The sequence below is a fragment of the Podarcis muralis genome, chromosome 9, assembly GCF_964188315.1.
Source record: "Podarcis muralis chromosome 9, rPodMur119.hap1.1, whole genome shotgun sequence".
Classification (NCBI taxonomy): Eukaryota; Metazoa; Chordata; class Lepidosauria; order Squamata; family Lacertidae; genus Podarcis; species Podarcis muralis.
The window spans coordinates 16,249,136-16,537,493 of NC_135663.1; the positions used below are offsets into that span (position 1 = coordinate 16,249,136).

The window sequence follows — 288,358 nt, forward strand, 5'->3', positions numbered from 1 at the left end:
CTAGTAGAGACTGGAGGTAGGATTTCTAGACTACAACAATTTTATACCAGTTTAGCTGTCCCTCCAAGAAACTTGGGAAGTAATTTGGAGAGGGCACCTGTGCATTCATATGGGGAAAACTTTGAAAGCTTAAGCCTCAGAAAGAAGGCAGGGAGATAATGCTCTCTGTGCAGGTCCTCCATTCAAACATGCGGTCACTAGGGTTCATTCATTTTGAGGCGGCACAGGTGTGTGGAGGACTGGAGTACACACCTGCCTGCCTGTTTGAATCTGCTCTCTTCAAGTGAAATAATACACAGCCAACTACAGAAGGAATTAAAATGGTAAGAGTGGGAAAAGGTTGCTTAAAAGTGATGCCAATGGAGATTAAAACAGCATCTAAATGAGCAAATAATCCCCTATTGTATGGCGAAGTCCTCACGAGAGCCAACCCTGAATTAAGATTCCCTCGGTACCCTTCTGCATTGATCGCAGTAACACAACCGGCAGTTTCACCCCCTCTTCCTTCCCTTCCACTGTATCCACAGACAAATCGAATGGCAAAAGCCATTTGCATGCTGCAAATTTCCCCCAGCAAAACCCCGCATACAGGATAAATTGCTAGGCTGGAAGTATCCGAAGGCTTGATGGACAGCTGCAAAGAAAGTGATCCAGGAATTCCTGTATTAGGAGTAGGAAAGCTCTGTCCGCTCATTGCTGAGATCCTGGTATTTCTTCTACCCCCACAGCCTCTAATGGCTAGTCCCAAGGAAAGATCAGGATCAGGCCTCCACCATTTCTACCTGCTCCTCTCACCACAGGCAGATTTGATTAAAAGGTCCTGCTGGTTCCTCCCTGGGAACCTCTTTGGAAAAGGTTTATTCTTCCATTGTCGGGGAGGATCCTGTTTCATATAAGCATCTGGTTCTCTTCTAAAGGCAAGGAAACGGCGGGAGGGCGTGTGAGAGCTTCAGGAATCTGTGGCAAGTTCTTGCTCTCAAACCACTAGCGGAGCTGACTCCAGGGCGCCTCCTCAAGGCAAGCTGGCTTCTATGCCAGGCCTGAATTTCCATCTTGTGCCAGCGAGTCGAGATGAGAAGAAACCACTAACCCACACAGTTTTTGCTCTCTTGAGTCCACGAGTGCTTTCATTTTGGTGACGGGGGAAAAGCAATTCGGGGCCATGAATAGATGCACATATATAACATACACAAACCTGGAAGCCTACCTAACAAAATGATTAGGAGAAGATGTGTTCATTGCTCCACATTTATTTCAATGTATAAAAAAGCTAAACGATTCGACTGTTCAAGTGTAAACCCATGAACAAAGTACAAGTTTTCCTTCTTTTTTTATATAAAAAAAATTATAGGCATTTATATTTGTTAAGTGATTCATTTAACGTGTCATTCTCATTTTGCTTTTAAAATAAACATCTCGACCTCTTTATATTAGCATTTTGTAATATATAAACATGCACCTTGCTTCACTCTCATTCATTTGTACTATGTCAGTCGGTCGTCCCCATCCCCCCCTAAAAGATCTTAACACAGACACATCACACTTATTTTTTTGTTTTTAAAAATCTAGCAAGCAGCAATTTCAGTAAGAAAAGTCATGTTCGAACAGCTGCTTAGGTCTCATGAAAGCAGTTCGCTCTTGGCTTAATGCAATTTTTGGCTGCTTTGGAGCCTCTGCCTAGCTGCACAAACCGTAGTAGTACAAACTGTTTGGGAGATGTCCCTCAATTTCAAAAACAGTTTTCCACATGGCATAAATGGGTGACTCTTTAAAAATGAGTCTAAACCCCTCCACTCTCATAAGGTTCACAGAGTTAAGTTGCTCAGTTTTCTCTGGAACCACATTTATGCTTGCATCAGTTTTGATTATGATAATCTTAGTAATTGCTATTCACTTCAGAGGGGCATTTATTTAATAGGGCTTTAGTATGCTTGTCACCAGGTTTTTAATTCAACAGAGCAGAGGAAGCATTTCTATGAACTCTGATCAGACATTGTTTGTTATATCAAGTGCTCATTTAAAAAAAAAGGGCTCCAGGGCTGGTGCTTAGAAAGGTTTCTTCTGATTCCTGTTAGCTGCTTGCTTCTCTAGACGAATCTTAAAGCTGAGTTTAGACATTATTTTTCCTTACTAAAAGAACAGCATAAAAAAAACACACACACACAAGTCAGGTAGACAAAAGATTTGTTCTTTCTTTAAAGTACTGTTTTGGTTATGCTTTCTTACGATTGGTTTTCGATTTTCTTAAAAAATATAAAACTCTTCTCTGTCTCTCTAAAGTGCATCATTGTACCTATGATTTTTAACACAAGCTATTTGAAAGTACAGCAACAAGACAGTCGCGTTCAACAAGGTGCGGCTACAAACATCAACAGAAAATGTTGCCGCCTCATTATCATTGGATCCCATTAAGATTTCGGGAGGGCGGGGGGAACAAACAGTTGTAAGGGCTCCTTGGCATAAGCCGACACTGTCCTTAAAAAGCAGCAGCAAGGAAAGGCTGCTCAGAGGTTTCCCACACTTTCTAACCCTGGGAAACCCTTCTGCATCCAATTTGTCTGCTGAGAAACCTCTGCACAACTGCAATGAACCAATGCAAAAACTTGGTGCATCTCACCATGACTCCACATGAACCAATAGTGCATTATAGAGTGACACCACCACCGCAGGAGAAAATGAATGATATGGGACACGATTCTTTCAGGGTAGCGTGCCTGTCTGCCTGCTACAGACCTTCATATTGAGGAATCTCTATTAAGGTCCCAAGGATTTTCAGGACACAGTTTCGAATCCACAGCCCAGATTCAAACACCTCCGCATGGGAGAGATTAGAGCTGCAATCTGTGCCTCAACTCTGAGGGCTCCCTCTAACTTGCTAAACCAGATTTTACCAAGTTTCCCATTTTTCTCAGCTCTTCTTCTTCTCTGCGTCTTTTCGAAGAGAAGCGCCAGTGTGAAATATTATTTTTGGGACGGGAGGGAAGCAGGAGAACAAGAAAATGTCTCTCTCCACTCACTAAAAAAAAGGCCAAGGGTGGCACACAGTGCTTTCCCACCAATTTGAAACATTCAACTGAGGGCGACCTTAACAAGAAAAGCCGCAGCCCCAACAATCTGAGGTTGCATTTGAGCGCGAGATCCCGAGCAGGAGGTGTCGCCTCTTCTTTCAAAGCCACAGAATCAACCCAGGATGCAAGCTCCTCCGCATTAGAACAGACCTGGGTGCTTTATTGGTCTGACAATTACAGACAATTATTTGGCGATTCATGATAACTCATACTAGTTCACCTCTCTCTCGTTGACACGCAGGAGAAGGCATAAAATCAGGCTCTCGTTAGTCTAAGCGTTTCACAAGTCGCAGGCTGATCAAAGCAGAAGGACCCTTCCTTGTGGGGTGGGTGGCGAGTCTTTTGAGTGGATCACCCACCTCAGCCCCCTCCTGCTGGCTTGGGTGAACCAGCCTGGAGGCAGGAGAGGCCCCCCAAGTCTGAAGAAAAGATGCGGGGGTCTCCTCCTTGTCAGACACAGCCCCAGGATTGCTCCTAAGAAGGCCCTCACAGAGCAAGGGCCTCACTGAGTTCTTCAAGCAATCCTTCCTTTGGCTCGGCCAACTTCTTAACTCTACCGGCAAGGTCAAGCGTGCCTTCGTTACATGATCTTGGAGCCAATGTCTCTCTTGCTGATGAGGACCTCCAGCAGCCTCAGCTTGGCCTTAACCTGCTTGTATTCGTTGTATTCTTCCGCCATAGGAGTGCGGTCCTCTTTCTGGACGTTCCTGCAAGAAAGCAGAAGGGAAGGCTTTTTCAGAAGACGTTTCTCCTTCAGACAATGGGCCCATCCAGGATCCTGCTCTCATGGTCGCTGAACAGGTGTCCACGGGGAGCCTGCGAGCAGGATGTGAGCACAACAGCACCCTGCAATTCCCAGCACCTGGAATTCAGAGGCATAACACCTCTGGCAGCGGAGGCAGAAAATAGCCATTGCGTTTAAGGAGCCGCTGATAGCCTTGGCCTACATGAATTTGCCTGGTTCTCTTTTAAAGCCATCCCAAGTTGGCTTGGTTTAACTATGTGCTGGTTTAACTATGTGCTGAATGAGGTACCGAAATCCTGACACAAATTGAGGTGCCACAAAAAGAAAAAAAAGGTGTGCCTTGCCAATCCAGATTGGTGGGGTGGAAATGCTTCAGACAAGCATCTATCCGCTAAACTCAAAAGTTAACATGTACGGAAAATGCCAGGGTGAGGTGATGAACGAAAGGAAAGCTAATACCAGGATGAGTAAAAGGTGGAGGGAAAGCTCTGCTTTGACCAACAGGCCAAAGTTGTAATCAGAGGGACTGATTTACTGGGGGAGAGGGGTTATAGGCTTGTGGCCCCACCTCCCTTTGTTTTAATCATGCATTTTGGTTTTTTATATTGTATTTTTATGTTGTGAACCACCCTGAGATCTACGGATGAAGGGTGGCATACATATTAAACCAACCAACCAACCAACCAACCAACCAACCAACCAACCAACCAACTTTCTACAGGAAGGAAAGAAAGTGGACAGGACATATTCCTTACATGAATGGTGCTGGTTCCCTGTAGGAAAACAGAGAAGCTTGGCTACTATTTTTAAAAAGAAAATTTCTAGACTTCACAGTGGGCTCTTGTGAACTACAATGCCTGTCGTGACATGAAAATGGAATGGCAGAGCTTGTTTTCATTCCAGGGCCGGAATAGAAACTTCACGTTGCCTCTGGAAACAATTCCCAGATTCACACACGTTCTTTCAGAAACAAAACTTGCACACTTACATCAAATCTGCACATACGTTTAGATAGTCTTGTGACATGTGTGAAGGATAAGAGTTTTCAAAGGGTGAACATGAGAAGGTGGGGTTGGCGGTCCCACCAATGATGTTCTCGGTTTCCGCTTATGCTCAGCAGTCTAGAAAGGAATGCTGCTGTCTCAACCCATATCAGGAAGTAAATTCTGAATGAGGCAGCTTGTGCCTCTTTGGCTTCCAAGGCAGTTTTGACAATAGAGATCCTTTGGGGGTACCACATGAATAAAATAAATACCACTATTATAAATTGGGGACAGAGAACCTGTGGCCCTGCAGATGATGCTGGAGTCAAACTCTCATCAGTCAAGGCTGGCATGGCCAATGGCCAGGGAAGATGGGAAGTTAAACCACCAACATCTAGAAGGTCATGGGTTGCCCACCTCTGTTGTAAAGATGCAAGCAAAGTGCCTTGCATTGTAAAGGATAAGTAAATGCTGAATATGATGGTGAATAAAACAAAGGTTCTGATGTGGCAAAGTGAAGGATTGGGGATAAGAAAGAGAAATAAAGTTACCTTCCGTTTTGCCGGAAGAAATTGTCCTCAAAATCTCTCAGTTTTTTCCTGATTCTCTTCTTCTCCTCCCTGACTTCCTGGAGCTGTTCTACAAGTTCTGGCCTATGTAATTTAAGAATAAAGAAAATCAAAACAAAAGCGGACACCCAAACGGAGACACAAAAATACTGCAGAAAGCTAAACAAAACAAAACAACCTTAAAGTGATAACCGCCACGCGACAGATGGTGATTATCACAGTTCAGCTCCCATTGCTAAGAAAGTATAACAATTATATATTATACATCCCTTTCCTAATGTTAGTTACCACCTTAGCCCAAACACACAGTACGCAGAACATGAAAATGACAGCCAGAAACCTGACATACATGGAGGCAGCATGAAGATTTGACAGCCCCATATCTTGGCTGCTTTTTGAAGAGATCCTATCATCCACCGGAGAAACAAAGCCGTCGCCATCATCTTCTAGATGGTCCAAGAAACTTCTCACGTTGAAGTCTGGCTTTATGGTGACTGTGAAATCTGGTTTCGTGTTGCTGTCTTCTTCAGAACCGTCGTCTTCCTCCTGCAGAGACATTTCGGAGCCAATGATTACCATTGCCTGCACTACCTTTACATGCCGCATTCCCAGAAGCAACGCGGTCACATTCCAAACACACAAAGAAGTGGTCTGTAGCACCAGATTGCGAGAAGATCCCTGCTGGATCAGGCCCAAGGCCCTTTGCAAGCGTTAATACGCAGCTGATGGATAATGGCTGCTGCATGGAGACCACTTCCAAGACTTCTGTATATTCTAAGGCAGGCAAAGCTTAAGTAATGGAAGCCTCAGCTTGTTAAAGAAGTCTCCACAAGCTCCTAGAATGATGTCAGGGCAAGTTAAATGCAGGAGAAGAAGGGAACCAAAAGGACGTTAACTTTCCCCCCTTGGTTTAGAGCAGGGTTGGGGAACTGGTGACCTTCCCAAGTATTGTTGGACTCCCATCATCCCTGGGATTGATGGGGGAGGTTTTCTAACAACAATTGGATAACACCTGGCATATAATGACTTAGAGCAGGCATAGGCAAACTCCGGCCCTCCAGATGTTTGGGACTACAATTCCCATCATCCCTGACCACTGGTCCTGTTAGCTAGGGATGGTGGGAATTGTAGTTCCAAACATCTGGAGGGCCGGAGTTTGTGCCTATGTCTGACTTAGAGGTTCTCCTAGCACAATTCACAAGCTTCCTTCAAGCTCTGCCCCTGGAGTGAGGTGTGAGTGGGGCCTCTCTCCCCACACATGGTCAAGGGATAATGGAGAATGGGAAGAACCTCAGGAGTTGCTGGGTTGTGTTGTGGTAGAGCTGGCCCGCCCTTCAAAATCCATTCCTATCCCTGCATTGCAGCAAGGAAACAGAACGCCTGGTTATTCTGCCTTGTTAAGTTGAACAGCTTAACTAAATTTTTTTTTTTGGGGGGGGGTGGTTTGCTGTGGAAGTTCACATTTCTAACTTTGGACAGGTTATCGCTTCATCTTGAGTGACTTGAACGCTTGAAGCCAGCGACGGAGGCTGCCACTGTGAGCCGGCTCCAAGGGCTGGTGGGAGAGCTCAGATTCTCCTCTAATTGCAGCGCTCCCAGAGCAAATGCTGCCAAGGGCTTTGCTCTCATCCAAGGAAAGTGCAAAGGGGGCTTTGCCAACTGGGATTTGGCAGAACCAAAAAAGCCGCCATCACTCCGAGCCATGGGTGTGTAGCCAGGATTTATGTTAGTGGAGCAGGCTTTATGTTGAAGGGGCAGAACCTCAGTAAGTTACCGTATTTTTCGCTCTATAAGATGCACCAGACCACAAGACGCACCTAGTTTTTGGAGGAGGAAAACAAGAAAAAAAATATTCTGAATCTCAGAAGCCAGAACACCAAAAGGGATCGCTGCGCAGTGAAAGCAGCAATCCCTCTTGCTGTTCTGGCTTCTGTGATAGCTGCGCAGCCTGCATTTGTTCCATAAGACGCACACACATTTCCCCTTACTTTTTAGGAGGTAAAAAGTGAGTCTTATAGAGCAAAAAATACGGTAATTCTTTTTATTGATTTACTTGGTTTTGGAGGGCGGGTAGCTGCCCATGCTTTGAGTCAATGGAACCTGGTATTAAACATTCATGTTCAATCTTCAAATATTTCATATCTGGGAACTGAAAAAGAAGGGGTAGGGGCTGTTGGTCCTGGAAGAGACGATGCAGACAAACGCCTTTAGTGCGTTCCTGAAGGATTCCTCCAGCCCACATTAAGCGCTTAGGATTTGTGCCAGTAAGATCAGGCTCTGCCTCTAAAGCAGTGTTTCCCAACCTTGTGCCTCCAGATGTTTTTGGCCTACAACTCCCATCATCCCTGACTAGCAAGACCAGTGGCAAGGGATGATGGGAATTGTAGGCCAAAAACAGCTGGAGGCACAAGGTTGGGAAACACTGCTCTAAAGAGTATACAAATGCTGGTTATTTGGACCACAGCTCCCATCAGTGCTGCTCTCCGTTACAAAGGTATGAAACCATTACTGAGAACATTTAGGAAAGCTTTTGATGTTTGATGCGTTACTGTATTTTAATATTTTGTTGGGAGCAGCCCAGAGTGGCAGATGTGCAGGGTATAAATAATAATTTATTATTATTATTATTATTATTACATCATGGGGGTGTCACATGAGGAGACGCAATTCCAGTAAGTATGAAGCATGGCAGAGAAGTCTTAAGTTTGCTCAAGCCCAACCTAGGGCAGATTTGGGCAAAATGTGGTGGCAGAATGGATTGTATCAGTCCAGACTACAGGATGTGTGTGTGGCAGGGGAGGCGATCACATTTCCAAAAATATTTTCCTAAGCAAAAAGGAAGCCACCCTCTCTGGAGTAGAAAGCTTGGAGAAGTGGAGACATTCAGGAGAGAGATCCCTCAACCTGCAGTCTCAAGTGGTACGGTCTATTCTTACCCCCTCAGAACTCCTTATTCTGCCGCGGCTGTAGATCTGGGCCAAGGTCCAGCATATGAGCCAAAGAAAGGTAAGAAGTAATAATTGCAGAAACAGCATCTTAGGAAGGAGAAGGCGCCAAGCGTGCAAGGAATAAATTGTGCATTTTGCAAATCAAAAGGGAGGCAAAAGAGGAGGAAGGAGGAGGCACTGAAGGGTCAGTTGTAACAGAGGCAGGCAGAACGTGGACAAAGGAAGCCAGACAAAAGCAGCTACTGATTTTGTTTCCTGGAGACATGACAGAAGAACCAACAATTATGGAGAGAGAGAGAGAGAGGAGGGGGGGGGGGGAGAAAGAAAGAAAGAAAGAAAGAAAGAGAGGGAGGGAGGGAGGGAGGGAGGGAGGGAGGGAGGGAAGAGGGGTGTCTATCACTTTCATTGTGGGAGAAGGGAAGTGATGCAGGCTGAGCAAATGAGTTAGCAGTGGGAGGTTTTTTTCACCTTTATCTCCTTGAAGAAGGAAGCAGTTTCACCCTCGATAATTGGCTGCAGCAAAGGGCTTCTCCGCTTGCTGGAGGGGGAACCCTGTGACAGGCGTTAACAAGCAGGTTACATAATGACCCCTTCCTCCATCATCTCTCCTAATTCCCATTCCTCATTCATTTCCAGATTAAAACCTTTCAAAGTCTCCCCAAGAATGCATTCAATTAAGAAGTGTCAGGGTCGAATCAAACAACAACCATTATTATTATTGTCATCATCCTTCCACGCAATATGGAAACACTGTCTAGTGGCTGCCTTACCCATTATGCTCTTAGATGCAGAAAGATGGCTGCAGTGTACTCCCAAGGCTAAGCAAATGAGCCTCAACAAAAAGGCTCTGGTGCAAGAGGCAGTTCTGATGCTGCCTTATTCAGACATGCTCAAATGGAACTGTATGGTTGTGAGCGAGATGGAGATCCAGGCTGCAGAGGCGTGGCTACTCAGATGCTTGTCATAGATCATATGAAATATGACATTGATTCCATGCATATGGAATCAAAACAACCCCTCAGAGAGCTTTCCCTTGCTTAAGTGCTTGCTGAAACTAATGGGACTGAAGACTGCATTTGTGCAATTCCTCTTGCTTTCAAGGGGACCTGCAGAAGAGAAATCTTTTGCCGGGTGGTGTCCTGGGCCCAGAAGAAGCATGTGCTTATCAGGGTAAATGTGACAACCCCCAATAACCCAAATGGCATCCTATCCATTCATCTGAATAGAAAACGTTTATTCGCCTGCCAAGGCGAAGGTTTGGGGCGTGGGGCAGCAGCAAACTAGTAAAAATAAACTCTCATTCATGAAAATAAAGAGGCAGAAAGTAAGAGGAAAGTATCTCTTGTCTGCACTGGCTGAATGGCCAGAAGGCCTGGCAAGCAGCACTCACAGTGCACTCAAGAGATGCAATAACCCCATGTGGAAACTGGCACATTTTCTCCCTTTTTCTTGCTCTGAAATCTTGTGTCTGGCTGGTCCTCACGGTCACAAAGGCAAACTTCAAATATGTTCCTCAACAATTAGGCCCTGCAGTCAGGAGAACGTGGCAGCTCCCCCTCCTACAACTACTGCCCACCCCCTGCTTGACAAAACATGGAACAAATAATCTCAAACTGTGCCAACTTCCTCTTTCAAAAAAATAAAATTGTAAAAAATCAAAGCTTGGGTCAGAGGCATGCTAACTTAAGGAAGTTTACAAAAAACAAGTTTCCCATTGCTGCCCCATTCCCATCCCACATGACCCGACTCTCTTAGAGAGGCTTTTTGGGAGGAACAGGCCAGTGGGAAGGAGGCGATGGGAAACTTCTCGTCTGTGAATTTCCTTAAGTTATCTTAGGATTCAAGTCAATGCTGCAACCCAGAAAACATGCTATTCCCCAGAATGTCCCTGGGGCATCGATTTTCTTCCCCTAATCATAGAATTTTGGGTACCATTTCTCTTTTTTTTAATGTGGAATTTTGTATCAGCTGAAAAGTCAATTTGCAATCTACCTTTTGTACTATGGTATTTTTTTTAAAGTGCCAAAGCGGTTGACTCTCTGGAAGTCTGTACAGATTGTAAGGTAAAGGTAAAGGTACCCCTGCCCGTACGGGCCGGTCTTGACAGACTCTAGGGTTGCGCGCCCATCTCACTCAAGAGGCCGGGGGCCAGCGCTGTCCGGAGACACTTCTGGGTCACGTGGCCAGCGTGACATTGCTGCTCTGGCGAGCCAGAGCCGCACACAGAAACGCCGTTTAGCTTCCCGCTAGTAAGCGGTCCCTATTTATCTACTTGCACCTGGGGGTGCTTTCGAACTGCTAGGTTGGCAGGCGCTGGGACCGAGCAACGGGAGCGCACCCCGCCGCGGGGATTCGAACTGCCGACCTTTCGATCGGCAAGCCCTAGGCGCTGAGGCTTTTACCCACAGCGCCACCCGCGTCCCCCAGATTGTAATGCAAAATTAAAATATGTGTCTTTGAACTGGGGGTGGGGGGAGAAAGAGATGCCCCAACCTCTATTCAAGTGGGATCTTTCTGTCTTCCTCTGCTAGCACAACTGTGTTTGTGGAGGAAACTGTAGCTGTCTGCTGTACTTTCTCCTCCACGGGTCAGAAGAAACAGGATGTCTAATTGCTCCCTCCCTTCAGCCAAAGGAGTCTCAAGGACGGCCAACTGGGCAGGGATGCTGGTTCCCTCAAAGAAAAACGTAAGCCAAGTCCCTGGCCCAGTCTCCCTTGTGAACTGCCAGAAGTCTTAAGTATACAGTGCTGATGGAAAATCGAGGTGGTGAATATGTGGGGTGAACTGCCTGCTTCTTTATGGACAAGGAATTCCATTGATATTGGGGCCTGAGATTTTTGACCCCAGGGGTCATGCTCATTCAGCATACCCAAATCTCAGGTGTCTGCATACTGAGAAGAGCTTGAACTGCTCCCTGTCTTACTAATCACTGGCATGGCGCAAGAAACCCACACCAGAGAGGGGTTTAGTGCAGATGGTAGCATCCCATGTGGTCCACAGGTGCAATGCTAGTAGAGTTAAGATCTCTTTCCATCTTGAGGACCTTCTCCCCAAGGCCTCTGAGACTGATTCAGAAGCAACAGCTATCCCCATGCAGAAGTACCCAAAGCCAGGGGGCCAAGCCTTTACTCCAAAGGCTGGCACAAGAGACTGTGCTGCCTGAATGGTCTCCTCCTCCCCCTTTACTTTCTTCTTGTTGTTTTGCTGCTGTTTTAGTGCCAGCAGTGCTAGCATGGCTTTCCACCTCCTTCCTCTGTCTAGGACGGCCCAAGGTCCTTCATCAGAGTGAAGCATTCTGGCTGTGGAACTGCTGCAACTCTTAACTGGTGCCCAAAATTGGGGATTGGCTGGGGGGGGGCGGGGAGTTTAAATCTACAGCAACTTCGAAAATTGCCCCCTAATTCTCAGCACTGTTTTTAGCCTCTTCAAAGCTGCGCCATCCGGAATGAGGTAAGGGCAGAGGGAGCCAGTGTGGTGTAGTGGTTAAGAGCAGTAGATTCGTAATCTGGGGAACCAGGTTCGTGTCTCCGCTCCTCCAAATGCAGCTGCTGCGTGACCTTGGGCCAGTCACACTTCTTTGAAGTCTCTTAGCCTCACTCACCTCACAGAGTGTTTGTTGTGGGGGAGGAAGGGAAAGGAGATTGTTAGCCGCTTTGAGACTCCTGAAGGGGAGTGAAAGGCGGGATATCAAATCCAAACTCTTTTTCTTCTTGCTGAATGGCCAGAAAAGGCACAGCAGGCCAGTGGAAGCAAGTGGCCAGGCGTGGAGGGGGACTCCCAAATCTGCCTCTCTGGGTCCATCACCTGAAGCATTTAACTCAGTTTACCTAACGCTAGGGCTGGCCATCTTTACTCTTCCTATGCACATGCTCATCTAGCTGTTTACCATACAGGGAAAAATGGCTGCAACTGAGGCATTATGTCCAATGCAGTGCACAAAGATAGGATTCTCCCTCTCTCGCTGCCAGCAATGAGACAAGGGCCACTTAAGCTATCCATGCAGAAAAGGTTTGTACTCACGATGATAGGGATGCTGTTGGCTCTCGAGAGGATCTGCTTGACTAAGCGGTATCTGTCATACAGGGGCTTCATCATCTGCCGCTCGTGTTTCGTTACCTGAAATGACGAAGGCACAGTTGGCTGCTTGAGAGGTGTGGTGATGGAGTTTGCAGGAAGCAACAGACTGTGACTATTGCGCCAACTATTTCACTGCCCTCTGCCAAACCTCCTGCGAGAAGGCAGGACTATCGCTTCCTCAGCAGGTGCTGAAACTAAAACGGAGGCCAACCCCTCTCTCCCATCCACCAAGAAGCCTGGTGAAAACCTGGGTTCTGTGTCATCAGTTCTCCAACCTTCAACCCGCTTGGCAGATTGCCCTGCCCAGATCTATAGTTCTGTTTCTGCAGTTCTAAATTAGGCTTCATTTTTATTGCAAACTTGGCAATATGCCTCTGAATACCAGTTGCTGGAGACACTGCACTCCTGTTCTGTTTGGGAGCTTCCTGTAAGCATCTGGTTGTCTGATCAGCAGGGCTTTTTCTTATTCTAAAACCAATAATGCCTAGCTCCTTTCAATGGTCTAAGTCAGGCATCCCCAACCTGCGGTCCTCCAGATGTCTTGGCCTACAACTCCCATGATCCCTAGCTAACAGGACCAGTGGTCAGGGATGATGGGAATTGTAGTCCAAAACATCTGGAGGGCCGAAGGTTGGGGATCCCTGGTCTAAGTCGAAGGTCTGTTCTTGCCTCCATGTTATCTAAAAAGCCTTTGCCTATTTTCTGCTTTTTTTATCAGCAGCTTTAGCTAAACAAGCAGCTTTGTCAATCACGAGGAAGACATAAATGTTGCAAAGAGAGAAGCATAATAAGCTGTGAGATGTCACGAAAATAGGGCTTCTGGAAGTAGTTTAGTGTATTTCTTTGCATTTATATTACTGCACCAGCTTTAACTTCTGCATGGATTTAGACCCCCCAGAGTCCGGCTTTTCAGAGGAGGCAGACAAGTTAAATTACTTATTGGAATTCTTCGCATTGCCCCTGTAACCCTCCTTTGAAATCTATAATGACAGTAATAACCCTGTTGTTAGGTGGGGCCATGAAACACTACTTCCAAGAAGGAAAAATAAAAACAAGGCAATTGCAATGCTTAAACAATGGCCTGAGTAGCACACATTTCAAGAATAACAATAACAACAAAACAGACAAGAAGAAAACGTTATCAGAACAGCAAATGGGGGGAAACAACACTCAGCTGTTGGCCATAAATAACCCGTATGATGGCTCTCTCCATGCCTCCAAAATGTTTTCATTACTTATTGAATCATCAACATAGTTTTGTAAGGATCAACACTGGAGGAAATGTATTTTGAGTTTTTATATTGTATTTTTTTATGTTGTGAACTGCCCTGAGATCTATGGATGAAGGGTGGTATAAAAGGTAAAGGTAAAGGGACCCCTGACCATTAGGTCCAGTCGTGACCGACTCTGGGGTTGCGGCGCTCATCTCGCTTTATTGGCCGAGGGAGCTGGCGTTTGTCCGCAGACAGCTTCCGGGTCATGTGGCCAGCATGACCAAGCTGCTTATGGCGAACCAGAGCAGCGCACGGAAACGCCGTTTACCTTCCCACTGGAGTGGTACCTATTTATCTACTTGCACTTTGATGTGCTTTCGAACTGCTAGGTTGGCAGGAGCAGGGACCGAGCAACGGGAGCTCACCCCGTCACGGGGATTTGAACCGCTGACCTTCTGATCGGCAAGTCCTAGGCTCTGTGGTTTAACCCACAGCGCCACCCGCGATGGTATACAAATTTAATAAACAACAAACAACAACACAAAGTTTTAAGAAATCAGAACTTTTTCCTAAGAGAAAATAACAACTCCAGAAAGAGGGTGGGGTGGGGACGGACTTTTTAGAAACTACATCGCTACCAGTCACGTTAAAAACTGTGAGGACATTTTGACTAAATATCTGTTTCCCTGAACAAAGGACCATAAGTAGTGACAAAATGTTGCTGTGAAGTATGCAGGGGAAAGCCTGCATACTACAGAGCCAAGTCATCGGTCGCTACACTTTTGCACAGGTTCGAGAAACTGGCAAACTTTCCTACAATTTCCCATTTCGTGGTTTGTAGTGAACCAATACGGAACACATTTTACACGGATGCTGATGTACTTACTGGTCTTCCGTGGATGCTCTCATAATACAAGAGGGCTTTTTGGAGAGCCACCTTCTCTGCTGCTATCTGATCTCTGGTCATATCCTGTATAAAAAGCAAGCAAGCAAGCAAGGGAAGGTCGGAAGGGAAACAATTGCATTACTGTGGTTCCTTCAAATTTATCCCTAATATTTCCCTGTCCCGTTCCTAGTCCCTCAAAAAGGAGCTATACAGAGCACAAGATCCTGATTCACAATACCATTTATTTCATTTTATTTGCCGCACCTCATACAAACCATTGTTCAGGAAACTACAATAATAACCAAATGAATGATAAGCAATACATAACAGCAAACGGAAGAGAAAACATCTAAAAAGCCAGCATGTTATTTTAGGGCTGTCAATCCTCATCTTTAGCAAGGCAGCCCCCTTCAGGCAAAAGGCCAATCACGTGCTGGCTGGGGAGCATGCCCAGTACACACATCTAGGGTAAAGGTAAAGTAAAGGTAAAGGGACCCCTGACCATTAGGTCCAGTCGTGACCGACTCTGGGGTTGCGGTGCTCATCTTGCTTTATTGGCCGAGGGAGCCGGCATACAGCTTCCGGGTCATGTGGCCAGCATGACTAAGCCGCTTCTGGCGAACCAGAGCAGCGCACAGAAACGACGTTTACCTTCCCACTGGAGCAGTACCTATTTATCTACTTGCACTTTGACGTGCTTTTGAACTGCTAGGTTGGCAGGAGCAGGGACCGAGCAACGGGAGCTCACCCCATCACAGGGATTCGAACTGCCGACCTTCTGATTGGCAAGTCCTAGGCTCTGTGGTTTAACCCACAGCACCACCCGTGTCCCTACACATCTAGGGTATATGTACCTTAATGTCTTCAGGGCGGTTTGCCTCAGTCCTTTTCTCTTGGAGCTTCTTCTGGATGGTGTCCAGGGTTGCCTCCACTGCTGGCTTAGCCAATTTATCAGACACATCCTGCTTCTTCTCTTCCTCCTTTTCTAGCTGGGAGCCAAAACTTTTGGGGAGTGTATTGCTACGTTGACGCATCACAGGAGCCAGGTCTTCCTCTGACATCTTCAGCTTTGACTCTAGTTTTGGAAGAGGAAGAAATAAATAAAACGAGAGTGTTGTATTTTCAGAATAGGCACCAGATGGAACCACTGCAGGACAATTATGTTGAGTTTGAAGTTCACGGGCTAGGATATCTCACCTTTCAGCTGCTTCCGAAACTTTGCAAGGTCATTTGTCCACTTCAGCACCTCCAGGTTGGCTGCTTTGTCACTGTGTGATGGCTATAAGGGGGAGGACAAATAGATGGGGATGCTTTTTTAATGACTGGAGATGACAGATATTGAAAGCAAGGGTGTATTCAAGAGCTTATTTGCTGTGATGAAAGCTGGATAACAGCTAAGGACCTTCTGGTTACCAGGAACCACTTTGCATGCGTCACAGAAGTTGGGGCTGGTGGCTGCACAAAAGACTTGGGTAGCTTCTCTGCATTTTCCTGGCACCTTACTTACTCTATGAGTGCTGCTTGGCATAGGTAATATTCTAAAGGAAATAACAGTGTATGCTTTGTTATTGGACTTGCTTCTAAAAAAGCAAACCTTCTCTCTGCAAATGTCAAAGGCTCTTCAAAGTGTCCCAGGTAGGAGGGCGACAGACACCATCACAGAGAAATGCAACCTCGAAAACTCCCAACATGCAAATCTCTAGCATTCCTTAGCCAGCTGAAAAGAGTGAATGGAATGGCTCGATCCTGTGCATGTTTACTCAGAAGTTTGTGATTTCACCTGAGTTCAATGGGACTTGCTCCCAACTTAAGTGGGCACAGGACTGCAGCCTAGGAATGAAAGGTCTTAAAAGGCTGTCAATCATTCCCTTTGCTGTGCTACCCACAGAAAAAAATTGCCGCTTAGCAATACGATCCCTCAGGACAACTGACAGTGAACAGCTTACTCTGTATTTCCTCTCCTCTTCAAATTTGTCTTCGAACCTCCTGATCTTTTTCTTCAGTCCTTGAATCTTGCGGGTCAGCTGTGCTGGTGTCAGATCTTCTCGGTCATCTTCGTAAGACCCCAAAGAAGAACTTCTTCTCCTGTGATGAAGGCGAGGAAATGACTGAATTAATTGGTGTTAACAGGAAAGAAGGCTCTATACGATACAGAGAACACCAGATTCCCCAAGAAGCCAGTAAGATCCTTATACAGGAGCAAAGGAAACTTGCCTAATAATATCAGGCCAGATTATTTGTCCATCTAGCCCAGAACTTGCATATTCTGACTGGCAGAATCTCTCCAGGCAAAAGTCAAGACCTTAAAAGATGCTCCCTGCCCCACCGCAGTCTCAAGTCTACAATAGCAAACTCAGGTGTTGAGTGCTGACAGAAATGAAATCAAATCAAAACAGGGTCTACAAGAGGCAGGTGCTGACATTCTCAGGAAAACCTTGAAGTTGGTAGTAGTAGGAAAAATATTTTAAAGCAAAACCAAGAAGGCAACCAACACCAAAAGCAGCCCAATGAGGACCAAGCATGTTCAGAAGACACGAAACGCTGAGCATCAGTTGAAAAGGAAATGAGAAAACAAGAGCAAGATGCCTCACTTGAAGAGAGCCACACCATGCTTTCAAAAGCACATAGCTTCCCCCAAAGGATTCTGGGAACAGTAGTCCACCCCTCACAGAGATAACATTCCCACCACCCTTAGCAAATTACGGTTCCCAGGATTCTCCGGGGTGGGGGAAAGCCACATTCCTCATTCCACTGCACCTATGTTTTCTGCTAAAAGCAGAGGTACTTATTCTGGCCTGTTCTGTGGTCTTTTTGGAGTGACCACTTACCCACCTACCTCATGAATGAATGTGAGTTGGGAGGAGAAGGAGGTACTTCTGTGTCATCCAGGTACAGCTGACTTTGCCCGTAGGCATAGAAACGAGGGGATAGCATTGGGTCGCTGTCTTCATCCAGCAGCTGGCGAATGAGGCGGCCAGCCTGAGGAGAGAGGCGAGCTTCGTTGGAATCTAAGCCATCACGTTGCCAGGAGGAGAAGGCAGGGACGGGCTCTGGAAATCAATTGGAAGGGAGCAACGATGGATTACTGACTCTTTTTTTAGTTGAATAGGTCCGATTTTCTAGCATGGTCAATAAGGATTGTTTCCCAGTTCCCCTAGACAAATGCTCCTCAATCTCTGGGTTCCTCAGAGGTTGTTAAGACTACAACTCCCACCATCCCCAGTCAGCTCAACCAGCAGTCAGGGATGATGGGAGTTGTAGTCCCATCAACCTCTGGAGACTGAAGAGGCTGCCCTAGATCAGTGCTAATTATCATGCCATTTCTGTTGGTCCTTGAACCTTGCTAGAACTCGCAACACACTGGTGTGAAGAAGAAATCAGAGCCAGGAAATTGCCATTAAGGAGAAAGGATGAAATATGAAACAATAACACACATTTTAAAGGGAGGGTGGTGAAGAATACACAAACAAGGCTAGAATGTGCCTAACCTTATTTTGGTTGTGGCCAATCAAGGAAAGGGGCCTTCACTCATTATTTAGAGTGTAAGGTTAGTACTAGCAGAGGTTTTCATTTTACAGCAACTTTCCCCAGCCTGGTGCCATCAAGATGTTTTAGACAGGCCCATGACCAAGGATGATGGACCTTGTAGTCCAAAATACATGGGGATAACAAAGTTGGGGAAGGCTACTCTACAGTCAGGTTTGTTTCAGTTAGTCTCTGGGAAGATGAATGGATTGCTGCTCCACTTACGAGTGGGATGTATCAATATTTTCAACATGCACACAGCTAATTTACGTTGCACATGCAACAGCACATGCCCTGAGATCCAGAGAGGTATCTTCAGATACCTTAACTCTACACATCATATTAGCTGGTGTCTCTTGAATTGGCTCATACTGCATAAAAACAAATTCCCCTAAGACGACCATGAAGCCATAATAACCTTCAATACACAATCCCACCCAAAACTACATCAGCCTGATACATTTCATGATGTTCAACAACAGGGCTGGGCAATGTGCTCTGGCATCTATTTTGCGATATCCTGTACTGTTATCCAACTAGAAGAAGCTATTACTAAAGTGGTAACTATAGATTGAAAGGGGTGATGACTGTTGCATCTGCATGTTTTTATCATGTTTTAATTCAGCATTGAAGTGACCATCCCTTGCTTTCTCAACTGATACAGGGAACCAGGCCATAGCTCAGCGGTGCTACAGAGCTTTTGCACATTTGAGGCCTCAGGTTCCATCTATGGAAACCACAGAAAAGAAACCCAGGAATCAAAACTTGGAAAGGACATAGGATCTTGGAGAGTCCAAGCATTCCATGCCTGGCAAACCTCAGTAAAGACACCTCTATTTAACAGCTGTTGGAAGACTACAGTAATATACCAAGGGTCCCCAAACATATTTCTGTTAAGAACAAATTTCAGGTCCAATGTCAATCCTCCTGTATTCCCAAAGATGGAGACCGTCTACCTGACCAAGGTTGGCCACTCGTGCCTTCCCAGCATGCTCTGCTGAAGCCTTCCTCTTTTCCTTTGTGACATCATCAAACCTTATGCTACCTTGCATTTGCAGCCAAGCTTCTGTTATTTTGAATGATCAGGCAACAGGCATTTACCCCTATCCTTCTGTGAAATAATGAATAGGCCATAATATTTAGATTCAACCAATCTTATTTTCACATCTCAGACTAGCACCACAAAGTACAAATCAGCTCTTATCTGGTGGCTGGCCTTCATTGGCCAGTTTTAAGTATAACATGTTTTGTGTGAGAGATTGAGAAAGGGAATAAATCAAGACAGGAAACCAGGATGATCAAGTGTATTGGAACACACTGTAAAATAATGCTTTGTCTTGTGACTAGTCTCACCAGATCCCACGAGGACTCTTAATATTCTGCATTTGGATAGTTTACTAAGCTGGTTTGCATGCTCCTACTTAGCTTCTCGGGATTAGGTGGTTTAAGATTTGTGGCTTTGAACTTGTAATTCTGAAAGGGAACTCTGGAGTCAAAACACAGCAACTGCCCCCCAAGCAGTACAACTTTTAGGAAAAAGTGGAACAGCTACAAAAAGTCTTATCGAGCTTTAAAAATAATGCTTTTCCTGCTTCTAAAGTGCTTAGTTCTGATCTTGTACTAGTCAGTCACCAGGTCTTTGGCTTTAGTAACTTGGAACTCTTTTGTTGTGTCCAGCTAAATCACCCCACCCCACAGTCATTCACTGCCAACTTTCCTGCATCAATGTTCAGCTTATACATTCAGCATAATCAAGGGGTCGATACTCCTGATCCACACTGCTGAATCATGTTTGAACACTTCCCCCCAGAAAAGGCCTCCCTGTATGAGAAAACTGAAATATCAAGGAGAAGGATTAGGCATAGTCTTCTTCCAGGTGAGCCACTTTTCAACAGGCAGTGAGATATGCTTCACCCCCCCATCCCCACAAAAAAATTAAATAAACAGAAGAACATTCATGCTTCCAGCCTTCACCTTCACCCCCCAAGCATAACGGGAAAGCTTTATCATTTGATGTTGATGGACAGATAAACTGGCAGGGCTTGCCCTACAATTAAATCCGCTCCCCATCTCTGCTCTTGTCTGTGCCCCCTAAGTTGGCTTGCTGCCCTCGAGTACGGTGGAGGATGCTGCCCCACCATCAGTGTTGAGGTAAAATCTAGCTGGCAAGTCCAGTTGAATTTTTGTACATGGAATGAGGGGGCGCCATTTTGTCCTTAGGCAGCGAAATGACTCCTGAAAATACCCACTGCCCAAAATCTCCTCATAAATAGCTCCAAGTCAAATGGTTATCTAACGGGGATACTGTTGACATTTGGGAAATCCCATATTATCTATCCTCCACTCTGTCCTAGCACGCCAACTGCAAACTCTTCTTCCCAGTTTTCGAGTTGCTATTCTTTAAGCAAAGAAGGGAGGGAATGGGAGGGTCATATGGCAAAAGGTGACAACATAAGCAGAGAGGAATTTGGCCTGGATGAACCATTTTTGAAAAAATATGTTGTAGAAGGCTTGTGGAATTTCCAGCAGATGTAGGCAGTGGGAAGTAGCTTATGGCTGGAAAGAACGCTAGGACAAATTTTGGCAAGGGAAAGTCTATTAATGGCTGGTTATAAATACAGCCTCCATGTTTACAGCAGTAGTCCTGTGGCCGATGCCGGGGGTAAAGATAACAGGGAAAGGTTGTCTTCATGAACAAGCTCTGCTTCCCAGAGACATCTGATTGGCCACAGTTGTCAACAGCAAGGTCATTTCTACATACTTAGTACCTAGTTCTTACAAATATGCCAGCAAAGACGAAAGATAAGAAATAACTACTGAATTTGCTCCACTGAAAATTTACCACATGCTTCCAAGCAGTTATATGCTTCTTTCTGTTTCACCACCTGGGGTGCACTTACAGAAACCAAGCAACTGGAGGAAAACGACAGAGATTTCGCACCATAAAGCTGTAAAAACTGGTTGTTCCGAAAGTTAGATGGAAGCTTTATCACATGATCCTGCCATCAGTTCTACAGGCTTGCCTGCAACTGTGTAGGTGCCTATGAAAGTGCTAACTCTCTTAATACCTCCGTAGTGACAAATGATAGAAGCACAGAAGGCGTTAAAAGCATCCGAGGCAATATAGCATGCCACCCTCTCTAAACTCAACAGGTCAGTATGGTTAATTTCAAGACTGGAAACATTTACTTATTTCACACCCACAAAAGAAAACCAAACAACAACAACAAGACCATACCCTCCTTTAGGACTTAGCTATCTTAAATATTTAGTCTATTCTAAACAGCTAACATATTCAACATATTTAAGAATTAACAGTATACATGTTGTAAAAACTACTATACAAATACCATCAGTGTCACAAAAATTCTAGTCTCAAAACAGTACAAATTGTACATGGTGTAAATTACAAGCAACTATATAGGGCAAAACCACAAAAAGGACAGAAAAATTAGTCACTGTCAGCACTTAATTCAATAACTACTAGCTCGTTTCCCAAAATATCTGAAGCAGTGCCAAACTGCTACAATCAGGCAAGGCCATCTCAAGCCTTTTGAAAATGTTGCCTTCTTTGTTTGAACTTCCGTTCAGTGGCGTCGCCTCACAGACAAGTAGGATTGACTACAGAGCACTGTGACATTATCCCATGCCCTATGTGATCCTTGAGTGGTTGGGAATATCAAAAGTAGTTCTTCCTTGGTTACATTTGAAGAAGAAGACTATTACCTGCAAATGCTCAAGCTACAATATGAAGTTGTCCCAGTAAGCAAGGCCAAGAGGACTAATGGGTTTTGGGGTGAGCAAAAAGGGTTCCAACAGAAATGTAGCAATGAGCATGGGTTGTCTAGTGTGGGATTAAGGGTCATGAGAGCCATCGCCAAGTGTGGTGGGGGCGCCTGGTGATGGGTAGCCAAGAGGAGGGTGGAGTAATAGTTGTGAGATTGTGGCCCTGAAGGAAACAGAAAAGCACCATGCTAAAAAGGAGAGGGAACTGGGAGCTGGTCAGTTGAAATTATTGTTTTTTGGGGGGGAGGGGGAAGGACTGTAGGAATAAATAGCTCTCCTCCCTGCCCCCTCTGTAAATATATGTGTGTTTGTAGGAGTCAAATATATTGGACAATATTACTGTAAGGGGCAGATGAAGTGCAACTATGTATGGATTCAAAAGTACCACTTATTGGTTCTTACTGGCTGAAAACATTCTCCAATAAAAACGCGAGTGGCAAACTGCGCCACAAGGGAAGCTCAGTGTAAGTGGCCTCAGCAGCCACATACTTTGGCTCGTTGGTGTGAGAATGGTGGTTGAGTTTAAAATTCCTACATTATTATTTTTTAAAGTCAGCATAGGTGGATGCCAGACAATCACCCCCAATTGCAGAACCTAGTCAACACAATTTTTGGCTTGGCCAACAAGGCTAGCCCAAAATGGTGGTGCTTTGCTTGGCATTTCCCCATAGCATTTATCTCAGCTGAATCTGTGAATCTCCAGCCATGAAATATAGTGTGCTCCCGAGTGCTGAGCTCAGTAGAAACAGTTCCAGTGAACTATCACAAGTTACACGTGCGGAACAATCCTATGGACATTACTCAAAGCATATGTCCCAGTGAGTTTAACGGAGTTCACTGAATTATTGTAAGCGATTAGTGTCAGAATGCAGAGAGAAGCCTCTAAGAAACAGGCTTATCCATTAAAATGTGTTAGAAGTTATTCTTTGCATTGCAAATAATGTACTTGGGAGCCAACCACTGTCCTTTGCTTTTCCAGATTCTTACCAAGCGTTTTACTCCTTTATTAGTGTCCTCCTGAAATACTTCCCTGCAAATAAAACCACCATCGCTATGTATAAAATCACACAGGCGTAGTGATAAAGAATCAATGATACACTTATAACTGCATGTTAGCATCTTGATATGGTTCCACACAAACCCAATAAACTTTTTCAAGCAATCCTGGGTTATGCTGAAGGAGTCTTTTGCTTCAAGGCCAATTTCTGCTCAGTGAACCCTAACTGAAATAACAACTTTTTGGAAGATCTTCTGCAACGTGATGAGTTGCAAACAGTGATAACATTTCCAGATACGAACTCTACAGAAATTCTCCACAAGTGTACGTTAAAATGGCATGTGGCGAGTGAGGGTGCTCATATAACATGGACGCCACACCTCCCTCGGCCCACCAATTATGGTACAGTAAAGAAGGGGGCAATGTGGGACTAAGTGAAATGCTCCTGGGTTTCTTTGTTTACCAAATGGGTGGCAGCAACACCATTTCACAGCCTTTGTTTTGGGGCTACAAAACGGTAAGATGGGATTTCAACTGACACCACCTCTTCTAGCCCTTACGTAACCCTCATATTTTCCCATGATATTACGGCGGAGGGTGGGTGACACAGAAGCACCCTTGTGGAAATAAGCGTTGCTTACAGCTTTCGCTTTTAAAATGTCCCTGTCGTAGAGAGGAACTTCTGCCTCAAAGGATGTGAGAATCTCAAGGTAAGACTCAACTGCCCTCTTGCCTCTCTCTCCCAGCCACAGCCCTATTGGTATTTAATATCTAGACTTCAAAGCAGGGAAGGAAATACTTTGGTTCAACCAACCTGAATCCACAGGGGGCTGACAGAGGAACTCTCATCCAGGTCACCTTTGAAAAGATGAAAAGCAACTGTCCCTTTCCAGGGCATGGCTCATTCGAATATTCAGGAAACGTAATGAAAGATGAGCAACACTTTAGACCCAATGGGGGCACATCTAGGAAATTATCAGCTTGCAAAACTAAAATCATGTCACCTGGTGTCTTCCATCAGCAACACCCACAACTGCTGGTACTGCAAATCTGCATTTAGCTGCCTTAATCAACCCTGCTTTAAAATTCTGAACTGATAACATAAGTGGCATGCATGTATAAATTGACATAAACTCCAAAAGGTGTCTATCAATTTCCCCACATAGTTTGCTTTACTTTTGTAAAGACAAGAGGGTATCTGCTCTTGCCCTCAAACTTACAAATATGAGAACTCGGTAATAAGCTACCATTAATTACATGTATAGTAAGAGGAAGGTTCAAAATTCACAGGGTATTAGAAACCCCAAACTCTGCATTCCAAAGAACAAGACCAAATACTAGCCTTTCAGCACCATTACTGAAAATTTCCCCTGCAATTTCAGCTTTAGAAAACTCTGGGAACGAGGACACAAAAACAGCCATTTCACAGAAAAGAAAAATGCCACTCCTAGCTTCCCTTTCTTGGAAAGATAAAAATGTCCCATTCAAAACCGCAATTTTCATGAATGTAAACAAACGAAAGTGATTTCCCCCCTCCCACCTTCGCTCCTCTCCCAGTGGATATTCCAGTGGAAGTGTGCCTGTGTGTGTCCAGACATATGAAAACCATTAAAAGGGCTAATGCAAAACATCTCTGTCCTGTCAAGCTGAGAATAAGCAACCAGATCATTTGAAGCACAATCAATTTAAGATATTTAAAGCAAGGGAAAACCCTACCAAACACTGTAGTTTTTTTATACTGTAATTTTATGGTGTGAACCGCCCTGAGATCTATGGGTATAAGATGGTTTACAACTTACCATTATTATTATTATTATTATTATTATTATTATTATTATTATTATTTGTTATCATCATCAACAACAACATAATTTTACATACAGGGAAAAACACATACACACACAAAGGAATTTCATGTAAGTTCCATAGGGCTAGTGGAGAGGGAAAGTAAGCAAGTTTTGTCCAATGCTCATATTTGTTATCTGAACTTGGAAAAGCAGAAGGAAATCCCCTCCAGATAAGCAAAATAATGCTGATGCTCTGGGTTTTGCCTGGTGACACCGCTAGGAATACCAGAGCACTATTCTTTCAGCTGCTCCGTAATTAAGCAAGTAAAAAGGGCAAACAAAAAGACATGGACATTCACTTTCTTCTTCTCCAAGCCATGTGTCCCCACATCCTTTCCTGTTGCTGCCGGTCAGTCACCAAAGTGGAGGGGGAAGACAAGACACATAACCACACCGCCAAGAGTTCTCTCACTCGTGCGAGCCTACCTTCCCAGTTGTTGTTGTCACTGCACAAGGCTGTCAGGTCCAGTCGAGGCACTTCGGACACAAAGCTCTCTTCTTGGCCATCGGCATCTTGGTTCCTCTGTAATTTGGCTTCAGGGATGCTGGGGTGCTCCTGGATCTTCATGCTTGAATTCTGCAACAATCCCCCAGAACAAGAAACAAATTCACAGAGTTGTTTTTTGCAATGTTCAGTGCAAGAGAGGGGGAAGGAAAAACCAAAACAGACGCAGATGCAAGTTCTTGCAAAAATAATAATAAAGAATGCTTCTTCTCTTTTATAGATAAACACAAAACAACAGTCTTTGGTGCTTTTCCAGCTTAGTATCCAAATGATTTCCGCTCAGCCCCACCCCCCTTTCAATTTTAATTGGTCACTAGTATCAGAAAAATAATAAAATCCTTTTCTCCAAAAACTTTATCCTTGGCTTAAAATGTCACAGCAAGCAGTCCGGAGGGGGCTTTTCTCTCCATAACTGCAAGCAGCAGCTGATATAGAGTCTCTGGTTGCTGAATGAGATACAGAAGGAGGCAGAACAGCCGATGTGTCTTCTTCTAAAGCACAAGGCTTTTGAGGCAGTCAAAAAACCCCACCACCCGTTGCTAGGGCTGCTGTAGCAACGAAATGTGTCTTTTGGAAACAGACACCACCATCTCCCTGCTCTCTCTCTGGAGGAAGCCGAGCCGCTTGACAAGGAGCGCCACCAGCGATGACAACGTCCGCGAAGGCTCTCCGGGCAAGCTCTGCTGGCGTAGATCAATTAGTGCCCGTTAAGCTGCGCTGGCTGCGGCTTGGCTTCCTGTGGTTGTTCTCTAGCTGGGTGTGGGGGGAGAGCAGGACTATTTATGGAGGAGCTCTGGGACACGGTTGCGCAAGCCCAAATTCTAAGGGGGTTTGGGCATTGAACAACTGGAGGCTGCGGGACAGAAGCCAGAGGACTGGGAACGCTTCCTGCTCATCTTCTCTCTGGCCCCCACCCGCAATTCCTAAACTGCCAAGGAGGTGATCTATAATTTATATGGGAGGGCGGGGGCAAACAGCAGCTCTTTTGCTGTGCTAGCACTCACTCAAACGACATCGGAGATGTATTTTGCCTCTGGGAACACAGAACTCGTTGCTCTCGGTCCCCTCTGTTATTTGCTTTTGCGTGCTTAACTTGTCTGACTTCACCTGCTGAGTTCTTAGCCCTGCCTGCCCCCCTCCTCAGTACAAAACTTGCCTTGGGCCCACTTAACTTGAAGGATCACCTTATCCCCTATGTGCTCACTCGACTACAGTGGTACCTTGGGTTACAGGCGCTTTTGGTTACAGATGCTTCAGGTTACAGACTCTGCTAACCCAGAAATAGTACCTCGGGTTAAGAACTTTGCTTCTGGATGAGGACACAAATTGTGCAGCGGCAGCGGGAAGCCCCATTAGCTAAAGTGTCACCTCAGGTTAAGAACAGTTCCAGGTTAAGAGCGGACCTCCGGAACGAATTAAGTTCTTAACCCGAGGTACCACTGTACTTAAGATTTTCGGAACAGGGACTGTTGCAGGTACCATGTAATATTCATTCCATAGTTGCAAGAAACTTTGGAACTCCCTGTTGACTGACCTAGGCAGGTGCCTTCACTTTTTTCTTTTTGGTACCGACTTAAAACATGGGACACAGCTGTTGCTGCATTTTTTTATCTTTTTAATTGTTGGTTTTGATTGCCTTTTCTTAATTTTTTTAAAAACTGTTTTCACTGAAAACTTTAATATTTCCTGCAAACTACTTAGAGGTTTTATTACAATCGAGTGGTATATAAAGTTAAAAGAAAAACAAAAATGTCCAGGTTGAGAGGCTCGGTCCATAGGGCAGTTATCAATACAAAAAATTATCTTTACCATTCAAAAAAAAAAAAAAATGGAAGAAGGGAATGAGGTTGGGATGTCCATTTTGATTTGCATTTTAATAAAATATGGAAAATAGCAACTATCAAAGACGGACAATGCTATAAGAAACCTAATTTAAACAAACAAACTTCTGTCCTGTGGGAAATAACAATATATATGATTAAACTAAACTACACATTCAAATAGGGTCTAGTGCACATCTTGAGCATATTGGCTTGGAAGTCAACCCCACTTATTTTGGTTGAACCTTCTTCCAAAAATGTGTGCTTAGGATCACAGTCAGGAATCGTAGGCATGTTTGCTCATAAGTCTGTCTGACTTGCTCACTTTCTAGTTAAGCTCACAGGGTTGAAGTTTATGGGTGCAATCCTACTCCCAGAGGAATCAACAGGAATACCTCAGTTTTTGTGTTATCGCAGCCCATTTCGGAGTTACTCTTTTTAAAAATGAAGGTTACATTCATTCTGAGGCAAATGCACTTCCTCTAGAGCCTGAGTTAAATGGATAGAGTCCTGATTAGGATTGCAATTAATCAGGACTGTCTCCTGGCATGCATGTAACAGGAGCAACAACAAATTGTAACAGCGCAATCCTATGCGTACTTACTTAGAATTCCACTGTGTTCAGTGAGGCTTACTCCACAGTAAGTGCATACAGGACTGCAGACTTAAGTAGGGGGTCTGGGCCCACTGACAGGGAGTCAAGGATGCTGCACTAAGAATCTAGATTTCAGACCCAGGAAGCTGCACACGTTAAGCAGATTGCCTGAGCAAGGAGGACGATGACGTACAAAATGTAAACAACCGCCCCACGGAAGCACTAGAGAATCTAAAGGGTAATAATCTGCTCGTACGGCACATTTCTGCTTGCCATACCAGATACAAGATGAGAGACAGAGACAGAAAGAGAGAGAGAAAAAAAACTCTGTTCAAAACAGGCACATTTCCTTGGCTGAATTCATTCTGAGTTTTAAAGCGACACTGATGCGGCAACAAAATCAACTGTTCCTCACAACTACAGATAGATTTGCTTTCCCAAATGCTGTGCCTGGCATGTCTCTTGCTTTGGATTTCATGAAGGAATAAAGATGGGCAGCTGGAGGGTTATGACGGAACAAAAGTTGATGGCAACAGCTATAATGACCTGATGAAGTCTGGGTTGTAGTATGGTCTGCGGGGGTTGTGGGGAGCAGAGAGAGAATATGCTGCCCTCAAGTAGCCATGGGTTGGAGGGAATAAAAACAACCCCAACATATTATTTAACGCAAACTGGCTGGTGGATGTCTTCCGTATGAAAAGGAAGGATGGAAACAACCCATTTTAATTTGTTAGTTGGTTAAATAGGTAAGTAAATAAGCACGTGAAGAAAAACTAAGCAGCTCTAAAATAATATGAAAGCTCAATGAAGGAAATATTTTGCTCGAAAGGAGAAACATACATCTTTTATGTCGAAAGCTCTGGCGTTTCAACTGTTTTGACCCCAATCAATTGCATAACTCTTCTATTTCCTTTTCTTCTGTTTTAACGTATATTGCGATTGTTTTAAGAAAGACGAAGATAGAAACATTGTGAAGTATGTTTTTTTAAAAAAAATAAGGAAAACACACATGCTTGACCGGCATGTTATTAAGCCAAACCAATTAACGTCAAAATGACAATTCTAGGTATTTATCCACAATTCGCAAGAACACGTCCTGTTGCCTAACGAACGGAGTATTTGAAGGCTAAAATAATACTTCAGGAACAGGGTTTGTCACAGGGTGGGAATGAACATTCTTAATGCTCTTTCCCTATAAAACAAGCTGCACCACGGCACTGTAACTTAAGACTCCCAATGATCTTTCCAAGTAACTTAATAAAACCGTGTCAGGAGTCTGACTCCTTCTCTCCACATAGTGAGTGAGACGTATCAACTGAGAGTGTACACCCAGAACATTTTTCTGCCAGTAACCAGAAGTAAACAGAACCAGAACGTTCATAAGGAGGAAGAACAAGCCATAAGGTTGAAGTGCATTTCTGCACCAACCTATTCCTCCTTTACAGCAGGTGTTAAAACACACACATCAGCTTGGGACATTAAAAAAAAAATGTAGTCAACATTGCCATGTTTCGCCTCTGACACTGCATAGCAGGCTGCACGGCTTTGGGATGAAAGTGGATTTCTGTGCTTTCCGTCTGCTAAGTGTTGGTTACACTCGGTGAGCTACTTGCTCATTCATGCGGCTCGTAATGCAATGAATAATCCATAAGCCCTTCTGCAAAATAATGGCAGCTCAGAACCCAAGGGAGATGCAGGGAATTTGCAGACACATTCCGAATGCACATGGACGGCTCGCTGTTGCCACAAATGTTATTTTTACTTTTGCTTCTTCTGACGGCTGCTTATATCCAAGCACTGTCATGTACCTATTTGCAGCATCGGCAGGGAGGATTGTCAGGAAAGTCTCTGCTGACGGGGAAATAAGCTCAAGCTCTGGTAGAAATAAGAGATGAGATTGGCCACTCCCTGACAGTTAACTAGCTCGCTCATTCTAGCTTGGGACTTCAAGGACTACAGTGGTACCTTGGTACTCAAACAACTTGGAACCCAAACACTGCAAACCCGGCAGTGTTCCAGTTTGTGAACTTTTTTCAGAAGCCGAACATGCTCTGTTTTGAGTGTTACACTTCCAATTTGAGTGCCACACTTGCGTTTTGAGTGTTACGCTGAGGTCTGTCTGTTTTTGCTATTTATTTTGCATTTTTGTGGCTCTTTGTTTTTGTGACTGCGTAGAACCCAGTTCAGCTACCGATTGACGGATTGTGTGACTGCAGTACATTTTCTATTGCTTTCATTTTATGGATCAGTGGTCTCGATAGATAGTAAAATTCATGTTAAATTGCTGTTTCAGGGGTTGTTTTTAAAAGTCTGGAACGGATTAATCCATTTTGCATTACTTTCTATGGGAAAGCATGCCTTAGTTTTGGAACGCTTTGGTTTTGGAACGGACTTCCGGAACGGATTAAGTCTGAGAACCAAGGTAGCACTCTACATGCAAATCAAACCTAGAATGCATCTGGTCCCAGGGCATGGTCTGGATGAAAATGAAGCCACTTAGCTGAAGGTTCATACCTAGCCAGTGGCTGGATGGGGGAGTGCCTTAGGAATCCCATGCATGACATCCTGGGATCCATCATGGAAGAAAGAATGGCTATATGGATAGGATTGGAACAAGCTACAGGGAAGAATGATGGTTGGACAGTGTTCTCGAAGCTACAAACATGAGTCTGACCAAACTGCGGGAGGCAGTGGAAGACAGGAGTGCCTGGCGTGCTCTGGTCCATGGGGTCACGAAGAGTCGGACACGACTAAACGACTAAACAACAGCCTGCTCCTGACTAATCCTGCACTTAGATGAAACCACCTAAGAAGACAAGTGAAGGCTAGTAGGGGGAAGGAATGGAAGTCTCATTCTCCCTCTTGCCCTCCTACCTGTGCCCTACCTATATGATCAGGGAGGAGGCAGAAGAAGTATGGTGGGAAGGGGTTGAAAGAAGGGATTCGGCCTTTTGCAATACATGGATTGCAATAATACATGGATAATGAGATAATTCTACGCCTTTTCCTGCGATGAAAATACTTAACAAATTGTAAATTCTGTATAATCAGATTTCCCCACATTTACTGTAGTGCTTCAAAGGGTCTGAAGCAAAGGAAACTAAACTCTGTGGTCCGAGGAAATAATGCAGATTAAGAAAAATGGTGCCCATATAGTCATACCTCGGGCTGAAGTAGCTTTGGGTTGAGCGTTTTCAGGTTGTGCTCAGCAGCGACCCGGAAGTAACAGAACGCATTACTTCCGGGTTTTGCCGCTCACGCATGCGCAGACGCTAAAAATGACGTCACGCGCATGCGCAGAAGCAGCGAATCGCAACCCGCGCACACGCAGACATGGGGTGCGTTTGCTTCAGGATGTGAACAGGGCTCCGGAAGTACCACTGTATTAGGCATTCTGCTTCCAAGATTTACATCAGAAACAGTCAACAAGGACTCCCACCTCCCACCCCAATGTTTCTGGAGTTCCATCAGCATGGCCAATGGTGAGAGATGTTTGGAGCTGGAGTCCAGTAACACCTGCAGAGCAGCACATTGATAATCTCAATCATGGGTGGCCAAATAAGCTCAGAATTTTCAGTAATGGCAGACAGAATGCAGGTGAGCGGAAACAGTCCTATCCCAGATGAAAACAAACATTGAGAGGCACGGTGGATCAGACCAAAGGTCCATCTAGCCAGCATCCTGTTTGTAACTACAGGCAGCCAGCTGCTTCCTGGAAGCTGTGCACAAAGGCAACAGCAAACCCCCACACTGGCTACAGCTGCAATTCAGAGGTACGCCGGCAAGTTCTAGTGCTATGAGAGAGAGGGAGAAATAATACGTCTCTTGCTTTTTCTGTATACCAGGTATACTACAAACTCTCCTTCAAGTGTGGGTCCTTCCATAGCAAAATAGCACCATCCACACACAGAAGGGGGGGGGGCGTTTAGCAGGTTTGGGGAAACCCCAAGGTTATACAACTACAAAGAATTTAGAGCAGCAGACTTGGGGGGGGGCACCTAAAGGGAAGTGATTGAGTCCAACGAGATCTGAGCATGCTCAGTGGCCATGGAATGTTGACTGGATTGTGGGGGTAGGAAACAGGAACCTAATGGGTGGGAAGAGGGGGAACGGAATGGAGTATCTTGGAAGAGACTATCCTGGAATGGAGTAGATTGTGGTGGACTTGCAACCTGACAAGGAGAACTCCCCCCTCAAATCCCACTTATAACTTTATAAACCTTTATTATATCCTCCACAATCCTATTTATTTTCTAAAGTAAAATCCCCAAACTCTTTGATCATATGGAAGGTATTACTTCCTGATTCCAACCCCCCCCCCCCCGCTGTTTTCTTCACCCTTTCTTGGTCTACAGTATTCTTTACTGCAATGGGAGGCAAGAATTGTTTACAGTATTCCATATACAGGCACAGCACAGATTTATATAAAGGCATCACAATACTGGGAAACATCTATTTTCATTCCTTTTCCGATATAAAGAGCCTAGGGCCTGGGGCTCAGTGGCCAATAGCGCAGAGAGGATATGATCATCAGCACCTTTAGACACAAGAAGGGGTGTAGAGGTTGCATCCTGTGACCACCAGCAGCCCAGACTCCAAGGTCCAACTATGGAAATTTACAAGTCCTGGCTGCCCATTGCCCTCTGCCCTCATCTGAAGGTAGGGTGGGCAGAGAAAAGGAAAGGGAGCCTGTTCTGCTCTGAATAACGCTGTTTGTTATCAGAGGTATGTTCCTAAGCCCCCCTAAGCAACAGGCTTAGAAGGGCTGTGGAATGCAAAAACTACTCTGAAAGAATGCAAACATTTTCTTGACCCTGTAATACCTGGATAATACGATCTCTGGGCAAATGCTATGCCTTTTCTTGTGATGAAAATACTTACCGAATTTTAGATACTGTAGAAGCCAATTTTTAAAAACAAGTTCTGCGCCCCATTTTTTCAGGGAACAAAAATGTTTTGTTTAGAGAGTTCTGTGTCGAAGTCCTTGAATTCAGGTGCGCTAACGTAAAAGTTCTGGTGGGAACTTTTATATTGCAGTTTTAGGTTGTGAGGATAAGGTAGGAGGAGGGAACTTTCTACACTGTGCTGAGATCTCAGTCTGAGAAATAGTGACTTCTGAAAGGTCATCCAGTGAACTTTACCGATGCGTGAGGTTTTATTCCCAGCCTTAGCCCAACAGATGACCAACACTGGATTAGTAGCTAATTTCCCAATAACCCTGAAAACAAATGCCAATATCTGTTGCTCTCTGCTGCTAGTCCAGTACTCTTGGGAAGCCCCTCCACTGGACCGTTTGAAAAGCAGAGTAGTTACAAAAGGAGTGCCATGGTTGGGCCCCTCATCGAGAACTGCACTGCATGGCTGCTGATGATCCTGAAAAACTTACATGCAAATGTGCTTACTCATTTAGCAATGCACTTTCTCAGGGTCGTTAAAGCAAAGGCGACCCCCGGGCAGCCATTGACATTTATATCTGTGAAACTGTTTACTTGGGGTTAAGGATCGTCTAAGAACATGGAGCTGAGCCACATTTGCTTTGCCCTCTTTGCCTGGTATGAGACACGATGGCACAACCCCCTCCTGATTGCACCATGGCAGCAGCTGGACTTGGGAAATTACACACAGGCACTCTGTGGCACAGGCCGTATTTAGGGGAAGGGATGGGGAGAAAGAGCAGCAAGGCATCAGGTACCAATTTTACTTCTCGTGTTGCACAACCTGGTGAAGGACAGACAGTCCCTGGCACTCTGTGAGCTTATCCTCATACTGGGTGGGTAGACAGAGAAGCTGAACAACACTAGCTAGTCCTGTTCCTATCATAATGAAGCAGAAGGACCCCTGCGCTCTTGCCCTGCTTGTGGACTTCACAGAGGTATCTGGGTTGCTGCAGTGAGAACAGAGTGCTGGGCTAAGCAAGCCCCTTGTTCTGATCTAGTGAAGTTCTTACGCTCTGACTTTCAGGGTTCTACGGGAACACCGAAGAATTGATGCTTTTGAATTATGGTGCTGGAGGAGACTCTTGAGAGTCCCATGGACTGCAAGAAGATCAAACCTCTCCATTCTTAAGGAGATCAGCCTTGAGTGCTCATTGGAAGGACAGATTGTGAAGCTGAGGCTCCAGTACTTTGGCCGCCTCATGAGAAGAGAAGACTCCCTGGAAAGATCCTGATCTTGGGAAAGATGGAGGGCACAAGGAGAAGGGGATGACAGAGGACGAGATGGTTGGACAGTGTTCTCGAAGCTACCAGCATGAGTTTGACCAAACTGCGGGAGGCAGTGGAAGACAGGAGTGCCTGGCATGCTCTGGTCCGTGGCATCACGAAGAGTTGGACACGACTAAACGACTAAACAACAACAACAACAACAACAACAACAACAGGAAAACCACAATTCTGCTGAAGCACAGACTGGTATTCAATCCTTCTCCTTCTTAGAGTAGGGCCACCGATGCGAACAGACATTTCAGTGGGTCTACTCTGAGTAGGGCTTAGTTGAATACAAGCCAGGGGGCCAGATTCAACTAATGGTGTTCTGCTAGTGGATGCCAGTGCAGACACACTTTTGCTAAAAAAACCCAACAACCTCGAAGAGTTAGAACATGGTGCTGAGAACGCCAAGGTTGCAGCCCCAGCCAGCAAGACTAGTGGTCACAGATGATGGGAGCTGTCGTCCACAATAGAGGCTGCCATATTGGCTGCTCTTCTTCTTAACCATGGTTTAGCATTGCATGTGACTGTGGCCACTAGGTCATGTTGCCAGTGATCGCAGATAATAATGTTAAACCTGAATAGAGGCATCGTGGGAAAACTGGACAAGGACAGAAGGGGGAAATGTGAGCCTGCATCTTTCAGCTCAGTTGGTTAGAGTGCGGTGCTGATAATGCCAAGGTTGCAGGTTTGATCCCCAAAGGGACAGCTGCATATTCCTGCATTGCAAGGGGTTGGACTAGATGATCCTCAGGGTCCCTTCCAACTCTTATGATTCTTTGATTCCAAGCCATTCCGGAGGATTGGGAGAATAAACAGAATTCAGTATGGCAGTGAAACACGTGACAATCTCCTCAGAATGGTTCTGAATTCCACCCAGAGAATCTAGCTTTCTGAAAATATAAGCATATTCTCCCCCCCCCCTTTTTTTTTAAAGTGAAGCATCTAATCCTTAGACTACAAAAGTGAGCCTGGCAAAATGACTAAACCCAGAGAAGATCCCGCAGGGACTAGAGGGCAGATCTGCAGAACTCTGCATGATTCCTTACCCATCTCCATGGGCTTATGTAGAACAATTCATGCTAATTTGCATAGTTTATGCCAGACACAGAATATGGGCTATGTCGGCACCGAACACTTTTTCATTCTCTTTAAGCACTGGGAACATCCAGCTGTAATTCTCTTCCTCCTTACACTGAACTGAGCGTGCAATTTTCCTTGAACAAGGACGAAACTTTACTAACCCTATTCAAAAACCACCTATGTCCCCTTGCTTTCTAGGCAGAAATACAAGCCTACAAGAAAGGAGCGATCACAATAAGAAAGGCAAAACGGAACCGACAGGGAACAAAGAGTTCTCGTGAACGTGCAGCTGCCCTCTCTTAATCCCTAAACCCCAAAGGGAAGGAACAGATTTTCAATTCTGGGGAAGAAAGTATTAAGGAGGGGAGGGCAAAATCCTCCAGGATTAGGGGGGGGGGGAACATATAGGAAAAAACATCCACTTCATAGACACGAAGCAAGGAACACAAATTGCTCTCACACCACTGTGAGCTAATGGGTCACATGGAGCGTCTGACAAGGTGCTTTATGAAACTCCACAACAAACCAGGATGCTAACTTTCCTAACTGAGCACAGTGGCAAAGAAATGAAGCATTTGTAAAGCACCAAGTCCATGTTGCAAACCTCACCACTGCCAATAGCTGACTTAAGGACCTAACAACACATTACGTTTACTTAAGCATATATATTCTGCCCTTCTGGTGCAAGAGCACCACTCTCAGGGCAGCTTACAACATTTTAAGCTGCAATTTTACAAAAACAGCAATATGTAAAGTAGGGAGCCAAGGAGACAGGATAAGCAATTTCATACAGAAGTTTCATCAGCAAGTAATCCAAACTGGGATTCATGGTTAAAGCTCCTTCTTCACTAACCAAGAGCCGTGCTTTGGTTTTTTGGGCCAAAGGATCAAATACGTCACGACAAATAAATACACTAACCTGAGGATGCCTTAACAAGTCGCTGTCACTTTCATTGTCTTTGCTGCAAAAGAGAAGAAATAGTTTGGATCAAAACAAAAGCTAGCAAAAAGCTCAGCATTTTAAACAATGGCTTGGTTCACATTTCACATTAAACTATTGTTAAAAACAAACCATAGTTTAAATGTGGATGAGCAGCATGATCACTCTGCTTTTCTCCAATTTCTGTTGTGCTGTGGACAAAATTGGCCAGAGACTCATTTGATGTGTTGTCCAAGCCTGGGCTTGTGCCTTGCTGTACTCCTAAAAATCCCCACAGTTGGTAATGAAGGTTTGTTCCTGGCTTATTGCTCAAGGTTTGCTTGGGAAAAACAAACCATGAACCTAGATTTGGATAACTAAAGAAGTTAAGACTCTAGTTTGTTTCCTGGCAACTCATGAGCAGCAAGATCAGAGAAGGAGCAAAGCATGCTGTGCATTCACATGAAACCATAGTTTGTTTTAAACTATGGTTTTGTGCAACGTGTGAATGAGTTCAATGACCATTACCACTATCGCTACACATTTAAAAGGATGACTGAAAATATTTTGAGGTTCGGTACTTTAAAAACTAAGTCATCCACTTTAAAACTTACAAAACCAAGTCATCTACTCTTTAGAGACCTGAATGGAAAATATGAATGATCAACCAGCAAGGTAATGCTTAATAAAGACAAGTTCAAATCCATAAAATGCTGCAGAATTCTGCATGCAATTTTTAAATCTTTATGTTCAAGAAAAGATGAACTACAGGGCTCTCAAAGTAGTTGTGTGCAACCAGTTTCAAAGTACAAGGAGATTCTCTAGTGTTGGGATTCACTGAAATCTTGGGCCAGAGTAAATTCCAAGCAAGTTACCTGTCTTCAGAAAAGACTTCCATGTCATCTGGTCCTGTTTTGTCCACTGGTCTCAAGGAACCAAAAGTTTCCATTGCCTGTAAAACATCAAATATTAAGAAAACTGCTATGAATCATCCATTTTTAAAGTGGTAGCTGAAAGCATCTTTCATGCAATAATGACCTTAGCACACACAAAATGCCAATTACTATGAAGGTTCTTCCATGGGAAGGTTTGGGAGATGCAATTAATGGGAAAGCAAAAGATGAAATCAGATATAAATAGTTCTTTATGTCTACAAAGCCACAGTCTTCACTCATGATACTTCACCTTTCCAAAGAGTCCCTTCTGCACAGGTCTCACTACAACAAACAGGCCACATTCAAACCATCACATCTCAACCTGTTAAGGTGAGATACACAGAGACCTTTTGCTTCCATATGCAGCCCGTTGGCTCCTCCCTTTGCTGTGAGCCTCAATTAAGCCAGGAAATCTCCTAATTAACCCCCAGTTTCCTGTTTCATTTGAACTGGGTGCAAAGGCTTCTTGTTGTGTGTTGTCTTAATAAACCAAGCTGTGATCTTTCAAACTGGACTACTGTCTCCCCATGGGGGCCCCATTTGGGGTCATTCTCACCCCACTTTTTTTTCTTCCTTGCAAGAACTAGCCACTCATTCCATACCTCTCACAAGCACCCTGACTTGGTTGTCTCTTTGATTGTATAAGTACTATTGCACCCCCCTCTTTTTCCTGCCCATGTCTCTTTCTGGGGACACCTCCAGACACCACTTTCTGTTAATTTGTCCTATGATGCTATCGGGGCAGTCACACATGTTCCTGCTTTCAACACTCTTTGCACCTGCAGATGTTTTGGGGTCACACCGCTTGGTTTCCAATCTGTGCATACCCTGTAACTTGCTGCTGAAATCCCATTCTGGTTTATTTCTCCCCGCAACCCACTTTTTCATTGTGCTATTCCCCCTCTGGACAGCAATAATGTGGTAGCATCGGGGAAGCATCTCATAACAAACTAAAACAGAATAAACCCAGCACCGATGCAATATTATTATGCAAAGAACATGTTGCAGAAGATACCTGCAATACAACACCAGTCTGGGAAGACCCTAGGCCTTTGCACCAGGTGAGTGAACAAGTCTTTTCTTTGAAATAATCAGGGGTCACATCTGAAATATTTGCAAGCTACACGCTTTTGGGGCATGGTCCAAAAGCACATGCCTTAACTTGCTGAAGCTAAGCATTTTTGGGTCTGGTTGGTGCCTGGATGATCTGGGAACCACATGAACATCATGGCAGAAGCTACAAATGTAAGAAAACGATTTTTTTTAAGCTCTCCAATTCCAGTTTGGCAGCCCTAAAACAATTCATTCCCTTGCCTTTGTTTGCTCATTTATCCAAAGGCATAAGAAAGGCAACTGGAATGTATGTCTACATTTGCTTAAAAAGTAAGAAGGATTTCAAGATCTGAACAGTCGCAGAACACCTTGTGCAAATCATAGCTGTATAAGTGAGGGTTTTGGCAATGTAGCCAAAGAGAACCAGAGGAAAAAGTTTGCCGTAACTCCAAAACTACAACGTATCAAGCATTCAAAAATCGGTGGGCTTCCACATATTGCATTGCCTATTTGAACATCTATTGATGGAAAAGTTTGGTTTCTATAGGATACAGGGCATAGCTGACGCCTGAATCTGCAGACAGAGGAGCCAGTCTTGGGTTGGCAATGTTCACACCTTGTCACTATGGGCAGCCACCTTCCACTGCAAAGGTCAAAGAGGGATTTTCTAGCAAGCTGTGGCAGAGAAGCAACAAGCCGCAAAGAGCTTAATAACCCTGCCTTGCAATCACCCTCCAGCCTCTTCTCCGACGCCTGCTATTTGCCAACGTATGCCGAGGCAATCAATAGTATTCTTGAATCAAATGTCACAGATACCTATATTTATCATGTTTCCAACTCAAAAGGATCTGACATTATGGTGTCTGGGGTAGTCAAAACAATGGACTCATTCACATGCCAAGATAAAAAACCTCCTTGTGAGTGGTATGGCCTTATGAATAGAAGCTCAAGAATCTGCCTCATGCTGGACCACTTGTCCATTTTGCTATGTATCTTCTACACTGACTGGTAGCAGCTCTCTGGGATTTCAGACAGGAGCCCTGCTTGGGGAGGGGCCAGGGATAAACCTGGGACTTTTTGAATGCAAAGCAGCTGCTTTAGCACTGTGGTCTTCCCCTAACATTTCAGGGGCTGGTCGGCCACACCTGGGAAACCCAGCCAGATGGGCAGGGTATAAATAATAAAATTATTATTATTACCTTCAACCATGCACCCAAGTTGCTTCCTCAGCTGTCTGCACTCCTCCTTTCCTCTTCCTCCACCCATTACCCAGAATAGCAAGGGCTCAATAACAATTCAAAGTTTGGAGCCATTTCATAAGAAAGAGGGAAGCAGCAGGAGTGACGTTAACAGCTCTGCTTACCAGAGGACTGTCCTGGTTGTCATTAAGCTCAGAAAGTTTGGTGCTGGATTTCTGTCGCTTTGGTTTACTCCTTTCTCCGATATATCCGGAGCTGGCCTCTTGCAGTTTTTCTACTTCTTGAGCAGTCAGCATACACTCTTCAATGCTGCCAAATCCAGAAGGAATATTCTCCTTATTGATCACCTCCCTGCAGAAAGACATTGCAGGGTTACCAATCTGCTTCAGATGTTCTTAGAATATGCAGGTATTATGGGAAAATTTAAAGATCCAAGGAAGGGGAAGGAGGGAAGTCAATGAATATGTATAACTACAATGGTGGATATTTAATGATGGAAATGTATACTTGAAAATTATCAATAAAAATCATTTTTTTAAAGACCAATCTGCCTCAGAGTGTTCATGAAGGCACACCAAGGTGTTGCCCTGAATTTTCTGCGCTCTAGGCTTGTTTATAAGTTTCCCAAGTCTTCACTAAATGACATTTGCCTGTAGGTAGTGACAAGTCTATCTCTAGTGGCACCAGAGGATGGGTTTGAAGGCACATGGCATAGTAACCCACCTGAAGCTATGCAGATCTGACCCTGGTCAGTGCCTTGATGGGAAACTTACTTGAGTTCCAGAGAGTAAGATATACATGAAAATACGAACAGTAAAAATAAATTAAAATAAATTAATAGTAAAATTAGTAAACTTCCCTGGGGTGGATCAATGAGAAGGGCAAACAAGTCTGCCCTATAATTGCCAATGAAAGTGAAATCCAGTGCAACAAACACAGTACATGCTGGCCCGTATTAATTTCTTTAATGTTCTGGTACAGGCCACCTTGACTAAGAGGAATGGATGGAAAATAAAACTTCAGAATTTGGAGAAGCTCCCATCTCCCCCACTTTTCAAAATTTGCTCTATTCAAATAACTGTACACCTGGTACCCAGATTTGCATTATTTTACCATAATTTTCTGCAAAGCAAAAAACAAGGGATTTGTTTTATTGGAATTTCCTTCACAAGCCTGTTTCCAATTTGTACAGATTATTACTTTGAAACATAATCTATTACATAATCAGATGCAATATATATCCACACATTAAACATGCAATTCAGCTACAACATTCATTAAAAACTTAGCCGCAAATCCTCTTGGTTTTTAATTGCTGGGACCTCCGCCCTCCAATAAAAAAGAAGTAGGTAAACTGGACCAATTCTATGCCTGTCAGTTATTTCATAGGACAAAATGTTTTGTGCCTATTAGCAATTAAAAGTGCATTAGTTTTCCGCAAACGGGAAAGCAGACTTGGAACACAGACAGCCCAGCAGGTGTTTCTGCCAAACTGTATGCATGTTCAAGAAGTGAGTATACTCATGTTGCTTCAGTCTCACGTTTGACCAGGAGACACAGCAGAAGAAAGGCCAAAGAAAGCACCCTAACGTAGACTTCTTCTTTTAGGCAGGGATGAGCAAAGAATCGGAGAACTGTAGAGTTGGAAGGGACCCTGAGGATCATCTAGACCAACCCCCTGCAATGCAGGGATAAGCAGCTGTCCCATACGGGAATCAAACCTGCAGCCCTGGCATTATCTTAACCAATTGAGCTGAAAGATGCAGGCTCACATTTCCCCCTTCTGTTCTTGTCCAGTTTTCCCACCAGGTTTAACATTATCTGTGATCACTGGCAACGTGACCTAGTGGTCAGAGTCACATGCAATGCTAAACCATGTTTAAGAAAAAGAGCAGCCAATATGGCGGCCTCTAGTTATTGTGGATGACAGTTCTAGTCTTTCTGGCTGGGGCTGACAGGAGTCCATCCCCCTCTGGAGGACATCATGATGGTTTTCCTAGTGGTTTAACATTACATGTGAACTGGACCAATGTCTACATAGGGCCTGATGTAGCAGACGCAACTATCCCCACAGCTAAGGGATGAGGAGAACTCTGCAGGGCTCTTTTTTCTCCCTGCCAATCCTTTTGGGGGCCCACCAGGTCGCAGCTTGATGTCTGCAGTGTTAGCACATCAGCCTAGACTGAATGATGGCTGGCTCTGAAGAAGCGAGCAAGGAGTTCAATCTATCTATCTATCCATCTCTCTGGGAGCCTGCATATTCACATGGTCTTGGCTTATGGTGTCTTGCCTGGTTGCTATGTTGTTGCTGAACAGATAGGATAAAAATTTATCTGGGAATCTATCATGCCCAATTTGTACAGAGGTTTTTCATCAATGTATTTCCTGATCATGATTCCAAGTACCCCAAAGCAGGGCTTCTTGCTTACTACCCGACATTCTAAACCCAAACATCTCAACGTGGCGCCACTTCTCATGTTCTGCTTAAGGTCTGTGGTCAATCTTGTGAAGAGTTCACAAAACCAAAAGAATAAGCTTTGCAGAAATTCTGGCTTTTTACAGTTCACCACAATGGATTTTTAAAAATTTGGTTTTTTTTTTTTAAAAAGGCCATGCTATAAACGGATCAATTTTCAGATGCCGCTCAGCTAAGGTTTCCTTCATAAGTTTATAGTTGGTTGGTATGTCAGGGCTCTTGTATGCAAATGGAAGGACTTGAGAGGCTGGAAGACACGCAAAAAGACAGATCTGCAATTCAATAGGAAGGCTGCACAGAGGTTGGGGACGACGACACCCAACCGCAGTGCTATATGCCGCTAAACACGTACGCCTGAACACTAGCCCATCTCTGACCTACTTACTTGAGAAGCATCTCAGCATGGCTACTAGTACAGGGAGAAACATTAAGACACTCTTGGGATTGGGAAACACCCCTGTTTTGCAAGAGGGCTTACATTTTTGGTTCATTTTTGGTGGTGGTTTTCCATTAATTTTTTACTTGTGGAAATTGATGCTACATTTCTCCCAAAAAGGTAAAGCGAGGGGGGTGGAAATGTTTTCATCAGCTGTGCACTGTGACAGCAACAAGGCAGAACATCACTTTTAATGCTCTTTGAAGCTGCTCTCTATCAAGGCAGTTCCCTGACCCATCTAAACCAATACTGTGTACTAGAACACACTACAGATTTCAGGCACAGAGAGGCAGAAATTGCAATCGTACATATCTCTGTTCCTTCGGGCTTCATCCTGTTCTTTATGATGCCTCCGTCGCTGCCGGGCAGACACGTTTGAGGACGTGGATGATGTTCCCGACTCGGATTCTTCAGAGCTTTGACCGCCGGATCCATGAACGTCAAAAAGATGTTGCTCGACTGCTGACCGGATTGTCTTTTCTAAGTATCTGTAAAACCAACAAACAAATATGCAAGAAAGCAAAGGAATGTTAAGAATGATGGAGCTACAAAAACGAGGGTAAAATCTCACGTGTAGATTTATCAATAAGAACCTCTTCTAGCAATTCTGCTACTGCAGTCCAGAGCATAGCCTGAAGGTATATGAGGCAGCAAACTTTGTTGAAGTAGCAAACACTACAAACACTATGTACAAGCAAGGGTGCATATTTGAGATTTCTGTAACAGCTAAGGCATATATACATTGTTTAAAGTGATCCTAAGAATGCAGCCTTGCTCAAGAACACAATAGCATCCTGCTGGACTGATTTTACCCTAAACTGAGGGATAGGAATACAGTGGTACCTCGGGTTACATTCGCTTCAGCTTACATATGCTTCAGGTTACAGACTCTGCTAACCCAGAAATACTACCTTGGGTTAAGAACTTTGCTTCAGGATGAGAATAGAAATCGTGCTCCAGCGGCGCAGCGGCAGCAGGAGGCCCCATTAGCTAAAGTGATGCTTCAGGTTAAGAACAGTTTCAGGTTAAGAACGGACCTCCAGAACAAATTAAGTACTTAACCCGAGATACCACTGTACATTACATTTGGCCTGGAATTCTTTATCAGAAGCCTTGCAACCTAGCAGGCACTAGGTAGTCCACCAGAAATCTATTAGTGGTCCATCAGTAGACCACACTGCCCAACCTTGCACAAAATTCTTCCAAAGCACAGGAAGACCCACAAAATGTTTTAATCAAAGTGTCTCAAATTACATTACTATATAGAATCACAGAATCGTAGCGTTGGAAGGGACCCTGAGGATCATCCAGTCCGGCCCCCTCCAATGTAAGGATGTCAACTAAAGCATCGATGACAGATGGTCATATCTACAGGACAACAGCCTTGTTCTGAGCTAGCAAACTTTATCAAGGATACTTCCCTTGAGCGTTTGCAGAGTCAACAAAACACACGCGTACACATATAACAAGAACAATTCAAAACCAAATTCAAGACACAAAAGCAGACACTTACTCTCCAGTAGGAGGGAGGCTGCTACTGGTGCTGCTGCTGACTTGCGACACGTGAGCACTGCATGAAAGGAATTCAAAAGTTATATGCAAGTCTCAAAGAACATTAAGAAAAGCTGCTTAGAGAACCCCAGAGCTTTGCTTGAATTCTGAATGATCTGTTTAATGAATTAAAAAGGCCTCCCAAAATATAAACACACCTCGGGCCAGTTTCATGCATGCATGCATATAACTTGATTTCTGTTCACTTGATGTCAGATGAATGAGTGACCTGACTTCAGTGAAAGGCACCATAATTTTCTTTTCAACAAATTGTGGACTAGTAACATTTGGCAAATTATTTGCAAAGATGCCTTATTATCACGTGAAGAAAGAGAAGTGTATTCTTAGTTGCCAGGTTCTTCCAGTTTTATAAGACTATCCTTATGAGAAGCCACACATTATGCTAGAAATAAGGCGAGAATCGTCTGTTATTGCCAGCTGTGCATTTGAACTTACACTGTTTTATTTAAAATAAGTTTCCCCCTCTCAAAGAACGTTGTTCTTTTAAAAAAACAAAACACATCATATGAATAACCTGAACAATAATATAAAACTGATAAAACAAAACAAATATCAGTTCTTTAAAATTCAGAGCACCTCAAGTCCACACAGTATATTTGGGAGAAGAAAGTTCTTTTGACAAAAGGAATCCTGTTTGCTACAAAACCATTTCATCTTTGTTCTGGTTCTTTTGACTTCAAAAAGATGTGTCATCTTAATTCTTACTTAATTCCCACCCCCCAATTTTATCTGTCAATTCATCAATCCTAGGTATTACTAGAGACATCATATACCTGGGTGACAACTCACACATGTAAGTTACCACTTGGAATTTCATTAATCAAATGATGGAACATGTAAATGCAAATCAACTCTCAGACTGCAAACTCCTAAGCAGCAATGATTCAGCCACTATTTCTGACCAATCTGCCGTGATAAGAGTAGGTTAGAAACAACATGCAAACAAATTTCAGAGCCTCTCACAAATTTAACACACAGCTTATAGCACGATATGCACCTCTCAAAAATGATCAGCACAAAAAGAAACACTGGCTTTTTAAAAAGAACATGCATTTAACTTAAAGCAGCTAAGCAGATTTGTGATGCTGTGTGTTCTTCTTGTGAATACAGCCATACCTTAGTTTCCAAACAGCTTAGTTCTCGAACATTTTGGCTCCTGAATGCCGAAAGTGAGTGTTCCGGTTTGTGAACGTTCTTTGGAACCCGAACGTCCGACGTGGCTTCCGATTGAGTGCAGGAAGCTCCCGCAGCCAAGTGGAAGCCACGACTTGGTTTTTGAATGTTTTCGGGAGTCGAACGGACTTCCGGAAGGGATTCCGTTTGAGAACCAAGGTGCGACTGTATTGCACAATGGAGATCAATTGGCAAACTAATTGGGATGAAACACACGCCCACCATTTGTTTACAGGTACGTCCTCCCTTGCCTTCCTGCTTTGCACAGAAGGCACCTGCGCATGTATGATCAATGCACCTGTTGACCCGTGGCTTCAAGTAGCTGAGAGACCCTCCATGTATGGAAGCAGTATACCAGGTGCTAGTGGTAAACAGCAGGAGAGAGCTGCTGCCATTATGCTTGCCTTGCAAGTTTCACAGAAATGCCTTTCGGCCCATGAAGGCTGAACTAGGTGAATGGCAACTCTTTCATTCCTAAAGCAGATTCAGTCTCCTTGCACTGCTTCTTATTATGTGCCAATGTGGCAGGAGCACTAGTGTGTTTTCTGGTAAGTTTTCCTATACACCCTATTTGCTTAGGGTGATTTGTATTGGGAGAAACTTCAGTCTGCACTGGGAAATTTTCTGCATCATCATCATCATCATTTATTATTATTATTATTGCTACTACTACCACCATTAATTTACTGCCTCCTAAACAACAGCACGTTTTTAATAATGTGTGTAAATGCCTTGAGACAAAGGCATTTGCATACATTATTAAAAACACTTAAAAGCACAAAAACATTTAAGACAAGATAAACCGTAACTGGTAGACACAAATTGTAAAAAATTACGCACCTGTTCTACCTCGACAGGAATGCTACTCCACCCCACAGTAAAATCCCTACTGTGAATAACTGCAGACCTGGCTTCTGAGATTTTTGGGGCTTGCAGGAGAAACTCTCCTGCAGACTTCAGTAATCTACTGTGTAGATCTACTGGATAAGGCAGTCTCTCAGGTAACCTGGTCCTGAGCTGTACAGGGCTTTCTATATTAGCATCAACACCCTGAACGTGGCCCAGCAGTACAAGAGCAGTTGATACAATCCCACAAGCAGGGTGCTATGTGCTGTCAGTAGTTTGTCTCCAGAAGTTTGTCCCCACAACCTAGCTGCTGGGTTCTGCATGAGCTGCAACCTCTGGCGAAGGGTCGCCTTGCATGGAGCACATTGCAGTAATTCGACTGTGAGGTTATCACTGCATGGGCAACTGTGCCCTAGAGAGGGGTCTAATTTAGCAAGTTTATATTAACAGACATCACTAAATGGAGCTAAAAACTGTGAAACTGCGTAGCCTACCCAATACAGTGGTACCTCGGGTTGCATACGCTTCAGGTTACATACACTTCAGGTTACAGACTCTGCTAACCCAGAAATAGTGCTTCAGGTTAAGAACTTTGCTTCAGGATGAGAACAGAAATCGTGCTCCGGCGGCACGGCAGCAGGAGGAGGCCCCATTAGCTAAAGTGCTGCTTCAGGTTAAGAACAGTTTCAGGTTAAGAATGGACCTCTGGAACGAATTAAGTACTTAACCCGAGGTACCACTGTACTTATTTACAATTGGCATCCGTTCATTGTTCCTAATGGACTTACGACGTTGGACATTTTCTGTGGAAAAATAAGGCACTGGGAAAATTTTCTGCCTCGTTTCACCGGCCTGAAAGCAGCCACATGCCCAATTTACCAGACACAACAATGCACATGATTTCCCTAGGCGTAAGTGATGCCACGTAGGACAATACTGAATGGGGCAACTGTGTCCCTGAAGGACCAGGTGCGCAGCCTGGGAGTCATTTTGGACTCACAGCTGTCCATGGAGGCGCAGGTCAATTCTGTGTCCAGGGCAGCTGTCTACCAGCTCCATCTGGTACGCAGGCTGAGACCCTACCTGCCCGCCGACTTGTCTCGCCAGAGTGGTGCATGCTCTAGTTATCTCCTGCCTGGACTACTGCAATGACCTCTCCGCGGGGCTACCTATCATCGTCAAAGTTTTGTCTTCCCAGGAAGTGAAAACACAGCCTTGTCTTCGGCGCAGCTCTCTGAACTGGGAGGCAAGGTCAGGTCTGAGACGTGCCGGAGTCCTGTCTCTCCGCCTCCTCCATCCCGCTGACTCAGCTTTGCAGATAAGAGGGGCCACGTGACATGTTACTGAGGTTCAGAGCCTGACTACAGTATTCATAAACCAAGTTGTTATGAGCTTAAAACATTTCGTTGGGCTTGATCCTCTTATCGGCAAGAGAATTAGTTCGCCCAGCTGGCTGGCCTGCATGTGTGCAAACAAGAACGACATGGTGTCGCTGAGGGAGGCAGATACGCTGAGAAATGCAAGGCTCAGCACACCACCCTAACGGACGCTTGCTGAACAAGAAAACGCTTCAAGCGTCCTGCTTCTCAAACAGTTTGTCTCCGGTGTGCTTCTTCGGACTTACCGCTAAGCATTCCTGCTAGTACTTTCTAGTACAGTCATACCTCGGGTTGAAGTCCCTTCAGGTTAAGCCTTTTCGGGTTGCGTTCTGCGGCGACCAAGAAAGAATGGAGTGCGTTACTTCCGGGTTTCGCCGCTCACGGATGCGCAGATACTCAAAATGACGTCACGCGCATGCATGGAAGCGGCGATTCGCGACCTGCGGATGTGGGTTGCATTCACTTCAGGATGTGAACAGGCCTCCGGAATGGATCCTGTTCGCATCCAGAGGTACCACTGTAATGTGTGAACCCCTTGCTGCTACCCAGAACACGTTGGGTTAGTCTAGAAAGAAGCAGTCTATTCATCAGAGACGGGCGGCATTCTTCTAATGCAAAGCTTGCTGGGTGACGCTGAGCTGGTCACATGATCTCAGCCCGACCTACCTCACAGGGTTGTTGTGAGGATCAGAAGGGGATGAGAACTATCTAAGTCACCTTGATCTCCTTGAAGGAAAGGTGGTGTACAATTTAACAGAGAAGAACTGCTGGGATAGCTCACTCGGTACAGTGTGAGAATCTGAATCTCAGGGTTGTGGGTTCGAGACCCATGTTGGGCAAAAGAGTCTTGCATCGCAGGGGGTTGGACTAAATGACCCTTGTGGTCCCTTCCATCTCTCTTACGGTTCTATGGTTCTAAGAAGAAGAAGAACATCAGGGCTTCAACTTAGGACAGACCTCCAGGTCTTGCCAAAGCAAGGCCTAAAAACGAGTTAAGGCGCTAGTCCTTAGGATTCTGTTATTTATTTGTGGTCCAGTCTTACAGGGTCAGGTGTACAAGGACACACGTCACCCAGAGGAAAACCCGGGTTTGCCACTAAATATTTATTTATTTATTAGATTTATATGCCGCCCTTCATCAAAAGATCTCAAGATAAAAATACACGATAAAAGCACAAGAGAGATAGTCAAAACAGAAGCAATGAAACAATAATGCCCCCCTCCCACAAACACATTTAAAAGGCCATAGAGTATTAATCAGCCAAAGGCCTGGCACCTAAAGATATATAATGAAGGTGCCAGCCTTGCTGGGGAGAGCATTCCACAAATGGGAAGCCACTGCAGGAAAGGCCCCGTTCTTATGTTGCCACTCTTCCAGCCCTGTGTGGAAGAGGCACACAAAGAAGGATCTCAGAGGATGAACACAAAGTCATCAGGGAACCGCAACACAATGACAACATCTGTACGGTACTCATGTTGGCCATATATATCTGCAGAGATACCAACTGACGGGGAACCACAGCAAGCTTGGCCTGACCTTGTGTCTTTTAGCAGCAGCAGCAGCAGCGGCAGATTTGATGCATGGAAATGAGAAGGTGAGGCCTTTTCTTTTTACAGCACAGAGGCAAGTGCCTGCAGATCAATCGGCTTTTAACAGGGGACCAGGCAAGGCTGAAGTCTAGCTTTCTTGCAGCATTTTCACATGTCTGTCATCGTATGCCCTGGTGTGTTCGCAAGGCGGCTGCTTCTCTTATCGAGGAAGTTGTCCAGGCAGAAAGCAATTATTTACTCTTGCACTTTCCTCCCCCTTTCCTCTAATCAAATCATCGCTGGGGATTTGTGAGCAGCGACACCTGCAGCTGAAAGCCTAGCCGGCAGGGCGTGCAAAGATTTTCGCTGAGGCTACCCACAGGGACCTCTCCTGTATTATTCACTTTGGCAAGTCTAGGCTCTCTCCACCCAAGGCATGGACTCTCCTATATTAGATTTTTTTTTGGGGGGGGGGAGGTGTTTCTCAGGCACAAAATCATGCCTGTTAAACTCACTCAGTGTGACACCATTCTCATTTATCTGCAGCATTTATAAACCACCTTTTTCCTCCAAGGAGCTTAAAGTGAACACACATGGTTTTCTTCCCCCTCACTTAATCCCAACAACCTTGTGTGGCACATGAGGCTGAGAGGCAGTGACTGGCCGAAGGTCACTCAGTGAGCTTCACGGCCGAGCGGGGATTCGAACGCAAGACTCCAACCACAACGCCACTCTGCTAAAGTAAAAAAAGCAAGGTCTAACCCTAACTCCCCAAGAACACTGACACGGCCTGAGCTTCTTGGTAATAAGCCCTGCTGAGATCTGGGTGCAAGTTCAAATTAAGCTTTTTAAAAAACAAAAACAAATTAAATTAGCTTCCATTGAAAACAGAGCATTTCAGAGTTAAGGGGCAGCCAAGGGTGGGTGGGTAATTTTTTTAATTAAATTCCACCTTTATGCCCAAAGGAGTGGCAGTTAACCCCTGATTTTTAACCCTTCCCCATTTGTCAGCTCCTTACTGCTCTCCAAAATGGCTGCTTCTGCCCCATAGAACCACACAGGGGAAAATGCTTAGACTCACAGTGTTGTGAGGAGGCAGGTTAAGCATCCTGCCCCTTCAGTCCTTTACAATCCCCCACTTTTTTTAAAAAGGGGCTTTGGTTTCAAAATATGGCACCACAGATTACTTAAATGTATTTGCTTGCAACACGCAGTTAACCGAGTTGGCGCTAGAGAGCTTTCCTAAAAAACGACAACCCAGAGCCCAGCGTCACGAAAGCAAACCAAAAGACAGACTTCTCTTCTGAGGGACCATCAGCACCACCACCACCACACTGTTTCCCCCTCTAGAACAGGGATCGCCAACCTTTTTGGACTGCAAGGACATATCTGGAATTCTGAGAAGGAAGTTTCTGTGGGCGCCAGTCACAAAATGGCTGCTGGGGTGGCGTGGCATAACAAAAAATGGCTGCCGTGGGGTTACGTAGGAGATGCTGAGCTAGAGAAAACAGGAACTGCTGGGCCAGGAACAGCATAGAGCCCCTCATGCGTTCTGTATTTTTGATGGGATGTTGAATGAGACCTTTCTCAGACACCAAAGGCAATTAACTGGCAGATATCTTAGCAGATATATTTTCACAGTATTGGCAAATCCTGCTCTAGAAGAGACTTGGTGCCTCCTTCAGGAGACGAGCCTGATATTTTCAATACGAAAAGGAAAGGGGCCTGCGTCTTAGATGTCCCTTCTCTATACATTGCACCCACTAGCATAATAGGAATTAAGTCTTTCTCTGGCTCATGGACAGAAGCCATTCATGATGTCAAATTTTGTTTTGCACAGGAGTATTCCGCTGCCTCTGCCAAGCATCTCTAAAGTCCAATCAGAACATGGTTTTCTCGTGTACAACTGATCATTTCTACTTGGCTGACCTAAACACCCGGAGACCCAGGCCCTGCTTGCATTACCTGAAAGTTTCTTATCTACCCCTGTTGACATACACCACCTGTTCTTTTCAGTTTTCTGAAGTACGCCCTGCTTATCTATGAATCTCCGTGCTAATATAAACCCAGGATTACCAAGCAAAAGACAAGGCACAGAAAGTTTTTGTGTACAAAGATTTAGAAAACCAAACAATGATCCTCTTGGCTTTTAACCTATTAAAACATGGCAGCTTCATGTTTTAAGCTACAACTGACACCTCCTAAAACGGATGACAATATTCCTGTTTATTTGAATGGAATTGTATCACATGTTTGATAATATAATATAGTTTTTGTTGCTCTTAATAAAACAATGGAGGGAAGGCAATCACGGTTCCAAGTGCTATTTGCTTTTAGTCATATAAACAATATTTTTGGCATGCAAGATTCTTGTGTCAATTTAGCACCACCGCAAAATTGAGAAATAGCATATTGTTTTATATTGTTAAAAAAACCTTATAGTGCACTAAGCAGTGGTCATGGTGGTGATGAACTCCAGCTGTGATTGGCTCAGCTACTTGCCTGTCTGTCACAGTGGGGCTGGCCAAGCCACTGGTTACCATTGGCTTAGCTGCTCTCTTGCTTAGAGTCTCAACCTGCCATAGGGATGGGAGGCCAGGTGCACAGCTGGCCTGGCTGAGAGTTGTTGTCCAAAACATCTGGAAGGCGCCAGATTGGCAGAGGCTGTGCTAAGGGAAACAGAGACAGGGGAATCTAGGAAAGGAGGGCTGGAACAGGAAGAGGGCTGGAACAATGCAGCGGACAAGGCAAGGAAGAGGAGTCACAGGGGAAAGAAGACAGACACACAACAGGTAGGGAGAAGATGTGCAGAGCAAATAACAGGCCAAATCTTTGACTGAAAGCCTCCGGTTATTTGTCTACTTTTACAGATAGGGCTGTAGAAACTGGCTCAATGTTAAGCAGATGTCTGCACTTGGATTTACAAAGGGCTGCACCCACATGGAGGGGGATTTAAGATTGCACCAAGTCTAAAAGGAATTTCAGACAATTAAGATTCTAATGTTACAGATGTTTGTTTAATCATTCCGCTGTGCTCTTTAGGTTACGGCCCTTGACTGAAACGGGAGAGAGGAGATCGTTAAGGAACACAAGCCGCTGCGCTCATCAGAAACTCTGCAACATTTGCAGCGCCGATGATAAGAAGAATAAAAAAAGGCATATACAGAGCGTTCCTGCCAGCTGGCAAGAGAAAAAGCACCGTGCAGTCCTTGGAATATGGACAGCTCTTGTTTGCACCCACCCAGCTCCTCTCGACCATTGTACTCTGTGTACTGTATAAAAGCTGCAGCCCACATCCTCCATGTGTTTACGTTAATTGCTCAGTTGTTCTATCGCATAAATATGTCTACATCAAGGCAAGCGCGGCGGGGCAGGAAGTCAGCAAAACGGCAGGGTGGGAAAAGAAAAGAGATGTCTTGCAAAGCAGCTTCTGGCATGGAATTGCAGGGCAATCCCCCCCCCCCCCTTTGGTTTCTGCAGCAAGGCAGGGAAGATAAATGGCAGGAGTTGTTGAAGCAGCAAGAGCTGCCTCTTGCCACGAGAGCTCTCAGGCGACGAAGCACCCGCTGTTGGCCAGCTTGTGGCCACCTTCCCTGCCAAATTAACTCCTCTTGGCAAACCACGCATTTCTGGTGTGTGACACTGAGCAGCCATTCTTTCTTCCTTCCTTTCTTTTTAAATAAACAAGCTGCCAAATGTAATCAGGGGTGCATTATGATGCTAAGCGAAGTAACAAAAAGAAACAAGCTGTGCAACAGGGAATTATGTCGCAAAGCTAGATTATTGCTTTGCTTTAATTAACGAGATACTGATTTAAATGGGGCACACCACCAATGCGCTTCCAAGACCTGCTCACCGAGTAGTCCCACCAGGAGATTATGCCCTAGATGCTTTTCCTGTATTCAAATATTCCAGGAATGATAAAAGCAAGCCTGGAAAACAACTTTCAAAACGCGAAGACCTCTGGAACGCCATTTGTTCCTATGTGTGATATGAAACATTTGCACAGGCATTTCCTTATATAATCACAGAAACGTGGGAAACCAAGTCAAACCAGGAGTGAATTATTGTCTAGAATGACTGCAAGAGGCTTTCCAAAGTTTTGGACAGGGGGTCTCTCCTACTTAGAGATGCCGGTGATCTTGTACAAAGCAGATGCCCTATCACTTTGCCACAGACCTTCCCAAACTATCTCCACTATATTATTTAAAACAACAAGAAGAAAAATCCCTAAACATCTCCTAGCTAAAATAAGCAACAAATCCCTGGCATTCTGAGATTGAGAAACCGATGTGTAGAAATCAGGAAAAGTCATAGAGACTTTTGTTATTGGCTCTGGCTCCCCCTGCTGTTTGTCTCCCAACCTTCTGGCCTACCAGTCTGACTGGGCCCCAGTAACCGCTGTCACAATGTTTATGTGTCCGTCTGACCATGCTGCTTTCAATGGGTGGGGTCAGTATGTATGAAACCACTTCTCTCTCCATGTTTTCACTGAATACATGCAGCCTGCGGCACTTCTTTGTGGCAGCGATTTCCACAACTATGTGTTGTATGAAAAAGAGCTTTGTTGCACCTGGCCTGGATGCAGAACAGCTGATTCCTTTCATTGGCTAAGGAAGGACATGTATACTGCAGAAAACACTAATAACCGTCTCCCATCCGCAGCAGTTTCTTACAAAGCTGAAACATAGTGGAGACAAGCAAATATAAGTACGTAAATACCTTAGGTAGAACGGTGACATGGGCCTTTCATCTTCTTGAGAGCTGAAAAAGAAGACAACATATTTGTCATTAGCATGCAAGTTTCTGCCCTTCATTTGCAAGCTAATTCATACTGAACCACTTAGATCTAAGTAGCAGAGGCTGGAAAAGAAGCTGTGATGATAGGCATGTTTTGCTGCACTGCCAGAGACAGAAGCTTTCAGGGGAGGGGGGAAAAGTGTTAAATTACATTCTTCAAGGTTACAAAACCCCAAGTCATTTTGCTAGTGCTCACCAAGGCAGAACTAGATAAAAGTGCTGAGCTTTCAGGAGCCTGAGCAGCTGTGCAAGACTTCAAGGGCTATTTCTATAGCAACGTTGCAATGATCCGCTATAAGCATAACCAGGACTGGGAGGTGGCGGGGAGGACCAGGGGCTTTCTGTGGTTCCACAAATGAACAATTGGCTTCTAAAGAAGGTTACAATTTCTCTTACTAAAAAAAAATAGGGGGAGGGGGGACGGAGGGAGAGAAAAACCAATGTAAAATGCTGGTTTCAAAACCATGCCATCAAAATTAAATGCATGCAAGTGGTAAAGTACAGTGGTACCTCGGGTTACATATGCTTCAGGTTACATACGCTTCAGGTTACAGACTCTGCTAACCCAGAAATAGTACCTCGGGTTAAGAACTTTGCTTCAGGATGAGAACAGAAATTGTGCTCCGGCGGCATGGCGGCGGCAGCAGGCCCCATTAGATAAAGTGGTGCTTCAGGTTAAGAACAGTTTCAGGTTAAGAACGGACCTCCGGAACGAATTAAGTACTTAACCTGAGGTACCACTGTAAGCTTCTACATGGTGTGACCACACTTGGAATACTGTGTCTCCAAGACCACACCTAAAAAAATGATATTGAAAAGCTGGAAAAGATGTGGGAGAAGGAAACCAAAATGGACATGGTGCTGGAGCAACTTCTATATGACAAGAGATACCGTTTCTCTGTTATGTAATGGAAGGGAGTTTCAGCGTGTAGGTGTTGCCACACTGTATGGTGAATCCTGCACCATACAGAATGGACCTTGTGGTGGTGAAATGGTTATCTGCAAAAGTGCATCTACTGCAGAGCATAGCAACCAAGTGGTTACGTAAGAGGCGGGGAAATATTTTAGGTATCCCGGTCCCAAGTTGTGTAGGAGTCTTGACAATATCTTGGACTCTTTGACAACCCAGAGTTTGAAAGCCAAGAAATGGGTTCACTGATGCTAATTTATAGAAAGAAAAAGCCAGCTTTGATAATGAAATAACTGTGGTCTCCAATTATGAATGTCGTTTGTGAAAACAAACACCCACACATTAAATGGTTATGGGGTGGGGAGTAGGGAGAAGAGATTTCTCTTCAACCTTCCCTCACACCTTTCCATCATTTCCCAAAAGTATTGTACTAGATAATGGGGATGCAACGACGACTGCCTTTTGCCCTTTTGTTTTGAATCATTACACATCTGTTACTTAAAGTGAGGTTCAACAACTTTTCTTCTTGTGGTCCTGTCAGAAACAAACACTGTGGAAGAGCCACAAGGCATGCACACACACACACACACACACACACACACACACACACACAAATCCAGTACACCTCGCATCATCAATATCCCTCTACCAGTTTCTCTTAGTGAACCCAAGTCAATGATAGACTCCTTGTCTCAAGCCCTTAGCTGTTTTGCCTCTATATGGTGTTGTGTTCCCCACTGCTACAACCCAACTGACAATGACTCCCTCCTGCCCTAAACAAGAAACACTCTTCTTAAGTTTGGAGCAGTTAAACATGGACTTTCACTCCCCGATGAATTAATCTAGCCAATCTACAAAGACCTTTGGAGGGTCAGAGCAAATGTTTGCAAAGGGACTTGCCGGGGAAGTCACATGTGCCTGTTCAGAAGTTGAAAGGCCATGTCACCCTCGCCAAATATTTGGGTACTTAAAATATATTCAAGCTGTTTTGGTTGCTGAACTATATTTAATGGCATTCTGCTCTGACCTCAGATAGAAGAACCCTGCAGAAAAACAACTTCCAGAGCAATTTGAACTAAAGTAAAAAAATCAAAGTTGCATGCTAAGTCCATGCATGCAGAAGAACAAGTTTTGGATGGGGTGGCAAAAGGGACTGCAGCACACCAGGCTGCAAAAATCTGGGGAAATCCCAGTTTGGGATATTCCTCCAGATTAAAAATATAAAAGTCTCTATGCAACAGGGGACGAGCATATCAAGAGAGAAACGTCCCAGTCACAGTCTGATTGCCAGCCATGCTGCTTTTCTGTTTGTGCTCAATTTTTATTGTTTATATTTACTGTACTTTTCCATGTATAAACCAAGGTTTTCTTACTGCAAAATAATGTTCAAAATTGGGGGCATAGCTGTCAACCGTCCCTTATTTGGCGGGAAACTCCCTTATCCCAGCGCCGTGTCCTGCTGCTGTCTCGGACTGATGATGTCCCTTAAATTTCCCTGGTTTCATGCTCACCCGGCTCAGGAGGGAAGCAGCGGCTCGTGGGTCTCCGTCTCGAGCGAGCGAGAGCACGCATGAGCTGCCGCATCTCCGTCTCTCCCTTTCCCCTCTCAGGAGCAAATTGTGAAAGACGGGTGGCGGCGGGCAGGCAGGCAGCCCCTCTCTTGCAAGGCTTCCGCCGTGCTGCCAGGGGAAGCCGGAGGCGGCAGCGGCAGCCTGAGGGAGGAGGAAGAGGGGGGGATGGGGAGGGATGCAGAAGGGCAGCGCTTCAGCGGCCACGGCACCGCTGCAACCGCCTCATGCCGGGCTCGCGGGCGGTGTGGGCAAGAGTCTCTCCCTCCCTCTTGGGTGGGGGAGGGCCGATGGAACTCATAAGCGAAGCAAAATCCCTTATTTTGGCTGCTGATCCCTTATTTTCGAGGCTGCCGGTCCCTTATTTTCAAATCTGTAAGTTGACAGCTATGATTGGGGGTCGTCTTATACATGGATAGTGCATAGCGGGGACGGGTGATTGGTTGCAGCCATGATTCCCCCTCCCCCCAAAAAGCTCAATAACTCCCCCCATTTTCTTAAATTGGAGTCCCCCAAAATAGGGCTTGTCTTATACATGGGGGCGTGTTATACAGGGGAAAATACGGTATATGTTTATAAACCACTTACATACCACTTAGTTGCACCTCTCCCCAAGCAGTGTGCAAGCAACACAACAATGTAATAAGTTTAAAAAATCAGTTGAAATTTTAAAATGAAAAGACAGGAGAGAATTTCAGAATGTGATCATTCTCCTGCAGCCAGAAGTAACAGCAGCATCAGTCTACTGTCTCGGCACTTCAACATTCATTCTGCGGCATGTATAAACCAAGACTAGATGTAACCTGACAACTGAGGATCACACTTCAGCATTTGATGAAGTGGGCTCAAGTCTACAAGAGGCAAACAATAAACCTGTTCACCTTTTAAGGTGAAGCAGGATTATGCAGTCCCTTCCAGGCAATTGCTTATTAAGCATTTGCTCCAATTTGTTTGCAGGAAGACTGAAGGATGCTGCGTCAAGCAAGTGATTTTCCCATCACGTTCCTTATCCTGAAAAGTCACACTGGGGGTGGGATAGGTTTGTAGCTCAAGAGCAGCAAATCAGCTTTAATTGTGGAACCTGAATCTGCCAGCAGGTGCATGAATCCTGCCAGAAACCCTAGGTTGTTTTTGCTTCAGAAAGGAGGGGCGGGGAAAACCCAAAACAGGTGTGTGTTTTTTAGCTGTACAGACATCTCAGGTTAACGGAGAGGTTTGTTGATTTTGGCTTAACCCGACTGCAAACTACATAGTGTCGGATCTGTTTTCCTCCTTATCATTCAGGTTCGGCTTGGCAAGCCAATCTCCTTTGTAAATAGATAGCAAGGACTTGGCCTCTGCAGGAAGTCGTGGGGAGCATTTTTTCCAAACAAGTCCAGGATATCACGAGGATTTGAGCAAAAGCGACTGTGGCAGGTGAAGATGCATTATCAGACGTCAGCAAGTATGCATTTTACATGACACAGCATTCTTGCTTCAAAAAGGGGGCATTGGTGACCTGTGAAGTTCTTTTCAACTACACGTTTCTAAGATAGGGATAAACAACTGGCCTACTGAAGAGTAGCACTGCCTTCCTTGCACTTTCCTTCCTTCTCAACCCAAGGGCAAAAAGAGCCTGGGGCTGTGTGATGCAGAACATTGGGAAATTGGTTGTTTAGCAATATCTAGAAGATCACAGGTTCCCCATCTCTTGGGCGGACAGTTCTGAGTTAGATAGACCATTGGGTCCAGCTTGGTATTAATGAGTTCCCTATGTTTCTAAAATGGTGTTTGCAACCGAACTTCCTTCTCAAAGCGGCCCTCCAGGAAAACAACTCGCTGCCCTTGCAATCTCAACTTCCTTCCCTGGCTGCTCCCCTTCCTCATTTCGCCAGCCTATCAAGTGCCAGGCACAATTCAAAGGTGAGGCTTTAACCTTACATGGCTTGGATCATAGGCACCAAAAGGACAATCTGATCCTACTTTGGGAGCCCTTGCCACCATAGGTTAGGCAAGAGGCAACAAGGAACTGGGTCTTTTTGGTGGTGGCTCCCAACTCAGGAATATTCTGCAGAGGGGTGCTTGCCTAGTGCCTGTTGAGTGAGTTTCAGGCGCCAGCCACGTACGTTAAAATGTACGTTAAAATGTATAATAGTTAATTGATTCAAATTGTTGCTGTTTTTAATTGTTTTACCTTTTCTTTTGTAGTGACTGTTTTGATGCTATTTTAAGCCTTGATGTTCCTGCATTACAGAGAGTTAAGATTAAATGACCCTAAGGGTTAAAAGGGTGGGATATAATATTTTTAAAACATGGAAACAAGCAAGCCAATCAGCCTTACCTTGCATGCAGAAATACTACCAGTCGCTTGGGAAGACGTTACAAGCTAGGGAACCCTATGTTTTTATACCTGCTGCCATACAGCTCAGTCAGTAGAGCACAAGACTCTTAATTGGAGGGTCATGGGTTCAACTCCCATGTTGGATGACAGATTTCTGCCTTGCAGGGGGTTGGACTAGATGACCCCCGTGGTCCCTTCCAACTCTATGATTCTATGATTATTTGGCTTGTCCAGCACTAGATCAGCTGGTTGTGTTCCTGTGATAACAATCAGTTACAACAACTGAAGGTTCAATGGAATGCCTGCTGATCTCCATTTAATATCTAGAAGATGCCGTAAAGCATTCTGCTTAAGATAAACACTGCATCTGGGGAGACCTGCAAACTGCCTCCTTTTCACCCTAATGTTACGTTCTTAATAACATGTTTACGTGGACAGAGCCGCCCAGCTTCTGCTGCTTTATTTCTTGAAGATTAAAAATGAGAGGATAGGATGGCAGACAACTGGGAAGAGGCACATCTGTTTCTTATCTGCAGTCTGGCAAGACTCCCTGGATGGGTAAGACAGAAAATGGGTCAAGAAGAGGTGGAGAGAATGACTGATGCTGTACTCCAGCCAAGGCTGCACCCTTTCTTTGAAGTCAACAGTAGCATGTTAATACAGACCAAACACAAGTTAAGTTGCATAATAAGGAGTGTAAGAATGAGGTTACTAAGCAACCCCTACAGAATGCATGGAGGAACTGTTATGGAAACTTGGCCGAGTGCAGAGAGGCTACGGAGCCATTCTTGGAGTCGGAACAACGAAGGTTCTGCATCTGCAAAAGACACCCAAGCATTCTGTCTCGAGAACTATATATCCCAGCGCCAGGCACAAGGCGAATGTTTCCATGATACAGGGCAGCAGTGGGGAACCTGGGAGCCATAGCGGTCCTAATCTGGCCTGGGAGGGGGCTGGTTCCCCACCTGCCCCATACCTGATGCCGTATGGGATACTGGGTGAGAGTAGGTGATGCTGCAGCTGCAAAGCAATAACTGGGAGCCTCGAACGGTGCCCTGGTTGCTCCTTGTATTTGGTGACTTTTAACTTGGGCATGAAATGGAAGTCCCACTCAGGGGCTCCCAAGTGGAGCTGACCCAAGCTAGGCTGGCCAGGAAACCTCAGTTGGGATTGGCTGCAACTGATCCCTGCCAAAACAGGGTGCTGAGACACTGTCTGAAAACCCCACTTTGGGAGGGATCTCCCTAGGAGTTCAAGCCAGCCTTGTTGTTGTTTGTTGTTTAGTCGTTCAGTCGTGTCCGACTCTTTGTGACCCCATGGACCAGAGCACGCCAGGCACTCCAGTCTTCCACTGCCTCCCGCAGTTTGGTCAAACTCATGGTGGTAGCTTTGAGAACACTGTCCAACCATCTCGTCCTCCGCCGCCCCTTTCTCCTTGTGCCCTCCATTTTTCCCAACATCAGGGCCTTTTCCCAGGGAGTCTTCTCTTCTCATGAGGTGGCCAAAGTATTGGAGCCTCAGCTTCACGATCTGTCCTTCCAGTGAGTACTCAGGGCTGATTTCCTTCAGTATGGATAGGTTTGATCTTCTTGCAGCCCATGGGACTCTCAAGAGTCTCCTCCAGCACCATAATTCAAAAGCATCAATTCTTCGGCAATCAGCCTTCTTTATGGTCCAGCTCTCACTTCCATACATCACTACTGGCAAGTACTGGCATCACTACTAGCAAGGACAAAAAGCTGGGACACTTGATACCGTGCCCAAACTACCCCAACTCTCAAGTAATCTGAATCTTTTGCAACGTGTCCCTGTTTATGCCCTCTGGTCAACGTGACTCCATGTTAAAAGTAAACCACTCTCCCAATAAAAGGATTTGCGGCTGTTTGAATGTGTTGTTGTGTGCAGGTAAAGTGACACTCCCTGAAGCCAATGGAATTTAAGCTACCTGCCGGATAGCAGAGCCGGAATCTCCTCTGGGATCTACACAGTTTGTACAAATCAAGTAGCACTACCTGAACAAGAGTCTCTCAGAGCAGTTGACTGATGAAAGGAAGGCTTTCCACATGCCCAGTTTTCCTTATCACTCCCTCCCTCTGAACAAGTCAACTGAAACAAGCAAATAAACTTCATTTAGCGTTTCTGTCTTACGGATGGTGTATTTGTAGGAGATTTTACATTGCTCATACATTTGCTGTGACCAAACACATGGTTCTATGCTTCAAGTTTGTATTGTTTCTTTTTATTTGATAAGGAAAAGTCTTATCGAACTGTTTTTTAAAACAAGAAAAAAGAAACTTCCCATTGTTTTCAGCAAAGTGACCTACTAAACTAGGCCTGGGACGAATGGTATTTTAAAAATTAGGGCATCAATCCTGCCATTTCTTTTTTGTGAGTAGTGACACTTTAATTAAAATAATATAATGTAATATAATTTAGTTATTTATGTCTGTTTCCAAAGTTTCACTTATTTTATCTGTATTTTATTGAATATTAAGTTATGTATACTCGTGCTTTGAACCATTTTATGGATTGTAACAATAATCTTATTATGTATACCATTTAGAGAGTTTTGTAATTAAGCAATCTCTATTTAGTTCCCTAAATAGTGAATAAAGTGTACTATTCACAAATTATTTATTGAATTATGACCTGTCTATCACCCTCATACATAAACACTTTTGCCCTTTGACAACTGAGTGGTACAGCTTAAATCATGAAACTTAACCCACAAGGCATGTTAAGAGGTACCCGGATGGGTGGTGAGGTCCAAAGTACCAACCTTATCTCATTGGGCTTACCTATGTTATGAATATAAACAGCCAAGCTGTTAAGAGTGGACCCACAATACCCAATACAGATAAAATTCCACAAACAGGGAGGGCAATTAAAGTGCTGGTAGGCTGATTACACTTCAGCTAATGACTTCAATGGCAGGAGCATAGGTCAGAGACTCGGCTGCATGATCAATACGTTGGAAGTAAAACGAGCCTGAAGGTTTTCAGTTTATCTCTCAACTTAATAATTTGCAGGTAACCATAAAGAGGCCACCTGGTCACGTACGCAGTCTAAGCACACCTGTGAGTTTGGCCTCTGCCACCAAGAAGCGTATTTCTGGATGGTGCTACTGGAGATTTCAGCCCCAGGCCATCTCAGGCTTGGAGTGCAATACAAAGGACTTCAGTTTGCCTTCTCTAAACCATATTTTTATTACAATGTGAGTTTCTTCATACAAAGAGCAACCACATAAGTAATTTGAGGGAAAGGCTATTGCTCAGTGGGAGATGAAACGCTTTGCATGAGAACTGTTCCAGGATCAAACCCCTGGCAGCTCCAATCAGGGATAGGGATGGCCGATATATCAATATATTGTTGAAAACTGGTTTGAAGTCCACAATATGCTATCCGTTTTGTAATTTTTGACCTGGCAATATATTGCAAATCATGATGTGTACATGCTATGCAAAAAATCACAATGTGCGGAAAACCATGAAGCCAGCCAATGCCTCTACATAGCTCCATCTTTATTTCAGACACTGTGATACATCAGTATATTGCGATGTTTACCTGGGGATATATATCACAAAGTTGAAAACCAGATATTGCCCAGACCTAGTCAGGGCTAGGAAAGGCTCCAGCCTGGTTCTAGGCCTTCATAAATACCACTCACTCACAATATTATGGTACATTTATTATGATTTATCTGAGAGCTTAGTGCTTATTGCCACAATAAATTTGTTAATGAGCAATAAAAAGTCAGATATGGCCCTACTAAGGAGTTATTTATTTACTACGTTCATATCTCCTCACCTTTTCTCAAGGTGGTGTACGTGGTCTCTCCCCTTCCCATTTTATCCTCACAACAACCCTATGAGGGAGGGTAGACTGGGGGACAGAGACTGGACCAAGGTCACTGAGTCATGGCTACTGAGTGGGGATTCGAGCCTTGGTCTCCCAGGCCATAGCCTGACACACAAACCATTACACCACACACTCAACGCTCGCAGTCTGAAGCAGTAGCAGTCCTGCGCTACCCCACCCTCTGAATCCTGAACATTGAACATGGCAGTCTGCAAAATAACCCTTAACACACAAGCAGCTGCAAAGGAATCCTGCTTGTGTGTGGAGCCTCTATGATTCCGCAAATGCTCATTGGTTGGGGTTTTATTTTGCAGAGGGATGCAGTGTCCAGTCAAAGAAGTGCAGTCTAGCTCCTGCTTTAAACTGGGATTTTCCTACATGTGAGTAACAGGTGAACAGAATGGGGAGGGCAACTCCAGGCCACTCCCTACCTGGCCCTCAAAAGCTTTCCCAGGACTGGTTCTGCTTTGCACCCTGAATGTTTCTGCATGGCTGGAATGTGTGTTTGAACTCTGATCATGCCTTTTCCTTGTTCAGATGCAGGATAGAGGGGTGTGTCTGAGTGTGCATAGTAACTACCCTACTGTAGGAGGGCAGCAGTTCTGTTTACTGCTCTGTCTACCCTGTGCGGGTGTGAAAAGGATCCCACATCCCTGGAATACGGTACCTGTCAGGGGACTGCCATCGGAACAGGGAAGGGAGGCAGAGGGCCAGTTGGGATACAGGGAACCTCCGAAAATCTTGAGCAGCAGTTCCTCTTCCTGCGATGGGGAAAGCCACACTTCCAGTGGGGAAGAGGGGAAGGGACCAGAGGATGCTGCTGGGAGCCCCAGCGCAGCACCTAGTCAGTCTGAGGTTGGGGAAAGCCACACCTCTGGGGTAAGGGAGGGGAAAGGGCTAAAGGATGCTGCTGGGAGCCTCAGCACTGCTCCTGGCCAAGCTGGCCAGGAGGGAAGCACGCCTCTTCCGTCGGCCACCTTGCGCAGAGCTGTAAAATGCAAGGAAGGAAGGAAAAGGCTGGGGGTGACTAAGCTCTTATGCTGGGGGAGGACCCGGAAACGACCACTCCCGGATTCTGCTAGCGATTGAGGCAGACATGAACTTGTGGTTCTGCACTGTAAATAGTTTTTGCACCTAAATAAAACCTGTAAAAGACAGGTCAGATTCCTGACTCACGAGCAATCACCATTGCCATCTAACAGTACCCTTTGCAGAACTGTATGCCAACATGTTCACAGGTTAATGCATTACTATGCAATCTGCTAATAATCCACCAAACACTGGGGTCCCCCCCCCCCCGCTTTTCCTTTCTGCCTCAAACAGAGTCCCTTGCCAGCAACCAAGCCACCATCTTTAGAAGAGACTTTCACAAAAGCAACCCAGCAGAAGCAGGACTTAAGCAGCGAGGGGCCCGTGCGAAGGGTTTCAGGTTCAGTTCTGGATATCACCATGCAGAGCCGGTGAACGCCACACACTTGGCACATAAAGGGTGCCAGGTTCAACCTTCAACACTGGGGAAGTCTCCCTGTCTGCGGCCCTCAACTTGAGAGCTGTTGCCAGCCAGTTCAACACTGAGTTAGAAGAGCACGTGGTCTCACTCAGTATAAAGCAGGAAATCACTTACACTTCAACTCCTTTCACACTTGCCATTAACAGTTGCCTTGCCTTCTGAACCTCATTCTCACTACCTCTCCATCGAAAACCGCTTTCTGTCCATCAGCTGCTATTGCAAGTTATCTTGCAAGTGCCTCTGAATAGGCACCAACTTCTCACACGTGGTCTTGAACAGTGCTGGCATTTTCCAGAAGAGCTTTGCGCCAAGGCAAGAGACCACCCCACCAATGTGTGAAAAATCCATGATAATGCCTCTTCCGTGTCAGGTGGACTCAACACACAGCCAGCAGAGTGAGAAAAAAGTATTCGGTTTCAAGATCTGAGCAAACAATGGGAGGGAGGCGCTACATCTTGACCGTGAAGGGTCTACGGGAACAAAACTTGCATCCTGAAATGCTAAAACAATGGGAGCATTATATTCCATCCTGGATCTACTGCAGCTTCCACAGAGCATTCAAGAGCATCCTTCATCTAGCTCAGTACGAAACAAAGACATTGGATGGCTGCTGCCCAACAGGAATATTTTGCAGCCCCTACCTGGAGATTAAAGCTGGTACATTTTGCATTCTTTGAGCTATGGCCCTTCCTCCAGTTCTTTATTGACACATTAGTTAACAATAGGCCCCACTGTTTAACGATGATGATGATGGCAATAGAATTCAGCTTTAGGAGCTGACACAGTAGTCTGTTGGCATCATAAAAGCGACTGCTTATGTTTACAGCCCTCAGGATTTGGCCCAGGCCCATGCATGTGGTTCAAAGTGCATGACTAATGGAATGATTAGTCAAGGTTGGTGATGTTACAGGAAAATCCGAGGGCTCCCTTGGACGAAACAAAGACACCAACCAGAGCAAGTCAGAGCAAAACAGCAGCCAGTAGGCTTGGTCTTTATTGAAAGACTGTCGCGACAGGACTCCCACCGCCCACGAGGTGAAGCAAGATGGAAGCCCCGAACAATGGGAGACCCCAACTTTTATTAACCACTAATCCCCTTGACTACACCCCCAGAATTACATCATATTTACATCATGATTTTATTAAGGAACAGGAGGAGTCGAGGAGGAGCTACCCAGGTAATCTGAGTATCTTGATACCTGGCAGAGACCTCCTCTTCCCCCCTCACATGAGTCATTTCCAGGAACAAAGGAAAGGGCGAAGTCTTCCTGCCCCCTGAGGGGAATCCGGCCAGGGTCCTTTGTTGGAGTCTGTATGGAATACACTATCGTATGCAGTTTATTGTGTTTCTGATAGCATTTCGTCTGAGCCCATCATGATGGTTATCAAGGTTGCCCCGCCATCTGGAGAAGGGCCGTTGTGTACGTGACTGTGCGGTTCGAGGATTATGGCCGATCAATGCTAGTCCACCCCCCTTTGATAGTCCTTGTAATATGCAGTGTAATAAAAGTGATCCGGTGAAAATCCATGTTACGGCTGAATTTTGGTGAATTTATAAAGAATACAGTCACTGAAGTTCAAAGTACTTTCCCTTTCGGAAACAACTTGCAACATTTGATTAGATCAGTCACGGTCAATTGAATTCGGAAACAATGAATTGAGAGCTGTCAAAAGGTGAGGGAACAGATGCTCGCGGCCTGCAGTACCAGCGTGGCCGCCGCAAGGGGCGCTGTTCGACAATGCTGATTGGTTGAGGCGGCCGCCGTTTGACCTAGAGTTCGGTCGCCCGGTCTACTCTCGAAAAGGATAGGGCGGCGTGGAGCGCTAAAAGCAAAAGCTGTCAAACTAGCGCTTCCTTATTTACGGAAGGCTTTTAAGGGATGGCCCTCTAAAGGGACATCTCTAGGGTCAGGAAGAGGAGATACGTGTACGTGTGGATGAGGTGCTTGTGCAGTACGTGTTACTGAAGGGGGGGGGGGTGATTTCCGGCGACAGTTCCCCCCTTCGGAGATAAGATTGCGAAGGTAGAGAAGCCGCGCAATCCTTTTCTCCGCACAAATCAATAAAAGTTTGACATGTCATACCTAGAGTCCAGATTCTGGAAGTCCTTCAGGGGCCCCATTTCAATGGGGTTCGACTGGGTTCTTGGTACCGGTGGTCTGTAGGCGATAGTCGATCGCGGGCGAGGGGTTGGAAGGCAGGAGTCGCAAGTTTGACAGCACATCGGGAAGCAATGGATTGCACAGCAGAAGACAGCAATGCAGATGGTCACAGTAATGAGGATCAAAAGTCCGTTCCCTAGGAGTTGTTTTATCCAGCCAGACCCAGGCAGCCAGCTCCACAACTGGGTATCTGAGAGTCCTTCATGTTGGATGTCTTTAAGTCCGTCCGCTAACTTGTGGATGTTGTTAAGGTGTCCGGTAATATTAAGGGTTTGATCAGATACGTGTGTGCAGCACTCGGTTCCGACAAGGGCACAAACGCCTCCCGTCGAGGCGAGAACGTAGTCCAAAGCAAGGCGGTTCTGAATCGAAGTCTGTCTGACTTCCGTTAACTCTGTCAGGATAGCTTGGGTAGCCGCATTGGACTCCTCCATGAAGTTTAACAGGATGTCCGTTAATTTAAGAATATCGACATGGTTGGAGCCGGCTCCATACGCGGGAAAGAGAGCCCGACCATAAGTTTCACTATTGGCCGCTACGTCGGAGAGTTGCGATAAGTCTTTAGCCCTCTTATTGCGCCTCCTTCCGGAGGGTAGATCTGGGGTGACCCGGACTCCAGGCAAAATTAGACCGAGGTAACAAGTGCCACGGGAATGGGGGCTGGCCCATACATAGCCGCGGTGGCCGCAAACCCAGAACAACCCCTGTAGGCACGAGTCTATGCGCCCGGTGAGGAAGGTACGGAAGAAACACTGGGAGACTGGGGAGGGGCTCCAGGAGTCGGGCAAGGTCATAACGCGTTTCCATGCAGACATCAGACTGGGTTGGATAGAGGGGTTGCCCTGGTGCCATAGGGTAATCCTCCCGTTGAAAGCAATGTCAATGGTGTACTTACAGGTACTGTCGCCGATGAGCTTGTCGTTCCCGCTGAATTTCCGGCAAAGGTCGCCTGTTGTGGGTCCAGTTAGGTAGATGTACTGGTGGGTCAAATTCACGGCAGTTAGGTTCCAGGATTGCACATCAGCGGAGAGATGTTGTTGCAGAGTGAGAGGTACTCCAAGAAATGGTATGCCGCTGTGCAGGTGTGAGGGGGCGTTGGCACAGATCCAGCACTCCTTGGTTATTGTCTGTTTTGCAATTTGAGAGATCAGTTTTACGTAGGTGTTGGAATGCCAAGTGGACAAAAAGTCATTATTTTGAGGGTTTTCAGATATCGACAGTTCCCCCCTTTGTCGAGGCGCGGTACCGGGGGGGTGAAGGGGGTCTTGACGGAGTAGGTAGGTGAGGTTTGTGGCGAGGCCGCCGCACCTTTGGGGTCCGGTAGTGTCCCATTCTGCTGGAGGCGTAACGGAGTAATGCCAGCCCTCAAGGTACGCTTTCCCGTCCCATCCGGAGGCGAGTCCGATATCCCAGACGCAGCAGTACCTTCGGAGGCAAACTCCTTGTAGGATGGTTTGGCGGGGAGTGGAATCTACTCGTTGGCAGTAAAATCCATGAATTAGGTGGTCTGTGGGGTGATTTCGGTCAGTATAAACTGAGTCACCGCCTCCATTGTCCAGAAGTGTCCAGTTCAGAGTTTGTTCGGGTATGCCATCAGAAAAGAGTACGTAAGAACCATTGAGGCAGTGCGCTCGATTCCAAGGGCCATCCTTGGTAAGGATGAGCCTGCCGAGTGGGGTGTAGGAGGGCGAACGAATAAAAAGTTCCCAAGTTTGATGAGCATCGAGGGTTGGCAGTATGGAATGTCGAAGGAGGACGCGGGTTTCAGGTAAGCAGAAATCAAAATCTCCTAGGCGGTCTGGTGTTCCCCTTTTGACCATATCAACGACTCCAAAGTCCAGATATTTGTATTCCATTTGTAATCCAGGGCATGAGCCGTGTGTGGTTATGGTGGGTTGAGAAAGGGCAGAGGCGATGGAAAGGATGAGTAAGGTGGGTATGGTGGTCGTCATTGTAAACAGCGGGTTCTTTGAAGCGGTGTGAAGCGGGGCTGTCAAATGTGGAGCTGTCAAACTGCCGAGCTGTCAAAATGTGGAGCTGTCAAACGGCGGAGCTGTCAAACTGCGGAGCTGTCAAACGGCGGAGCTGTCAAACTGCGGAGCTGTCAAAGTGCGGAGCTGTCAAACTGCGGGTGTTTTACGGAGTTTGAGACGAATTGGGGGTTGGTCGTCCTGGTCGGCTGCGGGGATGATTTCGGAGGTCCAATGGGTTGATGAATGTGGTTGATCTGGTCCGGTCTGTTGGGCTCGATTCGTGCCCCGATCTGGTCCGGTCTGTTGGGCTCGATTCGTGCCCCGATCTGGTCCGGTCTGTTGGGCTCGATTCGTGCCCCGATCTGGTCCGGTCTGTTGGGCTCGATTCGTGCCCCGATCTGGTCCGGTCTGTTGGTCGTCTTCTGTGTCGGTGTCGTCGTCTGCGGGTCGGGCTGGGGTGCAGTATGGTGAGTCGTCAGCGGGAGGTTCGGGTGCCGAAGCAGGTTTGCAGCGGGTATGATGTAACCAGGCTGTCTTCTCTGCTACCTTAACGGAAGTTGGAGTGGTTAAAAGTACTTGGTAGGGACCCTCCCACGTGGGCTGTAGGGGTACCTTATGGTAAGTTTTTGCTAGTATCCAATCGCCTGGTCGGTACGGGTGGATGTTTTCATCTAGAGGGATGTTCTGGCCTGAGGCGGCGTACCTATGAAGAGTTGTGAGCTGCTTTTGGAGTTGTATTACGTATTTAGTTAATTCTGACTCGCCCACCTCTAGTTCTGACGTTGGAAACTGGGTGTTATATACAGGGGAGGGCCGGCCGAATAGTAATTCGTAGGGAGATAGTTTCAGGTTTCCGCGGGGGCAGGCTCTCAAATTATGCAAAACTAATGGAAGGGCATTTACCCATTTGATGCCAGATTCTTTGCAAAGTTTTCCTAGCTGTAATTTAAGTTGTTGGTTCATCCTTTCGACTTGTCCGGAGGAAGGAGGATGGTACGGGGTGTGTAATTTCCATTTGATTCCTAGGGCACTGGCAACTTGTCGGATTATATCTGAAGTGAAGTGCGAACCCCTGTCGCTGTCTATGTGCCTGGGCACTCCAAAACGGGGTATAATCTCTTGAATCAGAGTCTTAGCTACAATGTGTGCAGTTGTTCTGCGAGTAGGAAAGCATTCTATCCACCCAGTCAACTGATCAATGATTACTAGAGCATGCTTATAGCCTTGGCAAGGGGGTAGATCTATAAAATCTATTTGAAGGCTTTCAAATGGAACAAAAGCCCATGGTCTAGCTCCTGGTGGGCATCTGGCCGTATGCTTTGGATTAAAGCTCTGACATGTGTGACAATTCTTTACAACAGTCTTAGCGGCAAGAGCTAGACCTGGAGCGTACCAACAGCGTTGCATCGTGTCAATAAGTTTCTCTCTTCCCCAGTGGGTAAGTTGGTGTAGAATTCTCAAATGTTTAGGTACCCATAATCTGGGCATTATAAGTCTTTTATCCGGAAAGTACCAAACCCCTTGGTCTAAATGGGCGCCTTGTTCCTCCCATCCCTTGATCTCCTCTGGGGTTGCTGTCTGATACATTTCTCCGAAGTTTACGTCTGATGGAATTTGGGGTCCCTGGAACTCATCATTGGTGGAAAAGGGTTGAAGGGCTGCTTCTTGCGCTGCGCGGTCAGCACATCTATTTCCTATTGAGATGGGGTCCTTCCCTTTGGTATGTGCCTTGCAATGGACTACTGCAATGGCTTCGGGAAGGTGTATGGAATCCATGAGGCGTTGTACCAGGGGGGCATGTGCAATTTGGGTACCTGCTGCAGTCAGGAAGCCCCTCTGTAACCAGATCTGGCCGGTTGCATGTACTAGCCCGAAGCAATACTTTGAGTCCGTGTAGATAGTGATTCTCTGTCCTGCCCCCAATTCACAAGCCCTAATTAGTGCAATGAGTTCAGCGGCTTGTGCGCTGTATCTTGCGTTGATGGGCCGTGCCTCTAGGGTCCTATTATCAGTGACTACGGCGTATCCACTTTTCCGTTCCCCTCCTACAACTTTTGAGCTCCCATCAGTGTACAGGATGAGGTCAGGGTTGGTAAGAGGGAGATAGTCGAGGTCTTCCCTGGGTTTTTCTAGGTGACGGACTAGTTGGGAACAATCATGATGTGGGGTGCCGTCGTCTGGGAGGGGAAGGAGGGTCGCGGGGTTTAGGGAGTTCACTCGTTTTATAGTGACATTAGATGGGCTGAGGAGAATAGCTTCATATTTATTTAGGCGTTGGATAGTGAATCGTTGGCACCCTTGCAGGCTAAGTAGGGTAGCGACAGCGTGGGGAACGTTCACAGTTAGGTCGTGTCCCAAAACTGTCTCTTGTGCTTTTTCAAGGAGCAGGGCTGCCGCTGCTACAGCTCTGAGGCATCCCACATTCCCTAATACTGTAGTGTCAAGTCGAAGGCTGTAGTAAGCGACAGGTCGGTTTCTCCCTTGGAATGGTTGTGTAAGGACACCAGAAGCTACTCCTTTATTCTCATGCACGTATAAGGTAAAGGGTAGTCTGTAGTCCGGGAGTCCGAGGGCGGGTGCTGATCTCAGCTCCCTTTTTATGGATTCAAAAGCTTCTAGCGCCTCCGCAGACCATTGTAGTTGGTCTGGGGCATCCTCGTGCGTCATTGCTGTAAGGGGCCGGGTGAATTCTCCATAGCGGGGAATCCAAGCTCGACAGAATCCGCTCATTCCAATAAAACCTCTGAGTTGTCTTTTTGTTTTTGGCAGGGGTAATTTAGTTATTGTCTCGATCCTATCCGTGGTCAGGGCACGGGTGCCTTTCCCCAGGATGTGACCAAGGTATTTGACTTCCTCTTTGCAATATTGTATCTTTTTCGGAGACACCTTATGTCCTTTGTCTGCTAGTATGTTCAGGAGAGTTATGGTATCGTTTTTACAAGAGTCCAAGTCCCGCCCGCAGAGTAGGATGTCATCTACGTAAAGTCTCAGAGCAGAACCTCCCGGTAGGGTCACATCTGCCAAATCTTGGTGTAGGATAGATGAGAAAATCGCGGGGGATTCCACATATCCTTGGGGTAACCGGGTCCACGTTAGTTGTCCTGTCTGCCATGTGAAGGCAAAAAGAAATTGGCTGTTTGGGTCTACAGGAATACTGAAAAAGGCAGAGCATAGGTCTATGACCGAGTAGACTACAGTTCCCTCCGGTATGGTGCTTAGGAGGTGATGTGGGTTTGCGACCACTGCATGTCTGGGGATGACAAAAGAATTGACGAGCCTGAGATCTTGAACCAAGCGCCATTTTACCGGGTTTGTGTTGGGCTTTTTGACGGGGAGAAGAGGGGTATTGCAAGGGGAAGCGCATGGGACTAGAACTCCCATTTTTAAGAATTCATCGATCATTGGGGTTAGTCCTTGTACTGCCTCAGGGGGAAGCGGGTATTGCTTGGTGCAAGGGTAGGGCAGATCCTGTCTGTAGTTCACTCTCACGGGGGTCGCGGATTTTAAGAGTCCTACGGAAGTAGACTCGGTTCCCCATAGAGAAGGGGAGACATTATTCAGAAGTTCGGGTGGGAGGTCGATATTTTGATTTCGGGCTTCTTGTAAAACACCTTGGAAATTAAAGATTGATTCATCCGGCATGTGTAAGTAAATGCCTTCTTGACCACATTGTATAGTGGCGTTTAGTTTGCAGAGCAGATCCCTCCCCAAGAGGTTAACAGGGCTAGAGGTTAGTAGGAAAGTATGGTTCACAGATAGGGGTCCAACCGAGACGTTAGCTGGTTTGGAAAGGGGGCAGTTCCGGGGGATTCCGTCCAGTCCCATTACAGTTCTGGTTTCTTCCCCGGGGGTTAGGTGGCTGCCAGTAAGAGTGGAGTAGGTGGCTCCCGTGTCTAAAAGGCAGTTGTAGGTTTGTCCATCGATTTGCATTGTACAGATTGGGTCCGAGGATGATAGTCGCAGGACGGGACAAAGAAAAGGGAAAGGGGCGGGACCTGCTCCTAGTTGTCAATACGACTGATATTCATCCATCACCATCTCATGAGCTGGGTTGGTGGTGCGGTTGGCTGATTTAAAGGGATTGGTAGGATCTTGAGAGTGGCTCCTAGGTCTAGGTTGGGGAGGGAGCGGGCCAGCGCGATGTGGTGGTTGGGTCGTTGTTGAGTTGTGTCCATATGGGGAATCCGACCCTCTGGGTTTGGGATAGGCAGGGTCCCGATAGTCCGTTCTGTACAGTTTTGTGTCGCTATACTCTGGTTCTGTTGCGTCAGTCAGGAAGGGGCAAAATTTCCGGACGTGTCCCTTTTGCCCGCATTTGTAGCAAGTACGGTTGTCCCTTAATTCGGGTCCCCATTGTTTATTCTTGTAAGGGGGGACCCCTCCCGCATAAGCCAATACTCGTGGAGAGTCGGGTTTCTGATCTTTCTTTCTTCGTTCGTCCCTAGAATTGAAGACTGATTTGGCGATGGAAAGAATTTCGGTTATAGTCTTTCCGTCGTATCCCAGGTGTGAGTTTAAGGCTTTTCTTATGTCTGCCGTGGCCTGATCCTTGAAGAAGCCTTTAACTATAACTTCATGTTGGGGATTTTCTGGGTCTATCCCGCCCCAAGTTTTGATAGCCGAAACTAATCGGGAATAATAGTCAGAAGGGTGTTCTTCTGCCCCTTGAAGGACGGTCTGGACTTTAGTCCAGTTTACAGTTCGCTGACCAGCAGCTTTGATTCCATCTAAGATGGCCTTTTTGAAAATCTTTAAACCCCATACGCCATTGTCTGTGTTATAGTTCCAGTCTGGGTCGTTGAGTACTGTCTGGGCGGTCAGTGGGGTCATTGAGGCGGGACGATCAGGTTGGTAGCCTTCTCGGGTTAGAGCCTCCCCCGCCTTTGCTAGTATTTCTCTCTTTTCTGCCTCGTTGAAAAGGGCCCCAAGTAACATATGTACGTCTGCCCATGTAGGATTGTGAGTAGAGAAAATGGTGGCCACCTGGCGGTGGCATTTATCAGGGTCGTCCCTTAAAGAGGGCATTTTGTCAGACCAATTCATCAAATCCGAAGTAAGGAAGGGTTGATGAGTGAAGACCATACGGGGTGGATCTCCAGCTCTGGCTGGTGGTATGGGTAATGCCCGCAGGGGGTAGGCACCCTCTGCTTCCCCGTTTGACGGAATGTCCCTGTTTCGGGTTCTGCTAGAGACGGGTCCCTCTCTGTCCCCGTTTAGTAACTGGCCATTGAGCAGGGGCCCTAGATCTAAGTCCCCTTCGTCTCCCCTTGGGCTTGGTGTGCTCGCGGAAGAGTTGGGCGGTTGCGCATTCGGTAAGATTTGGGACGGGGCAGTGGTGACATTTGTTGCGTTCTCCCTTAGTCCTACACCTCCCCCACCAGCTCCCGTCCCTGATCTTGACGGTTGGGGAGCTTGTGGTTCAGGGTAGTAGAAGGGGATGAGGCTCCTGTCCAATTGCTCTTCTTGGGCTCTGATCTCGTCATAGGGGGGAGGTCTGGTTGTTTTTAAAACGGCCATTTGTCGGACGATTCGGGCCTGCTGTTGTTGGAACAAGTCGCGGGCTTCGATGAAAGCATTTAGGTAATAGAGTTGGCGGGGTTTTTCGTCAGCCAAATAAGTTTTAAGTGCTTGTATCCTCACGATGTTAAAAGACCCGTGGGGGGGCCATCTCGAGGCTGGTTCTAAATGGTGGGTGAATGCGACCCACGAGACGTTGCAGAGATCCCTCAGCTTCGATTTTGAGAGTCCCTTCCTCCCTCTTAATTCCTTCCAACTAAGGAGAACAAATTGTAGAGGGGTATCGGAGTCCTCTCCAGGGTGGCAAGGCTTCATGGATGCCTTGTCACCAGGAGGAGCCCAGTCAGAGTGTCGGGATGCGTGGGCACCCATCGCTCTAATACACAAGGGAAAGGGTATTCCGCTAGCGATTTGTACTAAAGTTAGAAGAGACGTACGAACAGAAGGGGGGGAGAAACAAGACCACACACACAAAAGAAAAAGGAGAAATAATATTCTTTCAGTAAATGAGGTACCTCTTTTATCTCTATTTAAACTTAAGTCTGTCTATCTTTGACTGGATTCGGCTTGTCCTCTATAAACTTGAAACACTAAACCTTAAACCACGGGTCTCTCGCTCTACCCGATACACAACTACGGATCCTTACAGCACAGCTTACACAACTGGTCCTAGTGTGGGGCCCCAACCCGGGTACCGCCCCTCTTCCCTTCACGACAGCCTCCTGCCTAGCCTTTGAGACTAAGTTCGGAATCTCCTACTGGACGCTTGCGCAGTGCAATGCCAGATCGGGACCCGAGAAAAGTCAAGTTCGGAAAGGAAACAAACGACCTTGCGTTCTCACGTACCCGGGTCATCCCTAACAAAGGTCGCCGGGCAGGAGGGGCGGCTTCGTTTGCATAATTAGCAGAAAGAAGGATAGAAAGAGAGAGAGCTTTGAGGGACGCCTCCAGACGACTCCGAGAGAGGGACGTCAGAGAAAGACAGTAAAGAGCCACGCTTTCCCGGACTCGATTCCAAGACGGAAAACGGGGGAGAAAAGGGATAGAGAGATCAAGACGTTCCTGGACGACCCCGAGGGGGAACGTCGGAAAACAGTAAAGTACCACAATTTCCCCGGTCACATACCGCGTAAGAAATTGGGGGGAGAGAAAGCGAAAGGTTTTGACGTTCCTGGACGACCCCGAGGGGGAACGTCAAACAGTAAAGTTCCGCTCCCTGGCCACTTTCCGAAAGGGGAGAATCGGGGAGAAAAAGATAGAGGAAGGACGTTCCTGGCCGACCCCGAGGGGGAACGTCGGAAATGATAGAAGGAAAGTCTGGCTGTCGTGAGGACCTTGCTTTCCACCCGCCTCCCAATGTGTCTTTTCTCTTCAAACCATACTCACGTTCGAAGATGTCCCCCGTAGATCCCGGGATCCTTTTCTTTAGCCGGCTTTACCTCGCCTTTGCTCTCCCTGGTTGGGCTTCTGGTGACGGTTGATTACCGCCCACAAAGAGGAGGCAGGGAGAGGAAAAAGGGATCCCCGAGCTAAAGTTGCCCGGTGGCGCCCGATCCCCTCTATCTCCCCTCTCACCTTTGCAGGAGAACCAAGTGTCCCTGAGAATGGTCGCCAAAAACTGTTACAGGAAAATCCGAGGGCTCCCTTGGACGAAACAAAGACACCAACCAGAGCAAGTCAGAGCAAAACAGCAGCCAGTAGGCTTGGTCTTTATTGAAAGACTGTCGCGACAGGACTCCCACCGCCCACGAGGTGAAGCAAGATGGAAGCCCCGAACAATGGGAGACCCCAACTTTTATTAACCACTAATCCCCTTGACTACACCCCCAGAATTACATCATATTTACATCATGATTTTATTAAGGAACAGGAGGAGTCGAGGAGGAGCTACCCAGGTAATCTGAGTATCTTGATACCTGGCAGAGACCTCCTCTTCCCCCCTCACATGAGTCATTTCCAGGAACAAAGGAAAGGGCGAAGTCTTCCTGCCCCCTGAGGGGAATCCGGCCAGGGTCCTTTGTTGGAGTCTGTATGGAATACACTATCGTATGCAGTTTATTGTGTTTCTGATAGCATTTCGTCTGAGCCCATCATGATGGTTATCAAGGTTGCCCCGCCATCTGGAGAAGGGCCGTTGTGTACGTGACTGTGCGGTTCGAGGATTATGGCCGATCAATGCTAGTCCACCCCCCTTTGATAGTCCTTGTAATATGCAGTGTAATAAAAGTGATCCGGTGAAAATCCATGTTACGGCTGAATTTTGGTGAATTTATAAAGAATACAGTCACTGAAGTTCAAAGTACTTTCCCTTTCGGAAACAACTTGCAACATTTGATTAGATCAGTCACGGTCAATTGAATTCGGAAACAATGAATTGAGAGCTGTCAAAAGGTGAGGGAACAGATGCTCGCGGCCTGCAGTACCAGCGTGGCCGCCGCAAGGGGCGCTGTTCGACAATGCTGATTGGTTGAGGCGGCCGCCGTTTGACCTAGAGTTCGGTCGCCCGGTCTACTCTCGAAAAGGATAGGGCGGCGTGGAGCGCTAAAAGCAAAAGCTGTCAAACTAGCGCTTCCTTATTTACGGAAGGCTTTTAAGGGATGGCCCTCTAAAGGGACATCTCTAGGGTCAGGAAGAGGAGATACGTGTACGTGTGGATGAGGTGCTTGTGCAGTACGTGTTACTGAAGGGGGGGGGGTGATTTCCGGCGACAGTGAGAACTAGAATGGTACTTTCTTTTGGGGTGGGGGAAGAGTCAAGATCACACTCCAAAGAGCTTTTCATCTCATGGCACATAGCAACTTCACTTGTTTCCTTGCCTGTGCCCAAAGGAGAGATATGAGAGGGAAAGCATGTGTCTGTGGACTGTACCATCTCCAGCTCTCTGGCTTTTTTTAATGCTCCTCCGCACGAAGAAATGCCCTGAACATGAGAGGAAAATACTAGGATCAAAACCTTTTAAGGGGAGGGGAATTTTATTACGGAGAGAATCATTAAGGGATGTGAATTTCCACCCATAGCCTGGAATGGTACAGTCCTAATACCACTTGTGAGAAGGCTTGAGTCCAGGGAGCACAGTCTGTGCCTAAAACAAGTTTAGTTCTGCCAGGATAGCTTAGTTGGTATAGCAGGAGACTCTTAATTTCAGGGTCGTGGGTTTGAGGCACATGGTGGGCAAAATATTCCTGTATTGCAGGGGATTGGACTTGGTGACCTTGGGGGTCCCTTCCAACTTTACAATTCTAAGTTCTGAACAGCTTATGGACCCACCAAGCCCATACTCGGTTTATATAGGGTACTTGCTGAAAACCAGCTGCAAAAATAAAATTATAAGGAAAAACAGAAATATTTGTTTTAAGGAGGCCTTTGGTAGGATTAATGGGACGCGGATGGCGCTGTGGGTAAAAGCCTCAGTGCCTAGGGCTTGCCGATCGAAAGGTCGGCGGTTTGAATCCCCGCGGCGGGGTGCGCTCCCGTCGCTCGGTCCCAGCGCCTGCCAACCTAGCAGTTCGAAAGCACTCCCGGGTGCAAGTAGATAAATAGGGACCGCTTACCAGCGGGAAGGTAAACGGCGTTTCCGTGTGCGGCTCTGGCTCGCCAGAGCAGCGATGTCACGCTGGCCACGTGACCCGGAAGTGTCTGCGGACAGCGCTGGCCCCCGGCCTCTTGAGTGAGATGGGCGCACAACCCTAGAGTCTGTCAAGACTGGCCCGTACGGGCAGGGGTACCTTTTTGTTAGGATTATTTTTATGATTCAATACAGCAAACCGAACTTCTCAAACACATAGCCCCTAAGCTAAATATTTAATTCACAAAATTATGAAGCACCATCAAGATCTCTCCGTACAGGAATGCTATTTTCCTAGAGAACACATTTCCAGTTGAGTGTTCCAATGGAGAGATATGAACTGCTACACTGCTCAGGATCCCCAAGAGATTAAATGGAGGCAGATGTTTCTCATGAGCCAAAGCTGTTCAGTTACAAGAGTGGAGCAGCAATTCTTGGAATCAAAGACGGAGCTCTCTTGAGAGCGACTATGGTGTAAAGCAGAGTTGGTCTACTTGACAGGGGCAGAATTGTCAAAGTTTACTCAAGTCAGCGTTAATGAAAGATGTTTGGACAGCAGGTTTTAATGCTTTTTATTCTAAGTGTAAGGACAAAAATTCCTATAGGCTCAGAAAAGATATGTAAGCAAGCAGTATTATTAATATCGCAATGAAGTTCCTTTTATTTTCTAGATGAAGTCAGCACACTAGATTAAACCACACTATTTATGGCACAAACAGTTTTTATAGGCAGCCATAAGAGGACTCAGAAACTATTACGATCCTGTTAAAGCTTGAAATGGTATTTATACCTTTCCCTCTTCACAGACCTGGCAGCTTGTCTATAAAAACCCAGCTTCAAAATAGTTTTATCGTATTCTATTTTGACATGAGCAAGCATGCCCTGTCACTCACTCGCCACACAGAGAGAGAGAGCGGGGGGAGAGGGGGGAGAAGCTGCTGGCCTGTGTTAAATCATCAAAAGCCACGTTTTGACTGTCCCCGAGGCAACTCTGAAATAAAATCATTGCCCTGAAAACTCTACACAGATATTTCAAAAAGCAAGGCAGCATTCCTAACCCGTTGCTCTCCTTTCACTGTAAGGATGCATCACAATAAGTACTGTTTAGGGCACTTCAATCCTGGACAAGCCTACTCAAGAGAGAGAGCTCACTTACAAATTACATGTGTCTAAGACTGAAGTACAAAAGACATGTAAAGGCACCTCAGCAAGTCAGAAATAGAGAAGCAAATACATTAAAACACCCATTTACTAGCAGACGACAACACTCCTTCTCCAGCTTTTATCGAAAACACTGCCCTAATACAGGGGTCCTCAAAGCGGTTGATATTGACCCATGGGGTCAGTGGGACTGTGCAAAAAAATAAAAATAAATCTTTTGTAACCATGAGTCTTGGGGGGGGGGAAAGGCATGAGCATGTACAGAGTGCACCTCTCATGCCAGTGAGGAACCTCTGCATTTAACATAACAGTATTCTTTATTTATTTTTACATTTCATAAACCTAGCAATGGTGACTGATTAATAAATGTTGATTATATATTGATATTTCTTGACTTTGCTTCATTGACATTCCTAAGAATTTGGGCTGGGTTCGAAGGCAACTTCACAAGCTTATCATGGGCTCAACAAACTCAGAATTTTGGGGAACTTTGCTCTGTACAACATAATATCTCAACTTCCTATGCAGGTTGACTCAGGAGCAGTGCTCACTGTGTTCAGTAGGATCTGATCCCAGGTAAGTTAAGACGATTGCAGCCAAAATTTATTTGGGTCCATTCTGTAAAAACCAGTCTGCTGCTTAAATCCTGAAAATCCAACTATGTCCATTTTCCCACGATCTGGTCCAGGGGAAAGAAAAGTTTCATTCTACACTAAACCAACCTGGAACAACCAGAGAATCTAAACTTGTGACACGTGGTAGAGAAAATCTGTGCTGTTATTAACATTTAGGCTGCAAGTCAGTGAGGCTTAATGGCTCTTACTTCTAAGTAGACATGCCTACGGTGTTGCATGGTTAAAAATCATGGAATTAGAGCAATATGTATAACCATAACATAAGCAACCTTTTGGGAAAATAAAAAGCATATAACCTGGGTATATTTGCAGTGAGTTATTATTCTACAGCCTCCCTAGACATGCACATGGTGTCTATTTTGGGCGGCGGCGGGGGTTTGCTATAAAGTATGCAGAATTCAAAGATGCAGTATTTCTGCATTATTGCAAATGTATCCCAGCAAGATCAGAGAAAAGAAACTGTTTAGCAAACAGCCTGAGCAGATTAACAGGCAGCTGGGCAGAAAATTACCCAGATCAGATCCCTCCATTTGAAACATGATCACAAACAAACAAACAAACGACGAAACAGGAGTTTTTTTTACCTTTGCAGAGACATGATTTCACAAGCCATTCCTGAAAGTTTTCTCTGAAGGGGAAACTGGGAGCTGACCTCCTTTACTTCTTCCTCTCTGCACTGCACCGTAGTCTCGGGCTAGCCTAACACAAATCTCTTTTTTTAAAACCAAAAATAAAATAAAAATCCCTGCCCGCAGCCAGCAGCGCTGAAGGCTCCAACCCGTCGCTTCCTTCCTGCCTTGGCTCCGGATTCAGTGCTCTAAAGCTACCGGAGACATTCAGAGAGACACGCTCTCTCCCTTTGCAAGCTGCGATTATTTACCGTGCGCGAAGGGAGAGGCTTCAGGTTTCCAGCCCGCTCGAGGTCTTCCCCCTTTTTTGTGCGCCCGTGCAAAGAAAAATATAAAGCCACCCTCCAAGTTCACTTTGACCTTTTGTTCCCGAGGAAGCAGCTGAAGCATCCAGCCAATCAGAAATAGCAGCGGGTGACAACCAGTTCAGGCTGCTCGGTCGTCTCCTCCTCTCCTCCTCCTCGTAGGCGCGTCGCCATCCCGGGTAACTTGAAACTTTCCCCAACAATTCCGCCCCGCCTGTCAATCAACTGCGCCCAATGGAGCTTGAGAAGCCAGAGAGGGAGGCGATAAAACAGGGACTTTCAGCACAGCATGGGAGGAAAAAAGAGGATGATTTGGGGGCCTTTGCACCCCTGCAAGTTAAAAATAAAAAAATAGGGGGCTTGTTATTGACTGATGGGAAAGTGGGGCTGGGGGAGAGGAGTGGAAAACCCAAATCAGGACGCCGGAATAAAGCTGCAACGACCGGTTTCCTCCTGCAAAAGCATCCTACGTGCTCAAAGCCCCATCGCCACGGTCTGGGCGATGGGACTTCGCGCGCCGCATGCAGCGCTTTTGCTGGGCAAGCCTCTCCAGACATCACGTTAAGCACGTCTCTGTCACTTATTCATTTTGGGGAGGGGAAAGAGCAAGCAAACCAGAGCATCTATCCAGTGCACTGGCACAAGCCCCTCGGGACTTTTTTAGGGAACAGCAAGCAAAAGTGTCTTGGGGAACGCCTTGTTAAAGACTAGCAAAGAATTTATCGTGGAAGGCAGAAATGAGGGCAAGTGATACTTGCCTTCTTGATAGTAAAGGTAAAGGGACCCCTGACCATTAGGTCCAGTCGTGGCCGACTCTGGGGTTGCGGCGCTCATCTCGCTTTACTGGCCGAGGGAGCCAGCGTACAGCTTCCAGGTCATGTGGCCAGCATGACTAAGCCGCTTCTGGCGAACCAGAGCAGCGCACGGAAACGCCATTTACCTTCCTGCCGGAATGGTACCTATTTATCTACTTGCACTTTGACATGCTTTTGAACTGCTAGGTTGGCAGGAGCAGGGACCCAGCAACGGGAGCTCACCCTGTCGCGGGGATTCGAACTGCCAACCTTCTGATCGGCAAGTCCTAGGTTCTGTGGTTTAACCCACAGCGCCACCCGCATCCCCATCAAGAACCCGTGTGCCCATCAAGAACCCGCGTTCTTGATAGTAGTCATGGGCAAAGCCAGGGGCCGGGGGGGGGGAGCTGGCCCCCAAATCAAGCAAATAAATAAAAGTAGAAATTGTAGAAATATTTTAACAGATTTTTCTGAGCACTTGGGTCCAAAGAAATTAATTTAAACAAAAAAATGAAAAACTGTTGTTGAGACATTTCATTCTGAATCTGCAAGAGAAAGCCGGACAGAGGATGTTGTCAGGTTGGTGTCCTGCCCCCCCCCCCCTAAATCCTGGCTACGCCCATGATTTGCAAAATCCACAAACACATAAGCCCATCCAATGGTGCTGCTGTTTTAGGTTGGGATTCAATCATGGGCACATTTGAGATGCTCGAGTAAAGTGTATTCCGCGACAAACCCACTTCCCCTCAAAATATTTTTTCTTTTTGCAGGAAGGGAAGTGATGGGTAATGCGCTGGAAGGTGTGGGTTGGCTGCTGCTTGATGCAACATGGTGCGATCTCCGCAGAAACAAATAAGAATGAACGCACGATAAATAGCCCACGTCATCTAACCTCCCTGCAAACTTTGCGCAAACAAATAAGGACAAATGCTCGATAAACACTGTCGTCATCATTTATGAATCACTTCCAAGGAAGCATCTTGAAGCAATTTCACAATGCAATGGAAACACATATAGAACAAGTGCATGTATCAACACAATTCTGAATGAACAGACTGTTGTTTTTGTGGCAACAGACTAACAGTTGCCTCTCTGAGAAGTATTTATTTATAAACATAGCCCTTCATAATATCTCCCCAGGGCGGGATAACCATAACTTTCTCCCCTTGCAAATGAAGTTCATAGTTAGGCAGCAATCCTATCCATATTTACATAAAATCCAGTCACAAAAGGTGTGCGCAGTACCAGCTTCTTATCAAATTTTGTTTTGTGTTTTTGGGGCACTGGTTATTTCATAATCATTTTTGTTCTAGTTTCCTTTCACGTGTTTGTAAGAGGGTAAAAGTGGTTTATTGTTTTCATTATTGATATTATTGTTGTTTGACGGTGTTGGGTAAATTTTATTATATATTTTGCACTGACTGTGGTTTGTTTGTTTTTTAAATTCATTGCTAAAATAACCAGGTTTTGTCCAACAAAGCCATCCTGTCCGCGTAAGGACTTCTGCTTGCACAGAAGAATTCTCCCCTTTCCTCTCCCCACAAGCCTCCAAAATCTGTTCCTGGAGGGTTGGGGGAATCCCCAGAGCAGATTTTAAGGAGTGTTGCGAGGAGGGGGGGAATGGAGGGCAAGTTCTGCTGCACAAATGGAAGCCCTTGCACGAACAGGATGACTTCATTGGATACAACCCTTTATAAACAAAGTGTGGAAGAAGAAAAAGAAGATGGCATTCAAAGGAAAAAGCGGGCAATTAAAGGAGCAAGGTTTCAAGTATATATATAAATATTAAAAACGAACTGTTGATATTCAGATAGCACATTCTCCCTTTCCTTCTCTCTCACACAGTGGTAATGCACCCAGCTGGATACATGTGCACATCTGTAAGTGATTAATAAAACCTAGAAACTTCTGCTCCTTTTAAGTAGATACTGGAAATCACGTGATTTACTTGACCAGCCAAATATTTAATAACAGCTATTTTCTTTTGTGAACTGGCCCGAATAATTCGTTACTCCTTAGTTCTGGACTTGTCAGCGACATAATAAATAAGGCATGTGTGCCTGTATACATCACTGACACAACCCAGGAGCATGGGACATGCAGAGGGAGGTTTCCCATTGACAATCCTTCATATATTTCCTAAACAATACAGTGGTACCTCAGGTTAAGTACTTAATTCGTTCCGGAGGTCCGTACTTAACCTGAAACTGTTCTTAACCTGAAGCACCACTTTAGCTAATGGGGCCTCCCGCTGCTGCCGCACCGCCGGAACACGATTTCTGTTCTCATCCTGAAGCAAAGTTCTTAACCTGAAGCACTATATCTGAGTTAGCGGAGTCTGTAACCTGAAGCGTATGTAACCTGAGGTACAACTGTAATGCCAATTTACAGCTGTTATTGACACTACTGTATCATTCTTACAACCAGTTATTGCATCTCCTGGTCACACTGTGTACCTTATGCATGCTTTCTTGAATGTCTTTAAAATATTCTGATACAGAGTATTTCTTAATATTTACAGGTTTTTTGTTGTTTTTTTAAAAGTCTCAAGGTCTGATTTTCATTTTAAAAAACGAAACAAAATTTGTGTGTATGTGTGTGTGTGTATGTGTGTACACACACATGCACCCCCCCTTGTGTGTATATGTTAATGGAATAAGGAAAAGCTTTGTCTTTAGACATCCCTGTAAGCAATTTGCTTCAGAATTACCATATTTTTTGCTCTATAAGACTCACTTTTCCCCTCCTAAAAAGTAAGGGGAAATGTGTGTGTGTCTTATGGAGCGAATGCAGGCTGCGCAGCTATCCCAGAAGCCAGAACAGCAAGAGGGATTGCTGCTTTCACTGCACAGCAATCCCTCTTGTTGTTCTGGCTTCTGAGATTCAGAATTTTTTTTTCGTGTTTTCCTCCTCCAAAAACTAGGTGCGCCCTGTGGTCTGGTGTGTCTTATAGAGCGAAAAATACGGTAGTTTGGGGCAAACTCCATCAAACCCTGGAGGGATGCAACTCAATTGATATTTCTGTCATTTCCCCCCAGATTCCTGGCAGTTTCCAAATTTGCCCAGCCTATCTGGCTGTTCTTCCCCTTATGTGCCTGTAACGTTATAAAGACCAACCTTCCCCAGCCTGGTACTCTCTCCAGATGTTTTTGGATAGCTCCCATCAGTCCTAGCCGGAGTGGCCATTGGCTTGCTGACTGGGGATGATGAGAGTTGTAGTCAAAAACCTCTGGAGGGTGTCAGCTTGCGGGAGACTGAAGCAGGCCTATATGAAGGGCCCCCAACCAATAGATCCATGGTGCCAATCAATTATTGGAGAAGGGGGTGAGTAGAAGGGATTGCTTAGGATCAACAATCGAGTGGCATGGTCAGAGATTTGTTGGTTGATACATGCACCTGTGAATCACTGGCTGCAGAACTACCTGTCCCATTAGACTTTTTTTGGGTTAGGTTAAAATTCTTCTCTCTCTGTTCCGAATAGAAACTGCAAACCTTGTGCCATTTAAAAACTATTAGCTGTGGCTGGTCCTCTGAAATAAATCATCTTGTGACTTCTGTGCCAAGGAACTATGTTTGGCAGGGATCAGTAAATGATCCCAGGCACTAGTTTAGGGGGTAATCTACAGCCAGGACCTTCTAAAGTATGCGTTTAGAGCGGTGAGTTTGAACACAGGCCATGTGAATTAAGCGGAGTTTTTGAGGTCCAAATGACCCCATCAAACATCAGATACAGAAGCTTACGGCTTCTTCCTCTTGAGTTTGCCTTGCAGGCAAGGGAAACGCTCCATTCAAAACATAAACAGTGACCTAGAATGCATGCTGCTGTGGCCTTGGGAGGACAGAGTACAGAATAATAGTAGCACATAAACAGATGCTGACAAACTGTGAAGTGTCTCGGTTTTAATGTGCCGTTAAGCTGTTTGTTTAATGATTCTAAATATTAACAGTCCAGCTGAGAAGTAGATCTCAACCTAACGATGCTTTGGCTGGAGTACTACACAATGTGGCGAAGCGGAAAGGTTCTTCGGGGGGGGGGGGGGAGTTATGAACCTAAAAAGAGCCCCTTGGGATCAGGCAAAAGGCCCATCTAGTCCTGCATCCTCTCCACACAGTGGCCAACCAGATGCTCACGGCAGTCCTCTTCTACTAGGCCTTTGGCTGATTATATACGCTTTTAAATGCGCTTATGGGAGGAGGTGGCAGAAGGGGGGTTATTGTTTCGTTTGGGTCTTGTTTTCACTGTGTATTTTGTGTTTTTATCTTGTATATATAAATATACAAATAAATGGCTGTGAACCATCCTGAGATCTGTGGATGAAGAGCAGTATAAATAAAATAAAATAAAATAAAATAATAAAATAAAATAATAAAACAAAACAAAACAGAAATTTCCCATGGGGTGTATAGGGTGTTAGGGGAGGAGGAGTAACTTTGTTGGGGGACACGTCATAACAATAATTAATAATAGTAAGATTTATTTATTTATTTATTTATTTATTTATTTATTTATACATGCATACCCTGCCCTGGGTTTCCCCAGCCACTCTGGATGGCTCCCAATAAAATATTAAAAATACGATAAAACATCAAACATTAACAACTTCCCTCAACAGGGCTGCCTTCAGATGTCTTCTGAAAGTCAGATAGTTGCTTATTTCCTTGACATCTGACAGGAGGGCATTCCACAGGGTGGGTGCTACTACCGAGAAGCCCTCTGCCTGGTTCCCTGTAACCTCACTTCTTGCAGGGGAGGAACTGCCAGAAGACCCTCGGAGCTGGACCTCTGTGTCCAGGCTGAACGATGGGGGTGGAGATGCTCCTTCAGGTATACTGTTTCTTATAGGGTAGTTTGTCCACCTTTGGTCCCCACCCTGAACTCAGCTCTCACCTGTGGCTCCTAGAAGCTGTTAGCAGGCGACAACAGCCACACCCCAGGAAGGGCTTTGACTGGCCAGCTAAACCAGGTGAGGGTAGCTGATGGGTCTCAAACCCTTGGTGAGTTTGGGACTTCTTCTGCATGAAAAGACAGGCTGCAATGGATTAAGCGGGGGGAAAACCAATGGTGGATCCAGTGGTCAAGAAGGCGGTTTCTATAAGTGCTGTAGAGGGAAGTGAGGGGCAGATGGAGCTTGTCAAACTCACAAGGCAGCCCATTGAGGAGAACTCAACATACACCTCTGCTGCCTTGCAGGCTATATCTCATGAGGATGGGAAGATGGAGTCAGCTATGTGCTGTGCAGGCCAAAATCTTGCAGAGGCTTTCTAAGAACTGATGCAGAAAGAGCACAGGGGAGCCTGGAAAGGACATTTCTGATGTCCAGGCATGAGTACAGTTGCAAATGTAGCCAAAACAGCACTACCGATCCACAAGACAAGAGGTATTGCAGGGGTGGGTGAACATCAAGGTTTGCAGAAATAAAAAAGAAAAATCCATGGATTCCAAATATAGCCCTTCCATGCTAATTAGTCTTCTCGTGCATCTGTAACAATAATAGCTATTGCCCCAAATTAAATGCAGACAGGGCTGATCAGGATTGGGAGAGAAAGTGGCGTGTGCCAGAAAGCTGCCTAGCTTCATTAGCCTAGCAGCCAGTACTATTATTATGTAAGACATTAATTACAGAGGAAACCAGAGACATGACTTCACTTTTTAAAAATTATTATTTCTAACCTTGATAAGCTAGCGAAGTGCATACATTCTTACCAAGCGGGCAGCCCCAGCGCCAAACTGCAAACCCAGGCACACTTACATCTTTCCAAAATTGGGAATCTGCTCTACGTGGCAATATTTTACGGCAGAACATGAACATTTACTTTTCTTTTATTGCACAAGCCCCTGTATATCTAGAGCAAGCCAGTCACCGGGTTTTGCAGAAAAGAGAGAGCACGAAATGGTATTTTCCATTTAATCAAAAACAGAGCACTGAAATTTCATCTGCAGACTCCTCCTGAGTCTTCCATCGCTTCCTAAAGCAAACAAGCCTGAGGGTGATAGGATATTAAACACCACGTATTTACTTTGAAATCAAATTGCCTTCGTATTTCCTCTGTTCTATTCATTTTAATGTTATAATCTGGAAATGCTACAAGCGTTTCCCCTCTGCTCTTCTTAATGCCAGTTTTTACAAAAACGCACAAGCCAGGTTCAGGCATAATAGTTTCCTGCTATGAGAATGTGTCAAATTGAGCCTCAGGTTTGCACATTCTCCTTTGTGCATGGAAAGAAAGAAATTCAAAGCTTCCTTTTGCGATTTGGAGCAAACTGCAGATTCCAATGATGTCTGAATATGGGAAACTGTGATTTGGACAGATCAGTTACATATGCAGCAAGCCATGACCTGAAACAACAACTTGATCCTGGTTTGATCCTCACTGCCAGATTGTAATATTTGGTATCCATTCCCCAATGCCTCCCTTTACTGATCCATAACAGACTGGACACCTACAAACCAATAATAAAACCAATAATAAAAGAACTAAGGATTTCAGAAAATTAAATGCTAGGCTGATACCGTCCAAAAGTTTGCCGTCTTCCCAGTATGCCACCAAAACTGTCTAAATAAATTATGTAGCAGTTTCCTTTCTTCAGAAACATGAGTCACCAAGCAGAGACAGAAAAGCAATTTCTAATTAGGATACGGGGGAAATCTGATTTAGCTGTGCCCATGTGGTTTGAAATAAAACTTGCTGATTGACAATACCAGCAACGCCCCCCCCCCCCAATTTTGCCCCAGCCAAGGCTGTACCTGCCCCACACCTGATGTGATACATGTAGACCAGGGGAAGTGTGGCTGGGGGGGGGGGGGAGGCTCATTAGGCTTGCGGGATAGAGTTACCCATTGCTGCCTTGAAGGCAAGTTAAGTTAGTAACTAATTATACTTGGCCTGAAAAAGAGTGTGAGTGAAATGGTTAAATTTAAAAGACTTTAGCAAAACTGTATTTAAACTAAATGATCCAAGCATGGACTATAGAGACTGGCTCAGATGGGACACGTAACATATCAGGGAATCTGGAGTATTGGCTTCACCCCAGGAAGCCGCTTCACACCTTCTCTATGAACTAGAGCTGGGAGATATATCAATACATCATCTAAAACTGGTCTGAAGTCCATATCGTGATACAGTGGTACCACAGGATGCAAACGGGATCCGTTCCGGAGCCCCATTTGCATCCTGAACAGAACGCAAGACGCGCCTGCACGTGTTGCCGCTTCCACGCATGACGTCATTTTGACAGTCTGCGCATGCGGCGAAACCTGGAAGTAACGTGCTCCGTGACTTCCGGGTCGCCGCGGAGCGCAACCCGAAAATACTTATCCCGAAGTGTATTTATCCTGGACACGGGTGGTGCTGTGGGTTAAACCACAGAGCCTAGGACTTGCCGATCAGAAGGTTGGCGGTTTGAATCCCTGCGACAGGGTGAGCTCCTGTTGCTCGGTCCCTGCTCCTGCCAACCTAGCAGTTCGAAAGCATGCAGTGCAAGTAGATAAATAGGTACCACTCCAGCGGGAAGGTAAACGGCGTTTCCGTGCGCTGCTCTGGTTCGCCCGAAGCGGCTTAGTCATGCTGGCCACATGACCCGGAAGCTGTCTGTGGACAAACGCCGGCTCCCTCGGCCAATAAAGCGAGATGAGCGCCGCAACCCCAGAGTCGGTCACGACTGACCTAATGGTCAGGGGTCCCTTTACTTTACCTATAACTGTATTGGTTTCCTAATTTTTGACCTGGCAATATATCACGAATCACAGTGTGTGTGTGTGTGTGTGTGTGTGTGTGTGTGTGTGATGCAAGAATCACAATGTGGGGGAAACCATGAGGCCAGCCAATGTCTCTACATAGCTCCATCCTTATGTCAGACATCTCAATATATCAGTGTATTGCCAATGTTTAGCTAGTGGTAATATCATGATGTTGAAAACCAGATATTGCCCAGCCCTACTATGAATGTGACTTTGGTGGTTTCCAAGCAATTTGCAGCTATTATAATTCGAAGCTTTTCCTTCCACCAAGAGCCTATGAGACAAGCTGAAAAGCTGTCACTTTGTTTCACTGACTCATTCTCTGCACTCATGTGTAAAGACGAGATACCTACAATTATGTGAACATCTCAGTCCTCCAGATTATGTAATTCTGCCGTCAGTCATCTGGAAGAAGGGCATTGCGTACGACTAGCCAGCTGCAGCTCAAGTTTTAAGGAGCACAGCCAGTAAATAGCTGTTTGCATAGGCTCCCCTGGAACTTGTGTGTGTCTTGGGTGGAGCTGGACGAGAATACATTGCTGGTCAGCAACTGGCCTTTACGGGAGTTGACACACCCAGCGTCAAAACGTGTTAATTTTGCCACACGCTGGCCTATCTGACTATTTCTTGGCTCCCCAGAGGAGGCCTGGCAGCAAGTTTCTCAAAGGGCTTTCTGGGAACATATCAAGTTATTAAAAACTGTCATTCAATCTGTCAGGGGAACAGCATATGGAACAGTTTGCTGGGCCCTTTCTGGGACTGCTTCAACACACAAGGACACTTCAGATTCCATTTCCCCTTGTATTGTCACATCCAGCCTTGGGGTGATATATATAGATACAGCACAAAAAAAGGTCAGAATGCAAACACAAATATATATATTCAATTTTTGTGTGTGCCAATACTCATCAGCATGGGTTTTTCTGGGGGTGGTGCACACTCCCCACCCTGGGGTCCTAAAGGTATTTATTTTTAAGGACCCAGACAAATGCAAATTAATAATAATAATAATAATAATAATAATAATAATAATAATATATTTATAGCCTTCCCATCTGGCTGGGTTTCCCTAGCCACTCCAGGAGGCTCTCAACAGAATATCCAAAGGTAACTATGGGGTGTGGCGCTCATCTCGCTTTTCAGGCTGAGGGGAGCCGGTGTTTGTCCACAAACAGCTTTCCCGGGTAATGTGGCGAGCATGACTAAACCGCTACTGGCGCAACGGAACACCATGACGAAAGCCAGAGTGCACAGAAACACCATTTATCTTCCCAATAATTCGGCAACAATTTATTTACTTGCACTTGTGTGCTTTTGAACTGCTATATTGGCAGAAGCTGGGACAGAGCAACGGGAGCTCACCCAGTCACGTGGATTCGAACTGCCGACCTTCTGATCGGCAAGCCCAAGAGGCTCAGTGGTTTAGACCACAGCTCCACCCACGTCCCTTCTCCCAACAGAATATAATAATAATAAAAATGATAAAACATCAAACATTAAAAACGTCCCTGAACAGGGCTGCCTTCAGGTGTCTTCTGAAAGTCATCAATAGTTGTTTATTTCCTTGACATCTGATGGGAGGGCGTTCCACAGGGCGGGCGCCACTACCAAGAAGGCCCTGCCTGGTTCCCCATAGCTTCACTTCTCGCTGTGAGGGAACCACCAGAAGGCCCTCAGAACTGGACCTATGACTGGACAAATCATAGACCTTCCCTTACCTGGTCTCAAATTATTTATGTGGACACACATGGTCACTGGTACAGAGTATTGTCACCTCTTTGTTTTTTGCTGCCCAGGGCAGCCAAGACATGAAGCTTTATCTCAGCCACACACACACACCCCATCTGCAAAATGGATGACCTGCTGTAAGGATGGCTGAAATAATCTACGGCCTAGTTCTGATGACATGTTAAGCCAAACCAAACCTTGGCTTGGCCCAGCACACTGTGGATCAGGGAGGAGCAAAGCTGCTGAGAGAGCGAGCCAAGGTTTAGCTTAGAGTGCCAGGGGAACCGGGCCTATGCGAGGCACTCTGTAAACCTGAAACGGGCTATAAATACTGTTTTCTTGGAACTGGGAGTTGCTTGACCCTGCCTGGCTTTTGGCCACAGAGAAGAAGCTGCTATGAGCAAGAAATGGCGCTATGGCATTTCTACACAGAGGTGGCTGCTTTTCTAGCCTGTATTTAAAAGGGTACAGACGAGCGCACCACAGGTTTTGGCGGTGCTCCAGTTGATTTAGTCAGACTTCAAATAAACCTAGCCTAGAAAGCGTCTTTGAAGCTTTAAGCCAGTGTTTTCAACATGGCGCTTTCAACAAGGGGTAGTCACAGCTGGGAAGGGAATCACTGACCCCTCCAATTTCCCCAGTTCACACTGCAACAAAGCTTGAAAAATCTTTCCATTTGCCACAACAGAGTGCTTCCTTCAAGTGTAATTTCAGCAGGGAGAATAGCATGGGGTGGATGGGGCCCCTTTGGGTGCTGTGGATGGCTTCTGCGGGTGCATATTCACCCATGGGTGCCACATGGGCGACCAATGGATTGGACTCCCTTCGGAGAGATTTTAAGATGTGTTTCAGTGAGGGCCAATGGTGAACATGGCCTCCATCACTCACCTTTCAATCTCCAAGTCTCTTAGAAACCAATAAAAGGAAAAGCTGTTTCGCCTCAGGCCCTGAGGCACACTGATGGAATTGTTCAAATTGTAGACACAAGTACAATCTCTCTAACTCGGTCCCTGCCTTGATTAAAAAATATTTCTGCCATGTCATGGGAATTCTCAGGTGAACTCCTTTGGCAAAGGCAGAAGGCGGGCTGTGCATAGCTCTCAAAATCATTTGTAGCTGTGGCAGAACCAAGACTGAGATCGCGTAGAAAATGATGCTTATTCAGAGCTGGTGACCTCAACTCTTTTGAGTCTCTTTCCCACCCACTCCATAATGGGAGATGTCCGAGAAATTGTATCTGGAACACAAGCAATGAATCAGAAAATCAGAGAATTGTAGAGCTGGAAGGGACCACAAGGGTCATCTAGTCCAACCCCCTGCAATGCAGGAATATTTTGCCCAATGTGGGTCTCGAACCCACAACCCTGACATTAAAGAAAGAAACGTTTCTGCAAAGCCCTGCAACACCAATTCACTTATTTCTGATCACTTCTATTCCACTTTCCCAACTAAAAGATAGCCAGAGGGTCTAGTTGTTTTTGTTTTTTTTAAAGGGGCGATAAAAAATACAGTGGTACCTCAGGTTAGGTACTTAATTTGTTCTGGAGGTCCGTTCTTAACCTGAAACTGTTCTTAACCTGAAGCACCACTTTAGCTAATGGGGCCTCCTGCTGCTGCCGTGCCGCCGAAGCATGATTTCTGTTCTCATCCTGAAGCAAAGTTCTTAACCCGAGGTACTATTTCTGGGTTAGCAGAGTCTGTAACCTGAAGCGTCTGTAACCTGAAGTGTATGTAAACCGAGGTACCGCTGTATTTAGAAAACAAGAGGGCAACAACAACAACAAAATCTATCAGCCAACAGCTCAACTATAGTTCAAAATTTTTAATTTTCTATTTAAATCCCTATGGAATAATTAGAAATAGAGGAGATGGGGCCTTTCTCAGGAAAGGCGTTCCACAGTTTTGGGGCCAGGACAGAGAAGGCCTTGTCTCTCACATCCACCCGCCATGTCTCTGTGGGGGAGCAAGCAACCGTGTCTCCAGTGTAGATCTCCATGTTCAGGTAGGTTCATAGAGGATGGAATCAAAGAATTGTAGAGTTGGAAGGGAACCCTGAGGATCATCTAGTCCAGCCTCCTGCAATGCAGGAATATGCAGCTGTCCCATACGGGGATCGAACCTGCAAGCCTTGTATTATTGGCACCACGCTCATATGATATCCTGGATTACAGACCTTGACTGTAAAATTAAGCCCATAAACAAAGTGTTAGCCAATGAAGATGGCTTAATACAGGAGTATTTTGACCCAATGGAAACTTCTAAGCTGCCATTAATACCCACTTCCAGATAAAAACAAAAGCCATTTATTCGCTTGATCAGTAATAACACCACACATTGAGACAAATACTATGAACTTCCCAAACAGTTGTTGATGACACCAAAACTGGTTGTGACACAATACCCAACACGGAAGATTGGCAAATCCTAATGGTAGAATATCTACAGCTAGCGAAAGCGACAGGAAGACTAAGAGGCCAATCAAAACAAAAAGTCTATAACGATTGGGGAATCTTTAAAGAATCTTTAGAAAACTATGGAATAAAAGGAAACATCTTGGCAGAATTAGACTGATCCCTGTATTGTATAAATATAAGTTTGTAGGGAGGTAAAAAGAAATTATATAAGAAATATGTAATTGTGCAGTGTAATGGATAGATAAAGTACAGTGAGATTAATTGGAAGTCAGTTTTAAATATCTTCTCTATAAGTGTTATAATTGTGTTCAGTATCAGGAGTATATAAGATGATAATTATATTAATCTTCTTGTATCTTATAGTGCGGTGGTTTGTTTGATTTTTCTGTTATTTGTTTGTTTGTTTGTTTGTATGTTTGTTTACTTGTATGTAAGTCTGCTTTCTCATAAATGTATTTATTTTAAATTAATAAAGATATATATATATATATTTTAAAAAACAAACTGGTTGTGACTCCACAGGGAAGAGAGAGATGAAGAATAGAAAGCATGGCGTGTATTGTAGCAAGGTGGGGACCAAACCTGTTATCCAGAAATTATAAAGAAAGGGACAGGAAACAAAGCAATGAGTTTGATTGTGCCATTATATAAAGTTATGGTGTGCCCACAGATAAAAGTTACAGCTTTCCAATGTAATAAAGGCTACTGTGCAGCAGAATAAGAAAAGGACAAATAAAATGATTCGACCACTTTCCTTAAGAGACAAGTCTAGGTTGAACCCTTGAATGACAAGGGAGTCAAAGGTGTGTTAAAGGAGGAAAAGGAGCTTGCAGAGAAGCGGAATCCTTTAATCTGTCTTCACGACGGAAGATACAGAGCAGTTCCCAGTGCCTGAACTAACTTTTGCATGAAGGGAGTCGGAGAAACAGATCTCTGCACAGAGCTGGAAATGGTCCAAAATGATAAAAAGTCTGGAGCAACTCCCCTAAGAGAAAAGGTTGCGGCATTTGAGAAAATTCAGAGAAAAGACAAGTAAGATTATGGAGAAAGCAGACAGAGAAAAGAGTTTTTCTCCCTCTCTCTTAAAACTATGGAACTCCCTCCCACAGGAGCCAGTGATGGCTAGCAGCTTGGATAGCTTTCAAAGAGGACTGGACAAATCAGGGAGGCCAAGACATTCTGTGGCTACTAGTCATGATGACTAGGTTCTACCTCCACAGTTGCCAAGAATCACAGGTGGGCCATTGTGCTCAGGTCCGGCTTCCAGGTTTCTGTGGTTGGTTTCTGTGGGAACAGGGTTCCTTGGTCTGATCCAGCATGCAAGATCCTGTGTTCTTATGCGAGGCATTCTTAAACAGGTGTCTGCCCAATGACCTTGGTAAGCCTGCATTCAAATAAACACATACGACGTCCGGTGTGAGTTAGTCGCTGATGCCCAGGAACAATCAGTAGCCTTCCGATGTTCTCCTGATTGTTGACTTGCATTCGGTGCCTTTTAAATTTGCAAATGCAAGACCTGCAGGGATTGTTTCCACTCGGGAGCTGCTCCCAAGCAAAGTCAATCGAGGCTGAAAGAAGAGCTTGCCGCCATCACCCATCAACCTGTGGACCTCCATAAAGTTTGGGGGCTCCATCTCCTATCAGTCCCAGCCAGCATAGTCAATAGTCAGAGGTGATGGGAGTTGTGGTCCAACTGGATCTGGAGGGCTTCCCTGAAGTAGCTTCCCTTGAGAAGCTGCCAGTTAATAAGGAACCATCATGTGACCCGAACCAATCTAATGGAGGAGATAGCTTCTCTCGCCGTCTCTCCCTATGCTTTAGGCCCTTGTTGTGTTAGTTTTTCCAAGCTGACTCACTTCATTTTTTTAAAAGCACATTTGTCTCCACCCTCCTATGCAATCAGCCCCATTCTGTATCCCATTGTGGGATGCTGGCACTGCGAAGGGTGTTGCATAACCAAACTTTGAGAAAGACATTCTTCGAGGGAACAGGCAACAAAGGCTCTTGTGATATAGGCTCTGAGGTTGCTGTTTTTCTCCTCTGGATGTCTGACTGCTGGAGTACTGGAGAGACACAGCTGGTAGTGTTATTTCCCGCCACCCCCTCCGAAGTCCCCCCCCCCCATAGTGCAAAACCGAGTCCACAAAACATACAAAAAGGTTCAGATGATCCGAAATTTGCTAACTACAAAATAAGGGCACAGCCTACGGGAGCAAGACTGTTCAGTAGAAACAGAAGATGCCTTTGCATTGCATTTTACCTATAGCTGATGGCTGCCGCTACAGTGGTACCTCGGGTTAAGTACTTAATTCGTTCCGGAGGTCCATACTTAACCTGAAACTGTTCTTAACCTGAAGCACCACTTTAGCTAATAGGGCCTCCTGCTGCTGCCGCGCCGCCAGAGCAAGATTTCTGTTCTCATCCTGAAGCAAAGTTCTTAACCTGAAGCACTATTTCTGGCTTAGCGGAGTCTGTAACCTGAAGCATATGTAACCCAAAGCGTATGTAACCCGAAGTACCACTGTACATGGTTCACATCCCTCGTCAGTTACAATGACCCTACAATGACCCTGCGAGGTGGGTTAAGAGGTTGTGATTGGCCCATGGTCACCCAGGTCCTACGCAGACACCCTAACCACACCACCACACTGGCTTCCTTGCATACTTCTGCTATGGGAGCAGATTAAGTAGGTAATTAAAGAAGGAGAAAGCAAAATGTCATTTAGAGCAGTGTTTCCCAACCGGTGTTCCGCGGCACACTACTGTGCCGTCAGACATTGGCTGGTGTGCCGTGGGAGGGAGGCGGGCGAGTCGGGCGGTGAGAGGCGGCGGCGGCGAGGATCCGCGTCGAGCCGGGGGCGGCTCCGCGGTGGTGGTGCCGAGCGGCGGGGCAGCGCGTGCAAAAGGGAGGAGCGCGAGACAGCGGAGGAGGAGGAGGCCGGCATGTCCGGGCAGCAGCAGCAACAACAGCAGCAGCAACTCCCGGCGACGGCTCCTCAAGCCCCGCCGCCGCCCCCTCCTCCGCCCGCTATCGCCGCCACCACCACAACAGCCGCCGCCGCCTCAGTTGCCGCCGTCCCTCAGTCCCTCGCTCTGCTGCCTCCTCCCACCCCCAAAGCTTGGAGGTTCCCCGGCAAGGGGGAGGGAAAAAACTTTCACTTTCGTGCGTCCCTCCCGGCGTGACGCTGCGCGCTGACGTCACGGGGCGGGGCTTTAATGGTGGTGTGCCGTGAGATTTTTTTTCAGTAAACAGGTGTGCCGTTGCCCAAAAAAGTTTGGGAAACACTGATTTAGAGAAGGGTCTGAAATATTTTCCTTGAATCCTTATTCAGGATTGTTTTATTTGATGTTTTAGTGTGCTGTCAACTGCTTTGAGATTTTTAAAAATATAAAACGGTATAGAAATGATAATAATAATAATAATAATAATAATAATAATAATAATAATAATAATAATAATACAAAGAAGCTCCACTGCAGAAACAAAAAAAGGGGCCTAGACATTCCACTGTGGAAACTGCAGCCTAGGTTTATGGTGTCATTTGGTAATTAGTTTATATATCTGATTTTCAAACACTGCACCTATTGCCCTGTCCTGTGAAAAGGACAGGACTGTTTGAGTGTTGCAGTATCCCTAGGAATTAAGATACACCCACACACACACCATCCACCTTGTTTATGACGTTGCTAGAGGACTGCGAACACAATAAACCCTTTACCATTGGAACAGGAAGCTGTATAAGTGAGGCTGAGAAGTACAGCATTGGCACAAAAGCAAAGCTTCACTCTGGAAACATCCAAGCATACCTGCAAGGTGACACAGTGTACTTCCCCTGGCAAATACCCATGGCAGCGCGTACTGCAATCGCAAAATCTCTGGCAGAATACACCGAAAGAACATAAGAGCCTGCTTGCTTTCTCACCCTTTACCACTCAGCTCTGTTCCAGCAGAACTGCAAACTCTACACAACAGCTATGAGGTTGGATTATTATTAATTGGACTTGTTCATCGCTTGTTACACAGACGTCTCCAAGTGACTTGCAATGTATTTGAAAGCATAAACATAAATGCACTTTAACGTTGAGGCGTCCATGCAAAACCACAAACAATATATGTCTAAAATAACCCCCACATCCTCATTAACCACTGGGAGCTTGGCAGCAACGACATGGAAGCTAGTTTCTAAGAGTGTTGTGGCATTTTAAAGGCTAACAATTTTATGATAGCATAAGCCAGTGCGGTCCAACTTTTCATACCAGAGTACTTTGATTCCTCACTTCTCCTTCCCAAAGCGGTAACTACACTTTGGAAAGAAGGACCCTGTCAGAGCCCTTATGCCTCCTTCACAAAGCCCAGCACCTCGCTTACCTGTCTTTGGGAAGGCAGCATGAGGGCTGAGTGGGGTGTCAAATGTTGCTGTAAAGGTAAAGGGACCCCTGACCGTTAGGTCCAGTCATGGACGACTCTGGGGTTGCACGCTCATCTCGCTTTATTGGCTGAGGGAGCCGGCGTACACTTCCGGGTCATCTGGCCAGCATGACTAAGCAGCTTCTGGTGAACCAGAGCAGTGCATGGAAACGCCGTTTACCTTCCCGCTGGAGCAGTACCTATTTATCTACTTGCACTGCATGCTTTCAAACTGTTAGGCTGGCAGGAGCAGGGACCAAGCATCGGGAGCTCACCCCGTTGCAGGGATTCAAACCGCCGACCTTCTGATCAGCAAGCCCTAGGTTCAGTGGTTTAACCCACAGGGCTGCCAAAAAGGTCTTGAGGGCCACATGAGGCTCTCGGGCCATGTGTTGGACCACCCTGGCATAAGCTTTCATGAAACAACAGTCCACTTCATCAGATATCTGAATTGTTACAGGTATGCATATCCATGGTTTGGGTGTGTGCGCGGCGGATTGTAAGCAGTGAGGTCAGAGGGAAACTAAGTGCAGGAAAGTACAGACAGTGACAACTGAGTCTTTGTCTTATAAAGAATGCACAATATACTTGCTAATAGCAGTGAAACTCTGCAGTGCACAGAACTGGAAAAACAAACAACAGCAGCCCAAAAGCTGGGCTTTTGATTTTATAATGAAAACTTGCAAAGCAGATGCATGTGAGGAAAGGATTTGGTGTGGTGGAGGACTGATGATTAGCAAGATGAGGGGAGGCCTCCATTGTGATCCTGAGGAAAAACCATCTTCTGAAGCTAGTATTTGCTGGTATACCACTTTGCATTTTCACATTTTTTTTCTTGATGTTGTGCAAAGGCTAAACCAGCAGTTGGGGAATCCTTCCTGCCCACTGCAGAGGGTTGCATTTGTTTGGGGATAATATCAGCAACACACCTGCAATAGGAGAGGCTAGAGCAGCTCAAAGTGGACAGGATGCAGCTCCCCTCTCTCCCTATACTTCGCTACCTGCCGGCGGCGCGGCAGCAGCAGGAGGCCCCATTAGCTAAAGCGGTGCTTCAGGTTAAGAACAGTTTCAGGTTAAGAACGGACCTCCGGAACGAATTAAGTACTTAACCCGAGGTACCACTGTAGTGGCAGCCATCAGCCATAGGTAAAATGCAATGCAAAGGCATCTTTTGTTTCTACTGAACAGCCTTGCTCCTGTAGGCTGTACCCTTATTTTGTAGTTAGCAAATTTCGGATCATCTGAACCTGCTAAGTCCTGCTAAGCTCTGAATTGATCACTTAAGAGGAAAAGGTCCCATCTAGTCCAGCATCCCAGTCTCACAGCAGCCAAGCAGATGCCTGGGGAAAGCCTGAAACAGGACCTGAGTGCATCAGCACTCTCCCTCCTTGCAGTTGCCAGCAACTGGTATCCAGAGGAATACTGGCCTTGAAAGTGGAGGCAGAACACAGACCTTGTGGCCACTTGCATGGGGACACAGGGAGGTGCCATACACAAAATCAGGCCACTTGTCCATCTAGCTCAGTACCGTCTACACTGGCGGGAAGAATAGAGCGAGTTGAATTTTTCAGCTTTCAAATTCCCAAAATGATGGGTGCTAAAAATGACTTTGAGAATTCAAAATATATTTTGGCTAAATTGATATGATTTAGTCTTGCTGGGGAAGCAAAATGTGTGTAAACTTGCACAGAAATAATTAAAACAATTGCCAGGTACTTGCAGATCTTTCATATATTAAGATTTATTATTATTATTATTATTATTATTATTATTATTATTATTATTATTATTATTATTATTTAGCATTGCCTGACATTTTCAGAGAGAAAATTAAAATTCTTTGGTTTTCCAAAAGCAGTTCGCATGCTCCTTCCTCAAACGTAGACTTACCAGTAACAAAAACAAAAATTCCTCACATCCAAAAACATATTTTTGAGACTCCTCATGGAAGATACAGTCATACCTCATGTTACGTTTGCTTCATGTTACGTTCTTTCATGTTACGTCCCACGGCGACCCGGAAGTACCGGAAAGGGTTACTTCTGGGTTTCGCGGCTCGCGCAGAAGCGTTGAATCGCAACCCGCACGTGCACAGACGAGCCGCTGCGGGTTGCGCTCTTTTCATGTTGCGAATCGGCCTCCGGAACGGATCCCGTTCGCAACCAGAGGAACCACTGTATTTGTAAACATTAAGTTTCACTCCCTAAAATGACATGCCCTATTGGCAGAAGCTCTTTTGGACAGCAAGTTCTCCCAGCCAATCTGGAGATACTGGGGACTGAACCTGGGATCTTTTCCTTGCAGAACAGATGCTCTACCACTGAACTATGGCCCTTTCCTTTCCTTGTCAAGGGCTTCTCCTGCTCCTTTCTCCATGCCAATAATTTTACCCAGTTTCCCAGCAGCTTTCCCCACCCTCACCTTCCTTCTCTCCCTCCAGGTTCCCCAACGGAGCATATTAGGTCCTCAAGCTGCAGATTCCCCATGCTTGGGCGAAACAAGAAAACGGATTACTCCAAATAAGTAAATATATATGTTTGCCAATGGCACCTGAAAGTCCCATGACAGCCACGGACAAGTAAAAAACTGGAAGGTGTCCACATTCCTCTTGTAATGCACACACAAGGTGCCTTCACCTCCGCTTCACCTGGGACAAAGAGCCTAGTCTAGCCAAGAGACAACAAACGAAACAAGCCGCAGGAATGAGGGCAGAAGAGTTGATGGTTAGCGGAGGGATGGATAGGAAAACAGACCAAGAGGAATGCTAAGGACCTCTGGGATAGCAAGGCTTTGCCTTTTTCAGCAAATTCATTAATAAATTCTTTCTTAGCAAGAGTAAAAAACAAAAAACCCAGCCAGCTACACAGGAAAAACTCTTACTTGGAGGAAGACAGGTGCAGAGGCTGGTATTAAAGAGCATGGAGCAGGCAGGGCAAGGGAGCTGTCCACTGGGAGTTTGCAATTCATGGTGCTGAACCCTGTCAACAGTCTTGGGTTCTCTACAATGCTTTGCCCTGGTGCATCGCAGCACAGAGCGAGGGTGGAAGGCGGAAGCAATGTCACAACAGGTGGCTTGATATGGATAGTACAAAGAGCTGACACTTTAGGCATTCAACACACCCATTTCCCTGTTTCCAGACTTTCCCCTCTAGCCTCACAGAAGTCAAATAAGCAAAGGGAGTAGCTTCTGGCCTAGTCAAGTTTGACTCAAAGGGCAATATCTTTTAAAAAATAAAAATAAGGAAAATAAGTTGGTTCAAAGCAAAACAAAATTGTTCAAAGCAAACACAGTTCAAAGCAAAACAAAATTGAGAAGTCAAGGAAACTGCTCCTGGAATTGCTATAGGCGATTCCTGCATGGCTTTGAGATCTTCTGAAAGGGATTCCCATAAAGCTGAGGAGGGACCATTGTGATATATTTATTTCAAGGTGGCAGCCACTTTGAACCGGGTGGGGGAGCGGCGGCTTGAAAACTGATTCCTACTTATTCTTGTCCCGAGATTCCTGAATTGCATCTCTTTGTTAGCCCAAACACAAATGAAAATACAAATGAAGAAGTTGCCCGCTTGAGGCCATATTCACACCAGACATATACAAGAATGATTTAACAATAATTCTCTCTTCCCAGGGAACTCTGGGAACTGTAGCTCTGTGAGGGGAACAGGGGTCTCTTAACAACTCTCAACACCCTTAACAAACTTTAGTTCCCAGGATTCTTTGGGGGGAAGCCAGGACTTTAAAACTGTATGATAAAGAGTGCTGATGGGGCCACAGCTCCAACAGCCTGCTGTTCTGCCCCAGCGCCCACCTCATTTTACCTCAGGGGCGGAAAAACTTTTCTAAAACAAAACAACAACTGTGGGCTGCATTCCCCTCTGGCCAACCTTCCGGGGCAACATGCTTAGTGCCTGGTCAGAGGCAAAAGAGGACAATGCAATGGGTGCACATTTTACCTTTGTAGAGTAGGCTAGCTTTTCCACACAATTACTGGAGATCAAGGTCCCATGTGGTGACATTCAAGGAGGGCATAAAGTTGGGCTAGGGTGAACGCGTGGCCAAGGAAGGTGCCTGTGGCCATTTGGCCTTCAGGCCTGAGGTTCCCCACTTCTGCTGTACCTACCTAATGGACAAACCAGCTCTATGGGTGAATTACTGTGATGGCATCAGGGACTGCTAGGATTTGAACCATCTAGCCCTTAGGGCTGGTGCTCCTCATGCGAGCCCCTCAAGGCTACCAAGCAGTGGGAGAAAAGGGCAATTCTATTCTCTTCTGTCTCCGACCCCAAGCAACCCATTGGTTCTCCTTGATTCAGCCTAGCTATAAATGCTTCCAGGTCAGGCCAGGGTCTCTTCCCGAATAGCATTCTGATTTAGACTTTGCCTATCTCTTTAGCTTCTTGCATCTACCATCTCTTCGCACACCCATCCCTTCAGAGAAGGGCAGGGCACTTTGCATTATGGGTTTCATAGGGCTATCAGGATACTGCCCCTCTTGTGGGTTTCATAGGGCTATCAGGGTACTGCCCCTCTTGGTGGACATAGGATGCCACTTCCAACAGAGGCACAGGGCATTGTTTGCGCTACTGAATCCAAGGCTGGCCAGCAGTGGCTAGAAAACAGTAACATTTTCAAGGTAGCATTAAAAAGTACCGTAACAAATCCGAAAAACAAGTGAGCTCCAACCCAGTTTTGTTTCGTGAGAATGACTTCTAAGAAACAGAAGCATTCATTTAAGCTAGTCTTGCTTCTTTGCAAACAGAAGCCCTGAAAAGGGCTGCCTTTTATTTCAAAAACACACACACTTAAATCTAATTAGTCGCAGAAATGGCTTTAGAGTGCATCTCACTCTCCTACCAAACCTATTAACTTTGATGACAGCCATCTTCAGTCATCTTTGAGGCATCTTTCCCCAGGCTCCCGTTAGCATTCCAGAGTTTTAGGCATGCATGCAAGCACAGCATCCTTTTTTCAATAGGATAATACACAGCAGAGGCCTGATTTAATGCGGACAAAGCTAGCTGCTCAATGCTTAAAAATTTCCCCAGCGTTCACGGGATCTGCTGCAATGCTGTAAATCTGCTTTGTGCAAGCAGCAAGCACACCAATGGTCTGAAACGGTGAATTCGCAAGCTACACATTGTATATGAAGGAGAAAAAAGGAACACTAACCTGGTGAAGAATGCAGCACTGCTTATAAAGGAGATTTCGTCAGCTAAATCCATCTCCTCCGAGCGCAAACTGTCCGTTAAGTGGACCCTAACGCAGGGAATTCCATCTGACAGTCTTGGCTGCGGCACCAAGCATGCTGGAGAAGATCCTTCTTGTTTGCACTTTGCAACCTAGAGAAACAAAGTAAAAGAGGGGGAAAACATGGGTAAGGGGCAGAGAAATCCTCCCAGCTCATTTGCAGCAGGCAGGCTGGGGTTGGTTTTTAAAAAAAATAAAATAAAATGATACAGTGCCATGAATTCACAGCAAATAGTGAGTCAGCAGTTCCACCCCCCGTACCCAATGAATGAAAAACCCAACCTCCTGCTGTAAGGCAATGGTTAAAAAAAAGCAAGCACAAATCTGTAGTGATGAGAGTCCAACAGAAACCTCACAGCAAATTGGAGCAAAGTGTAAAAAAATAAAGCTGGGAATGTACACAAGAACCATGATGTCACAGCAGGCACAATTAAGGCTTTTTATGTGTTCCCTTTCTATTACTGCCTCACAATACCCTTACCCAAATCATGAGGTGGTTAAAAAAAATACGATAATGATTGTGTAGCTCATAAGCTACACAGAGCTCAGACTGCCAAGGCAGAAATAATGCCATACAATTAGTGGTTTAAGCAATTATGTACATTATGTCGGCAGGGGCGCTGAGTAGCTTAATAACGGCAACTCAGCTATATTTATGGCACCGTAACAAGTAAAACCATCAAAACCATTTGATGTATGTGACTTTCTTATTTAATTTGCACATTTAGGCCATTATCTTTATGTAACTCGTATGTTTACATCTCCTTCTTCTGCTTATGTAACACCTACCGTTACGCAAGAGGAAGTGTTAGAACAGCTTCACCAGCAATAAAACAAATATGCAGGACATGTGAGGATCACAGAAGTTGGCACAGGGAAATTACGGGACACACACCCATGGCAAACCCCCCCCCCCCAAGTATGTGCACCCCAAAACTTTTGCAGGCACAAACGGTGTTCAAAGCAGGACTGCGTTTAACCACCCCGAGAACATCATGAACACAAGCCATCACAAATACCCAATATTTGTGGGGCCCACACACTTTCCCACTGTCATAGGGGGAAAGTAATCGGCTCTCTTGGCAGATGCTAACAGCAAAGTGAGAGATTTCTCTAAGCTGCTGTTGCTTCTTGATGGAGCAATGCCTGCTCAAGTTACCCCCTCTGCCTCCATAAAGGTTTATGTAAGTCGAGTGGCTGTCCCAGCTTGAACTGCTCCCTGGGTGACCCTTTAGAGATGAGATCTTTATCAAGACGTATCTATCCACCAGAGAAGGCCACAGAGGCACAAACATACAACTTTATTCCAATCATCCACCAAGCTTTCAGACCCTTGGTTCATCTAGCTCATGGGTAGGCAAACTAAGGCTCAGGGGCCAGATCCGGCCCAATCGCCATCTAAATCCGGCCCACGGACAGTCCAGGAATCAGCATGTTTTTAACATGAGTAGAATATGTCCTTTGATTTAAAATGCATCTCTGGGTTATTTGTGGGGCATAGGAATTCGTTCATTCCCCCCCCCCCTTCAAAATATAGTCCGGCCCCCCACAAGGTCTGAAGGACAGTGAACCGGCCCCCTGCTGAAAAAGTTTGCTGACCCCTGATCTAGCTCAGGATCCACACGCCAAATCCTTATCGGGATCCGAATCACAGGCTGCATTTGACAGGTGGGCGGGAGCACCCACCTGTCCATACTGCCATAAGGATGTTGCATGACTGAAAGGTGGGTGGGGTAAGCCCAGCTGTCAAAATCCCCTCCGCAGCTTCGCCAAGTGTCCTTGCAAGCAGGCTCTCAGCCAGGGGCATAGGAAGGGGTGGGGTGGCATTTGCCCTCCTAGGTGTGTGACATCACACTGGGTTCATAAGGAAAGGGTTAACTAATTGTAAAATGACTAACCAATGGGAACCCAAGGGGCAGAGTTAACTGTGTATAAGGTTTAAGCACAGAGGGTTTTTTGGAGGAGTTAGGGTGGTTGAGAAGACAGTCTGGAGTTAGGAGAGAGAGGGAAGATAAGTCTGTGGGTTGGGCTAGTCTGGTGTGAGAGAGTGAGAGAATTTGTTAAGAGGAATCAGTCAAACAGTTGAGATAATCAGTCAGAAAGTATTAGGAAGGTATAGGCCAGTAAAGAAACTAAATCTAAGATACAGTGGTACCTAGGGTTGAGTACTTAATTCGTTCCGGAGGTCCGTTCTTAATCTGAAACTGTTCTTAACCTGAAGCACCACTTTAGCTAATGGGGCCTCCTGCTGCTGCCGCGCCGCCAAAACACGATTTCTGTTCTCATCCTGAAGCAAAGTTCTTAACCTGAGGTACTATTTCTGGGTTAGCGGAGTCTGTAACCTGAAGTGTATGTAACCTGAACCATATGTAACCCGAGGTACCACTGTACTGACAGGAATATTATGTGAGAAACCATAAACTTGTTAATGCTTGTAAAATAAACTTGGTTTTTTTTTGTTCACTTTTAACAACTGACTGGACTCAGTGCTTTACCAGAGAGTAACTGGTTGGTGGTAGCAGGGAAGCGAGCACAGTGGTGGCACAGGGATCAATAGACCACTAAATGTCCGGGGGCCCTGTGTGATTGCCACAGGGGTGGGGGGTGGAGGCGGACCGTCCTGGGTGCCCTCGCTGAGGGGGGTGACATTTGTCGCACTGCCTGCCTATGACTCCCAAGCCTACCCTGAGCCTCGGGGTAAGGGGGGAGCTGCGCAGCTTTGCTGATGGCATTCACCCTTCCCTCTTCATTTTGACAGCTTGGGGGAGGCTTGGGAGTCACAGGTGTGCGGCGTGCCGTATGTCCCCTGCTCCAGGCACCTGAGCAGCTATATGTCCCCTGCTCCAGGCACTCTGGGCAGCGCAGGCATATGTTTTGCCACTGCTCTCGGCTCCTCTGAAGAGAGTGGGGAGGCTGTTTCAAACCATGCGAAGCAATTGAACCCGGAACTTTTCTTCATGCAAAGCAAATGCTCTACTGCTGAGCTGTGGTCCTTTTCTACATCTACCAAGATGGCAATCTCACGCTACATAAAACTCATTGCAATGGTGCCAAGTGAGTTAAAAGCTCTGCCTCTCCAATTTTTACCCCTTTGGCACAGCTGACGTTTTAAACGATCCAGGGTTTATCAACCAATGCTGCATTATGAAGTTCCCACGAGCTTTTAGGCATCGCTCCAGCCAAGGTGTTAATTTATAGACCGTTTTGGGAAGAACAGGGAAATTCAATGAATTGAACCTAAGTAATCCCTTACCCATTAAGCAGGCCTCCAAGGAGGTATTTTGGGCAGCAGCTAAGATATATGAGAGCCCAAACCCGCCACACCCATTACTGCCCCAGTCGCTGGGTGGCCTCCAGGAAATTCTCACTGTCTCGCCTGCTTTCACAAGAGCTCTGCAAACACAACTAGGAGCCAAAAGACATTGGAGGCTGTGCAAGTTCACTGAATATATATATATATATATATATAGAGAGAGAGAGAGAGAGAGAGAGAGAGAGTGGTCCATCCTAGATAATGGAACATTATTCCACTGTTGTCCATCAGTGAAAGGGCTGCACAGGAACTTGAAAGGAAGGAACAGCAGGCCAAAGGAATGGAGCAAGAAGCTTCTGAAAACAGGCAAGAGAAACTTCCGGAACCAGGCGGAAAAGTGGGCCACTTGGAGATACTGTCAAGATAAAGGAAGTTATCAGCCGACTACGAAGAACATAATCAGCATAAGTGGCAAAATGTGTTTGGGGCTTTACAGATTGAAGTCAGCATCTAATTCTAATGCTCCTTCACCAAAATGTATGCCAACAGCCATAGAATTTGCCTAAGAGTTAGTAACAGAGGTGAAGTGATGGTTCTCTCTCTTGTTCTCAGCAGTATGTTTCTTGGGTATAAATATGGGTAAAAAGTCCAGCTGGAGTTTACTTTACTCACCAAACTAATGCCAGTGTCCTAACAAAAGAGGACTTTGCTGAAGTCCATGTATGTCCACCCAAATGGGCCAGAATGCTTCACTGAGAAGCTTGTCCCTCTCCATTTATGGTATTCTGAAACTTAACAGCCACAACACAGAATTACAGCCTAATGAAAGAATTTGGGTGCCTAGTTGACGTTGTTGGCATTGTTACGCAGTGCACGATAAATCACGCAGGAGTGAGCAGGTCTTTCGAGGGCAGAAGACAGCTCACATAAACACCATTGACTTCTGCTTCCCTTCATTGAAGCGAAATGACTGGAAATTAGAAAGCTGGGGGCAGGGCACAGCACTCAACCATGGCGATCTTTTTCAATCTGCCACCCTTCTTCAGAATGAACCCAGTGCCACTAGATATGCAAATATTTCTCATTGGTGTATTTATTTTAAATATTTGCATTCTGCCCCATGTCCAATAGATTCCTGGGTAAACAGCATAAAACACTAACGTATACAATAAAAGGAAATTATATGGGGCCACAGGTAAAAACATGCAACAGATCAACGCTTCGCACAAATTAAAATGCATGGCAAAAGAGAAATATCCACACCTGTTCTTGGGGAGGGGGAATGTAACAAAGGTGGATGCGTACCTCTTTTGAGAAGGCCTTCCATGACTTCCTGAAATCTGGAAGCAGCCCAGAAGATCAGGGATGAGAAACCTCAGGCTGGGGTGGATGAAGGTGAGAGATGCATTCTCTCAATCTGGCCCTCCAAACTCTAAACAGCCCACAGCCCTTCCCACCCCTGCTTTGCACTGTCCTTGAGCGTTTATCCCCGACTAGACTGTGTCCTTCAACTCTGATAATGTATTCCTTGCCTGGATGTAGGATAGAAACATGAGTCTGTGTAGAAACAAGCCTACTGTAGCCGGGTAAATTTAATACTTGGTGCTCTGCCCACTTTTGTTTCTGATCTCACTCGCCGCTGGTGGCATGTGGCCCCAGGCAGATCACCTAGAAGGAAATGTGGCCCTCAGGCTGGAAAAGTTTTCCAACCCCTGAAGTAGATAGTCTAGTCCAGGGTCAGGGAGATGTTGTTGAACTACGACTCCCATCATCCTTGATTACTGGCCGTTGACTTAGATGGATGGGAGTCCAACATCATCTGGAAGTCCACAGGTTCCGCTTAACCTACCCAACTTGAAATCTTGCCTTGAAATCTATCACTTGTTGTTGTTTAGTCGTTTAGTCCTGTCCGACTCTTTGTGACCCCATGGACCAGAGCACGCCAGGCACTCCTGTCTTCCACTGCCTCCCACAGTTTGGTCAAACTCATGCTGGTAGCTTCACAAACACTGTCCAAACATCTCGTCCTCTGTCGTCCCCTTCTCCTTGTGCCCTCCATCTTTCCCAACATCAGTGCTTCTGGCTTAATTCTCATGATGGTGTACCTCCACCAGGGTTCTCATGGATCTTCCATTTCCTACACATTCTCAACTGGCAAGAAGCCCCAGATTCAACTGAATCTCCAGTTTCAAAGGCCCAGGTGCCAGGTGATGGGAAATATTCTTTCTGCCTGAGATCCAGGGGAGCTGCTGCCAGTTAGAGCTGGTAATGCTAGTCTGGGTGACCTGGCATAAGGAAGCTTCCTACGTTCCCAAGTGTGGGTTTCAGATTTCTCAAAAGCGAGGCCTTCAGTTGTTGTTGTTGTCATCTGTCTGTCTCGAGAAACAATAGAGTGCGCCTCCAGGGGTGAAGTCTAACCACTGTGTTAGCTGCATTGAAGTGATCTCCCCAGGGCAGTGTGTATGGAGGTCCTGGGCTGCCCAGATGACAGGACTCCCTTCTTGGCCATGCTGATGTAGTCCAAAGGAAAGCAGAGCAATACATTTGGAACCAGCTTGGCTGCTGGAAGGTTCCATCCAAATGCCTTAGGGACTCTATTCCAGATTTACTCCTTAACCCTATAGACAGCATCTTAAAAAGCAGAGACATCACCTTGTCAACAAAGGTCCGTATAGTTAAAGCTATGGTTTTCCCAGTAGCAATGTATGGAATTGAGTGCTGGACCATAAAGAAGGATGATTGCCGAAGAATTGATGCTTTTGAATTATGGTGCTGGAGGAGACTCTTGAGAGTCCCATGGACTGCAAGAAGATCAAACCTCTCCATTCTTAAGGAAATCAGCCCTGAGTGCTCACTGGAAGGACAGATCGTGAAGCTAAGGCTCCAATACTTTGGCCACCTCATGAGAAGAGAAGACTCTCTGGGAAAGACCCTGATGTTGGGAAAGATGGAGGGCACAAGGAGAAGGGGACGACAGAGGACGAGATGGTTGGATAGTGTTCTTGAAGCTACCAGCATGAGTTTGACCAAACTGCTGGAGGCAGTGGAAGACAGGAGTGCCTGGTGTGCTCTGGTCCATGGGGTCATGAAGAGTCGGACATGGCTGAACGACTAAACAACAACAACTTTACTTCTCCTGAAGATATCTGGCAAGGCAATGGAGGTTTAGGATCAGAGTTTTCATTCTCCCGAAGGGCTCCCTTCCCAGGTTGATGAGCCCCATCTGCCCCTCATTTCCCTCTACAGCATGTGAAGTAATTGTCTTCTTGACCATTGGACCCACTATTGGCCTCATCCGCTCAATCCACTAGTCTGTCTTTGCATACAGGGGAAAGCCAAGCTCAAAACTACTGGTGTAACTCACTGAACCACCTTTTGCCAAGTCTCCCTCCCTCACTGCCCTCGTCTCTCCAACCAGGAAAAATCAACGAATAACGTCATTGGAATGACTGCAATCTGAGCTTAAGTAAAGAACGGGAATTGTTACAAAATAAGGGGAATCATGAGGAAGATGAAATTCAAAGAATTAAAGAGATTAAATAATTGCTTTCTTTTCTGCAGAGCTGAGATGAAAGGAGAAAGCCATATATTTTGACAGTATGCTATTAAAGTATTTGGAAACAAAACAGTCACACAACTGTAGCCAGCATATTAAACGCCTCCCCTTTATACACTGTAATAAAAGCTTGAAAGTATACAGGACTCATCCGAGAACATAAAAGGCGGCATTACGCACACTATTTGACAGTAACCTTTATGCGATTTGCTCCATTATTGCTAATGGCAGATTCATGTTTGCACAGGACTTTGGTAGTCAAATACTTTTGTGTGTGTTGCGCGGGAGTCCAGACTGACAGCCCATTCCACTTCTGTGAATCTGTCGCTCTCACCCTGTCCACTCCTACTCCCTGCTGGTTTCCAAAATGGCAACGATTAGTCAGGGTTTTGTTACTTGGCAAAAACCCTTGCCGTTTCTAAGCTGGTTTTACCTTACAGTATTTCTAAGAGCCCTCCTGGGAGAGCAAAAGGGGTTCCATGCTGTTAAAGTGCCGATTCTTACAATGTCCAAAGAGAAGAGTAAAAAGGAAAAATCTCAATGTGACGGAGCAGCTTTGAGAGCAGTGCTTTTCAAGATATTTTGGTGCAGCCACTGTGCACACGCAACGCACACATGTGCACACACCAGGACTACGTACTGAAGACACATGATGCACTAGTCTTGCTGAAGCCAAGCAGATCTGGGGTCTGGTTAGAAACAGGGCACACGGGTTCAGGTATGGGAATATAATTTGACATTCTAAGATTTATGGCTTTACTTTTCACATTTTGCTTCAAAAAATTAAAATATCGGCAAGATTCCAGCCTTTAAGGTTGTGAATTTAAACCTGAAGCAGTGTGGGCAATTCATGTTGAAATCTTGGGTGCCAGAGAGCAGGCAGGTTAAGATTTCCTATGATCCTTGCCCTTCGTACACAGCATAACATTGTACAAATGAGGCATAATTTATACTGGTATGATAACTAAACTGTTCTTGGAGTGGATTTGCGATTCCACTGCCCCTCTCAGTCCCATTCACTGTTGCACAATATCAGCAGCAACCCTGAACTTCCATGTATCTCTTGCTGTGCTGGGAAAAATTATGAAAGACTCATCAGAAAAGCTGGAGATTGGCAGAGTCCATTTCCTTTATTAACATTGACTCTAGCCTAAACAAAAAGAAGCACTGTAGAAAGTGATAACCAAAGGTTTTTTTTTATTACAGGCAATGAAGCTTACAGAAGTGTGTGTGTGTGTGCGCGCGTGCACATCAATCAATCTCAGCAGGTCATCGAACGTTCACACATGAACAATTCTGGGACAGGTAGGGTTTGTGTTCCTAAATATTATTGCCAGGCAACCTATTTCATATACAAACAAGCAATCTTTAATGGTTAGCAATGGTAACCCTGATTTAAAAAATATAGGTCTTTGGTTGCTTATCCATCATGGCCCTTCTCTAGGTTAATGGAAATGTTTTCTTCTTCTCTGCGTCATTTTAGCTAAATAGCTCGATGATGAGCAACTTCCAAGACAGCAAGAGCAAGTATAAAGGGGAAACTTGAAGAGCGTGATTTACTCGTGCCCAAGGTCACAATCTCCCCCACAGGCATGTGTGCGCACTTTCGCACAAGCGCATCCAAATGAGGCTGCCCTTTTGAAAGTACCCTAAAAAGAAGGGAAATGCCTGTAATAGGAGAATTCTCATATCCAAGAAATGACTTAACTAGGACTGTGTGCCAGTTAAATAAATCTTGGTCAGTTCATTGGCCAACACTAAGCCAAATTAGGCTTAGTATAAGTGATCAAGCGTGCTGGTGCAGTTAGAAAATTGTGGCAGCTCAGCTGTTTCCAACTCCTGCTGCTGCCTTAACACCCAGAGCCAAGCCGTGTTTGGTTGACTGTAATCCACAGACCCAGGCTTGCAGTTTTACTCACTACAGATAACCATTAACTGACACTAAGGTTTGGTTTTCCCCTGATCCTAGCTTTGTGTAGGGAACTTGGTGAGCCAGTGTGGTGTAGTGGTTAAGAGTGCTAGTGTCATAATCTGGTGAACCGAGTTCGCGTCTCCGCTCCTCCACATGCAGCTGCTGGGTGACCTTGGGCTAGTCACACTTCTCTGAAGTCTCTCAGCCCCACTCACCTCACAGAGTGTTTGTTGTGGAAGGGAAAGGAGAATGTTGGCTGCTTTGAGACTCCGTAGGATAGTGATAAAGCGGGATATCAAATCCAAACTCCTCCTCCTCCTCTTCTTCTCTAGACTACTACTCATCACTGACTATTGGCCACACTCAATGGGAAGAATGGAAACTGCAATCTGCTAACAATGGAGGGCCAGAGGTTCCTCACCCTCCCAGAGCATTTATTGAGTAGTCATCATAGAATCATAGCGTTGGAAAGGACCCTGGGGGTCATCAAGTCCAAGCCCCTGCAATGCATGAATCTCAACTAAAGCATCTATGACCGATGGCCATCCAACCTCTGCTTAAAAACCTCCAAGGAAAGAGAGTCTACAACCTCCTGAGGGAGACTCTTCCACTGTTGAAAAGCTCTGACTGTCAAAAAGTTCTTCCTGATGTTTAGTCAGAATCTCCTTGTTTGTAACTTGAAGTCACTGGTTTGAGTCCTACTCTCTGGAGCAGCAGAAAACAAGCTTGTTTCCTCTTCCATGTAACGGCCCTTGAGATATTTGAAGATGGCTATCATATCTCTCCTCTCAGTGTCCTTTTTTCAAGGCTAAACGTTCCCAGCTCCTTCAACCGTTCCTCATAAGGCTTGGTTTCCAGACCCCGGATCATCTTGTTCGTTTTCCTCTGCTCATGTTCACATCCTTCTAAAACTGTGGCACCCAGAACTGGACACAGTAGTCCAGGTGTGGTCTGACCAAGGCAGAACAGAGTGCTTATTTGCTTGCACAAAGCTTACGCTGAGGCTAGATTATATCCCGTCTTTACTGAGCATTTGCTTGGGATAGTTTACAGGTTGGTCATATGATAATGAGCATCCATCCTTGAAAGATGTTTATACATCTTTCCGTTTATTCACCCCACACTTTGCCATGCATTTCCCCTTCACTTCCCAAACCATAAAAAGTCCAGTTTGGTCCACTTTAATTCTGCAAACCTAACGTTCTGGCAAGCACAAAGCAGTGACAATCTGGAGACCCCCTTAGAAGAGACATTTCTTGTTCGGTCTTACATAAGATACAATGCCTATTTTTGGTGCTTTCCATCTGAAGTTGTACTCCTTTCAAAGATCTGCTGCCTAATTAAATTACAGGTAGCATATTGGGTTGATCAAAATGCGTTTCAACTCATCCATCAAAGAAACGATTGAACTCTAGTTTGATGTTGTAATGGTTTGGAGTTACTCGTGCGTAAGCCGACCCCGTTTGGGTGCTTGGTTGCCTGGTTAAACCCTTCGGACTGCACAGCCCATCTCCGCGTGGCTGCCTCAGTCACTGGCAGAATCTGTCTGTGGGCGTTTCTTAAACCTCTGCCAGCATAAAAGCTGTTTGACACCTAATCGTCTCCGCCTCTCATTGCGCGGGAGTCTCCTGCGCAGGGTGGGTGTGGGTAGCGGAGTGCCTGGGCTCTCTTCACTGACTTCCCGGGAAGAATCCCGGAGCCCTTCCACCTCCTCTTCCCATTGCTCTCCTGGACTCTTGGTGTTACGCGTATTTCCTTCCCCTTCCACCAAGCTGAGTCTCCCCCTTGTGCTAGGACCTTCACCTGCAGAATCGGAGACCCTCTCCTTCTCCCGTGTCTCTGATGTCAGTTCCCTGACAGATGTTTTTAACAGCTCTAAGAATGGTCAATGAGGACAAACTCCTTACAGTTCATGCAGTGCATCAAAACTTGGCACATAAGTCCACTAAACATTTATTTTTATATTGTGTTATGGCATTATGGCAAGTAGAATTGACATATGCTCACGTTGCATCATAAACTAAAACACAACTCAGTGTGCGTTTGTTGTTCTTAGACATGCAAGGAGTCTGTTGTCACAATGAACTTTCACAGTAGAGTTCCGTAGGGGAAAGGCAATTGACCTTCCTTTCACCCCCAAAGGGACCGAAGCTTTTTGAGGCTTCCAATCAAATGCTCTAAGTGCCTTGTGGGGCATTTTCAGTGTTCCACCAAAAGCTTCCGCATTGCCTCCAAAAAGAGTCAAACAGAGGAAGCTGGAAGGTTCAAGGTCAAGGCCAAGATCTGGGGGGAAAGGTCAACTACCTTTTGCCCTGCTAAAAATCCTCTTCATAGTTCTGCCCATGTGAGCAGCTAAGCAAACAACAGAAAACCTTTTCTACCACTGACAGTCTCCCTTCACTTCCTTCAGCATGACCCAATCAAAGGGGCGAATTGCCTTCTACAGATTGCCCAAAGAAAGAAGTAAACATTCTCACTGAAAGAGGAAACGGACTATTTAGATAAACTAAAGAATGGCTAGCTGGTGTGTGTTTGTGTGTATGTATTGGGTGTGGCGAGCTGTTTTTTGCCAATGCTGTGAAATCTCTAAGGCAGAAAGCCTGGCTATGCACCAGGGTTGTAAATGAACAAAGGGCTAAGACCACAATCCCCAAATGGCATGTTGCATGCAAGAAAGCCAGAGTCACACCTCTTCGACTGCATACATGTCAAACATTTAAAGCACATTGCGTTCCCCAAAGATCTGTAGATCTCACAGATCTACAAATTCCCAGCACCCTTAATAAACCAGTTTCCCAGGATTCTTTGGGTGAAGTCATGTACATTAAATTTATGGTGCACCTCTTCCAGGTGAATGCAATGTTTTGTTGTGCTCTCCACTCCATCCTGCCAACTCCCTGCTAAATCCCAGAGCTGCTACTGGGCATAAAGATGGGTCAATTTAGCCATTTTTCTCCGATGACACTTCCTTTCATTACACAAGGTTGCCGAAAGGTCCAAAAAGCACTTTGAGGCAGGGGTCATCTGCCTTCTACGAAAAAACCAGAACTAAATAGTGAATTTTACTCAGCTCTTGGGAATATAAAATACACTTAATTTGCTGAAACAACTGAAGGGAAACATGTACAAAGGGCAGATTTATCTCCCCACAATTTTTAAAAAAAAATATAAAAGCAGCCACTGGTCCTGATGTTTCCAAGGAAACAGGATATATGAAAAAACCTTTTCCTGAAAGGTCTGGTGGAAGGGTGGAAAAGCCTGAGGCTTCCAATAACTTTTGCCAATCTTCTCCTATCCACAACAATTCGTGAGGTCTCAACAGAGGGCTCTGGTTCCTTTCCACTCTGGGACCTCCTTTGCGCATGGTAAGTCTCTGTGCATTCCCACATTTCGCCCGGTTCTTCTATATGGCACAATAAAAGCTGCTTGCGTTCCAGAGTTACACACAAGGATGGGGGAAGTGATGAATAACCAGCGGATTGTTTCTATATCTGACAATCAGACCTGAGTTGACTCAGGTTTCATGTGCTGGGAAATGTTAAGTCTCTTGCTCAACTCAGATGACTGGAATATACAAGTGGAGAAATGGGACTTTGTCACTCCTTCCAGCATTCTAAAAACGGTTTCCTGAGAATGGCATTAATCCGCAGAATTAAACTGGCACGTAGCTTGTGTAGAGAAATGGGTGTTGCTGAATGAACTTGGTCAAGGAGGTCAACCTTCCAGGATTTTTGGTCAGATTACAAAACAAAATGTAAACTTGGTTTATATGTAAAACCAGGGGCAGCCGAAGTGGTACCCTCCAGATATTGTTGGACTTCAACTCCCAACATCCTAGATCATTGGACCTGCAGGCCAGGGAAGATGGAAGATGGAGTCCAATAATATCTGGAGGGCACCACATTGTTTATCCTAGCCAGGCATAATATAATAAAATAATAATAATAACAATAATAAATTTTTTCCTGGTTCAGAAAACCGGGCTCAGGGCGGCTAACAACAAATTTAAAACACTTAATTGATTCAACAAATGCAGCATAAAATACAGTACAAAACGTGAATAACCATAAATTCAGAATTCAAAAATCAATTTAGTGGGGAAAAACATCCAATAAACATTAGATGATCACCAGGGCTAGATGGCTAAATTAGTCCTATTTTGGCCAGCAAGGAGACCAGGGGAGAATTAGCTATGGGATCCCAGAGCGGGTAATCTTCATAAAAAGTGGATGGGGCCATCCAATGAATGTTGGGAGGTTCAAGACATGCAATAGAATGTACTTTTTCACACTATGAGAATCGCCATCACATGATGGTGTGATGGGCAATTAGTCACATGGCTTAAAAAGGGAATTACGGACCGATTTGTGGAGGACAAGGCTGTCAACACCTATTAGTCATGGTGCCTTCTTCCTACTTCCCCTGTCAGAGGCAATACAGTGGTACCTTGGGTCTCAAACACCTTGGTACTCAACGCCTTGGTTCTCAAACTCCAAAAACCTGGAAGTAAGTGTTCCGGTTTTTGAATGTTTTTCGGAAGCCAAACGTCCAATGCGGTTGTCGGCTATTGTTTCTGGGGCACCTGCACCAATCAGAAGCTGTGCCTTGGTTTTCAAACATTTCGGAACAAAATAAGTTTGAGAGCCAAGGCACCACTGTATTTAGCGCTTTTGTTTTGAGGCTTTTGGGGTTAATTTGTTTTTGTGACTGTGTGGAACCCAGTTCAGCTACTGATTGATTGATTGATTGACTGCGGAAATGGATTGATTGACTGCGGAAAAGCCCCCCATCAAAACAATGACTATCATCAGTGCAGGTAAGAAAAAAAAATGTAATTTTTATTTTTATCATCTACAATACTGTCTTATTTATTTTATAGTATGGTACATTGATTATTGCTCGGTCCCAGCTCCTGCCCACCTAGCAGTTCGAAAGCACCTCAAAGTGCGAGTAGATAAATAGGGACCGCTCTCCAGCGGGAAGGTAAACGGCGTTTCCGTGTGCTGCTCTGGTGCTGGCTCACCAGCTGCGGCTTAGTCACACTGGCCACGTGACACGGAAGCTGTCTTCAGACAAGCGCCGGCTCCCGGCCTCTTGAGCGAGATGAGCGCGCAACCCCAGAGTCGGTCACGACTGGACCTGTTGGTCAGGGGTACCTTTACCTTTACATTGATTATTGCTTTCGTTTTATGGATCAATGGTCTCGTTAGATAATAAAATTCATGTTAAATTGCTGTTTTAGGGGTTGTTTTCAAAAGTCTGGAATGGATTAATCCATTTTGCATTACTTTTAATGGGAAAGCGCGCCTTGGTTTTCGAATGCTTTGGTTTCGGAACGGACTTCCGGAACGGATTAAGTTTGAGAATCAAGGTACCACTGTATAGCAGTTGCTGAGAATCACACGTGGGGAAGAGTGCTGCCGCGCTCGTGTCTTGCTTTCGGGCTCCCCATAGCCATCCAGTTGGTGTCTGCGAGAACAGGATTCTGGACTAGGTGGGCCTTTGGCCTGATCCAGAAGGGCTGTTTTTATATTATGTTCTTATGCAAGAAGGGACGCGGGTGGCGCTGTGGGTTAAACCACAGAGCCTAGGACTTGCTGATCAGAAGGTCGGTGGTTCGAATCCCCACGACGGGGTGAGATCCCGTTGCTTGGTCCCTGCTCCTGCCAACCTAGCAGTTCAAAAGCATGTCAAAGTGCAAGTAGATAAATAGGTACTGCTCCAGCGGGATGGTAAACGGCATTTCCGTGTGCTGCTCTGGTTCACCAGAAGCGGCTTAATCATGCTGGCCACATGAACCGGAAGCTGTACGCTGGCTCCCTCGGCCAATAAAGCAAGATGAGCGCCGCAACCCCAGAGTCGGGCACGACTGGACCTAATGGTCACGGGTCCTTTTACCTTTTACTTATGCAAAATTACGCCAAGATGCATAAGGAAAGGCATTGAACACTGATGTAGAATGAAGGAAAGAACCAGACAACATACCCAATGAGAAGCAAGACGGCACAGCCATCGTGGTTCTCCTGCAGCTGCAAACTGGGCTGCTGGCCAATTTAACAAATGGTTAAAACATCACTGCTACAAGCACACGGTGAACCTGTCAATCCCCAGTCTGCAAAGGGTGCATCAACAATATTTCAAGGCTGGCTCACTTTCCCGGATCAGCTCTCGAGCCATCAATACAAACATTAGAGGCAGACGCTCTCTTCAGTCTGGGACGGTAAGAGCCTAGCTTGCTTTAATATTCAAGTTCACCGGGTCCAAGGATCTATATGTAACAGATCCCTATTTTAGCACGCCCGCCCTTATACATTTGCGTGTCGAGGTATCAAGTGCCCCTGGGAACAGGCACCAAAGATAGCATAAATACAACTTTATGAGTACATAACTTGCGAGTACTTGAGCTCTGGGTGCACTGCAGTGGGCGGGGTGTTAAGGCACCAGTGTCAAACCTGAACCAATATCCAAAACAAACATTGATATATGGCAGGGGAATGGCTAAATATCTCCTGTCAATTTGCCAAAGAGCTGGGCATACGTGCTGGAACAGGCCAAGTGTGGAGTACAGCTGGGGTCATATCTAAGGTACCTTCGTTGTTTATCTGGTTCTTCCAAAATAAGTGCCTGATTTATCTACTGACTGAAAAGCAATCCTTAATTAGAGGACGCCCCAGTTATGGAAGAAAGCAAAGCTCTCTTGGAGAACATTTGCTGTGGAGGGCAAGGACACCACAAACAAGACTCTCAAAAAGCAACAATAACTCTCTGCTGGACAACAGTCCACATTTTAAACCAGTTGGTGAGGTTGGGAGGGAGAGATATCTGGCAACCCAACATCAAAAAATGTTTACTTTCAAAAGCTCTGCAGAATTTGCAGAGAAGTTGAGGGGTTCAGGCTGCCTGTGAGCTTCTGTGCCCTAAGTGTCCAAAATTTGCACAGCTGATCAAGCGTCGCTTGTGCCAGATATTCTGCGCAAACTCCCCCTTCAAACAAAACACGCCTTAAGCCTGCATTTAAATTTAGGGCTCTGGCTTATGTCTCAGAGATGAACTCCACGTGACGCTTTGCCTCACACACATTTCCCCCGCGTATTTTATGCTTTTACAACACACAGCCACAAAGGTCACAACAGAAGCCTGAAGTATGGGGGAGAGGGGGATTTTAACACCTTTCCTCTAGGGAGAGGGTGTTTGTTGCAGCTTGAATTTTCTGTTTATCCTCTACACCCTATCTTTCCCCCCATGATATGGGGAACAGCTGGAAGGCTTTTTTTTCTTTTTCTTTTTGAAGGAAAACCACTGCAGGGAAATGGTTAAGACGTCCTTCCACCCAGTTAATCTTCCACTGCGAAACATCAGAGGAAAATTGACATATGATCAAGCATCACATGGAGGTGGGAAAAACGTGTCTGAGCTGGACCACAGCCAGCCTGCAGATGGGAGGCCACATGACTGAATGTGTCCAGCAAATAATATTCCACACTGCATTTCCCCATCATGGTCCATATTGCGACAAAAGTCTGATTTTTGGGGGGAAGCAGTTCTGATGCGCAAGAGCTCCAAATCAGCTTTCATGACGCTGCCTGAATTTGTTGCGATCTCATCTGAAAATAGTGACAGTCTGGAAATGCCCAATGCCTTTAAAAGTTGTGCATGCAGAAGAAACGCCTGCAAATTTCAGGTTCATCATCTTCTCAGTTTTCATTTTTTAAAAACGAAAGATCCTCCTAGTCCTTGTCATATCCAAGACACACTTTAAAGTGTTGTGGGCAATGCCTGCTAAGATTTGAAAAGCCAGAGGTGAATAAGCAGTCCTAGTGTTTGGGTGTCGGGCATCAAGAATCCTTCGCAGCTCCTGGCAGCCTCCCCAAATTAAATTATGCAAAACAGCAATTAGTGCAAAGTAAGATGAATCATAATGAGACACGGGTGGCGCTGTGGGTTAAACCACAGAGCCTAGGACTTGCCGAACAGAAGGTTGGCGGTTCGAATCCCCGTGATGGGGTGAGCTCCCGTTGCTCGGTCCCTGCTCCTGTCAACCTAGCAGTTCGAAAGCACGTCAAAGTGCATGTAGATAAATGGGTACCGCTCCGGCGGAAAGGTAAACGGCGTTTCCGTGCGCTGCTCTGGTTCGCCAGAAGCGGCTTAGTCATGCTGGCCACATGACCCGGAAGCTGTATGCCGGCTCCCTCGGCCACTAAAGCGAGATGAGCGCCGCAACCCCAGAGTCGGTCACAACTGGACCTAATGGTCAGGGGTCCCTTTACCTTTACCTATCAACCACTTGCGAATAAGTGAGATTGCCCAGGGTGTCAGGATGGCACCTGACGTCTCCACCATTTGGAGGTGCATGCCTGGGGATCCATGGATTTTGACTGTTTTCACACAACAGCAACACACCCTGTGGAATTCTATCCGCTGTATTTTATCTGCACAATCAGAATGAATTTCAGGAACCAAAACATGACTTCCGAGCCATCTGGCCCCAAAATGGCAACAAGGCATTCTGTTTTGGCGACTGTAACCCTGGTTTAAGGAGTCATTTGGCGCCCAGCTTATATGTCTGAGTTTCTAACACTGCTGACAACAGCCCATTCCTGAGGTTCTCAATCCTATGAGGGGAGAGAATAGGGCTATGCTCACTGGTCGAACCCCCTGCATCGTGGTCCAATCAGCCCTGCCCCAACATCTTCCATAAGCTCTGATTGGAATTCTGCTGCAAGGAGGCTGTTCTACCCTCTACACAATTTAGCATCCTTCCCAGTGCAGATGTCTAGTCCCAACACATGGAAGGCTGGGCAGCTGGGAACGTGACAGACGGGGCAGGGCCATCAAAGGTACCCCATTCTCCTTCTTGACACAACAGAGGGCCGTAGCTTAGTGGCAGGGCACCTGCTTTGCATGCAGAAGGTCACAGGTTTGATCCCCAGCATCTCCAGGTAGGGCTGGGAAATACCGCTATCTGAAATTCTGGAGAGATGCTGCCAGTCAGAGAGGACAATTCTGGGCTAAATGGACGACTGGTCCAACTCAGTACAGTGGTACCTCGGGTTACAGACACTTCAGGACTCTGCTAACCCAGAAATAGCACCTCGGGTTAAGAACTTTGCTTCAGGATGAGAACAGAAATCGTTCCGCAGCGGCGCAGTGGCAGCAGGAGGCCCCATTAGCTAAAGTGGTACCTCAGGTTAAGAACAGTTTCAGGTTAAGAACGGACCTCCAGAATGAATTAAGTTCTTAACCCGAGGTACCACTGTAAAAGGTGGGTTGCTCAGCGGTGAAGAGTGTGCTTTGCATGCAGAAAGGTCTCTGGTCCGGTCCTTGGCATCTCCAGGTAAGACTGGGAAAGACTTCCATCTGAAACCTGGAGAGCCACTGCCAATTAGTGTAGACTGACTAGCTCCAGCTAGTGGAGCTGTAATCCACAACATCTGGCAGGCGCAAGATCTACCCACCTTGGAAGAATGGCAGATGCAAGTAATAGACTATATGGAACTGGCAGAAATGACCGGCAGAATCCGAGATCAAGGAGAGGAGCAGGTGGAAGAGGATTGGAAGAAGTTTAAAGTCTATCTACAAAAATACTGTAAAATTTATGAATGCTGAGGGCTCTGAAAACGAAATGAAGGGGTTTCTAGCGATTAAGATAAATAAGACTATAAAGGGAGGGATAACGGTTTAAAATAAATAATGAATGATCTTGCTGAACTAATTTTTAAAGTAGAATACAAGAAGGGAAGGCGGGTGGAAGTAAAGAGAATAAGGTTTTGAAAGTTACCAATATGAAAGAGTGTTCTTTTTTATGCTAATTTTTTTCTTTTGCATTTTTCTTTTTTCTGTTTTTCTGTTTGGATTTTTGATGTTTGTTGTCTGTTTTTTGTGATTTTTGTTGACTTTTGTTGGTTGTTAATTTTTTGAAAAAATCCTAATAAAATATTATTAAAAAAAAAACAAAAAACAGAAATAGCACCTCGGGTTAAGAACTTTGCTTTAGGATGAGAACAGAAATTGTGCAGTGGCAGCGCAGCGGCAGCAGGAGGCCCCATTAGCTAAAGTGGTATCTCAGGTTAAGAACAGTTTCAAGTTATGAATGGACCTCCAGAACAAATTAAGTTCTTAACCCGAGGTGCCACTGTATAAAACACAAAACCTCAATAGGGCTAGTGCCGCTAGTCCCAGCGGCCCCAATCCCCTTGGAATTAGTTCAAAAGCACAGCTCCCAATCCTGAAAGATGGAAACAAGCGAAAAGAAGAAATGCAGTTCAAAGCAAATGCAGCAATAGGAAAGTATGATGGCGAACACACCAATTTTTCTGTACCTTGTGCCTTGGACTCAGCTTTGGCAGTTCTCTGTCCACACTTGTCTGAATGAGTGATGGTGTCTGCTTGCAGCCAGCCTCCTAGAATGAGACATTACACACAGTTAACAAAAAAAAGGGTGTGTGTGTTGGGGGGGGGGGTTGGAGTGTGAAATTAGGAACAGCATGCTATTTCTAAGCATGGCTTTGTTCATGCGATCTGAAAAACAACTTTGTTTTGTATCACATGTTTTGAATCTAAGTGCTTACATCTTCTCCTTTATGTTATCATTTTTTTAAAAAAAATAAATAAACCTGGATTTGCTAAAAGTGCAAGCGTAACGAAAGGGGGGATGGGGCTAAAAATATATATCAAAAGGCGTATTGCTCTATACTTTCTGCCTTGGTTCAGACCACACCTGGAGTACTGTGTCCAGTTCTGGGCACCACAATTTAAGAAGGATGTGGACAAGCTGGAATGTGTGCTGAGGAGGGCGACCAAGATGATCAAGGTTCTGGAAACCAAGCTTTATGAGGAATGGTTGAGGGAGTTGAGTATGTTTAGCCTGGAAAAGAGGGAGGTGGAGAGGAGATATGACAGGCATCTTCAAATATCTGTCAAATGGAGGCCTTTTTTCTCCTGCTCTGGAGGCTGGGGCCTGAACCATGGGTTCAAGTTACAAGAAAGGAGATTCTGACTAAACATCAGGAAGAACTTTCAGACAGCAAGAGCTGTTCGACACTGGAACAGACTCCCATGAGAAGTGGTGGACTCCCCTTCCTTGGAGGTTTTTAAGCAGAGGTCAGATGGCCATCGGTCATGGATGCCTTAGTTGAGAATCCTGTATTGGATTAGATGGCCCTCAATGTCCCTTCCAACTCTCCAATTCCATGATTCCACGGAAGGGCAAAAGTACAAAGATACAGCGCAGGTCCAAAGTGATAATTACCTCATCCAAAGATTCCCTTTGCAAATAATAAAGATTTATAAAAATGAAAGTATTCTCGAGCTGTGAACTCCATAATTTTTCAGACCATGGTTTCTATATAGTCTTAAATAAGTCGGATATTTGCACATACTGTTGACACTGAGTGACCATGTACCTCAATAGCTGTATGAGAAATAAAGTCATGCCATTACACTGAAAAAACAGCCATTCGAGCTCTATTTAATTTATGAGATATCTTCCATAGACTGTTGCACCACATTGCTGGGAGCGAAGTTATGAAGCTAAGAGCTCAAAGGACTGAAAAACAAAAACACGTAAGCAGAGCCAAACCAAGGTTTGTTTTCTATACAGTGGTACCTCGGGTTAAGAACTTAATTCGTTCCGGGGGTCTGTTCTTAAGCTGAAACTGTTCTTAACCTGAAGCACCACTTTAGCTAATGGGGCCTCCTGCTGCCGCTGCGCTGCCGCTGCATGATTTCTGTTCTCATCCTGAAACAAAGTTCTTAACCCGAGGTAATATTTCTGGGTTAGCGGAGTCCGTAACCTGAAATGTATGTAACCTGAAGTGTATGTAACCCAAGGTACCACTGTACATGTAGAAGCTCAGGCTACAGTGGAACCTCAGTTGTCGAATGCTTCGGAAGTCGAGCGTTTCGGTTTTTGAACACTGACAACCCGGAAGTGAATGCTTGTTTTCGAACGTGCCTCGGAAGTCGAAAGCCTTCTGAGGCGCATTTCTCCATTTTCCCAACGGATTTTGCCGACTGGCAATTGCACCTCGGTTGTCGAACATTTCGGAAGTCAAACGGTCTTCCGGAACAGATTACGTTTGACAACCAAGGTTCCGCTGTATAGTTCTAACCTATGGTTGTGTCTTAGCCACTTCACAGCTTGGGCAGTGATGTTAGAACTGAGCAGGAGTATCAAAGTAAACTCTCTTGACTCATACAGACAGAGAAAGATATTATGCACTTGTTGTGGGAAGGGCTATTTAAAGATTCGTCATCCTTCGAAAGAGATGTCCAAGTGATGACTCTGGTTGACTCATGCACGATAGATGTGGCAGACGATTCCGCCCCTTCCCTGGCAGCTAAAAAGGATATCAAAGGTAAAGGATGAAGACGTTGGTAAACTTTCACCTGCAAGGGATTGGACAGCTCTCCCCATCACTCCTTATTTAACAATGTTTTGTTGCCTTATCCTATTTCCACCCCACTGATCCCTTGGTAAAAATACCCATCTGCTCCATGAAGTATAAACAGATATAGGCCCTATGGGAAGAAAATGTTCTTTTGGAGAGGAAACAGTAATCAAGGAAAACAATTAAGATTTTGTTGGCAGTGCCTTCACATGCTTTACTTACAAGTATACTGCCTGCATTTATGGCTTTACTGCTGGCATGAACTCTGGTATAGCAGAGGATAATTACTTTACATTGACAGTGCAACAGCAGAGGTGCTTGACACAAAGAGTGGATCACAGGATCACAGAGTTAAGGAAGTTACCCTAGAGATCATGCAGTTCAATTCCCTGCTCAGTTGTCAGGGCTGGAGCCAGACGCAGGTCAGCACGCAAGAAGCAGAGTTTGTTGGTGTGGTTAACCCTTTGTTCAAGGAAACGGCAACACTTCCCAGCAAGCCTTGCCCCTATAGGTAAAAAAGGTAAAGGACCCCTGGACAGTTAAGTCCAGTCAAAGACGACTATGGGGTTACGGCACTCATCTCACTTTCAGGCCAAGGGAGCCGGCGTTTGTCCACAGACCGCTTTCCTGGTAATGTGGCCAGCATAACTAAACCACTTCTGGCACAACAGGACACCGTGACGAGTGCCAGAGCACACAGAAACACAGTTTACCTTCCCACCACAGCGGTACCTATTTATCTACTTGCACTGGTATGCTCTCGTACTGCTAGGTTGGCAGAAGCTGAGACAGAGCAATGGGAGCTCACCCCGTTGCGGGGATTTGAACCGCCAACCTTCTGACTGAGCCAAGAGGCTCAGTGGTTTAGACCACAGTGCCACCCACGTCCCTACAGGGACACAACTATACAGGAGTTGCCAGGCCTGAGGGTTTCCCCTCCCTCTGCACTGCTCTAAGACTCCACCTCTGGATGTTGCTCAAGCAGTCTCAAAACTACGCCTGTGTACCTCTGGTTGTGCGTTCTTCAGAGAATAGGGCTAGGGGAGTTTGTTGCAGCAGGAGAGGGAGACTCCCGGAATTTTTCAGCAGTCTCTTGACTCCTCCTCTTCTGCATCAGCCTCTGAGTCTGAACTGCTCCTTGCCACCGGCTCTTCCTGCTCACTAAACCCTGTTGCCCCTTCAGTATCAAGCCCCTTCTCCCTCTGTCCTCTCCTCAGTGTCCCACCACCAATCGCCTGGCTCTGAGGCTTCCTCCTCTAGGGTTTGTTCCCCAGCTGGTGGGTGCTTCCCACCATTCCTCTTCATCCAGCCAGTCCCTGACAGCAGTGCAAAAATTGCAGTGTAGGCCTGCCTGGCAGATGTTCATCCAATCTCTGCTTAAATGCTTCCAGAGGAGAGGCCAGCATCCCCCCCCCCCCGGCAGTCTGTTCAACTGCTGAACAGCTCTTACACTTAGAGGAGCATCTCCAAATGCAGGGATGAGGCACCTGTGAGGCTCCAGCCCCCCTCTCCCCCAGCCAGCATGGCCAGCAGTCATAGATGACAGGGGAGAAGGCCACAGGTCCCCCATCTCTCTCAAAACATTTCAGCTCAGTATGAATGTTACAGGGTTTCGTTCGGAAATAAACAGTCAGTAAGTATTAGCATTTTGCTGGATTAGCACCACACCCAAGCCAGTATTTAGCGAGCGTTAAAGGAGAAAAGGAATTTAACAGTGTATGAAAATCTTAATATGCCTAAAGCGAAAGGCTTCGAGAGTCTTGCAAGCTCAAGGAGGAGACGCAGAGTTCCAGGGGTTGTGAGCTGGGATGGCAAAGGTCACAGAAGCGGTAATCTTCTCCTATCGGGTTTTCCTGGTTAACGGGGCTGGGGCTTGCTGCCAAAGGATGGCATTGCGTTACAGGATGTAATGACAGCTGACAGCAAAAGGTCTAAACAGTATGTCTCGAAGGACTGGAAAAGAAGAGGTATGATGAAAATTTAACACGATCCATTATACACACTCTGGCTTTGGCGTTCTCAACAGGCAACCGAAGCATATTAAAATCAAAACTACAGTATTGAAACTGGGGGTGGGGAAATCTAAACCACATGTCACACTTTGAGCACAACATTCCTTTTCCTAATGGGAGAAAAAAAAACTACCATGGGACACTGCTATCTTTTACCTCCAGGCTGCTTGCCTGCTCAGAATTTCACCCCTGTTTGCTTTTCTTCCCACAGAGGGGAAAACTATACAGAGACTGGTATTATTTTCTCCTTGCAAGGAGAAAAGAAGGCGGAGCCAAGAGGTGGGTGACGTGAGTGGGTAAATGTCTCTAGCAGGTATGGGGCTGAGGCCCTCCTCTCCACTGCTAACCCTTCCACTGTTGACCATAGCCTCCCCCATGGCAACATTTGGATGAATCCAAACCACAGTGGAGGAAAGTTACCTGCAGCCTGGACCAAAGTCATGGAAGAAGAAGAAGAAGAAGAAGAGGAGGAGGAGGAGGAGGGGGAGGAGGAGGAGGAGGAGTTTGGATCTGATATTCCGCTTTATCACTACCCTAAGGAGTCTCAAAGCGGCTAACATTCTCCTTTCCCTTCCTCCCCCACAACAAACACTCTGTGAGGTGAGTGGGGCTGAGAGACTTCAAAGAAGTGTGACTGGCCCAAGGTCACCCAGCAGCTGCATGTAGAGGAGCGGGGACGCGAACCCGGTTCACCAGATTACGAATCAACTGCTCTTAACCACTACACTACACTGGCTCTCCAACTGGAAGTTGGAGGTGGGGAGAGGATGAACAGCCTCCCATCAAAAGAGAAACTCCCACAGAGCTCATTGCAAACTTTACCATGTCACCTGCCAAGATACTACTTTGATACCATGTGCAATTACTTGAACCCCCCCCCCCCAAAAAAAGGAGAGAGGGATGCAAAACAATCTTAATACAGGCGCTCACTTTCACTAGTATAATTTTTGCTAGATCTTCACATGGGCGCTTTTCATTCTCCTTTCTCGGGTGTTCCCATTCGAACAAGGCGGTGTAGTTCTCCAGCATCTGGGCCATGATTTTGTTGCAGATTTCCTGCTCCTTCATCCCTTCAAATCCAGAAGACACGCTGCAAAAACACGAAACAAGGTTGGGGACATTATAAATAAATGTGACGTGCCAAACGGCCTGTAATGAGATAGCTGAATGCCAGCCAAATTGGGCACAAGGGAACAGAAGCTGCCAGGAAGAATATCGCCATGGGGCAGTCGTGGTGAACTTGTGGCTATCCAGGGGTTATTGAACGACAACCTCCACCAGCCCCAGCCAGCATGGCAAATGGCCAGGGACGATGCCAGCTGTAGTCTGGCAAAATCTGGACCGTCACAATATGGGTTGTTCTGATGTAACTTCTTGAACCTAGTATGAAAGGAGAGAGAGAGACAGGAGGTTCAGGGAGATTTCGAGACACAGCCCAAACACGATGGGTTAGATCAGTGTTTCTCAACCTGTGGGTCCTCAGATGTTGTTGGACTACAACTCCCATCATTCCTAGCCAGCATGACCAGTGGTCAAGGATGATGGAGAACCACTGAAGCTGCATCAAGCTGTTGCCTGATGTTGCCAGACTACAACACCAACCATCCTTGCCCATTGTTGCTGGGCCTGCTGGAAGTTGTCCTTCACTAACATCTGGAGGGTACCAAACTGGGGAAGGCAGGGCTAGATCTTATTTTACACTTTATCTTGCAAATATTGCATACAAATTGGGTTGGATCCAGAAGCAGCCCCTGAGCAGGAGACTCCCATTGGCAGAAAAGCAGGGGAGGCAGAGAAAGAGAAGTATTTTATTTTTATGGCTGATTTCCCCTTTTCTCTGCAGTTCCCAGTTGGAGTCCTTCAACATAGAACCGTACAGTGGGAAGGGTCTAAAGCAGCCTTTCTCAACCTGTGGGTCCCCAGTTGTTGTTGGACTACAACTCCCATCACCCCTAGCTAGCAAGGCCAGAGCTCAGGGATGATGGGAGTTGTAGTCCACCAACATCTGGGGACCCACAGGTTGAGAACCACTGGTCTAAAGGGCCATCTAGTCCAACCACCTTCTATGCAGGAATATCAACTAAAGCATCCATGACAGACGGCTATTCGACCTCTGTTTAAAAACCTCAAAGGAGGAGAGTCCAACACATTCCAAGGGAGTCTGCTCCACTGTCAAACAGCTCTTACTTTAAGAAAGTTCTTCCTGGTGCTTCATCAGAATCTCTTTTCTTGTCACTTGAATTCAATGATTTGGGTCCTACCCTCCAGAGCAGGAGAAAACAAGCTTGCTCCATCCTCCATGTGGCAGCCCTTTAGATATTTGAAGATGGCTATCATCTCTCCTCTCTCTCTCCTCTTTTCCAGGTTATATACCTGCAGGCTCTTCCTCCCTGCCCTACACAATGGTCTTCTGGAACCTTCCTCACCTCAACCTTAAATGGTCATCATTCTCCAAGAATTGCAACGGATCCAAATGGGACAGGATAGCCCAGAGGAGGCCTTGTTAGTGCTGTGCTACAATTCTCCAAGCTTGAGAAATGATGATTCAATCAGCAATGCATTTTTAAAATGGCTCGGCAAGGCATAAACGTCTCAGTCCTCATGAGAGCCAATTATTTCCCACCCTTCTAAAAGCCATTTCTCGAAGGGTATTGTGTTTGCCAGCCAAACAGCAGTTATATAGTGGCTAAGTACTTTTGGTAACGTAGAAAGAGTGCCAACAGAACAGTAAAAAATGCTTGTAAAGAAACAAAAGTATAGAATAACTTAAAAGTCACTTAGGGATTAGTGTGGAGCTATAATTAGAAAGGAGTTGATCCCTGTCACTTTTAATAAAAAATGAACTATGGCTGAGCCTTCTATTTACTCTTCAGTGGCATCTTCACAAATATCAAATGAGACAGCTGAATTATGAAGTGAAGGACACTGCTCTGAACCTGAAACAGCAACTTTTCCTCTTCCTCTGTTGTGAATGAAGTGAAGGAATGAGATGAGAAATGAGCCTAAGGGCTGTTCCTGATCTTAGAAGCAAAATCCAGACATTGTGGCAAACTGTAGTTCAGGGAAACTGAACTACGGCTTGTCGTTATGTCCAATTGGACAAACCATGATTGAGAAATGGCTGGCTGAACACATGGTTTGGAGTGAGTTTTCAGAATGCTAGCCTTACGATTTGGTGAGGTTTGAATTGATGCCTGAATTTGCATTTGCAGACCTCACCAATTTTTTCCCAGCTGGACTTACCCATTTTATCTGCTGCCATTTATAATGCTTGTTAATTTGTTACAGATATAAGTCGTTCATCATCTACACCTGTTGTACGTCACCCTGAAATCTGATCTGATGAGACGGTGGTACAGCAATGTTTACAATAAATGCCTCCACAGATGCCAGGCCATCACCAACACATTTGAATAAACAGGGCCACCTTAGTTCCATGCTACAGAAAAAAATCTCTCAACTAGATCACAGCAGAAGCAGAGCTGAGCTTTCCCAGCTAAGATCAGCTGCCAGAACCCTTGCTATCTCTTAATCTCCATTTTAAAAATGATTAACCTTTTGTAGTTTTTGACTCCCTGCAGCTCCTGTTGCTTTTTTAAAAAAACCATCTGGAACTCGTTTGTATTTTCATAACAACCTTTTCTATTACATGACCTTGGGCTTCTCTTTAGATTTTATAATGGCCTTGTTATTCTCCTTATCGTTTACCCAGTACTTTGGAAGCTCGATTCAGTCCATTATACCAAACCATGGCTAAGAAAAATGACACCTGATTTGACAAACCATTGATTGTGACTGACTGGCAAAGCTGAATCAGAAACCATGGACTGAAGGACTGCAAAATGGATTACGCCAACTATGGTTTCTGTGATATCTGAATGTACAAACCATAGAGAAAACTGCTGTTCACCTAGACTGCTGAGCAAGACAGAAAAAGAAAACAGATCAGCAGCACTAAACCATAGTTTGCCTGTGTGTTTGGATGCCCCAGCCATGGTTTGGATTCTCAACTATGGTTGGTGCAATGTCTGAATTGGGTTGAAAAGATTCAGAGCACCATACTACACAAGTAAGTAAGCACCACAGAATTTAATTGGGGTTACTCCTAGGTACATGTGTACAGGATTACAGCATTAAATTGAGTTTCCTTGAGTTCTGTCTAAGGAAGTACCAGGAGTAAGTCAGAGACTAATCAGCTAATTTAGGTGTATGGGGGATGGGAGAATGGTACTAGCTCTGCCTGACTCCCTTCTCTCCTGTCTGATGCCATGCTGAAAACTGATTTTACAAACTTCCTTCGTTAGCAAACATCACTTGAAAAAATGTCCAAACCCACTTGGGGACGGGGGCATGGAATTGGTTCCATGGTCCTTTGATTCCCAGCCCATCTGTTCAATTATATTTCCCAACCAGATTCTGTCTAGCAATCCTCTTCCAATGACTTAGAGGTTTCTTGCTATCTGCATACTTTATCCCTTTCAGCTTATTAGTGAACAGAACTAACCTGAAACCTAATCTCCAACAGGCTTAATTGACAGTCTGAGGATTTCCTTGGTCACAACAGCAATTTCCCTAATTAGCTCTATTTCAGTGATAATTTGCACCTCATTGAGATAAGGAGCAGTTGCTTCTGGTTGGTGCTCAAGTAGAAAAATGCACCTGCCCTACATGGCCCTTTGATTCAAAAACAGGGAGAAGGCAGGGGGTGTCACCAACTTTTAAATATTTGGCAGTCTTATTTATTTCCAAATTTTATATCCTGTTATACTTTGTCTGTCCAGCCAGCAATATCTCATCGGTAAAGACAAGCAAGATTAATAAAAACAAAAAAGTGGGAGGGAGCGGCAAAACAAATTAAACAAATCCAGCAAACTATTGAACAAGAGAATCAAAATCCAACCATAGAAACAACATCAGCTCAACTTTAAGCTTTATTTTTATTAAAAAATAAAAGAAAGCAAGGTTTTTCCTCCTATCCTGAAGTATCTGTGTCTGGTGGGTTTACCTAAGCAATGACAACTATTTCACAATGCTGGCACCACAACTGAAAAGGCCCTGCTTCTAGTAGACATGTGCCAGACCTCACAGGGTGGAAGAACTTGGAGCAGTGTCTCCAATGCTGAATGGAGTGTGTGGGGAGGCACTTTCCATTGTACTATTTTCACTCACTGAAGCATCTCCTTCTAACAAGTGGGAGATGGCTACTGCTTACAAGTTTCCTGCAGGCATCTGATGGGGCACCAAGAAAACAAAATGGTGGACCAGATACCCCTCTGGTCTGATCCAGCAGGGCTCCTCTTGTGTTTTGACATCACTTCTGATGAAAACAGGTACACTTGCTTTGGCTGCAAGGCCTTTCACACAAAATACCATTAATAAAATACAATAGGTGACATTGGGGGGGAAACTTCTCAGTAAAGCAACTGTGTATTATTAAAACTAGTCATCCAGCATAAAAAATTACAGCATAATATATTCTTCCAAGACCACATCACATTCTCAGATTCTCTGTCACAAGTAGAAGCCAAGGCCCAAGGGAATCTGTGGCCCTTCAAATGTTAACAGACTATAAATCCCATCGGCCACGCTGGTGGGGCCTGATGGGAGTTAGAGTCCAACAAATTCCGGGAACCCAGAGAGTTCTTTACACCTGCTGTACAATTTTAAATGCCTGTTTGAAAATATCCAGGAGTGGGATGAGGTGGGGTGTAAACAGGTTTCAGGTTTGCATTGAGAGTTGTTCTCCATCTTTTACATTATCAACCACTGGAGCCGGTAGCTTTTCCCCTACTACGCGTGAACTCTTGCACAATGGCCACCTAACTAATGAAACTCTTTCACACTCTAGGCAAGGCGTACGGTTGGGTAAGCCACCACTTTGCAAAAGCGTGCAGGCAGAAAATGCTGCTGTGCCTAGTTAGCAACAAATAGTCTCTAAGGTCCTCAGCTTCACCAGAGGGGACTCTGCTAAAAAAATAGGCAGCATAAATATTACTGATGATAAATGTTACCAATGATGCCCTTGTGAAGTTTATTCTTAGCTCAGCGGTTCACATAATTTCCCAAGAAATGAAAGGCTCTGAAAGAACAGCCTCTTGTTCTTGGTTATATTTCAGATGTGGGAGGGCAGGTGGAGGAAGGAAGAAGCAAACCTCTTTGTGGCTTTCAAATGTCAGGGACAAATTGCTGTTTTGTGAACTCCTGATAACAGTCAAGCTATTCCACATCAGATGAAAGGCAGCTGGGCCAACAGCATCTGCATTCTGCATTTAAAATGGACACAAAACGTCGATTGGCCGTTGTTCTATTTGTGTCGAGGTGACCTAGGCCAGGAGGAGCATGACCGAAAAGGGACATCATTTCAGGAAATGGTCAGGGCAACAGATATTTGCAAACCTGAGAGCTGTGCTCAAGGACAGAAAAAGCGTCACACTGGCACAAAGAACACTGCATTTTTAACCTTATGTTAAACAGATACCTGAACACATCAAAATTAGGGGTTGGGAACCTGGAGTCCTCCATGTTGCCAGACTCCCAACTCCTTCAGACCTAGCCATTAGGGGTGACAGTCAGGGATGATGGGAGTTGTAGCCTAGCATCAGAAGGCTACAGGTTCGTCATTCCTGATGTCAATAAAAACAAGGTGTCTTCTATCATTGATCTACAAACCTGTGGTTGTGCTACAATGACTGTCCCTTGTTTCCCAGAAAAATGCTAAAGAGGCATTCAGCATGGCTGATATAATTGGCTCTGCTGGTCCTTTGCTTATACTAGCTACTTCAACCAATCCCCTTCTTCTGACTAGGTCATGGTCATAAGTAAGAGGTGACCCAATAACAAGATCAACTCTCATGGGCTCCCAATGGCTTTTCAATCAATGCCACAATCCATCCATTTTTATTTTATCCTAACCCTCCTGCAAGGGACACGGGTGGTGCTGTGGGTTAAACCACAGAGCCTAGCACTTGCCAATCAGAAGGTCGGTGGTTCGGGGGGGCCACTAGGGGCGCATTGGAAGATAGCCGACAATACCATCTCTCCGACCTACACGGGGTAATTAAGAGGCTGTTATGGGAGTAGGCAGCCTTCCTCGTTGCCCCAAGGAAATGGGGAACACTGCCCTTGCCTGCTGTGCCCATAAATCACCCCCTAATTCGAAAGAAGGGGGTGAGGGCCCTAGGCAGAATGCCCCCATGTGGACCTCGGCTCTCCTGGACGCTGTCTCTGATCGTGCACTAGTTGCAGCAATTTGGAATAATTAATTACAAAAGAAGCAAATGCACATATTTCAAGTGAAGAAGGGGAGTGAAGTCTGCTAATTTAAGTGACCTCTGTGAAAGAAGACGACAGGATGGAGAAACAGGAATATTTTATGATGAAGATACACCAAAGGCTGGGTATGTTGACAACGGGACTGAATTGGGGGGGACGGGGACCTTTTTTACTTTCCTTCTATGTGATTTACAAGAACCCCTCCTCATTAGAATCGTCAGTTGAACTGACCCAAGCAGGATGATTAAGGTCTGTGTGGAGATAAACTTTAACCAAAAGTATGCTTTATGGAGATCGAGAAGCAATAAGAGCTTTTGGAATGGCGCAGCAATTAATTCGGAGTCGCCATCTTGCCAAAGGATTTATAGCCGGGAGGAGGAACGGACTTGTCAGACTGCATTCCTGGTGAATCTCCTCAGAGGTTTTGAGAAAGGAGGCAGATTGGTGAAGATTAATGACGCTAAGACTGTTTTGATGTATGGAAGTGATGTTATATGGAAAACGTCTGGATATGGCTACTGGATAAAAAAAATAATATCCATGCGGGATTACAAACTGTTCTAACCAGCTTGTGGAGACTATCAGAGGTCACAAAGAGAAAGGAAAAATATATGAAAATAACAAGAAGAGATGTGGAAAAACAATAAGAAAAGACTGGATAGTACTGTGAACATCATAAGGTTAGATTTGTGGACATCAAAACAGCAGCAAGAAGCAAGAAGTTGATTGGATCCCCTTCGGAACTTGAAATATGGGTACCCCCAACAAAAATTTAAAATTCGGCTGTGTAATTTGGAATTTATGTAATTTGGTTTGATTTGATGTGATTGGTCGGTTAATAAAAAATTATTCTTAAAAAAGAAGAAGAAGGTTTTACATTATGTTCTTACGCAAGAAGGGACGTGGGTGGTGCTGTGGGTTAAACCACAGAGCCTAGGACTTGCCGATCAAAAGGTTGGCGGTTCGAATCCCTGCAACGGGGTGAGCTCCCGTTGCTCTGTCCCTGCTCCTGCCAACCTAGCATTTCGAAAGCACGTCAAAGTGCAAATAGATAAATAGGTACCACTCTGGCGGGAAGGTAAACGGCGTTTCCGTGCGTTGCTCTGGTTCGCCAGAAGTGGCTTAGTCATGCTGGCCACATGGCCCGGAAGCTGTACGCCGGCTCCCTTGGCCAATAAAGTGAGATGAGCGCTGCAACCCCAGAGTCAGCCACGACTGGACCTAATGGTCAGGGGTCCCTTTACCTTTACCTCTCCTCAGGATGACACAAATGTTTCTTCTTCCATTTACCCTCCTAGCCCAGGTTTCTGGCTTGGGCGGGTTTCGAATCCAGCTCTTCCTAGTCAAAGTTCAACACTCTTCATCACACGGGCTCTTTCCCAGTGTAGAAAAGAGCCTGGTGCAAAGTTGAACGAGCAACCTATGCCTGAAAGGGTTTTATATCACATTACCAATCCCTGAATCACCCAGCCTGACACAAATCCGATTAGAGTAGATCAGCACTGCATTAAAAAAATAAAATAAAGACTTCGAGGAATTTGATTACGTGGAAGTGAAAACACCAGAACGACAAGTGAATCAGGCCTAGTTAACATCTGCTTTTAGGAGCACGGAGTCTCTTGCCACTAAAGTCTTGTCGCATCTCACCAGGGAAGCAATAAAAGCCATTTGCCCAAGCTTAGTTTGGGTTTTTAGCTGGACACTAGCTCTTACTGAAGAGTGTGAGGTCGTGAGAAATGTTATAAGCATTTCCCAAGACTAAACCAATCCAATTAATTAATTCACTTTTTAATGATGCAACTGCCTCTCCCCCAGTAGAAGCACCGAAGGCTATTAACAGGAGATGAAGAAAACATCATGTACCAAACTGGGCACTATTATAAGGTCATGGTAGCACTTTGTAGTTAAACATTCTCTAGAGCCGTATCTTAAAAAAAAAAAAGGAAGTGTAACTAAAATCGTTATGCAGGATTAAGTGGTAGCAGAAGGTAATCAAAACAAGCCTGCAGTTCACCAGCCATTTATCTTGGGCTGGCAGACTTGAAATTAGACTTGCGAAAAAATAGGATTGGCAAGAGCAAGCAGTAGGCAGCAGGCTGTGAGGGCAAAGTGCATACAATCGGGTATACAAACACATATTTCCCCTGGTAACAGTTGTCTGGATGTGAGCTGTTGAAAACAGGTGGAAATATGACTAAGTCAGAAAACACAAGGGTGCCGGGACTGATCAGATCTTCCAATATCCTGTCTTTGGGAATTACTAAATCCTATGCGATTAACTGAAGTTGCAAAACGCCTGCTGCTGGCAGCAAAGGAACAACCTTTCCCTAAGGTTCGTCAGAAGGGTGAGGCATGAGCAGGTGCCTGTCTTTCATCTGGGATTATTCCACACCATGGAAAATGCCTGAAGTACTAGTGTTGCAATTGCTTTTTCTAAGAGCTACCAAAACACACACACACACACACACACACACTATTGTAAATCGAATAGCAAGCTGTTCCTTAAGAGAAATGGACAACAGGGGTGAGGATCCTGTCGACAGTGCAGACAAGGTGCATTCATGCTTGCATGGGGCTTAAGGTCACTTCCTCAGCTTTATTCTCTGAGCGGGGAAGAGATTCTTTGCAACTCTTGCCTGCAAAAGGCGTGAACATTGGTAGTACATGCCTATCTTTGTTTAACTCAGCCGTAAGTCCCACTGATATAATGCTTACTCGGGGGTAAGTGTAATAGCCAAACCCTGTGAATGTTTATAGGAATGTTGCCTGGCAGCATATTTCTATGCACGCTTACTCAGATGCCAGCCTGAATAAGTTCAATTGGATTCACCCCAGATTAAATATATATGGGATTGAAACCCCGACCCACTACTTTGTGCTACTTTATGCAATGAAAGTTGGCTAGATTTTTTGGTTGTAAGTCGCTTTGAGTTGCCTTGAGCAAGATAAAGCGGCTAAACAACAACAACATACTGTAAATGTGAACTCAACCAAGTTTCTTCTCCATCCCACCCAAATGCAACTGCTAAAATACAGTGGTACCTTGGTTCTCAAACTTAATCCGTTCTGGAAGTACGTTCCTAAACCAAAGCGTTCCAAAATCAAGGCGTGCTCTCCCACAGAAAGCAATGCAAAATGAATTAATCTGTTCCAGACTTTTAAAAACAACCCCTAAAACGACAATTTGACATGAATTTTACTATCTAATGAGACCATTGACCCGTAAAATGAAAGCAATAAACAATGTGGTTCCACAAAGTCAAAACAAAAACAAAAAGAGCCGCAAAAACAAAAACGCAAAATAAATAGCAAAAACAGACAGATCTCTGCGTAACACTCAAAACAGAAGTGTGGCACTCAAAACAGAAGCGTAAAACTCAAAACTGAGCACGTTCGGCTTCCGGGTTTGCAGTGTTTGGGTTCCAAGTTGTTTGAGTACCAAGGCATCTGAGAACCAAGGTACTGCCAACACCCTCCTTGCCTCAGGTTTCTCTGCCTCCGTTCTCCTTTTTCATCATGTTAGGCTGGTGCCTACAAATATCAAAACAAGAGGCTGCCTACAGCACTCTTTGCATATTGCACAAATGGTGTATCTGAAGAAGTGTGCATGCACACGAAAGCTCATACCAAGAACTAACTTAGTTGGTCTTTAAGGTGCTACTGGAAGGAATTTTTTTTGTTTTGCACAAATAAAGTCCATCAGAGATCCTTTCATTGCTGCCCACTGATCAGCGCTCTTGAGATTCCACAGCATCATAAACAAGCCAGTCACAAGAGGCAGAAAAACATCGGCTTACAAAGATCAACAGCAAAAACATCTTCAAAGGGTTGTGGGAGGGCATCCTTGTCTTACATAACAAGTTTTAACATCGCAAAAACAGCACGTATTTGGGTGACAGGCAAGGGAGGTGGGAAGTCAGCAGAGAGAAAGATAACAATAGCTCCCTCGACAACCTGGTAGTCCAAAACATCTGGTGGGCATCACTGCCATGGTCTCTGTGTTGGCTGGGGCTGATGGAGGATGCAGCCCAGAACATCTGGAGAGGACTAGGTTGGGGAAGGGTGTATTTACAGTATCCTTATTGTTGAGATGCTCATCTTAAAAGCAAATACTGTAATTTGAATATGGTTCGAAATACAAAAACAACTTATAAATATCACCAGCATTTTGACATGCACACGCCACCACCTCAATAGGTCGCTATGTGCCAAACCACAGCAGGAGGACCAATGTAACATATGAACCAATTAGTCAACCACCACAGTTTATTAGTCAGTGAAAAAAACACCTGCCTGGGTCATCCTCGCCTACGTTGGCTGCTTATCACACTGTGATGATCTGCCATTGCAGTTACTTCCAGGTAGACTTACCGTATTTTGCGCCCCATAGGACGCACCGGCCCATAAGGTGCACCTAGTTTTTTTTGGGGGGAAATAAAGGAAAAAAAATTATTTCCCCCCCTGGCGCAGAGCTGGGGCGGGGGATGCCCGAGCTTCCCCCAACCCCAGCCCCCAGAACAGGCTGCTCTGCGCAAGCCGTGGGAGCCCTCCCGCGGCTTGCGCAGAGCTACCCAAAGTCCTGACGCGACTGCTCAGCGCGCCGGGGCTTTGGGATAAGAGGCGGCTCTGCGCATGCCGGGGGAGCCCTCCCGCGGCTTGCGCAGAGCTACCCGAAGCCCCGGCGCGACTGCCCAGTGCGCCGGGGCTTCGGGATAAGAGGCGGCTCTGTGCAAGCCAGGGGAGCCCTCCCGCGGCTTGCACGGAGCTACCCGAAGCCCCGACGCGACTGCTCAGCGCGCCAGGGCTTCGGGATGAGAGGCAGCTCTGCGCAAGCCGGAGGAGCCCTCCCACGGCTTGCGCAGTTTCCTGAAGCCTGGAGAGCGAGAGGGGTCGGTGCGCACCAACCCCTCTCGCTCTCCAGGCTTCAGCGAAAGCCTGCATTCGCCCCATAGGACGCACACACATTTCCCCTTCCTTCTTGGAGGGGGAAAAGTGCGTCCTATAGGGCGAAAAATACGGTAACTGCTCACCCAACACAGCAAATCTGAGTCAGGTACGTCAGGTACAAGGACAAGGAAATGGAGGTGTTAGAAATGTCTCCAATGTCCAAACCAGGAGCTTCTTTCGGGCAAGGAACTTACTGGAAACAGTTTGGTCCGAATACTGTGGCGAGGTTGGAAACAGTCATCTTGTTCTCGGACTGATGATCAGCAACTCTCCTCAGGAATCGGCAGAGGAACTTAAGCAGGGAATAGTGGAGCTCAGGCAGCTGCCTCAGGAGTTCTCTCAAAGTGTTCACATTTGGGCTACAATTCTGGATGTCTGTCAGGAAGGGAAGAAGAAGAAGACGACAGATGAGGCTATGGACACTCAAATCAAATACAAAATAGCACTAGTAAGGTGGCATTAGACTCAGGGACTGAACAAGCACATTGAGGAAGTATGTTGAGCAAAAGGTATGTTAAAAGATATGTCACCACTTTAAAACAGCCATGGCTTTCCCCAAAGAATCCCAGAAAACGTAGTTTCTTAAGGATGCTTAGAGGAGACTCCTTTTCTCCTCCCAGAGCTACAATTCCCTGGCTAGTTTAACAACCAATCGCTCATCACAGAGAACTCTGGGAATTGCAGCTCTGTGAGGGGAATAGTGGTCTGGGAGTTACTCCTCAAAATACTTGCTTCACCAGGACAGAGCCTGCTCCTCAGTTTCAACACGACTTGACTGGAATCAGCCACCACATGTCACAACTGCTGGAAGATGGGAATTAAACAATCCTGAGTTAAAAAGATATCTCCTGAAAACAAATTCTATCCTTATCGCATGTCATACTAGCTGCGTAACTGGACTGCTGCTTTCCTATATTTAATCTTTGGATGGAGACTAACAGAACCATGCCAACTACAGGAAGCCAATGTAATTTACACTGGGGTAAATTATCCTAGTGTAACCTATGGCAGATTTCTCTTGTCTTTAGACCCAAGCCTGCTGCACCTATGGAAGAAATAAGAGACCCCCTGTTTGAGGTGCACTGCTGGGGTTCTCCTCCACCTAAAAGGTAAAAGGTAGACGACACCTGGACAGTTAAGTCCAGTCAAAGGCGACTATGGGGTTGCAGCGCTCATCTCGCTTTCAGGCCCAGGGAGCCAACGTTTGTCCACAGACAGCTTTCTGGGTCATGGGGCCAGCAGGACTAAACTGCTTCTGGTGCAATGGAACACCGTGATGGAAGCAAGAGCGCATGGAAAATGCCATTTACATTCCCACCACAGCGGTACCTATTTATCTACTTGGACTGGTGTGCTTTTGAACTGCTAGGCTGGCAGGAGCTGGGACAAAGCAACGGGAGCTTACTCTGTCGAGGGGATTCGAACCGCCAACCTTCTGATCAGCAAGCCCAAGAGGCTCAGTGGTTTAGACGACAGCGCCACCCGCTCTCACCTAGACTCAGGATGTATATATGTGTAAATAAACTGTATATTGCAAAGATGCCACGATCTCCGCTGAGCCTCATTGTCCAAAAGGAAACACAAGACCCTGGTGCCTTGGAATCTCGCACCACTTGGAGACTGGGGTGGGGTGTAATACTGTGTTCCCAAATCAAACAAGCTGGAGAATCTGAGACAGGGAAATGTGCCAAAGGGCGACTCGTCCTCACACAGGCCTGTGTCCTGCATGCTACGAGTGCCTATCAGATGACACGGCAGGACGTTATTTTACGATGTTGCTCGCCTGTGGCTGGAGACTTGTGGCTATCTGGCTCCTGCACACCCTGTTTCACTCACTGAACTGAACAGCTGTGACATGGATATAATATCCTCTCTTTTAAAATAGAAGGGATGTACAAATCAAATCTAACAGGACAGGCCTTTTTATGGGCAGGCAGATACTAGCATTTATGCAAGTTCAGCCCCCCAATCTGGGACAGGGGGGATGGACTAGATGATCCTCAGGGTCTCTTCCAGCTCTACAAATTCTATGATTCTGACGACAACGTGGAAATGTCAGCTTTTGGCAGAATGATACAGTCAACCAGCTTGCAAAGCACTTACATGCGCATTGCACTGAAATCTTAATCAGTGGTGGGGAACATCTGGGTCTTGTGCGGTGGGTCTAACTGAGCCTAGCAGAAGTCCCAGTTTGCCCCACAAGCCAAATGGAGCTGAACAAAACCCCTATTCGTATCAAGCATCGATCAGGATTTCCAGAGCGCAGCTGATCCAGTCAGGGCTTGCATTTAATGTCAAATTTAAAGGGAGTCAAAGGCATGCCCTGCTTGCAGAAGGAGTATCCCTCCAATGTTCCAACTTGTCCCTTTAAAGCTGCTGTGTTCCTTGCCCCGTATCTGATGTCAGGAGCTATGTCAGGTGTAGGGCAGGTCAGCGTGATTGGGGGAAATCTATTTTAACAAAGGTCCTTTTCATCCCTTGAAAAACCAGCAATATGTTAATCTTGTCCAGGATTAAATACTCTGTAGCCAAGGCAGCTGTAATCTTTAGTCAGTTGGCCCCAGAGAAGTCCAATTAAATAAATGTGGCTTTCCAATTTCTTTAAGTGTGTCACCCTGGACAATACCATTGTCCTCCAAAACTCAACTCCATCTTCCCAACTGTTACTTGGAAGTTGGGAACATGCTAAGGACTTTGCCTCTTCATTTCTTGAGGTTTCCTCGTCTACTTTCTGGAACAGAGCCTCTAACCACAATTTGCCATCAGATCTGGATTAGCAGGCTACAATTATCTCCTCGCCACTTGTGCAAAGAGTTCATCCATGGCGACCAAGATTCAATGGGGAAGTCTCTAAATTAACCATAGTTTTCCAGAATATGTAAGCTCTGGATGATAAAGGAGCTCACACAACCTCCCTGTGCAACTTCCTTTTCAAATCTTAGGCACACAACAATAGAGCTCAGCGCCGCATCTTTTCATAATGTTTAAAGTTGCTCCAATACCTTCAAACCACCTGATTCTGCAATGTGAGGGAGTTCAGCCAAGCCCTCTAACCTTGTTCCTAAATTACAACTTGTTTTATCTGTAAACAGTGCAGAAATGCATTATTATTCCTTGGCTGAACATTATTTCCAACACAGGAGCACTGTGTGCTTTGCTGAGTGGTAGGTATCTGGGATCTTTATGGCTACAAACAAGAAATCATTCTTCTTCACAGCTAACCTTGATCTTATCACAACACAAGTTCAAGAGTGTGTGGCAAGCTGTGCTGGAAAAAGGACGACCCCGCCACCAAAAAACCAAAAACAGCTGACTGGCAAGCTATTTTTAATGCAAAGCTATGCTCAAACGAAGGGCAGATGTCAGCAGTTGAACCCACTCATACTGGAAACTCTCTAGCATTTTACAAAAAGAGGAGTTTAAATATGTTCTGCCCATTAACCAAGAGGAATATAGCAAAGAGGGAGAAAGTGGAGCGTTTGGCTCAAAAACCACAACCTAGTTCTCACCCGAGATGGTAAACCTGTTGCTGGACGGTAGCATGTTAACCCAGGGCTTCCCAAATCTTTGAGTTCATGGGCCCCTTGATGAGCTTATAAACTTGCCATCAACCCAAATTCTTAGGAACGCAACTGAATCAAAGTCAACACTTCTTAATCAGAGATTACCATTATTCCAAAGCCTTTTTTTAAAAAAAAGCCTTCTTCAAGTTTCTCCAAGACAGCCTGCTTTTGTATCTTTGGGGAAGGAAAAGAGGGGCGCAGAACTATTGTTTTGACATTTCAAAGAAATCTTTAGAAAGTGAACGTCTGCACCATTACACATTTTGTAAAGCAATGAAGCTGCATGGTCTGAGGATACTGTGGAATCATCTTATTAAACACAATAGTTTCCACAGTCGCAAGGGAGGTACACTCTGCACATGCCCATGCTCTTTATATCTGAGGCCCACAGTCCTTTGAAAACTTCACCCCCTCTGAACAGGACACCTGAAGGAAGGGATTCCACTGCCTTTCGATGGTGGTATCTTTGGGGTGCTTCTCACTAGCAGAGGGCTATCTCTGCCTCATCCAAACCCCTCCAGCCCAGCAGATTCACAGATTCATCTATGTCAGTATTGTGTACACCAGCCTTGCGCCTGCCAGATGTTGTGGATTACAGCTCCACTAGCTGGAGCTAGTCAGTCTACACTAATTGGCAGTGGCTCTCCAGGTTTCAGATGGAAGTCTTTCCCAGTCTTACCTGGAGATGCCAAGGACCAGACCAGAGACCTTTCTGCATGCAAAGCACACTCTTCACCGCTGAGCAACCCACCTTTTACAGTGGTACCTCGGGTTAAGAACTTAATTCATTCTGGAGGTCCGTTCTTAACCTGAAACTGTTCTTAACCTGAGGTACCACTTTAGCTAATGGGGCCTCCTGCTGCCACTGCGGAACGATTTCTGTTCTCATCCTGAAGCAAAGTTCTTAACCCGAGGTACTATTTCTGGGTTAGCGGAGTCTGTAACCTGAAGTGTCTGTAACCTGAAGTACCACTATACTCATTTAGCGAAATTTGCTTCAGGAGGTGGGGAAAGTACAAGAATTGATCCTCTTGTAATTCAGACTGGCCAAGTGTTCAGAGAAGCAAAGCAACCCAACCCAGTCACATAAATTTTATCCACTGACTAGCACAAGCTGTTTTTCCAGGACAACATTTTTTCTTCTTCTGCGACTCGGAGTACAGTTGTACCTTGGATCCCGGGCGCCTTGCGAGTTGAACGTTTTGGCTCCCAAACACCGCAAACCCGGAAGTGAGTGTTCCAGTTTACGAACGTTTTTTGGAACCCAAACATCCGACTGGGCTTTCATGGCTTTTGATTGGCTGCAGGAGCTTCCTGCAGCCAATCGGAAGCCGCGCCTTGGTTTCCAAACATTTTGGAAGTTGAATGAATTTCCGGAACCGATTCCGTTCGACTTCCGAGGTGCAACTATATGCATGTTGCCATTTCCCATGGCAACTGCACTATTTAAGGGAAATGATTAAAAGAATAACACCAGCACCAACAGCTATAGATCTCGTGAACTCCACCAGGAACAATATACACAGGGATGTAGGCTTGATAAAAAGATTGTCACCTTGATACAGGTGTATGAATTTGGGATGTGCTGCAGAAGTGATCACCCGATCAGGCAGCTCCCTCAAAAACAATTTCAGCAAACTGGCCGCTGAGCTGACGTCGCCTTCCACAGGCAGCACCACTTCCTTTCCGCTCTCGTACTTCCCTCGAAGCCGCTCCATGGTTTTCAGGTTGCCGTTCACCCTGAAAAGACCTTCCTGTTTCAGCCCTGTAATTACACATTAAAAAGGAGGAAGATAAATAAATAACTGGCACACCCGCTGCCCTCCTTTAAAAATAACACGGCCAGAGCAACCAGTGGCAAATGCTAAACGTAACCAAACAAAAGCCTAAGTCGGCTTTTAAGTGTATAGCAGTGAAAACGAGGGCCAAAAAAAGTAGGCCTGGCCTAGACATACATGCACAACAAGGTGGTAAAGATCCAAGGTGGGAGAATGGAACTGCCTCATTTCGAACTGTGAAGGGGGAAATACAGTGGTGCCCCGCAAGACGAATGCCTCGCAAGACGAAAAACCCGCTAGACAAAAGGGTTTTCCGTTTTTGAGTTGCTTCACAAGACAAATTTTCCTATGGGCTTGCTTCGCGACTCCCTATGGGCTTGCTTCGTCTTGCGATTTCCCCCCACTTCCCCCCCCTTTTTCTAAGCCGCTAAGCCGCTAATAGCCTTTTAGCCGCTAATCCGCTAAGCCTTTAATAGCCGCTAATCCGCTACGCCGCTAATAGCGCTAATCCGCTAATAGGGTTGCTTCGCAAGACGAAAAAACCGCTAGACGAAGAGACTCGCGGAACGGATTATTTTCGTCTTGCGAGGCACCACTGTATCACAATTCTGAATGCTCTCTTGTGTGGAAAACACACACACACACCCTACAAATAGGAAATTAGTGCAGTGGAGAACAAGCTGGGTTTGCCTGGTGACTTCATTATATATATATATATATATATATATATATATATATATATATATATATATATATAGTGCTTTCCCCCCTAAAAAAATGTTTAGGGGTACTCTCATTTTGACTCAGTTTTATAGTTCAAATTGGGAAAAACAAATACAGTAAATGGACAAAAGTACAAAGAGTCACAAAATGTTTAGGGGTATGCGTACCCCTGCATGCGCCCGGAAAAAAGCGCTCACTCTCTCTCGGTGCCATGGAAAAACATTCCTCTTCAACCAGGCCTTTGGCTGTTTAATATTCTACAGCCTTTTAAATGTGTCTGTGGGAAGGGGGGCTTATTGTTTTGCTGTTTTGTTTTACTTATTTGCTTGTTTTCATCCTGTATTTTATTCTGTGAGCCATCCTGAGATCTTATGACGAAGGGCAGCATATAAATCTAATAAATAAACAAACAAACAAAAACCTTTGGTTGTTGTTTACCCCTGACACGAGCTACGAGTCCCAGCATCCTTAATAAACTACAGTTCCCAGAGTTATTTGAGGAAGAGCCATGTGGTTTAAATGTGCTCTCGGTGTATGGTGCTGGCATGACTGAACGGTGTTGCTTCCACATGGGGGAACATTCCCCACTTTCAGACCGCCACAACCCACACACTGAAAGAATATTAAGTGCTACTGAGGAGGGCTAGTAAGAACTGGGGGCCACTTCCAACTGGCTGGTCACTGCAAGATGGGAGTGCACACGCCGCCATGTTTTTCTGCTTGCGCCCCCGGCCTGCCTGACACCCGCCAGTTGACATTCAACTGGTGCAGTTTTCCCCAGCACAAACTCGCAGAGCTACAATTCCTGGAGTTCCATGTGAAGGATTGATTGTTAAACCAGCTCATGAGAGGAGAATATGGGTCCTCTAAGAGCTCTCAGCCCCCTTAACAAATGACGGCTCCCAGAATTATTTCGGGGAGGAAGCCATGACGGTTTGAAGTGAGATCCCCACACTTTAAATCAGGCATAGGCAACCTTCGGCCCTCCAGATGTTTTGGGCTGCAACTCCCATGATCCCTAGCTAACAGGACCAGTGGTCAGGGATGATGGGAATTGTAGTCCAAAACATTCGGAGAGCCAAAGGTTGCCTATGCCTGCTTTAAATATATGTTGTGAATGTTGTTGCCTAAGTGCATGGGTAGGCAAACTAAGGCCCGGAGGCCGGATCCGACCCAATCGCCTTCTAAATCCGGCTCACGAATGGTCTGGGAATCAGCATGTTTTCACATGAGTAGAATGTGTGCTTTTATTTAAATTTCATCTCTGGGTTATTTATGAGGCATAGGAATTTGTTCTCCCCCCCCCCCTTCAAAATATAGTCCGGCCCCCCACAAGGTCTGAGGGATGGTAGACCTGCCCCCTGCTGAAAGAGTTTTCTGACCCCTGCCTAAGTGGGTTCGCCCTGCTTCAGACCTTCCTTCCCAAGGCGGAAAGGTCTGAGGTGGCCCTCATTTAGCCCACAGGAGTTCACATGGAATGCCTCAAAAGGTCCTTAGCAGAAACCGGCCTCCACTAAAGCCTAGCAATCCTACTCTGACATCTGCTGGAAAACAGGGCACACTGCAGAAAAGCAAGATGCCTTTAAATCAGAAAGTTGAGAAGTATTCACACACCATCAAACTTAAGACAACTTGCTTAGTTCTTTAACTTGCATGCACACAAATATAAGCATTAGAGAGCATTTAAGATTAGATTTATTTTATAACTATGTGAAATTTAAACCTGAACCTACTTAGTATGTTCGTGCTCTTAGATCCCCACTTTCTTCCATTTTAATTTTCTTTCACTATTGTCAGGGTTGCTTCAAGATCCCAGCTCACAGAGGATCACGCTAGCCAACGGTCATTAAGTAAAAGTCTTTATTGAGTTACAGTTTCCATTCTCAAGCTGCTGCGTGCAACTCTACGTCTAGTAGCTAGACCGGCGAAGCTCCGTCTGAATCTCCGCCCCTCGTACACCAACTTAATATCCTAGCCCTGCTCCACCTTTTCCGCCTGACTGTTCTTCTCTGGGTCCCTCTGCCCCCCTGGGTCTCTTCCTTCCGGGATTCTTCTGACGCTGACCCCCCGGACCCTCCTGTCTCCTTGCGCCGGGCTTTAGGACCCGGCTCCCTTTCCGGGCTGCCTACTGCGTCGCCTTCCTGTGCATTTGAACTTGGCGCGCGCGCCCAACCTTCCACCTTCCGTCTAACCGTCTCTTCGCTCCCAGATGGAGGTGTGGCCACTCCTGACTCGTGCCCTCCCTCCTGTTGTGAGCTGCCAGCGCTTGCCCCCTGGCTCCCTTCCTCTTCTCTGTTCTCTGGCGGTGACGCTGGTCCCGATCTCCAACTGCTCTCCTCTGAGTCCCCTCTGGCTCTATCTTCCTGGGGTGCCCCCCTAAACTCCCCCCTTGCCCTGGCCACTGGTGCTCCTTTCTGTGAATCCTCCGATTCACTGGAAAGGCTCGGAGATCTCGGGTCGTCGTCATCGCTCATCTTTTCTTCTGCCTCCTCCCCTTCGCTCTCTGTTTCCTCCCTTGCCCTTGCCTCTGCTCCTGAACCCCTGACATCCATCCCCCCCTCGAAGCCCCCCACTCCCCCTTCCCCTCCTTCCGGTGCTGGAGTTGGGTGCTGCTGTGTCAAGGGGACGAATGTCGGGTACCGTTCGCTTCCCGTAGCGGGCCTCCTTCCGAAGTCTTCCGGTTCTTCCCCCCTGCTCTCGTCGACGACGGTCACCTCTGCTTCCATCTCTGTGCCGCCGTGCTCGAAACCCGGGTCGTCCCCGAAAACGTCCATGTCCGTCTCTCCCTCACTTCCTCCTGGCGGCGTTGCTCGTCCTGGACCTTCTTGCCACTTCCTGCGCCACTGCTCCTCTGGTCTGTCGTCCCACCAATACGAGGGTTCTGAGGCAGATCCCGAGGGTGACCCCTCCGGGGAACGGACGTCTCGTGTCGGGTCCTCGTCCGAGTCGAACCCCTGGAACGTGCTGGCCGAAAGCGTGGGCGTGAAAAGCCAGTCGTCGAAAAAGTCTGCTGGCATTGGTCTATGTGGGAAGAGGGCATGAAACTCGTCTTTGAGCAGAGGTTCGTCCAAGGCGTAGCCCGGCACCCAGCTGTTCGCACTGGCCGGGGTGCCCTCCTTGGCGAGAAAGTATTCTACCCCTTCTTCCCCCCATCTGGAATCCAAAATCTCTGTGACTTCGTTGATGCGCTCCTTCTGTGCCCCTCCTGCGCGCCCTGTTCTGTCTCTGACCGGACTCGGCGCCGTTCCGGGTTCCTGAAACCTGTGCGGTGCCTTGTAGGGAGTGAGCACCGATCTGTGGAACACCGGATGCATTCTGGAACCCTCCGGAAGCGCCAGCCTGAAGGCCACCGGGTTGATCTGCTCTTCGACTTGATAGGGCCCCAGTTGCTTATGCCCTAGTTTCTTCTTGGCCAACGACCTGGCCGGCACTGCGTGGGCTGCTAACCAGACCCAGTCTCCCACGTGGAGCTCTTCGCCAACCCTTCTACTTTTGTCCGCTTGTACCTTGTATGCGTGCTTGGCCAGCTCCAGGTGGCGCCTCAGCTGATCGTGGACTTCCTGCAGCTCCGACGCGAACGCATCTGCCGTCTGCGGCTCCCCCTCCCCCAGCCTTTCCAGTCCCGGAAAAGTTCTGGGGTGCCTCCCGTTGTTGGCGAAGAACGGCGTGATCCCCGTGGACACGTGCTTCGTGTTGTTGTAGGCGAACTCGGCGAGCGGCAGGTAATCCACCCACGTCGCAGGCTGTTGATTTGCATAACACCTCAAGTACTGCTGCATGATGGCATTGACCCGCTCGGCTTGCCCGTTGGTCTGCGGGTGTCTCGCCGACGCCAGGTTGATCTTGACGTTCAGGAAGCCCATCAGCTTCTGCCAGAAATTCGAGATGAACTGCCGCCCCCGGTCGGACAGAATAGACCGTGGCAGACCGTGAACCTTGAACACGTGGTCTATGAACAGTTTGGCGGTTTGCTCCGCCGTGGTCACCTTCGCACACGGAATGAAATGTGCCATCTTGGAAAACAGGTCCACCACCACCAGCACTGCCGTCTTGCCCCTCGAGCTGGGCAGATCCGTGACAAAGTCCAGGGCCACTCTCTCCCAAGGTTCGACCGGAGTTTGCAGCGGTTCCAACAGTCCGGCCGGCGGTCTATGCACTGGCTTCGCCCTCTGGCAGGTGTCACACCTCGCCACGTAGTCCGCGACCTCCCCTCTCATTCCAGGCCACCAGAAATCCCTGGCGACTAATTCCACCGTCTTCTCCTTGCCGAAGTGCCCAGCCGTGGGCGCGTCGTGCAGCTGCTGCAGCACCTTGGCGCGAAGTTCGTCTCCCGGCACGTAGATGGCCCCTTTACGGATGAGCAATCCATCTCTTAGCTGGAAACCGTCGGCCGCTGCCTTGCCCCTTTGCACCTCTGCCATCTTTGCTTGTGCGAAGGAGTCCCCCTGCAACGCTCGTCGCACCGCCTCCAGGTCCATGGTTGCCGCGGCGCACGCCCACACTGTTGGTGCGAAGATGTGCATGGCGGCCGCTGGCGTTGCGTCCTCCAGATACTGTGGCTTACGAGAGAGAGCGTCCGCCATGATGTTGGTGTCCCCCGGGACATACTCTATTCGGAAGTCGAAGTTCGCAAAGAACTCAGCCCAACGTATCTGCCTCTGGTTCAGGAACTGTGCCGTGCGCCAGTGCTCTAGGTTCTTGTGGTCCGTGCAAACCTGCACCGTGTGCTTGGCGCCGATCAGAAAGTGCCTCCACGCCTTGAACGCTGCATGAATGGCCAGCAACTCCCTGTCCCATATGGTGTAGTTCTGCTCGGACTTGCTGAGCTTCCTGGAGTAAAACGCTCCCGGTCGCCACACCCCTTGCGGGTCTTTCTGCAGCAGGACCGCCCCCACGGCTCTGTCCGAGGCGTCTGTCTCCACCCTCATCGGCTTGCTGGGGTTGACGTGAAGCAGCTGCTCTTCCGACGCGAAGAGACGCTTGAGTGCCTGAAAGGACTGTTCCGCCTGCTCTGTCCAAATGAACTTCTTTTTCTTGGAGCTAAGCGTGTCAGTGATGGCCGCCGTCTGCATAGCGAAGCCCTTGATAAACTTGCGATAGAAGTTCGCAAAGCCGACAAACCGTTGGACCTCCTTCCGGTTGCGCGGGCTCTTCCAATCCAACACCGCTTGAACCTTGGCGCTGTCCATGGCGAGCCCCTTGTCAGACAGCTTGTAGCCCAGAAAATCCACCTCCGTCACGTCAAATTGGCACTTCTCCAGCTTGGCGTAGAGCCTATGTTGCTTTAGCCTGTTCAGCACTTCCTTGACGTGTTTGTCATGCTCCTGTTGCGACTCCGAAAAGATCAGGATGTCATCTAAGAAACAGACGCACGTCTTGTAGAGAAGTCCCGCCAACACGTGATGCATGAATGCTTGAAAAACGTGGGCGCCATTTTGCAATCCAAACGGCATAACTCTATATTCGTAGGTCCCCAGTGGCGTGAACATGGCTGTTTTCCACTCATCTCCCTCCCGCATGCGAATGAGGTTGTACGCCCCTCGCAGGTCCAACTTGGTGAACACTCTGCCCTTCCGCACCTTTGCGAGGAGGTCGTCAATTCGGGGCATGGGGAAGTCCGATGGCTTAGTCACACTGTTCAAGATCCTGTAATCCACTACAAGTCTCTTTTGGGGCGTATCCCGCTTCTTAACGAAGAACACCGGACTGCCTCCCGCTGCCTTGGACTCCCGGATGAAACCGCGCTCCAAATTATGATCTATGAACTCCTTGAGTTCTTGCAGTTCGTCCTCTGACATGGAATACAGTCTCCCCTTAGGCAGCGCCGCCCCTGGCAGCAGGTCAATCTTGCAGTCATATGGCCTGTGAGGTGGTAGCCGGTCTGCCTCCTTCTCGCAGAAAACTTCCAAAAATTCTGCGTACTTGTGGGGAATCGCTTGCAGCGTGCCTAGCAGCAGCTGTGACTCCTCTTCCTCTCCTTCCTGCCTGGGCACGATGCAGTGTTCAGCACAAAAAGAAGAGCCGAAGGTCAGCTGCCTCTGGTACCAAGCCAGCGTTGGGCTGTGCTTGTCCAGCCAACTCATGCCCAACACAATGGGCGTGTCGGATAATTGAGTGACGTTGAAGCTGATGACTTCTTTGTGATTCCCAAGTCGCATCACCATTGGTGGCGTTTGCTGCACCACTTGCCCCCCTAGCAGCTCCCTGCCGTCCACCGTGACAACCTGCAGGGGCAGTGTGGCCGGCAGCAACTGTATAGCATGCTTGTTGACAAAGTCCTGCCCTATAAAGTCCGCATTGCTGCCTGAGTCAATGGTGATTGGCACGTCCATGGTGATGCCATTGGGCAGCTGGAGCGATGCGGTGAGCCTCACCACTGGTTTGGGCGGGAGGGGGTTCACGGGCTGTAAAATCTCTGGGGACTGCATCATTAACACGTCTGGCTGGGCCCCAGTGCCTCTTCCTCCAGCCAGACTGCGTCGTTTCCCTGCTGTGGTCCTCCTTGCTGCGTTGCTGCAGTCACCATTGCTGAGGCTGCAGTGAGCTTGTTGAGCCTCTGGGGACACTCTTTCGCCATATGCCCTGGCTCCTCACAGACGTAACACTTCCTGTTCCCTCTAGGAGGCTTCGCTTTCACTGCTGCTGGTGCTAGGGCTCTGGTTGCTGACTGAGCCCTGGCACCTCCAACCTCCATAGGTTCAGCTCCTCCTCCTGGCGGAGGCGTGGATTGCGTACGCGCTGCTTCTCTGGGAAAGAAGGAGGAGCCCCTGGCTGTTTCGCGCCCTCCACGCCCTTCGTCCCTGCTCCACGGACGTCCTTCCAGCCGCACCCCCACTGCCAGCGCCCTCTGCACGACCTCCTGGGTGGTTCGGGGTCTCTCCCCCCTCGCAATTTCATCTTTCACAGAGCTGTGTAATCCCTCCCAGAACAGGTCTCTTACAGGAGTCGAATCTCTGTCCCATTCTAGGGCACTGGCCAAGGCGAAAAAGCGGGCATGGTACTGCCGTACGCTGGCCCTTCCCTGTTTCAGTCCATGAATCTGTTGCCTAGCAAGATCCACGTCAATGCTTGATAAAAAACACGCATCCATCGCTTTAATAAAGGCATTCGCATTTTGGAGCGCCGGATCGTTATCCCTCCACAAATTGCGCAGCCATGCTCTGGCATCCCCATGCAAATAAGACATGATGAATCCCACTTTCTCTTGCTCATCTCTAAAATCTTTACTCAGCAGTTGCAGTGCACACAGTACGTCTGCTCTAAAATTGGGATACTGTTGCAGGTTCCCATCGAAGTGAGAGACCAGACCGCCTGTGCGTCTCCCCAACCCAATCCCCTCTGGTTTGGGTGTCTGTTGCCCTTGCTTCGTAAGCACTTCCAACCTGACCTGGAGATCCCTGTAGGCGGCAGCTGCGTCCTCCTCTCTCTTCCTGGATGTGAGAGCCTCGGCATTCAGCTGTGACACTGCTTCTCTGAGTTCCGCTATCTGCTGTTCAGCCGTCATGTCGGCTGCCGTTCGTGAGCTCGCTAGTAGGCACCTGCTTCTCTCCTCTCCTCGAGGCTGTAGATGCCCACAATTCAGGGGATGGAGCTTACTGTCAGGGTTGCTTCAAGATCCCAGCTCACAGAGGATCACGCTAGCCAACGGTCATTAAGTAAAAGTCTTTATTGAGTTACAGTTTCCATTCTCAAGCTGCTGCGTGCAACTCTACGTCTAGTAGCTAGACCGGCGAAGCTCCGTCTGAATCTCCGCCCCTCGTACACCAACTTAATATCCTAGCCCTGCTCCACCTTTTCCGCCTGACTGTTCTTCTCTGGGTCCCTCTGCCCCCCTGGGTCTCTTCCTTCCGGGATTCTTCTGACGCTGACCCCCCGGACCCTCCTGTCTCCTTGCGCCGGGCTTTAGGACCCGGCTCCCTTTCCGGGCTGCCTACTGCGTCGCCTTCCTGTGCATTTGAACTTGGCGCGCGCGCCCAACCTTCCACCTTCCGTCTAACCGTCTCTTCGCTCCCAGATGGAGGTGTGGCCACTCCTGACTCGTGCCCTCCCTCCTGTTGTGAGCTGCCAGCGCTTGCCCCCTGGCTCCCTTCCTCTTCTCTGTTCTCTGGCGGTGACGCTGGTCCCGATCTCCAACTGCTCTCCTCTGAGTCCCCTCTGGCTCTATCTTCCTGGGGTGCCCCCCTAAACTCCCCCCTTGCCCTGGCCACTGGTGCTCCTTTCTGTGAATCCTCCGATTCACTGGAAAGGCTCGGAGATCTCGGGTCGTCGTCATCGCTCATCTTTTCTTCTGCCTCCTCCCCTTCGCTCTCTGTTTCCTCCCTTGCCCTTGCCTCTGCTCCTGAACCCCTGACAACTATTATTATTATTATTATTATTATTATTATTATTATTCCCCCTTTTCCTTCCAAGAAGCTTAAAGTGGTATTTCATCTTCATTTCATCTTTACAACAGCCCTGTGAGGTAGGCTAGGCTAAGAGATGGTGACTAGCCCAACGTCAGCCAGTGAGCTTCATTGCTGAGTGGGGATTCGAACCCTGCTCTCCCAGGTCCTGGTCCAGCACTCTAACAACGTTACAGCACAGTGGCACCCTTAGATCTAACCACGACACCACGCTGGCTTGAGGAAGTCTGCATTAGACCACGGCAATTAGGGAGCTTTGAAAATCACCGCAGAGATCAAGACCCTGGCTTGGTCTGAAGGCACGTGAAGTAGCCCCCTTGCAGATGATAACCAGGTCTGGGTGTTGACAGTGTCTGTCCAGACTATCCTGAGTACCAGGATGGAAGAAAGTCAGAATGGACCTGTTCCAAGTAAAATGAAATAAAATATACACATGCATCTACACCACAGACTTGAGCTTTCAGGTCAGCTATTACAGTCGTACCTTGGCTCCTGAATGCCTTGGGAGTCAAACATTTCGGCTCCCGAACGATCAAAACCGAAAGTGAGTGTTCTGGTTTTTGAACATTCTTTTGGAAGCTAAATGTCCGACAGAGCTTCCGATTGGCTGCAGGACCTTCCTGAAGCCAATCAGAAGCCGGGCTTTGGAAGTGGAAGATTTTGGAAGTCGAATGGACTTCCGGAACGGATTCATGCCAATACATTCACACAAAACATTCACAGAGGTTATACAATGTCCCATTTATTGAGCATTCCTCTTGAAATGTTCTCAGAAAGTTATACAACAATACCAGATAGTGGCTGTTATTCCACACTTCCTGGGGGCAATTCCCCACCACTTTTTTTATTTGACTTTTTGCAGGGACAAGATAATTGTTCAAGAAAGTGTGTGGTGATGGCGGCCAAATCTTATGCAAACAGACAAACAGTGTCCCTGGGAGAGCCCTGAACTTAGTTTAGGAGTTTTCTTTTATGGGGAAACGCGGTCCTAGGAGGGCGCCTGGGGTCTCTAATAGATAATTCCCAGAATCACCAAACTACAATTCCCAGCATTCTCTGGAAGTGGGTAGGGAGAGAGAGCCAACAGAAGTTACAGACAGATATAAAATGCATTTACACATTGAGAGTACAGACAGCCCCTTAAAGCAAGAGGGAGGAACCTGCAACTCTCCAGAATTTGTGGGACTCCAACTGCCACCTGGAAGCAAAAATCCCAAAAGCAGGCGAGACGGGAAGCTGAGTTCTTGTTCTGATTTATTGTATGTAAGCTGCTCTGGGGGCCCTTTTGGCTGGAGAGTTGGGTCCAAATGCCCAAAGTAAGTAAATAAATAATCTTGTGAACCGCCCTCAGATCTTTTGATGAAGGACGGTATATACAGTAAATTAATAATAATTATAAAAAGCCCCCACCAGTCCCAGTCAACATGGCCTATGGTCAGGGATGATAATAATAATAATAATAATAATAATAATAATAATAATAATAATAATAATTTATTTATACCCCACCCTCCCTGGCCAAAGCCGGGCTCAGGGCAGCTAACACCAATAAAATTTCAGTAAAAACATAGTAAGAAAAAAGAAAAAGAAAAAAACCCAATTTAAAATACAGGTTAAAATGCAATTTAAAATGCAGCCTCATTTTAAAAGTCAAAACCATAAGGTGAGGGAAACATAAAGGTCTGAGTCCAAACCAAAGACCAGGCGGAACAGCTCTATCTTGCAGGCCCTGTGGAAAGATGTCAAGTCCCGCAAGGCCCTAGTCTCTTGTGACAGAGTGTTCCACCAAGTCGGGGCCAGTACTGAAAAGGTCCTGGCCCTAGTTGAGACCAACCTAACCACCTTGTGGCTTGGGACCTCCAAAATGTTGTCATCTGTGGACCTTAAGGTCCTCCGCGGGGCATACCAGGAGAGGCGGTCCCCTAGGTACGTGGGTCCTAGGCCACATAGAGATATGTAAGCTCTGCAACATCTGGTGGGTCACATGTTCACTACCTGTACCTTAGAGATAAACCTTTCTTTCCCCCTTTTTCAACAAGGAAGGTTCCGCTAGCAGCTTACCATGCCAAGTCAGGTATTCGACAATCTCCCACACGACGGCCGGGACTCCGTTCTTGCACAGTCCCTGCTGCTGAAGTTCCTGCAGGCTTATGCCAAACACCTTCTGGCAGGCAGCTCCCCTCTGGCCACTCAGTGGGGCTGCCGCAATCTTCTTCATGTCTTCTTTCAGCCTGACAGCGGATTTGCTTTGCTTGAAAGAGCACAGAAAGAGGGAGCAGTCGGCCATCGTGACTATAGGGGGCTGCATGGTGGCTCTACGAAAGGAAAGCTAAGCATTCAAGCCAGGCCTTTCGGGTTTCAAATTCTCAACAAAAACAAACAAAACCCGGCGGAGAGGAATTCTTCCGAAAAGATCTGGGACGGAAACATGCACACACAGGGAGAGACTGAAAAGGGAAAAAGAAAGTCGGAGGAGGAGGAGCCTGGAATACGTAGCCGAGCAACAGAGTGGAAAACTTGGAAGTCTCCAAGCTGTATCGCCAGAGCAACTGTGGGTGGAGCGGAAATGAGAGACACGCTCTATGAATGGAAGCCGTTCTTCTCTGAAACATCAGGGTAAACATAGAGGTAAATAGCCGAATGGCCTGGCACGGTAACCAGACACTGAGAAATGGATTTCTGCCACAGCGGAAGAGCAGCAGCGCTGTTTACAAGCTGGATTTTTCCTACCAGCCTTGCTGGTTCAGGCCAATAGCCCATCCAGTCCAGAATTAGTCTATAAAATTTTATCTATTTGTTTTCTGGAAGATGGAGCAAGCTTGTTTTCTCCTGCTCCGGAGGGTAGGACTCGAACCAATGGCTGCAAGCTACAAGAAAGGAGATTGATTGAGAGCCAGTGTGGTGTAGTGGTTAAGAGCAGTAGACGCGTAATCCGGTGAACCGGGTTCGCTTCCCCGCTCCTCCACATGCAGCTGCTGGGTGACCTTGGGCTAGTCACATTTCTCTGAAGTCTCTCAGCCCCACTCACCTCACAGAGTGTTTGTTGTGGGGGAGGAAGTGAAAGGAGAATGTTAGCCGCTTTGAGACTCCTTCGGGTAGTGATGAAGCAGGATATCAAATCCAGAATAAAAATATATATATATATATATATATATAAAAGAAAGGAGATTGAGACTAAACATTCAGAAAAACTTTCTAAGGGTCAAAGCTGTTTGACAGTGGAACAGACTCCAACAAGAGGTGGCAGACTCTCCTTCCTTGGAGGTTTTTAAGGAGAGGCTGGATGGCCACCTGTCATGGATGCTTCAGTCGATATTCCTGCATCACAAGGGGGTTGGGCTAGATGACCCTTGGGATCCCTTCCAAGGATTCTGAGAGTCAAAGCTAAAATGTGGATGTTTAACAGAAAAATAGCAGTGTGCGTTATTTTTAACACTGCTGGCTGGCATGTATCAAAAACAGCTTCCTCCATCACTACCTGTTGCTATAGATCCTCCATTCACACATCTCCCAAGGATGTCCCAGTGGTAACTCAGTGAAGCGCTATATGGCATTCATTTTGAAACCAGGCTGTATAGCGCAAACATTCCAGCGAACATTAAGCCTGGCCAATGGCCTCTTGGAGCCAGTAGATCTTGGAGCCATGCTATGAGGCCACCTGGTAATCGTATTCATCCTAGCATAAGGTTCTGCCACTTTTACTGCGTTCCTTCTTAAAGTGCTTGCTGAGGAAAGGGGTTCTGCTTGGTGAGCTGTGTGGTCCTGCTCTAAGCCAACATAACCTTACCAGCTTTCTACTCCTGAAATGATGCAGGGGGGGGGGGGCAACTATTTAAGTTCCAAAGAAGCCAGCCAAGATTCTCACTCCTAATAAAACTTGTTTTAAGAATGAAGGTGGCCATCCTATTACAGTGGTACCTCTGGTTGCGAACGGGATCCGTTCTGGAGCCCCGTTCGCAAAATGAGCAGAACGCAACCTGCATCCGCGAGGGTCGCAATTCGCCCCTTCTGCACATGATGTCATTTTGAGCGTCTGTGCATGTCGCGAAACCCGGAAGTAACCCTTTCCGGTACTTCGGGTTGCAACCTGAAAAGATTTAACCTGAAGCAAACGTAACAAGAGGTATGACTGTACATATTATCTTTGGGAGTAAGCCCCACTGAACTCAAAAGCGGCTGGCTTCTGCACAGACTTTCAGAGAACTACACTGCTAACCTGTCCTTTTGAACATGAAAAATGGGAAAGGTTCAAAAGGGAAAAACGCAAGACTCAAGAGATGGAAAGAGCAGACAGTGCGTACTAATTCTTGTAATGTTATTTATTTATGTGCATTCAGAAAAAAGCAGAGAGGGGGTCTTTTGCCTACCCATCTGCTAAATCCACTAAATCTCTAGTGCCTACAAAACAGGCAAAATATATGCATGGAACAGCAAATCCTTCCCTCTGAAACATCCATCTTGGAATGTTAGTTAAAAAGAATAAAATAATGTACACATTATCAATCCTGCCTCACAGTGCTGCAGGAGCAAGTTGAATCTTGCTTGTTTCTTCATTGTTTAAAAAATTCCTTTAAATCTGCACATTTATCTGAGCGGCTCCAATTTTTAAACACAGCTTCAAACTTACCCATATTGGCGGCAAACATGCACGTACTTGCTTAGGAGCAAAACCTTTTTTTAGAGGGAAGACTGCAGGCAAGATCACTAACAGAGAAGGCATAACACAACAGAAAGCCCTACTCTAGAAATAAAATGGGTTTGTTTTTGTTTATTTTACATGCAAACCTGGCACTTATACAATGACTTTAATTGAAAAATAAACCAAGAACTGCAAAGTGCCTAGCTACAAGCTACTGAAACAATTTTGGGAAACAGTTATAAACAAAATAGGAGTTGTGGTGCAAAAATAGATTTTAAAAAATACTACTGGGACTGCAGTTCTATACATTGGGTGGGGGTGGGGCGGGACTGAGGCCCAATGAATTCAGTGACATTTACTTTTGAGTCTATGTTTAATTGTGCTGCTGATCAAACCCCCGGAATCTAAACAACAACAACCCCCCCCCCAAAGCCTCTTCATCAAAACAAAGGAGGCAAGCTACATCTCCGAGGTTGAATTGCTGTACAATTATTTTCGAAGCACGTATATTATAAATTAAGAGAGGCAGAGAAGGGCTGACTTTGAGGCTGAGAAATAAGAGCAGAAACGGAATGAACTGAACATAAGCTTTACACTGGAAGAACAAAATGCTTTTTATACATGTCTAAAACAATGCTTGGTTTTTCATCTCTTCTCTATGCACCTATTAAAAATAACCTCAAAATTACACACACACAAAAACCCCTGGAAGTCTCCCCCACTTTGTAAGACAACAGATCTAGACACACCGACTGACTAAACCACTTTATTGCACCATTCAAAATGTTAGACTGCGCTCAATATTTCCATCCCCCACCCCCCACGTCGTGGGTGGGCGTAGAGAGAGAGCGCGCGCGCAGGCACCCATTTGCGCGCAATTGCGCACCCATTTGCAAGAGAGAAGAGAGCGCAGCCCGCCGCCTCGTACTCACACAGATGGCTAATGCGCCTGCCCCCATTCTCTCCGGAGTGTCTGGAAGAAGTAATGAAGATAGGATGAAGGCATTAAGCAGACTGCTGGAGACTCAAGGCAAAGCCTCCCTCCCGAGACACGGAAAGCTTTCTTCCAACTTTGCCTTCTGCTGCGGCTCCGCGGGAGAAAACAAAAAAAAACAAAAAAGTCCAGCAGCCCTCAAGCGTTTCCCCCAAAACTTTTCGAGCTCTCCTTCCTGCTTTGCACGCACATGGCTGGAATCAAGACCCTGGAACTGAAATCTGAGCCAGCGACTCTTGCATTGGCGGACTGGGAAGGGTCATGTGACCCGGGACTTAAGAGTCGCCGACGTCTAGCCACTTCCAAGGATTTCGTGCAAGGAAGGAAGCTGGTCTGAAAGTGCCTCCCTGCAAAGCCCCCCCACTCCCGGCTGCTTTCTTTGCAGGGCTCTGAAATATCCTGATTTCGGGCCACAGGATGATGATTTTCTCTACCTCCACCACCTTTTGTTGTTGTTGTTTAGCCATTTAGTCGTTTCTGACTCTTCGTGACCCCATGGACCAGAGCACGCCAGGCACTCCTGTCTTCCACTGCCTCCCGCAGTTTGGTCAAACTCATGCTGGTAGCTTCGAGAACACTGTCCAACCATCTCATCCTCTGTCGTCCCCTTCTCCTTGTGCCCTCCATCTTTCCCTACATCAGGGTCTTTTCCAAGGAGTCTTCTCTTCTCATGAGGTGGCCAAAGTATTGGAGCCTCAGCTTCAGTCTTTGTCCTTCCAGTGAGCACTCAGGGCTGATTTCCTTAAGAATGAATTGGTTTGATCTTCTTGCAGTCCATGGGATTCTCAAGAGTCCACCTTTTGGACAGATCCAATCCAGTCTACCTTTTGGACTGATCCAATTCCTGTGTGAAGATTTCATTTCTTCTGCCAACGCACCCAAGCCTATTCATTTTCTCTGTTGGATCCACTGGGGCCACACTTACCAGCGGTGCTGCTTCACGGTGCTTCTGCCTGGATAGGTGTTCTTCAAAATACCGATTGCATGCATTGGACTAGGGCCAGGGGGACCAGGGTTCAAATCTCTACTCCGCCACAAAACTCATGGGACCACCTTTGGCCAGTCAATGTCTCTCAGCCTAATCCACTCCACTGGGTTGTTCTGGACAGGGGGCGGAATGAGGAACAGGAGAAGCATGTTTGCTGCCCTGAGTTCCTTGAAGGAAAGGTGCGATATAAATTTAAGAGTGAATAAAGTCCTGAACCCCCGGCAAACCTGGAGACAAGTCCCCACTGGGGTATACAGTTGGAGCTCCTGGAAAATCCAAGGCGAGGTCCCTCACCGTGAGAAGTTAAGCAGACAGAGCAACTCAGCTCTGCTTCACTTTTATACCTTGAATATTGATTGCAGCATCTGGGCTTGACGAGGGATGTGACCCTCACCAGTCCTGAGCCTGAGGAATTGCACACCTCCTCCCAGAGCTAGCAAGCCTCACTTGGCCAGCTAGGGAGCTGGGCTGGGAGCCCTTGCCTGCCTCAGCCTCCTAGAGCAGGCACGTCCAACTTCCAAGAGGTTGCGATCTACTCCCACTGTAAAAAAAACACAAAAAAACACTGGCAGTGATCTACCCATTGGATTGACCAAAGTTGTTGTTTTTCTGTGGGGGGGGGGAGGAGGTTATCAGGACACTATGCAATCGACCAGTAGGTCACGATCAACCTGTCAAACATCCCTGTAGAGCAGCGGATCTCAACCTGTGGGTCCCCAGATGTTGTTGGACTACAACTCCCATCATCCCTGAGCTCTGGCCTTGCTAGCTAAGGGTGATGGGAGTTGTAGTCCAACAACATCTGAGGACCCACAGGTTGAGAAAGGCTGCTGTAGAGTATACCTCACACTGCTCCCTATGCCTCAGAGCCCACCATGTTCGTGGAGACAAGGGCCCCTCTGACTCTGGTGAAGGGTTCTCCTCTGGTTCCTGTGAACTGACTACCATCCCCTTGCCACCCTCTGTCTCCCCATGAGTATTTTCTATGCCCTCAACCTGTCCTTCTCCACTCCCAGCTTGCCCCTGGTGTGTACCAGTCACAGCTACACCCCCTTGCCAGGATCCTCTTCCTCCTCCTTTCCATTGTCCGGCCAGTTCATGACATAAATAAAATGTGTGTCGAAACTTCTGTCTTTTGTGTGACTGGAATTGTTATGAATTATTCTTCTTCATTTATCTACTGCTTATATGCCCAAATGGCTACTGAACTATTTATAACTCTAAAACCAATATATAATTAAAACGTGCCGTAATTCCATTGGGCATTAAAATATACAATAAAGCAAGCAATTAAAAATACGATTCAGAACTGCTTTTTAACCAAATAAAGCTTAAAACAGTCAAATAAAACTCAAACCCTAGTTGAGGTAAATGCTTTCTTAAACAGGTGTGCCTTCAGGAGCCGTCAGAATGCCAATGCTGATAGGTCCTGTTACACTGGTGGAATGTAGCCTCTGTGCAACAGTAAGAGTCACATCCCTTTGCTCCAACTACTTTTTTGTCTCTGGCCCTTCCCATCACTGGTATGTGGCCCTCACCTCAAAGTTGCTGAGGTACGGATGCAGCCTATTGGCTGGAAAAGGTTCCCTACTCCGTTGCGAGGGGAGGGTGATAATTGTATGAAACCATCCTCTCCCTAATCCTCTCTAATGTACTTTCCCCTTCAGTTTTCCACCCAGTGCCTTCATTTGCTCTTACACAAATGAAACCAGACTGCGTGTTTGTGTTGGGTCTGCCTAGCAGTTAAGAAGCAGCACAGAAGCTGACACTTCAGTCTAAGAAACAACAAAGAGTTTCTGAGGCACCTTAAAAGATCGGCAGATTTGTTGTGGCATCGTATGCTTTTGCGGACTTCATCAGATGCATTTCGTCGTGTTGAAGGTACTAAAGGCACTTCCCTCTTAGAAAACCCCACAGAAGGACAGTTTTCCCTCTCGAAGTTCAGCCATTGCCACAGAGCCTAGGGTTTGCCGATCAGAAGGTCGGCGGTTCGAATCCCCGCGACGGGGTGAGCTCCAGTTGTTCGGTCCCTGCTCCTACCAACCTAGCAGTTCAAAAGCACGTCAAAGTGCAAGTAGATAAATAGGTATTGCTCTGGTGGGAAGGTAAACGGCGTTTCCGTGCACTGCTCTGGTTAACTAGAAGCGGCTTAGTCCTGCTGGCCACATGACCCAGAAGCTGTACGCCGGCTCCCTCGGCCAGTAAAGCGAGATGAGCGCCGCAACCCCAGAGTCATTCATGACTGGACCTAATGGTCAGGGGTCCCTTTACCTAACACCAACCCAGGAAACAAGTTAGGAGACGGCTAGAAGGTGAGTGGAGGAAAACTCCAGTTGAGAGCAGTCGAACTCTGGTGAGGGCTCATTATCAAGCCTACCGATGGCAGTGAAGGCAGCAAAGAAGTCATACTTTGCTACCTCTGTTGCATCTTCACTGTGCATAGCTTTTTTTCAGTAGTTCAGGGCCTTTCACAGTCTTGCCCAAAGGAGGTGACTAACGGTAGCTCACAGTAACTTGTTTGCAAAGCGTTTTGAGGATAAAATAGCTTGCATCCATCAAGATCTTGTCTCTGTTGTCATAGCAGATGAATCTCATGGGATGTCCAGAGCACAGTCGAGTACCATAGTGTTGGATGAGTTTCAGTTGTTAAGGCTTGAGGCTGGAGCTATTTTTTTGAGGAAATCAAAGTTGGGAAATCACGGGTATAAATACGCCGCGAAGAGGACATTACAGGGGGGCAGGCTTCTGCTGGGGGTGGGGGTGGGGAAGAACCTCAAATAATTAAGTACATTCAATGCTTTTTGATAATGTTTCTGGATCTAGCCCCCCCCCTCGCTGCCCCCTACCCCCCTTGGCTACACCCATGGCTTGATGTGGACAAGGTGCTTGGATCTGTCAGGTTACAGACTCCGCCAACCCAGAAATAGTACCTCGGGTTACGAACTTTGCCTCAGGATGAGAACAGAAATCGTGCTCCGGCAGCGCGGCGACAGCAGGAGGCCCCATCAGGTTAAGAACAGTTTCAGGCTAAGAACGGACCTCCTGAACGAATTAAGTTCTTAACCCGAGGTACCACTGTATATGAAGAAGCATGAATTAGACTGTATGTTATGTACTGTATTAGTGAAAATAGGGTTCTCATAAAATACTATAGACAAAACTGTCATTAAATATATAATCTATTCTCTTTTCCCCAGCATTTGACGGCGCTTTGTTCCTCCAGCAGCCTTTCATTAATAGGTAGCAATGCTGTCAGCCCTTCGCACCAATCTCTGCTCATAATATAGTTCCTCTTCAGTCATTTAATAATAATGAAAGTCAGGCTCAGCTGAGATGAACACTTGTGTCTGACTATTTGTACAGCTCATAATTATTCCCACCGGGAGTTTGCCATGGCTGAGCTATTTCACAGGATATTTGTTAAAAGCTTTTTATATTCCTTTAATTCATCCTGTCACCGTTTCTATACTTGCGCCTGCCACATGTCACAAGCCCATACCATTTCTTAGCTTGGTTACTGTCACCATGCCCAGCCATCTCGGAGCCAATTCACACATGCAGAGGTAACATGTCATACAGGCCTGCTTGGGCTGCATCAATTCAGAGAATAGACCCTGAAAGCAAAACAAAAAAGTCCCTGCAGGTAGAAGGGTGCCTCACAGCAGGGAGGTGGCTAGGTTCAAATCCACCTCCCTGAATTGCTAGCAGTCCGTGTGCAGGGAGATGGCAGGTTTATCAAAAACCAGGATGGGGCCACATTTTCCCTTATTTATTATATTAATACTGGATAGCTCAGTTGCTTAGAGTGTGGTGCTGATTGTGCCAAGGTTGCAGACCCGATCACAGTATGGGACAGCTGCATATTCCTGCATTGCAAGGGATTAGATGATGCTCAGGTTCCCATTCAACTAGCTCTACACTAACTCTTCACGTATGTGCAGAACTTCACAAGTCTTGGATTTCCACTACCTTGCTGCTTCTTCACCAAATTTTGCAAACACACACCCCAAAACCGTTTGCAGTAGCTTGGAAGCTCAGAACAACATTTCTCCCTCCACCCTCTTTTAAATTATTACTTTACAGGACCCAGGGTTGAGTCCCCGGAAGCGAAAACAAATCCGGATCTGAGCTCTGGCTCACAGTAAGCTATGTGATCGAAAGGTAAGCCTTAGAACATTCCGATCCCATTGAAGTAAATGGCAGCCTTCCGGAGCAGGTTGCTTTCAGTATGATGTTTTGACTTGCTGGAGTAGCTAGCTCTTTACTTATCCTTTCTTCTGACTTCACAAATCCATCCAAGAAGCTGGGTGCTCAATGTACAAACTGAGGCAGGAAGGTGTGTGCATGTGCGTTGAGTCCCTCTGTTCCCCCTACACATACTCTGCTCTGTTTCAGCACTAGGTGATGAATTGTTGTGCTTTGGCTCTTACATTGTTTCTGGAAGTGCAAATTGCATAAGTCTCCCATAAAATGCAAACAAAACTTTGTTTCTACACCATCCCTACTCTAGACCTGCTTACAGTGGTGCCCCGCAAGACGAATGCCTCGCAAGACGAAAAACTCGCTAGATGAAAGGGTTTTCCGTTTTTTGAGTCGTTCCGCAAGACGAATTTCCCTATGGGCTTGCTTCGCAAGACGAAACGTCTTGCGAGTTCTTGCAAGTTTGTTTCCTTTTTCTTAAAGCCGCTAAGCCGCTAATAGCCGCTAAGCCGCTAATAGCCGTGCTTCGCAAGACGAAAAAACCGCAAGACGAAGAGACTCGCGGAACGGATTAATTTCGTCTTGCGAGGCACCACTGTATGTGTATCTTTTCTTTTTAGCGGCTCTATGCCACTTCGGTGGTGATGAGAGACTCTGGATTCAGGCTGTATGGGTATTGAATTTGGTTAGGTATCCTTGCAATAGGGATGGGGAGGTGGGTTACCCATAGACTGGCCCTATTCTGTGTGGATAACCATCACCCAGCTTCAGAAGTAAAGTCTCCCCAACCCACATCCTGCAGCTAGACTGGTAACTGGGAGAGGCTGCCGAGACCACATAACACCGGTCTTGAAAGACCTACATAGGCTCCCAGTACGTTTCCGAGCACAGTTCAAAGTGTTGGTGCTGACCTTTAAAGCCCTAAACGGCCTCAGCCCAGTATACCTGAAGGGGTGTCTTCGCCCCCATCGTTCAGCCCGGACGCTGAGATCCAGCTCCGAGGGTCTTCTGGTGGTTTCCTCACTGCAAGAAGTGAGGTTACAGGGAACCAGGCAGAGGGCCTTCTCGGTACTGGCACCCGCCTTGTGGAATGCCCATCAGATGTCAAAGAAATAAATAGTTATCTGACATTTAGAAGACATCTGAAGGCAACCTGGTTTAGGGAAGTTTTTAATGTTTGATGTTTTAATGTATTTTTAATCTTTTGTTGGAAGCCGCCCAGAGTGGGAAACCCAGCCAGATGGCCAGGGTATAAATAATAATAATAATAATAATAATAATAATAATAATTGCCATTCCCACCCCAAAGAGAGAAAAGGCATGTCCACTGATAGGATAGGGAAAAGATCATTTTTAAAAAGGCTGTTTTGTCTCTGTTGCAGGCAAAATCTAGACTGCAGACAGGGCAGTATTTTTAACCCATAGTTCATCTGTCTCACAGTCAACAGAAGATGGCAGTATTTATTTCTAATGCAAGTGCTGATTTCTATCTCTTTGCCTGATCAGGTTGTTCCTAACTACAGCAGCATGCACGGCCAGAGCTGGGGACCAGGGCTATATTCAGACGTGATCAGGGGGAGACCCTTCCTTCAGCCTTCCTTCAGCTCTGCCTGCATGGTGTTTTCCTGCAAATAAGTGCTTCCATACAGATTGCCACAGTCTCCCTTTATCCAATGCCAGCTGACCCAAGAACATTTAGAAACGAGGAAACTGGGTTTAGAGCTGCTTTCCCCAAACCTGGCGCCCTGAAGGTACTTTGAATTTCAACTCCCATCAGCCCATAGCTGTCAACTTACAGATTTGAAAATAAGGGACCAGCAGCCTCGAAAATAAGGGATCAGCAGCCAAAATAAGGGATTTTCCAAGCACAGGTATGTTCAACTTCTGAGCCCCTCCGAGCAAAAGGCAGAAAGCCCAGCCAGTAGCCAAACGAAGCCTCAAGCGGTGGTTCCCACAGCGCAGCAACCCGGCAAAGGGGATGCAGCAAGGGAAACCACCGTCACCTCTCTGCTGGGAAGTGCTGAGCAAAGGCGAGTCTTCAGGCAATGCGGCCGATTTGATCGGCACAAGGCATGCAAGCTCCACCCCCCCAGTCGTTCTTAGACTCCTTATTGGGTGAGCAACGCAGCCAAGCAACACAGTTGGAGCCTCCCTCCTCCCTAGCCTCCCTTCCTTTGAAACCCGGGAAATTTACGGGATATCATCAATAAGGGACAGCAGTGGGACATGGCGCTGGGATAAGGGAGTTTCCCGCCAAATAAGGGACGGTTGACAGCTATGCATCATCACCAGCTGTGCAGATGCGAGTTGTAGTCCAAAACACTTGGGAGAGCGTCAGGTTGGGGAAGCCTGCTTTAGTGTTGCTTGTGAGTGTAGCCATTTAGGGGAGGGGAAAAGAGAACAGAATGAGGCCCTGCTCAGGGCACGCAGAGACCAAGAAACATTTGACTTCTGCCAGCGGTCTTTTATTTAATTGCCATTTTGGAATCCTCATGATTAGCTTCCATCAAATCAAAGCTGAATTTCTTTTCTTCTTAGGGCTAAGCAGTTTATGGATTTTATCCTTTGGTCACTCTCACGGGTAAAGGTTAGCCATGTCAGTTGGAAGGCAGGATATAGGTCAAATGAGCCGAGAGAACATTTAGACCATTTTGATGTATTTCTGGCTGTTATCCTGGGAGTCATTTGGCATAAGCCATAACACCAACGCAGGGAGGAGCCTAGTCTATTTCTCCCTCTTTTTTCTCTCCTGTCTTTACTGAACAGTGCAGGCAATATTGATCATTTGGATATTAAACTTGTTTGTGCGATTATTATTATTATTATTTTAATTGTATCCATCAACATGAACTCCAGTTAAAATTTGGTTTTTTTTACTGCTTGATGGTAATAAAGCCTCTAAGCGGGTTGCAAAATAAAGAAATCAATGTTAAAATGGTCAGGCCGTTAAAAACAGGGCTTAAAAATATTCAAAAGATCATTAGAATCAACAGGAAGCTGAAAATAAATTAAAATGCATGCTTATTTTTACATGTCTAGATAAACCAAACAAGAATGTTTTAAGCAGGTGTCCAAAAGAGGGCAATATCATATCCATGGGAAGTCCAAATGGGCAGGGAGTTCCAAAGTGTAGCTGCTGTCACACTAAAACATTGATTTCTTCAATGTGCATCACCTGTAACAGTAACAGTACTACAGATCAAAGCCGTTGAGTTGCTCTCAAGACTTTAGGGACATTGGGTGGCATTCAATGCAAGTTCTACTCAAGAGTAAACCCACTGAAGTTTTTTTTAGTTGATTTGAAGTTAATTGATGCGACTTAATTAATTTCAATGGGACTACTCTGAGTAGGACTTGCTTGAATAATACAACATGCATTGTTCCATGCAGTAGAAAATTTATCTTGACTGTGAGTCCTGGAAGGACTGCTCTTTGCCTTTTTTTTTCAACTGGCCTGGGAGGGCAGGGCCCGGACTGACTCCAGCTACAAAAACAGTCTCTTGCTCTGGGATATTGTTTAGGCAGCTTCGTTGCAGGTGGGAGTTGTAGCTGTTATTTATATTATTATTATTATTATTATTATTATTATTATTATTATTATTATTATTATTATTATTATTATTGGATCTTTACTTTAGATCTTACTTTGATTTATGTGGAAATTGTTCAGTTTGGCTGTGTACTTTTTAATGTTTTATTCATTGTTATTTTTGCTGTGTTTGCAAAAATAAAAATAAAAAAATCCAGGCAAACTGAGCATGGTTTTAACTATGGAAAGGCAGCATGCAAATAAAAGGATGCATGCATGTATCTTGACCACTACTGACTGTTTGTTTCTCTAAACTCCTTGGGGTACATTACCCATGCAACCTGTGATATGATGCGTGCATGTGGCTCTCAGCTGTATTTCATGAAGTTGGCAAGGAGGGGGGCAAATGGGGAGAAAGGGGTGGCAGAAGAAGAAAGCAAGAGGATAAGGGTGGCCCATCCACATTCTTATTCTGTTCCCAGCACCCATTGGTCTCCTACCGAGCCAGTGACAACTAGTGCCCATTGGGATTGGTAGGACAGAAGGTTGGGAGATGAACACCAGGTGGCGCCAGAGCCAAGGACAGGCAGAGCCACCGACTTGACTGGTCAAACAGTAAGAAAGCAGGCAGGCAGGGATTGGCTGAGAGCAGACTGGGGTGAGCGGAGCAGTTTCTTATTTGCCTTAATGGACCCGCTTCTACTGCCTAAGCCCAGCTTGTCACTGGCTCTGTCCAATGCAGGCCCTGACAAGCGTGGTGGTGGGGGAAAGCTTCTCGGTCCTTCAATGCCTATTCAAACAAAATTTTATATTAGTGTTAGATTTTGAACATGAGGCCAGGTCCTGGCACTGAGTCACGGCTCTCAGGGCAAAAAAACGGATCAGCGCTGATGTACTTCACTTGCATTTTTGAAGTGGATTCAATTCCCTTGGCCAGGGGAGCCAGTTGGAGCGAGCCAGAATTCCCCCGGGAACAAAACCATACAAGGTGAAAGCTCCTCTGGCTGGCTATCATGCCGAGGAGACAGCGAGAGAAAACAAACAGAGGATGTTGTGACAAATTCGGCAACAAACCGTCCTGTGAAGCAGTCGAGAGGCTGGTTTTGTCTGCTTGCTCAGTCTGTGACGTAGGCACCAGCTCCCCAAGGCCGTGGGTGCCCAAGCACCCACAAAATTCCCATGAAGGGGCCCAGGCACCCACAAATTTCAGTGCTAGGGCCAGGCACGCTGCATGGCACCCACGGCCACTGGGTCAATTTGGGACTCCTGGACTAAGAACACCACTGGGTTAGTAAACATTGAAGCTGGCAAGATGTTTTGCAAAGAAAAGGCTCCAGAATACTGGTAGTAAAGGGAACAGGAGCTCCTCTTTTTTGGGGTCTGCTGGAAGCCCACATTGTTGGAACAGTTCCATAATATTTGATATGGCAATATATCGCGAATCACTGTGTGTGTGTGTGTGTGTGTGTGTGTGTGTGTGTGTGTGTGTGTGTGCTATGTAAAAAAATGTGTTGTGGGAAAAACCGTGAAGCCGGATATTGCTTCTCTTGCTGCCGCCGCCGTTGCTCTGTAATATAAAATAACAGTTGTAACCAAACATTAAAGGTAAGTAAAAAATGCATCCGTTTTAGACCTCCCTAAGTAGTAGCAGTTACCAGGACATTACCCCATTCGCCTCTACATACTGTAGTTCCACCCTTATTCCAGACATAGTGATATCTTGGTATATTGTGAGGTTTAACTGGTGGTATACCGGTATATCACAGTGTTGAAAACCAGACATTGCTCAGCACTAATGCATGCCTTGGAGCCCAGATCTGCTGCCCCCTGTGAATCCTGCTGCCCTTGCAGTCGTCTCCCCTTGCTTCAAGGTCAGGCCAGCCCTGTGCCACCCCAATCTCTGAGTGGCGAGAGACTCCAGGGGTTCCAATGCATACTCTGTGTTGGGTTTCCTTGGAAGGAGGGTCAGCGGGGATGGCAGTGTCTTTAGGATATATGGTTTGATTTACAGATATGGCACTACCTGAGCATAGGATGGAGGGGCTCACAGCATTAATCAGCCAACAGAGCTTGCTTCCCCATTCGGTTCCCAGGGGAGCTCCAAAGTCCAGTGCAGAGCTACAAAAACAACTTCACCCCTCTTTCCCTTTCCAGCCCCCCCCCATATATTACCCCTCTGCCTATTGTTCTTGGAAGACCCACCCCTTTGTTCTATGGCACAGGGCAACTTTTTTGGTCATGCTACTTATGGTAGTTAATGAGCCAGCCAAAGTAATTACCTCAGGAAAGGAAGTGGCTTGGCTGGTTTTCTTCTTACCAGTGTGGTGTAGTGGTTAAGAACGGTAGTCTCGTAATCTGGGGAACCGGGTTCGCGTCTCCGCTCCTCCACACGCAGCTGCTGGGTGACCTTGGGCTAGTCACACTTCTCTGAAGTCTCTCAGCCCCACTCACCTCACAGAGTGTTTGTTGTGGGGGAGGAAGGGAAAGGAGAATGTTAGCCGCTTTGAGACTCCTTCGAGTAGTGATAAAGCGGGATATCAAACCCAAACTTCTCTTCTTGTAGATTCTAATACACACACACAAACACAAACACAATCACAGGTTTGGAAGGGGCACACAGGGTATCATCTAGACCAGGATTTCCCAAACTTTGGTCTCCTGACTGTTTTTGGACTACAATTCCCATCATTCTTGACCACTGGTCTTGCTAGCTAGGGATGATGGGCGCTGTAGTCCCAAAACAGCTGGGAGACCCAACTTTGGGAAACCCGGAACTGATCCTGCAACTCACAACATGGAGTTTTTATGAATGAATACAGGTGGGCTTACTTCCGAGCAAACATACACAGTTCTCTACCACCAGTTTTTCTTGGATTCCTTATACTGTTACGTTCCAAACTGCAAAAGTCCATTTCTTATTATAACGTGGGTTTGTTGCTCCAGAGTGACAGAGTCCCTTAATGTACTGCAAACCCAAAAATATGCACCTGAATTCATCCTGCAATATAGTGACAATCTGGAAGCAATCTGTGGGGAGGGTGAGAGGGGTCTGGCATCAATAGCCAAACTCCTATTTGGACCCAGGCCTGCTGCCACTCAAGCAACAGGGGGTAAACATGATGAAAACATGCTCAACTTTTGAAACACTTTGCTTGAGAGACTTGTCTGCTGAGGCAGGGACTTGCCTAACCTGAGAGTGCTGGATGAGGCAGAAACGCTGTAATTCATTGTGAAAAACAACCTGACCTCCGAGGTCTCTTTGGCAAACATCTTCCCATCTGGCACGTCCGTTGTTAAAACACCGTAAAGAGAAATATTGGCTTCGAGATGTAGCACGGTGTGGCCCCCTTCAGAAACAGCTGGAGTGCATCAGACCAATGGGCCATGGAGCCTAGCTTTCTGGCGCCTTCTGATATTCCACAAGGTAGTGGAGCCAATGCTGTTCAGGAGACAGCCAAGCTCTTGTTCCTTTCCTTCGCAGAGCAATCCTATGCAAGATCCTCACTCAGAAGCAAGTCCTGCTTCTTCTGGGCTGGCAGTTTACTCTACAAAGGATTGCAGCCCTTTGTTTTTTTCTGGATAGATGCACGCTCTACTCCAGGCATAGCTAAGCTGTGATATTTCAATACACTGCTCAACTACAACTCCCATGATCCCTTGCCATTGGCCATGCTGTCTTCTCTCTCTGTGTGTGGACATACACAATTTGGAACACCGCCGTATACGTGAAATCAAGTCAAACCGAATTCAGATACAAACTGAGATAAATATCTCCATTCAGCAGAGAAATGTCTTTAGCAGGCAAGAGAGAGGACCCATGTGATATGTCCATGGGAAGACTTCCCCTGTGTTCCTTGTCCTGCGTCCTTACATGTACTTTCCAGTGTGGTGTAGTGGTTAAGAGCGGTAGTCTCGTAATCTGGTGAACCGGGTTCGCGTCCCCGCTCCTCCACATGCAGCTGCTGGGTGACCTTGGGCTAGTCACACTTCTTTGAAGTCTCTCAGCCTCACTCACCTCACAGAGTGTTTGTTGTGGGGGAGGAAGGGAAAAGAGAATGTGAGCCGCTTTGAGACTCCTTCGGGTAGTGATAAAGCGGGATATCAAATCCAAACTCTTCTTTTTCTTCTTCCCAGCGATGTGGTGTGGAGGGAGGGAGCAGGATGGAGGACAGAGACCATGCACATTCCGAGCAATCACCCCTTGTGGTTATAATGCCCAGTATAACTAGTATGTGGGGACGGTAGGAGGTTGAGATCTTTCCAGCGAGGGAGGGCTTTCTGCTCACAAGTAAATCCCAACAGTGCATGCAAGCAGCCGCATGGTGTGTGGGTCTTCTGTAAGGAGGGATTTAACATAGGGGATGCCATGTTGAGTGTGTTAGCTCGGCCCAGCAGAGCAGTGGCATTGCTTGGCTTCCCATTGATTTCAAAGGGGCTTGTGCAGGAGACATTCCTGCTTGGTTGTGTCTCATGCATGTACGGCTACTGCGTGTCCACCATCCTCACGATACCCCATCTGTTCTGCAGGGTGCTCAAGGTGGAGTGTGTGGTTCTCCTCCCCCCTCCTCTCTTGTGTGCTGTTGACACATGTGCTTCCCACTTACACGCAGGCCAAAAGCTGTGCCAAAAGGGGCGGGGGTAGAACATGGCAGGAGCAGAACAGGGGAGTCCCTACTAAACACGTCCTGCAATGGAATCCCAGCGCAAGTGGCTCCCACAGGGGAGCTGCAGAAAGAATGTGGTTGGTCAAGGGCATCGTGGACTCAAAAAGGTTGAAAACCACTGGCCCCGTGCCAGAAGCTCGGTCCTGCCCTCACTGGTCCTGGAAGGAGCCTTTAAAAAAGTCCCATATGCTCAGAGACTTTGTGCCTGTTCGTTGGGGGAAATAGGAAGCCCAGAGCACTTGTTGTTTAGATGTCCCTTTTATGAAGAGGGACGCGGGTGGTGCTGTGGGTAAAACCTCAGCGCCTAGGACTTGCCGATCACATGGTCGGCGGTTCGAATCCCCGCGGCGGGGTGCGCTCCCGTCGTTCGGTCCCAGCACCTGCCAACCTAGCAGTTTGAAAGCACCTCCGGGTGCAAGTAGATAAATAGGGACTGCTTACCAGCGGGAAGGTAAACGGCGTTCCGTGTGCTGCGCTGGCTCGCCAGATGCAGCTTCGTCACGCTGGCCACGTGACCCGGAAGTGTCTGCGGACAGCGCTGGCTCCTGGCCTCTAGAGTGAGATGAGCGCACAACCCTAGAGTCTGGCAAGACTGGCCCGAATGGGCAGGGGTACCTTTACCTTTATGAAAGGCACGTAGTAAGACCATTGATCCCCTACTGGTGAGGCTCTCTGACCTCCCGGAAAAGCAAAAAATCGACCTTTTCCTGTTAGGCAAAGATCATAAGACGACCCGGATGGTCGCCAGATTGTGCAGATCTGTAGGCGCAGACCATCTCCCAACTCAAACTAGTTCGTTAAGAAAATCCCCAAACTCGGTTCTATGGGTGACTCTGGGTCAGCTCCCTGCGGTAGTTTATTGTTGTACATTGTTTTAAAATTTATTGTTGTACATTGTTTTAATTGTTTGTTTTCCTTCTGTGACTGTACCCCCAAGTGTGTTTTATAAGCTGGTCTCCGACCGTAATAAATTATCTATCTATCACTGTTCCCCTGGTGCCTCCTCCCAAAGCTCAGGAAGCTTCTGTCCAGTTTAGGGAGGCTCACATGCACAGCGTCTGTCCCCCCCCCCCCATCGCCCTCGCAAGCTGCCACCTCTGGCCCCAACTGTTCCCCCTATGAAAAATTTAACCACATGCCACTGATGGGAAAGAGTCCCAAAGGGTGGGGGCCACCACACTATGGGTCCTATTCTGACGTTGTGTGGAACTGGAACCAGTGCTGTTTTTGCAGAAAAAGATGTGCCGGAACTCACCACGAACACCCCCCTTGTTCTCTTACAATGGCAATGGTGCACACCTGAGAGGTGCTGGAACCGAGTTCCGATGAGTTCGAGCCAAACAAAAAGCGCTGTGCTGAACAGACTCAGTGGAGAGCATTCTTTATATCCAGGCTTCCAATTCAATCTCTGGCACCTCCAGGCATGGTTTGGGAAATCCTGTCCTGCAAACTTCAGGAACTTCTGCCAATCAGTGTAGACAATATTGACCTAAATGGCCTGACTCAGTAGAAGGCTGTTTCTTCTGTTCCTCATACAGTGGTACCTCGGGTTAAGTACTTAATTCGTTCTGGAGGTCCGTTCTTAACCTGAAACTGTTCTTAACCTGAAGCACCACTTTAGCTAACGGGGCCTCCTGCTGCAGCCACGCCGCCAGAGCACGATTTCTGTTCTCATCCTGAAGCAAAGTTCTTAACCCGAGGTACTATTTCTGGATTAGCGGCGTCTGTAACCTGAAGTGTATGTAACCTGAAGCGTATGTAACCTGAGGTACCACTGTATACCCAAGGTAAAGGGACCCCTGACCGTTAGGTCCAGTCACGGACGACTCTGGGGTTGCAGCGCTCATCTCGCTTTACTGGCCGAGGGAGCCGGCGTAAAGCTTCCGGGTCATGTGGCCAGCATGACTAAGCTGTTTCTGGCGAACCAGAGCAGCACACGGAAACACTGTTTACCTTCCCGCTGCAGCCGGTACCTATTTATCTACTTGCACTGCATGCTTTCGATCTGCTAGGTTGGCAGGAGCAGGGACTGAGCAACGGGAGCTCACCCCGTCACAGGGATTTGAACTGCCGACCTTCCGATCGGCAAGCCCTAGGCTCTGTGGTTTAACCCACAGCACCACTTGCGTCCCCCTTATATACCTACCCAATCCCTTTTTTGCTAGATGTGCCAGGGATTGAACCCAGAACCTCGTGCCGTTGTCTCTTCTTTTCACATCTTCCAAAAGTAACCCGAGGAAGCACTCCCTCGCATCACTGCATCCAATTGCCTCACCAGTCCAGCATAGCAGGAATGCCTCCCTAATGATCCTTCAGCACATTTCATGCTCAAAATATTACTTGGCACCAGAGATGGCAATTGCTCCTCAGATGAAGCAGCACAAATGTCTCCTTGCAGCTGATGTGATTTGTGGGATGGCCAGTGCTGTGTTGTCACTCGGGCCTCATCCGCACTGTGAATTTAAAACAGTATCAAGATTCATGCCCCCCCAAGAATCCTGGGAACTGTAGTTTAAGGGTGCTGAGAGTAGTTAGGGGATCTCGCTTTTCCTCACGGAGCTATAATTCTTGGAGTGGTTTTGACTACCAATCCCTCTTCCCAGGGAACTCTGGGAACTGTAGCTGTGTGAGGGAAGTAGGGATCGCCTAACACACTCTCAGAACACTCTCAGAACTCTTAACAAACTACAGCTCCCTTTAGCCCAGAGATGGAAAGAAGATGAAGTCTGTACCAGAGAAGAATGGCAGACTAAGACGATGGATTATGCCAAAATGGCAAAAATGACTGGAAAGATCAGAAATCAGGAAGACCAAAACTTCAATAAGGAGTGGGGGGAATTTATAGTTTACCATGGAGACCATTGTAAACAGTCAAAATCATTAGCAGGACTGCAATAACACTTGCAATGTAAAAAGAAGTATAGATACAATGGAGATTTAAAAATTGGACTACCATAAAGGAAGCAGTAAAGGTAAAGGTAAAGGGACCCCTGACCATTAGGTCCAGTCGTGGCCGACTCTGGGGCTGCAGCGCTCATCTCGCTTTATTGGCCGAGGGAGCTGGCGTACAGCTTCCGGGTCATGTGGCCAGCATGACTAAGCCGCTTCTGGTGAACCAGAGCAGCGCACGCAAACGCCGTTTATCTTCCCGCCGGAGCGGTACCTATTTATCTACTTGCACTTTGACGTGCTTTCAAACTGGGTTGGCAGGAGCAGGGACCGAGCAACAGGAGCTCACCCCGTCAAGGGGATTCGAACCGCCGACCTTCTGATCAGCAAGTCCTAGGCTCTGTGGTTTAACCCACAGCACCACCCGCATCCCATAAAAGAAGCAGTAGAAAAAGATTAATAATGGAACCCACGGAGGGGTGGAGGGAAGCCCAAAGTTTCATGGGAATCTTTTTCTTTTTTTTGATTATGATGAGTGCAAATTTTAACTTGTAAAACCAAATTAAACAACAACAACAAACTACAGCTCCCTGGATTATTTGGGGGAAGCTGTGACTTGGCCTCTCCCTGGGCCCGCTTCCATCCATTTGCATCCCACCACCTCCTGAGCCCAATCTCCCAAACCGCCCAGAGGAAGAATGTGTGATGAGTGAAGGCTGCTGCTGTATCTCGCCCTTGGTCACTGCATCAGTGCTCAGGGAGGCCAAGTGAGCAGGAAGCGATAGCCAGGAGGAAGGGCAGCAAAGCCAAGAGATGCCAGGTGTGAGCAGTGTGTGTCTCCTGCAGCGGCATACCCTACAATTTTTCTCTGATGCAAAAAGGGATGTCTATTCAACAACAACAACAACAGTTTTACCATTTATACCCTGCCCATCTGCCTGGGGTGCTCCAGGCACTCTGGGCAGCTTCCAACATATATATAAAAACTTAAAACATGAAAAAAAACCCAAATCCCTATATAGGGCTGCCTTCAGACGGCTCAGGGGTTGGATAACTCCATCCCCTCCAACATTTCTCCGTTAAAGAAAGGGACACCTCAAGGAAAAGTGGGACATTCCAGGATCAAATCTGAAACCGGGACGGCTTCTGTAAATCCAGGACTGTCCCTGGAAAATAGGGACAATTGGGAGGTCTGCAGTGATGGAAGACTCGGCAGCCTGATAATGGAGCAGGGAGGAATTTCCTTTGGGAAAACGGTTAAATACCCCCTGCTCCCCTGCATCAACTAGAGGGTTGGACTAGATGACCACTGGGGATCCATCTGAACACTACAGTTCTACAAGTACATGAAATGTTATTAGACCACAACTACCACCATCTGTGAGCACTGGGCATGCTGGCGGAGACTGAGGAGAATTAAAGTCCAACAATATCTGGTGGGTCATGGCTTTCCCCATGCCTATGCTAGGCATTAATTCAGAAGCCAGTCTTCCCTCGCTTGCGTGTTCCAAACAGTCTTATAAATTTGGGCCTTCCCCCCTTCACAAACAAGAAAGTTAATAAAGACATTGTTTATTGTGTTATATTTTTTTATTGTGAAAATCCAGAGATGTAAAACAGCAAAACATGGAATTTCCTAAAGGGAGTCGACCGAATCAATAATGTAACTTCAGTGTATTATACAGAACTGTTTTCCACATGCAAGATTCTAAAGGTAATATACCAAAATAAATGCTATGATATAGCTTGGAAGGCTAAAACTAGCTCTGTTTTGTACAGTGCTTCACATTTCAGTCCCCGGACGTAGAAAAAGAATACAGCCGCAAGAATGCAAGACAGCTTTAGGAGCCTATCAACCTTCCAATTTTCGGTGGACAGATTTGTGGCCATTTTAGAGCGATCCTTTGCAACCGTCTGGAATGTTAAGGTCAAGTCCCTGTGTAAGCCGAACACCGAGATTGGATGCCACCTGCCCTTTAACCAACTCTTAGGTCTGTGTTGGCACTGGCAATAGTGTAGGAAGGGGGGTGCGGTCCGACCCGGGTGTCATCACTGAGGGGGGTGCCAAAATGGCAAAAATATGTGTTTTTGAAAAAATAACTCTGCACCCACTACACTTCTTACCGCCACTGCAGGAGCACTCTCACCTCGTGTGATTTCCAGAAACCAGAAGCAACTTTGCAGACAGAGCGCAACCTTTATGGCTAATAGCCTTCAACAGCCCTCACCTCCATGAATCTGCCTAATCCAGAGGCGTAGGTAGGTGAGGCAGGGGGCACTGGGCATCACACCGTGGGGCCTGCAGCGTGCCTGAGCCACACGTCTCTCCTGAGAGGGGGGTGGCGGGTGGACTGCCTGCAAGCCCTGCGCTGCTTTTTTGAGCAGCTCGGGGCTTGCGTCTGCCCACCTCAGCCGCCCTACAGGGGCTGCAGAGAGGCTCAATGCTGTTGAATGGTCTCTTTAAATTTGAAGGTTCATTCTTGTTCCACAAGATGCGTATTTCTTTAAGGGCCAGAGATAACGTGACTTAGTTTTACAGCTGTGAAGCAGTATAGCAGGTGCTGTTAAGTTATGTTAATTAAGCTGTTGGGTATAGTATGTAAAGAGCAGCACCTAGCTCTCTCAGTACCCTGGTGGTTGGGTTGGTGGATGGGTCATGCTTATTGATATATTTAGTGTAAAAGGAGTTTTTGTTATTGTTATTAAAACCTAGCTAAAGTTATTTTTGAGTTCCTTGTAATGTGTGGTCTCCCCAGCACGCTTTCTGCAGCGCAACTAATCTGCAAATAGCCAACAGACGCAGCACGCCTTGCCTTGGCTCGCCCTACTCCCATGGGTAGCTTGCCCCACCCCCATGGAACGGCTCGCTCTGCCCCCGACTGCAGGGCGTGCACCCTGCCCCGGGCACCTGAGCACCTAGCTACGCCACTGGGCACTGGGGAGCTTCTGATAGTGGAGGCACATTTTCACTTAAGGATGTCCCTTCCCGATTGGTTGCCTTTCTTGCCGCCACATGAAGCACCACTGGCAGAATCAACTTACGGATGTGTTCACACTACTGCCTTAAGAGCGCAGCGAAGTTGTGTACCCCCGCTGTGTGTTCCACAGCTCTCCCTCCTCCCCACAGCTGTTCACCTCAGCACAGCTTCAATTCATTGTTGAACATGCCAGGTGGGCTGGAGACAAATTAGGAACCGCTTGAAGACTCCAACTGGTGTGAAGCTGGTTTGAGAAACAACACATCAAACAGTAGTATTTCTTAACAAAGTTCAGGATACATACGCGTCTGGGCCAACATTGTGTGAACACAGATTTGACAAAGCGGCTCTGCAATCGCAGTGAAAGGGAATGTAAACACAGCCTAAGAAGAGAGAGGATACTGTTAAAACATCTCCCTGCAGCTCTAACATGCTTTGCAATATAATCAGTTCCTACAGATCATTACAAGAATTATATGCATTTCAGGGTCGCCCCCCCCCCAACAAGTTGTTTGGCACACTTTATACTCGCACTCCAGTATTTAGGTGATTCCTGTTAGGATATTTCCGTTCCACCTTAAGAGGGAGCAGGCTTTGAGAGTCACAGAGTCTGCGCATGTCCTAGTCACAGGATGTTTATGCTTGCTGTTTCCTTTCGATTTCAGTCGGTCGGAGTCACTGACTCAGAACGGTCATGTTTTCCCTTTGTTCTGTTCAACGCTAAATAAAGTCTGTAAATTATGCTCTCTTCTACGGTGCAAGCTTTCTGGCTGTGGTTCTGCTGATAAAGAACAGTGTGCACAAGCCTGGAATGTGGCAATCTATTTCTGAGGCTTCGTGTCGCTAACTGCTGGATCTGCCTGGCTACGGGAGATCGATGGAAGTCCGGCAGCCGGCTTGGGGCCATGATGGACTATATCTCCCTGGCAGTTTCCCAACAACAAGGTTTCGGGCCCAGATTCACAGCACCTACAGGAGAGTAAAGCTGCAACAGACTGCGTTTGAGAGGTATGTGAAAAGCGAAAGCAGCGAGAGCGGAGGCTTTTCTGTTTACCTCAACAAGGAGCCTTTGATGTCCGGCAAGGCTTAATTGGCCTGGGAGCCGAGCCAAAAGGCATCGTGATTAATGAGCTGCCGAGATAAGAAGGCATAAAGGCTCACGGCTCAAGTAAAAAGCTGGAATGGAGTTTTTCCACGCTTTTGAAGCTTCAGAGGCCACTGAGTGCCCAAAGTTAAATCGGCACAATTATCAGACCTGGGCAAAATGGTGTGAGAGTTTGCTGCGTCAGTATGGAGTGTGGCATACTGTGTCTCAAGCCCCCCCAGATCCTCTGACAGAGAGATGGAAAGCCGATGATTCGAGGGCCATTGACATAATAGTCTTATCCGTCTCTCTGGAGGAAATTGCTACGCTTGCTGGCAACGTGACGGCACGTAAGATGTGGAATGCTTTGCAGATAGCCCACATGCCAATCATCCCAGCTCAGAGTCTGAATGCCCAGAGTGTGAATGCATCGGAGGTCCTGGCTGTTTCCCAGAATGCGAGTGAATGCAGGGATGCTGAGGGCACCGGTTGCAAGCTGCAGGGGGAGCAGACTGTGATGTCATCCCAGGCAGCATTCCAGCCTCCAGGGGGAGCCAAGGAGTCGGCAGCTGAGAGCTCTGTTTCTCGTGAGAACCAAGGTCATCGCCTTTGCAGAGGCCGGAAAGGCAAAGGTAAACAGGCGTCTGCAGATGGCCAGGAGCGAAGGGAGGGTGAAGAGCCCACGCCAGTGGAAGACAAGGCTATGTTAGCTGGCACAGCTTCACCAAAGGCTAAAGGCACGTCTGCTGGCCAGGAGCAGCAGGGGGGCAAGCTGCAAAAGCCCAAGCAAGTGGAAAACAAGGGTTTGCTTGCTGTGAAGGCTGCTCCAACAGCCAAAGGCAGCTTTGTTGTTGATTCGGGCTGTACCCGCCACATCTCAAAGGATCGGCACCTCTTTATCTCCTTCAAGCCTCAGGAAGGTGAGATCCACCTGGCTGATGGAAGGACGTTGCAAATTGCAGGAGAAGGGACTGTGAAACTTGCAAGTTTGCATACAACCATCAGTAATGTTCTGTATGTTCCTGGAGCTGCAAGCAATTTGTTGAGCGTCCCGCAGCTTACTGGACGTGGTTTTCAGATTTCCTTCAAGAGGAGCGTCTGTATCATCAGTAAAGGCAAAGAGGACTATTTGCATGCAAAGTTTATGGATGGTTTGTTCCATATAACTTATGATGACACTGCTGTTGTATCTAATGCTAATTCTTGTTGTGTTGCACAAACTAACAAAGTTCTTCATGCAGGTTGCATTCATGAAGCGCATCGAAGGTTTGGTCACCTCTCTTGGAAGGCACTGGCCAAGATGCCAGAGGTGGTTGAGGGTTTGAACATCAAACCCTGTAAATTTCACATGAAATGTGTATCTTGTGCAGAGAACAAGGTGAAGGTTGCTCCAAAAGGCAAGGAGTCTAGCAGGCAGGCTTCCAAACCCTACCAGCTAGTGCATGCGGACCTGGTTGGGCCACTTACGCCCTCTTTAGGAGGAGCAAGGTTCTTCATGGTTCTAATTGATTCTTTTTCTAGGTACATTCATGTGTTTTTGCTCGAACAGAAATCGCAAGCGTTTCCGAAGTTTAAAGCATTCTGTGCTTGGTTGGAGAATGCTCACGGTAAACGTATCGGCTGTCTTTTTACCGATCGGGGTGGGGAATTCACTTCTCAGCAGTTTGAAGCTTTCCTGACTGAGAAGGGAATCCAGCATGACATGTCAACCCCCAGATCGCCATGGATGAATGGGCTTGCGGAGCGAGCAAATCAGACATTGCTGCAAGGAATGAAAACCTTGTTGCATGATGCCAATCTCCCTGATAAGTTTTGGGGGGAGGCTTTAGGGAATCTGGTTTACTCCGTTAATCGCAGATTGTCATCACCCATTGGTTGTACCCCCTATGAGAAGATGTTTGGCAAGAAACCCAACACCAAACACATGAGAATTTTTGGTTCTGACATGTGGGTACGCACCCCACAAACCAACAAGCTTGGGAAGCGTGGGGCACATGGTTTGTTCATGGGGTACGAAAAAGGTGCATACAGGGTATGGATGACTAACTCTAAATCCATTAAGTTCACAAGGAGTGTTGAGTACAATCCTAAGTGGGGGGAAAATGTGGGAATTTTCCAGAGTTACCCAGAGGAGGATGAAGGTGATGTCAAGCAAGCAGCTAAAGCTGAGGAAGCTGCTGAGGATGATGATGAGGATGATGATGATGATGATGATCAGAGTTCGGATTCCAGTTCAGTGGGCGGCGCTGCTGCTGATGTCAGTGAGAGTGATGACACAGCAGACTACAAGAGTGCAAAGGCCTCAGTCAGACCATCTGATGCGTCTGACAATGAACTGGAAGAACCACTGTTCACCATTGGTCATTTTTCTCCTAAGAAAGAGGAGATGAGTCCAGAAGACTTGCGTCTAGTACGTAGGTCTGAAAGGGCGACCAAAGGCAGACCTCCTAAGAGGTATGCTGATGAGTTTGCTAAGACTGCAACTGCTGTTCTTAGTAGCTCAGAGAAGGTGTGGGAACCTTCAAGCTTCAAAGAGGTTCAGGAGTTAACCTCTAAAGATGCTGAGCCTTGGCTTAATGCCATGAAGGCTGAAGTTGATTCCTTGAACAGGAACCAAACTTGGGAGCTGGTACCGGTAGTCCCAGGTATGAGACTGGTTGGCAGCAAATGGGTCTTCAAGGCCAAGACAGACCAAAATGGCAAGGTTGTCAGACACAAAGCCAGATTGGTTGCCAGAGGTTTTTCACAGGTACCAGGACAGGATTACCACGAGACCTACTCACCCACAGTCAAATATGAGAGCATTCGGCTGATGCTCAAGATTGCTGCGGAGGAGAAACTGCATGTTTCCCACCACGACATTAATACAGCTTTTCTGTACGGGATTTTGAACGAAGAGCTGTTCATGCTTCCACCTGATGGGATGGAGATACAGAAGGGAATGGTCTGTAAACTGCGGAAATCCTTATATGGTCTCAAGCAGAGTGCTAGGTGTTGGAACACAAAACTCACTGAAACGTTGCTTTCTCTAGGTTTTCACCAGGGCAAAGCTGATCCATGTGTGTTTGTCAAGGAGGAGGGGCAAAACAAACTGTATTGTTTATGTTTTGTTGATGATCTTCTGATGTTTTGGAAGAATCAGGCTTTCTACCAAAGCACCCTAGCTCAGCTGAAGGAGCACTTTGACATGAAGGATCTTGGTGAGGTATCCAACTATCTTTCTCTGCAGGTGGAGAAGGACCAAGCAGGTAATTTTCTGGTACACCAAACACAGAAAATTGCTGATGTATTAACCAAGTTGAATTTGGTTGATGCAAACCCAGCAGACACACCGATGGTGACAGGTTACCAGGTAGATAGTACTGCTGAAGCGTTTTCTGACACAACGCTATACAGATGCGTTCTAGGCAAGCTGAATTTCATTGCCAGATGTTCAAGACCTGACATAGCTGTAAGCTGTAATCTGCTTAGCAGACATGCCAACAATCCTACGGTTCAGGATTGGAAAGCTCTGAAGCGCATAGCCCGCTATTTGAAAGGGACTATGCACTACAGGCTGAGGTTCACCAGTCAGAAGACTGGAGGTCTTGAAATCTTTGCAGATGCAAGTTTTGGAAGTGACACCACAGATGGTACAAGCACTTCTGGAGTATGCTACATGTACAACCACTGCCTGTTTGACTGGTTGTGCAAGAAGCAAACAACAGTGAGCCTAAGTTCCTGTGAAGCAGAACTCAATGCTCTGTCATTTTCACTCATGGATTGTGAATGGTTGATGCAACTGTTTAAGGACATCGGGGTTTCTGTGAAATGTCCTATACAAGTGTATCAAGACAATAGATCGTGTTTGGCTTTGCTGAACTCCGAGAGTTGCAAGCAAAGAACCAAGTACTTGCAGATTAAGCTACATCGTGCAAGAGAGTGTATTCAAAAGGGACTGATTCGGGTGTCCTACATGGCAGGAAATGAAATTCCTGCTGATCTGTTGTCTAAGGTTGTTAACAAAGAACAACTTAAGGTTTATGTACAAAGGTTGCAATTGAGTGAACCACAGGTACTGCAGGTTACACGGAAAGGGGGAGGATGTTAGGATATTTCCGTTCCACCTTAAGAGGGAGCAGGCTTTGAGAGTCACAGAGTCTGCGCATGTCCTAGTCACAGGATGTTTATGCTTGCTGTTTCCTTTCGATTTCAGTCGGTCGGAGTCACTGACTCAGAACGGTCATGTTTTCCCTTTGTTCTGTTCAACGCTAAATAAAGTCTGTAAATTATGCTCTCTTCTACGGTGCAAGCTTTCTGGCTGTGGTTCTGCTGATAAAGAACAGTGTGCACAAGCCTGGAATGTGGCAATCTATTTCTGAGGCTTCGTGTCGCTAACTGCTGGATCTGCCTGGCTACGGGAGATCGATGGAAGTCCGGCAGCCGGCTTGGGGCCATGATGGACTATATCTCCCTGGCAGTTTCCCAACAGATCGCTTCTCTCTTCTGGGCCAAACATGGGGATGTATTAGCAGAATGCGATTGTTTGCTTGGGATCACTCTATAAAGGCCTTTGTCCATGACAGTTAAAACAAACACACCAGGCACTTAATGCTGCTTGCATTCCGTCCTATTAGAGCCAAGTCTTAAAAATAAATACTTTATACCATGGGATGTGCTGGTGTTGTGGTCTTTTTTATTATTTTGAGGGGGGAGGGAGAAGAAAGGGAGAACAGAGGACACACTATTGCTTGACTGCAAATGCATTTTAGCAGGCCTCTCTGCCCATTGTATTGTATTCGCTAACAGTCCTAATTTCTCCTCACTTTCCACGATTGTTCCATTTATTTTAAAGCAGTGTACCAGAGCTGTATTCTACAACTTACTCTCTCTGCTCGTGTGCACTCAAGTTCCCTGGAAGCCAATTATTCTCAGTTTCAAAATATCTAGCTAGCTATATATATATACATACATACATATATATTTGTATTGGAAACACTATAATTAGAGGCGTTTTTTCAGCTGGAAGGTGAGGTGGGTTGAATTCTTCAGCTGATAAGCTGCTGCAGAGCGTGAAAACAGATCTCACAGTTTTGTCACAGAGCAGAAAACTTCCATTGTTTTTGACCACATTTTGGACTGACTTCCTCCGCTACTCAAAGGCCAGTAAGAACGTTTGCTGTAAATGAAGAAGGGAGGAAGCTTCATCCCGATTTTTCCTCATGAGATTCAAGTTTGTTTAAATACAGATATTTGTTTATTCCCTCAGTTCTTCCGACACATTGTGAATAGTCCAGTCACAGTTTTGTTTTCAAAAAAATAGTACAGTATCGGCTCAAGAAAATCTTGTCAGAAGAGTTTACCATAAAGAGAAAAAAAAAATTGGAGAAAATGACAGAAGGTTCCTTGACGGACATCACTTTCACAATCCGCGAGGACAATTTAGGGGGGAAACAACGGATTTGAAGGCACGAGAATAAACATCAAGAAACTTTAGATCATCTGAATGTGAGAGAGCCACAAACAGGGCAGCAGTACGCTAAGAGCGAAAACACACTTTGGTGCCCAGCTGAGAGACAAACGATGGCAAGAGATCCCAAACATCAATGACTCTTACCGAACAATACCAGTCATGGGATACTACCGTTCAAATAATAAACCCAACGTTCACATTTTGGACGATGATAAGGGAGGCAGGAAAATTGATATTACAGACCTCTTTCACAGGCATATACAAAACAACAACAACATCCCCCATCCCTCAAATATGGCACTTCAAATATCAGCTGCGAGTGAATCAAAAGGTGGAATACGAGAGAATAACTTTTTGTTATTTAAGAGTTTGTTCCAGTGACTGACAGCTAGACAGATCAGTCCAGGGCCCTTACTTATTTGCTGACAAACAGTGTACTCAGAATTGGCTAAGGCTGAAACCTAGAAGCAAAAACAGTAACAGGAAACACAAGGTTGAGGCCAGGTCTTAAGGCATTGCCTAGAGCAGGCATGGCCAAACTTGGCCCTCCAGCTGTTTTGGGACTACAATTCCCATCATCCCTGTCCACTGGTCCTGTTAGCTAGGGGTGATGGGAGTTGTAGTCCCAAAACAGCTGGAGGGCCAGGTTTGGCCATGCCTGGCCTAGAGCTAATGGATTTCATTACCAATGCACTCGTTTCATGTAAAATGTAAATTTACCAGCCAAAGTCTGAGAACCTGATCTCGTGCACGTTGCCTGTTATCTGCTACTATCGTCTTATCGGACTATACTTAAAAGAAATGCTGAAGGGTCTCAATATCTCTTGTTATCTCTTCCTAAACCCCGCTTCTTTAGCAAATCAATAGTTAAGGTACTGAAGGCCACATCAATTAATTTTCATTTAATTAAGTGCACAGCAAACACAGGGAAAGGTTGGGGCACTGGCTGGGATTCACCTTGTTATGTTAATGCTTGTTTACATCTGTCTGTCTCTAGCACAATTTTCACCAGCACCAGTGCAATTTTAAAACACACACAGACAATTTACACCAATATTATAGTGTCAATGGCCAAGTATGAAATTATTTTTTTAAGATTAGGGTGTCAGTTTGAACACTGAATAAACAGTGCTGTTGATAGCTAGGAGGCAACTTGTCTCTACAGATTTTGACAATAATAATAATAATAATAATAATAATAATAATAATAATAATTTACTGTTGGTACTGGAGAACATGGAAAGCATCTGTCACAGAATTGCAATGCATGGAATATAAAACTGAAATGGCAGCATGGCAATTATGATGAAGATTTAATGAACTTAAGTTTCTAATCCATTTGATTCTGGTACTCCATCCAGAAATATGTTGTTCAGTTATGCAAAAGGAAGATTTACACATTGGAAACATCCCATATTTTGTAAAATACTTGTCGTGAAACTCCTATCAGCATGTTCTATTTACCACTTGCACGGTAGCATAAATACTTGCCCCCAATCCACCTCTCTCTCTCCATAAGGAAGTAATTCCTATTAATATGGCATTGCATCCTTCATCCCGTAAAGAATGCTTTGTAAATGATGAGAAGATTAGTGCTGGGTAGGATGGACTTTGCAGAAAGCAGAAATAAGCCCAGGCAGATATTCAAGAGTAATATCTTCAAAAACAACTCAGTCATTTAAGCAGAAACTCCACTCTCATCTGCTCAGCGGTAGGCCTGTTTAGACACCATGGGATTAGCTTCTGAGCAGAAACATATAGGATTGCATTGTAAAAAACAACAAGACCCAGCTTTGTGGTATGTGGAAATCAAAAGGTTAAAAAAAAGGATTTTCAAATAATTAAAAATAATAATTAATTTTTAGATTTATTTCACAAGATTTACAGTGGAACCTTGGTTCTGTCAGAGCAGCGTTTCCCAAATTTGGATCTCCTGGTGCTTTTGGACTACAGTTCCCATCATCCCTGACCACTGGTCCTGCTAGCTAGGGATGATGGGAGTTGTAGTCCCAAAACAGCTGCAGACATAAGTTTGGGAAACCATGCTGTAGGGGGGCATTTTGATCAGGGGTGGCCAATGTGGGGCCCTTCAGCTGTTGTGGACTTGAATGCTCATCAGCCCCAGGCAGCATGGCCAACAGCTGAGGAGTCCAAAAATATCTGGAGGGCATCATGTCGGCTCCCCATTACAGATTGGCCCCCAAGGTCATTCAAGGTCCCTTCCAAATATGATTCTATAGGGACGATCAGGACTGTGCTAAGCTCTATGCTGATCCCATTTGGGGGCTGGGTGGGAGGGAGCTCTGCCTCAAATCTCCCTTTCTCAAAACCAGGGTTTCCCAAACTTGGGTCTCCAGCTGCTGTTGAACTACAAAGGAGTTTCTACTCCCTCAAAATTAGATTGGCAGAATAAAATGTTAGAATATGCAGAGCTAGTAAGATTGACAGCAAGATTCTGAGACCATACAGATCAAATATTTAATAGAGTGTGGCTTGTTTACAGAGAATACTTAAAAGAACAGTGTAATAATCTAAGTTCTTTGGCAGGCCTCGATTGATTTCTGTGTGAAATAAGAGAAGTTTACAAAATTAACACAACCGAATAACCTAGGAGAGATAAAGTGTGCACTCGTAATGTAAATTAGGAATCACAATGGGGGGATTGGAAGTCACGTTGGAATTCATGACATGTGAATTCATTTTTTCTTTTCTTTTGTAATGAGTGTTATTGATCTTGGATTGCTTTTTGTTGATTGTTGAGTATTGTTTTGTTTTGTTTTGTATTGTATTGTATTTTTAAAAAACTAATAAAGCATTAAGAAAAATCAATAAAAAAAAATCAATCAATCAATCAATAAACTACAAATCCCATCATCCCTAGCTAGCAGGACCAGCGGTCAGGGATGATGGGAACTATAGTCCAAAAACAGCTGGAGACCCACATTTGGGAAACCCTGCTCCACAATACCCTATTCCCTTAGCTGCTAATTTTGTTCGCAGCCCTTGCTACAGGCACCTAATTACAGATGGATATGAGCCCTAAGGAAGCACAATGGGTAAAGTCAAAAACTAGACTGCAAATCTTTCTAAAGAATATGGTGATAATATTTGTGCAAAACACAACGGTGAAAGCTGTTGCTGCTTTTTGTTTTTGTTTTAAATGCAACTGAATTAATTCTTTTAAGAGTGTTCAATGTTTTTCATTTATTTGCTAAGGACAACATTTCAAGGAAGGATTTGCTGAACTGGCGCTCCTTACAGTAAGTTATCTCCTAACATTATTATGTGTGTTGTATGCCCACCAGAACAGCCTGTTTTGCCGCCAGGGAAACAATGAAGCAAGGGTCAGTAAGATGTACATCTAAGTACAGTCTAAAAAACACCAGTGCCGATAGCTTCAAGCCAATACGTAAAACAGAGCGTTTGAACATTTTTTCCCCCTTACAAAAACAAAACAGAAGGAAAAATGGTTTTGCACAATACAGGGCAATAAAGGAACTAACTGATTTCATGCTTTTTAAAAACAACAACTGTGGAATACATTTCAGACAAAGTTAAGCATTTGGAGGGGTATTTCAAAAAAGTTCGATGCAGGCCTTGTTTGCATGTCACAGTAAACCATGGTTTGTGCTTTACTGTGAATGGGTACATTGCTCGTACTTGGCTCCTCCCTTTAGTGTGAATGAAAACAGACTATGAAGGCTTGTTGTGATTTGTGAATGTGAACCACACCCTGCATTTGCTTATCTCAAGAAGCCAAACTTCAGGTTTCCTGAAGTCCTGCTTAGGGAAGAACAAAGCGAGAGGTATTTACTTTTTCAGGGTAAGCCATAAACTACAGACGGCTACCCTGTCACCCTCCAGATGTTGTGGACTCCAAATCCCAACGTCCCCATCCCGTGGTCAGGGATGATAGGAGCTGTAGTCCAACATCTGGAGGATTCCACTATAAACCATGGTTTGCTGCGACATGAACCAGACCACTTGCTTAATTTCCTGTTGAAATTAGTGAGATATACAAGTGCTTAATCTTGCCAGGATTGTGGTCTATGGTCTTCATTGTGATTTCTCTCTTGGCTACATCCCACGAAGGATTGGCTGGTGTAGTCTTAAAGATACCTATTAGGCAATGGGAACAACCTACCAGCGAAGTCATGAAATCCTAGGCAGGTTTGGATTTATGCCAGCTTAGTCTTTCTGAATTTTTCTGGGACTCAGCTAATTCAAATCCAAGGATTTAGGTTTAATCAGTTTGTGGACTTGGTTCTTAGGAAACTTTTAAAAGTGAGCCTCTGTTTTACTGCATTCCACATGAATTTCCGTTATCCCAGTATGGCATAGTGGTTTTATTTTTTAGTTTCTCTGATGGGGGAAAATGCAAGGTATTTTCTTTTTGAAGGCAGACAACACCACATACTCAAACTGTGCTAGTTATTGGGTCTGTTTTCTGACTATGAACAAAAGACAGAGGGACAGGCATGGGAGATTGGAATTGGGTGGTCAGTACTGGAATATGTTGATGCCAAAACTGACATCTTAAGTAAACTCTAGTGTGAAGGCAAATCTTCGAATGGGACAGTGGAACTACATGTCATAAGGAACCCAGGGTTGCTGCCAAAACGAGCAATAAAACACCCCTTACAGCTAGATGTCATAATGTCATGCATGTCTGGAATCTCAACAGCCAATTACGGAAAGACGGAAAATGCACAAAACAGTGGCATCAGAAATAGGCCACATGTTTTACTGCACAATGTGGAGGGGGAAGGGGAATATTTAACATAGGGGTTCCACTTTTGGAAGCAGACTACTTTTATTTTGTGCAACTGGTGGTTCCACACTGAAATTTATCTGTAATAAACATGTATATGACTGCAAAATTTGAATTTCACTCCTGGAATCCATCCTACTCTGCTTGAGCAGATTCTGTTGGGATGCTTAAGCCTTTTACCCATCCAACCTCAAGCAAGAGAACAGATATACCACAGACCTTTCCACTTTCAGCTGGCTAGGCTTGGGGCTTTTTCTTTTTTGAGATGGAAAGCCCAGCGAAGGTTGGGCAATTATCTGGATGCTGTGATTTCCCTTCCCCCAGATTTTCTTTCTTAATCTAGCCCCCAGATCTATAAAGCACCAGTTACACAACTGGAGTGACAAAATCAATTAACAATCTACTAAGCTCTTCTGGCTGAGTGGTCATCGCCAATTTGCGGAGAGGGGAATAATTTGGAATTGATTTTTTTCTTGTTCTTTTTTTTTTAATAGTTAAGTTCAGTAAGAGTGCAAAGGTTCTCAGAACTGGGAAACCTATATGGGATGAAATCTTGTTTAAGCTTTACTGAGTGAAACTGATGGAACGAATGGTACCTTAACAGCATGGGAAGCCTCTAAAGTGCATATCCTTCCTGTGTTGCCCTGAGATCATTCAGGAGGGGCTAGCAATGAAGATTCCCCCCACAATGTTATCAACCACGCTGAAGCCACTTCAGAGGCTCTTCCCACCTGCTCTGAAATGAAGGGGCACTCACATTTGCCTCTGAGCTAGAAATTATAACAATTATATACCACCTTTATCCTCAAGGTGGTGTATGTGGTTGTCCTCTTCATTTCACCCTCACAGCAGTCCTGTGAGGTAGGTTAGGCTAAGAGATGGTGAGTGACCCAAGGTCACCCAGTGAGCTTCATGGCTGAGTGGGGATTTGAACCCTGCTCTCCCAGATCCTGGTCTAACACCCTAACCATTACACCACACTGGTTCTCCATGTTAACAAGACAGAGTAAAGAACTAGCAGGTATTTCACCCTCCCAAACAAGTTTCTTGGGGACATTCTGTAGGGAAACACAATGTTTGAGAAACCTATGACAACATTGTCCTGTTGGTTGCTCATATTCAAGACCAAGAGGCATAGCTTCTGCCTAACATGGCAGCGAGCAGACGGTCCTGGCACCACGAATTGCACCATAAATCTCTAGCTGAAAGGAAAAGAATCTGGGGGCTGTGATAAGAACGCTGCAGAGATTCTGGGAGTTGGAAAAGAGTATTGAATATTCAGCACATTTGAAAACTGCCCACCTTTTCCTAGGCTGAGGGAGAAATGGTGAAGATCTGTGACATGGTTTACTAGTGAGACGGAATGGTTTCTAGGAAACTGTCGCCTGTTCTGAGACATCGAAGCAAGGGATGGAGAGATAAGACCTCTGAGAAACTTTGAGATTCAGTTCTGCACCAAGTCACAATGGAAGAAAACAACAGTTGGGAAGTGAAAGAAACAACATCATATATGGACAGAAGGAACCTCTATGGACCTAACAGTTTTCACACACAGGGCAGAATAAAGATAATAGTTTGAGTTCCTCACTTGAAGCTTTATAAATTTGTATCTTATAACATCACGAATGGAGATCATTAATTATGTAGTTGTTGACTAAGGGATTATTATAATAACTGAAATGTAACTGACATAAATTAAGATCATGGAACGCAGTGATATGAGATCAGAAATACACCCAAACCACCATACGGGGAGCCACTTTAACTAAAATGTATTAATTGGAAGTTGATTGGCATTTTGATAATTGTACCATTTGGGAATTAATTGTTATTGTTATAATTTGGCTACTTTGGGGGGTATAGTGGAAAACTAATTTTAAAAAATTATATATATAAAAAATAGTTTTAACAAGGCTGCACAATAATCTTTCGTGCCCTCTCTACATTGCTGCTGAAAATCCAAACCATTTCTCTGCTTCTGTGTTACATGGAAGTATCACCTCTAAGATAAAACATTACAAAATTGCAACCAGGGCGGTGGGGGGGGGGAAGGACAGAAAGAGTAGACCCATTAAGGAGCAAATAACAGTCAAAATCTCACACTTAACAGAAATTCTGGCACCCACTGAAATTTCTTGGGTATTTCTGAAGTCCTTTATACTCCAGTTTGAAGGACCTTTATCGCGTCTGGGATGCCAGAGGTTTCCAGAGCCTTCAAGAACCAGCAGGCCTTTTGGCACACTGTAACCATATATGTACAGATTAACCTTGTCCAACTGGTTTACCCTCCAGATGTTTTGGACCACAACTCCAATCAGCACAGCTGGGGCTGATGGAAGATGTAGTACAAAACATCTGGATGGCCCCAGGTTGGCAAAGGCTAGCATGTGATTGGTACAGGACCCCTAAGGGCTCTTTAGCATGTGAGGCAAAAGGGGTGGATCGTCTTTGGGGTGCCTCCTTTTGGCAGGCGTACTTGGAATACCACCCTAATTGCAAGGGGATATCCTCTTACCACCGCCTCAAAGAGAGTCTATCATTTTAAGAAAACCAGCTCCTTTGACTCTCTCAGCACCAACGCAACCTGATGCAGGTACCTGGGAATATTTGCTACATTAACACACAGTTGTTGAAGTTTTCGTTATCGACATTGTTAAGACCTAGTTGTACGTGAAAGGCGTTTGCAAAGGGTTTGATGCCTCCCTTCTCTTCCGTCTGCAAAAAGCTGCCACACCGTTGGTGCAGTAAATTGGCAATCTCACATTGTGCTTCGTTTTTAAGTGCTTATGTTGTCGTTTGGCAACAGACCGGAGTGGCTTCTAAGTAAACGTAAAAGCTGCACGTGTCGTTTGCAGAGAACAAGACAGCTCAGATGTGATGACTTACTGGGCATACAATACACAGCCGTTACTCTGCCCCCCCCCCACCCACCCCCAATCATTATATCAGAATCTCAAGCATCAAAGCTGAGCTCCTGGGCTTATTTTCTACAGATTTCTGTGCACACACAGAAACAAATGGCTACAAACGGACGCTCGTCGCCTTCCCGACTCTTTCAATCCAACACAGAGGAAGCAGCAGGGCGAACGCAGCAATTGGGGCGCCTGATATTCTGCATCATGGACTGGAAAACACTGTGCTGCCTCCCTTTAAGTTTTCTATTTGAAGACGTATCCGAAGAAACAGATTTCCGGGTCTGGCTGTTTTGGGCCTTAATCAGTTTTTCGTGTTCTCTAATCTGCCTCTGCAAGTGATTCTGGATGGCGACCCCCAACGACTCGGGGTCAAGGGAGGCCCCGTAAACCTCCCAAGTCATGCCCTGCTCGTCCCACACGACATCCCGGACGCGCTTAGACTGCTTCAGGTGCCCTTTGCCCTCCGCAGCAGGTTTTCCTTCCTTCTTCTTCTCGCCCAGCTTTGGCAAGGGCAAAGCGGGAGAGGCTGAAAGATTGCCCTTCTCTCCCTTCTTAGTTCTGTTGCTTTTAGTTCCTAGGCCAGGGCCAGAATTTCTACTCAACCCAGACTCAGCTTCCAGATTCTGAATGCCAAATCCTCCCGCCTCTTTTTCTGGAAGCTTATCCTGCTCAATTTTTGCCGTGGCTGGGGCACACACAGTTGGGGGCGCAGTAGCCACTGCTGGAGTGTTAATCGTCCCCTGTTCCTTCGGACTGAGAGGGACGGATTTCCCTCCCCCCTTTGGTTTGACGTCCATGAGGAGGCTGGCCGGAACCGTCTCCAGACTCCTAACCGTCTCAGTGCGTAGCTGCTCTCTGCAACCGATATTGGGAGTGCCACCAGCGGTGCGGAGAGCCTTGTCTTGTTCAGATATGCTGCAGGAGGCTGGAGGCGTCTGTTGGCTTTCTGCAACAGAGGAGGGTCCAAGGTGCTGAGGTTTGCTATTGATTTCTGGCAGAGCAGAAGGTGGAGGTAGCTTGGTTTCGCTGCGCGCGGGGTGCGGGGAAGCGCTGCCATTGACAGTAATCTGGTCAATCGGTGCTGTCTTCAGCATAACTGAAGCGTCCGGCAACTGCTGGGAAGCATCGCTGCGATGGCTGGCTGCATTTGCTGTTTGTGCTTCTGTCACCTTGGGCGACGTTTCTTGCAAACCGCCAGGGCAGGGATACGTTGCGTCGCCTGACAAAGTCGAGTGGGCTGTATCATGAGTGCCTGCTGTGCCCTCTTGAAGTTTCACAGCCTGAACTGCCAACCCCTCGTCTACTGCAGCTGCTGCCTGGATATGGGCTTCGGTCACGGTGGCAGCAGGCACAGCTGTCTGGACAAGCGCCGCAAAGTCGTCGACGATTTCCGATTGCTCCTTCCCGCCGGCTCCTGTGTAAATAATGTGCAACTGCTCTTGCTTCTGTGTTGCCTGGGGAGGCATGTTTTCCCGTAAGAATGCAGCAAAGATGCTTGGGCTGGTGGACGCTGATCTGCTTTCCATGCTGGCTACGGCCTGCACCCCAGCATCCTGATGGGTCTTGCTTGCCACCTCCCCACCTGCAACCTCCCCACTCTCAGGTTGCGCCATCATGGTCCCTGTGTCCTTGAACTCGGAGGGCTCAGGCCCTTCCTTCTCTGCAGCCTTGTCACCGCATGAAGGCTGTGGTGTGCTCCCAAGGCTGGGTTTGGGGACCATCTCTGGTGCAGTTCTTGAGCCAGACTCGGAGTCTGCCTCCTTTGAGCCCTTTGGCTCCGCATCCAAGCAACCGTGGGCCTTCAGTGCAAGATCAGAGACAGGCTCCAGTTCCTTTGCTGTGTCTGGCACCTGCGTCACTTCGGGACCAATCCTTTCACCCACAATTTCCTTTGTGGTTGGAGCAGCTTGCTGGGCATCTGAAGGAGGAGAAGACCTGCCATGAGCTCTGATCTCTGTGACTCTGCCACCACCACCTCCAGGCAGAGAGCTTGCCTTATCTGCTGCACTGCAAAGTTGCCCTCCAGCACCACTTGGCACAATTTCATTGGCCTCCTGGGTAGCAGGTGCCTTGACTGCAGCATGTTCTTTTGCTGGGTCCTGGCCTTGAGTTCCAGCATCACTACAGCTTTCCCGCTCAGAGTTATTCCCCGGCTCCAGAACTGCTAGGCAGCCTTCTTTGGATGGGCTGGAGGACATTCTTGGTTTCCCAGTGTCATACCCACAGTGCCGTTCGCCCGCTGCAGCATCAGCTTCCACCCCGCAGTTCCCTTCAAGCAGGCGATCTCCAGTGGGTTGCACCTTGGCAGTGAAAGGAAATCCATTACTGTTGCTCTCTATGCTCGCTTGCTTGTACTGGTGTTTAGAGGACTGCAACCTTTTCAGGTCGTTTTCCTCCTCGGAAGCGGTGACCAGTGGACGCTTGGCAGACCTCAGAGGATCTGGTACAGTCCCCATGGGAACACAATGCGTTGCAAGGCTCCCGTCAGCTTCGCCCAGCTTCTGGCTGAGAAGGGCCTAGGCGGAGAGAGGTGCGGCCACAAGCGACTCTTCCTCGCAGCTGGTCTGTTAAAGAGAGACAGAAATATTTACAAATTCAGATATAAAGCAATGAAAATATCCAGTGTAGGCTCTGTACCCAAGCAGGTTCAAGATGGGGGCAGTGGAGGCTGGACCATTAAGCCAAGCAGGGCACTGTGCCATCCACTCACCCTGCCTGCCTCCCCACATGCATCCAGTCCAGGGGGTCCCACTGTCTGCTAGGTTCCTTTTCTTCAAGGGAGGAGGATGGCGGCAAAGATAGAAATAGTTGGCTCTGCTGGCTGCCACTGAACGAGGGGTATTCCTCCAGATAATAATAATAATAATAATAATAATAATAATAATAATAATAATAATAATAATAATAATGTATTTATATCCCGCCCTCCCCAGCCGAAGCCGGGCTCAGAGCAGCTAACAGCAATAAAAGTAACACAGCATTCTAAAATCAATATTCTAAAATCAGTTCAAAATCAAATGGCAACCACTGGGCCAGAGTTTTACGAGGATTGCCGAAGGAGGGGGTCAGACTGTGCCTTGGATGTTTTGGAGTACAACTCCCATAAGTCTAGTCAGCACAGAAAGTGCCAAGGTTGCAAAGTCTGGCTTGAATTTTTACACAGAGATTCACGTGAGCAAACTCAGGTGCCCTTTTCTATTTACTACCTGGAAGAGCCATTCCTGGGGGCCGGGCGCAGGGCTTTACATAAATAAGCAGTGGGTGCTTAACTTTCCCCCTACTTCAAATTAATTACGCCCCCCCCCCGGTTGCTTTTCCCTCCATGAAGTTCTTCATACATGTTTGTAAGGGTAAACACATGTGGAAACCCTGCAAGGAGACAAAGCGGCTTGGAGGGTGGGAAGACTGGAAGCACAAATGCAGAAATGGATGGAGAGAAAAGGAGAAAGCACACCCTCCCCCATGCTGCTTCTCCACACAAAACGGTCCCCTTATGAAGTTGATTTTGGAGGGGGCGAGGGGAGGGGACAGGGAATGTCCAACATAACATGCAGCTGGGCTATCATCAGGTGTTTCCTCCTTTCCATGCTGAGAAAAGATTGAAAGCAACTTTAAGCAGGACATCCGCTTTATGTGGAAATTATCTCAGTCCGGGGGGAAATACAGGATAGGCTCCAAAGAGCTACCACCTGGTTTTGGCGTACTCAAAAGCCTGGCATGCCCAGTGGACTGCTCGTATTTTGATCAGGAGACCCCATGGCCAATCACCATCTGCTTTCGAAAGGCCCCTCAGTCTTGAAAGCAGTTTGCCACACAGCTTGGGAGTTCCAGAAAAAGAAGCCCAAATCTCCACTGGGCTGAACAAGCCTATCCATAATGTACAATCTGGTTCTCAGGCAGTGACCTTGACCACATTTGCAGGAGAGCTTGCCCAACATTTCCCCTCTAGGGTTTTTACTAGGTAATAACGCCTCTGGGAAGAGATTCTTGGCACTGTGATATTAACACACCTCACATTCAGGTTTGGAGGGTTTAGCCTATTGTGTAATCTGCTGTCAGCAATCCACCAGCTCTGCTAAGATTGATTTTGATAAAACGCACAGAGAACAAGAGCCATATTATGCCAGTACAGAAAGGAGCCAGGAGGAGGTTGGACATCCAAGCCAATAAAGCATATCCCACTAACATGCAGGGCTATGTTTTAAGATCCTTTAAAACACACCTAGTTAGAATGCCTACATCAAATACAACTGCAAGAGCTTGAATTAAACCAATTTGCTTCTTGGTTATCGCTGAATATTGCTTCCTTTAGCTGAAGTTCCCAACAATTACAAGATCTTTCTAAGTACGTAAAATTGCTTCACATCTCTTCCCCCTGTAACTTTCAAACTGTGGGAAGGCTTCTAAGGCTGCCCTGGTTAAGGGTGGAGTTCATTGCACTCCAGAAAAACAAATGCCTGAACATTCACTCCCTCCTCCCAGAAGTAATGAATCGCCCCAGGCTCTGGAACAGGCTTTCCCAAACTTAGGTCTCTAGCTGCTTTGGGGGTACAAGTCCCATCTTTCCTGACCACTGGTCCTGATGATGGGAGTTGTAGTCCAACAATAGCTGGACACCCAAGTTTGGGAACGTCTGCTCCAGAACAAGGCCGAGGGACGCCACATGAATGCTCTTTCATGCTAAATTGTTTGCCTTCAGCGGTGTGTCCAAACTTTTTTCAAAGAGGGCCAGATTTGATAAAGTGAAGGGCTGTGAGGGCCAACCAAAGGGCCAACCAATTGTTGACCTTTTTTTCAGGATTGACGTTGTTGAGCTTTTTTATGATTTTACCATATTACCCCAAAGTTGTTGAGCTTTTTATAAGGGTTTTGTTGCCACATGGGCCAGATTTAACCAACCGGTGGGCCACATTAGGCAAACTGTTGGACTCCAACTCCCCTCAGCCTCAGCTAATGGCCAGGAATGATGGGAGTTGTGGGTCTACAGCGTCTGCAGAGCTGTAGGAAACCTGCTACAGTTAATTCCAGTGTCTCAGTGCTAGATGGTCTTGGTCAATGTTAATTTTCCTCTGTTGGCTAAGCATAATGATTTATTTCCTTTAAAAAACAAAACAAAACCATAGTAGTGCTGAATGCAGCCATGTGTTCGGATCTTCAAAGAGGATACTGCGAAAAGCAGAACAGGGAAGGAGCAGCCTGATGGGCAAAATTACACCATGTCACAAAGGGGCATAAAGAAGGAGAGAGAAAAATACAATGAAGTAAAAGCACCTACTCTCAGAAGAATTGCAAGCTGAAAATTTGCAGTGTTTATAGCCCAAGTCAATAACCAGAGGTTTGGGTTTTTTAGAAAGACGGTCAAAGACTGCTTTTCCAAATAGCTGAATTAAAGTGCAAGTGTTACAGCCAAGGCTCTCTAGTTTCATACAAATCCAAGCCCATTCTCATAACTCTTCGTGTACTGACCTATTCATTCAAAAGAACGGCTAGGCAAGGCCATCTGTCAGCAAACAAATGGACAGTTTCTCATACATGGGCTCCAAAAAGAGGAAACCCTTTGTTGAAGCAACTTCCCTTGCAGTCTCCGACAATTTCACTTTTCTTCTGGTGGCTAGGCATAAACACTTCAGGGTTGTGGAAAAGAAGTGCTGTGATGATTTAGTTCCCAAATCTCAGCTGGACTAAAACATATAAAAGCCTGGGGTTTAAAATCTGAACTGCAAGTGCCATAGAAGCAGTTATATAAAGCTATTTCACATTGAAGCAATGTATTAAAAACCTCCCCACGTTACCACCAACATCCACGCGGACTTGTTTCAGGGAGAGGGTAAGAAGAATTTTATACATGGTGAATATACTCAGAGTCCTATAGTGATTTCCTGCTCTTTATTGCAGCTTGTAAAACAGTGATTTTTTTGCCCCCCAAACATCATTTATATACAATATTTACACAATAAGTCCCATCTGATTGGCTGATTCTGCTTCCCTCCTGGAACCTGATTGGTCTTTTCCTGCAGGCCAATCAGTTCTTGCATTCTATGATCCTACCAGCCTAATAGGCTGATTAACTTCCTCCTGGACCCTGATTGGTCTTCTCCTGCAAGCCAATCAGTTGTTGCATTCTAGGATCCTACTTGCCTACTGTTCTAGGATCCAAGCTTAGTACATAACACATGTAAGCTGCTTGTGAGTTCCAAAAGCAGGCCAGGCCAGGTAGGAACTATAACCCTGACTCCTTCAATACTCACACACTAATATCTGCATACTAAGAGTAAATAATACTACAGGAATCGTATGGACTGTGAAAAGGCTGACTAGGGGGGAAAAACACCCTTTAGCAACTAAATTAAAGAATCATAGAATTGTGGAGTTGGAAAGGATGCCAAGAGTCATTTTGTCCAAGCCCCTGCAATGCAGAAATCTCAATGCAAGCATCCATGACAGATGGCCATCCAACCTGTGCTTCAAATCCTCCAAGGAAAGAGAGTCTGCAACCTCCTGAGGGAGACCGTTCCACTGTCTAACAGCTCTTACTGTCAGTTCTTCCTGATGTTTAGTCGGAATCTCCTTTCTTGTAACTTGTAACTCCAGACCAGGAGAAAACAAGTTTGCTCCATCTTCCATGTGACAGCCCTTTAGATATTTGAAGATGGCTATCATATCTTCTCTCGGTCTCACCTTATCCAGGCTATTCTGTGAAGACAATACAGCGGTACCCTGGAAGCTGAATGGAATCCATTCCAGATTCCATGTCTGTTTGAAGTCGTGTTGGACGTTTGGTTGAGTTACAATTCGCCAAGTGGTTTAAAAATCATCCCCTCTTCTCAGAGAACTCTGGAAATTGTAGCTCTGTGAGGGGAGTTGGGGGGGTCTCCTAATGACTCTCAGCCACCTTAACCAATGCAGCTCCCAGAATGCTTTTGGGGAGGCCACAGTTGTTTAAACTGGTATGATACTGCTTAAAATGTATAGCGCAAATGGGGCTAAAGAGATAGGTAAGAGAGAGAGTCTGGGGTTATGAATTTCAGTGGCAAGTCAGGGGAAGCAGAAATAAGTTATAAGAGATATCTATCTATCATCTATCTATCTATCTATCTATCTATCTATCTATCTATCATCTATCATCTATCTATCTATCTATCTATCTATCTATCTATCTATCTATCTATCTATCATCTATATCTATCTATCTATCTATCTATCTATCTATCTATCTATCTATCTATCATCTATCTATCATCTATCTATCTATCTATCTATCATCTATCTATCTATCATCTATCTATCTATCTATCTATCTATCTATCTATCTATCTATCTATCATCTATCTATCTATCTATCATCTATCTATCTATCTATCTATCTATCTATCTATCATCTATCTATCTATCTATCTATCTATCTATCTATCTATCATCTATCTATCTATCTATCATCTATCTATCATCATCATCTATCATATCTCTCTCTCTCTCTCTCTCTCTCTCTCTCTCTCATCTATCTATCAGAATGAGAGAGAGAGATCCTATGACGAGGAACTCCTGGTAAGAACATGGAGTAAGGAACTATTCTGGGTCCTTGAGTGTTTTATATGAAACAGGAATCCTTGTATCTTTCTAAGCTCCTCTTCCTCTTCTTTTTTTTAAAAAGTCATTTGTCTACCATTGATTATCATGGTTTCTGCTGAGCTGTGGAACTCATTGCTGCCAGATCAGGTCAACGAAGGACTGTTGTCTTCCATTCTTTACTAAAGCCTGCTGTGAATTAAATAAAGGTGTTTTCTGTTTAAAAGCAAAAAGCTAAAGCCGTGTGCTGTGAGCATGGAGCATGAATAAGCTTTGCTGCCCTTCCACACTTGAGAGTCCGAGAGCTATTAGCTATTAGCGCTGGTGTGCCACCATTCCTCCTCTGGGGAACAGGGCTGCATTCGCAGTGCCGGCTGGTTGCAAAACGAGTATCATTTATTTATGATACGGCTGTCAGCTTGATTTCTTAAGAGGAAATATGGATGTATTGAGACCTCTGTGCACTGAGACATGCAATCTGGGCTGCAGGTTTGCTTTTCTGAATCAAAGAGGTGGTAGGTGCTGGGTTTGCTTACTGCAAACACCTCCCGCCTCAACAGGAAATGCAGGAGATCCATGGCGGAATTTCTATTTTTACTTATGAGTAAACTGGATCAGAGCAGCAATGTACAGCAAGGCCCCTCCCCCACACTTTTAAGTGAAGACAGAAAGGCACCTCTAGACCAGTGGTTTTTTGTGGTTGTAGTCTGTGACATGTCATTGACACAACAGTAACACATTAGTGATGGATTTATACTGGACCGTCCGCACATCATTCCCCTGTTACGTGATGCTTCTGCAATGTCACTGCATTAATGCCATCTGGAGGAGTGCTCTTGCAGTACACCCAACTTCCCCAGAATATCTACAGTATGAAAGGTTACAGGATTTCAGGGGTCAGCAAACGTTTTCAGTAGGGGGCCTATTTTTCAGGCTACAGAAAGTGTTTAAAAGAACGCACCATTTCTAAGGCGTGTACTCTCCCTTGCCAAAACCCAAGCCTATTTATTGCCCAACGCTGCAAAGAGATTTATTTCTCTTCCCAAGGTGAAAGGCGAGGAGACGTGGCTTGTAAAGGACATACAGTAGTTAAATCAAACAATACCCCAACGAAGTGACGGCTACAAGAGTTATTTAGGAAAAAGTTGTTCTGTAGCTCTGGGTACCCTGGCAGGAACGTTATTTATTGGCCAAACCACGGGCCAATGTTTGCATAATGGCCTTTTGTATGCTTATCTGCACGGTCTTGTTTAATATCTGGACTTAGAGGTTGATCAAAGGCAAAGGCCTGTTAAAATAATTAATGCACTAATTAATAGCTTAAAAATAAAGGGAATAATTATACCAAAAAATGTAAGAAGAGCCCTGGCGGATCGGGCCAAAGGCTCATTCTCACAGTGGCCCACCACATGTCTATGGGAAACCTGCAAACAGAACAACGACAGCAATAATTTTTCGTTCATGATCCTCAGCTGTTGGTAGTCAGAGGCACATTGTCTCTGACAGTGGAGGCAGGCATAGCTGTTGCAGCTAGTAGCCATTAATAGCCTTCGTGACATGCTCCCTCAGTGAAGATAGGAGAAGGGCAACATGACCGTGTCTGAGGAGATTTAACCTTGCTCACAGAGAATTCTGGAATTCACCTTATGTGGTAGCGTATATAATCTTGATATTTGGGTTCCCATGACAACTTATTCCCCAAGAGAGGTATAAATCAAAGTTGAGACACAATGGAAGTGGAAACTGTATTTTATTACCACTTACTCAAAGAGGGATACAGCTTGGCAGCTTCACTCTCAAAGGCACAGCCCTTCTTTTCTGCCCGAAACGCTGTTCCAGGTTTAAACAAGAACTTTACCTGGAATTATCCACCACAGAAATGTTTCTGTTACACCTATCTCCCCCAGGGATGGCTAGCTGCTTCACTCTTCCCGTAAAAGCACCTTTAGACCCTTTCTGAGGAAATTAAACAGGTTTATCCTGCCTGACAAACCCCTAAGAATGCCTAGCTATTTCCGTAGCCAGACCCTATATCTCCATTAAACTGTCAAAATTCTCTCCTTATTGGTCATTTCTCCTCCCTGCCATGACTGGGACTGATACCCGGCCTTCAGAACTGTGGTGGTTACTGAATTTGTGGTTGTATTTTAATCTGTATTTACTATTACTTTTTTTTTTGTAAACAACAACAACTGGTTCAAAATTTAGATTATCGAATTGTTTTCTAAAGTTGTAAACCACCTTGGGTTGGCATGGAAAGTGGCATATAAAGGCTCAAAAATAAAAAAATAAAATGCATTAGTTTTAATATATTTTAAATGACTTGATATGGAGTATCTCCTACAAGGTCTCTCAAGCCCTGTGCTCCAGTAGCACTTTGGGGACCGACTGGATTTCTGCTACCTGCACTCACTGTGCCTAACTATGGGGGCCACGCTCAACCATCACATGCTCAATGGGTTACAACGCCAAAGGGGAAAAAACAGGACCTCCATGCCAGAGAGACCATATGAGTCAGAGCAGACAAGAAATATCCATACAAAAGTGGTACCTACCCACCGACTTGAAATGAATATTTCAAGACCAGGATTGCACTACAGCTGTCTGCCTGAAGATTTCTGACAAAAACAAACAAGTTTCATTGGCATGCTGTGTGCATTTCATGCTAGAAAACACAGGAGAAAGAAATCCCAGAACTTCTTTAAAAATCCCTAATTCAGCAACCTATCTAAATTATGGGGACGCGGGTGGCGCTGTGGGTAAAACCTCAGTGCCTAGGACTTGCCAGCTGTCAGGTCGGCGGTTGGAATCCCCGCGGTGGGGTGCGCTCCCGTTGCTCGGTCCCGGCGCCTGCCAACCTAGCAGTTCGAAAGCACCCCCGGGTGCAAGTAGATAAATAGGGACCGCTTACTAGCGGGAAGGTAAACGGCATTTCCGTGTGCTGTGCTGGCTCGCCAGATGCAGCTTGTCACGCTGGCCATGTGACCCGGAAGTGTCTCTGGACAGCGCTGGCCCCCGGCCTCTTGAGTGAGATGGGCGCACAACCCTAGAGTCGGACACGACTGGCCCATACGGGCAGGGGTACCTTTACCTTTACCTATCTAAATTATGTGAATGACTTTGGTTTGTCAGCAACCTTTTTCAGCCGTGGGCCAGTCCACCGTCCCTCAGACTATGTGGTGGGCCGAACTATATTTTTTTGGGGGGGGAATGAATGAATTCCTATGTCCCCACAAATAACCCAGAGATGCGTTTTAAATAAAAGGACACATTCTACTCATGTAAAAACACGCTGATTCCTGGACCGTCCGTGGGCCGGATTGATAAGGCGATTGGGCCACATCCTGCCCACGGGCCTTAGGTTGCCTACCGCTGCCCTAGACTACCCCATCCAACTGTTAAGCTCATTTTTCACCTTCCCAACCTCATTTCAAAAGCCCCACCTTGCACCTGTTTTTCATGTTCACCTCATGGCCATGCTTTCCTCCTTCCTTTTGTGCAACTGCCCTTGCGCAAAAACGAACCCCGTGGGCAGCCCCCTGCAGCTTCCTTCTCCCACACATTGAAACTGCTATGCACCCTTCCCACATTCCACCTAATTATGAAACCAGCGTTCCCTTCTGCTCATAAAGGTAAAGGTACCCCTGCCCATACGGGCCAGTCGTGTCCGACTCTAGGGTTGTGCGCCCATCTCACTCTATAGGCCGGGGGCCAGCGCTGTCCGGAGACACTTCCGGGTCACGTGGCCAGCGTGACGAAGCTGCTCTGGCAAGCCAGCACCAGCACAGCGCACAGAAACGCCGTTTACCTTCCTGCTATAAAGCGGTACCTATTTATCTACTTGCACTTAAGGGTGCTTTCGAACTGCTAGGTGGGCAGGAGCTGGGACCGAAAGACAGGAGCTCACCCCGCTGCGGGGATTCGAACCACCGACCATGCAATCGGCAAGCCCTAGGCACTGAGGTTTTACCCACAGCGCCACCCGCGTCTGCTCATAATAAGCCACAATTAATTTTTAAACTTCAGCAAAGAACGTTGAAGGCCTTCTACACAGCAAACCCTGAGGCTCGCTGATAACGGAAGCTTGGATAACAACATTGGTCTTCCGTTAATTGTAGGCTAATAGATGCCGTTTTCTGTGTCAGGGCAAGTGCTTCCTTGAGGCAAGAGATCTAGATTGTATAAAACTTAAGTTAAGAACCAGTTAATTGGGTGGGAGAGGGTGGGGGAAGGATAGAGGAAACTGTCTGGAAAAACCTTTCGTCACAGTTCTATATAAAAGTAGGGCAAAAGGAGGGTGATGGGACCCAGAGAGAAGGGAACACGAACTACTTTGGATAGGCACTGAAATAAGCGTAACTGCACTGCCATGATCAGAGATAGGCACAATGTTCTGATATTTGTCTTGTTTGCTGCTGAAGAGAGGAGGGATTTCCTGGAGAGTGGCTTATCTTTGTTTCAAACTTCAGGTGCTATTATAACCAATCCTGGTCTGATCAGGCCTACTGAAGGCAGAGTCTCTCTCTCTCTCTCTCTCGAATCCTTCAAGCATTTCTTCCGTGTGCATAATGAATGGCCGAGCACAATTCAAAGTGTTGGTGCTGACCTTTAAAGCCCTAAACGGCCTTGGTCCTGTATACCTGAAGGAGCGCCTCCACCCCCATCGTTCAGCCCGGACACTGAGGTCATGCGCCGAGGGCCTTCTGGCAGTTCCCTCATTGCGAGAAGTGAGGTTACAGGGAACCAGACAGAGGGCCTTCTCGGTAGTGGCGCCCACCCTATAGAACACCCTCCCTTCAGATGTGAAGGAAATAAGCAGCTATCTTCTCTTTAAAATATATTTGAAGGCAGCCCTGTTTAGGGAAGTTTTTAATATTTAATGCTGTATTGTTTTTAACACTTGATTGGAAGCCGCCCAGAGTGGCTGGGGAAACTCAGCCAGATGGGCAGGGTATAAATAATAAATTATTATTATTATTATTATTATTATTATTATTATTATTATTATTATTATTATTATTATTGCACCTGCTGGTCTTGGCCCTCCTCGACCTCCAGGTTTTCAACGGAAGCATGTGAAAGAGGTGTGTGGAATCTGTACAAGCGCAGCAGTGTGAAAAGCATGTGCACCCGTGGATGTGAAATCCTGTCATGCAATCGCCAACCCTGCAGATTAGAGGATTCTGCTCAATGCATGGAGGGTGGGAGCGAATATATCAGGATAAGTTGTGTTCCTGCCCTGTCTTTGCTTTCAAGGAGTGGGCTAACCTCACCTTCCAAATTCATATTTGCCTACAGTTTCCATTTTGATTCTTGTTTTTCCCCCCTTGGCGAGTCTAATAAAATCATAACTCATTTGCTCTGATTAGTGTGAGAGAAGCTCACACAAATGAATAAAGAAACACAGTAACGGACCAGTAAAAAGTCCCTTACTGCTCTATTTTTGCTAAATAATGTTGCAATCAAAAGGCACTGGGTCAAAATTAAAAATCATTAGGAAAGAGATGCCATTCTCAAAGGTTAATGCTCCATGCAGACTATTGGTCCATTTATCTCAGTAGCATCTGCACTGATTTACAGGGGCTCTATGGGGTTTTCAAACAGAGGTATTCCCCTAGTTCTGCCTGGGACTATGGCTAGGTCTGTATGCAAATCATGGGCTCTATGTGTTGATTTAGTAAGGAGTTTCCATTTAAGCCTTCTTTTAAGACAGCAGGGAGTAATGGAAGTCAGCCCACAAAAAGAGATAGGCCTAGGCATACATGTTCAGTTTTGCTATGGTTGTTGCATCTTGCTTTCCAGGAAAGCATTGGTGAGCTACTTCTGCCTTGATTATCGGACCCAACACTCTCCCCTCAGCCACAGTCAGATGGTATTCTGCGCATCTTCTAAGAGTGGGTGGTTTGCTGCAAACTGGTAAGAGTCCCCAACTCTCTTTAGTTCAAGATTAGGAAGCAAAACTGAAAGGTCTATCTATCTGTTGGCTGTCTTTGTGTTAAGGCTGATCTCTTAGCTTGAGTATTCCTAACTTGTACAATATCCACATTAACTGGGTGCCTTTGACTAGGTCTTTGTGAAACTGTAGTGTTCTCTTGGAGACCATTTTTCAAAAAGTTAACTATAGGCACAGATTTGTAGATACAGTGTGATATGAGTCTGTTATTCATGGGGTATAATAGGCAATTGACTCCACTTCCCCCCAAACACACACACACACACACACACAGAGAGAGAGAGAGAGAGAGAGAGAGAGAGAGAGAGAGACCTTGATGTACTTGGAAAAAGCAAAGTAGATCTCATAAGCCCGAAGTCTGCCCATCCATGGTCTAAGAAGCCAAGATCAAAGTCCTTAGCATAATCTGCAGGCTGAATCCTACCAATACCACCACTATCTTTTCCATGCCACAAGACTTTCTGACATATCATTGCTTGTTTTTATAACTTGGTCTGCTCTATCCAGTCCACATGCAAAGCCATCACTGAACCCATGTGAGAATTTCATGAATCATTAATCACAACTCCCTATTCATCATCCTTTGGGCAAGCATTCATCAACTGGGAAAACTACAGCCTTCCTTAAAATTAAAGATAATGAATGCTGTCTCCTCACAAGGTTAGCACTTTCCCAGCACTTTGATAAATACCATTTTAAACTGGGTCTGGGGAATCGGAACTGCAATATATCAAAGTCAGGCATAACCACAGGCATCTCAAATCTAGTTCACTCTTCGGTGTCTTCCAAGCCCTGCAACTGGAGATCCCGTAGAAAGAACCTTCTGTATTCAGTCAGCCTCGAATACTTTCCAGCGCTTTGCTGCAAATGGCATCTAGCAATTTGATGATGAGCCCTGAATTAAACTGGAACACCCTTTGCTACTTATTGATTTATTTAACAATAATTGCAAACTGCTTGATTGTACGTGAAATGTCTAAACGGATTACAAAAAAAAGTAAAACCACCATTAAAGTTGTCAATAAAAGACGAAGTTCCAAAATTCGAAAACTCAAAACAACTAAAACTATCAATAACTAAAGCACACGTTGAAATCAACATGTCAGGACAGACCTACCTGAAGAAAAACGTTTAGCAGGGAAGTTCCAAAGTATAGAGGGTGATTTCTTATAATTACACAACAAATATTGTCTGGCAGCTGTTATAGTTGCCAGTGTTTATTTTCTTTTTAACTTCCTCCACTGAACAATTTTTAATCCCTGGAGGATGACGCCTCGGCTTAATGGCTTTGTATTTTGCTTTGTATTTATAGTAATTTTGTTTTTATTTGTTATTCTTAGCCACTCTGAGCTTTTAAAGGAAAGTTGAGATATAAATGCTTTAAATGAATGAAACAAATCACCACACAGGGCGCAGGCCAACACACATCAACAGGGCCACAGCTGGACTCCCAACTGCTTCTGATACCAACCAGCTCACCAGATTCAGGAGCCATGCTGAATTGGAAAGTTTTCCAATGTGCTTCAAATGCAAACTCAATTCACGGATATCAATTCACCAATCACTGATTGGTGCACTGGAGAAGGCTTAAAGAAGCCCCTGCAACTGAAAGGGGTGAGAAGGTGCTGTGTGTGTTTCTGTGTTGTTCTCGGTGTGTTACTAATCAAAACGATTAAAATGGGCTGGCCAAGATGGAGGAGAAGCGTGTATTTATTCTCAACCTTCCAATACACTCCTTGACTTTGAGATATATTTAAGGCTGCAGAATCATCCACCAACGGAAGAAGGAAGAAATAAAAGAGACTACAGAGTCAGTGCTAGCAATGCATTCCAAGAGCGGCACAGAATGTAGAGAGGACCAATAACTGTTTGGGGTTAGGTGGTAATTTAATGTGTCTTGCCTGCACCCCTCCCAATGCAGCTAGACTTAAAACAGGAGTAGCAAACATGATGCTCTTGGGAAGTTGTCGGAATCCATCATAGATTCATAGAATTACAGAGTTGGAAGGGACCCCAAGAATCATCTAGTCCAGCGGTTCTCAACCTGTGGGTCCCCAGATGTTGTTGGACTACAACTCCCATCACCCCTGAGCTCTGGCCTTGCTAGCTAGGGGTGATGGGAGTTGTAGTCCAACAGCATCTGGGGACCCACAGGTTGAGAAAGGCTGAATTCTAGTCCAACCCGCTGCAATGCAGGAATGAATCCCTCACCTTTGGCCATGCTGGCTGAGGCTGATGGAAGCTTGAGTCCATTTTGGAGGTGCGGTGGGGAGAGAATCATGTTGGCTACCCCTGGTTTAAAACAACAACCGGCTGATGCAACATTCCCAATATCCTAACCATGGAGATCCCTCTATAGCTCTTGGATTAATACCCAGCCGCATGACCTTTTCTCTTTTTTCCAGGGCAACACTACATGCAGCAATGCTAGTCATGTTTCTATCCCTGTTGCAAAACCATGGCTAGCATTAACACTGATGTCCACTTACACCATGGTTAACTGTGACAGGGGAGAAATTCATGCAAAAGGAGGACAAACGAAAGGGATGGAGGCTGCAACCTGGTGGTGCATCACCCAGTGGCTCATATACCGTAACAATTGTGTACTTTTTCATGAAAGCACCAAATATGCACCACTTCTTTTAATACATGGTGACCATTTTCAGATATTGAGGTATATGGTAATGCACATATATGCACATGCATAGCCAACTGAAATGTATTAATAGTCCACAAATGTTGCAAATTTGGGTGCTTTTATGAATAAGTGCGGGACGCGGGTGGCGCTGTGGGTAAAACCTCAGTGCCTAGGACTTGCTGATCGCATGGTCGGCAGTTCGAATCCCCGCGGCGGGGTGAGCTCCCGTCATTCGGTCCCAGCTCCTGCCCACCTAGCAGTTTGAAAGCACCCTTAAATGCAAGTAGATAAATAGGTACCGCTTTATAGCGGGATGGTAAACGGTGTTTCCGTGTGCTGCGCTGGTGCTGGCTCGCCAGCTGCAGCTTCGTCACGCTGGCCATGTGACCCAGAAGTGTCTTCAGACGGTGCCGGCTCACGGCCTCTTGAGCGAGATGAGCACGCAACCCTAGGGTCGGACACAACTGGCCCGTATGGGCAGGGGTACCTTTACGTTTACCTATGAATAAGTGCATGACTACTGAACAGGGCAGCTATGCCAGCACATTAGGAAGAATTACTTCTCCTTGCAGAAGGCAAGCATCATTTACCATGTAATTATACAATATTTGCAAAAGCAAGTTTTTCAAAGGCGTAATGACCAAGACAGCAAGTGTAGAAAGGGAATCTTAAAAGACTGGATTCTGTCCTGCCTTTACCACCCACTTACACTGTGATCTTTAGCAACTGATTTAAATGAGGCTTCCTATTCTGAGAGCAGGCGAGGGTGCTAAATAATACATCCCAAGACTGAATTCCAAAAGCATACAATGTGCTGCTTACTGCAGACAACAGGAATGTAAGCTGTCAAGTGATTTGAAGCCTGCTGCAACCCCCCCAGCCCCCCCCAAGTAAAGGCACATTTCGCCATCTTGTCTCCCACACCCTGGCCAAAAATGGTATCTTGGCTTTCATCTGAAAACTGAGAATAAATGACAGCACAGCACTTCACCTCCCAGAGTTGCTTTGAAGATAAAAATCAATAGCGTTTGCAAAACACTCAGCTGCTCATTTCTTTTATGTCAATGAATGGCACTGGGGAAGTTAATAAAATTGCTGTTGAGTGAAGAGATTGGCTCCCTTTTGTATAGGAGGCTAAATACAAGATTTAGAATCCTAACATTGGACAACGTTGACCTTTACCCATATTACATAATGTGAGTGTGTGTGTATCTGTGTGTGAATATCTGTGTGGTCTAGTGGAGAGAATATAGTTAGGGAGAAGATCAAGTTCAATTCCATGCTTAAGACATAAATCTACTTGCATACTGTGGAATGTGGGTGTCTACATACTATTTGCAACCTGATATTTCTCTCTTTGTTTTGAACATATTAAGGAAAGTCCCATTGCGAGTTGCCGCTTAGCCATAATTTTACAAACTAGAATTGTACCTTCTCGGTCAGCTGTCGGAGCTAGAAGTTTTAAAAGTTGGTCCGGTAGGGGGGCGAGGATGCCATGCTGTCATGGCACAAGAATGAGCAACAAGGCATCACATGGAAGCAGCGCCTGTAGTTGTGTCCACGGATGCAGTGTTCAAAAGCATGCGCTATAGGAACTGGCGGAGATGACCGTCAAACCGAGACCAGGGAGAAGAGTTGGTGGAAGAAGATTGGAAGAAATTTAAAGACTATTTACAGAAATATTGCAAAATTAATGAATGTTAGAATGATGTTGGAATGAAGTTAAGTGGTTTTAGTAGCAATGTTAACTAAGGACTATGTAAAATGGATTGTTAATAGATGGGAATTTGAAGTAATAATATACTTAGATAAAGGATTAAGATAAGAACAAAAAGGGAAAGGATTTGCTGAATTAATTAACTGAACTGGGATGCAAAAAGGGAGGTGTGAGGTCAGGGAAACAAGTGAACGAAAGACAAGGTATGAAAAGACTGATTTGTTTTTAATTGTTATTCTATTTTCTCTGTTTTTTGTATTTTATTTTTTATTTTTTTATTTTTCTTTGTATTCTTGTAATTTTGTTTGAAACTTTAATAAATATTATTTAAAAAACAAAAAAACCCAAAAGTATGCGCTATAAAAGTGTGTGCCATGCTGCTGTCCCATGTACTTGGAGAGAACTGCATTCTGTGTCTGCCTGCCTGATGCTGTACAGACAAAGCAGCCAGCACAGAATAGATGCCAAGCATCTCCCACCCGGTAGAATTCATCATTAGAAACATTCGCAGGAAGCTACCTTAGACCATCTAATTCAGTGGGTCTCTGGAGGTTGGGGCAGGAGCCTCTCCCAAACATACCTGGAGATGCTGCGAACTGATTTTGGGGCCATCTGCCTGGGAAGCAGATGCTCTAGTCCTGAGCAACAGCCATCTTCCTTGCCATTTATTCCATGCTTCTTTCAGACACGCAGTACTTGTTTAAGGAAGGGACCATCACTCAGTGGCATCCCTCATTAAAGAATGAATGACCAGGCAGCAGGTGATGGGAAAGGCTTTCTGCTTATAGCTAGGCTTGAATAGGTGAAGAAACAATCTGGGTCGGTAGAAGGTGGCTTCCTATGTTCCTATATATTCCCTTGCTCAAGAGGATGCTGCCAGCCTTGGCAGACAATCTGAAATGTAGAATTAAAGGTTCTGCAGTACACTCCATAAGTCTGTACGGGCAAAGAAGCATCCCGTCAACAATGACTTGATGTAAGGCACCAGAATTTAGGGAAATGAATGGTGGCAACCATTGGCCACATGCAAGGATATAGCACATATCTTGCAAAAACCTTTATGGCAGGCCTCCACAAGTTGTGATGTAGCAAACAGACTGTGGTCCAGACACAGCCAGACATATATTGTCACCTGCTAGGTGCTTGGGCTTCTGTCTCCACAACAGATTTTGCAGTCTCCAAAACTGAAGTCCCTAACAGGCCACCAAAAGAAGGCTGGGGTGGGGGGTGGGCGTCCAGGGCCAACTCTATTGTTGGGCAAAGTGAGGCAGCCATCTCAAGCAGCAAAATTTTGGGAGGATGGAGCTGTGTGCGCCCCCACATACCCTCCCCATGACAGCCCACTGCCCTCTGGTGGAGTGGAAGACACTGTCCCATCAGCAGTGTCGAAGTAAGATTCAGTTGCCAGTCTTTTCGGTTTCTGTATATGGAACGGGAAAGGCACCATTTTGACTTTTGTCTCAGGCAGCAAAATTATCTTGAGCTAGTTCTGCTGGTTGGTTGTGTTCATTATGATGGGCAACAGGTTTTTGAGGCCTGTTCTCAAATTTCTCTGCTGTTGATTTCATACTTGAATGTTTCGAAATAGGAGGATTGGGTGTGTATTTAGCACTTTTCTGGCACTTTCTGGCTTTTTCATACAAAAAGCACAAGGAAGCAGAACAATGGAGAAAAATTATGATCGCCCCATCCAAAGGCAGAAGAAGCGTTTTAAGGATGTCGTCCACCAAACATCCTACAGAAATGATTCGGAAAAGCAGGAGAAATGCCTGTTGGGTAACTTTTGTGAACAGAGAAACCTTTGACAAGTAACAAAATGCCTCTGTATTTGAAATCGACTCCCCTGTAAGGAAGTCAGTATTTATCACCATACATATAGGGAGGGGGAAGAGAAAATATCTATATATAAAGGAGGAGAAAGGCAAGACTGCTTAATGAGACTTCCTTTGCCTAAGACAGGGGTCTGCAACCTTTAAGACAAAAAGAGCCACTTGGACCCGTTTCCGAAGAAAAAACAACTGGGAGCCGCAAAACCATTGCGACATTTAAAACAAATATAACACTGCATATATTGTTTCTTACCTTAATGTCCGATCTGACAGCGGGCGGGAAGGTGACGTCGGGACGATGCGTGACTAACACACGCACTGCCCCCATGCAACGTCACAGCCAGTACAGTGCCCGCCACAGTGGGGAGTGTCGGGGCGCACAATGCGCCTCCTCCCCTCGCTAGTATCCGCCCCGGAGCTGCGGCAAAGGTGTAAAAGAGCCACATGCGGCTCCGGAGCCGCGGGTTGCAGACCCCTGGCCTAAGATAAGCTGGCAAGTTAATAAAGGTGAGCTTTTGGACTAGGGAATCAAATACTTCATCACACTACACAAACTCTCTTTTTCAGTAAAGGAGGGATAGTTTAAATCTGGTTTCCCAACCTGGTGCCCAGATGTTTCCCATTACAACTCCCATCTGTCTCCGCCAGCACAGCTTCCTGTGGCGGATGGGGGTTGTATTCAAAACATCTGGAAGACACCAGGTCAGGAACGGCTGGCTTAACAGCTTTTCTTTTCCCTTTCCTTCTCTTTCTCACTCACCCACTCACTCAAGTACATCTTTGTGCTTATCAACCAAGTTGTCTGCTCAGTTTAAAATTCATTTTTAATTGTCCTCATCCTCCACCTTCTCTGTCTGCCCTTGACAACCTACGTACTATAAAGCAATGTGTGTTTGACTGACAGGAGGTCACTGGCTGAAAAATGGAACACAGCACCTTAGAGTGCCTAGATTCACTGTTTAATTTATTATCCCTCTCCCCCCTCCCTGCCCTAGACTCTGGTCCACTTTTTAATCTGGGGTCAGTAAAGACCTAGCCTGGAAAAAGAGTCCTGTATCCACGCATAGGAAAATATTACAGAATGTTCTTCTGCCAAAAGGTATAGGATGACGCAGAGTCAGATTTAAGTTTCAGCTAATGCTGTTTGGAATCAAAAGAAGGAGACAAGCATGTGTGGGTGGGTTTGTTTGTTTTTTGATAGCTACTCCGTAACAAACCTAAATAAATCTTTTCCAGGTTATGCAAGCATCCCATTTTAAACTTTTTGGGGGGCCACGTGTCCTTTGCTGGCCTTTCCCCCCACATTTGATGGATTGTGCCAGGCGTCAGTTTCTGTGGAGCAGCCTCAATTTGAATCCATCCATTTCTGCCTTCAGACTTTTGGTAAAAATGCAGTGGGCACATCCAAGAAGACACGCCTTCAGGACATCAATGTCTTTTAATGCCATGGAGCCCCTGTTCATGTTAAAAGTGTATTCTCCCTTTTAAAACAGCCATATAGCGCTGAAGTCATACACCAGCAACTGGAAACCTTCAGGCAGTGGGCCTAAATAGGTGTCAAGTGACTGACAGGTGATTTTCAGTGTTCACTCATAGAGGAGTGTCCTGGCTCCGACTCTTGGACACAGAATTTCAAAGAAACCCAAAAGATTTATTCAACAATTCAGCACACAGTCTAAAAAATAGCCCATAGTACAGGATGCCCAATTCATAAGTCTTTGACAAAGCAGTAAGATAAATGACTAGGAAGAAGGCAAGACGTTGAACCAATAATAATAATAATAATAATAATAATAATTTATTATTTATACCCCACCCATCTGGCTGGGCTTCCCTGACATGCCTCTCCAGCCCCACATATATATATATATAAGTGGGGTGGAACTGGTTATTCAAATGGTTCTCATCCCAAGCGAGAAGACTGTTTTTGCAAATGTGCACTCCTATGAGGGTGTGTGTGATGGGCTGTCCTTGGCAAATGGACCGGAGTCCAGCAGCGGAGCAAGCTGATCGGGTGCCTGGGGGTGTATGCGTGCCCTGCGCCCAGGGGTGGGGCCAGCCACCCACAGAGGCGGGGCCAGCCAGGACAGGATGCTCCGTGGGGCCTCCAAGGAGTCTGCCTGCCTCCTCCCACTCAGCCGCCCTACAGCTCAGGGGGAGGCGACAGGCACTCTCCCAGGAGACACATGGCTTGGGCGTGCTGCAGGTAAGTATACACCTGAACAGTAAAGGAGATTCTAGAGCAGGTCACCACCTCAAGTACAGCCTATACAATGGCCAAGCAGGGCATCAATGAGGCACCTGCTTCTACAGTTTCCTTTGGACTGAAAAACAACTGGCCATAACCTTTCAGCTTTAGTGGCTCGCAATTTGTGCATGCCTGATGTCCTATGGGGAAAATAACCATTATGAAAAACCACCTGTCTCTTCCCTGCCCCAGCTAGCAAGGGCTGGTGCTTTAAAAACATTCAATTTCCCTACCAGTGACCAAACTATATGCACACGTCGTTCTTCGTTGCCTCCATGGAAAACACAAATTCACTTTCTCCCATGAATATTCTGTTAAAAGTACAACGAGGGAAGACACCAGCAGCAAGGACTTCAGGGTCTATGGATTGGAAAATGTGTTTTCTGCCAGCACTGAGTCCATCCGGCTTCTAGAATATGAAGGATGGAGAACTGCTGGTGCGTGATCTCAAAAGTTTCTACCTGACTGGCTGACCTTACCAGAAAGAAGTCAAATGCAGATGCTGGAGAAGAATCAACTTGAATTTGTATACCCTTTTCAGGATTGGTACCAGCCGGCAACAAGACGACACAAAAAATAACCAGATCTAAGAATTAGTTCCACACCATGAATCCATTACGGTGCAATCCACATAAAATTAAATGTGGTCAAGAAATACTTCACACTTCAATTCTCCATTCAGCTGCAAATAATTATCAATTCAATTATCCATTACAATGGCCCTGTCAGATTCTCATATAGACTCTGGGAGACAGAGGGGAGATATAAACCAGGAAGTTCCACTTTACGGTTCTCACAACTGAAAATAAACCCTGAGTATCTTAAAGCATTTTCTTGATGAAAGAAGGAAAACCAATAGTCCTTTTTGGGGGGGAAGGCACAGAAGGCCACATTCCCTCTTCAAGGATGCGAAGGGCGAGCTTGGCCAGAGGCAAAAATGAGCTGAGTAATGGGTGCAAATTTGTACAGTAGGCTTTCGGCCGTGCAAAACTTAGAGGTTTAGACATACAGTCATACCTTGGTTCTCAATCGTAATCCATTCCGGAAGTCCATTCGACTTCCGAAATGTTCAAAAACCAAGGCACAGCTTCTGATTGGCTGCAGGAGCTTCCTGTAAACAAGCAGAAGCCACATTGGACTTTTGATTTCCGAAAAATGTTCGAAAACTGGAACACTTACTTCCGGGTTTTTGGCATTCAGGAGCCAAAACATACAAGTACCGAGGCATTTGAGAACCAAGGTACGACTGTACAAACACACACCTCTCTATTCTCCATGTAGGGAAGCAACGGCCATTATCAGAGTTGAAAGGCATATTCCAGCCAGGCAAAAGCACCTGAGGAGGGTATGGAGCAAAGTCTGTGAGGGGTGTGGTTTGGGTAAGGGGCATGGCCTAGGATGAGTCCTGGGCAGTGTTCGAAACTTGTGACCGAGGATTGTGCCTGATGTCTCCACCATCTGGGGATGGTTGGATCTGGACTGTTTTCACACGCAAATACCCCACCCTGTAGAATTCTATCTGCTATGTTTTATCTGCACCATCGGAATGAATTTCTGGAACCAAAATGCTTTTTCTGTGCAGCCGGAGCAGGAGCAGCGCACAACGTTATAGCTAATTGTTGTCGCTTGTCTTTACTCACCCCACCCTACTCACAAGTTGTGAGCAATAGCATTACATTAGGAATGGTCTATGTCACCATTTAGAAAAAGGGGTAGGAAGAGGCCAAAATATATGTAGACTGTCCCTGGATCAAGTGACTTTTCTTCTCTGAGCTCTCAAAGTTCTTAACCTATCTCAAGGTCGTCATCTGAACTAGCCAGATGTTTAACTGAGCATCAATCACAGTCAGTCCATCATTTGAAAAACAAGACTTTAAAGCCACCTGACTCCAAAATGGCAACTAGACATTCCATTGTGGCAACTGTAACCTTGGTTTAAGGAGCCATTTGGAGCCTAGCTTATGGATCTGAATTTCTAACACTGGTCCTGAGGGCCGGCTAGAGAGCCCTGGAGGGCCGCATTCTGTGCCCAAAATCCACACCCTGGGAGAAAAAGAAAAACAAGGCTGTAAGCAGCTGAGAGGACAGGAGGAGCGGTAGCAAGAGGCAGGGCCTCAGGGAGAGCTGTGTGTGAAACCTGAGGGCATAGCCAGCCTGAGGCGAATCAAAGAGCAGAGAATGAGGTGGTAATGCTGGCCTCTCCACAGGTTTCCCAACCCAGCCTGCTTCAAGAAGGGAAAACCATCGAAAGCCTCCCAGGAGTTACATTGCTTCCTCTTATCACATGCCGGTTCAAAGGTTGACAGCAGAGGGGTGCTCATACTAGATGGAGCTAACTGACTCCCTCATTATTAAATACAGTCGCAATCTGGCAAATAAACCGCCGTAAGATTTGAGTGAAACACATCTGCAACCCAACTATTCCTCTATCAAGGAAGGGGAACTTGTGGCTCTGCGGATGTTTTCGGACTACAAATCCCATCAGCCTCAGCCAATGGTCAGGGATGAAAGAGTTGCAGTCTAGTAACATCCGAGGCCCGGAGGTTCCCCTGCCTGGGATTACCAAGCCTAAACACATGGTGCTCTAGCAGTAGTCTATTCCTTCCCATGTACCCCAACTTCATCACCCTCATTCTTTGTAAACTTCCATGTTAATATAAACAACAACAACACATGCATAATTGGGTACCACTGCTTTCCAAAAAGCTTCAAATGGAATCCCAGAATTGTAGAGTTGAAAGGGACCCTAGTCTTGCAATGCAGGAATCTTTTGCCCAACGTGGGGCTCGAACCCACAAGCCTGAGATGGAGAGTCTCGTGCTCGACTGACTGAGCTACCTAGTGAGAAGTGTAAGCTGAATGACTACTAGGTGAAATGGCCAAGGGCCTAACTCAGTACAGAACGGCTTCACATGGTCCATGGAGGCGCAGGTCAATTCTGTATCCAGGGCAGCTGTCTACCAACTCCACCTGGTACGCAGGCTGAGACCCTACCTGCCCGCGGACTGTCTCACCAGAGTGGTGCATGCTCTAGTTATCTCCCGCTTGGACTACTGCAATGCGCTCTACGTGGGGCTACCTTTGAAGGTGACTCGGAAACTACAGCTAATCCAGAATGCGGCAGCTAGACTGGTGACTGGGGGCGGCCGCCGAGACCACATAACACCGGTCTTGAAAGACCTACATTGGCTCCCAGTACGTTTCCGAGAACAATTCAAAGTGCTGGTGTTGACCTTTAAAGCCCTAAATGGCCTCGGCCCAGCATACCTGAAGGAGCGTCTCCACCCCCATCGTTCTGCCCGGACGCTGAGGTCCAGCGCCGAGGGCCTTCTGGCGGTTCCCTCATTGCGAGAAGTGAGGTTACAGGGAACCAGGCAGAGGGCCTTCTCGGTAGTGGCGCCCGCCCTGTGGAACGCCCTCCCATCAGATGTCAAAACGATAAACAACTACCTGACATTCAGAAGACATCTTAAGGCAGCCCTGTTCAGGGAAGTTTTTAATGTATGATATTTTAGTGTTTTTTGGTTTCTATGGAAGCCGCCCAGAGCGGCTGGGGAAACCCAGCCAGATGGGCGGGGTACAAATAATAAATTATTATTATTATTACTATTATTATTATTATAAAGTATCAGACTTCCAGTGCAATCCTAGGCATCTTTACTCCGAAGTAAGTCCCATTATGTTCAGTGGGGCTTCAACCCCTTTGTTTTCTTCTAGGTCCAGTGGTAAGGACTGCCTGAACCCTGTTCACTGAGATCATTCAGAGCAGCACTGTTAGTTGTCCCTTGCGCCATGGCGCCTGACTAGCGTCTACTAGATGTTGGGCATTTAGTGTCGCTGGTCCCAGGCTGTGGAGCACTCTTCCAGCAGAGATTCGGAAGGCATCTTTGACTCTCAGGAATCTCTTGGAAGACTTGCTGACTTTTTAACGCAGCTGCTCTAAACACTTCAGACCAACCAGTTATTTTAATGATTGCTTTGGACTTTCTTAAACAACGTTTTATGTTTCACTGCTGTATACCACCCCTGATATTGCATTATATAAATGGTGGTATATAACTACTTTTACAAACATATAAAATGTTCCTCTATTAGTCTTTTAAAATCGAATATAAAGACACACACACACACACACACACACACACACGGTGTAACCACCTAGTACATCCCTAAAGGTGAGGCTCTGTAATGTGCCTTAGAAGATGTACATACCAGGACGATCAGTTGACAATGATGATATATAATTATGTGGGTTCTTTTCTTACTTGTGTCAAAAAGCAGCTGATACGCTAATGAATATTCTGAATGCCAATTAAAGACACTTCTTTTTTTAACCTTAGACAAAGATGGCAGGGCATGCTTTTCAGTTATTTTAATTTTTAATGTCACTTAACAGAAACCATCTGATGCTGAGGAACCTAAGTGAAGAGGGGAAATGGGAAAGATCAGCTGGGGAAAAAATGTCAATTGCTTAAAAACACACACAACTAAACAAAGAGGAAAGAAGACTGCAATCTCATGCGCACAGAATAGTACAACACAGAGAATATGTACATGTCTTCCGGTAGGTGGGAAGTCTTTTAGATAGGTTAGGAAAAGAAAGCTATTGAATCTGATAAATATAGCTTTTGTATCATAGCTTTTTGTATCAGGTCTGTAACATTTAGTTGTGCCCTGGCATTAGGAGTGTTTGTCACAAAAGAACCACCTGCCTCCTTGGAGGGTTGATGAACATGAGGAAATAACAGAACAAACCTTACAACTGTAATGCCGTATGATTTCTCCATGTATGAGCAGATTCTGCACAGAGTTTGAGAACTGGTGCCCTATTCATCATTTTTAGCCATTGCATTTATCAGCAAGTCACAAAAAATGATGCACATTATTTTGGAATCCATATACTTGGAAAGGGGAAAAGAAGATGACTGCCCTTCTGTTCAGTCCAAATCATCTATATAAATACAGTACTGTGCAGCACCCTAGCAACTGTTTCTATAGACAAAGAGCTTTCGAATTTGAAGACCATGGCAAGGTATTAGGGCATCTTACCAACTTAATGTATCTGAGATGGTAGGGATGATATTCCCTCTGCAGTGTCTGCTGCAACAGCTTTTGCCTTTAAAACCCTAAATGTTTTTAGGACTGAAGTGCCTAAACAATGGACTCCCTATCTCAGGAAGTAAGCAATGTGGTTTCCTGCTGATATTGTTGGATTACAGCTCCCAGCAACCCTGAATAGCGGCCAAACGTGGTGGACAGGGCCTTTTCTGCTATGGCACTCAGGAATGTGGAACTCTCTGCTCCATGAGATTACACTATCTCTTCCTACTTAGCAAGTGTTCCATTGCTGTCTGGAAAAAAAAAAGTCACTTTCTGCAATGTAGATAGGTTTCAGCCCTACTGTTTTTAGGTTTCATCAGTTTAAATGTTTTATTGCTGCTTCCTGTATTCTGTTGTAGCGATCCATTTTTGTTTTTGATGGTACTGACTATTGGTATAAATATTTTTATTTGCTGTGGACTCCTCCATTTTAATATAAATAAATTAACTTTAAATGAACTTTGAAAACTGCTCACCTCACACTCACACCCTGCAATAAACCAAGTTACTCACTTTGATGCAAGAGTTTTGCAGATTTAATAAGTAACTAAATATCTGTGATTAGAATACCAGTTATCACCGGTCTTTGTTTCAGCAAAATAGCTGCAGAGTTCAAAGTCCACAAACCAGTTTACACACACACACACACACACACACACACACACACACACATGATTTCACCCAATGGATAATAGTTTCACCAGGAAATGATCTACATAAAGCATTTTCCACAAGGCAATTTTGTTAAAACAGACATAAATTCACTTGCCACAAAGTATTATTTATTTTGGTTAAATATGTTTCTATTTCTTTGCAACATTCAGACATCACCATAGACAATAATTTGTTGCATCTGAGCTTGTGGTGGGGGAAAAATAAGCCACAAACCTTGGATCAGTGTTACATCCAAACCAGGAGTCATGGTTTGTTCCACTCTAAACAAACGGCAACCAATAAGCCAAGAAAACCTTGGCTTATCATTGTAGATTGTTTGGAACAAAACAAATCACAGTCCCTGCTTCAGAAGTAATGTTAATCTGAGGGCCATGGTTTGTTTCTCCCCCGTGTGAGCGGAAAGAAGAACAGCAAGCAAGTTGGCTTAAGCACATCAAACCATTAGCTATGGTTTACTGCAGGGCCAGCCTTATCATCAGGCAGAATGAGGCAGCTGCTTCAAGCAGCAGATAATGAGGGACTTGGAGCAGAAAGAGTTGTGTGAGTTGTACGGAGTGCCCCTTGTTCCCTAAGCTAGCACTCAAGTTTGGTGAAGGATGCTCTCCATCACCTGATGATGTCAACTAGAATCTTGCTGGCTTTGGAAGGGGCCATGCATTACCTTGTGAGAGGAGCAAGATGGCAGTAAATCACACCGAGCAAGTTCACGTTTATTAGCAAGAAGAGGATCTAACACAGGAGTGTCAATGAGCACAGCAGTTCTTCATAGGTTTCCCCCCATGAAGCAGTTGCTGAGACTGAAGGTCCTCACTTCCCCACAGCTGCCTAAGTCCCTTCTCTCCAGGGGTTTCTCCAAGCAATCTGAGACTGTGCCTGTGTGAAGCTAACTTCTCTGTCCTCTTCATGCCTCTCCTAGTTCTGGAGACCAGCAAGGGATGGAAGCTTGTCACTGCAGGAGAATATACCCATGCCTCTTCACCAGCTTGACTCATCTCTGCCTCTTGGCCTCCGTCATTCCACTCTCCTGCTTCAGTTTCTGATTCTGGACTTCTCTCTGCAACAGACTCCCCCCGCTCACTAAACCCCGTTTTCAGCTTCCAACACCTCCTCCCAGTCTTCTCCCTCTTCTCCCTCTGACACACATCACTGTCCCACCACCAATCCCCTGGCTCTGAGCCTTCTTCCCCAGCTGATTCCTCTCACCATTCCTCTGCATCCAACCAGTCTGTGATGTCTTGTGTTTTGGCTCAGGCAGATAAATGTCTTGGTCCAGCCCTGACTAACCTGATGTCTGAAAGTGGCCAAGGCTATTGTAGAATCTGTGCTAGAGCTATCGGGTGGATAAAGGCATTTCTGCCAATCTACATTACAAATACAGGAGGGATCTAGCTATCTTGTAAATATGTGTGTATATTTATTGTCTAAAGCAGCCTACCTCAACTTCCTGCCAACCTGATGCTTTGAACTCTAATTCCCCTCAGCCCCAGCCAGCATGACCAATGGTCAGCGATAAAGGGAGCCGTGGTCCAACAACATATGGAGGGCATCAAGTGTTTTAGGGTTCCAGCTACATTGAAAGAGCTTCCAGTTTCATAGCAGCCTTATCTGGTTGGGTAGATAAACATCAATAATAATGTATTGCCTAATTTAACACTCAAACTGTGCAGGTAAGCTCTTGTTCTGAAAAGGAAGTATGAGCTTATCGAAGGCCAACTCGAGTATTGGCACCAGAGGCCAAAGCTTTCATTTGCTCTGGAACAGAGGAAGAAGCAGGTGGACACGATCACAAAGCATTAGGAGAAACGTCCTCACAGTATGAGCTTTGAACAGCGGCTTGGAAGATGGTGAGCTCTCCTTCACTGGAGATGTTTAAGCAGAGACTGCACAGGCATTTTATTTAGTAAAAATTGTTAGCTGCCTTTCAAAATAACTGTGTTTTCCCAAGGCGGCTTGCGCCCAGTAGCATAGCATGGGGAGGGCTATAGGGGCGGTTGCCCCAGGCGCAAAATTGTTAAGGGTGCAAAATTTCAGTACCCGATGCTGCCTCAATACAGCCGCACACTTCCATCACTAGGCTCCATTTAAACGGATTCCCCATGTGAACCAGGAAGTGACCTCCCCAGGCAATGGATGATGCGTACACCGTTAGGCAGCTGAATGCACATGCGTACTCCAGTTATGTAACCCCTCCTTCACACAGCCCTGGGCTCTGGCAACCCACGCTACACCACTGCTTGCGATGTCTGATAAAGCCAGCAAAAAAACCATAGTCAATGTCGCAATAACACAACACACAAGAATAATAAGCAGAAAACAGTACAGTCGGAACATTCTTTCAGCAAGCCACCACAGAACAGAAACTAAATCAGTCAGGGATGCCTTGGGGAAGGGGGTGGACTAGATGAATCAGAGGACCCTTTCCAAATCCACGACTCAGTTTTTATGAATTGTTATGTTCTTACAAGGAACTGAAATGTACCATTCTGAAGGTGCCACAATAGCTTAAAAATACCTAATTGGGAATATATAGAGTAGACATAGCCTGCTCATGCGTTTAATAGGCTGCCTAACAAAAAGCTCAACAGGAGCAGTGTCTGTCACAGCAGCAGAAACAGCTGGATCTGTTTGAATTTGTTCCTGCAACACAGTCGTTAAAAATACAGTATTATTCTGTGGGGTCTCTCTTTCTCTGACTTCATGGATAGGAAAAGGTTTTCACAGGGAAGCTGTCATATGCCAGGTGAGAAGATTCATCCCCGTCTAGCCCAGTGCTGTCTGCCCTGATTGGCAGTGGCTCTCCAGGGAGTCAGGCAGATAGTCTTACCCATCACCTGCCACTGTAGCCTTTTTAATTGCAGGTGCCAGGAATTGAAACCAAGTCCATCTGCACATGGATCTCTGGTCTCCTGCTCAGCAGGCGACAGTGGAGAGAAGCAGAGGAGGACTCCATCCCAGCTTTCTATGGAAGCACTGGGTTCTTCTTCACAAAATACCTATAATACCCTGGCTCTTAGATGTTCCACACTTAAGGCTGGCTCACACATGTACACACGCATCCCTTGGTTTTTGGCAGCTGGTTGCACACACCAACGTTGAAAAAAAAAATTCACTGTGTTTAAAATGCTATAAGAGTCCTCCATGGAAGAGAATTATCTCATCGACAGCCCATTCATGTCTGGAGATCATTAAAGTTACAGTCATCGAGTGATAAACCTGCACACAATCCTATGCGTGCCTAGTAAGAAAAGAGAAATGTCTGCATTTTTCAGAGAACAGACCTTATTTGCATGTTCTGGATCAATAAGCACTTATCTTTCAGAGTTCACGCTTCTCCACACATTGCAATGCAGTTTGTGGCTCAACCAAAAATGCATATTGAAATGCAGTTTTAGGGCAAAAGGCATGCAAAAATGTGGTTTGTGTGTGCAAATGCATTTAGACAAGATTGCAGATTGATGCGGTAAGGACTGATTGAATGAGCACAACCAAAATAGACACAGGCTGAAAAAAAGACTTGGGTCATCCATTGTAACTCAAAAGTATGTCCTGTTGAGTTCAATGGAGCTTACTCTCCTGTAAATACACACAGGATGAGTGATGCCATGTGTTTGTGGGAGGTTTATTGCATATATTTTTGAGAGAGACCAGCTGGCTGGTTGGGACTTCCATTGTGAAGAAGAAAAGGGAAAGGTCCCATCCTTTGCTTTGCCCTTTGTCTTGGGGACAGAACTTCCAAAATGACAACTGGTGGGGTGGGGAGCAATCATAATTATAGCATGTCCCCAGATTTCCCACTGGCTGCCTCCTTGATGGATTCAAAGAGAAGGTTCAGAAGCAATTTAATCATGGTCTTATAAGTACGTGTGCAGGGAGAAAATGCCCTATAGGAGAGGCCTGTTCCTATCTAGCAGACAGAGGCATAACAAGATCAAATAGGAGGAAATTGCGGCAGCGATGTTCCAAGTGGGTATATTTTTAAACAGGGCTAATTAGACAACGGCTCAAAAATGTAGGGGAAGGGGGTAGTGCCTCCCTTTGCTAGGAATCTTTTAAAACTCAGGAGCTGCAGACCTATGGCAGCTCAACCTTATGTGTTCTTGTGTTTTTGTATCGTAAGCTGCCCTGTGGCCCTTGGATGAAGGCCGGTTTAGAAATTTAATAATAATGGTAATGATAATAACCTCACCTCTGCAGGTTGGGAGGTCTCTTGCCAGCTCAGTGTTTCAAAAAAAAATCAAGGGACACTGCAGAGAAAGCACAAACCGTTCCAGGAAGCTGCAGTGTTCCAAAATGTGTTGACGTTTGGCTGTTATTGAGAAAGCAGGGAGGAAAATAATAATAATAATAAAGAAACAATCTTAAAATGAAACTATTCAGATCCTTCTGGGGGAAGACAGATCTGTGTTTGTTTCATTAGTACTCCAAATATTTAAGAGTACGCCTGAAACATCTACTGTGTCAACTGGCCTTCAAGTCAAAGCTGGATGTCTGCCTAGGGAAGCTTATGATTCGTCCAAGTTCTAGTTGCCAATTAATTACAATTACTAAGCTATTATTATAATTTCTAGAGTATCATCGACGGGCACGATGCTTTACAAAGTACAAGAGGACAGGTCCCTGCCTCAAGGAACTTACAATCTATATAATTCACTGCATGGGGGTGGGGAAGAAGAGGAGGGAGGTGAATTCAGTGGTAAACAGGGAAAGAATCTGCATTATTTCGGGTACACATGATTAAGTTAGACTGCAATCAGATACCCACTTCTCTATGAGTAAAACCCACCGGGCTCAACAGGACTTTATTTCTGAGTAAACAACCCCTGGATGGTTAAGTCCAGTCAAAGGCGACTATGGGGTTGCGACGCTCATCTTGCTTTCAGGCTGAGGGAGCAGGTGTTTGTCTGCAGACAGCTTTCTGGGTCATGTGGCCAGCAGGACTAACCCGCTTCTGATGCAATGGGACACCGTGACAGAAACCAGAGCGCACGGAAACGCCGTTTAGCTTCCCGCCGGAGCAGTACCTATTTATCTACTTGCACTGGTGTGCTTTCGAACTGCTAGATTGGCAGGAGCTGGGACAGAGCAACAGGAGCTCACTCCATCATGGGATTCAAACTGCCAAACTTCTGATCAGCAAGCCCAAGAGGCTCAGTGGTTTAGACCACAGTGCCACCCGCGTCCCCTAAAAAAACAACCAAATACTGCAATCGTTGTACTATCAAACACAATGGCACATAAATAAAGCAAATGACAACAAATTCATCAAAACGATTCATGCAATTCAATAAAATCATAGTAATTCAAAAGATCAGAAAATACCACAAATCATTCATCAAAATGAGTAATACAATGCAACAGTGTCGTGGCAACTTTCCCTTTCATCTGCCTTGTGTTACCATTGATACTTGTCTACATTTCTGTCCAAACACAGCTAAGGCTCACCATTTCTTTCCCAATCCTCTTGTGCTTATTTGCTCTTTAGCCATCAGCCACCAGTCGCTGCTCTGGTAGCAGATTCCCACCTGGTTTCCAGCCAATTAATGCAACCACAAAACCAGCCTTCCTTCACAACGTAGACTCAGCAAATCTGGGCAAGACTCAGCACCCAGTAAAGTGGCTGCACTTCCTCTGGGCAGCCATCTGGCAAGTCAGTCTCACTTAGAGAGAGCCGCTGAGAGCAAGTTGCATTGCAAGCAGGTGAAGCGCGTGGCCAGGGGCTCCAGATGGACCCACTGCATGCCAAAATCTGCAAGGATCTGCTCAGCTCAGGTGCCAATTCAGTCCTGGAGAATTAGTCCTTGTCTGAGGACCTTCGGGGGCAGCATGTCTCTGCTCCAACATGCAACAATGTTCCAGGACAGCACTGGGGAATCTGTGGCCTTCCAAATGTTGCTGTATGACAGCTCCCATCTTCCCTGTTTCTATTCTAGAACAATAGGAACGTGTCTGTACCCTGCACAACCCCCTCAATTTGGCATGGACCCATCATCACCATATGGGACAATTGAGAACATCTGTATAAATCACTAACAATCCATCTCTATACCAAACTTGGGTCTTCAGCTGTTTTTGGACTACAACTCCCACAATCCCTGACCACTGCTAGCTAGGGATGATGGGAGTTGTATTCTAACAACAGCTGGAGGCCCAAATTTGGGAAAGCCTATGCAAACTGGATTGTATCAGTTCAGGTCTGGTGCGTTTATGTAAGGATGGGGAGGGAAATTGTTCCAGTTCAAGTTTAAAGGCAAACATACCAAGTTTGCACCTTCTGAAACATCACACCAACCGAAACACAGCCATACATCAATATTCTTACTTCCTGGAATGTTGCAGTGCGGTTCTCCAGCTGACTAACGTGTATAGAAATGCACATACTAGGGTAAAATGTGCATTAGAATGCACATATTTGAGAAAATTACGTGCAAAAAACGCATTGCATGAGTGGAAAAGTTTTTGGAGACATTCACTGGTGAATTTTCATGAGGCCTTTAATGTGCAAATTGACTGGAAATGCAGGGAATGACCTAGGATTGGGGAAAAAATGCAAAACACAGAGCGAAACCAAAACTTCCAAATCCACCCATCCCTGATATTATTTCACATGCTCAAATGCTCCCTGAAATGGATGAAGAAGGATCTGTACACATGCAAAAGAAGAGATCAAAAGAAAGGCTGGGCTTTTTATTGAACGCAAATCACTTTGTTGAAATTGGAGAAGTGACTCAAATTCCATTGACTAGAACCCTTCTCCCTAACACCCAGTTTCCCTGTGAAATTGAGGGTTAAGGTGAAAATGAGTTATCGGCCCGAAGTCACCTAGCTGGTTTTAGGCCCAGTAGGTGTTTGAACCCCGCTCTCTCCTCCCAACACCCTTCAGCATTCTTACAGAATTAGGTGACTACCAGGCCATTTCCTTTGCCTTCTACAAAATCTGGAAAAGTGAAGGGAACAGAGGAAGCAGGGAGTTTGCTCTTTTCTTTCTAATTCTAGTTATTTTGCTTCTCTGCAGAGAGAGGGTCTGAGATAGTCTTGCCTGTCTTGCTTTCCAACATCGTGAGTATTGCTGTAATTTCAGGTTGCCTAAAGCTATAAAAGTAAGTTAAGGGGAAAGGGTCGCCATCTTCCCTTCAACTTTCCCAGGCCCACCAGCCTCTTTCTGGGACATACCTGGAAGGACATGCATTATAGCTTATAGTTTGCAGTCTGGGGATAGGTACTGCCTGTCCAATTGTGAACCACCCTGAGATCTATGGGTATAGGGCGGTATACAAATTTAATAAATAATAATAATTCTTGTCCAATGAATCACAGCTGAACAGCAAACTCAAAAAATACAATTTTTTAAATCTTTCAGAGGACTTGTTATCAGCCGGAAGAGAGAAGAAACCACAATATTATATGCTTGCCTAAAGAGTCCTGGTATGCACAAGGAACCAACGGGAACAGTTCTTTGGGGAAGGACCCGGACCAGCCCAAGACATTTTGCTGCCCAAGGCACAGGACAAGATGTCACCTTTACATGTACAGAAGCAAACCAGACTGGCAGCTAATGTTTGGTTCAACGCTGGAAATGCAGTTGTGGCACCCAAGGTCAGCAGGATACCTCTGGGGAGCACAGAGCACATACAGCGGTGTCCCTTACCTGCCCCTCTGCATCTGCCGCCTGAGACAGCTGCCTCTCTAATAGCAGGGCTTCCCTGGGACAGAAAAATCACTCAGTGGCAGAGCACCTGCTTCGCATAAAGAAGACCCCGGCAGGGGCAGACCTTGGTAACATGGTGCCGGGCTTTGGGAAGAAGCCACGATGCTCTGGCAGGGTTCTGGAGCCCTCCCATCTCCTTCCCAAAGCTGGGCAAGAGCAAACCAGGCTTTGGGAAGAACCCTGTCAGAGCCCTCACGCATCCTTCCTGAAGCAAGCACTTACTAAGCTTTGGGAAGGTGGCAGGAAGGCACCCTCTCAGTTTGGCAGCCTGTAAAAGGGTCCCAGACTGTAGGAGAACCATTGCTGCTGAGAATTGACAACACTGAGCAAGGTAGACAATATGGCCTATACGGTGGTACCTCGGTTGAAGAACAGTCCTGTTTATGAACTATTCAGTTTACGAACTCCGCAAAACCAGAAGTAGTGTTCCGGTTTGCGAACTTTACCTCGGTCTACAAACAGAAGCCAAACGGTGGAAGGGCACCGGCAGTGGGAGGCCTCATGAGGGAAAGCGCGACTCGGTTTAAGAACGGATTTGGTTTAAGAATGGACTGCAAGAACGGATTAAGTTCGTAAACAGAGGTACCACTGTACAGTGGTACCTCTGGTTGCGAACAGGATCCATTCCGGAGGCCCGTTCGCAACATAAAAAGAGCGCAACCTGCAACAGCATGTCTGCGTACAAACGGGTTGCAATTTGCCACTTCTGCACATGTGTGCGATGTTATTTTGCGCTTCTGCGCATGTGCGAGCGGCGAAACCCGGAAGTAACCCTTTCCGGTACTTCCGGGTCGCCGCGGGACGTAAGCTGAAAGAACGTAACATGAAGCGGACGTAACATGAGGTATGACTGTATTGTATATCTTCCTGTGCTCCCCTTTCTTTCAGCAAAAGCACCAGAAGAATATCTGTCTGTTCTCCTGGCAACCCTGTTGGGACAGTGAGCACAACAAGGCAGCCACCTCACACAGGCTAGTCATATACCCTTGCACCCTGCTTAGGCCTTCTTCCTATGACCCAGCCACATTCCTGTGGACTTTCAGGGGAAGCCAACATGGTGTCCATCCAGCTGTCTCTGGACTACAGCTCCCATCAGCCCCAGCCAGCCTGGCCAATGCTGAGGGGGCTGACGATCATGGCTAAGCATTGCAGAGCCACCTGAAAATCAATGAATGAAAAATGGAGGGGGCAGGGGAAGAGTACCAGGATACATGCAGGCTGGCAGGGGAAACAGAAAATGCGGGGGATGCAATTTTTTGGCACAAATATAAATACCCCACTCTCCATCCGCAATGCCCCCCAACAACAATCAGTGGCAGCAGGAGCCACCCAAACAGCACGTGTGAATTAACGGAAGATGCCACAAGGCTTGTGTTGTGTTGTTGTCTTGTTTTCCCCATCACCTGTACTGAGGAAGTATTTCGGTGCTGTGACAGTGGTGTTGCTATGGCAATGACTCTTCTATCTACTGGATTGAGTAGGGAGGGGGCACCCTGCACAATCCGAACACACTGCAGCAGTGTGATAGAGGGCAGGATCTGGAGGGAAGTTCTGCTTCACACATTCCTCTGCAGCTCCCATTCATCTCAACAAACCGCATGCCAAAGAGAACCTTCTGGACTCTGTCCAGATATTGTTAACCATTTGTCGACAAAAAGCCTCTGAAGTGGACATATTGTGAACCCATTTTTTTATTATTATAAAAAATTAATACATCTGTTTGTTGGCAGTTCTCCTCCCTACCTTATCTTTTAAAAGCCCTCTGAAGGCAGTATTGAAAAACACCTCCGTCAAATGAAATATAATTAAGTCAATAAACCAAGAGTTAAAATGCCCTTCTTGGGACATGTGTATATTACCTAGTCTGTTGTTCAGCTTTTGTTACAGACAAGCCACCACTTGGAAACAGGAAGAAGAAACTCAATGTGTTTGTTTGAAGGTAAAGAAGCAAAACTTTGCATCTTCCCTTAACCCTCTCCTCCATTCATTCTGAGCAACGACAAATGAGGGTGTCCCTTTTCGTCCGGTCTCCAAAATGGCTATGGTGGTGCAATTGCTAAGGTCTGCTCTAGAAAGTGGTGGTTTTTACTGCCAATTTTACAAAGGGTGTATATGGAAGATGATTGCTGTTCTTGAGACTACATGCATTCCCAAGGTAAAGCTGCGTATGAGTTAGAATCTCTCCCCTGTTTTGTGCTTACAGACTCTCGCACATACACTTTTAAACAGGCAAAGCAGAACGATGGTGTATGTGCTCTGGAGAACACCTGGGTTGGTGCAGGCCTCAATTTACCTTGACTTCCGGCAAGATCAGAATCGTAGTTAAAAAGGATTGAGATCTTTACGTCGCCTGGAAGGATCGTTTGTGCAAAAGTAGCCTAGGAAGCAGCTGGCCTCTTGAAAGCACCAGGGCCTCTCGCCCTGACCTTGCGTCTGGGAAAAGTTCCCTCAAGTGCTTTATTTTCGTAATAAATTATCCAGCCATCAAAGCAGCTCGTAAACAGTTAGTACACATGTCACGCATCTGGGCTTCAATCCAGTCCCCTTCGTTTGTTCCCTCTTCCCCAAGGCAATTCTCATAGGATGTCTCTTCCAATTCCTTTCTAGGGGAGAACAGCAATCCTAAAGGCATCAAAGCTTTTATGGGATGTAACTAATAATATCATAATTTAAGTTGGCCATTGACCTGATTTAATTTTTGGTGCATGCAAAAGGAGAGGACTGACCTCCTTTTAAAATAAACATATTTGCCCATCACCCCCATACCAAAAACACACGTGCAACTTTTTTTTCTTGGTTTCTCCCTACAAGGGCCAGTAAAAACTACATATCTGCAAAGAAGATATTAGGGTTGAATGTGCCTGAAATGAATGCAACCACGGCCAGGGCAACTGAACTTCTCTGCAAAGTTCACCTATTAGTAGTATGTGGTTTCTTCCTATCAAAGAGGGACTTCTATAATAATACTATTTACATATTTAGAAGGGGAGAGAAACGATGAAAACAAGACTGCGAGGAAGGGGTTTGGATGCCATTTCTTCCATTAGGTGCAGCGCGATCCTAAGCCGATGCCAATTCCGCCGTGCTTATGGCGGTGGCCATGCGCTTTTCGGCACGTTTCCTTGGAAGAATGAATTACTCCCCAGTTACGCGCGCGCCTAGGAGTAATCTAGTCAACATACATTTGAGACGCGGCAGGGTTTTTATCAGGATCCTCACCGGCCGCCGCCTGCAACCTGCATTGCCCCAACGCAAGCGCAACTCCCCGAGCCTCCGCTTACCTTCCGCAGCCAGGGGGAAGCAGCAGCGGCCGCCGCAGCAGCACCGGCAGCCAGGAAAGATGACCTTGCAGAGAAATTCCTCATCGGAGCAGCAACCGAGCAGCTTTCCCCGCTCGCAGCCTGGCGCGTAAAAACGCAGACGGAAAGAACCCTCCAGGTCGGGATCCAGGCGCCCAAGCTGCCAGGATGGATCTCAACGCGGGAGAAACCCGGAAAGCCTCGTCTACGAAGGCTCGGATTTTGAGGGAAAACCCACCGTGGGGAGAAGGAGCCACAAGTCGAAAGGGGAGGCAAAGCCGGGAACGCCGCGGCTGCTTGGGTGGCTCCGGCTCCTCCCGGCGCGCATTTGGCGCTGTTGCAGAGGGCGGCGCAGGTGCCTCCTGGGGGGGCGTTTCTAGTCTTGGCCGGGCGGACGGGGAGGCGGCTGCTTCCGCTGCCGGCGGCTCCCGGAGCGGCTGTGCCCGTGACTGCCTTCGGAGCAGCCGCTCCTCCAAGGTGGCCCGCGAGGTGGGAAGGCGAGAGGGAGCCGCGCGCCCGCGTCGGCGCGTCACAGGCGCGCGTTGCTGGCTGTGCCGGCAAGGAATCGGGGCATTCAGAGCAGCCCCGGGAGGCGGAGCAGGAAGGCCTCTCGCCCCGGTTGCCTCTCCGCCCGACGCATTTCTCAAAGAGCTTCCTGCTGCAGGAGAGAGGAAGACACAGCAGCTGAAGTTTCCGCCCGTCTGGGGCCAGATTTTCGTTCCTCCCCGCCAAGTGCCATCCAGCATCGCCCTTCTCTTCGTTCCCACTTTGGGGACGCAGCTCAGTTGTAAACTCTCTTGGACGCCAAAGATCGGCAGCGATGGAAACGTGGAGAGTGCTCCTGCCCATGTGCAGAGTGTTATCCACCCCACCACACTCACACCTTGCTACATACCCAGAGCCAGCGCCCCCAGTTCAGAGTACAGTGGTACCTCGGGTTACATACGCTTCAGGTTACAGACACTTCAGGTTACAGACTCTGCTAACCCAGAAATATTACCTTGGGTTAATAATTTTGCTTCAGGATGAGAACAGAAATCGTGCAGCAGCGGCAGCAGGAGGCCCCATTAGCTAAAGTGGTGCTTCAGGTTAAGAACAGTTTCAGGTTAAGAACAGCCCTCCAGAACAAATTAAGTTCTTAACCCGAGGTACCAGTGTAGATGGCTCAGTGCAGACAGCTTCCAGCAGACAGGAAACCTGGTGTTAATGGCCTGTTCGTTTTTGGTGTTAAATATTGCAGAAGGCTGAAGCCTCTCTGTTCTATCAATCAGGGGTGCCAGATCAAATAAATTTGGGGGTGGGGGTAAACCCCACCCTGCACAATCAAATCACCTGATGCAGTGCACCCACAGCATTTGAATGGCAGTGCCCATCAACTTGGGGTGGGGGGGCAGTTCCCTCAAATATTTTATTGAAGGGGTGTGTGTGAAGGGACCATGGCAAGCATTCTACTGATGAAATGCTGGGGTGTCTTGTGGTGGGGAAGTAGACCAGCTTTCTGTGGAGACAAATGTAAAATCATAAAAGATAGATGCTTAACACGAATTATATGACACTATCAATATACATGGTACTTCACTTGCACAGATAAAGGCTTGTAATAACTCACTATTGATAATAATGAATAAGAAGCAAAAGGGTATGTGGAAGAAAGACCTAGAAACACTAGCGATGACCGTTTGGATTTGCTTGTGCAATTTCTGTTCCTGACCTTGGGCGAATATGTGAATTGTGGCAATTTCCACTCCTGTTTCCATTTCTGACAGAAATCTGCAACATCCCTACACCTCTTGCACCTCTGGTGTTGTGCCATTGCAAGAAGGTCGCCCTTCAGCCACCTGTGAGGTCAAGGGAATATTCCTCTCCGTAAAAACGACATAATGCCTCTTTGCAAGTACAGTGGTTGTTGTTGTTTAGTCGTTTAGTCGTGTCCGACTCTTCGTGACCCCATGGACCAGAGCACGCCAGGCACCTCTGTCCTCCACTACCTCCCACAGTTTGGTCAAACTCATGCTGGTAACCTCGAGTGGTACCTCGGGTTAAAAACTTAATTCGTTCTGGAGGTCCGTTCTTAACCTGAAACTGATCTTAACCTGAGACACCACTTTAGCTAATGGGGCTTCCCACTGCCGACGCACCGCCGTCGTGTGATTTCTGTTCTTATCCTGAAGCAAAGTTCTTAACCCGAGGTACTATTTTTGTAGCGGACTCTATAACCTGAAGCGTCTGTAACCTGAAGCATCTGTAACCCGAGGTACCACTGTAGAGAACTGTCAGACCATGGGCCAAGGGCAGGGTACAGCCTTCTATGACCTCCACCTGTTTGCTTCTGAAACTAAGCTTCATCTGTGGGAAAGCTTTTAAAAAGTGGTAGCCACCCATCACAACCTACAATCTCAAGTGGTACAGTCTGCTCTGCCACCTCATTCCATTGCACGTGCAGAACACGCCCAAGAACTGCATCTATTCACCAAGCTTGATATTCCTATGGTGAGAGAACACTAAGCAAGGCCTTCCAAGAAGAAGGAGGAGGAGGAGGAGGAGGAGGAGGAGGAGGAGAAGAAGAAGAAGAAGAAGAAGAAGAAGAAGAAGAAGAAGAAGACATTCAGGAGGGCAGGGAACACATTTTAGCAGGCTTTCCCTTCAGCCTTCACCCGGATATTACAGGGATCAAAAGGGCAACAGCAGAACTTTGAATTGAGCCCACAAAGTCACCAGTAACTTAGTGTAGCTCCTTCACAATTGGTCTCATTTTCTCAGCTGGTACCAGTCACCAAATTCTGAACCAGTGGCAATTTCTGAGCAGGCCTGCGCATGTGGTGTCATCGGTGTGCGATGGCATCTTGCAGAGCGCAGGTCAACAAGACGGGTCTTTGCGCCAGGGAGGTTGCAATCTGCAATTTGACACAGAGGAAACAGCAGAGGGAGGGGAGGGGAGACAGGGATAAGCAGGGAAAGAATATGCAATTGCTCAGGATTAATTTAAGGGCATTAGGCTTAATTATAGGTTGAGTTGCAGGAGGGCGTGGGAAATCGAGGGTTGAGCCAAAGTCTTCACGGACGAGGTGGATTTTGAGGAGGTATTTGATGGAAGAATGAGAGGTGGCATTACACAGGGGTTCTGGGAGGCAGTACGGAACAAAGGGAAAGTTGCTTGAGGGTGTGGGAGACCTTTGGCTGGTGGAGGCTGGTAGTGAACAGCAAAGGTCTCTTCAAAGGCAGCTTCTGTGCACTGCCGTAATCTAATCTAGAGGTTACCAAGGGGTGTGTTAGTTCAGCTGCAGCTGGTGAGTTTATGTTCGCAATCTTAACAAATCACATCCAATCTGAGTCGCTTCCCTAATTTGGTTCAGGGTGTGGTGAACTTGCAGGATTTATAATAAACTTTGGGTGGCTGGATAGAAAAATCTGCAGTGTGTGAAATACTTGTTGTATTCCAGCTTCTTGGACATGACCTTGAGTTGCATCTATGTATGCTTCAGAGTTTCTTCATCTCGCCCCACCCCACTAACAAGCTCTTTGGCTGTCTCCAAATTATGAAAATGGAAAACCTATTACACAGCCTGCCATCAGAAGTCTATTTATATCTCAGCAGCATCTATAAACACCAGCTTCAGTTTATGTAGTAGAATCTATTCTAGGATTTGGCTAACAGAGATGAATTTGACAAAGAGATATCCAAGGCAATAATTACCCTAGGTTTATTCAGAAACTTGCTAACAACCAAAAATGGTTTTCTCTGCAAGGCCTTTCTGCGCACAAAAAAAGAAGTTTCTCTTATTCGTGCATACTTGCACTCTAAACCAAAACTCAAAAGTGCCACTAATGTGCAAACTAGATGAGGTATGAGGGTCTGCTTAATCCTTTCCCCACTCACCATTTCCCCTCTAAAAATCACCCAGCAGCTGAGATACAGACATGCATATGTTTCCTCCTGTAGGTGGAAAACCAACAAGGAGAGGCAATTTTGAGCAAAAGCAAGTCAACAACAACGGGTGGAGGGGAAAGGGTTAAGCCTTCCAGAGAGCCTTCTAGTTTTGTAAACAAATATGTTAGACGAAAGATGCAAATGACTTCATGCCACATCTAGTTTGGCCCTGGATTCAGCAGGGCTTAGGGTGTAGATATATATTCCATCTGTTAACACAAGTTCCCAGCCACTGGGTTTGATGAGGGCCACAAATGCAGGGCGATGGGCGTGAGATATATTTTCAGAGGAGAAGCAGCAGATGGGATGGAGTCTACAGCTCTCCCCATGACTCTCCCTGTTCCCCTGCAACCCCTCCTGCCTAGCTATTTTGCCCACATCCCCTTGACTCCCAGTTCCAGAAATAAGTCAGGCTGCAGTGAAACAGCTGGGAAGATGGGTTGGTTGGGGGGCAGACAGGTAGAGAGGAGGGTTAAGCAGCCCCACATTACTTGGCCATTTCTATCCTGGAAATTGTCACACTCCTCTGCACACATGGGTTTGGGAACCTCTCTGGCAATACAGTGGTACCTCAGGTTACAGACGCTTCAGGTTACAGACTCCGCTAACCCTGAAATAGTATGGGTTAAGAACTTTGCTTCAGGATGAGAACAGAAATTGCACAGCGGCAACAGGAGGCCCCATTAGCTAAAGTGGTACCTCAGGTTAAGAACAGTTTCAGGTTAAGAATGGACCTCTGGAACGAATTAAATTCTTAACCCGAAGTACCACTGTATAATATATAGCTTTGCCCAGAGCCATAGCTACGGGGGGGGGGGGGGCTAACTGGGTTTTTTTTTTGCCTCAGATGTAACCTCCAGAGGGGTGCCATTGAGGCTCCCAGCCTCTGTGTGTGTGTGTGTGTGTGTGTGTGTGTGTGTGTGTGTGTGTACACAAATGCGTGAGTGGGTGGGTGCCAAACTGGGTTAAATAAAGCCTAGCTTCACCCCTGGCTTTGGCTGTTAAATGTGCATGGAATTTCAGACAATCCTGAGCAGGTTTAGTGGGACTTGTTTTAGAATTGCAACTGTGCAGCTTGACTTGTTAATTTCAATGAATTCAATGGCAATTTGTCCCTAGTAAGTGTGTTTAAAATTGCAGGCTGGTGTAGCCTGGTCTGGTAAAACCTAGTTTTTCTCGACCTGGAGCCAGACATAAAGTTTATTCATTGTGGCACATTTCTGACTTGCTTTGCAGTTAAGAAAAGGCTCAGGTCTTGCTACGGTCAGAACTTGTATTCAGCTACCTTAGGCGTAGGGTTGTATGGCCCCGTTTCAGGAGTTATTATCCACTGGTGCAAAGTGAGGAAGGGTTTGTAGCTCCACGGTCGAACATATTTGCATGCGGGAGGGCCCAGTGTCAGTCCCAGGCATTTGCAGGCAGGGCTGAAAAACATTCCCACCCCGAAACCATGCAAAGGTGCTGGTGCCAAACATATTGCTTTCCTTTGGACCACATCAGTGAGGTCAAGGGGGGATGTCTTTGTCGACATGCAGAGGGCCAGGAGGCCAGCTGGCTAGCCCCAGCTGGGCTGTCTCCTTCCAGCCGTCCCACTGCAAAAACCATCGGCCTCTGCTCTGACGTAAATCAGCGACCCGGGCTTCAAAGGCAGGGCACACTATCAGCACACAGAACTGCGCACACAGAATAGGCGTGAGGCTTGTGAAAGCATACTACAACTACAGATTTATTAAGCATAAATCAGGACAAAGAAACATGTCGTCTCTCTCTCTTTGTCTTCTCGGAGAAAACTAGAAAAAGCAAAAGCTATACACACAATAGAACTTCCCAGCAAGCTGTGCTGGAATGTAAACAGACATGTGACATGCAACAGTTCCACAGAATAGAAATCTCAACTGTCTTCTCATCTGGGCAGCGCCGGACCTCAGTACACGCTGCCCAGGCTTGGTCACCGGGGTGGTCACCTCAGTGTTGCTAGCACCGCTGTTTGACTTCAGCCCCGGAGACGCACTCCATTGTCTCTCAAGACAGACGGATGCCAACAACATTTATAGGGTGATTGTAAACAGCTACCTGTTTACAATAGGGTATTTTACTTACTTACTTACTTACTTACTTACTTACTTATATTTACATCACACCTTTCTTCCCAGTGAGCTTTCCAAAACAATATGAGAACGGAAACACAGCCATCCTTTAAAGTTTGCAATACTCCGAGTTTTGCAATGCACTACTCCAGTCAAGTAATGCCTATAAAAAATGCATATACTGAGGTCAAGTGTGACTAAGTAGAGAGGTTCTGTGGTGGCAGGCTGAAAGATGGAGCTTTAAGTATGGTACTCCCTTTTAATGTTTGTAGTGCCATTTATGTAAAATCCACACACATACGATTAAAACAGAATATTGTTATTGCTTGATGTTTACAAATTATATGCTAGTTGCCTCTGCACGAGTCCTTTGTTAGGACTTCCCTGCTGCCACCACAGGAACGTCCTAAATAAAAAACTTTAAATACATATAAAAGAATAGTGGATTTTTTTGAAGAGTTACAGGAATAGGGACACCGACCTTCCACTCTTAAGATAAATATAGCTAACTTGTGAAAGCATGTTGATAAGTCTTGCCATATTTGGTATTTGCAGGGCATGAACAGATTAACTTTGCAATTCCAACAATCACACTAAGCTGCAAGAAGCCAGGGCAAGAGGTGGCTTTGCCAGAAATGAGATCTGGGACTTGGCCGCTGATGGGGTGGTGGAAGAAATAACTGGATTCTACCAACCGTATCAGGTCAATTGGGCTATTGCTTGATAGGCCTCAAGAGAGCAATTGGCGATCGACGACTGAGAAGCACAGCTGTACGGGAAGACATGCAAGGCAGAATACCACAGGACCATTTTGGCTTGCTGGGTCGGATCACAAATGAATTTGCTCTGGAAGGATTTCTATTCTGGCATGGTCTCCATTTCTCCAAGTGTTGAGAAGCTCCACTGTCACTGCTCCTCTGATTTGATTTCCTGTGGATGAGAGAGTATTGGAAATTGCAAGCCTGTCTGAACGTAAGCGGAAAATTCGCCTCACACGAAAACAGAAATGTTATCAGAAATGTTTGGGGGCTCTGCAAAAGCACATTGATTTCTCAGAGCCTCATAACAGGATCACTTTTGACATCTTCACATCCCCTTGGTCCAGGCATAGGCAAACTCGGCCCTCCAGATGTTTTGGGACTACAACTCCCATCATCTCTAGCTAACAGGACCAGTGGTCAGGGGTGATGAGAGTTGTAGTCCCAAAACATCTGGAGGGACGAGTTTGCCTATGCCTGCCTTGGTCTCTCATTTTGAATATTTTCATTTCCCTTTCTCTCCTGAGCTTCTGCTTGTAGAAATTCAGTCATCTTCCCTGTTGCCCCTTCTTCCTGGTATTCTCTCCCAGAATAGGATTTCACTTCTCCCTTTCTTCAGCTCAAAATCTACCTTTCCCATGAACCCATTGCCAGCTGAGGCCTCCCAGTTTGATACTTGGCTGACTGCAGCTGAAGACTCAGGCTCCCCCCAACCTCCTGCCAAAGAAAATATTTTCACACATTGACCTGGTTGGCATGTAATGCTAAGCCACGGTTACAAAGAATGAAATGAAGCACTAAGAGCTTAATATAATTCAGGGTGCATATTTATTCCCCTCCCAATGTTTCTTTACCCAATAATTTCAACATTTTATGTGATCTTTCATATGGCCTAGAAGCCACTTCTGGAAAATCTAGTTGAATTTAGTGCTCATTTCCAGGTTCATTGCTTCCAGGGAAAAAAGAAGTCACACCACTAACCTGGAAAGTTGAGGGATGAAATTTGGGGTGCGAACCCTGCATACAGTTCTTTCCCACTGCTTTCATACATGAACCATGAGGAAACAGAACCAGGAAAACCGGGACATCCCATTTCCCCCCGCGAGAGTACGGCAATCATTTCAGGCTGAAATATTCACCCCCCCAAAAAAGTGGGTTTTTGGAGTCTGTGATCTTGCACGGTGCCCCAAAAAGTGCGTTTTTGGGTACCATACCTGACAATGTGCTTTTTCTGGGTCCACAGTGTCATGTGGCTGGCACGGGATTTTGGACCTGGAAGATAGTGTCCCAGATTTGGGGTGTGTCCTGTTGGAGGGTATAAAGGGGCAAGAAGGTTGGCAATATGTCCAATGATGCCTGTTTTGGCACGCCACACCCGCTGGTGTGAATATGACACACACCATGTAGTGTGACATGGTGGTATATCGATAAAAAAAGCCACCGTTCCGTAATGCCGCAGGTGATTTGGTGTAAAAGGAACATTAGAAACTGGGGGGGGGGGGGACATGAGCATTACAGTGGTACCTTGGGTTAAGAACTTACCATATTTTTCGCTCTATAAGATGCACCAGACCACAAGACGCACCTAGTTTTTGGAGGAGTAAAACAAGGAAAAAAATATTCTGAATCTCAGAAGCCAAAACAGCAAGAGGGATCGCTACGCAGTGAAAGCAGCAATCACTCTTGTTGTTCTGGCTTCTGGGATAGCTGCGCAGCCTACATTCGCTCCATAAGATGCACACACATTTCCCCTTATTTTTTAGGAGGGGAAAAGTGAGTCTTATAGAGCAAAAAATATGGTAATTCGTTCTGAAGCTTCGTTCTTAACCTGAAACTGTTCTTAACCTGAGGTACCACTTTAGCTAACGGGGCCTCCTGCTGCCACTGCACCACCGCTGCACGTTTTCTGTTCTCATCCTGAAGCAAAGTTCTTAACCTGAGATACTATTTTTGGGTTAGCGGAGTCTGTAACGTGAAGCATATGTAACCTGAAGCGTATGTAACCCGAGGTACCACTGTGTAACCAGAAGAACCTAACACAATGATCCCAATGTTTGAAAGAAGCACCAGCTGCTGTTTAAAGCACAGAGGAAAATATTTCAGCCTGGTATCCTAAGTCATAACAATGATGACCCAAGGAGAACTTGTCTCGGGAAGAGATTTCACAGCCAGGAAGCCGGCACAAAACAAACATTATTTCCTGGTTGCCACCTGCTTCACCTGCAAAGGATGGCCATAGGCAGCTGTCGTTACACAAAACCCCACTGTAAAAAACGGATGCAGACATTCCCAAAGAACAGGCAATTAGAATGATAGGTTATCATTTTATTAATAGCCTGCAACACGCCGCCCCTGAGCGAAGTGAAAAAACAGGAAAACAAATGAGCCACCTTCCCCCCGGCCTTTGGGTTCAGCGGATGACAGAGTCCACTCAGATTACACAGCTCCCTCGCAAGATGTGGTTAATTGTACAATTAGAGACCCAGCTGCATTGGGGATAAAATAAGCAAGAAAAGTGATGCGTAGCCTGTGTGCATTTCCTACTCCCTCTGATCACGCACTCTCTCCATGCGACCTGAATACAGCAAATATTCCACATGCTGTTCCAGTGCCTCCTGCTTTCCACCTTGCCTAATTGAGTGTTTCAGGTATCTCACAAATGGATCTGGATTCTGGCTAAACAACGGCACCTTTGTGTCACCGGGCTTGAATTGAAGAGGAAACGAAAAGCATTTGTTCCAGGGAGTTGGAAACCCTCCCTCACTTTGGATTGGAAAACATTAATGCTAATGCAAAGTATGCAAATATTTTGGGTGTCATCTCAGTCTCCTGCAATGAAACAGCACTGAAGAAGAAGAAGAAGAGTTTGGACTTGATATCCCGCCTTTCACTCCCTTTAAGGAGTCTCAAAGCGGCTAACATTCTCCTTTCCCTTCCTCCCCCACAACAAACACTCTGTGAGGAGAGTGGGGCTGAGAGACTTCAGAGAGGTGTGACTGGCCCAAGGTCACCCAGCAGCTGCATGTGGAGGAGCGGAGACGCGAACCCGGTTACCCAGATTATGTGACTACCGCTCTTAACCACTACACCAAACTGGCTCTGAAGGGGTTCTGGAGGCCTAAAGTGAAGAAAATACTCTTATTTCAATATTTATTTGAAATGTTTCTGGCCTGCCCTTCAATGTCACCGACCCAAGGGTGGGTTACAAAACATAAAAATGTAAACATGAAAGATTACAAACAGACCAAAGTAGACAAAAGTACCACAAGTGAACCAATGATTTTAAATATACTATGTGGCAGAAGACGGATGTTCAGGAGAGCCTTTTATGCCCAATGGCCTTGTGGAGTAGGCCAGTTGTGCCTTTTACCTGGTAAAAAAAGGTAAAGGGACCCCTGACCATTAGGTCCAGTCGTGGCCGACTCTGGGGTTGCGGCGCTCATCTCGCTTTATTGGCCGAGGGAGCCGGCGTACAGCTTCCGGGTCATGTGGCCAGCATGACTAAGCCTCTTCTGGCAAACCAGAGCAGCGTACGGAAATGCCGTTTACCTTCCCACCGGAGCCGTACCTATTTATCTACTTGCACTTTGACGTGCTTTCGAATTGCTAGGTTGGCAGGAGCAGGGACCGAGCAACGGGAGCTCACCCCATCGCGAGGATTCGAACCGCCAACCTTCTGATCAGCAAGTCCTAGGCTCTGTGGTTTAACCCACAGCGCCACCTGCATACCTGGTAGTCACTGCCAACACTTCCCTCTGAACTTACAGTCTTCTCCAGCTGGGAAGAAATCTGAATCTGCGGATCCTGAACCAACGGAGCCTGTATTTTCCAGTCGATCCCTCTCAGCTCACTTTGAGGTTAAAGTCAGCACCCAACTCTCTCTCTCTGTCTCTCCCACAGAGCAGAAGAGTGTGATTCTCTATAACAGCCTATATTCACAGAGTGTCCCAGCAGTTTAAGCGAGTGGGAGATTGCAAAGATCCCTGAGTTTGGTAATCACCAAATTCTGAATCCTTATTAAGGACAGAAGGAAGGGAAGAATGAAGCAAATGGACAAAAGCAGAATACTGAAAGAAAATGAGCTCTATGGCTCAAACCTGACAGATCCTAAGCTGGTCTTGAGGAGTAGGGCTGCCTGGACATTACTGGGATTTCAAAGGCAGAATTGTCGTCCTGGGAGGATTTCTGAAATGTGATGCTTTGTTCTGGATATTAGGCAAGTCAAGTTTTTTTGGTGTTTTTGTTTAAAAAAAAAGGCTCCACAACTTTTGGGTCTTCCTTTAAGAAGCTCAACAACTTTCAGGGTGTCCTGGTTTTTACTTGTTGAAATATGGAAACCCTACTCAAGAGTAACACAATCAGGATAGTCACTTGCAAGTTTCCTGATGGTCAGCAATCGATTCTGGAGTTAGGGTGTGGATGGAGCCCGGTGTGCATAAGACAGCTTAGTTTTTAAGGACTCCTTCTCTCTCCCATTGGTTTGTGTGACAGTTGTCATTCACTGATCAATCAGACCCCATGCCATGTTTCATAGGTAAGGGCGGGTCTTGATACCGGAGATCAGAGGAAACCAGTGATCTTGGTGTTCATAAGCGCTTGGATTCCCCCCACTTTCCTCTTTGTGGATCAAAGAATTTGGCGGGACTTTTCGTCTCTGGCTCATTCAACCAAAATGGAGGGGCACCTGGGCAAGGATTCTCTCCACCCCACATAATATACTGTGTGTGGGGGGGAACTGCCTTCAATATTGCAGGTGGCACTGTTCTTCCAAGACTGGGCCAAATTAGTCTTCTGCAAATGACTGGGAAAATAGCTGCATTATAAGTTGGCACGAAAGAGTCCTCCAGGCAACTCCCTGCTGCTGAGGAGTCACCTGAAGCCACCATCCCTCCCTGGCCCTGGCCGATGTCCTCCTTGAGTGTTTTTGCCCAGCTTGAATGTGTTCTTGAACTTGTGTTCTTGCTGCTTCCTTCCCTGGGTGGAGATTTGTATGTGAACCTCTGACTTCGGCACAGCTGGAATGTAGCTAGCTGAAGAAAGGTAAGAGTCACATCCATTACTCCGCCCACTTTTGCTTCTGGCTCCACCCACCATACGGCTCCTGGAAGGTGGCTTAGAGAAGAATGTGGCCCTCAGGTGAAAAAGGTTCCTTGCCCATGCTTTAAAGGTACAGGCATATTTGCCCTCTTTGTCTATCCTGTCACACTAATAGATTTTATTCATCATGAGGGTGAACGTTGCCTCTTATTTCTTATCCTGGAGTACCTTTTTAAAAAAATTGAAAAAGCTTGATGATTTTGCCAACTAATAGCTTCTCACAGGCAATTCAAAGAACCAGGCTAACAGTTTCAGAGCAATTATCAGTGCACTTCCATCCTTAAAAATGTAAATCTCATTAAATTTGCACAAAAAACAGGTTGTTTCCAGTCAGAGGTGCTCTGGCGACTCTGCATATGGGCGAATGTTTAAAAGTTTAAAATGTTTAAAAGTTACATTTCTGCGTGCTTCACTAGGCCATATGACAGCTTAAGCCATTTGCATCCAGAATAACAACCATCCTCAAAAATATCAAGGAACTATTTACTTTCTTTCCCAGAATTCACTTTGAATCTTTCACTGTAAGCAAGGCAGATAAGAGAAGAAGGGACGTCTTTACACAGTGCAGAATTAATGTACGGGACACTCTGTGAAAGATGTCCTCACCATCCATCGTCAGCTTAGATTAGCCTGGAGGCTAAGGGACAGGTCTGTCAGAAACAGAGGACGGGTCTATCAGTGGCTATTGATGGCTGTCTCAGAGGCAGCACCCCTTGAATACCCATAGTTGGGGTGGAAGCAGCAGTGCGAAAGAGTGTTATTTCATGCATGCCCAGCTTGTTGGCTTATTGGGAACATCCAATTGGACTCTATGAATCTTGTGTTTCCTTTGATGGGGCCTCTCCTTTATCAGTTGACCCTGGCAAGCTGGCAAGCTGGCCTTGCAGGTTTGGCAGCAGTCCAGGCAGTGCCACCCCTTTAATTTCCCATAATGCTCCATAACAATGGTAGGCACAGCTGTACACACATAGCCAAGTACAAAGCAAAAGTACAATATTGGAGTCTGATATATGAGGTGATTGTGAGGGAAGGAGGGGGCGGGCTGGGTTCAGCCCTGCCAATTGGTGGATTCTAGCTTCTTGGATTCCAGCTTCTCGTTTACGTGTGTGTGTGACCCTGTCTGCCACATAAGTCAGATCAGATCCAAGAAAGAGGAATCTTTTGTTTAACGGAATATTACTGTCTACTCCAAACAAAGGCTCACCTTCACTACATATCTTCAGGTGCCAGGCAAAAACATTCCTCTTCTCCCAGGGCCTTTGGCTAATTAAGCAATCTATGGCCTTTAAAACCGTTTACGACGTGTATACCGGGGGTTATTGTTTTTCTTTGTTACTATGGTATGTATTTTTCTGCTTTTATATCGTAAACCGCCCTGTGATCCAACAGTGAGGGGCAGTATAGAAAATTAATAAATAAATACAACAATCAATCAATCAATCAATCAATCAATGCAACCTATCAAGAAGTAGGTGGAGAAATGTAGAAACTCCCCAGCTATATGAGAGGTATATGAGAGCTGCCAGCATGAGTTCGACCAAACTGCGGGAGGCAGTGGAAGACAGGAGTGCCTGGCGTGCGCTGGTCCTTGGGGTCACAAAGAGTCGGACATGACTAAACGACTAAACAACAATATGAGAGGAAGATTTCTTTGTGATGTGAACGGTAACTATGAAGTAGCCCTAAGGTACCAAAAGGATTTCCCACAAACAGTAACATTTCATTCTGGGTGTGCTCTCTGACAGGGTTCTGGGACAGAATATTTGCTTGGAATGTGAAACTACTTATTTAACTGTGACTTCTGGAATGGATACATTTTGGTTGAATGGATACATTTTCAGATCCTAAGTGACATGTTTGGAAATGAATGGATGTCAGTTCATTGTTTTCTCAAATCACAGGATGTCACATTGATGTTCTGAAGCCTATCAACCCTATAACATTGATCCGTCCTTGTTTTTTTTTTTTTTTTTTTAAAAAAAAAACTGATTCTCTTAATGAGTAGGCTTCAGACAAAGAGCAGCAAAAACTACCAGGATAAATGACAGCTACTGGGTTAAGAGCAGCATTTTGGCTCCCTTGAGGAGCCAGAGACTGTTCTTTATGTGGCACTCCTGGGTAGCTTTTTAGACTAGACCAGACCTGGAGCCTCTTAAAAATCAGTGCTTTGATAAGCACCAGGTAGCTGCCATTTTTATTTCCCACAGTGCCCACAATGTAGCATCTTTCTGGTGCATTGTGGGAAATTAAAATGGCAGTCACCCAGCACCAATAAGAGCACAGCTACTGCTCATCTAAGGGATACATGGAAGTAGAAGGTGTCTCACCAAAGGACACTTATCTTCAGCCAGCCTAGTTCACAGCTGAGAGTTCATGCAGATAATTTCGCCTGGCAAATGCATACAAATTGAGGACTATGCAACACAAGAGGAGTGGGGAACAGGACTCTTCTCGCCGAAACCCCTTTAATTAGAATGAAAAGCGGCAAACTGCATTTCTGCACATTGCAAAGGAGAACCTTAGGGGCCCGTGCAGAAGGGAAATTGCTTACATTTACATCCCATTCCCAAACACATTAATGCTGTTGCCAGGATACTTGCTCAATGTCTCCTGATCATTATTCTCTCCTTGCTGGCCAAAAAATAAACAAAAATTAATGCAGTGCTTTGGTTATGGAAAAATTATTTTACTGCCAGATGGCTGGCCAATAGTATAAAAACTTTTCTAAATCTAGAGTTATTCCAGATAGGTGTTTATTGTAGAGTCAGTGCTGCTTACGGATGATACTTCTTGTTCAAACATGCATCAAAACACCAGTCCATATTCTCCACCCCACGCCTAGTTTAATCTGGCTTTACCTTTTTGGGGGAACATCTGGAAATGTCACTTCTAGACAACCTGTTCATTGAGCACCCACCCTGCATTGTTTGCACAAAGTTTCCACAGATGTTAGACGATGTCAGCTATTTGTTCTGATTCGTGTGCAGTGAGGTTATACAACATTGCACCCAACAATTGAAATCCCACAATTCGCAGCACACTTTCCTTATTGCAAAAAGTAAAAATAAAAAATAAAAATAAAAAATGGAAGGGGGAAGTAGGTTTGTTGTACAAGAGCACCAGATCAACTACAATTATGCAATCTGAATTTGCAGGCCTGTTACTGAATCACACCCAAAAACAGTGACAGTCTGGAAGACCCCTTAGTTGCCAATGACCCGCTGCCATTTTCTCCATGAGATGTTTGTAAGTTAAGCCCCCATCTGGAAACATCTCTAGATTCATAACTAAAGCAAAGACAGGTTGTTGTTTTATGTTTTGTTTTTTTGAAACTTGCATCAAAGGTTTTACAAGCAGAGCATTCAACTTTGGCAGTTTGACTGAGCATAAGGCTGCCTTGTTGTTGTTGTTGTTTAGTCGTTTAGTCGTGTCCGACTCTTCGTGACCCCATGGACCAGAGCATGCCAGGCACTCCTATCTTCCACTGCCTCCCGCAGTTTGGTCAAACCCATGCTGGTAGCTTCGAGAACACTGTCCAACCATCTCGTCCTCTGTCATCCCCTTTTCCTTGTGCCCTCCATTTTTCCCAACATCAGGGTTTTTTCCAGGGAGTCTTCTCTTCTCATGAGGTGGCCAAAGTATTGGAGCCTCAGCTTCAGGATCTGTCCTTCCAGTGAGCACTCAGGGCTGATTTCCTGAAGAATGGATAGGTTTGATCTTCTTGCAGTCTATGGGACTCTCAAGAGTCTCCTCCAGCACCATAATTCAAAAGCATCAATTCTTCGGCAATCAGCCTTCTTTATGGTCCAGCTCCCACTTCCATACATCACTACTGGGAAAACCATAGCTTTTACTATACGGACCTTTGTTGGAAAGGTGATGTCTCTACTTTTTAAGATGCTGTCTAGGTTTGTCATTGCTTTTCTCCCAAGAATAAGGCTGCCTTATACCGAATCAAACCATTGGTCCATCTCACTCAATATTTTAACACCGACCAGAGAGGCACTCCCGGATCTTCAGAGTCTCTCCCAGCCCTACGTAGAGATTCCAGGGATAGAATCTGGAACTTTCTGCATCGAAAGCAGATGGTGTGCCACTGAGCTACCGCTCTCATTCAGTTTAAGTGTCTGAATAGATCTTCACCACAAGCGTAATTTTGGTCGGCACGTTTGCCTTCACTCTCATGGACTCGGGCTCTCATTTGTAGTCTGCAATGACTGTGCATTCATGCACTGATTATAGCTTAACGGCATTCAGACAATGCATCTGATTGCTCTTAGTGGAACTGAATCCGGTACTGCCCTCAGAAAGTGCTAATATAGTGTGTTTTGCTTTCCGTTGCTGGTGTCTCCGCATCCCGCAGGAGGAAGGGTGCAGGACTGGGATCCAGCCCCAGGCAAAGACATGTCTAGCTAAGGCATTGCCTGAGGATACAGCATAAATGAAGAACTTGGGGTTAATCCTATATATCTGCTACATTCTCTTTGTGGAGTTTGTAGCAGCAGCAGCAGCAGCAGCACCTGTTTCTGGAGGGCCCTGCGCTGAGAAGCATCGACACGAGGCCCAAAACATGTGAATGGATTCATGAGGGATACGTCTTGCCTCCTCAATTGCATCACGGCTCTATCACTGCAGGGAAATTTGATTTATGAAGCTCAGCTCCCACGTCTGTCCTGGCCCCGGTTTTGTTGCTTAATTTAGAAACACTGAGCATGGGCTTGCTGATTGGCTGCCTTCCCCCTTCAAGGCAGTCCAGCAATTGGCTGGTCTCTCTCACTCTTTCTCTCTCTAGTGTAGGTCACACGCTGAAGAGCGTGAACATGTGAGCTTTGCTGCATACAAATGGAGTGGGAGAAAGCAAGCAGGCATCTGAGGCAACTGTCTGGCTTCACGGAAAGCTGGGAGAAGCTTCCGGTGCACGTCTCTCCCCCCCCCCCCGTATTTTTCAATTCATTAACAAAAAAGAAAGAAATCGATCCCAGTACCCCCTTCACTTGCAACTAACAGGTGGTTTGGGATTGGCAAATCGTTAAGAGATGGTGGAGGAATTATAAAAACGCAATCAAAGGGATTCAGTAAGGAAGAGGGTTCATATTGGAGGCTGCAGCCAACACCCCCCCCCCTCACAAAAACACACACACCAGTGTTGCCTTTTGCAGGACTAGCAACTAAGGAGTGGAATTATACATGCAGCAGAATGAGGTGGTACAGCCCAAAAGTGCCTAGAATAGATTGCATATGGGGGAGATCATATTGGGGGGAAATCTGTATCTTCATGGGTCACTAGCACGCTGCCCGTGGGCTTCTGTTTGCTTGTCAGTACAGTGGTACCTTGGGATACATATGCTTCAGGTTACATACGCTTCAGGTTACAAACTCCACTAACCCAGAAATAGTGCTTCAGGTTAAGAACTTTGCTTCAGGATAAGAACAGAAATCGGGCTCCAGCAGCGCGGGAGCAGCAGGAGGCCCCATTAGCTAAAGTGGTGCTTCAGGTTATGAACAGTTTCAGGTTAAGAACGGACCTCCGGAATGAATTAAGTACTTAACCTGAGGTACCACTGTACCTCCTATAGGGCCCACGAAAGATCTCGGAAAAATATCCTTTCCCAACCTCACAATGCATGGCAGAGCTTTCTTTCTTTCTTTCTTTCTTTCTTTCTTTCTTTCTTTCTTTCTTTCTTTCTTTCTTTCTTTCTTTCTGCATATGTTTTCCATATCACATTACATCATCCTCATTTTGGCTATTTTAGCCTGAGACTTCCATCAATCCTGTCTAGTGATTTTCAAATTCGCTACCTGATCTTGCATTTTATTATTCTGATTAATGCTTTTAAACTTCATTTCGTAATTGTTTCTTGCCTAAATCATTTAGCAATAATTTATATGGTCCCCCTTACAAAACGTCTTGTAAAGCATGACAGTGTTTTCTGTTCCTGGCCAGTTCTTCTTTGCACTGCTTTGGCCTCAGCTACATTGAACACGGGCCCTTAAACATGCCGACATTTCACAGAATACAGTGGTACCTCGGGTTACAGATGATTTAGGTTACAGACGCTTCAGGTTACATACGCTTCAGGTTACAGACTCCGCTAACCCATGAATAGTACCTCAGGTTAAGAACTTTGATTCAGGATGAGAACAGAAATTGTGTGGCAGCGGCGCGGCGGCAGCGGGAGGCCCCATTAGCTAAAGCGGCACCTCAGGTTAAGAACAGTTTCAGGTTAAGAACGCACCTCCGGAACGAATTAAGTTCTTAACCCGAGGTACCACTATACCAGGAATGGACACCCACCCCATACCTGTAAACCTTCCCTTTTTTGGGGGAAAATTCCCTTATTCCAGCACCGTTTTCCGCTGCTTCCCGCTGCTATCCCGGATTCTTAGATATCCCGTAGACTGTCCTCAGGACAGATGAGGCTGCTGATCCCTTATTTTCAAATCTTAAAGGTGACAGCTATGACCCACCCACCCTCAGCAGAGGAGAGACGCAAAGGGTTTGTTGTCTGTCCTAGCATGTCCTGCAGTTATTTAAAAGCCAGCTGGGGGCAAAGGCTCTTTTGGACACACACACACACACACACACACACACACACACACACACGAATGGGGAACTTCAGGTTTGGGGGTGGCAGCAGGCAAATGCAGTCTCTCAAGCAACAAAAAGCATTCCACACGCCCTATACAAATCTAGCAGCTCACTCTCAACAACTGAAAAAGTGAAACAAAAGAAAAGAAGGCATATTCAAAACACACACACATAGGAGCAAGTATTGTCCAGGGGAGAGGGACTGCCTCTAGTAAACTGGGAGTTGGAAAGTATACTGTTCTAATAGCAGCAGCAGGATGAGGCAAAATAAAAAAATATATTGTTTTCTTGTTCATGACAGTCCCCCTGTTCCCAAGAGGTAGGGAGTTTCACAGGGTCAGTTCCCCTGCGAGGCGAGTGCTGGCGATTGATGGCATTTTAGTGGAATCTGTTTATCTACAAATATAGTTATGGAGGCCTGAGGGAGCAGGCAAAATCCCTGAGACAGACAGTGTCAGACTGCAAAGCAGCCTTATTTCCCCTCAAAGTAAACAGCTTCCACTCTCCCTGCCTCAGTCAGCTACAAAGAGTCAGGTTAGTCTGGTGCCTTCCCTTGTTCCAAGGAAAACCTCACAAAATTTCGGTTTCCTTTCAGTTTCTCATTTTTCGATCGGTTCTCCGGTGCATTTTTGAGCTGACAACTGCACCACAAAATCCCGCTTTTCACTATACAGTGGTATCTCAGGTTAAGTACTTAATTCGTTCCAGAGGTCCGTTCTTAACCTGAAACTGTTCTTAACCTGAAGCACCACTTTAGCGAATGGGGCCTCCTGCTGCTGCCACGCCGCCGGAGCCCGATTTCTGTTCTTATCCTGAAGCAAAGTTCTTAACCTGAAGCACTATTTCTGGGTTAGCGGAGTGTGTAACCTGAAGCGTATGTAACCTGAAGCGTATGTAACCCGAGGTACCACTGTAGATCCCACAGCAGGTGAAATATACTCGGGAGTCGAGAGTGGATTTCGTGCTCTTTATTCAGCTCATAGTGGTGAGGAGGAATGGAAGTTCCCCCAGAATGTCTGCTTTATATACATTATTTACACAATGGGCCCCACGTGATTGGCTAATTCCAGGATTCACCTGTAGGCCAATCAGGTTGCAGATTCACTTCCACCTGGAGTTGGATTGGGTGGCTTCTGTGGACCAATCAGACTGCTGCATTCTGGCCCCTATTGTTCTAGGACCAATCAGACTGCTGCCTTTTGGATCCTATTCAACTCAGTACATAACAGCAGGTTTACACAACAATCAAAACAGTTCACCAATCAAATAATACTGTCTTTAAAACAAACAAAACCGTAGGTAAGAACATAAGAACAGCTTTCTGGGTCAGGCCAATGGATCAACTAGTTCAAGCATCTTGGTCTCATATTGGCCAACCAGATGCTGTTTCCATACATAGGCACAAAACAACTTGAAATACCTGCTGAAACTGTTGAATCTGAGTTCTGTACAGACTTTCTCTTGCTTTCTGTAAGACGAAGTGGGGGAGGTGAACTCCTAGCTCTCAGTTAGGAGTTTTACAGACAAGTTTTCTTCTTTTTTAATGTTTGCAATACAGCACTGTAATTGCTTGCTTATTTTTGTTGGATCTGGTGGCCAGAGTCTCCTGCAGTGAGCTTGTCTTTCTCCCAGGGGTGTGTTTGGAAGAAACAACATCCTTATTGTTGGCAATTGCAGACCCTTTCACGGCTTGGCATTGATCCAGTACTTCATGCAGCGCAACCTTGTGTATGTTTGCTAGGACACAGATCCTAGTAGTTTTCCCAGGCAACTCTGCGAATAGGAGGCTTCACTTTGGACTCCTGTTTTCTTTTGATATGGACAGTATCACGGGCAATATTTGATGTTAACTTTCAGAGAGGCTGAATAGATCCAGACCCTTACTAGATTGAGACCTGCTCTTAGCTCCTGCAAGGTTGCCACTTCTACTTTAAAAAAAATAATAAAAAAAATTATTAAGCAATTTCAGCATAACAAATTATCAAACCATATAACCATTATTTCCCCCCTTCTATCCCTCCCCCTCCACCAAAGACTTCCTTCAGCTCCTCTCTCTGATTTCTCAGCACATATCATTCTCTGCATGCTATAAAATTATACATATTCTTACGTTATCTATCTATCATGTTGTCAACCAATAAATTTGTGTATGTTTATTCAAAACCTGCCAAGGAGTCCAATTCATTTTGTTGTCTTTTTAGATAATTTGCGAAACGTTCCCATTCTTCCTTAAAGTCCTTGTCTCGCAGTTTGTAAGTCAATTTAGCCAGCTCTGCATAGCTCATCAATTTTTCTTGCCACTGTTCTTTCGTTGGGATTTCCGCATTCTTCCATCCTTGTGCTATCAAGACTCTTGCCGCTGTTGTAGCAAGGTTGCCACTTCGAGTGGCCTCAGACTTTTCCTGGAAGCTCTGTCTCCTGCCAAAGACATTTCATTTTTTAAAAAAAAAACACAACACAAAACTTGTCCTTTACAACAAAAGTATTGGTGAAACTATAACAGGAAATTTGTTTTAGTTCCTCCTACTTGTGCAAGGCTATTTTAGCACTGGAGAAACGCACATCACTCTTTCTTCCCACCTCTGAGAACTGTAACAGGAGAACCAGAAGTGGGTGGGTGGGTGACGCATACTTACATTGTACTACAGCAAACCCAATGGAGAAGACACTGATGTTGGGAAAGATGGAGTGCACAAGGAGAAGGGGGCGACAGAGGATGAGATGGTTGGATAGTGTTTTCGAGGTTACCAGCTTGAGTTTGACCAAACTGCGGGAAGTAGTGGAGGACAGAGGTGCCTGGCGTGCTCTGGTCCATGGGGTCACGAAGAGTCGGACACAACTAAACGACTAAACAACAACAACAACAACAAAACCCAATGGCTGTGGAGTTGATACAATGACAGATTATTATTTTTGTGCCTCTTTTAAACTATCAATAGCTTCGAACAGTTTCATCCACCTGTAAGGAATGGGCTTTCTCTTTAAAGCAGGCCTGCAGGACTAAATAGCCTACCTGCCAATAATAATAATAATAATAATAATAATAATAATAATAATAATAATAATTATTATTATTATTATTTCTATTTATACCCCGCCCTTCCTGGTTCAGAAACTTGTCTCAGGGTGGCTAACAACAAATTTAAAGCACTTAATTGTGATACAACCAAAAAAAGCATAAAATACAGTATAAAAGCGTGAATAACAATAAATTCAAAGTTCAAAAATCAATTTTGGGAGAAATCCATCCAATAAACTTTAGATGGTCACCAGGGCTAGCTGGCTAAATTAGTCCTATTTGGGCCATCGAGGAGGCCAGGGGAGAATTAGCTGTCTTCAAAGTGCTTGACAGCCACTCACTCGCCCCCCCATTTCTGCAATGTACTGCAGACAGCAAAACCAGGAGGTTTGTGAGCCACACATGGCTGCTGGTGACTGGCATTCAGCTTAGTGGGTCATGGAAGATACACAGACCAAATGGAAAACCACTAGCTTCTGAATGAGATAAATAGGAATTAAAGGTGCATTCCAACGCATGTTTGCACAGCAGCAAAACCCACTTCTCATAGCATATGTAGGATTGCAATATAACTGTAGCAGCTAGGAGTTCCTTGGGAGCTATTCAAAGCTGATGTGGGCAACCTTTAGGCCTCCAGATGTTGCTGAACCACGACTCCCATCAGCCCCAGCAAGCATGGCCAACAGCTGGGGATGATGGGAGTTGTAGTTTAGCAGCATCTGGAGGACCAAAGATCCCCTCCAGACCTGATTTAAAGGGTGTCAGGTTAGTGAGTGATATTTTCTCCTAGAGCTAAGGAAATGCCCACATCTACCGACTCTTGAGAGTCCCATGGAGTGCAAGAAAATCAAACCTATCCATTCTTCAGGAAATCAGCCCTGAGTGCTCACTGGAAGGACAGAGACCGCTGAGGCTCCAATACTTTGGTCACCTCATGAGAAGAGAAGACTCCCTGGAAAAGACCCTGATGTTGGGAAAGATGGAGGGCACAAGGAGAAGGGGACGACAGAGGACGAGATGGTTGGACAGTGTTCTCGAAGCTACCAGCATGAGTTTGACCAAACTGCGAGAGGCAGTGGAAAACAGGAGTGCCTGGCGTGCTCTGGTCCATGGGGTCACGAAGAGTCGGACACGACTAAACGACTAAACAACAACAACAACAAGGCAGCCTTATGCTCAGTCAAACTGCCAAAGTTGAATTTTAAAATAAACATGTATTTCTGTGTTTTCTCAAATGCATCCCTTGTTTTCTTCCAGCATAAGATGATTACGTCAGCTCCACTGGGGTGGGAACAGGTCGTTTTTGCTTATGCTGGGAAACATAATGTGCATAATGCTACAAGGACCTTGGCATCTGAAAGTACAGCTCAGGTCTTGTATTCAATTAGCTATATTTTCTCACATGTTCTCTATGCAGTGTCAAAATCCAGGCTGCAATCCCACTGGGACAGGGACCTGTCAATTTTGATTATGTTCGAAAACACATGGCTGGCACTGCACTATTATCGTTATGAAGCATTTATTGTTTCAACACAATTGCACAAGAGATAACTCTAAAAGTAAATTGCAGATATATTTAAAAAATCCACAGTTACACCATCACAAATGCCATTCAGCATGACATATAGAAGGAAACTTGCAAACAAACCACCACACTATAAGATTTGCAAGTTTCCTTCTATATGTCAGACTGAATGGCATTTGTGATGGTGTAACTGTGGATTTTTAAATATATCTGCAATTTACTTTTAGAGTTATCTCTTGTGCAACTGTGTTGAAACAATAAATGCTTCATAATGATAATAATGCAGTACCATTTGATTGTATGTTTGTTTACTTGTATGTACATCTGTTTTTCATAAATGTATTTATTTCAAATTAATAAAAATATATCAAATTAAAAAAAGAAAAGGAAAAAAGAGAGGAAAAAAAGAAGGAGACTTGCAAGCCAAGCAGCAGGGGGGGGGGGGGGGAGTTTGTTCTTAGACGTCTCCAATGGCAGATACTTAAGATTAGGTGTCATTTACATATACAGTCAAAATATGAATGTGTTAATTGCCTCAAACAATTAAACACTATAGTACTTAACTTTCTGAGAGTCAAAAACTAATTGTGTCGTCACTCAGTCCATTGCAGAGGGTAGAATGAGATGAAATATGCTCCCAAGGACAAGCTTTTCTTCAGATCATGTGTCTGTTTCATTCAGTCTATTTCTGTTAGCTTCCCACAGGTACATTACTGTGCAGGGCTGAATAATTGTAGGCTTGTGAATACTGCCAGCCATATGATCTGAGATTTAGATGGGTGTGTGAAATGACGCTGCAATTTGCTGAGTCACTGGCGGCACTTGCACCTGAACCCAGCCCTGCTGATCTGGAATGTGGAACAGCTGGAACAAATTTTGGCTGCCCTGGCTTCAGTAACCTCAGAGCCTTCAACAGCACAAATATGAATATTACACACACACACACACACACACACACACACACACACACACACACAATCCTAAACAGGTGTACTCAGAAGCAAGTTCTGTTGAATTTAGCGGGTCTTCATCCCAGGTAAATAGGTTTAGGATAGAAGGTTTACAAAAATAAAACGCCACCCTACAAACATTTTTTCTCATGATAATCCTTACAGTGGCCTTGCAAGGTATGTCAGGGGTATCACAATTTTGTGGTTTTTTTTGGGGGGGGGAGTGTGGGGAGGGGATGTTTGCTTTTAATTGCAATGTGTGGTCTTCCCATATTGATTTCCTCTGGATCCATCGTTTTAATTGCACCTTAGTTTCCATGCTGTTGTTGTTTTGAATATTGATGGTGAGCTGCCCTGGAAAAGTTGTCAGATGGAAGGGTAGGATATTAAGCATTTTAAACAAATAAGGTTTCCAAGTCTCTAAGGTCACAGTCCTATGTGTGCTTTGAATCATAGAATCATAGAATCATAGAGTTGGAAGAGACCACAAGGGCCATCGAGTCCAACCCCCTGCCAAGCAGGAAACACCATCAGAGCACTCCTGACATATGGTTGTCAAGCCTCTGCTTAAAGACCTCCAAAGACGGAGACTCCACCACACTCCTTGGCAGCAAATTCCACTGTCAAACAGCTCTTACTGTCAGGAAGTTCTTCCTAATGTTTAGGTGGAATCTTCTTTCTTGTAGTTTGGATCCATTGCTCCGTGTCCGCTTCTCTGGAGCAGCAGAAAACAACCTTTCTCCCTCCTCTATGTGACATCCTTTTATATATTTGAACATGGCTATCATATCACCCCTTAACCTCCTCTTCTCCAGGCTAAACATGCCCAGCTCCCTTAGCCGTTCCTCATAAGGCATCATTTCCAGGCCTTTGACCATTTTGGTTGCCCTCCTCTGGACACGTTCCAGTTTGTCAGTGTCCTTCTTGAACTGTGGTGCCCAGAACTGGACACAGTACTCCAGGTGAGGTCTGACCAGAGCAGAATACAGTGGCACTATTACTTCCCTTGATCTAGATGCTATACTCCTATTGATGAGGCCCAGAATTGCATTGGCTTTTTTAGCTGCCGCGTCACACTGTTGGCTCATGTCAAGTTTGTGGTCAACCAAGACTCCTAGATCCTTTTCACATGTACTGCTCTCAAGCCAGGTGTCACCCATCTTGTATTTGTGCCTCTCATTTTTTTTGCCCAAGTGCAATACTTTACATTTCTCCCTGTTAAAATTCATCTTGTTTGTTTTGGCCCAGTTCTCTAATCTGTCAAGGTCGTTTTGAAGTGTGATCCTGTCCTCTGGGGTGTTAGCCACCCCTCCCAGTTTGGTGTCATCTGCAAATTTGATCAGGATGCCCTTGAGTCCATCATCCAAGTCGTTGATAAAGATGTTGAATAAGACCGGGCCCAAGACAGAACCCTGTGGCACCCCACTAGTCACTCTTCTCCAGGATGAAGAGGAACCATTGATGAGCACCCTTTGGGTTCGGTCAGTCAGCCAGTTACAAATCCACTGAGTGGTAGCATAGTCAAGACCGCATTTTACCAGCTTCTTTACAAGAATATCATGGGGCACCTTGTCAAATGCCTTGCTGAAATCAAGGTAGACTACATCCACTGCGTTCCCTTCATCTACCAGGCTTGTAATTCTGTCAAAAAACGAGATCAGGTTAGTCTGACATGACTTATTTTTCAGAAATCCATGCTGACTATTGGTGATCACAGCATTCCTTTCTAGGTGCTCACAGACTGTTTGCTTAATGATCTGCTCCAGAATCTTCCCTGGTATTGATGTCAGACTGACTGGGCGGTAATTATTTGGGTCCTCTCTTTTCCCCTTTTTGAAAATAGGGACAACATTTGCCCTCCTCCAGTCTGCCGGGACTTCGCCTGTTCTCCAGGAATTCTCAAAGATGACTGCCAGTGGTTCTGAAATCACATCTGCCAGTTCTTTTAATACTCTTGGATGCAGTTCATCTGGCCCTGGAGACTTGAATACATCTAGACTAGCCAAGTATTCTTGTACTATCTCCTTAGTTATTCTGGGCTGTGTTTCCTCTGCTGAATCATTTGCTCCAAATTCTTCAGGTCGGGCATTGTTTTCTTTATCGGAGAAGACTGAGGCAAAGAAGGCATTGAGGAGTTCAGCCCTTTCTGTGTCCCCTGTTTGCATTTCACCATCTTCTCCTCTGAGTGACCCCACGGTTTCTTTGTTCTTCCTTTTGCTACGAACATACCCATAAAAGCCTTTTTTGTTGCTTTTAACCTCTCTAGCAAGCCTGAGTTCATTTTGTGCTTTAGCTTTTCTGACTTTGTGTCTACACGTGCTGGCTATTTGTTTGAATTCCTCTTTGGTGTTTTCCCCCCTTTTCCATTTTTTGTACACATCCTTTTTTAATCTTAACTCAGTTAAAAGTTCTTTAGATAGCCACCCTGGCTTCTTTAGGCACCTTCCATGTTTCCGTCTCATTGGTATTGCCTGAAGTTGTGCTTTTACTATCTCCCTCTTAACAAACTCCCAGCCATCTTGAACTCCCTTTCCTTTTAGTATTACTGTCCATGGGATCTCACCCAGCACTTCCCTAAGCTTTATGAAGTCGGCTTTCTTAAAGTCGAGAAATTGAGTCCTAGTATGCTTGGCTGCTCCTTTCCGCTGTATAGTAAACTTCAGAAGAGCATGATCACTCGCGCCTAATGATCCTTCCACTTCTACCCCACTAACCAGGTCATCAACATTGGTTAGGACCAGATCTAAAATGGCTGTTCCTCTTGTTGCTTCTCCCACTTTCTGGACAATGAAGTTGTCTGCAAGGGCAGTGAGGAATCTGTTTGACCTTATGCTCTTGGCTGAGTTTGACATCCAACAAATATCCGGGTAATTGAAGTCCCCCATTACTACTATCTCCCTTCCTTTTGCATGCTTGGCCATCTGTTCCAGGAAGGCATCATCTATGTCCTCCGTTTGGCTTGGGGATCTATAGTAAACTCCCACAATGAGGTCACTGTTATTCTTCTCTCCCTTAATTTTGACCCAAATGCTCTCACTTTGGCTTTGAGGTTCTAAATCTTGGATCTCTTCACAGGTATACACATCCCTGACATATAACGCCACTCCTCCTCCTTTCTTGTCTGGTCTGTTTCTTTGAAATAGATTGTATCCCTCCATTATTACATTCCAATCATGGGATTTATCCCACCAGGTTTCAGTGATTCCTATTATGTCATATTTAGTTTGCTGTACCAGGAGCTCAAGCTCATCTTGTTTATTTCCCATGCTTTGCGCATTAGTGTACAGACATTGAAGTCCATTAATCATTCCCCCGTGTCTCTTATTTAAGGATTTTCTCCTCCCACCACTAGGTCTGCATGCTCTTTGCTCCATTCGGTCTATGACATTTGGATGATCATCTTCATCAATTGATAGACTCCTACCTTCAGGAGCACTGTCTCCCTCCCCCACATTAGTCAGTTTAAAGCCCTCCTGATGAGGTTTCTGAGATTTTTTGCAAAAACATTCCTCCCAACCGTTGTGAGGTGCAGCCCATCGCTTGCCAGAAGTCCATCTTCAAGAAACTGCATTCCGTGATCTAAGAATCCAAACCGTTCCTGTTTGCACCATTTGCGAAGCCAGTTGTTCACTTCCACTATTTTTCCCTCTCTCCCTGGGCCACGTCGTTCAACTGGGAGGACAGATGAGATGACAATTTGTGCATTTAATTGCTTCAATTTCCTGCCCAGAGCCTCGTAATCTCTTTTGATCTTCTGGAGGCTATTGCTTGCAGTGTCATTGGTTCCCACATGAACCAAGAGGAAGGGGTATTTGTCAGTGGGTTTTATGATTCCTTGCAGTCGTTCAGTTACATTTTGGATCTTAGCCCCGGGGAGACAGCACACTTCCCGAGACATCTTGTCAGGCCCACAGATCACTGCTTCTGTTCCCCTCAGTAGGGAATCCCCTATCACCACTACACGCCTCCTCTTAGGTCTGGTCGGGGTTCTTCTGTGAGCTGTCGGTTCCAAGGTCGCCTGGACATTCCCAGAGGACTGCCTTTGCTCCTCGTCTTCATATACCTGATCGACTGTAATGAGGGAGAGATCCTCAAATGGAGTCTGCTCTTCGTCTTCCATGCTAGGGGAAAGGACCTCAAAGCGATTGCGTATTTCTAAACAATCAGAGCGAACCCTGGGCCTCCTACTTCTTTGAGTCACGTTTCTCCATATATCTGGCTCCTGTGTTGGTGAACTAGCCACCTTCTCAGGGGAGTCCCCTGTCTCTTCCTTGGTGGAGACGGTGTGCTCTGTTGCTTCCAAGAAGAGTTCCAGCTCTCTAATTCTTTGGAGCGTAGCTACACGTTCCTCCAGTTGCTGGACTTTGTCTTTTAAGAGGGCAATCAACATGCAATTGCTGCAGGTAAAGCTGCCTGCAACCTTTGGCAAGATGGCAAACATTGCGCAGGAACCACAGGCGACTGCAGCTGTTCCCTCACCCTCCATCTTGGGAACGTGTCGTTGGGGGTGACTACAGTGGTCCTCTATCATAAAAAGTGTGGAGACAGGACAAATAAATCCCTCCCAAAAAACCTAGGTCTCCCCCAACAAATGTTTGAGACTAGCTCCCCTAAATCTAAAATATGGATCCTTCTTCAGCTGCTGCCCTAAAGCTCTTTGCTAGGAGATAACCCCGTCACACACAGTGGGATTTACTTTTGAATTAAAATCACTGCTGAATCCAAGAGTTGTTCAAAGGGCAAGACCAGGGGTCAGCAAACTTTTTCAGCAGGGGGCCGGTCCACTGTCCCTCAGACTTTGTGGGGGGCCGGACTATATTTTGAAAAAGAAAAGAAAAAAAAGAACAAATTCCTATGCCCCACAAATAACCCAGAGATGCATTTTAAATAATAGGACACATTCTAAAGGTAAAGGTAAAGGTACCCCTGCCCGTACGGGCCAGTCTTGACAGACTCTAGGGTTGTGCGCCCATCTCACTTAAGAGGCCGGGGGCCAGCGCTGTCTGGAGACACTTTCCGGGTCACGTGGCCAGCGTGACATCGCTGCTCTGGCGAGCCAGAGCCGCACACGGAAACGCCGTTTACCTTCCCGCTAGTAAGCGGTCCCTATTTATCTACTTGCACCCAGGGGTGCTTTCGAACTGCTAGGTGGGCAGGCGCTGGGACCAAGCAACGGGAGCGCACCCCGCCGCGGGGATTCGAACCGCCGACCTTTCGATCGGCAAGCCCTAGGCGCTGAGGCTTTTACCCACAGCGCCACCCGTGTCCCCACATTCTACTCATGTAAAAACACGCTGATTCCCTGACCATCAACTAGCTGGATATAGAAGGCGATTGGGCAGGATCCGGCCCCCGGGCCTTAGCTTGCCTACCCATGGGCAAGACAGTGTCCTCCCTGCCTTCCATTCATCAAATACTGACCAGACTGAGAAATGAATCTTACCCCTGACACTGGTGATGACTAGGGGTGGAAGGATCTACCCATTTTAGTTCTCCGAGTTTCCAGTTTTTCAAATCTTAAATTCAGTTCTCCACACCTTGCATATTGCAGCAATTTGCAATATTTTTTTTAAAAAAAACCATTGCCAAAAATTCATCATTTGTCCTAATAAACACATTTTTAGATGCAGTTTTGAGTTTGCATGCAATTTCCCCATATGTAATGCATTTTTAAATGTTACTTTCACCAATATATTCAGTTTCAGACACACCTAATTTCTGCATTTTTGTAAGCACTGGTTGGAGAACTGCACTGCAAAATTCGCATTGGTGCGAATTTTGAAGGAAGGTTGTGTTTCGTCTGCATATTGTTTCACAAAGTGCACATCTGATTGTTTTGTCTTAAAATGCATACTGAATATAATTTCTCCTCCATCCCTGCTGGTGACATAGCAGTGGTCCCCTCTGTACCTGAGGTTTATAGACTAGCTTAGGAGGCAAAGGACAAGCTTTGTAGCACACACACAGCTTTGTCTTCAGACACTTTACCCTCGGTCCCTAGTACTACAGACGCTACCGCCTGAGGCCTGTGACTCACACTGCCTCATGGCAGGTCTGGCTCTGATGTTCAGAACTGAAGTCTTTGTTTAATTCCCAGCTGGTTATAAATTCTACCTAAAAAATGCTTTTCTTTTAAGTAACCAGAGGGGTCCAACTATTTGGATGGGGAAGACAGAGGAAAAGCAGAGGGAAGTTTTTCTTTCTTTCTCATAACACTAGAACTCATGTACATCCATGAAACTAAATGTCGGAAGATTTAGGACAGGCAAAAGAAAGTATTTCTTTGCACAGTGTATAGTTAAACTCTGGAATCTGCTTCCACAGGAGGCTGTGGCAGGAACCAAGGTGGATGGCTTTAATAGAGGATTAGACATGGGAGCTATGTTCTTTCTCCAAGGTCTGAGGCAGTAATGCCATCTGATGGAAAACACAGGAAGGTCTTCTGCTCAGGTCCCGCCCACTGGTTTCCCACAGACATCTGGTTGGCCGCTGTGAGAACAGGATGTTGGACTGGAAGGGCCATTGGGTTGACTCAGCAGGCTCTTCTTATGTTCTTAAAATGCTGAAGAATTTTCATAAGGTTGTTGTTGTTTTAAAGAAAATTGCTGCAGAAATCTGGAGTTCTGAATTTAAGACTGCAAAAATGAGAACTGGGCAGAACCGAAAAATGACAGAGCCATCGATCCCTACCCTTTCATCAGATTCAGCTGGGATGTTATGTTCTGTCTTAAGTTCTGCCTTAAGAGCAGTTCTGCCTTACTATACCAATATTTAGGTGTGGTCTTACACACACACACACACACACACAGCAGGTTGAAGTCAGAATGGACAGCTAGAATGGCTTCGAAGTCACTTAACTGCTTAGGAGACATTTTGCCATCTTTGTTGTTGTTTAGTCGTTTAGTCGTGTCCGACTCTTCGTGACCCCATGGACCAGAGCATGCCAGGCACTGCTGTCTTTCACTGCCTCCCGCAGTTTGGTCAAACTCATGCTGGTAGCTTCGAGAACACTATCCAACCATCTTGTCCTCTGTCGTCCCCTTCTCCTTGTGCCCTCGATCTTTCCCAACATCAGGGTCTTTTCCAGGGAGTCTTCTCTTCTCATGAGGTGGCCAAAGTATTGGAGCCTCAGCTTCATGATCTGTCCTTCCAGTGAGCACTCAGGGCTGATTTCCTTAAGAATGGATAGGTTTGATCTTCTTGCAGTCCATGGGACTCTCAAGAGTCTCCTCCAGCACCATAATTCAAAAGCATCAATTATTTGGCGATCAGTCTTCTTTATGGTCCAGCTTTCACTTCCATACATCACTACTGGGAAAACCATAGCTTTTACTATACGGACCTTTGTTGGCAAGGTGATGTCTCTACTTTTTAAGATGCTGTCTATGTTTGTCACTGCTTTTCTCCCAAGAAGCAGGCGTCAACAACCTCAGATATGCAGATGACACAACCTTGATGGCAGAAAGTGAGGAGGAATTAAAGAACCTTTTAATGAGGGTGAAAGAGGAGAGTGCAAAATATGGTCTGAACCTCAACATCAAAAAAACGAAGATCATGGCCACTGGTCCCATCACCTCCTGGCAAATAGATGGGGAAGAAATGGAGGCAGTGAGAGATTTTACTTTTTTGGGCTCCATGATAACTGCAGATGGTGACAGCAGCCACGAAATTAAAAGACACCTGCTTCTTGGGAGAAGGGCAATGACAGGCCTAGACAGCATCTTGAGAAGTAGAGACGTCACCTTGCCAACAAAGGTCCGTATAGTTAAAGCCATGGTTTTCCCAGTAGTGATGTATGGAAGTGAGAGCTGGACCATAAAGAAGGCTGATCGCCGAAGAATTGATGCTTTTGAATTATGGTGCTGGAGAAGACTCTTGAGAGTTCCATGGACTGCAAGAAGATCAAACGCATCCATTCTTAAGGAAATCAGCCCTGAGTGCTCACTGGAAGGACAGATCGTGAAGCTGAGGCTCCAGTACTTTGGCCACCTCATGAGAAGAGAAGACTCCCTGGAGAAGACACTGATGCTGGGAAAGATGGAGGGCACAAGGAGAAGGGGGCGACAGAGGACAAGATGGTTGGATAGTGTTTTCAAGGTTACCAGCATGAGTTTGACCAAACTGCGGGAAGTAGTGGAGGACAGAGGTGCCTGGCGTGCTCTGGTCCATGGGGTCACGAAGAGTCGGACACGACTAAACGACTAAACAACAACAAATGTAGTAAATAAATAATAAGAGTTCCAAGTGGATAGACTGAAATTACTGAGAGCTGACAAGCGCCCCCACTTTTCACACTACCCTGAAACATCCTGGAGAGGGCAAAGGTTTGGAGTGGAAAAGGGAACAGCATCACTCCACTTCCTCTCACTGAGATTTATTTAGCATCTTCCATGACAGCTAATATTTAAACTGCAGCACCGTAAATTATTCTGCTTTTCATTCGAAAGATTAGGTTATTTCCATCGGACCATTTCCCTTATACCTTTATTTTGAAACTGATACCCAGGCCCACCCTTCCAATGAGGCCACTGTTATTGTCTACAAAGTCCAAGTCTCTAGCCACAACCCCACATGTTTCGTATGAAACCATGATCATTATCAGTAGTGCATATTCTTTTAGAATCTGGGAGTTTTCAACCACAGCTGTTGAGAAAAAATGAACAACTTTTTACTTTTGCCTGATAACTGGCATACCACTCAATGCTGAGTTGGTTAAACGTACTAGAACTGCAGCTCGGACAAGCTGAGTAGGATATTGCTTTGTAAGTGAAAATTATGCCTTTTTCTTTCTTTGGTTCTTAGTGCCTGGCTTTTAAGTAGCAGCTGCGTGTTGGGAAAATGTAGCTTTGTACAGTTCATACTGGAGTCTTTTCAGTGGGTAGTTTGCTAGACTGTGCAGGCCATATATACAGTGGTACCTTGGCTTAAGAACAGCCCTGCTTACGAACGATTTGGTTTGCGAACTCTGCAAAACCGGAAGTAGTGTCCCAGTTTGTGAACTTTACTTCGGTCTAAGAACGGAGTCCGAACGGTGGAAGGGCACCGTTAGCGGGAGGCCTCATTAGGGAAAGCGTGCCTCGGTTTAAGAATGGTTTCGGTTTAAGAACGGACTTCCAGGACGGATTAAGTTCGTAAACCGAGGTACCACTGTATATACATTGCCTTGACTAGGTACTTCAGAGCACAGATTGGGGTACCTATGTCCCTTCAGCATTGCTTGAAGTACAACTTTCATCAGCCTCCTCCATCATGGGCAATGGTCCAGGGACACCTGAAGGGCCACAGATTCTCCATTCTAGGTCTACAGCATGCATGCACAAACTTGCCCTTAGCAAGCTTCACGCTAATAGTATCCAAAAGATATATCATGCATACATTTTTAATGAATGCATCAGAGGGGGCAGGATATGAGGACTGTGTATCCTAGACATGTCCCTAGGCGGTCATTCATTTGGCATTAGTGTGAAGCAGTTCCACATGTAGATTTTCATACAGTGGTACCTCGGGTTACATACGCTTCAGGTTACACACTCAGCTAACCTAGAAATAGTGCTTCAGGTTAAGAACTTTGCTTCTGGATAAGAACAGAAATCGGGCACCGGCAGCACAGGAGCAGCAGGAGGCCCCATTAGCTAAAGTGGTGCTTCAGGTTAAGAACAGTTTCAGGTTAAGTATGGACCTCCGGAACGAATTAAGTACTTAACCTGAGGTACCACTGTAGTTCAATTTAGCCTATCAGAGTTCTGGTAGCAATGGAGAGGGAGTCCTTGTGTGCTTACAATTTAGAGGAAGAGCCACAGCTCAGTGGTAGAGCATCTGCTTTGCATGTAGAAGGTCCCAGGTTCAATCTTCAGCATCTCCAAATAAGGCTGGGAGAAATCCTGGAGAGCTGCTGCCATTCAGTGTAGACCAGTGGGTTCCTAGAGGTAGCTGGACTACAGCTCCCAACATGGTTGGACTGCAACTCTTATTAGATCATTGGCTAAGGTGATGATGGGAATCGTGGTCCATGGGAAGGAGATGATTGGAACTGCAGTCCAACAATGTCTGGGGATCCAAGGTTGAGGAACACAACAGTAGTTGGACCTATGGTCTGTCTTGATTTAAGGCAGCTTCCTCCTGTTCTCACTGTAAGCATATAGTTGGTCTTCACACAGACACTGAATGTGTGGTCCTCCAGGGATGTGGTCAATGCATCTGCTGTCAGGGCCAAAGTTGGTGGGGCATAAGGCAGGCACTGAGCAGAGCCCTTTATCACCCTGGTCCTACTTGTGAGGAGGTGAACAGGGCTGTTTGCTTCTGCAAGTAGCCCTTTTGGGTTCTTCATGGCATCTCTAGTTATAATCCAGAGACAGAGAGCAGAATCTCTTTCCTCCTCTGCAAATATCCTTGGGGATTCATTTTGGAAAAACTGGGATTCTACAAACAGAGTAAAAGGCACAAAAACAGATTCCTTTTAAATCAGACTTTATCTGCCATCTGAGAAGATTCTGCTTTTACATGCAGTTTGGGGTTGAAACGTTTCCACTTAGGCAGTTGAAAGCATCTTGCTGGATTGACAGGCCTGTACTGATAAGTTGCTATTTGTTATTTATGGTGATTATATGAGGTGTTCTTTATTTCGCTGTATTACGTCTGCAGTGATGTAGGTCTTCTATTTAAAGATAATATTTATTTATCATGCCAGGAGTATCCGGTGTCTAGGAAGGTTTCTATCGGGAAAGTAAACACGAGGCGCAGGCGAACAAAGTGTAAGTGAAATGCTGTGTTTACGTTCAGTATTGAATTTTTAATTTCATTTCCCAATTTTGTAAGAAGGGAAAAGCCAAAACAAGAGTCATGGTGAAGGGATGGAAATGCAGAACATTATGTGCTATCTATGGCAGCTGTTGATAGTCTTTGCGTACTCCTTTATTCATTTATTCCTGATAGTCTAGTGTTCGGACATAGAGAACACAGGAAGTTGCCTTAGGGAACACAGGAAGTTGCCTTATACCAAGTCAGACCATTGGTCCATCAGGGTTTCAGGCAGAGGTCTCTCCCAGCTCTACCTAGAACCTTCTGCGTGAAAAACAGGTGCTCTACTGTTGAGCTATGGCCCCGATTTTGCTAGGCATGTAGTAAAATCAAATTTACTGCACACCATTGTATCAAACTAGTGATTTTAAAAGTACCTGGTCATTCGGTAGAGCCTGAGAAATATCTCTTGAAAAAGATTTAAAGGGAAGAATGACTAGTGAGGAGCAGCAAGAAATAAAAATAGCTTTTTGTCAGAGAAATTCTTTTATTCCTAACACCCTGACTGAAGAAAATGCTAGCACTGTACCCTAATTCTGGTGGGCGCGGCTAGAAACAAAAGACACCACATCTTTTTGGCTTACCTTATGACCCCTCAGGGCACCACATCAAGCTGAGAGGAAGAGGCTCTCTGAGGGACCCCAGGGTATGCCCCAGAAGTCTTAAGTTGACTTATTTCCCCCCAGCAAGCTCCTTTTGGTTGAACAAAAGCCACAGACATTTCCCTAAGATTTAAATGTGCACCGGAGCAAAGAAGAGTTAGGCAAATCAGGGCCGACTGCTGTTGATCATCTGATGGTGAACATGCCATCAAGGCTAGCTTTTAATTACATTTTTCCTGGAGAAGCTCCTTGTTTTGTTCAGGAGTCAGGTCTTCAGAATGGCTGGCAACACTCCAATGGGAAATTAAGCTGCCTTGAAATCAACAGGTCTGCACTTACTTAATTCTGAGTGGATGCCCTTTAAAAGTTGTGTTTTTAAAAAGCAGCCAAGGCAAGTCGGAAGCAGCCTCTCTCCATTCAGTACAACTGTATCCTATTCCAGGGTTGACTAACTTGTGGCTCTCTAAATACGACTGAACTACAATTCCCATCACCCCGGACCATTGGCTGTTCTGGTTAGGGGTGTGGGGAGTTGTAGTTCGGCAACATCTAGAGGTCCCCCTGTTAAGTTGTGGGTGAACATATCAGACGACACAGCGATTCTTAAAACAGCTCTTGTTTATTCACAGGCCAGGACAGAACTGAACTGAAGGGTTCAGTCAGCCTGCATATATAGAGCTCCAGTACAACGTAACTGTAACAACTTTCTAAAACTATCCAATCACTTTCGACCCCTTATTTGCATAAATATCTACAGTATCCCCCTGCTGGCCCAGGGTGAGAACTTCAGTACATAACACCACCAGTTTGCCATCTCTACCCTGCTCTGATCCAGGGCAAGAACTGAAAAATCAGTTCTGCATCTGCTCTAACTTCCTTTCGGCTGTTTTTTTTTGTTTTTTTTTTTGAGGGGGTTGTGAGGATACTTGTCCCTGATAAACCATTGATCCCATTTTGTCCCACTATCCTTTTGAGGGAGATTTGGATAAAAACATGCTTTCAAGTGAGCATGCTTAGGATTTCTGCCACTATTTTTAATTTCTGGTTTATGATTCAGAGCCGAACAATATGCTATGTTGAACGTGCTTCGGCATTTAAAGTAGGTTCAGTTTTAAGCAGTTGCTGCCATGGCAGGGGCACTGTATTCCCTCTCCTACTTTGGCCCCGGACAAACATGCCACCCAACCCTCACAGCTGCAATTTCCTTCAGAAACTAAGCTCCCCCTATTGGTGCCAATGAAAGCTTGCCTGCCAAGTCAAATTGCAGGCATGTGGGTGTCAGGGACTGGCTAGATGAAAAAGAAGAAGAAGAAAAGTTTGGATTTGATATCCCGCTTTATCACTACCCGAAGGAGTCTCAAAGAGGCTAACAATCTCCTTTCCCTTCCTCCCCCACAACAAACACTCTGTGAGGTGAGTGGGGCTGAGAGAGTTCAAAGAAGTGTGACTAGCCCAAGGTCACCCAGCAGCTGCATGTGGAGGAGCAGAGACGCGAACCCGGTTCACCAGATTACGAGTCTACCGCTCTTAACCACTACAGCCAGGGAACCCCACAGGGAAGCATCAGTGTGGGAAGGCTCCAAGCTGGGAGAATAGTGGTGGGATGCAGGAGACAGAGGAAGGAGGGAGTGCAGGCGGGTTGGAGGCTGAGCAAGCAACAGGTTTAAGTGAGGTTGAGGTAGCTGAAGAGGAGGCTGAGATCCCCAGCCACCTGCCATTTCCACTGTTTCCTTCTCCCTTCCTCCTCTCTCCCCAAGAACAAGGAGGGAGTTACATGTAGCAGAACAAAAGGCACAGAGAGCCCCTCCCCAAAGGAGTTTGCAAATGTTGGGAAGGCAGTTGGCTGGGGAGGAGCCTTTGGAGGAAGTAGGAGGCTCAGGTTCTCAGTTCTGGCAACTGCCTCACCAAGCTCGTCCTGTCCGTGGAGTTCTCTGTTGGGTTTTTCCCTCTCTGAATAAAGAATCAACCTTGCTGCTCACTTCTGAGCTTCTGTGCTGAACTGCAGCCAGAAGCTGAACTGCTTCTGTGCTGAACTGAGCCAGCCCTGAGAGTGGGAGAGGGCTGGACCCACAGCAGGGGAAGAAAGAGCTAAATCAGGGGTCAGCAAACCTTTTCAGCAGGGGGCCGGTCCACTGTCCCTCAGACCTTGTGGGGGGCTGGACTATATTTTTTTTTGGGGGGGGGGAATGAATAAATACCTATGCCCCACAAATAACCCAGAGATGCATTTTAAATCAAAGGACACATTCGACTCATGTAAAAACACACTGATTCCCGGACCATCCGTGGGCCGGATTCAGAAGGTGATTGGGCTGGATCTGGCCCCCGGGCCTTAGTTTGCCTACCCATGAGCTAAACCCATGTATTATGGTCCTGACCTGCATTGCACTCTCCCACGTAGTGACAATAGTTTAAAAATGCACTTACATTTAATACGTTGTAGCTTATTTAATGTGACATGGAGGTGTTTTTTTTGCTCAGTTATAATTCGTATGTGAAGAAATGCCTTTCCTTTAAGTAACCACTAAGGTCACTAATGCCAGTGAGCTGGAGGTGTGAACTATTGGGTTTGCCAACCCCCTGCCCACCCATTCTTGGTACCAGCCAAGCCTGTTAGAGCACTCCTTGAAATGTCAGGGGAAGTGCATGTTCTACCAACAATAAAGTCAGCAAAAAGTCGACCTGGCATTTCTGTCATCATTTAAGTCGAGGGCTTCCTTTTAGATACAGTGGTGCTTCGCAAGACGAAATTAATCCGTTCCACGAGTCTCTTCGTCTTGTGGTTTTTTCGTCTTGTGAAGCACGGCTATTAGCGGCTTAGCAGCTTAGCGGCTATTAACGGCTTAGCGGTTTAGCAGCTATTAGCGGCTTAGCGGCTATTAATGGCTTAGCAGCTATTAACAGCTTAGCGGCTATTAACGGCTTAGCGGCTTTAAGAAAAAGGAAAAAACTCGCAAGAACTCGCAAGACGTTTCGTCTTGTGAAGCAAGCCCATAGGGAAATTCGTCTTGCGGAATGACTCAAAAAATGGAAAAACCCTTTCATCTAGCGAGTTTTTTGTCTTGCGAGGCATTCGTCTTGCGGGGCACCACTGTAGTTTCTTAGAGCTGAACAAGACAATGTCAGAGAACAACAACAGCAACCAAATGTCATGGCATCTTCCCTGAGCAGGAATTTTTTTCCCATCCTTGGTGCAAAAAATAGCCTGGGAAAGGAGGTGACATGCATGGCAAAACATCAATTAGCTTGTAAAGAGGCTCAGATGGGTTGTAAAGTGCTGATTAGCTTGCCAAGGAGGGGAGCAAAGTGGGGCTTATTTGCAAAATGTGTTACTGCAAAGAGTGTGCCAACTGCATTTGGGAAACATCGCTGCAAATGAAATTGAGTAGAATAATGAGAAAAGGAAGGAGATGGTATTTTGAAGAGGGAGCATGGCGTAGCTTCTTTTAACGGATCTGCCGTTCAAAGTGTGAGAGAGGTGGCAGGACTATTCAATGCACGATGTGACTGGAATATGCTGGTAATAGTAAATGGCTGTGCTATTTCAGGCACTTGTGGGTCTAGCTTCAGGACTAACTGATGACCAACTTTCCACCACACACGGACAAAAGCCTTCCTAACTTCAAAACATCACAACTGTTAATATGAACGCCTTTTTGTTTCTGTCCTTCACACAGTACCCCCCCTCCATATTGCCTATCACCAATAAAATGGTGTTTACCTAGCGGCTCCTTCTTACTAAACTATCAGTCTTGTTACCTGAAGCTGAAGAGAATGCATAACACAGACTCTCCCAGTGTCCCTGTTTTCCAGGGGCAGTCTGGGGTTTACAGAAGCCATCCCAATTTCTGATTTGATTCCAGAATGTCCCGTTTTCCCTTAGGATCAGGGCATTTTCCCCAGCCAGAACTCACCGGAAGTCAGTTCCGGCACCTCTCAGGTGGGTACCAATGCCATTATGAGAGAACAAGGAAGACATTCATGGTGAGTGCCAGCACCTCTTTTTCTAGAAAAATAGCACTAGGCACCCCTTTTTCCACCAGAAAAATGTTGGAGGATATGTAACAGGATGTCCCTATAATTCATGGGGACTAAATTCAGGAGAATTATTTCAGCATTCACAAACTAACCAACATTGGAATGCAGTGCCACTTAGTGGTTTTGCGATAGCATGCTCCCAGTTTGGTCTGAAGACAAAGACTGTATTTAATTTAATTAGAGTTGACTATGGTGTGGTAGAGCTGATATGTATTACTGTGATATGTTTATACATAGCTACATACACCCATGGACTGCAAAAAGATCAAACCTATCCATTCTTCAGGAAACCAGCCCTGGGTGCTCACTGGAAGGACAGATCCTGAAGCTGAGGCTCCAATACTTTGGCCACCTCATGAGAAGAGAAGACTCCCCGGAAAAGACCCTGATGTTGGGAAAGATTGAGGGCACAAGGAGAAGGGGACGGCAGAGGATGAGATGGTTGGACAGTGTTCTCGAAGCTACCAGCATAAGTTTGACCAAACTGTGGGAGGTAGTGGAAGACAGGAGTGCCTGGCATGCCCCGGTCCATGGGGTCACAAAGAGTCGGCCATGACTAAACGACTAAACAACAACAACAACATACACACATATATCTACACACACACACTCAACCTCCACCATTACCACTTTGTCCCATTATTGGCTCATGCTAAATAATTTATTTCAGCACTTCAGAAACCTGTGAAACCTACCTTGTCTCTCCAGCTTTGGACATCGGATGTTGTATGGTAACTATGAGCAACTGCACACCTCAACAACAGGAGGGGACAAACACATGCAAACCCCTCAGGTATTGGAGGCACATGTGAGGGAGCCACAGGGTCATAGATGTGCATATGGAGGGATCACACCAGCAGGTGTGCCGGCTGCACACACGGTGGCCGTGTGAAACAGCCCTCTGCACATTCTGATGTATGTGGACAGAGCACTTTCACAGATACTGATGTATACAGATGGGGCTCCTCCTAGGGGTAGGGAGGCATGATTTCTGATTGGCCCAGGTTCCCTCTCCCATGGAGGAGCCCCTCCCCCATGTGTATGACATATGCCGGTAGGCTTGCTTCACACTCACCAATGCATGGCCACTGTCTGTGAGGAGGCAGGCATAGCTGCAATGCCCTCATTGCAAGCCATTTGAGTGGGTTCATATGAACCACTCTAATGGGGCAGTAGCTTCCACAGTATGACCCTGCATTTCTGCAATGAACCAAAAGCAGAATTTAAAAGGTGGTTTGATGCAACACTTGATATAGTCCTATATTATCCACCCGTGCCCCTTCCTTCTGAAATGCTGACTGAGACATAAGTCTTGTTAGACAAACATCTCCTACAATTATTAGCTTCCTCCTTGCTTCACATCTGCTGCGTCTTTCATTGCTTCCTGTTTCGGGTGGCTGTAGCATTCCTGATTACTAGCTGTGCGGTTGGACACTAAATTCTTAGTTCCTGTTCTATGCAGTAGAGGGGGGATACGCTTTAATTACAGTTTCCTTGTCCTTTTAAATTCTTTTGCTAATTTAATTTTTGCTCTTTTGCTATGAAGAAAAAAGAATAATGAAAGGAAAGCAGTTGAAGAAGTCCCTTTCCCCCAAGGAACAGGAAATGGTTAATTAAGCTGTCATTAAGGGACTGTTCATCAATAATAATGCTGCTACTTTGAATAGGAAGAAAGAGGCAGAATCTTTGATAATTAAACACATTGTAGACATGTTTTGTCAGTCAACAGTGAATTGTCTGGTCCTGCAACTGCATTTCGAATTTTCAAAAAATTGCAACTAACAGAGTCTAAAAGCAGAGTGGGAAAGGAAGTCAATTTCAGACTACAAAGCAGCAGGTTTATGTTTTCAAGGAAGGCCTGTAGCTTGGAGGTAGAGCAATGGCTTTGCACGCAGAAGGTGCCAGGTTTAATCCCCGCATCTCTACATGGGAATGTCCCTTGCCAGAATCCCTGGAAAGCCACTGCCAGTCCATGTAGACAATATGAGCTAGATGGGCTGCCTCAGGGCTCAGGTAAAGGTAAAGGGACCCCTGACCATTAGGTCCAGTCGCGGACGACTCTGGGGTTGTGGTGTTCATCTCGCTTTATTGGCCGAGGGAGCCGGCGTACAGCTTCCGGGTCATGTGGCCAATATGACTAAGCCGCTTCTGGCGAACCAGAGCAGCGCACGGAAACGCCGTTTACCTTACTGCCGGAGTGGTACCTATTTATCTACTTGCACTTTGATGTGCTTTGGAACTGCTAGGTTGGCAGGAGCAGGGACAGAGCAACAGGAGCTCACCCTGTCAGGGGATTCGAACCGCCAACCTTCTGATCAGCAAGGCCTAGGCTCTGTGGCTTAACCCACAGCGCCATCCGTGTCCCACCAGGGCTCAGGTACATTAGTCAAAAAACAATGCTTTGAATGTGTTATAAGCATACCGGATGGCACCAGAGAGCAAGCAAATTTTCTATGTGATTTTTACATAGGCTGTTTTCCCTTTTGTTATAACAATTTAATTTCTGGCTTGTTTATAGCGGGGTTTTTTCTGTGTGTAGATCCACCCTTAGTATAAGGCATCTTCCTATGGTCCACGGTCAGCTTTTGAACTTCACAGAACTCTTCCTTGGGCTTGATATTAAACAAAAAAAGAGGGCAGGAGGGGGGGGGGAAGCTACTGATAGAGAACACAGTGGAAGACCAGTCTGCAGAATGCTGCAGTGGTAATTCAGGAAGCTCTTTGCGGGTGAATTAGGTTAAAATGGGCAAAAAAGATCACAGGATGGTGTGATGCATACTAAGACAAAGAAGCAAAGTCAGCAGCTAATGCAACTCTGTCTCTGTCACTGATTGGAACTCATGGGCTCCTTTGCAATGCAAAACAAACACAAAGCTTTTACGGTCAAAGGACAAAGAAGAATGCCACAGAATAATTATTTACTTCTTGTCTACAGGGATCTGTGGCATCAACGATCAATTGCCCGCTCCTTGCTTGCTGTCTACGATGAGCACAGAATGTGATGTTTAGGTAGATCAGTTAAATCAGGGTTAGGGAATCTGTGTCTCTTCAGATATTTCTGGATTATTTATTTACTTATTTGATTTATGAACCGCTTCCCACAAGGCATCCCAAATCAATTTTTTTCCAGCGGAGAATAATTTTATTCTGCAATTTGCAGCACACTAGAGGACAAAGATAGCAAAACAAACAATTACAGATTTCTCGTGTGTCACTGTTACGATATATGGTTGGGAAGAAGTGATAAGCACTGAAAATCAGATAAACAACAAGTAAAACAACAATCTGATGCAGCCCCCTCCGAAACCCAGCGTGCGTCACTGAAGGTTGTGAACTCTCAAGAGAAGTATTTATGAAAGCAAGGAGTGGAAACTGTACCGTTCCAGATTGGTTAGATGCAGTTTGGCTCCTTGCTTTCTACCAGGATTGCCAGGTCAGGAGCATTCCAGACCCTGAGAATTCAGGGCTCAAACCTGAAACCTAGGCGTGACCCTTGGAGAAGTCACATGGGCAGGCCCTGGAGATGGAGGTTAATTGGGAGAGGGGAGTGGAGAAGGGCAGACCGACGCTGCCTCGATTGCCTAAAATGCTATTATTTGCAGCCAGCTCCTGCTGGCCTGAACTTGCAAATTGTATGCAAAGTCTTCTTTGTTTTGTTTTGTTTTATTATTTTATTAATTTTTAATCACTCACCCACCTGGGGATTTGAGCCCCCCCCCAGGGGGCCAAGCAATTCTGGAGACTTCAAGTCACACTTGGAGGTCTACTCTAAACATATCACACATTAATCGTTCCATGAGAGGAGGATGCAAAACATGCTCATACAGTGGTGGATTGTGTTTTAATGGCCCCAGACGCACGGGCAAAAAGGAGCTCACCACACGCCAGCCCAGCCCTCACTGCCCTAAGTAACACCAGCCCTAAGCTGCTTTGTGAGACTGGACTGATCCCAGCCTCAACGCAGCTTTGCAAAGGCTTGGATCTGATCAGATCCCTGCCTTGCAAAGCGGTGCTGGGCTGGCTTGGGGAGGGAAGCACACTCTCCCAGGAAAATGTGCTTGAGGCAATCACCCCTGCATCCCCCCACTATGCCCCTGTGCTCATACAATGGTACCTCGGGTTAAGTACTTAATTCGTTCTGGAGGTCCGTTCTTAACCTGAAACTGTTCTTAACCTGAAGCACCACTTTAGCTAATAGGGCCTCCCACTGCCGCCGCGCTGCCAGTGCACGATTTCTGTTCTCATCCTGAAGCAAAGTTCTTAACCCGAGGTACTATTTCTGGGTTAGCAGAGTCTGTAACCTGAAGCATATGTAACCCAAGGTACCACTGTACCACTTTTCATTAAAAAATAAACCAGAGGATGTTTTTCAGTCTCCGGCTACCAATGATCTGACTGCACCCAATAGGAAATTAATAAGATCTTTATGGGGGAATTTTGCGCCAGTGAAAACAGAGAGAAGAGCTGAAGGACTTGGTCTGGGGACAATCAGGTTTGTTAATTTAGAAATATGCTCAAATATTTGAATTCCTAAATCTGGATATAATGGGTCTCGTCAGGTGTTCCTGCCGTTCACAGAACTACCGTTGCAGAAGAACGTTCTAAGTCTGTAACATACCGTATTTTATATTTGCGGTGTTTCTGCTATCTCAATGGTTTTTAATGCCAATAGTAGCCAGTTATTGTGGTCGTCTGCTTTGAATCTGCTAAGTAAAAGAAAGACAGGCATGTAAAAATGTGTGCATTATTACGCCCTTGTTTCCAGCTTGTTTCCAGCACTGACAGGGATGTGGGTGGTGCTGTGGGTTAAACCACAGAGCCTAGGACTTGGCGATCAGAAGGTTGGTAGTTTGAATCCCCGTGACGGGTGTTGCTCAGTCCCTGCTCCTGCCAACCTAGCAGTTCGAAAGCACGTCAAAGTGCAAGTAGATAAATAGGTACCGCTCCGGCGGGAAGATAAACGGCGTTTCCGTGAGCTGCTCTGGTTTGCCAGAAGCGGCATAGTCATGCTGGCCACATGACCCGGAAGCTGTACGCTGGCTCCCTCAGCCAATAAAGCGAGATGAGCGCCGCAACCCCAGAGTTGGTCATGACTGGACCTAATGGTCAGGGGTCCCTTTACCTTTACCTTCCAGCACTGATAAGAGATCCTGAGGCTAAGTTGATGTCAGCCTTGGCTCCACTGAGCCTTGGAAGTGATGAAGGAATACCCCCCAAAGGTGTTGTTGCAGGGCACAAAGGGCTCCACTCCAGGAACCCACCTTGCACCTACCTTCTGGAACATGTGCTCTTCAAACATGTGGCAAGCAGAGGTGTCCAGAGCATGATGACCCTCAGATGCTACCAGAATCATTTTGTTTGTTTGTCTGCCAGACAGTTGGGCCATGTCATAGGATCAGGGAAGGAATGCTAAATGAGCTCATTCTCATGCTTTCCCCCCAGCATTATTTAGAATCATAGAATCATAGAGTTGGAATAGACCACAAGGGCCATCGAGTCCAACCCCCTGCCAAGCAGGAAACACCATCAGAGCACTCCTGACATATGGTTGTCAAGCCTCTGCTTAAAGACCTCCAAAGAAGGAGACTCCACCACACTCCTTGGCAGCAAATTCCACTGTCAAACAGCTCTTACTGTCAGGAAGTTCTTCCTAATGTTTAGGTGGAATCTTCTTTCTTGTAGTTTGGATCCATTGCTCTGTGTCCGCTTCTCTGGAGCAGCAGAAAACAACCTTTCTCCCTCCTCTATATGACATCCTTTTATATATTTGAACATGGCTATCATATCACCCCTTAACCTCCTCTTCTCCAGGCTAAACATGCCCAGCTCCCTTAGCCGTTCCTCATAAGGCATTGTTTCCAGGCCTTTGACCATTTTGGTTGCCCTCCTCTGGAAACGTTCAAGTTTGTCACTGTCACTGTCCTTCTTGAACTGTGGTGCCCAGAACTGGACACAGTACTCCAGGTGAGGTCTGACCAGAGCAGAATACAGTGGCACTATTACTTCCCTTGATCTAGATGCTATACTCCTATTGATGAGGCCCAGAATTGCATTGGCTTTTTTAGCTGCCGTGTCACACTGTTGGCTCATGTCAAGTTTGTGGTCAACCAAGACTCCTAGATTTAGGTTCACAGTCAATGGCTTCTGGGAAAAGATGTCAATGGGAAATGGGAAACCGACCGGCCAGTGCCTAGCCAGCTGCAGCTAACTTGCAAAAATAAAAAATTTAAAAAAATTGCCAAATGCAAGTGAGCTAATGACTCATTCTTTAACTCATGACTCATCTCTTAACTGTAAGATAGAGAAAACTCGAAAACCACAAGAAAATATTTGGGACCATATGTTTTGATAAAAAGAGGATCTGCTAAATGCTCGTACACCCATCTTGGTACTGATCTCTCATTCATTGCCAACGGCCATCACTGCCTTGACTTCCGTGGGACTTAGGCTATTTTAATCTTGGTCTAGCATCTGCACTGTGAATTCCCCCCAGTCTGAACCGCAAACAGAGAATGAAGAAGAGGGAACTTCCTGTGACAGTGTGTGAATCTGCATTCTCCTCTTTATATTTATTCATTTATGCCATTTCTACCCCACCTTTCCTCCAAGCTGCTTAAAGGGCTATAGGTGGTTCTCCGCATGCCCACTATATGCTCACGATAGCTCTGCGAGGTACGTTAGGCTGAGAGACCAATCCACTGAGCTTCAGGGCTGGGTGGGCAGTTTTGAACTTGGGTCTCCCAAGCCTAGGTCCAACACTCTAACTGCTACACCACTTCCTGATTCCATCTGCACTGTACATTTAAAGCAGCACCAGGCCACTTTAAACAGTGGTTTAACAATCAATGCATCTTCACAGTGCCCTCTGGGAATTGTGGCTCTGTGAGTGGAACAAGAGTCTCCAAACCACTATCAGCACCCTACATCTCCCAGAATACTTAGCGGGAAGCTGGGACTGTTTAAAGTGGTGTCATAGTGCTTTAAATGTACGGAGCGCATGTCATCATAAGCAGCCTGTGATGGCTTCTCAGTTGCTCATACGTAATTGGGGAAGGGTCTAGTTTAACACTGTATTTCTATCACTGTTTGTGACTTAATGTGCTTTATAAACCATATTCCCATTTTAAAAAAAGAAACACCTCACTGCTTTCAGGGTTAAAAGGGCTGGTGTCTAATGGCTTAAGTTGGCCTTGCTGTTCTTTTCAATACTTGTCCACTCTTGCAAGCTGTGCAAAGTGGTGAGTTTCACCCTAAGTCTCCTTGATTTACTTCATTTCCCCCCTCCCTCTCTCCCTCCCCCTCCCCTCTCTCTGTGCAAGTAAAGGAGGGAGGGGAAAACATATTACATGGGTAAATGTGGACCAAATAGTTCTTAAATGGCTCCATGCCCAGCGACGGCAACTGGGACAATTTTCAAAATGGCACTCTGCAAAATGCAGTGTTTATTTTATTTTCACACCTTGGAAGGAAATGTGCTCTTCGGGGAAATTGCCACTTGCACATTTTGTTTGCTATAATGGTAAGCAAAAGTTTCAATTTTTATATAAACGCCTGGGCAGCCATCTTGGCTAATTCAAAGCCCTTAAGTGCAGTAAGGCTTAGCAATTGACAGGCTAAGAGCTGGAAAATGGGGAGGGCAGCCTGCCTTGGATGGGGCTGTGCTTCCTTTGCAAACTCATGTTTGTGGGGAATAATACTAGACCTGGCTTTGATTATCAGGGGATGATTGACACATACTTCAATGGCATCAAGATAGGATTCTGTGATGCACTCTATGTGGGGCTATCTTTGAAAAGTGCTGAGAAACTTCAGCTGGTTCAGACCACAGATTTATTATTTATCCTCCAGAATACTGTATCATAAAAATATACCACCATGGTTTACAACAATATAAAAACATAAAACTGGACAGTAAAATCATAAAAAAAATAAAACATGTTCAAAGCGGCAACAACAACCCTTCTCTAAATTTTGCAATGCTGTCTTCCAGCCATGTTATGTGTACAAAATTGCATATTCCCTGAGCTGTTACAGGTAAATGTAGTTAAAATCCCGCAGCAACGGTGCCACCAGACACATTTGAAAGCATTACAGAGAAAATCTGATTTGTTTATGGCACTTTCCAGAGTCTACTGTAGGTGGCACTGTACCGTTGAAGATCTGCATGAGCTACAGCCGGTTTGGTAAGGCTAGTGTGCTCCTTTATGTGGCAAGTAGGATAAAAGCATAGTTTAAGGCTGGCTCTTCTGGTTATATAATGCAGGAGTTTCTATTACAATTCTGAAAAGATTGGTCTGCTGTTGTTTTTCCGGCTGCAGCTGAAGTGTAGCAGTCAAAGAGAATAATTCTTTTGATGGGACAGTCCACAAAACAGGATAATAGAATTTTAGAGTTGGAAGGGATGCTGGAGTGCTGGTGGTCATATATTCCAGTCCTCTTGCCCAGTGCAGGAATCTTGCAACTGAGAACATAAGAAAAGCCCTAATGGAGAAAGCCAGAGGCCCATATTTCAAAAAGTGTGTGAGCGCTGCCCTTTCAGAATGCTTTATCTCCCCAACAGCTCTGTGAAGTACAGTAGGTTAGTTTGAAAGGCCAAGACTCTCCAGAGAGTCCCATGGATGAGTGAAGGATGTTGGAAGGGATTGGAGATACGCTGTGCTCTGATTCTATGGAAGGGCAGAGTTGCGTGCCCTCAGAATATGAACAAGGGTCAAGGCTGCTAGTAGGGCCGGTTCTACCGTTAGACAGTGAGGTGGCTACTTCAGGTAGCAGATTTAGAGTGTCTTGAAAAGGCAGGAAATTGCAACTTATTTGTTTAATTGTTGTATTTTTACTTCCAGGGAGACGGAGAGGCGCTTGTGGATTTTGTATTTATCAAGGGCCAAAACAAATGGACTGTTATTGCTATCATTATTTATTGAACTTGTTAATTCCTATATCTTGCCCAGGGCAACCCAGTGTGACTTACCACCAACAAAACAGACAACAAACCCCACATAGATACATTAAGACCAAGAGGAAAGAGAAATACATTAGAAACATCCCACCCACTTCTAAAAGGCCACAGATAGCTAAAGGCCTGGTTATAGAGGAAAGTTTTTGCCTGGCACCTAAAGCCTCCCTCAGGAGAGCATTCCACAAATGGGGAGCCACCACAGAAAAGGCCCATTCTCTGTTGCCATCTTCCGGATCTGTCTTGGAGGAGGCACATGAAGAAAGGTCTCAGACGATGAGTGCACAGTCCAAGGCAGTTTGTTTGGGGAGAGACGGTCCTTGAGGTATTGTGGTCATGAGCCATTTAAGGTTTTATAGGTCAAAACCAGCATTTTGAATTGTGCCCAGAAATTAACTGGTGGCCAGTGCAGTCAGACCAGGAGCAGTGTGATATGCTCAAACTGTGTTCCACCAGTGTGCAACCTGGCTTCTAAATTCTGTAACGGCTGGAGTTTCTGAACCATTTTCAGAGGGAGCCCCACGTATTACCTGGAGGTTATCTGAGCATCAACGACAGAAGTTAGGCTATCCTAAGGACTAGCCTTGGGTATTATTGGGAATGGAGGAAGATTTTCTAATCAGTTTGCCTTTAAAGGCTAACTTACCTAATTTACACTTATCAAAACAATATGTGAACTGAAACACAATAATCCCTAAAAATTGGCACCTCTCTGAATTTTGCAGTGCAGTTTTCCAGTCATGTAATTTGTACAAAAATGCATATATTAGCCTAAAGTTCTCATAAATGCGTATATTAGTGAAAATAACACACCAAAAATGCATTATATTGGGAGTAATTCCTTTGGAAAAATATACCCACAGTCTGGAGGGAACCCTATTGATTTTATCTTTTTAAAATTATTATTTTATGTATGCTTGTTTTTAATTGGTTTCTGCATTTTAGTCATGTCCTGCATACTAATTGGAACCGTACACTGCTTGGAACTTTTTCTGAGCAAGCAGTCATTTTATACATTTTCAAAATAAATTAATTAGTTGAACCACCATGTAACCTTTAATATTTATCTAGACCATCTTCCAGTTCAAGTTCTAGATAGGTTAAGAAATAATGAACCAGGATTTTGGAAAACAACACAAATCAACGTTTGAGCCAGCTCTGATTTTTTTTTTTTTGGGGGGGGGAGTTTGCTCTATTTTGGGGATACAGGATGCTTCCATTGTAATGTGGGGAGCAGGACTCTTTTGGTCTCACAGAGGAAAATTACTGGTTCACACAATTTCTCTTCTTCTTTTGACAACAAGGCACGTGCAGATCATCTTAATGAAATATATTTCCCTCTGGGCAAAATTGCAGTGGCAGCTCTAGATGACACCTCCTTGCCCCAGTAGGAAGGTTCCGTCGAGCCATTTCCTGACAAGGTCTATTTATTAAGCTTTTAAAAGCATTAATAATCTTTGACCAGCATGAGCAGTTAACTACATAAATAGTGTAATCCCCTAAAATTATCTCTGCACGATGTTGCCAGAGCTCTACTTCCTTAGCCTCCTAATAATTTGCCCTTGCAGCAGGCATGCGGGGGGGGGGGGGGGGGAAGGAAAGGAGAAACTGAGATTAAGGGCATAGCCTGAAATCAGGAAAGGCGTTTAAACTGACCGTTTATCTATTTGTAGATTTCCTTTCAAGCAGTTTTAAAAAATGGTATTGTGGCAGACTTATGGGCAGCGATAAAGGAAGGAATTAAGACTCCATCTTTCAAAACCTGCCCCCAGGTTAAGTGCAGATGGCTCCAATCAAACACAACATGAAATATTTTTGTGTACCGCTGGAGAAATAATGGGAAAGGGCAACTAAAATTCCTTTTGCCACCTCTTAGGGCAGCGGTTCTCAGCATGTGGGTCCCCAGATGTTGTTGGACTACAACTCCCATCATCCCTGAGCTCTGGCCACAGGTAGAGAAAGGCTGTCTTAGGGCATGTCCACACTTGGCAGGGTCCAAGCGGTTTCCCCCTGGGAAGTATGGATAAGCCCTTTTGTCTGATACATATTGTCTCTCCAAACCTTGGGATTTCCCTGCAGTTGTTGATACATGTCAAGGCTTCAGGGAAGCTATTCCTCCCCTGGTTGCAGCAAGAGCCGAGAAAATAAGGCCGAGTCCTTTTTAATGAGTTTATTTGTTCATAATAGCGAGAGACAAAAGAACGCAGCAAGCTCTGACAATGGGGTTGCTCCAACTGAGCTCCTCCTCCCTCCTTCCTAGCAACAGCATCTTCCCTTACGGTGGCTGCTTGTGGCCAATTGTCTCTGAGTCCGTTGTTCCTGCGCTCTTAACGAACGTCGCGTTCTGGGAGAAGGGGGATCAGAAATACTCTCCCGTGACGTGTCAGCTGGCTCCTCTGCCACTGTCTCTGCCCACCTTCTTCTAACACTTCTGTTCGTCTGTCTCTGAGCTGTGACCTTCCTCAAACCCCTCAAAGCCCTGCTGTGAATCAATGCTGCATTCCACTTCTCCTACGGCGTTAGGAGAAGGGCGTGGATCTCCACCATTCCTCCTCCAGCTTGCCCTCTTGAGACCAATCCTTGACAATATATCTATCTCTCTTGTGTACGAATGGTGCCATCTTGGCAACCCTTGTTCTAACGTACACAATCCATCACTACACCGGATTACTACACTGGCTCAGTAGAGCAGAGGTGTCAGGAGTGAATGCAGGAGCTAGGCCCTGTGACCAGTAGGGCTTTGCAGGACTGGGGCCTTCCTAAGTTTTTTCTGGAGAGGCAAGGCGCGGCCGCACAGGTGAGGCCGCTTCGTAACTCACTGCACCTGGTGGCAAGAGCCAGGAAGGGATATAAGGCCAGCATTTTGCTTCGGCTCTTTGCCACAGCAACATGCTTCCTGCCTTGCTGGGTTTGGCTTCATGCTTCCTGATCCTCGGACCTTGGCTTCTCGACTCCTTGCTTCTTGACCCTCGGACCCTTGACCTTGTGACTCCCTACTTCCTCACCCTTGGACCCCTGGCTTCTGGACTCTCATTCCTGCTCCCACCCCACCATCTTGCTCCCGGTCCCGACGTCCTCAGCTGGGACTTCAACCGCCCATAAACCGGACCGTGACAAGTGGTGGAGAACCTGACTTGGCCAGACCCCCTACCTCCCCTGTCCATCACTGGAGAAATTTGACAGGTGGGTGGAACCACTCACCTCTCAAACACCTGATGTCACCGTGACATCAGGTGACGATTGTTTTCAGAGTATGATCAGCTGATGGGTGGTGACTTCAAGTCTGCTTTCTACAGGGAATTGGCTGTGCAGTTGACTTCCTCACTCGGCTGTGGTTCACAAAGCCGATCTAGTTCTTCAAGACCTTCCTTTTACAACAAGTCATATCATTGGAGATGTTTGTCCCAGTCTGTGTCTGTATTGGATTCAAAGCTTTTTTTCATTTTACGTACGGAAGCATTTCCATTCATGAAAGTGTTTATATAATTTTAATTGTTAAAGTTATTATTCTATACAAAATTGTGCAATTGCTTTTAATGCTGATGTTCCTCCTGTGAAATCGCTTCGCAGTATTTCATGGGAACTGATTCATAAATAAATGCAATCTCTTCCCCCTCCCTTAATTTTTTTTTATTGAGATCAATCGGGTGGCAGGACCTTAAAAATCAGAATTGTCTAATGTTTCTTTGGGTAAGCTCCTGTGTCACTAAGTTCTGTGCTTCATGTTTCTTGATGCTTGGCTAAGTTTTGGTGACTGTTTTCAAAAAGCATTAATTCACTGGAGCTTCTCCAGTGATTTCTCAAAGATGCCTTCAGGCGATGCTACAGTTGCAACCTTTGATGTCACTCCTTTTGACCCTTGATGCTTGTCGTTTTGGATGTCAAGCTTTGCCTCTTGTTCTGGAAATCCCATTCCACTCCATTGTGAATACAAGGTTGCCCAGGGCTGCTGCCCTTGCCATCCTGTGTTAACCTGTTACTTCTGAAAATTCAATTTATCTTCTTGCTAGCTTTGGAAGCAAAGCAGATGCAGTAAGTCTTTCCAAAGCTTGGGGGAACTCTGCTGATTTGCTGGGAGAATCATATTGTTATGTGTTTGGGTTCCAGAGTTTGCGGGTGCACATTTTGAATTAATCAAGGTTGCATTAAGCTGTGCCAAACGTGCTCCATCAAGCAAAAGAGACAAGGGGGAATGAACTAGCCACTCTTGCTTGAGAAAAAAGTAGTACAGTGGTACCTTGGTTCTCAAACACCTTGGTACTCAACGCCTTGATTCTCAAAAGCCGAAAACCCAGAAGCAAGTGTTCCGGTTTTCAAACATTTTTCGGAAGCCAAACATCCAATGTGGCTGTTGGCTATTGTTTGCAGGGCACTTGCACCAATCAGAAGCTGCACCTTGGCTTTTGAACATTTCAGAAGTCAAACGGACTTCCGGAATGGATTAAGTTTGGTGCTTTGTTGTTGTTGTTGTTGTTTAGTCATTTAGTCATTTAGTCGTGTCCGACTCTTTGTGACCCCATGGACCAGAGCACACCAGGCACTCCTGTCTTCTACTGCCTCCCACAGTTTGGTCAGACTCATGTTTGTAGCTTCGAGAACACCATCCAACCATCTCATCCTCTGTCTCCCCCTTCTCCTTGTGCCCTCCATCTTTCCCAACATCAGGGTCTTTTCCAGGGAGTCTTCTCTTCTCATGAGGTGGCCAAAGTATTGGAGCCTCAACTTCACGATCTGTCCTTCCAGTGAGCACTCAGGGCTGATTTCCTTAAGAATGGATACGTTTGATCTTCTTGCAGTCCATGGGACTCTCAAGAGTCTCCTCCAGCACCATAATTCAAAAGCATCAATTCTTCAGCGATCAGCCTTCTTGATGGTCCAGCTCTCACTTCCATACATCACTACTGGGAAAACCATGGCTTTAACTATACGGATCTTTGTTGGCAAGGTGATGACTCTGCTTTTTAAGATGCTGTCTAGGTTTGCCATCACCTTTCTGCCAAGGAGCAGGCACCTTTTAATTTCGTGACTGCTGTCTCCAACTGCAGTTATCATGGAGCCCAAAAAAGTAAAATCTCTCACTGCCTCCATTTCTTCCCCTTCTATTTGCCAGGAGGTGATGGGACCAGTGGCCATGATCTTCGTTTTTTTGATGTTGAGCTTCAGACCATATTTTGTGCTCTCCTCTTTCACCCTCATTAAAAGGTTCTTTAATTCCTCCTCACTTTCTGCCATCAAGGTTGTGTCATCTGCATATCTGAGGTTGTTGATGTTTCTTCCGGCGATCTTAATTCTGACTTGGGATTCATCCAGCCCAGCCTTTCGCATGATGAATTCTGCATATAAGTTAAATAACCAGGGAGACAATATACAGCCTTGCCGTACTCCTTTCCCAATTTTGAACCAATCAGTTGTTCCATATCCAGTTCTAACTGTAGCTTCTTGTCCCACATATAGATTTCTCAGGAGACAGATGAGGTGATCAGGCACTCCCATTTCTTTAAGAACTTGCCATAGTTTGCTGTGGTCGACACAGTCAAAGGCTTTTGCATAGTCAATGAAGCAGAAGTAGATGTCTTTCTGGAACTCTCTAGCTTTCTCCATAATCCAGCGCATGTTTGCAATTTGGTCTCTGGTTCCTCTGCCCCTTTGAAATCCAGCTTGCACTTCTGGGAGTTCTCCGTCCACATACTGCTTAAGCCTGCCTTGTAGAATTTTAAGCATAACCTTGCTAGCGTGTGAAATGAGTGCAATTGTGCGGTAGTTGGAGCATTCTTTGGCACTGCCCTTCTTAGGGATTGGGATGTAGACTGATCTTCTCCAATCCTCTGGCCACTGCTGCGTTTTCCAAATTTGCTGGCATATTGAGTGTAGCACCTTGACAGCATCATCGTTTAAAATTTTAAATAGTTCAGCTGGAATATCATCACTTCCACTGGCCTTGTTATTAGCAGTGCTTTCTAAGGCCCATTTGACTTCACTTTCCAGGATGTCTGGCTCAAGGTCAGCAACCACACTACCTGGGGTGTACGAGACATCCATTTCTTTCTGGTATAACTCCTCTGTGTATTATTGCCACCTCTTCTTGATGTCTTCTGCTTCTGTTAGGTCCTTTCCACTTTTGTCTTTTATTATGGTAATCTTTGTACGAAATGTTCCTTTCATATCTCCAATTTTCTTGAACAGATCTCTGGTTTTTCCCATTCTATTGTTTCCCTCTATTTCTTTGCATTGCTCGTTTAAGAAGGCCTTCTTGTCTCTTCTTGCAATTTTTTTGGAATTCTGCATTCAATTTCCTGTATCTTTCACTATCTCCCTCGCATTTTGCTTGCCTTCTCTCCCCCGCTATTTGTAAGGCCTCGTTGGACAGCCACTTTGCTTTCTTGCATTTCCTTTTCACTGGGATGGTTTTAGTTGCTGCCTCCTGTATAATATTACGAGCCTCCATCCATAGTTCTTCAGGCACTCTGTCCACCAAATCTAAATCCTTAAACCTGTTCCTCACTTCCACTGTGTATTCATAAGGGATTTGACTTAAATTGTATCTTACCAGCCCAGTGGTTTTTCCTACTTTCTTCAGTTTAAGCTTGAATTTTGCTATAAGAAGCTGATGATCTGAGCCACAGTCAGCTCCAGGTCTTGTTTTTGCTGACTGTATAGAGCTTCTCCATCTTTGGCTGCAGAGAATATAATCAATCTGATTTCGATGCTGCCCATCTGGTGATGTCCATGTGTAGAGTCGTCTCTTGTGTTGTTGGAAAAGCGTGTTTGTGATGACCAGCTTGTTCTCTTGACAGAACTCTATTAGCCTTTGCCCTGCTTCGTTTTGATCTCCAAGGCCAAACTTGCCAGTTGTTCCTTTTATCTCTTGACTCCCAACTTTAGCATTCCAATCCCCTATAATGAGAAGAACATCCTTCTTTGGTGTCATTTCTATAAGGTGTTGTAAGTCTTCATAGAATTGGTCAATTTTAGTTTCTTCAGCACCAGTGGTTGGTGCATAAACTTGGATTACTGTGATGTTAAAAGGTCTGCCTTGGATTCGTATCGAGATCATTCTATCATTTTTGAGATTGCATCCCAGTACAGCTTTCGCCACTCTTTTGTTGACTATGAGGGCCACTCAGTTTCTTTTATGGGATTCTTGCCCACAGTAGTAGATATGATGGTCATCCAAACTGAATTCGCCCATTCCCGTCCATTTTAGTTCACTGATACCCAGGATGTCAATATTTATTCTTGCCATCTCATTTTTGACCACATCCAACTTACCCAGGTTCATGGTTCTTACATTCCAGGTTCCTATGCAATATTTTTCTTTACAGCATTGGACTTTCCTTTCGCTTCCAGGCATATCCGCAACTGAGCGTCCTTTCGGCTTTGGCCCAGCCGCTTCATCAGCTCTGGATCTACTTGTACTTGTCCTCCGCTCTTCCTCAGTAGCATGTTGGGTGCCTTCTGACCTGAGGGGCTCATCTTCCAGCATCATAACTTTTATATGCCTGTTGCCTTTGTCCATGGAGTTTTCTTGGCAGGGATACTGGAGTGGCTTGCCGGTTCCTGCTCCAGGTGGATCACGTTTGGTCAAAACTCTCCACTATGACCTGTCCATCTTGGGTGGCCCTGCACGGCATAGCTCATAGCTTCTCTGAGTTATTCAAGCCCCTTCGCCACGGCAAGGCAGTGATCCATGAAGGGGTTGGCTCTTTAGTTTTTGCTATTTATTTTGTATTTTTGAGGCTTTTTTGGTTAATTGTTTTTGTGACTGTGTGGAACTCAGTCCACCTACTGATTGCTTGATTGTGTGACTGCAGAAATGGATAAAAGCCCCCCCCCCCCAATCCAAACAATGATTATCATCAGTGCAGGTAAGAATTTTTTTTTAACTTTTATCTTTATCTACAATACTGTCTTATTTATTGTATAGTATAGTACATTGATTATTGCTTTCATTTTATGGATCAATGGTCTTGTTAGATAGTAAAATTCATGTTAAATTGCTGTTTTAGGGGTTGTTTTTAAAAGTCTGGAATGTATTAATCCATTTTGCATTGCTTTCTATGGTTTTGGAATGCTTTGGTTTTGGAACGGACTTCCGAAATGGATTAGGTTTGAGAACCAAGGTACCACTTGCGAGGCATTCGTCTTGCGGGGCACCACTGTACTAGAAAAGTACGTATCTACAGTGGTACCTCGGGTTAAGTACTTAATTCGTTCCAGAGGTCCGTACTTAACCTGAAACTGTTCTTAACCTGAAGCACCACTTTAGCTAATGGGGCCTCCTGCTGCCGCCGCGCTGCCGGAGCATGATTTCTGTTCTCATCCTGAAGCAAAGTTCTTAACCTGAAGCACTATTTCTGGGTTAGCGGAGTCTGTAACCTGAAGCATATGTAACCCGAGGTACCACTGTATTTTGGGTGGATAAAAATCTTTGGGCTGGCCCGCTAAGCTGATATGTGCATGTCTGTATGCAGGCAGCTGGAAGGAAGATTCAGGAAACAGAACAACGCTGGATGCCTATTGCCAAAGGCTGCTCTAGAGACAAAGAGAAAATCTGTTCATATTGGCTCCCTTTCCAATCCTGAGCATGGTTCCATTATTCTTTCTACAGTAATGGAAATATGTTGTTTTTAATGCAGCTCAATGGAAATCTACCACCCTACGACCTCCACCTCCCACAGCAAGAAAGAACAGATAAATCGCGAAAAATCCATTTCAGCCCAAAGTCTTAGCTTCATTTTACAATTATTTCAGCTAATAAGGGATGTGATGGGATGCCTCCAGGGCCTTCACATTCACTGAAAGCAACAGCATAATTCTTGTAAAGCCACAACAAAATTCTCACTGAGCTCTTATTATTCCTATTTTGAAGGAAGAAGCTGAAAGATTAGGGCGACAACTTTACATAAAAGAGGGGTGACGAACTTTTTTTTCCGTCTGAGGGCCAGATCCTCTCATGGAAAACCTTCCTGTACGTGTAGGGGATTCAGCCAGAGGCAAAGCATGGGTCGGGTCAAAGGCAAAAAGTGGGGCAGAGTGCCCAGAATTATTAGAGGGAAAGAATGTGCTTTGAAAGTGTCGTATGCATGCAGCCTTTTGGGCACATAATGGCCCGTTCAGAACGCCTGGAAGCAGAGGAGAATCTTTAGCAGCTGCTGAAAAACCGCCAAGTTTGGAGCCAGCCAAAGCCCAGAAAGGAGTATGTTTCTTAGCTCTCTGGTGATCTGCAGATCTCCTAATCTCATGTAACATTAGCACTGCCAGAAGAACATTTCCAGCTGACCTCAGAGCCTGGGCTGGATTATGTGTAGAGAGATGATCTTTCAGGCGCCCAGGTCATAAGCTGTTTAGGGCTTTGCATGTCAGTACTAACACCCAGAGCTTTTTCCCCAGATGGAACTCGCCAGAACTCAGTTCCGGCACCTCTCAGGTGGGTGCCATTGCCATTATAAGAGAACAAGGGTGAGTTTTCTAGAAAGGCTTTTTCTAGAAAAACAGCACTGCTAACACCCTGAGTTGGGCCTAATGACAAAAGATCCAAAGCCAGTGCAGATCTTTGAGAATTGGGGGGAAATACCACTTAGGACTTGCTGATCAGAAGGTTGGTGGTTCAAATCCCCTTGATGTGGTGAGCTCCCATTGCTCGGTCCCTGCTCCTGCCAACCCAGCAGTTCGAAAGCATGTCAAAGTGCAAGTTGGTAAATAGGTACCGCTCCGGTGGGAAGGTAAACGGCGTTTCCGTGCGCTGCTCTGGTTCGCCAGAAGTGGCTTAGTCCTGCTGGCCACATGACCCAGAAGCTGTACGCCACCTCCCTCGGCCAATAAAGCTAGATGAACGCTGCAACCCCAGAGTCGGCCACGACTGGACCTAATGGTCAGGGGTCGCTTTACCTTTACCTTTTAACACTTAGCAATCTGGCTGCTACTTTCTGCCCTAGCTGCAGTCTCCAAGCTGCTGTAAAGGGCAGCCCCTTTACAGAAACGTAAAGGAACTAAGGATAATAATATTAAAAAGTGTGGTTGGGGAAAAAAGGCGGGATGTCTTTGTGGAAATTGTGTCATTATGCAGTTTAGTCACTAGGTGGCACTGGACTTGTTTGTAGTTAGGAGTTTCCTTTTACTGTCCTATCCTTGTTCAAGTGACAATAAAGTCATTTAGAGTCTTCATAGGTGTGTCCTCATTTCAGGGTCTACAATGCAACCCAAATCCCCGCCTTAACCTCCCTACCACCATTCAGATTTAGCCAAATCATGCCTCACCCCATCCTTCTAACAATAAGGGAGTATCACAAATGGTAGGCAGCCCCTTCTTCTGTCCTGTGGGCACTGGGATCATACAAGAAGAAGAAGAAGAGTTTGGATTTGATATCCCGCCTTTCACTCCCCTTCAGGAGTCTCAAAGCGGCTAACATTCTCCTTTCCCTTCCTCCCCCACAACAAACACTCTGTGAGGTGAGTGGGGCTGAGAGACTTCACAGAAGTGTGACTAGCCCAAGGTCACCCAGCAGCTGCAAGTGGAGGAGTGGAGATGTGAACCCGGTTCCCCAGATTACGAGACTATCGCTCTTAACCACTACACCACACTGGCTCTCGTTTGTGGAATAGCGTCCATAATTCATACAGCTTGCTACTGATGGCTACTCCTCATGAACGAAATCCCGACAAACAATAGGGAAATTTCACATGGATGATGGATGAATCACAGATAATATAGCCACCGCTTTGATAGATGGAGTGAATCAATATGTCCTCTATTGATATAG

The 288,358-nt window shown here is 45.9% G+C and overlaps 2 protein-coding genes across 6 annotated transcripts; both read right to left on the minus strand.

The window, feature by feature from the left end:
• Positions 1 to 1,234: 1,234 nt before the first annotated feature.
• Positions 1,235 to 157,248, minus strand: FAM13A (family with sequence similarity 13 member A). 5 transcript variants are annotated; one of them, XM_028743572.2, is made up of 24 exons: positions 156,994 to 157,248; positions 153,484 to 153,673; positions 142,075 to 142,284; positions 137,151 to 137,331; positions 125,668 to 125,827; positions 120,656 to 120,736; positions 101,538 to 101,707; positions 53,095 to 53,136; positions 43,386 to 43,442; positions 42,181 to 42,360; positions 39,125 to 39,311; positions 36,649 to 36,725; positions 35,774 to 35,816; positions 25,072 to 25,222; positions 17,327 to 17,540; positions 16,437 to 16,575; positions 15,688 to 15,769; positions 15,345 to 15,565; positions 14,491 to 14,574; positions 12,334 to 12,429; positions 8,782 to 8,865; positions 5,715 to 5,911; positions 5,348 to 5,449; positions 1,235 to 3,775 (listed from the first exon to the last, which is right to left on the minus strand). In XM_028743572.2, exons 1-24 carry the CDS (start codon positions 157,018 to 157,020, stop codon positions 3,649 to 3,651), a joined length of 3,102 nt encoding a protein of 1,033 aa, XP_028599405.2. In that variant the 5' UTR covers positions 157,021 to 157,248; the 3' UTR covers positions 1,235 to 3,648. The 5 variants fall into 5 exon arrangements, with proteins under 5 accessions (XP_028599405.2, XP_028599406.2, XP_028599404.2 ...); XM_028743573.2 differs by lacking the exon at positions 153,484 to 153,673 and having other exon boundaries at positions 156,994 to 157,247; XM_028743571.2 differs by lacking the exon at positions 156,994 to 157,248 and having other exon boundaries at positions 153,484 to 154,112.
• Positions 157,249 to 189,632: 32,384 nt separating this feature from the next.
• On the minus strand, positions 189,633 to 229,900 carry GPRIN3 (GPRIN family member 3). The gene is made up of 2 exons (XM_028743822.2): positions 229,238 to 229,900; positions 189,633 to 193,089 (listed from the first exon to the last, which is right to left on the minus strand). The coding sequence occupies exon 2, from the start codon at positions 192,979 to 192,981 to the stop codon at positions 190,666 to 190,668; it is 2,316 nt and encodes a 771-aa protein (XP_028599655.2). The 5' UTR covers positions 192,982 to 193,089; positions 229,238 to 229,900; the 3' UTR covers positions 189,633 to 190,665.
• Between the last annotated feature and the right edge of the window lie 58,458 nt (positions 229,901 to 288,358).

Bases quoted from the DNA above. Each gene is read 5' to 3' on its own strand.
- FAM13A (XM_028743571.2), bottom strand. From the start codon at position 153,730: ATGCAGCCCCCTATAGTCACGATGGCCGACTGCTCCCTCTTTCTGTGC. The intron at 43,443-53,094 runs GTATTTACGTAC...CCTTTCATGCAG, and splicing joins ATGTCACCGTTCTACCTAAG to TGCTCACGTGTCGCAAGTCA. The intron at 17,541-25,071 runs GTAGGCTCGCAC...ATTGATTTCCAG, and splicing joins TGACAACAACAACTGGGAAG to AGCCCGTCCCTGCCTTCTCC.
- GPRIN3 (XM_028743822.2), bottom strand. From the start codon at position 192,981: ATGGGGACTGTACCAGATCCTCTGAGGTCTGCCAAGCGTCCACTGGTC.